At 39.4% G+C, this 288,358-nt stretch overlaps 8 protein-coding genes across 10 annotated transcripts; 3 read left to right on the top strand and 5 right to left on the bottom strand.

Annotated features, from left to right (window-relative positions):
* Positions 1-14,185: 14,185 nt before the first annotated feature.
* LOC127529814 (uncharacterized) lies at positions 14,186-58,205 on the bottom strand. Its single transcript, XM_051934718.1, has 6 exons — positions 58,119-58,205; positions 26,959-27,294; positions 21,768-22,067; positions 19,439-19,693; positions 15,871-15,951; positions 14,186-14,393 (listed from the first exon to the last, which is right to left on the bottom strand). Exons 2-6 carry the CDS (start codon positions 27,182-27,184, stop codon positions 14,329-14,331), a joined length of 927 nt encoding a protein of 308 aa, XP_051790678.1. The 5' UTR covers positions 27,185-27,294; positions 58,119-58,205; the 3' UTR covers positions 14,186-14,328.
* Positions 16,584-17,144, bottom strand: LOC127529817 (myoglobin-like). Its single transcript, XM_051934726.1, has one exon. It carries the CDS (start codon positions 17,099-17,101, stop codon positions 16,664-16,666), a length of 438 nt encoding a protein of 145 aa, XP_051790686.1. The 5' UTR covers positions 17,102-17,144; the 3' UTR covers positions 16,584-16,663.
* Positions 58,206-76,229: 18,024 nt separating the features above from the next.
* LOC114661808 (tyrosine-protein phosphatase non-receptor type substrate 1-like) lies at positions 76,230-92,687 on the top strand. 2 transcript variants are annotated; one of them, XM_028815011.2, is made up of 6 exons: positions 76,230-76,311; positions 81,778-82,116; positions 82,695-82,991; positions 85,369-85,647; positions 86,827-86,913; positions 90,841-92,687. In XM_028815011.2, exons 1-6 carry the CDS (start codon positions 76,272-76,274, stop codon positions 91,257-91,259), a joined length of 1,461 nt encoding a protein of 486 aa, XP_028670844.2. In that variant the 5' UTR covers positions 76,230-76,271; the 3' UTR covers positions 91,260-92,687. The 2 variants fall into 2 exon arrangements, with proteins under 2 accessions (XP_028670844.2, XP_051790670.1); XM_051934710.1 differs by lacking the exon at positions 76,230-76,311 and adding an exon at positions 79,184-79,324.
* A 1,316-nt stretch (positions 92,688-94,003) lies between these two features.
* On the top strand, positions 94,004-105,106 carry LOC114661807 (butyrophilin subfamily 1 member A1-like). Its single transcript, XM_028815008.2, has 6 exons — positions 94,004-94,633; positions 98,154-98,492; positions 98,692-98,988; positions 102,361-102,639; positions 102,769-102,864; positions 104,407-105,106. The coding sequence occupies exons 1-6, from the start codon at positions 94,597-94,599 to the stop codon at positions 104,853-104,855; spliced, it is 1,497 nt and encodes a 498-aa protein (XP_028670841.2). The 5' UTR covers positions 94,004-94,596; the 3' UTR covers positions 104,856-105,106.
* A 2,945-nt stretch (positions 105,107-108,051) lies between these two features.
* LOC114662264 (tapasin-related protein-like) lies at positions 108,052-132,079 on the bottom strand. Its single transcript, XM_051934896.1, has 6 exons — positions 131,899-132,079; positions 121,206-121,544; positions 116,943-117,239; positions 113,738-114,004; positions 110,198-110,314; positions 108,052-108,207 (listed from the first exon to the last, which is right to left on the bottom strand). Exons 1-5 carry the CDS (start codon positions 132,077-132,079, stop codon positions 110,205-110,207), a joined length of 1,194 nt encoding a protein of 397 aa, XP_051790856.1. The 3' UTR covers positions 108,052-108,207; positions 110,198-110,204.
* LOC114661810 (tyrosine-protein phosphatase non-receptor type substrate 1-like) lies at positions 131,447-165,931 on the bottom strand. 2 transcript variants are annotated; one of them, XM_028815013.2, is made up of 6 exons: positions 165,529-165,929; positions 155,897-156,235; positions 152,926-153,207; positions 148,387-148,662; positions 145,248-145,340; positions 131,447-137,537 (listed from the first exon to the last, which is right to left on the bottom strand). In XM_028815013.2, exons 1-6 carry the CDS (start codon positions 165,566-165,568, stop codon positions 137,257-137,259), a joined length of 1,311 nt encoding a protein of 436 aa, XP_028670846.1. In that variant the 5' UTR covers positions 165,569-165,929; the 3' UTR covers positions 131,447-137,256. The 2 variants fall into 2 exon arrangements, with proteins under 2 accessions (XP_028670846.1, XP_051790672.1); XM_051934712.1 differs by lacking the exon at positions 145,248-145,340 and having other exon boundaries at positions 165,529-165,931.
* A 20,106-nt stretch (positions 165,932-186,037) lies between these two features.
* LOC114663226 (killer cell lectin-like receptor subfamily G member 1) lies at positions 186,038-226,527 on the top strand. The gene is made up of 5 exons (XM_028816978.2): positions 186,038-186,117; positions 194,919-195,014; positions 201,583-201,734; positions 215,010-215,119; positions 225,593-226,527. Exons 1-5 carry the CDS (start codon positions 186,072-186,074, stop codon positions 225,708-225,710), a joined length of 522 nt encoding a protein of 173 aa, XP_028672811.1. The 5' UTR covers positions 186,038-186,071; the 3' UTR covers positions 225,711-226,527.
* Positions 226,528-278,064: 51,537 nt separating this feature from the next.
* Positions 278,065-284,413, bottom strand: LOC127529816 (tapasin-related protein-like). The gene is made up of 2 exons (XM_051934724.1): positions 284,073-284,413; positions 278,065-278,686 (listed from the first exon to the last, which is right to left on the bottom strand). The coding sequence occupies exons 1-2, from the start codon at positions 284,212-284,214 to the stop codon at positions 278,382-278,384; spliced, it is 447 nt and encodes a 148-aa protein (XP_051790684.1). The 5' UTR covers positions 284,215-284,413; the 3' UTR covers positions 278,065-278,381.
* Positions 284,414-288,358: the final 3,945 nt, after the last annotated feature.

The following is a 288,358-nucleotide window of genomic DNA, read 5'->3' on the forward strand; positions in this document are numbered from 1 at the left end:
ACCCAACTATGCTGACCTCTTTTGTAAGTTGCTTTCAATAAAATCGTCTACTAAGGAAATACATTTAAATGTACACAGTATCCCCAGCACACAAGAAGTGCCTATATTGGCCAGTACAAGAAGATGTTCATAGTGATTGGCAACCATTGCCACTTTCCATAAGCATTGACATTATAACAGATTCTAGGATTAAAAGTTCAGTATTTCACATGTTTTTTAATTTTTTTTTTTAATTGTGGAATTAATTAAAAAAGTTTAATTTCTACACCTGGGCTTATTAGATGCATCCCCTTCACAGGCTTCTTTTAGTATTATATTAAATGCATATTTTACGTATTTGTTATCTGCAGGTATTAACAGATTTTAAAGGTATTAAACACTGCTTCTTTTTAGACCATTCCATTTGTAGGAAATGTGTATTTGTCTATTTTTATGAAAAGAATATTGAACTGTAGTGTAAATTCAGTATTATATTGTTCCATATGTGTTTCTCTTTGTGTACACTAAAATTAGGGGGAAAATATGTCACCTAGTTAAATGGAAACACAACTTCAAAAGTCTGAATAAAAATAAAATTATGAATACATGTATTAATGTACTAATGTCTCTTCACTTCTCTTCCTCCCTCTGCAGACTGGAAGATTGCTGGCTTTATCAAAACTGACGTCACTACCGGTGTCCATCTTCCTGGATCTGCCTCTTCTTGCCTGAAGTCCTCAAAGCCAGAAGATCCACCATCTTAGAACACATTAAGAGAAGACATTAAGACTCTCGTGTTTCTTTTCTTGCAAAAAATTAAATGGGTTTGCTCTTTGGGCAAAAAAAAAAACAACAACACAAGACCCATTAATCATATTTTCCAACAGTTAGAACAATTAAAGGAACAATAAAAATTCTAAAAGTACAAAAATAAACATGAAAACTTGTTCAACCAGAATGTGACAACATTCTGATGACTGATTTTAGCTGCTGTAAGTCCACACACTCAAACTCAAACTAAACTTTAGTAAGACAAGAAACAAAATCAAAGCATGTGAAATATGAGTATATATTATGACTCACTGCGGTGGGTTGGCACCCTGCCCAGGATTGTTCCTGCCTTGTGCCCTGTGTTGGCTGGGATTGGCTCCAGCAGACCCCCGTGACCCTGTGTTCGGATTCAGCGGGTTGAAAAATGGATGGATGGATATTATGACTCATAACACCCAATTTAAAATAGTTTTTGCTGGAGGTTATTTACATTATGTAATATCCTACTTTGCAACACAGAACAAGAGGTTGGTGTGCTAATGAACCGGTTGAAATACTATTGCAGCAGTTTTACATATTTAATTTTCTTTAACGAGACACACTATTACAACAAAATCCAAATTAACTATTGGAGGGATGGGGAAAGAAGGGTGCATCACCCTCACTGATTTTGAACCGTTTCACTAGCTTAACTGTAGCTATGTGAATTCAGTTTATCGTAATTGCTCATTCATTAAGTTCACACCAACTCTGACCCCGCACTGCCAAAAATGCATATACAAAAGCCAGACAAAAAAAAGAAAAGAAGGAAAATTTAAATGGGAATTGTTTTGCTTTAATTTAGAAAATGATATCTGCCAATGGGGTAAGCTAAATTTACTTGACAACATTTCTTAAAGTAAGCAAATACACATTTTTTGATAATTCGGTAATTCTTACAATTAGGAAAATAAGATTTAATGGCATGATATACTGTAAATACTTTTCACTTTCTTAGATTTTATTTTTTGCACTGTATTCTCTATTTCAACACTACAAGGAAGAATACATTCAACAGATTTTCTAATTTTGGAACAATCTATCATTGCAATTTCTCACTGTTGGTGTATCAGTGCTTATGCTGATTTTGTGTATATTTGGGTTGGTATTATCTGTTTAGTAGTTACATTGTGGTGGAATTTTACCTTCATATAGCTGCTTAACAGTAACCCCATGTGTACAGCCTTAAATGTACGTGGACAGCTGCTTTAAGCATAGAGACTTACGAGCTAGGCACTTCTTCAGATGTGAGATACACCTGTGCCAATCACTGAAACAGGTGCCCGCGCACCACACTTTCTATTGAAGACGTCTCTTCTCAGCTGCTAACCCCTGTAAGAATATGGCACCTGGTGCTCTTAACATTGTAACCTTACCCAATGAAACAATACAAAATCAATATCATTATAAAGCAAAATGAATAAAAAATATACAGTAAAAGTGATAGTAGCAAAAGTAGAAAATATATCTGAAAAGAGGCTAAAAAGGTTAGGAAATATCTTATTAAAAATACTTAGGCAGAAAATAAAGGTGATGAAGGGTGAGTCTTACGATTCTTCGTTCTTATGTTGTTCCCGTCTCTGCTCTTTTTACTTTTTTGCCAATATTTTTTATATTTTTTCCTGAGATGAAGACTGGACTCCTTCAGTACTGTATCTCTTTGGAGTATTCTTGGGTACTGCTGGTTTGGCTTTGTGTTGCTCATGGAGTCCCGCGTGAGGCACATTACCTGCATTGTGAGGGAGCATCAGTTACGGCACTACGGTCATGTAGAACGATTCCCTGAGGGTGATCTGGTTCGCAGGACCCTCATTGTTGAGGACCCGAATTTATGGACCAGGCCAAGGGGACACCCACGTAACACCTGGCTGTGGCAGATAGAGGGTCATTTCAAGGGAGTGGGACTGGACTGCGTGTCTGCCTGCGGGGGTTGCTAACCAGGATCTCGAGTTGTTCCAGGCATGCTCCCTGACCTGACCTCAGAGTCCATTAAATACTGTTTGGCAAACTCCAAGATGGAGTTACCCACTTTATCATGAACACCTCCTTGATGATGTGTTATTGAGATGGACAGCCTTCTGATAGGTTCTCCCATCTCAGCAGAAGACTTTTGAGCTCTATCAGAGTGACCATTAGGTTTTTGGTTTCCTCCTTGACCAAGACTCTTCTTGCCTGATTACACAGTTTGTCCAGATGGCCAACTTTAGGAGGAGTCCTGGTGGTTCCAAACTTATTCCATTTCATAATTATTGAGGCCAATGTGTCCCTAGCAACACTCAAAGTTTTACAAATGGTTTTATCCCCTTGCCCTGATCTATACCTCACCACATTGTGTTTATGGAGGTCTATAAATAGTTTCTTAGACTTTATGGTTTGTTTTTTGTTCTGAGATGCAGTGTGAATTGTGGGACCTTGTATTCACAAGTACATGTGTGCCTTTCTAAATGATATCCAGTCAATTCAGTTTGCCACAGACGGACTCCAGTCAAGTTCTAGAAACATCCCAATGACAATTCAAGCAATCAAGGTGCCATAACAAAGGGTCTGAAAACTTACATTTCATATTGATTTTAATAAAATTTCCAAACTTTTATGAAAACATGTTTTGCTTTGTCAGTATTGATTATTGAGTGTAGATTAGAGTGGCATGGTTGTAGCCCTGCTGCCTTTTGCATCCCAGGTCCTCCCTGTGTTTGCATGAGTTTCCTTCAGGTGCTCCAGTTTCCTCCTACAGTCCAAAGTTATACAGGTTAGAGTAATACTAAATTGGCCCCAGTGTGTGTTTGGTGCATGTGTGTGTGTGTGTTTGCCCTGTGATGAAGGTGAAACTGGGATTTGTGGAGTCTTTAAGGAAGAAGACCACTGAGGACCTGTAAACTGTTTGGTTCTCAAACAAAAGACTCTGATATTCTTATCCTCTTATGCAGTTGTTCGTCTGGGTCTTCCCATTCCTCTTCTTCTACCCTGGTCAGATCCAGTTTGCCCTCCTCTCTCAAGACACCTTAGTATGAAATCTTCAGTTTCTTAGCAATCTGTCATACGGAATAACCACCATTCTGCAAAAGAAAAAACAAAAGACTGACATGTTTCTTGAGAAAGTCATTTCATTGTAGCCATTTTTGATCTCAGAAGCCTTGCAACCCAAGTGGACAAGATAACTGTTTTGAGCAGTGAAGACTAATAAAACCCCTAGGCCTGATGGGATTTTACTAATTGTATTGAAAGAAATAAAGGATGTCATTTATAAACTCGTATTAGACATGTTTGCACAGTCACTTGAGGAAGGAGAAGTACTGGAGGACTGGAAAGTTGCAAATGTGACTCCATTCTTCAAGAAGGGAGACAAAATGGATCCTGGTTATTACAGACCAATAATTCTTAGTTCTGTGTTGTGCAAAATTATGAAAACTACAACAAGAAATAAATGAGAAAACTATCTAAATGAAAATAAAATGCCAAACAACAGCCAGCATGGGTATATGAATGATAGAATTGCCAAACATATCTTTTAGATTGTTTTTGAACGGATAACTGTAATAGTTCACAAACGCAAAGCATACAACTTGATTTACTTAGACTTTTGGAAGGTCTTGGACTCAGTCTAACAATGAAGATGAATTCTAAAACTTGAAGCTGCAGGCATCAGAGGTAACCTACAAAACTGGATCTCAAGTTGCTTAACCCACAGGAGACAAAGAGTCCAGATAAGAGGAGAATTGAGTGAGGTCATCAGTTGAATATATTGATGACATTGTTTTTGATATAGTTAGAAAACTTGTGAAATTCACAGATGATATTAAAACTGGAGCAATAGCAGACTCTAAGGAGGAAGCAACAGCAATTCAGAAAGAATTTGACAATCTTCAGAATTGTGTGAACATTTGGAAAATACACTGTCCTACAGGAAGGAACTTCTGAATAGGATTTAGGGGTTTATTTTGCCACAACATTTTCTTCATCTAAGTAATTTGCCGAAGCGAAGAAAGGCAAATAAAATGCTAGGTTAAATCATATGCTCAGGCTGTATCATGCAATATGACTGAATAAGACTGCATCAGTTCTGGTCACCACGCTACAAGGAAAGACACAGCACCACTTCAAGCTGTGCAGAGAAGAACAACCAAGTGCAGAACTTATGGACATGTCCTACTGTGACCGACTCCGAGAATTAAACCTATTTAATCTCAAGCAAAGGTGACTGCATGGGGACCTAATCTAGGTCTTCAAAATCTTCAAAGGTGTTGATAACATGGATCCAGTAGAATACTTTCCACTTTGGGGTGAATCACATATTCAAGGAACCCAGTGGGAATTAAGGTGGGGTGCGGGGGGGAGAGGGGGGGTGCATTTAGGACTGAAGCCAGGAAGCACTTCTTTACACAAAGAGTTGTGGGAATCTGAAACAAACTCAACAACTTTTAGAAGGTATCTGGATGACATTTTGGGACAGCTTAGCTATTAGTTAAACAAATAAGCTTGATGGATTGAATGGTCTCCTCTTGTTTGTCATATTTTTATGTTTTATGTTCTAATGTAATTACAAGATTTCTCTAATTATCAATTAGCATTTAAACATAACTAATTAAGGATAAGCTAATGGAGCTGGCACTTTAGGACAATGAAGGAATGGCTTCTGAAATTGGGGGTTGGCAGCCATATGTTGCAGGACAAAGTGGGCGTTGCCCATTCTGCTAGGCTTCAGTGGCATGCCAGGCCTTTTAGGAGGGCAGATTTAACAGAGACACAGACATCCAGCTGCACAAAACCACCACTTACATTCCAAACTTAGTGACTATTGTGGTGTGGTATTTTGCATATAAGTTGATAAATATTTTTGTATGTCCTTATTTGTATGATTATGTACCCCCACCCCCTTTTAGGACTATGTCTCTTTGTAATTTTACGACAGGGTTGGGGGAAGTGCCTCAAACAAGTTTGACAAGTGATTCTCAGCAGGACTCTCTTAGTCAACCCCCACATAGAGGCCAACGATCTAGCTGACAAGCTTCATCTTAACAAATGGTTTTGGGAGCAGGTGTGAAGGTATTCTGTGCTCCACTGGTCTGAAGTATGGCTGTTTGGAATTGGCTTGTATCAGATGCCTTTAAGTACCATGACGCCCTATTGGCTGTAAGGTTTGGGCAGAGAATCTATGAATTTGCTTGCTTTGACCCTCCCTAGCTCTCTCTCCTTACCAACTGATGAAGGAGCATCACACACACACCATGAACTGAAAAGGATAACACAATCAAGAGCACAGCTCGGCAGCCATATTGAGACAGGCACGCGGTCTGTTCTGAAGAAAGCTGACCAAAAATGAGGCCTTAACTAGAGACATTTTAAGTAACTAACAAGTCTGTGTGCCGCCTGAAACTACACATCAGCATTTATCAGGTTATATGGTTGCCAAAATTCAAATGTACTTTGCTAATTGTTATTATTTATGAATATTATCAATAATACATTATTTTAAATTGATAACTTAACTCCTGTTAGTCTTTTACTACACCTAATTGCCTGAGGTTATAAATGTGGAAGGGAAGGTGGAGAGAAGTTGTATGGTACAATACCTTAGAAACAGCAGTAAATCTGTGACATTTGAGGCATTCTGAAAATGGCTACATATTAATAATACAAAACGGGAAGCAGAGGAATAGAAAAGTCTACCAAGACAACACAGTGACAAGTAAAGCTTGTACCAGGATTGGCCTGGACTTAATCTGATAACAAAGGTATAAATCAGAGTCCCACTCCCCCTCTGCAGACCTCTTGAGCCTGAAGATGTGAAATGGTCTCAAGCAAGGAAAAAGACCTATAATTCAAGGGTTGAAATTTAGGATGGACAGAAGAACCTACCTATTAAAGGACACTGTTTTTGTAACTGCATTTGACTTTAGTCCAATCAGGAGAAGGTTTACTCTTCCTTTCAAACCACATGCAACCATACTGAGGAATCTCTCTGTCTCTCTTGGATATTCGCTAGACACTCACTGAACTCCCTAGTGATTCTCCCTGGACACCTTCTCTGCGATTCACTCAGGGATGGGGAAAATGAAAAAATGGGCTTCTGAAATCTAAAAAAATATGAGCTTCTCTCTTGGAGAGCTGGACCTGGCAAGTGAACCTGAGAGCTGAGATCCAGTTTATTGGCTTAAAAAAGGTGTCATTTTGCTTGACTTTTCATTACATTCATAATGGCTAACATGGTACAACTCCCTAGTACTACAGGTCAGAATGAGTAATGCCTTCTCCCTATGAAGTGGCAAACGACAGCAAAAGGCAAGCTGAGGAAGCAGCAGCATAGCAACAACAAAGCAGTAACTCCACTCAACATCGGACATCATCCATAAAGACTTGCTATTCATAAAACTATTTATCTGTGCCAGGATAAAGTAGAATTCTAAACAACCAGTATACAGTCAGCCTATGTGATATGTCTGTCTGTCTAGTCTGTGTATGTCCAGTCTTATATGTCAATATATATTGTCACAGACGACTGCGGTCATTACCTGGCCGGGATGCCTGGAGGGACTGGAAAGAGACATTAATAGCTTCCGGGGCACAAGGGGGCAGCCGCCACGGATAAAAAGAGGACCACGTGAAAGGGACAAAGATAATTTGACCTACTGGGAACCGTGGCCACCGCCAGGGGGAGCTTTAAGCATCAGGAGACCCGGATGTGATTACTTCCGCCACACTTGGCAAGATGGCGGAGGGATCGGCCAGGGACGCCCGGAGTGCTTCCGGTTCAAAGGGCAGCACTTCCACCACACCAGGAAGTGCTGCCGGATGGACGTCATCAGCCACCTGGAGCACATCCGGGCAGGAATAAAAGGGGCCGCCTCCTTGCAGTCAGTGAGCCAGAGTCGGGAGTGGGAGAAGGACGAAGCTCCCTGGAGGAGTAAAGGCGGCCAAGGACACCGTGAAGTCTGGAATTTGGGGTGATTATTGCTTTGTGTGGAGTGAAGAACTGTGTTTATTAATGGCTAATAAACGTGAGTGTTTTATAAAGATGTGGTCTCCGACTGGTGGTGTCCGGGCAAATATCACAATATATAGTATATATGCCATCCATCCATCCATTTTCTAACCCGCTGAATCCGAACACAGGGTCACGGGGGTCTGCTGGAGCCAATCCCAGCCAACACAGGGCACAAGGCAGGAAACAATCCCGGGCAGGGTGCCAACCCACCGCAGGACACACACAAACACACCCACACACCAAGCACACACTAGGGCCAATTTAGAATTGCCAATCCACCTAACCTGCATGTCTTTGGACTGTGGGAGGAAACCCACGCAGACACGGGGAGAACACGCAAACTCCACGCAGGGTGGACCCGGGAAGCGAACCCAGGTCTCCTAACTGCGAGGCAGCAGCGCTACCACTGCGCCACCGTGCCACCCATAGTATATATGCATTTATCATATTTCTATATTCCTTGAGTTTATCAATAAATTGAATTATTCCATTTCTTAAAATGAGTGTATCTCAGTTACACTGATACAAGTCTAAAGCCCTGAGACCCACCTGCTACAACAGAGGAGTAAATAAAAAAAAAATAAAGCTGGAGCTGTGCCAAATTATTGGATCGATTACCAGTATTGTCAAAGGCAAAACTGATAATTAATTGACCAAGTTAAAATTTATTTTTCAAATCCCATGACTTTCTCCTGGGTGGCCATCTTATTAATTACTAGCAAAATACCCGCGCTTCGCAGCGGAGAAGAAGTGTGTTTAAAGAGGTTATGTAAACATATATATATATATACATAAACATATATACATATATACATTTATATATACATATACACATCCACATATATAAACATATATCAACATATATATACACATACATATACACACATACATACATACACACACACACATATAGATAGATAGATAGATAGATAGATAGATAGATAGATACTTTATATATATATATATATATATATATATATATATATATATATATATATATATATATATACATATATATAGACACATACAGACACATATATAGACATATTTGTATATCTACATATATATACATATTTGTATATCTACATATATATACACATATATACATATATATACATATACATATTTGTATATCTACATACATACACATATATCTATCTATGTATATTATATATATATATATATATATATATATATATATATATATATATATATATAGCTGATTACCCAGTGGATTCGCTCACTGAGTGCAAGAGAAAAACATAAAATGTATGTATAAAATAAGTTTAATTGCAAAATTTATTTTTCCACAAATAAAGAGCACTTACAATAACATAGAAATCAATATAAACAACATTAACATCATTATCATATGAGAATATGAAGTAATATAAAAGAAGCACATTGCATATAAATATAAATTATTAAACAGTAAAATGTTCTTCTATAATACGCTACCGTGGCTATTCGTTTGTCTGTCCAGGATTTTAAATCAGCTGTAGCTCGCAAACCGTTTCACCTATTGACTTGAAATTTGTTACACATATACTACGTCAAGTCTACTATTCGCTTTCCCACACATATGACTTTACATATATATATTTATATATATATATATATATATATATATATATATATATATATATATATATATATATATATATATATATATATATATATACACACATACACATATATACATACATACATAGTGCGTTGCAACACGGGCTGTGATTGTTACATGGGAGGGAGAGGACAAATCACAGCTTCCCGCTTTCTAATCGGGCTTGTGATTGCTGCTTTGACGGATGCCCAGATCCCACAGTATTTCCCCTTAGGAGAGGCGTTAGGCAAGTGTAATTGAATAGCGGTGCTGCAAGTTATTACTCTTTTTATCTTTATTTTATTTTATTGTAGAATCAACTCACAGCTGCGCGCACCAGTGCGTGCGTGGCGGATGCGTACGGCTGACGTTTTCATTGTCTACCACCTTCGCTAATTATTCTTGAGGCAGATTGAAGACTTAAGTGCCAGCTTAACTGAAAAATTAAAGAAAACATACTAAGTTTTAAAAAAAATCAGTTTTAACGGGAAAAGATGCCGACGAAAGAAGAAAGCAGCGGGACGCTAGGGTGAAGAGCAAGCGCATCAACCTCTGAGCAAACGAATGGTAAACGTACAGAGAAAGAGGATAAATACTATGAATGGTCATGTCAAGTGTATTCACTCCACGTTATCGTGGAGTGCGCTGTTACTGGTATTTTGATAAAAGAATCTGAATAACATATAAGAAGCGTATAAATTATTAAACAGTAAAACATTAACATTTAAGAAGTAAAGATACATTGAGTACTACTGTAGTGCTTTCGGGTATAGTACATTTTTTGTTTGCCCATTATATGCATAAATGTATACATTTTTTGGTGTACCTACCCAAGAACACGCGACATGACCCGGCAGTTAAAAATTTATCGCTCCTGCAATTTTAACTCCGTTACAAAGTCATCTAATATGGTATTGCAAACGGCAGCAGGAGCGTTTCTATAAACTCAATTTAAACTTACTGTTTACACCGTGCTTTGAAGATGCATAGTATGCGACACGTGTTTCGCCGTAATTGTGGGCTCATTAGGAGTACACAGTCACTGCACTCCCTTACAGGAATCGATCCTCGGACGTAGAGGTGAAGCCCCTAACGTTGTGCCACGGCGTGTGGTTCGTTCATTTGACAGCATGTAGATCGGGGAAATTACATTGCAGGCATTCGTAGTCTGATTCACAATCTGATTGTATGAGTGGTTACCTACCAGGTAACGCTTGTGGTTGGTGAGCAAGTCGGCTAACTTCTGCCGCGGTGCCCTCTTTCAGTTGCGAGAAGCAGATCATACAATGGTTGAAATAGTTTAATATATATAGCAAAATCACCGCGCTTCGCAGGGGCGAATATGGTATTGCAAACGGCAGCGTTTCTATAAACTTAATTTAAAGTTACGGTTTATACCGTGCTTTGTTTCATATTCTTTTCCTACCTTATCAATTGTGTAATGTGTTTTTTGAACAGGTTTGATTTATGGAAGTGATCACTCCTGCTGCGTTCAGTCACTTCACGTGAGCCGCTCTCTTGTGTGATGTTGCGATGTCCACGGGTTTATTTAATGTTAGCTAAGACCCGGCAGTTAAAAGTTTCTCGCTACAGCAATTTTAACTCTGTTACAAAGTGATGCAAACTCTCGTTTATACCTCGTGTCTTCTCATTAAACTTGTATCTCGCGAATATGGCATTGCAAACGGGCAGCGGAAGCGTTTCTATAAAGTTAATTTAAGGTTACGCTTTACACCGTGCTTTTTTATACCTCGTGTCTTCTCATTAAACTTGTATCTCGCGAATATGGTATTGCAAACGGCAGCGGGAGCGTTTCTATAAAGTTAATTTAGACTTACGGTTTACACCGTGCTTTTTTATACCTCGTGTCTTATGAAGATGCTTGTATGCGTCACTCACTTGCTTCTTATTGTTTCGCTGCCTTGTCAATTGTGTAATGAACGTTTTTCCCGCGTGTGACTCGTGCTGTAAATGTCTTCCTTGTTTTTAGTTCACGTGATTACGTAGGAGGCGTGATAACGCGATACGTGACTCCGCCTCCTCCATTACAGTGTATGGACAAAAAATATGTTCCAGTTATGACCATTACGCTTTGAATTTCGAAATGAAACCTGCCTAACTTTTGTAAGTAAGCTGTAAGGAATGAGCCTGCCAAATTTCAGCCTTCCACCTACACGGGAAGTTGGAGAATTAGTGATGAGTGAGTCAGTCAGTCAGTGAGTGAGTGAGTGAGTGAGTGAGTCAGTGAGGGCTTTGCCTTTTATTAGTATAGATTAGTTAAACAAAATTCTTACAATGTGAATAATACATTAAATCAGTCATTTCAAGCAATAATAGTAATTACTAACACTAGTACTATCTTGGCTGTTTTGTATTTTTTTAAATTAATTCAATACTATCTTGACAGAAAAAAAGTAATCAGTTTTATTAAAAACAGTGCAGTCATGGCCAAAAGTTTTGAGAATGACCCAAGTATTGGTTTTCACAAAGTTTGCTGCTTTAGTATTTTTAAATTTTTTTATCAGATGTTTCTATGGTACACTGAAGTAGAATTACAAACATTTCATAAGTTTCAAAGGCTTTTATTGACAATTACATTCAGTTTATGCACAGAGTCCATATTTGCAGTGTTGGCCCTTCTTTCTTTTTTAAGACCTCTGCAATTCACCCTGGCTGTCTGTCAATCATCTTCTGGGCCAAATCCTGGCTGATGGTTGCCCATACTTACATAATCAATGCTTGGAGTTTGTCAGAATTGGTGGGTTTTTGTTTGTCCACCCGCCTCTTGATGACTGACCACATGTTCTCAATGGGGAGTTTCCTGGCCATGGACCCCAAATTTCAATGTTTTGTTTCCCGAGCCACTTAGTTCTCACTTTTGCCTTATGGTCCGGTGCCCCATCATGCTGTAAAGATCATTGTTGGTCACAAAACTGTTCTTGGATGGTTAGGAGAAGTTGCTCTCCGAGGATGTATTGCATTTAAAGAAAAAATAATAAATTACCAATAAATTTATAATAAATGAATAGATTAGTTTTTGGCAACTTTTCAGTTATTATGTAATACTTAATTAATTCAAGCAACATTTGTTTTCTACTCTTTTTTATTATAATTATTGCTGTTAGTGACTTCTGCAACAACACATTAGAAAGTTATTGTCTTAATTTATATTTACACCTTAATGGTAATTAGTCTTGTAATATTGTACGTGAAGCACACTAAGTTGATTTCAAAATAGAGAATGTGCTATAAAAATACATTTACACTGTATTAGCAATGCATTATTATTATTAATGTGAGGTCACCTGGAAGTCCCACCAAAAAAAAGCTCAATTTTACACCGGGGGACATTTCTGCATTTCATTTGCTGCCTGCACTCACACTTTGTCTACTCTGTTTCCCTATAGAAAAGATGAAGTTCATAGCTTTAAGAAAAATGGGAGAACCTGCCTATTCATGCAGCTATCATACCTGTTACCTGCTAAGGTGTTGCCACTGTGCACCTAACACTCACAGTTTTTGAGGATTGTTATAATGGGACCATTTAGCAGAGGATGCATAAGCCTGAATACCATAAGAGGTAAATTTCAATAGGAAAACAGAGCAGACTGCATACAGGCATGAGCCATGAGGTAGAAACTGTTTTTCCTTATACAGTCTCTGTAAGGTTCTAAAAATCTAAAATCTAAAAATTTAAATCAAGATATTTACAGTTATATAGTATATTAAGGACTTCAATGAATGTAATGTCTTTTCTCAGACAAAAGTCACAGTAGATTGCTAGCAATGATTGAAGTAAAGGGCATCCTTTGTTCTCACTTCATCCAGCATTAGTAAAAGTCTAAAAGCGAGATCAAAAAGAATGAGAATAATGAATATCATTAACATTCTCTAAATATACAGGTGTGGATAAATTATTTGTTCCCTTGCATTTTATTCAATTAAAGCACATTTCTTTCCTGAAAGGTATTGAAATTAAAATATCTTTTGTCATCCATACATGCATTTCTTTGGTTTGCAGTACAAAAAACTCAAAGTCAATGATAAAAAAGTGAATTCTTGCTTATTGTTCAAATGCCTTTCAAAATGGCTGGGGCAAAATTATTGGAACTGTTTAGAAGTAATATGACATAACTATATTGTAGTAATTCTTTAAGCGATGTGTCTTTTAATGATCAACACAAGTGTCTTCAATCTTGCCATCACTCGTTCAGCAGGTTTAAATGGAGATAAGAGCTCACCCAACTGTTTTGTATCACACTAAACATGGAGAAGGAAGAAACAAGAGAAGAAAAAGCGGAGAGTTGTCTGAAGAGGCAAGAGAGATGATACCAGCCAAGCAAGGTCAACCCAAAGACAAAATGACCACCTCTAAAGAGCGTGATGTTCCTGTGACCACAAAGTTTAAGACCTGTGCAACTGTAGCTGTAGCTCAAGGTGTAAGTTTCAAGTTGCTGTCTGGATGAACATGGGCTCCATGGTAGAAGACCTAAAAAGAATCCATTTCTAGTTTTCCAGAATGCAGGTAAACAAGACACGGTCCTTCTAAGAGAATGTCCATTGGGCAGAGAAAACAAAACAAGAGCTTTTTGGTAAACCAACACTAACTCTGTGTTGGGGGTAAGAAGAACAACAATATTTTTTCTATAGCACATTTTCATACAAATGATGTAGTCCAAAGTGCTTTATAGGATGATGAAAGAAAAAATATAAAATTTAGGCAATACTAATTAACAAAGAATAAAGTAAGGTCCGATGGCCAGGGAAGACAGAAAAACCAAAAAAAAAAAAAATCTCCAGAGGGCTGGAGAAAAAAAAAAAATCTGCTGGGTTCCAAGACCACAAGACCACTCAGCCGTCTCTGAGCATTCTACCAAACATAAATGATCTCAATTAGTAATCATGGTTTTCAGTCTTCACATGGAAGAATTAGAAGATGATGGCCTTCAATCCATCAAAGTAGGGACTGCATGGTGCCCTGATCAGGTGGTGGTGGAGCAGATCGCCACCACAGAAAACCTGAAAAAGAGCAGCAGAGAAAGCAGGGGTTAGTATGGATTTCAGAGCCATGGAAAAAATTAAATGCACATATAGTCCTGACCGTGACACATGGAGGAGGCTCACTGATGTTTCGAGGTTGCTTTGCTGCCTCTTTGAATCTGTGCAGGAAACAGCAAAATCAGAAGACTATCTGGCATTTTGTATTGAAACGTACAGCCCAGTGTCAGAAAGCTGCATCCCAGTCATAGGTTAGGGATCCTCTAGCTTTATAGCTTCTCAAAACATGCCTCAGAAAGCGCCCGAGGACAGAGAAGAAAATATTGGAGTGTTCTGAAGTGGCTGGCTAGGAGTCCTGATCTGAATCCTATTGAACAACTCTGGAAAGTGATGAAAATTGCACTTGGGAGAAAGCACCCTTCAGACTCGAGAGAACTGAAGAACAGAGGGCCAAACTACCAGTCAAGGAGTGCAGAAATCTCACTCAGAGATGCAAAGAGTGCTTGATGGCAGTCATCGTCTTCACAGGCTGTGCTATGTAATATCAGGTGAAAGGTACCAATACCTTTGTCTATGCCTTTTTCATTGGTTCAATTCATTTTAAAAGAATATGCTCAGTCATAAATCAGGAGCAAAGTTTGTATTCTTTTAAATGTGATAAAGAAATGTGGATACCACATACTTCAGTCAGTTACAGCTTAGCTCAGAGAAAACTGTTTACCAATATTTTCAGCCACACCTGTATCAGAAAGACCACCAGGCACAATGCAATATTAACACAAAAAGAGGCACCCCCACTCCCCATCATAAAATAAAACACAGCCATTTTAGAATTGAAGCCAAGTTTTAGTGCAGAAGTAGCTTAATAGGTATAAAAGCTAGAATGCAAGTCTACACTACAGGTCTAAATCTGCAACTTCAAAACATTAAACTTATACACCAATTTTTGTGTTGGTGTATTCCACTCATATCTTTTGGTTCTTAATTGCAAAAGGAAAAAAATAATGATTTAAAATTAATTATAAATTATAAATTATGAATTATAAAAATTCATACTGAGCTTCAAAGCAAAATGGGATTAGAAATTGCATGTACAGCACAGGTACTAATTTCAAAAGAGTAACTAGGAGCTCAGCTGCCATTTTATTAACCAATATGAGCAAAAACCTCACCTATAAAGTTCTGGGGGTATTGGGGAGATTTACTGTGTGCACAATGGAGGACAATTTCATAGACATATGGTTAAATTTCACTGCAGATCGGAGGCTCAGTGCTTATACTACTATCACATCTGTCTTAAGGTCTCTGTGTTTTACCATTTAACAAAACCTGATGCAGAACACATTTCATAAACTAGTGGTAACAGTATTGTGACATAATCTTTTAAAAATAATATTTGTTTTATTATAACCTCCACTTTTACACTCTGAAAAGCAAAGCAAGATTAGGTCAAGAAACATTAGCAATTCATAAATGTGAAGAAATGGATACTACTTACATTTAAAAATGGCCAGACCTAGCACTGTTATGAACATGCCAATGGCTACACCCATGAATATACGTGAATGTCCAGGTTTACCTGTTTAAAATAATTACAAAAATTAGAATTTCTATATGAACACCATTTCATTCTTTGTTTTTGGTAGCACAAACTTTGGGGATGTTCCTGCACCCAAAAGGAGGAATTGGTGATTAAAATAATCTACGCAGCAGAAGCATGTGGTCCAGAATGCGGTGCAAATGAAAGACACTAGTCTCTAATAACATTTCTTCTACAGTATGTAGAAGTGTTTGTTAACCTAGGTCCCTAAAACATTGCAGAACCAATGTTCACTGCTTGTTATGCTGTCAGATTTCACGGTCAAACGCCAGTGAAGCTTCAGGTCAATGTGTTTAACTACTTCATGTTCCTTAAAAAGTGGCCTAGAAGTAAACTATATCTTAGAGAGATGTCATCAAGAGAACAGTGAAGTGAAGTGATAAGTTGTGACATATTATTACACTGTGCTTCTAGACAATGTTAACTATGGAGTTGAAAAGAAAGGAAGACAACAAAAAAGGTCAAAGGAGTATTTTTAAAGGTGGAAAAAAATTGGGCACAGAAGTGCTCGCTCAGAAAAATAAGGAATTCCAGCAAATATTTTAGGCACTTCTACAGAGAGAGAGAGATGATTTACAGTTTCATACTGTGTGTGCTTCCACTTTTATTTATTCAAACCAGAGCTCAAAAGCATCAGATTGAGACAGTTGACACAAACCACAATTAGAACTACTTATTAAATCCAAGCTCATCATAACAAGCTCCCAAAGTCAATCTGAAACTGCTTCAGCACATTCTTTAGGCATGTTTGAGCATCAGGACCAAATCCATCAAGCTTCTCTGCTACCACTGTGTCAATAACTTCACTGATGATCTGAAAGTTAACCAGAGGGATCTTGTGCTGCTTGGCATGACTTTCTGCCAGAGCCTTCATGGGTTCCTTGTGTTCCCCTTTCACTTTCAGGATTTCTGTCAGCTTGCAAACCACAATTTCCCCATAGGCCTGGAGATTAGGATTGTTCTGCAGCTGCTCCTTGGGAAGGCCAGCAAATTTAGGGAATAGCTTCTGAACATCTGGATGGGTATCAAACAAGCATAGGAGAATAATCTCCCCATAGCATCTGGGATCAGCATCCACGGGAGCCCAGAAAGAGAACACAGTCACACAATCAGTAACACAAGCACTCATCGTAGAGCCACAAAGAACTAAGCACTGCTCAAACTACCATACCAGACGGCAAGAAGCTAACTGCACTTTAGTTGTTCTTGATGTGTACATCTAACAAACAGATCTCCTTCAGCAGGAACTGAGTTCTTTTGTCAGATTTAAGGGTCAGAGGATAGCCATACCCATGACAGAAGAAAAAAATAGAATTTCCACCACACTGTTATTTCTTTTGTGCCTGGAATTATAATCCATATTACTAACCGAGAATAAACAGGATATGGATGCAGGTACATGGCATGCCCATGGACGCAGGAGACATAATGCTCGGGTGCCGACAGCGAGCGAAGTCTAATCCACCGAGAACGAAGGAGTCACAGCTCAAAAATGAAAGACCTCAACTAACGTAAATAAGAAATGAGGCAACGCGCCCATAGGTAACCACACAGCCACACAATAAACAGGATTCAGCCCACTGCCCCTGAGTGAAACGGGAAATACTACGGAGTCCACAAAGGTCCACAACACACAGCATAGTCAAACCCAATAGCTCACCACTGCAAGCGAATTCTGATACATCACCAAAACCGAAAGAGCTCAACTAACGGAAATACGAAATAAAGCAACGAGCACGGACAATACGGAACCCTAACCGTCCACACTACACAGCATAGTCAAACCCGACATAGTACGGAAGGTGCAGGAGCCTACAACGTGCGTCTAACACACCGCAGGCAGACCCCCAAGATGGTACAGAAGCCCCAGAGATACGGATTCCACAGCATATGTGAATCACATTACAGTAATACAATAATATGAGTACTCACAGACAACACAAACACAGCAGGCTTCGGCGTCCCGCCCCACAATCAAACTGGAGAGAGTACGGCGTCCCCAAATGTCCACAAAACACAGCATAGTCAAACCCGAGATAGTACGGAGGGCGCATGTGCCTACAACAACTACCACATGAAACAAACACACGGAACCGGAGGTGTAATATTACGGAAGGTGCGGGCACCTACAACGCGCGTCTAACACACCGCAGGCAGACCCCCGAGATGGTACAGAAGCTCCAGAGATACGGACTCCACAGCATATGTGAATCACATTACAGTAATACAATAATATGAGTACTCACAGACAAAACAAACACAGCAGGCTTCGGCGTCCCGCCCCACAATCAAACCGGAGAGAGTACGGCATCCCCAAACGTCCACAAAACACAGCATAGTCAAACCCGAGATAGTACGGAGGGCGCATGCGCCTACAACTACTACCACATGAAACACACACACGGCACCGGAGGTATAATATTAATAACCAAGCGCTCCGTATTACACGGACAGAATCCCCAAATGTCCAGAGTACACAGCATATGTGAAGCACATTACAGTAATACAATATTATAAGTACTCACGGAGGTAACAAACACAAGAGGCCTCGGTGTCCCGCCCCACAGTCAAACCAGAGAAAGTACGCACCGGGCTATATTATGTCCAAAGAATACTGACGTTGATCACATAAATAACCAAGTCATTGCATTACTTCCTGGAGAATGTCGCCTCTTTCTAAGTACTGACAGTATTGATTCTGAAGACGAGAATGAGCATCTTAATTTCCCCTTAGAATATTTAAACACTATTAACCCAGCCGGATTACCACAACACAATCTTAACTTTAAAATCGGGACAATAGTCATGCTATTGAGAAACCTTAATACTAAACAAGGTTTATGCAATGGTACACGTTTAGTCATCAACACCATGACAGACAATGTTATTGAAGCAGAAGTACTTACAGGATCACATACTAACAATACTGTTTTGATTCCTAGAGTCGACCTTACAAGTTCTGACCTGCAATTACCAGTTTCCCATTAAACCTGCATTTGCCATGACAATCAACAAATCCCAAGGACAGACCATGGCCAGAGTTGGCATATACCTATCTGAGCCTGTATTTGGACATGGACAAATTTATGTTGCCTTCTCAAGAGTTCATCTGACATTACAGTTAAGATTATAAATACTCCATACCAAGGAAAACTAATTTAAGGACAACACACCATCTTTACTACAAATGTTGTTTATAAAGAAATATTCCAATAGATCTTTGTAATGTGCCATGCTATGGGTTCTTTACTTCCTATGTGCGTCATCTACACCTTTACACTCCAATCTATCTCATACATATATCGATGTATTTCAGGATACCCAATGCCAGGGGTTGGCGAGCGAAGCGAGCAGGGGGCGGAGCCCCCTAGTCTATAATAAGTGCAAAATATGAACATGATTAACATTTCACCAACTGCAGTCATGGGTTAAACAGATTACAAGCAATATAGTGCCTTTCACCTACCAGGAACTGAAATCTTTTTTTCAACTCTTGTTCCATTGTATCCTTCTAGGTCTACTTCACAAAAGAGTTCTTCCTCCACATTGTTTGGCAAAATGATGCACATGCATTCATGAACACCACTGCAATTTTTTGTCTGCAAAACTGAGTTTTCTTTCTTCCACCTCATTATGATATTACTGAAGAAGCAGCCATTTATCTTACAGGTATTTTGTCCACCTTTCTGAAGGATGTTTGGTGAAACAGTAAGTGCTGGTTCTGGCAATAAAAGAAACAAGGGCTGTCAAAGAAGAAGAACTGGGACACCAAAAGCTGTGACTTTAACAAGCAAGTTAGACAGCAGTTATTCTCATGAAGCTTTAAAACAGCATGCATTCCTCTCTTAGAATGGCCACAGACTCATTTAATCAAAAAGAAGTAGTTTCTCTTCTAGCCTCATTGGTCTGTTTAATTTACTGTCCTCTTAAACTTGATGCTAAAACTTACCATTTTTACCATCAGCTAATTAAAATTTGGATGACACAATCAAAGGCACCTGTTCACTAATAACCACCTTGGATACATGAAAGCATCTAATTAAAAGGTCAATTTGGTCAACTCATTCTTTCCTATTCCCTTTCAACACTTGGACTTCAATATGTTAATCTTGATAAGAATCCCACTTTTAATATGTAAGTTTGAGGTATAAAGAATAGTCTGTGAATATTTCAAATGATTCTAAAAAAAGAGGGCTGATATGTGGAAAAGCATAGCTCAAAAGGAATGAAAAAGGAGACTTAATACTTTATAGGCTTTCCATGTTATTATGCATTTTATTCTGCTTTTTATAACTGTCAATCTGATAAATATACTGCAAACGCAAGCCTAATTTGGGACTTCAAACACAGAAAAAAGTTATTTCATAGAAATAACGTGAGGATTTTATATCCCAAGCAATAATTGACAAGAGAAGATTGCAGTTAAGAATCATTTAATTGTTGAGCGCAAAAAGAAAGCAAATGTCTTTGTGTGCTTAGACATTTACACTGTGGTGTATTGTGCAGACCACTCCCTCCTTCTGACCTCACTTCCCTCCTGTCCCGCCTCTTCCTCCCAAGAACATATAAAAGAGAAAACTCTCCACTTATCAGGCAGTCTTTTTTGACTCAGTCTCGAATGATTACTCTTTTTTTTGCTGTTGTGCATTGCTGTTACATTATACGGGGTGGACTCCCCAATTCTTCATTTTTGTTCTTTTTGTCTTTTTCACAATATATATATTATTTTTGAAGTACATTAATACAAAAGTCACTAACTGTGAATTTATGCAGCAGCATGTACCTATACAAGACATCCTCAACAACGTAAATGTAAAGGATTCCTTATTATTTGGTATGATGTTTGCTGTGTATCTTCTGCAGTTTCCAGTCAAGCAAATAACAGATAATCGGTGCATCAAAGTTTTTATTTAGTCATGTTAACACAAGAAAAAAAAACTTTGCTTTCTCTGTTACATTCAACAAAAGAAAGAATTAAATAAACAATTAGAAAAAAAGAGTAGCAATAATGCATAAATTTGAAAGCAAACTCTTTGCTAACTCCTTCAAGCAGTTTGACAGTATGTTTTTACCGTAAATAGTTACATGATAGATGACAAAAGTCCTGGAAGTGTAAAGTTTTCATATTATCTTTGTGTTATTCATTATTAAAAAGGAACATGGGACTGGGAAAAAAAGAACTTCTAAAGCAGTTTGTGTGGATCTTTAATGCAACTATACTCCCTAATTTACTGAAACTGTTTTGTGTGTAATGGGTGAGCTGAGATGATTTCCGATTTTGTTTTTTTTTTTTCAGAATTGACACACACTTACCATCTACAGTATGTCAGCTCCAATAACCTTAGCTTCATGTTTGGTAACCTTTAAACAAGGCAATGAAGCTGAAAGTGATGACAGACTGGGTCAGGCTGTGATAAAAACACAACATGAGGTCCTAGTCTACTTTAAAGAGTATGAGTTTAGGGAGGAGAAATTACATTTAGGAAATATATTTCTGTATAAATATTTAAATTAAAATTATTATCTAGGATAGCTCCTAAGTATTTATAATTTGTCACAATTCCTACCACCTCCCCCAGAATAATAATGGTTACACATGAAGATTCCAGCCTCTTAAAGTCAAATATCCTTTCTTTATTAAATAATGCAATAAGAACTAACTTACTCTGATTGTCAAAAGACTAAACACTCCACCCGGTTGAAGTAATGGCTTTCATCCTCCCCAGATATGCACCCTATCAAGTTTGTTATCAGCAAATTTGGAAATGATAATCTGATTCTGAATAAATACTTACTGCAGCCCTGAACTGTAGCCTCCTCCTGGTGTTGCAGTTGTAAGCCATATTTTACACGGCAGGAGAAGTTTGCACCAATATCTTCGCTGGCAGCGCTGTATTTGTAGTGACTCACTGCTCCATATGTCCCATTAGGATTTTTTTGCGTTTGCACAGGTGGCTCTTGGGGAGGAAGTAGATGTGAATTCTTCAGCCACTCAATACAAATGTTTTGAGGGTAGACGCCTGATACAAAACACTCAAGGAAGACTGGATGACCCATGATAATGAGGGGAGTATTCATAGAAACCAAAGGAACACCTACAAATCAAAATATAAGGAATATTTTAATTAGAGGCATAACCATGGATATAAATTTTATTTTTTACCGCTACATCGTGTTGACCTGGTTATTATGGTCAGGAAACTGATTGATCTTGCAGTGAATCAAATTATTAACTTTGGTTTGTATTACTAGTCACACACAACATACTAAGTTAAAAAAAAATATACAGTAAAAATGTAGCTGATCCCACAAGGAAGGAATCACCAGGGTCAAACAAACATAGGAAGAAAACACAAAGTCCAACCATATATACTTCACAGGAATCACAGATATTAAATGACAACAATATTTATTTATGTAGCACATTTTCATAGAAACAGTATAACTCAAAGTGGTTTACAAGAATAAATAAAGATGTTAATATAAAACAAACAAGATTAAGCAATAATATTCTACAATATGTAACAAAGAAAAGGTAAGGTCAAATGGCTGGGAGGAGAGAAAAAACAAACAAAAAAACTCCAGTTAGCCTGGAGAAAAAAAAGAAAAAAACAAAATCTGCAGGGGTTCCAATGCCAAAAGACTGCTAAGCCCCCACTGGGCATTCTGACTAACATAAATGTTCTAAATCAGGCTTCACATGGAAGAATTTGATGATAACTGTCATGAGGACATCTGGGACACCCACCATTCAATCCATAAACACAGGGGGCAGCACGATACCTTGATCAGGTGGTTGGGGTGCAGATCACCACCACAGAAAAACCAGAAAAGTCAGAAAAGAAAAGTACAGATTAGTACAGAATTGCAGAACCCAGAGAAAAATGATAATTCAATGTCTGTATATAGTCTTATAGGCACACAACTAAAATATAGCTAAGAAAAAGTCATTTTAAAATAATGGGTTTTTAGCAGTTTTTTTAAACTGTTCTACAGTATTAGTCTGGGGAATTTCTATTGGTGAAGTATTCCAAATTTTAGGTGCATAACAGCAAAAGGCCGCCTCACCAGTTCTTTTAAGTTTGGCTCTTGGAATCATAAGCAGACAACCATTTGAAGATCTGAGGTTACAACTTAGATTGGGAGGGGACAGACGTTCCAAAAATTTAGGACGGGGCGAGATTATTTAAGGCTTTGTAAACCATTTGTAGTATTTTAAAGTCAATTCTAAATCACATGGGTAACCAACTTGATGGCGTTAAAACTGGAGAGATGTGCTCAGATTTTCTTGCTGCTGCATTCTGCACTAACTGTAATGGATTGATGTCTGTCTTAGGTAGTCCTGTAAGGAGTGCATTACAGTAATCTAGTCAACTGAAAATAAAAGTGTGAACTAATTTTTCAGTGTCTTGTAATGTTATGAGGTCTAACTTTTGCTATATTCCTTAAGTGAAAAAATGCAGTCCTAGTAATCTGATTAATATGTGATTGAAAGTTTAGGTGAGAGTCAATGACCCAAAAATTCTTTACCTCTGGATTGACTATAATATAAAAGGTTAATATTAAATATAAAGGTTAAAATATAATGGTTAATATAAAATATAAAAGGTTAAAGAAAAGATGCAAATCAATAAAAGCAGTAGTGGAGGCCGTAAAATATAGTCATGCATGGACAATTTCCTTAATAAACTGATATAAAGTACATCAATGTACTTTGCATGGTATGGAAAACACAACGGTTTAAAATAGTTTTACAGCAGAATGGCTCACTATACAAAAATAACTCAGCTCAGCTTGATGCATGAAAGAAATCAAGGGCTGCATACATCTGACACAATTTTAACCAAGAGTGTGTCTTGGGTCAGATGTTGGCATGAATTTTGACTTAACCAGTCATGTGAAATAACCACAACTGTGACTTACAGCATATTATATCCACTAACAACAATCAAACCTACTTAATTTATTTCAAGCAGTCAATCCTTGCAACATGCACAATGCTTGTTTGTATTCCTGTGTGCTAAATTGATATCCATCCATCCAGCCCATCGCACTACCATTACTGAGTCTGATTTTCCAGTTCAGGTTCATAGGGTGTCAGTGCACATTTAAATAGAACTACTCACATCATAGGATGCCAGTCCTTCAAAATCTGACTGAACATTGAAAATGTATATACAGAAGTGCATAGCTTTTACATTTGGGAGTGAAGAGGGCCAATTAAGCTGTATATGGGCCTGCTTAATTAAAATAAGATTTGAGCACATTCTAAGAAAATAGCTTGGGTGGTAACATCATTTGAATAATCACTCAACCCAGCACTTAAGTCAAATGATGACTATAAAGACAAGTCACATATAACAATATAATAAATAGAAATGCAATTGGCCTTGCACTTAAAATCATTAAAGCTAGCCACAGAACAAAAATCCAGGTATTTATTCAGTACTTTCTTTGAATATCTGTACACTTTAAAGATAAAGAAAAAACAACAACAATGTACTGTAGTTGAATGCATTGCGCACTTGACTCATATCTAATGATGGGTAACTCAGTTCAGTTAATTACAGTGTGACTATCAGTGTAAACTACAAAACTAATAAAGATCTCTAGACGGTTTGTTTAATTTGGTCGGCTAAATCCATCATTTGTCTTACAGCCGTTAATAGCAAAACCCTCACCTGGGCAGAGTGAAAGAGAGAGAGAGAATGAGGTTAGAAGAGACTTCTGCTGATTCAGGGATAAAAACATTAGAGCAATTTTAACTACAGCCGGTATGTCTATTGTTGCTCCAGTTACTATTTGTAACACTTTTGCAATATGTCATTTTTAAAGGTTCTAATTAGTTACTGTCTGTATCTACAGTTTTCTGTGTGAACTTATTTTCTGTATGTATGAAATTTACCCTTCTATGTGTGGACTATTGTTCTTACTGAAGAACTCATTTTACCGTAATAGTACAGACTGATAAGGACTATGGTATTTCAAATGAATAAGAATTAAGCATATAAAATGTATAAATTGATTAAACTGACAAAAAATTAGCAATAACTGCTATTAGCCAGTTGTATAGTGTTTGTTTTGCCTACCTAATATTTTAGTCTTAATTAAGACCTACCAGATCTCTTCACAGGTTTGGCAAACTAGCACATCATGAAAATAATGACAATAACAAATAAATAATTTTGTAGGTAAAAAAATTACACAGGTTTATTATGAAGGACTCCAGGTCCGTGAAAGTTGCCTTTATTATAGGCATTTAGACCCTTAATTCAGTATTTTGCAAAGCCACTTTGGCAACAATTCCAGCTTTGAGTCTTCTTCTGGATTTGGGCAGTTTATCCCATTCTTCTTGGCAGATCCCCTTATGATCTATTAGACTGGATGGCAAGCATCTGTAAACTTCCATCCTCCAAGACTCACCACACATGATCTATGAGGGTTAAGTCTGAGCCACTCAAGTCACTTCAGTGTTGTGTTAGCTGTATGCTTTGGGTCATAAAGGCAAATTGTCAGCGCAGTATGAGGTGTCATGCACTCTGGTTCTCTTCAAGGACCTCTCTATATTTGGCAGTATTCATCCTTCTATTGTGACCAGTCTCCTTGTCCTTACCGACAAAAAGCACCCCTATAACTTGATGCTGCCACCACCATTCTTCACAGTAGGGATGGTATGAGGCAGGTGATAAGCAGTGCCTGGTCTTCATAGATAGTGCTTGGAGTTCTTCCTAAAGAGTTCCATTTTTGTAATATCTGATCAGAGAATTTTTGTAGGGTCCTTTAAATGACATTTGGCAAACTCTAAGCAAGCTGTCATTAACACCTGATGAATGGAGTGCTGCTGAGAAGGTCATTGTTCCAACAGGTTCTCCCATCTCAGCAGAGAACTTCTGAAGCTCTGTTAGGGTAACTATTGAGATTTTGGTTACATCCCTAAACAAGGCACCACTTTCCTGCTTAACTCAGTTTGGCTGGATGGCCAACTCTAGGAACAGTCCTGGTGGTTCAGAACTTCTTTCACTTCACAAGTATTGAGGCCATAGTGCTCCTGGGAAGACTCAAAGATTCAGAAATGGTTTTATCCTCTTGTGATAGTCTGTGCCACAAAACAATTTGAAGTCTACAGAGATTTCCTTGGATTTCATGACTTGGTTTTTGTCCTGAAATGCAGAGTGAATTGTGGGACCTTCTTTACACAAGTTATTCATGTGCCCTTCTAAATGATGTCCAGTCAATTCAGCTCCACAGATGGACTCAAATGGAGCTCAAGTCGTATTAAAGCAAAGGAGTGCCACAGCAAAGGGTCTGAATTCTTCTATGAATGAAAGATTTCAGTTCTAATTTTTAATAAATTTTAATAAATTTACAACCCTTTTTGAAATTTCACTTTGTCATCATGGTTTATCGAGTATAGATTGACGGGGCAACAACTGCAAATTTATTGATTTAAAATGAAATCAGCAACATGATAAGGTGTGCAGAAAGTGAAGGGGTCTGAATGTTTTCTGAGTACAATGTAAGTGCAAGGTACCATTTTGTCAAAACGTATTTGAATTTTGTCCTAAGTTACTGCCAAATTTAATGACAACTGAAATTGAAAATTCTGAACTTCAATCCATACTTTCAGCTTTTGAAGCTAAAACTCACATTATTTTCTCCATATGTCCTATATGGACATGATAAATTACACAGTATTGACTACTGGAATTCCCCAATTTAATTAACTGTTCAGCCAAGTCTCCCACACTGTGCCCTCCGGAGAACAGAAAAGGTTTGAAGCAATGAAAGTGATACAGTGACACTGATAAATGTGTAATTGTACATTATTTACAGCGAGTTAAATTTCTGAACTCTCCTTCTCATCATGATTTAGCATACCAAAGATGGCACATGTAAAAGACAACACAGACAGTCTAAAAGGTTTCTTGTGCATTTAGTAACTTACTCTTCTACATACACATAACTAATTTGACAAACACTCTTTACCTGTGACATGTAAATCCATGCGATCTCTTCCTGAATTTGGAGCTAAAACGACTATGCATTCATAGACACCTTCATGTGCAATGGTCACATTCTGGAGGGTTATGGAGGCATTTCCTTTGGCCAGATCTGTTTCCAAAACTTGCAATTTGCTGTTGTCTTGGACTTTTCCATATTTAAACTCCACCAGATTCAATCCATTGTGTTTCCAAGTCAGTAATACATACATTACATCTTTAGGATTTGTTATAGGAAAGTAGCAGGGCAGCAGCACATCTGATTGGATGGAAGTGTAAAGCTCAGGAAATGGAATGGATACATTGAATTCAGTAGACACACCTACAAAGAAGTAAATAAATTGAATACTAGACCTCTAAAGTAAAAAGACACAACAAAAGGTTTACTTCTGCAACTCAAGTACTAAAAGTAGAGTTCAGGTAAATATTTTAGTAACATAAAGTATACACTACAACACATCTGACAACACAAGGCCTGGGCATGTAACTGATAATAAATGATCATGCCATAGAAATATGATAGTACAAGAAAAGTATCATTCATATGAGCACTTACATCTTAGCAGGCTTGCAAAATAAAGAAAATTCCACTAGAGTGATAAACATTTTATAGAAGTGCATCATGAATACAAAAATGACAAGTGTTAAAGGCAGTTTTATAGTCTGCAATTTTTCTCGATAAAAGAAGAACAATGTGCACATCAATAGCAACTGTTCACCAGTGAGACCCAGGGTTATAATAAGGTCATCCTCTCTCTCGTGTGTAATAGAAAGAGAGGAAGGTTGGCAATACTCCTGGAGTTTTGGGGTCAAATGGCCAACTGAGATGAACCCTGAAAACCAGTTGAGAGATGTCACCACCAAATGAGCCTGTACTGGGCAACTACTTTCAATACACACCTGGGAAAAATTATATTAATATGAATCTGCTGAAATGAGAGCTGTTATTTCTATGACATAACTGATTTACAGTAAACATAACATTTTTACTTGATAGATAGATAGATAGATAGATAGATAGATAGATAGATAGATAGATAGATAGATAGATACTTCATTAATCCCAAGGGGAAATTCGCAATATCTGAGACATTAGTGGATTTAATAAGTAAATATAACTTTCTCCTGTTTATCAGTTTGCAGAAGAAATGCACAGTAAACAACTGTCAGAGAGACACATTTTGGATTCACCATACAGTTGTGCTGCATATGTGTTTCAAGTGTACTGTAAGCACAAAAGTAACCACTGGAACATTTTACGCATTCAAAATACAATTCCTCCCCTGTCTGGATTTAAAAAAAAATGAATAAGTACTGTTTGTGGTAGTGATAACACTGAGGTTTTCACTGTTGAGAATTGGAAAAAGTTTTATTTTCACTGTCTATGGTGCCTGTTCTGCCAGTATATCTATATGGGATAGATCTCTCTCTCTGTGGATTCTGTAGTCCAACAACACCGCCCTCCGCTCCTCCCCTTCCAGGCTCAAGTTCCAAAATAATGTCTATGCTATGTTAAATGGCATAATAAAATAACTGGTGAGGCAAACTACTCTGTCCGGTACTGCGATTTATATAGTTCTGTATAATATACCGTATTACGTCATCAAGATCTTTTAGTTGTCAGTACACAACGTTGCAGCGGAAAATTTGGTCAAAACTGCCTTTTGCCGATTTCTATTTCGATACCGCTACATTTCGGTTAGCATATACATTATTGCAAATGGGCGGCACGGTGGCGCAGTGGGTAGCGCTGCTGCCTCGCAGTTGGGACACCTGGGGACCTGGGTTCGATTCCCGGGTCCTCCCTGCGTGGAGTTTGCATGTTCTCCCCGTGTCTGCGTGGGTTTCCTCCGGGCGCTCCGGTTTCCTCCCACAGTCCAAAGACATGCAGGTTAGGTGGATTGGCGATTCTAAATTGGCCCTAGTGTGTGCTTGGTGTGTGGGTGTGTTTGTGTGTGTCCTGCGGTGGGTTGGCACCCTGCCCGGGATTGGTTCCTGCCTTGTGCCCTGTGTTGGCTGGGATTGGCTCCAGCAGACCCCCGTGACCCTGTGTTCGGATTCAGCGGGTTGGAAAATGGATGGATGGATGGATTATTGCAAATTGTTTTATCTCATATCTAGTATTTAAATTCTTCGGTACTAATAATTAGTTTAGATTATGTATTATGCAATTTATTCTTCTCTGGTCGTCAGCGCGAGCGATAATTAATGTTTTTCAGCTGCGATTATTAGTATGCGGAAATAAAGTTATAAAGCATAGGAATTTTTCATATTAGGACGGAACATGTATAGTTTATCGTTAAGTTAATGGAACATTTCAATCATGTGAGGTTTTCATTATATCCTCTGTTATCATTTATTCCATTGTGAATGAGCAGTTTGATTATCGAGTTGAAAGTAATTGTTTCATACCTGTAATCACTTATTTTGCTTTAGGCCGCCTAAAGATCAGGCTCTGCGTTGAAGAGAATCAAAAAATTCGTGAGAAGCACAATGACACGAGAACATCTTGAGGCGCTCATGTTGATGCCGGAGGAGAAAAATATCCTATAGCCAGACTTGACACTAGCAGTATTGGTGATGATGTGGCGGATAAAAATAGCGAACTGCGTAAGCTACTAGCCTGAAACTGGCACTTGGGCATGACATTGACATTTGACATGTAATCTAATAACGTGTAAAGCCGTGTTACTAAATTTGTATTTTTCATTAAATTTTATTTCTAAGCATGTCGTCAAATTTTAAATTGTGTCTACACAACAGTGTACAGATTAAGTTTGGCAACAGCTAGTTCATATCATAGGCTCATAGCAAGTAGCGAGCTGGATACTTGTTACAAATTGTTAAGAAAATTACAATGAATAATGGACTGAGCGGATTGACCTCATCACCTCACTTGTTGAAGGATGTCCGGACCGGTTTTGAGACCCAGTCTGCTCCTGGTCTGATGCATGCTGGTGCTGGCTCCAACTTCTCAGCATCTATGCTCTGAATAAGCACCCTTAGAACAGTGGTCTGTGAAAGAGTTATTGCCGCTTATACGCCTGGATCATGTAGGATTGGAGTGGGACAGCGCTGCCTGCTTTGGACGACGAGTATAGGCGGTACATACTGTCCACCAAGGAGCTATGGAGGAGGCAGGTTCATTCTTTTCATGACAGTACATTGTTTGTTGGAGAGTTTTGCTAGTATTGCTTCAACTCGACTCTCGACAATATGTGCACATTTGCAAATACTTTGTTATGTCGGAGAGCAACTTAATTCTTGTGTCATTGTGCTGTAAAATTGTAAACCCTACAAAATGGAAAAGAAAAAAAAACTTTTAGCCTTCTTTAAAAGTGAAAACAATAGAATAGTGATGACACCGAAAGTAAGGTAGAGACAAGTGCTTCAAGTTAAATAAAAGAAACTGAAAAAGAACTGTGTTGATATTTTGGAATGTGAAATAGAAATAAATATATCCATAAATAAAAAAGGAATCTTTGTTAAGCATTACGATAAGGAGTACTAAAGCCTAGTTTCACTGTAGTCCCTGGCAGTAAACTATCGCCGCTGCTGTTAAAATGTTACTTGTATTTTCTACTAGCTATCTGTGTGAGAAGACTTTTGCCCTATCACTTAAAAAATGGCAAACAGATAATCTGAATGGATGTCAATGCAGCGCTTCATCACTAGGAAGCAACACAAACAAACAAAAAAAAAAATACAATAAATAATAATAATAGAAAAATCTCAGTGCCATAGCCAAGCTGGCTTGTCCTAAGCATGCCAGCGGGTCTGCATTGGGAGCTCCATCCTGTGGCACACTCCGATCTAAACTCAGACATCTCCTTACAGAGACATTTGTTTTTTATGGAGCTCTCCCCGAGTTTCTGCTGGCTTCGGTAGAGTGGATGTATGGTCAGTTGCCCTCATGGAGTGTCTTCTCGGAACTATGGAAGGAAGGGACAATATAATTATGGACAGCGTCCCCTCTCATCCCAGAGTAGTTGAGCCCAAAAGGTCATCCATAGACACACATGCATGACATACTATTATAGAAAAGAAGGAAGTAAATTATTACTAGCCAAGCACTGCTGACTGATGATAATCCAACATTATATGCAACATTTGACCTTTGCTAGAAGCACCCATGTTGTTGTGTTCTGACTGCAGGTATAGGTGGAAACGATAGCAAACTAGCTATGCAGAAGATATGGGAGACAAATTTCAAAAATTCATTGAGATCATATGGTTCACTATTTCCAATTCCAACTGACCTTTGCTTTTACAATGAACAAATACATATTTAAGGATAAATGCTGTTATTCATTTTAAGAACTGTACATCTTTTTGGCCTCTTATAAATTACCAATATTTTTTAACATCATTTTAATGACTCCACATGTATATTGGTAAGAAAGCATATACCTTTATAAGAAATACTGGAATAGCTTGTTGTGTGTATGCTATTGTATCCTGCAAAATTGAACTTTTCCAAATGTCTGAACCGGTTTTGTTCTACTAAGAATCACAAGCCCAAGAACTTGCACCTACAGCTTTAGGTACAAATCAAGAACAAACACTGGACAAAACAGCAACCCACTGCAGATCATTATTTTGTTGCATGCTGCTCAGACATGTAAGTTAGAAAGTAGGCTACACACTACACAATATTACTAATGTAACTCACACAAATATCAAGCTATAGAAACTTCTTACAGTGTGAAGAAGTGTGAATCAAATGTTGGGTCATTGTTGGTGGAGGCAGATGTGTGGCAGGGTGGTCCAGATCTAATTATGCAATTTTCATTATCCATCCATTTTCCAACCCGCTGAATCCGAACACAGGGTCACGGGGGTCTGCCGAAGCCAATCCCAGCCAACACAGGGCACAAGGCAGGAACCAATCCTGGGCAGGGTGCCAACCGACCGCAGGACACACACAAACACAGCACAAACCAGGGCCAATTTAGAATCGCCAATCCACCTAACCTGCATGTCTTTGGACTGTGGGAGGAAACCGGAGCGCCTGGAGGAAACCCACGCAGACACGGGGAGAACATGCAAACTCCACGCAGTGAGGACCCGGCAAGTGAACCCAGGTCCCCAGGTCTCCCAACTGCGAGGCAGCAGCGCTACCCACTGCGCCACCGTGCCACCCCTTATTAAGTTTATTACATAGAGAATTCACAACTGAATGGAGGACAAGTGGGACATTACATGGAAAATCAGTGAATTCATTCAATGTAAGTACATTTTCATTTGTTACAAGATATTTTGAACAATTCTTTTGTCTTGCATTGTTTTCCTGCATTGCATTAAAAGTTGCATAATTAGATTTGGACCACCCTGTATGTATGTATATATGTGTGTGTGCGTGCATATATATATAAATATATATATACATACATATATATATATATACATACATATATATATATATATATATATATATACATGTATATATATATATATATATATATATATATATATATATATATATATATATATATATATATATACATACATACATACATACATACATACATACATACATACACACACACACACACACACAGAGGTTGATGCGCTTGCTCCTTCCTGAGCAGCTCTTCTTTTCACCACCCTAGCGGCCCACTTCTTCTCTTCTTCAGTCGGCATCTTTTCACATTAAAACTGATTAAGTCAGTGTTTGTGTTGCAATTACTTAGTACGTTTTCCTTAATTTTTCACTTCTGCCTCAAGAATGATTTAAGATATGAAGAGGGAAGGGAAGTGATGGCAAAGGTGGTAGAGATGAGAATGGCACCCATACACATGCACCACACGGCCACACTGCTGCCCGGTGCCGAGAGTTGATTCTACAATAAAATAAAATAAAAATAAAAGAAGAAATAACTTTGGAGGTCAATCATCACCCCAAAAGCGGATAGTAGACGTCACGTAGTATATGTGTACCAAATTTCAGGTCAATTGGTCAAACGGTTTATAAGCTACAAGTGATTTAAAATCCTGGACAGACAAATGAACAGCCACGGTAGCGTATTAAACATAAAGGTATTATGTATGTATATATATATATATATATATATATATATATATATATATATATATAGATATATATATTGTTCTGAAGAAGTTTTTGTTAACTTATTTCATTACGTTGTATTAGGAACTCATTGAGTTTACTAAAAATGTGCCTGAGTCGTTTCAATCAATATCAATATAATCTGACTTTAAATATATATATTCAGGAATGAGTTTATATATTCCAACGCTGACTTTATATATTCGGGAATGACTTTATATTCCGATGCTGACTTTATATTGGTGTTATATATTCCGTATATATTCCGAAAATCATTGCATTTGCCTGTCATATATGTATAATGTTCTCATCTCTTGCCATCTACCTCATCTCCTTACAAGTCTATTAAAAAAAAAAATAAGACGTTGGATTTACTTAAAAAATTGTTACCTATTTCCATTAAATCGATTTACATTACCCTAATTACAGTACCCTAAAGACATTAAAGCATATAGAGCACGTTTTCCTTTATTTTGTTTGATTACACTATTCGTGTTTTCTTTCGTTTTATCTAGGAGGCAAAGAAAAAAAAATTTGTGATATCGGTGGGGATAAAAAAATGATCATCAGTTTTCACGACGCAAAACACACAGCATTCTGGAAAAAACAATTACTAAAAATCTTTAGTTTCTTTTCCACTGTACAAAAATGATGTAAAAAAGGAGCGGCTCTTTGTTCAAAATATTATTATTTATGCAAATATAGGAAGTATGTGCATAAAACTTGTCTGTTTAATGCTAACTCAAGTTCATTTGCCTGTATATCAGGAAAATTGGAATACCGTGTTCTGAGTAGTAAATATTGTTAATTTTAAATAGGGTTAACATAAAATAGCTGAGTAATGACAACAGCACGGTGGATATGCCTCTTTTTAAAGAAAATAATTTAATGGTTTTATTTCAACATTAAATTTTCAGCATAACTTTAAAATGCTAAGTAATATCAGCAAGCATGATTATTTAAAGTTCAATTAAATTAAATTCGAAACATAAAATAAATATCACCCTGAACAAAAACTTTTCTTGTTTTCGAAGCAACAAATAAGTGAAAAAATGGATATCTCTTAACTTAAAAAGGAAATATAAGTGTATCATGTGTGCACAATATGAAATTATATATATATAATTATATATAATAATTTTAATTAATTAATAATTTAATATTATAATTATATACAATATGAAAATAATGAAATTCGTGCTTGTATGTCTCCTCCGAACACTTGACAAAACACAATAAAGGTATTATACTTAGCGTGACACTAAAAAAATAACTCGTTGAATCCAGTTAATGCAAAGATGACGCCTATTCCCGTTTAATTGGAAAAAAAAACAGTTTAATATATAAGAAATGTGAAGATCTAACATTCTCAAATTCTCAAAAATTAAGCAAGTGGATGTATTTATCTTCACATGCTCTTGTGTACGCCAAGTAACTGATATTAAAGACACACAAGACTCAAACACTTCCAAACTGTTGAAATATTTCAGAGTTAAAAATGTATTTTATGTACAACGTGTTGTTTATCTTTGATCGACACTGAACAAATGAGTAGAGGTCCCCAAAACTCTAAGAAGGTGGTTCCTTGCGCAAATTAATTATATTTTTGCAAATTATAATACAAACTTTTGCATGAGGTGAAGTGGGGGTGCGCTAATGAGGGGTTCAAGTACATCTCGTACTCTACAAATTGTCCAAAGCCCTTCGAAAGTGAAGTTATATCACGTTAGGAGTAAAAAGCCTGTTCGAAATATCCTTAAAAATGTTCATGCCTTTCAGCCTTTGCTATAATTACTGACTTCAGATCCATTCAGCGGAGTAAACAGGGGTCTTTATCCTAACCTTCAAAACGGTCTGCGACAGTAGTTCCCAAACTCGGTCCTGGGGACCCCCACATGGCTGCATACTTTTTGTTCCAACCAACTTTTGTTTTTAATTAGGCTCTTAGCCCAACGGTCTGTGTGGAAGCGATCTTTGCCTACCTTCTAGTCGCAGGGCTGTGAATAACTTACCTTCCCCCACGCACTGTGCAAAATTGTGCGCACAACTCCGCACTTAAAGCCATCCGTAATTCTGACTCTCTCTCTCTCTCTCTCTCTCTCTCTCTCTCTCTCTCTCTCTCACACACACACACACACACTCACATCAGATGACTTAATAATTCAGATATTTGGCAAAAATAGCGCAGAACGACAATAAAGTTACCTTACAAGTGCTACTGTAAGTATGTCTGACATTAGTTAACCGAAACATTTTATATATCTGCTGTGTAAAAAAAAAAAAAAAAATAATAATAATAATAGCTCACCCAACGCCAACAACAGTACAAGACATGCATTTATCTTCATAACAGACATCTTTTTAATGACTGCTCAAAAATTATTGTAGCACTCTTTTCGTGTGGTGTTCGGCAAAGCGGTAGTAGCACATTCTACCAACGGAGACGCCTTGTCTAACAGATAGAGCGAGAGATGGGCGTGGGGGGGGTTGGGTTGCATGGGGAGGAGATATACTTGTCTCTCTCTGTACACCACACGGGGGGGGGGGAAAGGAAGGGAGAGATGTGAGAAAGTCTGCAAGTGCATGGCAAGAGCAGGAAATTATGACCCTGGGCAGGAAAGTTACTTGGGTCAGATGACGGTCGTTGCTTTGTTGCACTTAACTGTCTCACAAAAATGATGTACAGTTTCAATATTGTATGGACTTATTCTTTTCACTGCATCATAAACAAACTTTACCCTCTTCTCACTGTTACCCAGCCCTCTAAGGCCGTTCCCTCCACTAGGAAGCACTAACCGACACGTATTTGGAAAATGACAGGGGAACTCTTGCAGACATGAATAGAACATTCAGACTCTGCACAGATGGTCTTCAGTCTCAACCCTTTTTGTGGAGATATGAGATAGCATTACTAATTAAAATGCACAGTGCATCAAATGCATCTTAACTTTTTAATTTTTTTTTTTTTTCGTTTTTTAAGTATTTATTGATTTTATTTTAAAAATAACATCCCATACAATCAAGTCAAATTTAACAAAACTAAATTAAATTCAACCCCTACTTAAAAGTGGACACTATTTCCAAATAGTGAAGTAATGTTTCAACTTATGCTCTTAACTGGTTTCCATCTATGCCCTTATGTTCTGTTGAACTGTTTTTCAGGTAACAAAGATCTACTGTTCTGACTCCCTCAATAATTCCATACACTTCAAACTCCAATTGCTTAAACTTTACACTGAAAAAAGTATAACCTCCATTTAACTTAAAATAATGAAGGTAATGATTCACACTTAATATTTTCAATCTGAACCAATATAATTCTTTTTATCTTATTGAACCCACAATTTTTCAAATCATTTAGAGTGATTGGGTGCAATTCACTAGTTTTATACTGAAGTAAATCTATTTCTTAAGTGTTACAATTTAAAATGGTTTATTGGTCATAACCCGTTTTTATGCTATTAGAAAAATTATGAACATAACACATTCCAATGCTGTACTCTTTACATTTATTTAAAAATCTAGTGCAAATACACAAGCATTTTGCAGTGTGAATCTTAAATATACAAAAAAAAAAAAAAAATGTTTCTACAGCTTTCTTGAAAGTATGTTTTATTATGAGTTCTTATACTTAAAATTAACAGTTGAGAAACAGGGTTAATTACCAGAAATCTTCCATTATAAAAGTCTGCTGCTGAAAATGACCAGACCTGTATCGCCACGTCCACTACACTCGAGAAAGTGTTCTTCTTTTTTGGCAGTTGGAAAGCCAGCACACTGGAAAGCACACAACAGCACACAAACAACCTAAAATATTAGGTTAACTGAAATAGGATTTTTATGTGGGCGGCACGGTGGCGCAGTGGTAGCGCTGCTGCCTCGCAGTAAGGAGACCTGGGTTTGCTTCCCAGGTCCTCCCTGCGTGGAGTTTGCATCTTCTCCTCGTGTCTGCGTGGGTTTTCTCCGGGTGCTCCGGTTTCCTTCCACAGTCCAAAGACATGCAGGTTAGGTGCATTGGCAGACTAAATTGTCCCTAGTGGGTGTGTGTGTGTGTGCACCCTGCGGTGGGCTGGCGCCCTGTTTCCTACCTTGCACCCTCTGTTGGCTGAGATTGGCCCCAGCAGACCACTGTGACCCTGTACTTAGGATATAGTGGGATGGATGGATGGATTTTTATGTTTAGTCCCTCCACCATAACTTACTTTGGTACAAACACATTTTTTTACTTTCATTGAGATGTGAAACCAACTATTTCAAGCTACAACACTAAATGACTAATCATAAGTTGCTTGAAAGAGAAAATTTACATTGAATGACCAACATCAATGTTATACTTTTTTCAGTGGATAGGGGAACCATTTTTGGTTTCCAAAAGACCAATCTGAAGGTTCCAGAAAGATCCTTTATTTATTTAGATATGTAACAGGCACTATATAGTAAATAACCATGACTAGAAGACAACAGATTTGTGAAATACCAATAAGTAAAAGCACTCATGCTGCATACAATTACACGGGATAAGCTCATGCGCACGTTTTCTTATTCTGTTTTTGTCCTAGCCTACCACACATACACATTTCAGATTTTCCCCAATATATTAGTAAGTTAATGAAAAAATCCAGAAGATTCACCAGTCTCTCTGTATGAATTCCTCCAGTACTGCATTTGAATTTCACCCACCAACTCACTCATTTTCCTCTTTTCATCTTCCCACTTTCTGAGAAATCTCAGATCTCATCTGCAAATCCAAGTCATCTACTTGTCAGCTGGACCCCCTCCCTGCAGTTCTGGTTAAAGCCTGCCTCTCCTCTTTGGTCCCTCTCATTTCTGCTATAATCCACTCTTCTCTCACTACTGGTACTGTTCCTTCATCTTTTAAAACTGTTGCAATAACCCCAATACATTTATCTCAAAATAATCTATATGAACAGTTCCAGTCTGGTTTTCGTCCCCTCCACAGTACAGAAACGGCACTTATAAAAATTACTAACAACCTCCTTATGGCAGCTGATTCTGGTTCAATTCCTATTCTCATCCTCCTTGATCTGGTGCAGTCTTTGACACCATTTGTCACACGACTCTTCTCAATAGATTATCCTCGATTGGCATTACCCACACACCACTAGATTAGTTCAGATCCTACGTCTTAGGCTTAAAACTTTCACATCCCAGCCCACTGCTGTTACTTCAGGTGGGCTCTGTCCTGGGGCCCCTCCTTTTCATTATTTACCTCCTTCCCCTTGGTAATATCTTTCGTAAATATAACATTAGTTTCCACTTTTATGCTGATGACACCCAGCTCTGTCTCACTAGCAAACCTATTGTTTCCACCCTCCTCACTTAACGATTGCATAGCAGAAATCAAATCCTGGTTTTCTTCAAATTTTCTTAAATTAAATACAAGTGACAAAACTGAGGTTCTCCTTATTGGTACAAAATCAACATTATCCAAAACTGATCATTTTTCATTTGTTAGTGATAATTCCTCTGTCTCCCCTTCCCCACAGGTGTCATCCTTGACAGTACTTTATCCTTTCAGTCTCACATCAGTAACATCTCCCGGTCTCCATATTTCCACTTGTGTAACATTAAATCGTATTCGCCCACCGTCCCTCACCACTGCTATCCTTGTTCATAGCCTCGTCACTTCTCGCCTGGATTATTGCAATTCCCTTTTCTTTGGTCTTTCTCACAAATCTCTTTATAAGCTTCAACTGGTCCAGAATTCAGCTGCCCACATCATTATTGGAGCCCCCTCTATCCACCATATCACTCCCATTTTGCAGCAGCTCGCTGGCTTCCAGTTAAGTTCCACATTGAATTCAAAATTCTTCTGTTAACTTTTAATGCTCTCCACAACCTCGCCCCTCCATATCTGTCTGACCTCCTCCATGTTGCCATTCCCTCCTGCACCCTTAGATCCTCTTCCTCCATCCACCTGACTGTCCCCTTCGTCTGTCTTACCACTATGCAGCAACTGAATGCTCTGCTCCCCAGCTCTGGAACTCACTACCACCTGAGCTTAAAAATATTAAATCATTTTCACTTTTTCAAATCTAAACTTAAAACTCATTTCTTTAAGACGGCTTTTTCTCTTTGATTACAATTGCTCTGTCTGATTTTAATTTTTGTATTTTAGTTTTGTTTATAATCTGTGTTTTATCTATTGTTCCGTGTCCTTGAGTGTTTAGAAAGGCACCTACAAATAAATAAAATGTATTATTATTATTATTATTAAAAGACATACACAGAAAAGGACACAGAAAAACTAAAAAGAAAAATCTCTCTAAGGAAAAGGAGATTTATAAAAAAAAAACAAGTAGGCCCCTTTGCTGTTTTTTAATATAAAATGTGAGTTTTTAGAAAAAGATAATATAAAAAAAGCAAAAAGTTCTAAATGGAATTTATGTAATATAAGACACAATGGAATCAAAACGACCAAAAGAGTAAGGCAAATCACTTTTTAACAAAAATGTAGAATAAAACAAAAAAGGTTAGACATAAAAGAAATGCGGGGGTCTAAACTTTGCTTTTTTTTAAATAATTGATCAGTTTTAATGGTAAAAATCAGTCTACACCTTGTGTGTCTTGTTATAAAATAAGTAATTATTTTTGCAAAAGTTGTACAAAATAAGAAGCTGCAGGGAAGAAGCAGCCATTTGATTAAGCAGTGGTGTATAACTAACTAACTTCAGCCTCTATTATTGGGGTGTATTAGAATATAAATATTTCTGGGGTATATTTACTGATGCACATATTTTGACTGTTTTATTTCTCTGTGAGTATGGATTGGGCTGAGGCTGGGTGTATTTAGCCATCGTGCACTATTAATAAATATTAATTAATAAATTGACATATAAGTTGCAAATCTGTATGCTTTGAAGTAATCTTTAATCAGTAAAGATTTTGGTAAGTCAGATATCAGCCATATTTCTCATCTTCTGTTTCCCTGATCCGCATTTCAATATCAGAGAAGTCATGTTTGTTTAAAGTCCATGCAGCATAAGAAGGTGAATTTGAATTGATTGCACCATTTAAAAACGTGTAGCCAAGTGTTAGGGAAGTCCACATTATGGCTGGTGTTCTTGTTGGTGTTGATGAGACCATAAGCCAAAAGAAACCGGTGAGCGACAGGTTGGACATGACCTGATGTGGCACCTAGAGCAACTGGAAGTACAATATAAATGACATCACCATTCATTTTATTAAGACTATCCACAATCTAAATGATGTCATGGCTATTTAGGATTGAGTATTTCTTTGCACAGTGCATACAGCAAATGGAGATCAAGAGTGAGGAATATGGGTAAGGTCATCAGAATTGTAACCAAAATTACTTGTTATGAAATTCAAACCTTTACAAAAACAAACATAAACACTCTATGTACATATTTACCCAAGTAAACATTACATAACAATGTTCCACTCCGTTCACCCTACCTACCCTCAAATGCCACATCAATTCATCAGTTTCTTCCACCTGAGCAAAACTCCACTTTCCCATAACCCTCTTTCAGCACCCAAAATTTCACACATGATTGTTCTACATACCTTATATGTATCAAATTTCTGATTGCCTTCCAAATTCCCAGTATTAGTCAGCCTATTAGAAACCATATTTAAAATGCCTGTCTTTAATTTAGCTTCTCTGTCCCCTTGCCACTTGGCATTAAATCACAGAACCATTTCACTGCAGGGTCTCCTTGAAAGAAGTTGTTCTTTGGGAGTGTGGGTGCCCACAGGATTTACAGGAAGACATGTCTTACCATTACCTTCACCTTGCAACATTTTTTTAATTAAATTGTACTTGCAGTGTAATCCCAGAATTAACAGCCACGTTGTCATGAAAAGCAAGAAAAAAATATGTTTTTGTGATGTGAGGTGCAGGGGCAACAAGTTCATCAATACACAGAAAAAATGAATCAAGGTTTGTGTACATGAGTGAAATATTGTACATTAACAGCACTCAAGGTGGATTATGCCCCTGTTAAAATAAATAAATAAATAACAATAATAATAATAATAACTTGAGAAAGCTACATAATGATAGCAAATATGGTTTTTTAATGTTAAAATGAATTAAATTCTATGCATAAAGTAAACATAACTGTTAGTTAATTTCTTGAGTGAAAAACTTTTCCTGATATTGAAGCAACACATAATACAGTATAAAAGATGGATACCCCTTATTTTAAACACGCTTGTCAAGTTTATCATGTGTGCACCATGAACCAAAAAATTCGTACACAAACAAGTCGTTGAATCTGCTTAATAAAATGATGACAATTTCCATTTAATTAAAATAAGTAGTTATAATATATAACAAATGTGATGTTTTAATATTCTCATATTTTGTTATTTGAAAAAAAAAATAAATTGCTGTATCTACTTAATAAAATTATGCCACCTATTTTATTTAATCAAATTGAATTCATCCAGATGTGTTGATCTAATATAAAACTTTCTTTGTGCATTATGCCGATCGTAAAGTAAGAAACCATCCAAACACGTCATTAGTATGTAATTTTTATTTTTCGAATGTATTTATTTATTTTTGAACCGTAACATCCATCCAATGAACAGTACTCTCCAAAGAGGCCACACAGCCAAATAACCAATTACCCCGTAAATACATTATTTAGCATCTTCAAATGGAAAACACACCGCTCTTGTGAGGTCACCTAATATTTGACAGTTTAAAAGGTATTTTGTATGTGTCAAGTCTTGATCTTTGATTGACACTGCACACATGAATGGAGATCTCCAAAACACTTCATAATATTTTCACAAAGGTGGCCCTTTGAAAATTAGTAATTTTTTGTTGAAAAACGGCACAATCTAGAAAATATCCCCTACTGAAAAAAAAAAGTCCAAATAGTCTTTTCTAAATAAATAAATAAATAAAAATCACCTGATTTGGTAGCCTAATGTTTTTGGAAACGTAGCATTAATGCAAATAATGATAAATGTTCGTTTACTTTGTTTAAACAAAAATGTTATCATGCCGTGTGACAAAATTGTGTCAACGCTATTAAAAAAACGATAAGCAGAGCTTACAGACTCACTCATTTTTGTCTGAATCGACTTTAAGTCTCTGTGTAATGGCAAATAAAACATTATTTTTTAAAGTTAAAAACATTAATTTTGAGTAAAGTCAACATAAGCCAATTAAGTAATGGCAATATACTGTACTTGATTGTGTGATGATTTGTGTGAATGGTGTTTCATACAATGAAGTCCTTTTAAGTTGTTTACACATAAATTACACTTGTAATTTCATGAGTTCACTAGTAAGAATTCTTAAAAAGCTTTAAAACATGCTCGTTTTGAGTAAAATCAGTTTAAATTTCCTATGCATTAGAAACATTCCCCAATAATAATTTACTTATACGCACAACATTACGTACAATTTGCAGGTTTTATGTATATTTGCTCTATGAATAAGCAGCCAAATAGGATTATGCAGTAACAACAAGTTTATCCAAATGTTAATACACATGCACCGTTTGTGAAGCCTCACAGTTGAACATTTAAAAGCAGTGCTGAACACTCAAAAAATACTTTTTTCTGGATTTACTTAACTGTGTTTTGCCAACAATTTCTACAAAACTGAGTAAGTAAAAGTATTTAGTATTGTCTCCATAAATGAATACACTCAGTCAGCACAATGTGTTCAAGTTAGATCAAATACATTTCCTTCAATTGAAGAACGTAAAGTAACACATTGTTTTATTTTACTGGATTTAATGTATAAACTGAAAATAAAAGATACATGACAGCTGCAGTAGTGAGAAAACCACTCACACACACACACACAGAAAAAGCCATGTAAACCAAACAATAAATAAATAAATACCACACACAAATCCCTAAAATCTCCACTGGGTCACATTTTTCAATAGCCTTTTGAAAATACAATACAATTACTTTCATCTCCCTGATCATATACAGTATTTCTAATGGTTCCCTGTGCGAATTACACCATATTAGTAAAACACAATCTCTGCCACCTGCACTCCTACTATTCAGTAACATGTCATGTCTTGCTCTGTGGTCTGCTATTTCCCTTAATTGTATAATTTATGATGCTTGTTACCTTAGTGACCCATAGTTACTTGGTTCTGTTTAGTCATCCTTTTTATAGAGTGGAACAACAATTTCTAGGTTCCAGTCTTTGGCAGTTTCCCCAGTGTGGCGTGATTTGTGAAAAGCGTGTATCATGAGTTTTTGTGTGCACACTAATCTCTTTAAGCACTTACCCTGTTATCTGGTCCCAGGCTTTTTTCTCCCCCCTTGGTTTCAGCCTTTGCAGTATAAGCAACACTTCTCTCTCTACAATTTCCAAATCTTCAATCACCTTATTTTCAGATCCTGTCACTGTTAAGTGGTTCCTCACGTATAAAAACTTCAGAAAAAAAGCAAATTTAGAGCGGTTGCTATTTCGCTCTCTGGATATTTTAGTTTTCCCTTAATACAATGAATACATTTCATTCACTTCCTCCTTGATTTATTTATTTTTTACTTCTAAAATACTGTAAGATTCTTTTTGGGTCTGCTTTTACTTTTTCTGCAATATTTCAGTCTAAATGCCTTTCAGCTTTTCTAATATCCATGTTAAACGCTGCTGTTATGATGGCTATGGTTAGCGCTGGGGCTGCTTATATGTCTTATGTACTGTTTTCTCGTGGCTGCCTCTTTTGTTAGATCCTTGTTTATCCAACAAAGTGCTCTTTGTAATTTATTGGAAATTTAATGAAAAAAACATCCTATAATTCTGTTGCCTCAACCCTCCTGAATTCAATCCTGATTATTTCAGAATTTAAAAGCAAACAATAAAAAAAAACACAATGTACACAAACACTAATAGTTCCTGATTACTTCAACGAAATCCTATTTTTGTGCTCTGCTATTTCTAAAGATATCTCTGATATTCATTTACTCTAATATGTCTCACTCAAGTTTTTTTTGTTAATTTTAAAGAAATTAATTGGGGGGGGGGGGGGTCTAAAACCCTCCTCACTATAATGTGACTCATTATTTAATTGAAGAAGACACAAGTTCAATGTTCTTAATGTGTAAACCTCTGTGCCAGATGTGTCAAGCTCTGATCCTGCAAGGGCTGCAGTGGCTGCAGGTTTTCATTCTAACCCTTTTCTTAATTAGTGACCAGTTTTTGCTGCTAATTAACTTCTTTTACCTTCATTTTAATTGATGTGCTATATAAGACTCAGAACCACTTAACTGTGTTTTTTCTTCAATTAGCAGAAAAACAATAATGAAATTCAAAACAAGCCACCACATGACCAGCTAACTTGTGCCCATCATACACCATCTGAAAATAAAGAAAGATGAATGTCTCCATAATCTTGATCTGCACTTTTCCGCAAAACATTTTGATGGTGCTCTTAGAAAAAAAGAAAACCAATAGTTTTGGAAATGTCTGCTGTGGCAGAATAAAAACACTAATGAGCTGTGGAATTAAATAATGGATTTAATTATCAACAAGAATTAATAATAATAATAATAATTCATTACATTTATATATTTGGCTACTAATTAAGACACTGGTTGGAATGAACTTGGTTAGAATCTGAGGATGTGATTTAGCTGGTCACATCTCATTTTTGTTTGGCTACCATTTAAGAGAAAAAATAATTCAGAGGACTGTGCATTATAAAAACAAGGCAATTAAAAGAAGTCGGCTAACAGCAGAAACTGGTCACTGATTAAGAAAGTGGCAGACACTGCGGCCACCCAGGATTGGAGTTGAACACACTGCTGTATGTATGCTGTATTTAATGCTCATCCCCATCTCTGTTATTAGCTAGATGTATTGCTAATAGTATCCTAATTGTGTGCAGCTAAATATATGCTTTACACATTTGCTCTTAATGCTTTTATCATGAGGGCAGGCAATTTTAAATATTAACTTCAAATGTCATTTTACTAGTAGTTGTATCAAGGTTTTACAAGTTTTGGTAGAAAAATCATGAAGGCATTTGCAGGTACCTAACCAGAATGTCTTTGGAATAAAGACACACATTTGAATGTGGAGCATTTCTTCTTTATTAAGCAGGCTTCCACATAACAGCTCATTACACTATATAAAGAAATGAAAATATGTTATGGCTAAGAAGACATGTCAAATAAATGCAAAAATACAACTTTGAAACACAAAAAGAGAAATATTATTAAATACATACAAGGAAATGCACACATTTTATTTTATTTTAATTCCAGCTGTCTTATATTGGTCACATTTTGAAATGGATCCATGTATAGAGAAGCAACTGTTTCATTTTGATAGAAAATGACTAAAATATGCCCATCATATGACATGACACAGGAAAATAAAACCAGAAACAAAAGTGGTCAACAAAAATATTATAAAATTTTAAAATTGAATAAGAGAGCAAGACAAGCAATTTTAGCAATGCTAACAGTCATACATTATGGTAAAAGAGAAAGAGTGACTAGAGAGAGTCTTCAGTTTGATTTAAATGTTTAGATCACTTGGGTCCTCATGTAAAATGCCATGCGTAGAATTCACACTAAAAATATCGCACAGACAAAACTGGAAATTTGCGTACACGCAAACAAATTCTTATGCATAAAACTGTTCATACACTAAGTTCCACACACTTCCCCATTTATTAACCCCAATGAGCGTGAAATTTAACACACATGCACATGCCTACAGCCCCACCCCGACTCCTCCCAGAATTTTGCTTATTTGAATATGCAAATCAATATAAAGAGCCCCTTTTGTTCAGTGTTTTGTTAAAAGACAATACAGTAATCCCTCCTCCATCGCAGGGGTTGCGTTCCAGAGCCACCCGCGAAATAAGAAAATCCGCGAAGTAGAAACCATATGTTTATATGGTTATTTTTATATTGTCATGCTTGGGTCACAGATTTGCGCAGAAACACAGGAGGTTGTAGAGAGACAGGAACGTTATTCAAACACTGCAAACAAACATTTGTCTCTTTTTCAAAAGTTTAAACTGTGCTCCATGACAAGACAGAGATGACAGTTCCGTCTCACAATTAAAAGAATGCAAACATATCTTCCTCTTCAAAGGAGTGCGCGTCAGGAGCACAGACTGTCAGAGAGAAAAGCAAACAAATCAATAGGGCTGTTTGGCTTTTAAGTATGCGAAGCACCGCGGCACAAACCTGTTGAAGGCGGCAGCTCACACCCCCTCCGTCAGGAGCAGAGAAAGAGAGAGAGAGAGAGATAGAGAGAGACAGAGTTTGTTTTTCAATCACAAATCAATATGTGCCCTTCGAGCTTTTAAGTATGCGAAGCACCGTGCAGCATGTCACTTCAGGAAGCAGCTGCACAGAAGGTAGCAACGTGAAGATAATCTTTCAGCATTTTTAGACGAGCATCCGTATCATCTAGGTGTGCGAACAGCCCCCCTGCTCACATCCCCTACGTCAGGATCAGAGAAAGTCAGCGCAAGAGAGACAGAGAAAAGTAAGCTGGGTAGCTTCTCAGCCATCTGCCAATAGCGTCCCTTGTATGAAATCAACTGGGCAAACCAACTGAGGAAGCATGTACCAGAAATTAAAACACCCATTGTCCGCAGAAATCCGTGAACCAGCAAAAAATCCGCGATATATATTTAAATATGCTTACATATAAAATCCGTGATGGAGTGAAGCCGCGAAAGGCGAAGCGCGATATAGCGAGGGATTACTGTACTAAAAGTGTGGTATACCAAGTCCGCAGCTTCAAAAGAAAAGGGGCCAAGTTTTAAATCCATAAAGCTGTGTCACTTTCCGTGGGCGTGATTGCATGGCCGCGGGGAGTTAATTGAAGTAGTTGGAGTGAGTCGCACCTGCACGTGTGGATGCAATCGTTCGCAATTGCTTCACTGGCTTCCTGTGGCGTGTGATTGAGGTGCTGCACCCACGGATGTGTGTTTGTGTGTGTGTGTGTATATATATATACAGGCCGGAACAAAGGAAAGGGAAATGGATCGAGAAATCAGGATGGATAGAGGAGAAAGAGGTTGAAGGACGTGTAAAGGCACATTTGGAAAGAGGATCTAGCCACCTGACGGTTTTAAAGCAGAATGAGCTTGGGCCCCGTGAAAGAGCGTTTGGGTGTGGCACCCTTGGGGTTAGTTCGCCCCACTGAACATTCAGGTGGAGTGGGGTGAGAAAGGCATGTGTCCTCCCAATGGATCTGAGGAGTGACTACGCGAGCGCGAAAAAAAAAGGGAGGAGAGCTGATCTCCGACGGTCTGGCCGTGATGTCCTTAAGGAAGCCAAGACAGAGGTTGGCCGCAAGGAGCTCGTTGCTGTTGGGTCTCTGCCGGCTACGCGAGTTATGGGTGAGCCGGGGAGAATGAGAGATGGAGGTGTGCTGAGATCGTGAAGAGTGAGACTGCATTTTTAACCTCTGATTTCAAAGGATTTACTTATCGTTTTTGTCCCCACTTTGCACTGTTTTTATAGATTATTTATTGAAACTGTGGAATACTGCATTTTTGTTTGGACACTATTTTGATTTTTGTGTAATAAAAGCACTTTGGCACTTTTTGCACTATCCCCTGGGTTTATTTGAGTATTGTCCTCATTTGCCAGCTCATCTCAGTGACATTACCGACGGTGTCGGGTTCAAGAGCTCCCGGAAGTCGGATGGGAGCTTGGAGCAAACCTGCATCGTCACAAAAAGCATGTGTAAAAAAAAAAAAAAGGATTTCAGCAAATGCAAAGTAAAGGTTGGGAAAAATGTACTATTTTTTTGTCTTAAGCAGTGGTATAGTTCATAAAGTCAGATATCAAAGTCGACGTGAAAAGGCGAGTCATAGCCCACGGTCTGTTTATTCTGTTTCAGACAATATCACAAAAGGTGACCCCCATGATAAGTCCAGGTGGTGATGGTGCAGCTGCTGCTCTGCCCAGCACATCTTCAGACACTGGCTGCTCACACACATCTGCCTTGAAAACCGCTGGGTGACCATCTGGCTTTGTCCTGATGGACGCTGATATGGAGTCACAAAATGAAATAGTGGATGCTGTGACCAAGCACCACAGTGGATTTTGTCGCACTTGGCTGGGAAAAAAAGTGCATGCAATAGTGCAGAGTTGCCATTTTTTTAGGCATTTCTACTATAGATGATGTAAGCAGCCCATTCTTTTGATAATTCAATCCTGGCTGATGTAACTTGTCCAGCGCCGTTACAATAGCAATGTGTGTGCAGTTGACGGCTCCAAATACATTTGGAAAACTGGACATTGCTGCAAATTGCACTTTGATGTTTCCCAGTTCAACCACAGTGTAAGGAAATCTTGTATATCTGGATGACAAGCGGATAATACTATCCCATACAGCTGGCATGATGCGACTCAGTGATGTTTGTGAAATACCCAATCGCTCACAAAATTCACGTTGAAAAGTTCCTGTGGCTAAAAACTTGAGAGTGGAAATGCAAAAGAGCAGGTAGAGCACAATTCTTCTTCACAATTCTGCCTTGTAAAGCCGGTGCCAGTTCAGCACACAGCTCCAAGAGGAGAGTTCTTGGAAATTGAAATCGACTTAGAAGCCGGTCATCATCATCTATAAATATGTGCCCACTTTTGATTCTTCCATTTGCAATATCTTCTAACAATGCTAAAGCAGGTGTGGTAGATGGAATAATTTGGCCATTCTGTGCACCATTATATTGTTACAGAATGATTATAATCAAGTGAAATAAAGGGTGGCACGGTGTCACAGTGGGTAGCGCTGCTGCCTCGCAGTTAGGAGACCTGCGATGAGCAGAAATTCTAAAGTGTGAGGTTTTAGTGGATTTTCCTTACTCACTAAGCATGGGGCTAAATTTATGTTTTCCAATAAAGTGGGTGCAAATTGCTGTCTTAATTTGGGGGTGGGAGGTGGGTAAGCCATATGCAGTTTAGCATATCGTTTACAGTGTAAGCAAGTATTAGAATGAAACAGTTCATCAAATTCACAGTTATTGATTACGTAAAAGTAAAACTTACAAGCTGACTTCATGTGTGGTTAATACTAATAATAACTGTGCACACTGCTAATCATTTGCTTTAGTTATACAGAAAGATTGATAAGAGTTTTTTATGGTTATGTTGCTAGTGTTAAGTTCACATGTTTGCAGCTTGGGGGGGATTAAGTTTATAATGTTATTACAGCAAGGAGTTAGAAGATAATGACAAAATGTAACTTTTTTTTTGCCAAAACATTGCAACATCACTTATGGATGACCCCACACATGCAGGTGAGGCGGATTGGTGATGGTAAATTGCTCAAGGAATGTGTGAGTGTATTCGGACGGATTGCCGCCCTGTACCGGGATTTTTCCTACCTTATACCTGATGTTTCCAATAAAGAAAATAGTGGGAGTGACACCTTTTAGCCAAAGAGATTCTGAATTCAGAGAGTATCTCTGTGTCTTCAGGCTTTCGTTCCAACTAATTTCACAAATCACTGGGGTCACACTTATGTTATTCTTTTCTTATTCTATTTTCTGAAAAATGCTGTAGTTTTAAACATTGTCGTCGACCGGACAGGAACACAGACGACACGTTGCAGTGACAACCAGGCCATCCGTTTACTTAAAAGGGCTCTTAATGAAAAGAACAAGCGCCAGTAATCCTATTGACTATGCTACTTAAGGACACTAGAGGGCACTGTTGCTCCTCAAATCCAACATGACAGACACCAGACAGAAGTTCAAAGCACCATGAGCTTGTTTATGTTAATGCTTAACATTGTTATAGCTAAATAAACAAATTAAGAATATTTATTCTTATCTTTATCATTTGGATTTACTTTCATCTAAGCTGGAGACTTCACACTACCCCTCCTAATCAGCCCACACGGATTTCCTACAGCGGAGATTATCTGTTTCAATGAAACTCACGTGAACAGACATATTTATTACCCAATTTCTCATCAAATCTCAGCACTGTTATTAACAGCATAACTTATTATAATACTCACGTAACCTGGAAAGAATGAAAAAGGGGAAAAAGAAGTGGTACTGACTGCTATAATGGGAAATGTTTTAATTGCTCTACAATAAAGTGGATGAACTTCAATCGTGTACATGCTTTCAAAACAATTACAGAGATGTGTGCGTTTTGGCATTAACAGAGACCTGGCTGAATGGAAACGATTTGGATGACTGCTTGACAATTGATGGACTGTGCATGAAAGATGTGGAACTTCCAACTGTCTCACTGTGCCCATTTATTTGCCCAGAGAATTTCCACAGATCTTCATCACGCTCGTGTATGTTCATCAGAGGGCAGTGGCGAGCGAGGCCATTAACTCCATTTCCAGAGTGATACAGAAGCTTGAATCGCTGCCTCCAAAATCTCCAAACTTTATTTTGGAAGACTTTAAACAGTGTTCACTAAACAAAACACTTTGAAATTTTTACCAATATGTCACTTGCCCAACTTGTCACAACCGAGTACTCGACCAGTGCTACGAGAACATCAAAGGCGCTATTGAGTTGAGAGCAAAACCGTCTCTGAGTTCATCTGATCATTACTGTGTCCAGCTTATTCCAATCTATAAACCCATCTTTAAGAGAGAAAAGCCAGAAAACAAACATATTAAAGTCTGGGACGAGGACTCTGTTGAGTGCTTGTGTGGCTGTTTTGAGTACAATGACTGGTCAGTGTTTGAAAAATCCTGTGCTGACATTAATAAACTGAAAGATAATGCAAGCTGTAACATACAGTTCTACGAGGACACCACAATACCCACAAAATCAGCCATAATATACCCTAACAACAAGCCGTGGATTACCAGAGTTTTAAAACAATTGATAACCCAAAAAAATAGGGCATTTCAACATGGAACATTAATGGAACAGAAAGATTTACAGAAGAAAGTGAAACAAGAAATAAAGCAGGCAAAGCTGAAGTATAAGGACGGGATAGAGAACAAACTATGGACTGATAACCTGGGGTCATTATGGAATGGCATGAAGATGATGGCTGGAATTCATACAAAAAGCAATAATCAAATTGAACTGGTAGGGGTCAAAACTGACTATCAGTTGGTGCAAAATGTGAATGAGTTCTATTCAGGATTTGAAGCACAGGATTTTGCTTCAGAAGTACATCAGCAAAAGAACAGACTGAGCACTGGAGCCAGGAGTCAACCCTTCATTAACCAAAATGATGTCAGAAAGGTCCTTAAACAAACACAAATCAGAAAAACCTTTGGTCCAGATGGAATAAGTGGCTGTCTGCTTCACTGTCTGCTTCACTACTGTGCAGAGGATTTTTTTCCAATATTCCACTCCTAATTTGAAATGTCCTTGGACGTACAGCAACTGCCCAGCCTATGGAAACAGGCAACTGTTATTCCATTGGCAAAAACTGCACACCCAAAGCATGAAATGACTTTAGACCAGTGGCATCAACTTCTCATATCATGAAATCCTTTGAGAAGTTAGTTAACAGACAACTACGTAACAAGACTGAGGCTCTTCTGGACCCTCACCAATCTTCATACAGAGCAAAGAGGAGAGTGGAGGATGCCACAGCAACACTTTTGAATTTATTTTATGAGCACTTGGAAAGATAAAAAAAAATATGCAAGACTGCAGTTTAGAGACTTTTTGTCAGCTTTTAACATGATCCAGCCCCACATTTTAGTTGAGAAACTGATTACCTCTGGGTACTGCGCTGGGTTGTAGTTTATTTCCTCTTTTATTTATTTTGCATACAAATGACTGCAGGAGTTTACGCAAGGATAGGCATATCCTGGAATCTGATTATGAACCTGTTGTCAATGTGTTTGTACAATGGTGTGATCACTCTAATTTACAACTTAATATTTCTAAGACAAAAGATATGGTTGTAAATTTCAGGTGCTCTCCACCATCCACTGTCTCAATTTTAATATGAGGGGTGACAGTGGAGATGATAGAGCAATACAAAAAGCTGGGAACAATCATTGATAACAAACTAAACTTTGATCTTAACATAGCACAAATCTGTAAATGACTTTTCATGACTTTTCTTTCTTAGAAACTCAACTGTTCGAAAGTGGACAAAACCATAATGACACTTTTTTAGTCCTTTATTAAATCCATTGTGACATTTGCTTTTATCTGTTGGTTTAGCAACCTCAGCAATAAGAATATAAATCATCTTAACATCATAACAATTAGCAGTAAAATTATTGGTTTACAGCAGACGTCTGTCACTGACATGTATTGCAAATGGGTTGAAAAGAAAGCCAACTCAGTTCTGTCGGACAGTAGCCCTTCTTTTTTTGTAAAGATTATACTTCCTTAGAAGGTTGGCGTCCTTCAACATATGCAATAAGATGCTGCAGATGTTCTATCAAACGGTGGTGGCGCGCGCCCTCTTCTACGCAGTGGTGTGCTGGGAAGGCAGCATAATGAAGAGGGACGCCTCACGCCTGGACAAACTGGTGAGGAAGGCAGGCTCTATTGTAGGCACGGAGCTGGACAGTTTGACATCTGTGGCAGAGCGACAGGCGCTGAGCAGGCTCCTGTCAATCATGGAGAATCCACTGCATCCACTAAACAGGATCATCTCCAGACACAGGAGCAGCTTCAGCAACAGACTGCTGTCACCGTCCTCCTCCACTGAAAGAATGAGGAGACCCCACACTCTTCAATTCCACCCGGGGGGGGGGGTAAACGTTAACATTATTCAAAGTTATTGTCTGTTTTACCTGCCTCGCACTCTCCACCTTGCATTTTTTAACTTGCACTGTGCTTTTATTGCTCTATAATTAATATTGCTTTTTATCAGTATGCTGCTGCTGGAGTATTCTGTTACATGTAGAGATGCTGCAAAATATCAAATTCTGCATTATCATTTTGTGTGTGGTTAAAAGTACGTATTCTTCTCTATATTGATCATGAGTGTGTGTTTATGCAATAACATTGGTTGCCAAATGTTATGTGTTTGATTATCTATCGGATCTCTTATGCCAGAAGTGCTTCTCCATTTTGTTGTGATGTGTACACGAACTTTGAAAAAGCAAATTGACACAATTCAGATATGTGGCATGTGTGCAGTGTTGGAATTGTCCAAGAAGATTTTCACTAAAATTTCTTCTTGGCAAAATAACTGAGAGGAAGAGGAATTTCCTGGAGATTGGGAATTGCAAGACTTCAAGAGCATCTGGGAGACTTGGCATTTCCGATTACTTGCTATTGACAATGTCATGATTTTGCTGTATTGTGCAGCAATCTACATGCAGGCCTTTCTTCTGTTATTTTCACTTCTGGCCATTTTGCTCTTTTGCCTATCCCTTCGATTCATAGCCTACTCTTCTCCTATATCCAGTAATGTTCTATTGTCAAGTTGGAAAAAAAATCATTGCTCAAGGCACAGGCCAACTTAGTTAAAAGACAAACCAGGCCCATTAGGACTTCTACCAAGCCTCTCAGTGGCCAGTCCAGGCCTGTCTGTAAAAGTGGAAGACAGCATCTTTAACAGAGGTAGAATAGAGTAAGTGCCGCAAGTCCAAACTTGTTAAATAAAATAAAGTGCATAAGCAAGAGGGAACGCATGCAAGGAAACTTGCTTGTTATGCTAAAGTCAGGAGATGACTAATCACAACCTACCCTGCTGATGAAAATTTAGTGCTAGCAAAAGAGAACAACTGAATGTTAAACCTTGAAAACAAACTGCAGTACCACCGGAGACCACAATGTGAGACCAAAGTGAAAGAGAAGAGCTCAGGAACAAAGACAGAAAAAATGTGCTCAAAATTCTTCTAATTGTGCAGGAGAAAGCCAACCCTAAAGGATTGGGACAATGCATCGCTAACAGTCAGAGTCAAATAAGTGCTTTGATTTCGAGATTTATTGATTGTAATTCAGAAGTAAGGATAAAACCTTCTAATGTATTTGGGTTATTGGCATTACTGTAACTGAAAAGTAATAACCTTTGTGAAGTATAATTTTTTTAGGTGTTATAATTTTATCTTCCTAAATTCAGCATCAACATTTATAGCAACCTCTCTCTTACACACACACACACACACACACACACACACACACACACACACACACACACGCACACACACACACACACACACAGAGAAATTGTGTGTGAAGTGGTAAACTAATGTAGACTATCTGTGAGTAAATAAATGTCACCATCATGGTGCAGATGCTAGAAACTTAATAACTACCTGAAGAACTTATCCATCTTGACCACATTCACTGAAAGATCATAATTCATAAATTATGTGCCTTTTTGTAGATGAGAGATAAAGTTCAAACTAAGCTAGCATAAATATATGTTTTCTTTTGTTTGTTATTGTTCTTTGTCTATATATCTTGTGGCGAGTGGCTGGGGGTGGTACCCAGCCGGGACGCCCAGGAGGACCGGAGGAGGACTTACACCTCCTCCAGACCACGAGGAGGGGACAGCGCTGGTGGCTTTGGGGACCATGGGAACAGAACTTAGAAGCTCAACCCTATAGGGGCCCATAGTCACCACCAGGGGGCACCCCAATGCCTGAGGAGCCCTGGCCCTCAACACTTCCACCACACCCAGAAGTGCTGGGGGGAAGAAGACCAGGAACACCCAGAGTGCTTCCAGGTGTGCAGCCGGTACTTCCGCCACACTTGGGAGTGCCGGCGGAAGCTAATCGGGAGGCACCTGAAGCACGTCCGGGTGTGTATAAAAGGGGCCGCCTCCCCCCATTTGATGGCTTGAGTCGGGAGGAAGAGAGACGGAGCTCGGGAGGAGAGGAGTGGAGGTGGACCTGAGAGGAAGGCATTGGAGAAAGGCCTGGACCTTGGGGGAGTTTTGGGTTGTGTGTTTCACCTGTAAATAGTAGTTAGTGTAAATAAACGTGTTGTGGTCCTTAAATAGATAGATAGATAGATAGATAGATAGATAGATAGATAGATAGATAGATAGATAGATAGATAGATAGATAGATAGATAGATAGATAGATAGATAGATAGATACTTTATTAATCCCAAGGGGAAATTCACATACTCCAGCAGCAGCATACTGATAAAGAAAATATTAAGTTAAATGATGTCTACCCGTCTGTGTCCGGGCTACTTACCACAATCTATATTGTAACAGGAGAATGGGTATCCTGGCTGGATTGGAGGATAGTTCATTATCCAAGTGGGAGACCAGTACAGTGACGCAAGTGGATTGGATGGCAGGGCAAGGAAATAAATTTGTACCTGGCCGGTTTGATTTAATGGATGGATAGAGAAAAGCTGAGGATCAGAAGCAGTTCCATCCCCATACATTAGGTGGCAGTGGTCCTCGAATGATAACCCAGTTGGGATACCTGCAGGGGTGCTTGGGAGTTGCAGTCCAGAAGTCCAGCCCTGTTGGGGTCCTTGGGGATTGATAGATGGTGCTATAGGGGCAGGACCTCCCTACTTTTTCAATGGCCCTGAAGTGATTCTACAAGGACACAGCATGGCTCTGGAAGCATTCCCAGGTCTGAGTTAAAAGAAGTCACACCAGGGAGTCAGAGTTATGAGGCAGTGGGCAATACTCAACGGAAGGAGGGAAGAACTGTGTAATTTGTATTGTAATTGTGGCTACATTTGAAGAGGTGATCATTAGAAGGTGCGTTGTAAGAATAAATCTATTTTACTGCATACAAAAAATGTGTGGTGTGTTACTATTTCTTGCGTTTGAGGCTCAGTGGCTCCCCATTGTGGTCACAATATATAGTTGAATATATCCATCTTCTAATATCTTTGATCATTTGGTTTATTGCAACATTCTCTCTTTCTGACTTCTTATTTCACAACCTGTGGTGACTGTAGATTCCATAAATAACCGCAACAAAGGATTTTTTACAGAAGTCATGAGTTTGAGTCTTATTATTCAACACCATGGAAAAAATCTGCATTATCTAGAATGTTCTTCCTGTTGGAAAAATTACATTTGCACAAAAAAACAGGAAGTTCTACATAAATGAATGATTCTTTCATTCTCAAGGTGTTTTTTTTTTCCTTCTTCGAGACAGTGTGGCTTTCATACCTTGAATTATAGCTGAAGTATAAAATGTGAAACAAAGTAATTTTAAGGCTCTAATTAATATGTCAAATAAAACATTTCTGAAAAACTTGAGAGATAGGGGGAACCAAAGACAGGAAAAGATGCCTTGTTAGAGGTGATTAGTAATGAGTCCTCTGACAGAGAGGTCAAAGTGATTACATTTGATACCAAAGGCAGAGGAGAAACCAGCAGGCTGTAAATATGCAGCAGAATGGGAAAAGAAGTACAGAAAACAAGAAGATGTTGCTTTGTGATGCAAAGAAAATGACTTGTATAAGGCTGTTAGGCGTATAATGGAGGAGAGTCTGAGTTTTGAAAATAAAATTTAATGTAAGGATGTGGACAGAGGTACAGACAAAAGGGCTGTTATTACTTTAAAGGAGTTAAACTGGATGACAGTTTGGTGGAGATTATATGTTTGGGAGAGGATGTTCAGACAAGGTTTTAGGATGTTTGGGCAAATGAGGAAGGATTATTGCAAAAGTTAAAAGATTCAGTTGTTTTGTCTTCTAAGTTCATTTTGAGAGGTGTGGGTCCAGCAGGGAATTGTAGAAAGTGAAGAGAGAGATGGAAAAGTGGGAATTTGCGTTGGCATGCATAAACTAAATAATCAACACCGTTATAATAATAATAATAATAATAATAATAATAATAATAATAATAATAAGGACATAATTGTCACATCTGAAACCCATATATACTGTAAAATTCTATACTGTAGAATTTGCATATGTTGAATAGAAACATTATATTATCGGTACATTTGTTGTGATATTGTAAAAAATGTATTATGGAGTTGAAATATCAAGGGTGGGGACTGAGCCACCACGGGACGAGGGAAAGGGAAGGGTTAGAGAGCCAGGAATATAGAGTATTCTGAACAGTGTATTAAAAGATAACGAAAGAAAAATAATTAAAAGAGGAGCGAATATTTTTTTTAATTCGTGGAAACATTGCTATGATTTCTTTAAACCAACAGAGGTCACTAATATCCAATGCAAATGACTATATTTTCATTTTCTTTTTTGTACACAGCATCAGTCATAGCATATCATGTTGCACGAGAGATCTCTGACATCCACAGCTTAATGCGTCTCCGTCAAATCAGAAGAAACTCTAAACTCCACGAGGGACAGAGATATAGACATCGTAATGTACTTAAAATAGGAATACTACTTAAAATAGCCTTACTACTTCAACAGGGACCCTCACAGTTTATTTACCGCCTAGAGACCAAAGTCACCCGGACACATGCAGGTTATTAAACACTACTACGGTATTAACTATAGTCTGCACTTATATTCAGAACAGCAATATAAAAATGTACTGTTTAAAGTCTGCAGTATCGTTAACCATGATGGACCAGCCCCCTGACGATACAATATAAATTCCGTCCGGTGGGAAGAACAACTACATTTGATTAAATTTGATAAATTTTATGAATCCCAAAATAATAAATTCAAAAACAAACGGCACTAAGAAGTTTTCAATACATCATTCAGTCAAGCAGTTACGAATGGGTAAAATACAAATTATCTAAAAAAAAAAAAAACAGTGGAAAATGCATAACAAGACTAGAAAGTGCACTTGTGAAAAACTTAAAACATATCATCAAATCTAGTAAACTGCAAAAGCATTAAAAGTACCACTGATATCAAACATTCCGCACAACCATAAAATTACATTTTAGCAAACTCAGAAAAATCTATTGCAATCTACTGATCAGTCACAAGATCAATCACTAGCTTCCCATACATCTTTTCAGAGTTAAACTCTCGATTATTCAGTTCGATGCCCTTCGTAGCGTCGCGTCTCCTTATCTAAATCATTACAGCAGCATTACTGGCCACGGCTTCTACTTAACTGGCAGACTTTGATAATGGCACTCAAATACTATAAATATAAAACATCGCTGACAAACAAGCGCCAATCACCGCGGGGCAGCCTAAGTTATTAGTTGCCATGAATGCAGTAACTTATGTAATAATAATAATAATAATAATAATAATAATAATAATAATAATAATAATAATAATAGATCTTGAAAACTCACAGCTTTTAAAATATCCGAAAGCAACTTGCTGTAAAGAGTTTGGTATAAAGAGTACGTGGCTGTCAGCTGTCAAAGATCCTCTTTTAAATCCTGCCTTTGCTGTGGCTCCTCCTCCTGTTTACGTCTCTGCCCAACTAAACTCTTTCTTTACGAAGTGAAAGTTTTACACAATCAGTTCAGTCTTCTTTTACGCTTTAGAAGTCCGTCTAATTAAACTGTGTATTGTTCATGGGCTTATATGTGTTTACTTTATATACATATTGTAGTGCAGTGAAGGATGGACGGGTATCCCCTCGGGCAGGGAAGGTGATTCTTTGCCCGGCCCGGAGATCGTAATGGAAGCACTACACAGATGAAGGCACAACCCGGCCGGGACAAATAAAGAATAAAGGATGGACTGGGTGAAGCTACACACCAGGAGCAGTTGATTCCCAAAAACAGAAGGTGACAGTATTCCTCTCGTCTGACCCCAGTTAAGGTTGCATGGGACTTGGAGTGCGGAACCACAGCCCTGTCGCAGTCCTTGCTTAAAAGGATCCTGTCGCCTTACCTCAAAGAGTCCCTTGAAACATGTTGTATATTATTCTGGGAATGTTCTCACTGGTAATCCTGACAATTAAGATTTGTGCAAAGCATAATCTGATGCTGCAAAGAAACTGAAACATGAAGTGCCCAACTTGTTTTAGTTTATTCTGCACTTCTCTCTCTCTCTGATCCTTAGCTGGTGGTAGAGTGGGGTTTCCTCCGGAGCCCACGGACTGCTGTAGGTGCAGGGGACATGGAACTACTGTTCATTACTAATGCACAGCAGAAAGGCTGAGCTGCTGAATGTCCACTACCATACACTTTCTTTCTTTCTTTCTTTCTTTCTTTCTTTCTTTCTTTCTTTCTTTCTTTCTTTCTTTCTTTCTTCACTCTTGAGACCAAGTACCCCAGCCCAGGCAGAAGGATTCTTTTGCAAGCTAGAGCTGATAACTTCAGTACAGAACAGTTCACAACAACAGTACACATGACAGGGAACGCCACCTCCCAGAAGCTTCCTTCAGCAGCACCCAAGGGAATCAACAGTGCAGCCCCAAGAGATTGTACTTAAGTGCACTGTGCCATTCTTTTGAGTTAATAAAGCTGTTGTAATAATCATTTACATTTATTTGCTTGGCAGACAACTTTTATCCAAAGCAACTTACAAAAGAGGTATCATAATTATAACCTGATTTTAACACACACCTTAAAGTGCAATCTAGACACATCATCAGTGATGTAACCTATGGTCATACACCTTTGCTCAGGTGTCCCAGCCATGGGCAATCAGTCCCCAACTTGTGTCTAGGTAGCTTATATTGTCCATGGATCACTCTTTTTGATCCATAGGCATCTAGATGCTTTCTCAACACCATTAGTGATGTTCCTGATGGCTTTCGTATTGTGCAGTCCCCTGATCTCCTGCAACATGAGAGCGCTGGTGGGTGAATGGCCAATAAATTCTTGGCAGTTCACCTTGTTCAGGTAGAAATGGATCTTCCATCCCCTGCTTCAGTATTTGCCTATGAGCTCCTCATACTTATCTCTCTTCTTCTCTATCACCTCTCCTATCCAGTCTTCCCAGGGCACCTGCATGTCTTTTTCCATACAAACAACTGTGAACCTAATTTTACTTACACTGCTTGTTTACTTGTTTCCCAGTTCTTCTCAGAACCACTGGGGCTACCCTTCCCTAACGGCCCTAAATCCACAAACATTACCTCATGTGTTACATCACAGTGCACGCAGGTACCAATTTAATGTCACCAGTTAACTAAATAGATGATGTACATACGGGGATTTGAGCTCATTATTCTGGAGCTATAAGACTGCATTACTAACTGTAACTGTACCAACTCTACTATGCTACAAGCTAGCTGGCAAGACAATGTTAGTCATTTTTTTTCTCTTGGAAACATCTCATTGCTTCCATGGAAAGAGCCACACTGACAGCCAAGTGGTACTCAGAAATCTGCTTGCCCAAAGTTTTTAGCAGACTGAAGAGGGATGTTGCCCAGTTGACCCTTTCCACGTCCTTCTTTCACCACAACAATGCGCCAGTTCATAAGGACAAGCTGACCACGGCTGCCATTCAGCAGTCCGGTGTTGAGTTGGTAGAGCTCCATCTCTATTCTCTTGTTTTGGCAACCTGTGATTTTTGGTTGTTTTCAAAAATCAAAGAACCTCTGCGTGGGAAACTTTTTGAAACTCCCGTTGAGCTTATTGAAGCTGTAAATGTGGAGTTGGACATTTTGGCTGAGGGGGATTTTGTTTCATGCTTTGACTTGTAGAATTACCACCTGAAAAACTGCATCAATTTTGATGCTTTTCTGTTCTCAGAGTTTTTCTCCCTTTGAATGGCTCTGAACTTTCTGAAAACCCCTCCACTGCACAACAATTTTTTTGAAAACTCTTGCTTTCTGAAAAGTTTGAATGTAACAGGTACATACTGAGTATGCACAAATATAGGTTTGGTTTTACTGCATCACATAGGAACTCTGAGAAATAGACATTTATATGTTTACTGACAATAACATATTTAGTCACGTTTATGTTTCACATAAGCTATTAAATTCAACAGAATTAAAAGTGTTATGCTCCTGATTTTCTTTTGTATTCAGTGTTGGGTGCATCACATTGCAGTGTCCAACAGTAGTCAGCAAGCATTAAAGGTATCCAGTTGCCCTGGTATCGCTTCTCCATCATGGCAATGTCCTGGTGAAACCTCTCACCGTATTCGTCACTGACTTTGTGGGGAAGAAGTCCAAGTGTGAGTGGAGGAAATGAATCTTGAGTGACATGTTGCACTTCATTGTCTTGTATGCTTTGAGAAGTTTGTCTACCAGCTGAATGGAGTTTGGGGCCCTGTAATTGCCAGTGGCAGACCGTGCATTTCACACCTAGGCCTTCAGTAGTGCTTTGTCTGAATCAACCCGCCCCTCAAAAGCTAATTTATGGTTATAAAAACCATCTTAATATGCAGAAATACAGTATAAAGAGCCGTTGCATCGCAGATAGATAACTCCTATAGCCACAATAACTGCCTTTATTGAATAGACAACCAGGGGTGAACAAGTTCCTTTCTACTGCAGCTACAGCCCGCGACACACATAAAAAACATCAATAATAACTCATAAACTTGCAATATTATTTAGGAAAATCGCAACATTTTACTCACCAAAAATTTGGATTATTTGTAAACAAAATCCATCCTCCTCTCTTTCCTCAAAAACAGTTCAATTACTCTGTCGTACAGATTATCCGTGCGCTTCAGTTCCATCATGAAGTCCCTTTCTATCGCCATCGAAGCTAATGCTGCAAGTCAAACCTGCCCTGTTGTATTTCTGGCATAAGTTTTAATTCACTTTAGGGCTGAAAATGTCCGCTCGACAGAAGCAGTGGACACGGGAATGCTCACCGCCAAACATACCAATGTGTACAACTGCCCCATGATGCTCTCATTCAGATTTTTATATTACACCATCCTATCCAATCAATGGGTCTGAATACGGTGACGTTGCCATACGCCTGCTAGAGGGCCCTAGTGACACCAACTGAAAATCTGATTGGTTGAAGCAATGGTTTAATCGACATTTATTTTGTGTTAGAGGGCCTGCAGAACGGATTGTGAAGGCCTCCTGGCAGACTTCTTTGACTTTGACCCTGCCTGGCAACAAATGATGGCGGAAATGTGATTGGTTAAATGCTTTAATACGAAAATACATGTCTGGAAGCAGCACAGCCATCGGAAAAGCTATGAAAGGAAGCGGACAGACTATTTGGAATTATTTAATAAGTATTCATGGACAAAATATAATTAACATCAGTTTGGGATTCAGATATTTTTTTAGGCCAGCAGAGAAGGCCTTGAAGGCCCTGACGGCCCGCCACTGGTAATTGCCCAGAAAATTGTCAACAACATCTTTGAAGGCTTTCCAGGCAATTTTTTCCGGCCCTACTAACAGATCTTCAAACCGCTTGTCACTCATAACAAGTCTGATCTGGGGGCCAACAAAAATGCCCTCTTTGATCTTGTTCAGTGCATTCATGATTCTTTATGAGTCCCAGTTTTATGTGAAGAGAAGGAAAAAATATCTTTGCCGGGTCGACAAGCGATTCATGTGCCACATTTTTCTGTCCTGGAACTAACTTTTCATGGAGTGGCCAGTTCTGTCGAGAATAGTGCGACTCTTTGGCACGGCTGTCCCATTCACAGATGAAACAACAGTACTTTGTATAGCTGAGCTGCAGTCCTAGTAACAGAGCAACGACTGTAAGATCTCCACAGATATTCCAGTTGTACCTGCTATACTGGACATGCTTCAGCAGTTCCATATTCTCATAGGTTTCTTTCATGTGTGCTGCATAGCCAACAGGTACTGAAGGATAAACGTTGCCATTGTGTAGCAGAGCAGCTTTCAGGCTTAACATTGACAAATCAATGAAGAGACGCCACTCTTCCGATCACAACCCAAGGCCGAGAAAAATTCTTCAATGTCACAACTGAAACAGAGACTGTTGACTTGTGCAAATAATTTGGTTATATCCTGATGTCAGCATCAAAACACAGAAATTTTCGTACCTGGTGACAGCAAACACCATTCCTGCAGTCTCGAACCCAGCAGCTCGGCTTTCGCTTTCGACAGACCCAAATCTCTGACCAAATCGTTCAATTCAGACTGTGTTATCAGATGTGGAATGCTTGATGAGCACAGTTCAAAATCCAGGTCATCGTCACTGTCAGTACCCTGCATTGCAGTTTCTTCATCTGATCCGTCTAAGGTCCAATCCTCTGGTGGTGTCAGAATTGGAAGACTGTCGTCATGTGGCACGGATCTCATTGCTGAAGGCTGATTAGGATATTCAATTGACTTCTTGTTTTTGGCAGAGAAACCAGACACATTAGTCAAAAAGAAGTAACAGTCCGTCACATGGTCTTTCTGTTCTCGCCATATCATCGGAAAGACATGCGGTCCTGTGCCACCCACTGGAAATGACCCTCTATCTTCTGCAGTTGGGCATCCCCTTGGCCTGGTCCAGCCACTCAGGTCCCTAACAATGAGGATGCTGCGAGCCAGATTACCCTTGGGTAATCGCGCCACATGGCCGTAGTGCCGTAACTGATGCTCCCTCACAATGCAGGTAATGTGCCTCATTCGGGACTCCATGAGCAACACAAAGTCAAACCAACAGTAACCAAAGATTTTCCAGAGAGACACAGTACCAAAGGAGTCCAGTCTTCATCTCAGGTCACTGGATAGCATCCATGTCTCACAACCATATAGCAAGACAAGAAGTACCAGGACTGTAAAGACTTGGACCTTTGTCCTTTTGCATAGATATCGGGAGCGCCACACACCCCCTTTCCAGTGACCTCATGCCCCCTCATGCTCTCCCAATCCATCTACTGACTTCATAGGAAGAGTCACCAGAGACATGAATGTCACTGCCAAGGTAAGTAAACCTCTCAACAAGGTCGACACTCTATCTGCAGACAGACACACTGCTGATGGCCGTGTCCAAGAGGTCATTAAAGGTCTGGATCTTGGTTTTTATCCAGTATACTAACAAGCCCAGATTCTCAGACTCCTTGCTCAGTACTACAGCCTCATAGTTTTAAATTCCTGGTTTTAAATTCTAATTTAGTTACAATATGTATGGAATGTGGATGTTCTCCCTTTGAGCTTTGTTTAAAAAAACATACATGAAAGGTGACCTGGAAATTCTGAAGAGGCTCTATGAGTGAGTGAAGGCATGGTGCACCGTCCAGGGCTGGTAAACAGACCCCTGTGACCCTGAACTTGTGACAAAACAGGTTTAGTAAATACATGGATGGATGGGGATTTAAATGGTAGTGATTATATGCAATAAACTTTAAGTAGTAATTTAAAATGTAGTAAATCCTTATGAAACTTTATTTGTTTTACAAATCTGTGTTGGGAATAAAATGAAAATGATAGTATGTTATTACCAGAGTGCACCTTACACTGACTACACAATATCCCATTTGTTAAATAACAATGCAATTTAAAAGAATGTAGAATAGGAAAAACTAATGTAGTAAAAGTAATGAAATGCTTGTGTTACAGATTTAATGTCAAAGCCCTTCCTTAATAGAGCAACAGCTCATTGCAGTGCACACATACACAAACAGTTTGGTGTGTATACACGTCCTGATGTGGCAGTCATTGAAACGGCTAGTCATCCTGACAGTACTTTATATCTTCAGACTGGAAAATTCTGAACTTCTCACAAGAGAAACAAACTTCAAATGGTGATTCCTTGATCCTAAGAGGCAGCAGCAGTATACATATCATGTTAACTTTAAATCTTACATTGATATTAGTTAATTAAGTCTTAAATGTTTTGGTACTGATGTATCTGGATTTGGCACCGAGATACTGTATTATATTGAAAAGTTACAGTTGGAATTTATGTCAAATCCTACAGGCATTTTCAGATACCGAGACAAAATTGTTTTGGCTAAAGGTGAGCCCTTCTTTCTTTCAGTAGAGTTCCATTTAACAATACAGAATGTTTTGTAATAATTAAAAAATATAGTATAACCACATGCAGACCACAAAATAAACAGACAATTTTCTAATACAAGCTGAAACGTCTTCTTCTTTTGACCGCTCACATTTAGGGGTCGCCACAGCAGATCATCCGTCTCTGTCCCTATCTTTTACATCATATTCTGCCACACCAATTGCCTTCATGTCCTCCCTCACCACACCCATAATCCTCCTCTTTGGTCTTCCTCTTTTCCTCATGACTGCCGGTTCCATCCTTTACATTCTTTTTCCTCATCTCTCCTCCTATCATTTGATCACCAAATTGTCACACCTGAGTTGCCCCTCTGATATACTCATTCCTTCTTCTGTCTACTGTTATTACTCTGACTGAAAATTGTAGCATCTTCAACTTCACTGCCTCCTGTCTTTTCGTTAGTGTCACCATCTCCAAACCATTCAACGTAGCTGGTCTCACCACCATTTTATAGACCTTACCTTTCACTCTTGCAGGTACTCTTCTATCACAAATCACTCCTGCCACTCTTCTCTACTCAGTCCATCCTGCCGAACTCTCTTCTTCACTTCTGTGCCTCACTCTTGGGTTGCTTTGGACTGTTGAACCCAAGTATTTAAATTTGTCTACCTTCATCACCTTCACCAGGTTGTCTTAAAAAGAGAGACTGTTATGAAATTTCTGGTCTCGGGCAGTTTTGGGTAGGATCGGCGAGAGTATGGACACAACATCATACACATAGTCGAATTCTGAGTCAGTGCTCCACCGAGCATTCGCATGGGTAGTTGTGTAGTGTGCAGATACTGTGCTGTTCGAGTTTCATAGCACTTCTCAAAGTTTTCTTTGAGGTGAATAAAAAAGTGAGAAACGGTGTTAGTTTATGCTGAAAGAAAAATTAACAATCCTAGAAAAAGGTGATTCCAGAATGAAGTAAAATGACGTGGCAAAAGCATTTTGAAATTGCGCCTTCATCTTTATCTAATGACTAATTTTCATTGTATATTTTCATACCTGTATTTCTATAAAAAAATTCTAATATTTAATTTTCATTATGTGTTCAACTTTTTCTATTAGAAAAAATGTAGCATTTTGTTTTCATTCTGTAATTTCATACCTGTATTTCTATTTTTAAAAAAAAGTTAAATCTAATGTCTCATTTTCAAATAAAATATTTTTTGCAGTTTAAGAAGCACTGTTTTTTTTATACAGGTATTGTCAAGCTTGGGTCACAGAGTTGCATGAGTCGAGGTTTTCAAAGAAAATACGGCTATTTCATTACTGTATAGAGAAGGCAGGTAGAGGCTCTAGACTTCATTCTGAATAGGAGCCGTTAGGGCTGCGGCATGAGCGATTGTCCTGCTTTAGCACCCATCTTCAGATTAGAACACAAACGGCTTGGAATCAGCACTGTGGCAGATGTGGTCTGGAGAAGAGAGATCAGGAGAGTGTGAAGAAGTGGAGATCAAAGCCCAATGACAATGTTAAATGTTAAACATTGTGTGACGAGCACGGCACGTGGTAAGCCTGATCCTGCACAGGACAACCAATTACTTTGCCCATGGCTTACTGTTTACAGCAGAGCAGCTACGGAGCCGTCCTTGTGCCACTGTCGTCAGACATAACGAATCGCCGGCAGTCCTGGTCACGGTGTTATACGTATTTTCCCCATATTTGTTATAACTAAATAAATAAATATTTTCATGATCCCGTGGGTTTCGTTATGACAGGATTCCACCTCAGAGAGAGAATAAAGTAAAAACATACCTTAGCTGTAAATGAAAGACCTAGACATCTTTTTCACACTCCATATGCTGCCACCTTAGCCTTATCCAACGTCTTGCTTCCTCCGCCATGCTAATCATTAACAAGCTGACTTGCTGAGAAGCCAAACTCTCTCAGTAACAATGTTACCAATCTAGCTAAAAAGCCACGGCAACTTACCTCAATTGCTTGCACATGCGCAGCACAACCTCTCTAAGTGGCGTCAGATGCCATATCTGCATATCTCGCTCTGTTCCTTTCATGTGCTTCCTCAATTAACTCTTCCCACTGAACCGTTAATTCAATGAAGTACACTATTGATTTTCTTTTTGACCACAATATCATATCTGGCCACAAATTACTCACAGCTATTTCTTTTGAGACAGCTAGCCTTGCATTAAGGTCTACATGAAGCTTCCAATCATTTTCCACACTTAACTGAATAAATATAGAATTGAATATATATCAGATAAGACCATTGGCTAGCTGAAATTCCAAAGCAGATATTTAAAAACTAGGCCAGCTAGCCTGGGGGAATACAGGCCTCAACTATAATGAGTTGTGTCTCAATAGGACTGGTATGATGTAGGCAGTTGGCTTATCCAATTGTCCCAAAGATAAATATAGAGGTTACAAAGAAGATTAGTCTCTGCCATTTATTCATCCATGAAGGAGGAGATGATCACTTCTTTTTTTTATAAACAGTATAATGGAGAATAGTCTTACCTTAGGACTCCATCACGACAAAATATCAGGTCCTTCACAATTCTGTTTTAAGTGTTCTAAGCATGAACGTTTTTTTAAATCTTGCTTTTTGTTGTTTAATAGAAGCATGATGTAGTATTCTAAGGGAGAAATCCTGGAACCTTCTATTGGATAAAATATCTAATCACTATATTTCTCACAGACCAAAGTAAAACAGTATTCCTTATATGATTTTTTCTGTAGCCCAATTCTGGATATTTTCATGAACAGGGAAATATAATTTATTTTTAAGGAAGTAACTGAAAGTAGAAGCTCCAAATTGTTCTTGTACTGATACTATGTTCTCATAACATTACTGAACCATCTTGAAAACATTATGTGCAAAGAGGAAGATGTACCTTTTTTATGATATTCCATATATGTACTCTTTAAGAGATATATAATGTATTCCAGTGTCCCTTTACCTCTGTATTAACTACCCTATAAGTGCTGAACCCCACTTTATTTTAAGTATTTGAAGCAGTGAATCCTTAAATGAAGTAATTTATTGTTTTAAATAATAGTCTTACCAATGACTTTACCCTACTAGCATATATTGAAAACAAATTTGGAAAGGTATCAAATTTAACTGTAATAATTCTTCCTAATAATGGGCGATTTAAAGAAAGTTTGAGAGATCGTGCTCGATGACATGCAGCATGACATAATGGGCAAGGCACTGGAATTTAAGATTGCTGGTTCAATTTCTGAATGTGTGACCGTGAGTGAATAATTTAACTCATCTTTACAGATATAAACAGTTTACAGTTGAAGCAAACATGCTCCCACCATGTATTAAAAATAACTGAGTTTTTACATAATTAGTTTTTTTAATGTTATGCAGAATAGTAACTTTCAAATCTGTCAATTGGTGTGATAAGTTGAAATTTAGTCTGCATTGAAAATTTTAGTGATGCCCTAATGTCGAGTGGAAACCTCACCGCTAGCTATGTTCACTACCACTCAGCTGCCTAATGCTGAAGAATTGGCCAGATCAAGGATGTGTCTGATATCCACAAGCTACTAAATCAGTCCGTATTAAAGTTTGCAACTTCTTTTACAGCTGGTAAGGCATGCAGCTTTGTGTCTCATTGATACAACAGATAACAGTGCATGTCTGGCATACACAATATTGAAAGATACAATGTTGGCATTTTTGTAAAAGTGTAGTTAAGGACAAATTTCACTTGTGCATTCGGAGACTGGAAACACAGGCCTCAGGTAGGCATATGCAAATTACAAGGAATAGCAAAATGGTAATCTGAATGTTTGTTGTTACATAATGCTATACCAAAATTATAATGGATATTGTTTGGCCATTTGTGTTTTCTGATGGGCAGGTATGTTTTATGCTATCAACAAATGGTAGGCAGTCAATTTATCTTTTCACCATTTGTAAATGGATTTAAGTTGATATTACCACAAAACATTCAAATTAGATGTGCAAAATAATGTACAAAAATGGCTTTTACGTTAGCATGCCTGGACTTCTAATTTTATTTAAATAAATGTATATTTAGCAGTAAGAAAAATAACATTTGGCCCACTTGTGACAAATTTAGGCCCATCCTTTTATGAAATTCGGCGCAGCTACTTACCACGGGTTATGTGCAGAATATTGAACTTGTGATTAAACATTCCACAGTTTTTGATAATGATATACTACCTTAGAGTTTGGAAAGGCATAACAATGGCATCAAAGGCCACCACTAACTGATGATTGATCGCTCAGCAGAAACGTAGTGTTTGCTGGACCTTCCCTGTGGCTGTACTCCCTGAGATGGCACCGTTGTTATGCATACTTTGTATGGAAGGAATTACAAGCAGCAAGTTTTATTTCTCTTTGGCTCAACAGACAGATGCCTACCTGTCTGCCATAGTAAATACAAATTGTTATACATTGCTTTTTTGTTTGTTTAAAGATTTTTATGATGTAAAACCTATTTGGGAAGGTTTTGGGATTAATAAAGTATCTATCTATCTATCTATCTATCTATCTATCTATCTATCTATCTATCTATCTATCTATCTATCTATCTATCTATCTATCTATTATTGCTTTTATTTATTTGACAATGTTACATTTTTACTTTTTTTGTTTCACGACTTTGTTTACATATCATGTTACCTCATTCGTTGCATCCATGACATTATTGACCATTAAATACAGTCAGGTCCATACGTATTTTGACAGTGACACAATTTTCAAAATTGTCACCAGCTCTGAATCCATTAGGCGACCTTTAGGATGTGGTAGAAAGGAGATTCATAGCATTAATGTGCAGCTGACAAATCTGCAGAAATCGCATGATGCAATCTTGTCAGCATGGACTAAAGTGTCATTGAATGTTTCCAATAGACTGTGGAATCCATGTCACGAAGAACTGAGAGTAAAAAGAGGCCCTGCCCAATACTAGTTCAGTGGTCTAAAGAATTTGCTCAGTGAGTGTAGAACTCATTTCTGTCTAATAGGTTTTGATCAAAGTTTTCTTGGGGTAGATTCAATGTCTTTACCATTTCTTAAAAGACTTGTAAAGAGATGCAATATAATTATAAACATATTTAAGAGATGCAATATAATTATAAACATATTTTTTATACATATCATCTATGAATCATGTATTGTATACAAATTGTCTTGACATAAGTGCTTAATCCATATTACTAACCGAGAATGCTAAACCGGATGATGGACGCAGGCACATCCGGCAATGGGCCGTAGCTGCAAAAAGACGTACTGCGCAGGCGCAAACAAAATAGACGGCTATGCAGCATAGGTGGATCTCCTTACAATAAGGCACTATTAACCGTTCAACCGCAAAAAAAGGCTCCATATTAACAGTGAGTGCAATACTCCTTATTACTTATCCATATTTCTAAAAGAAAAAATGACTCGACTCCAAAAACGCAAAGCTCAACTAAAGCTTCTAACTAACGATGTACCTAAAAGTAAAAACTTTATGAACTGCATTAGATCCTACAATACTTCATTTAATATGCACAAATCTACATCCTAGATCCACATGACGCAAACTATCAATCAAAGTGCTGCATCGCAACAGGCACGGATTCAAAACGAAACACCTCCCGTCTCAGACATACGTTAATGGCAGCGAAGGCTACAACGGGCTTCTCACACAGCACAGGCAAATCGATTACAGCTCCAAAACAACACGTCCCAAATACTACACATGCAACAACGCGCCTCTCAAACGGCACAAGCAAAACATACACCAGGAAAATTCATTCGGATTAATGAATGTCATTTGCAATCATTGTCATTTAGTTCACTTCCCTGAAGAAACAACTGGCAATACAAGTTATACATTTACACGTTGTTGTCAAAAGGGTCAAATTAGACTGCCTTCTTTACATTCATATACTGAATATCTACAGAAGCTTATAACTGACGATGTACCTGAAAGTGAAATCTTTATCAACTTCATTAGATCCTACAAATCGGTATCCACTATGAACATTAACGGTGGCACTGCACGTGACATCCGTCTTGAAAAAATGTTGTTTATTGATGAATGTTCAATGGCATGAACAAACGTTTATGAATAATAATATTCGATTTGGAGGAAAGGTACTTTTATGAGGAGGAGATTTTAGACAGTGATTAGCTATTCTTCCAGATGCCATGCACTCAGCTATTGTTCAGTGCACCTTAAAATACGCAGACAATTGGCATTGCTTTCAAAAGATACAGTTAGTAAAAAAGATACGATGTCCAGAACCAGATCATAACAATTGCTTATTACAAGTGAGAGATGGTACACTCACCAATACAGATGGACTTCAGCCACATATTATTACAATTCCTCAAGCCTTTATCTGCGACGACTTAGTTACAGAGACATTTGGAACAGCAATCTCATTAGACCAAATGCCCCTTTTAACACAACACACTATATTATGTCCAAAAAATATTAATGTGGAAAACATAAATACCCAAGTCATTCCATTACTTCCTGGAAAGACACAACTCTTTCTAAGCTCTGACAGACTTGACTCTGATCACGACAATAACCATCTTCATTGACCGTACAAGTTCTGAGCTGGAATTACCTTTTACACTTAAACGGCGTGTACAAAGAAATTTTCAAATAAACCTTTACACTGTGCCACACACTTTATTGTTTGCTTTCTTTTTGCATCATCTACACCAAGGGTTCCCAAACTTTTTTCAGCCGCAGACCCCTTTACCAAAAACTTTTAAAACCGTCGACCCCCTAATTACATGCAATGATTTTTCATATCCGCACTTGCTTTGATATGTTCGATAAGACAATGAACAGACATGTTTGTGCTACATGTATTTTCATGCATTCTTACGTGTGACTCTTTTAATAACACATTTTACCTTTTCGTTCGCAAATTTGGTATGTAATGTGTTTTTTTTAAATGATTTTACTTCTTAATTAGGTACCTATTGGAATCATAGATATTTTGAAGTAACAAACAAATAGCAGTAGTAAGGGGGTCTATTTTTGCTGTCGTTGACCCCCAAATTTTTTCATTGAAACTATCGACCCCTAGAAAGTTCAAATCGACCCCAGGGGGTCAATATCGACCACTTTGGGAACCCTTGATCTACACCGTCACACTATTCTATATCTCATTCATACATCACGCTCTTTGTCATTCCCAACACCAGGGGTTGGCGAGCGAAGCGAGCAGGGGGCGGAGCCCCCTAGTATATGTATAAATCAATAAAGACAAAAAGAATAAAATCGATAATTACAAAAATACTCAAGTATACTCTTGCTTTATTTATTTCTGTAAAAATAAAATTATTTCAATTAGCATATGAATGTGTTCTTAAAAATTAATTGATACCACTTATAAAGTTTACAACAGTGTCAGTTACTTTGGGTCAGAAAGTGTGGTTCACCATTCTATAAAACATTGAACCATAAAGCACATGATAGCCAGTTCAACTGTCACTTCCAATGTGATGTGTGAACTGGACTGTGTCACTATACATTTATATTCTTTGATTATTAAATAATTAAATAAAAAATAATAATTGTGCTGCTGCTTGATAGCTGCAAAGTACATGGAACGGATGAAATTCACTAGACAAAGGTCCATATTGAGTCAGCTTAATCCTATTTACAGGGAAACTAGACCCCCAAGAACATATAGGAGTGCACCACCTCCACATCCACTCCCTGAATAGTGACCGAGTGTAGAGGCTCTTTGATGCTAATAATAATCAGTTTACTACTGAAAGCACAGGGTGCTAATGTGAAAAACCTTCTAAGGCAGCCAATGTTTGTCACAGGCACAGCTATCCAACATTTTCGCAAGGCCATTGATACAACCTGCTGAAATTCGAATGATCCCTTGGCAGAAAATAAAAAAGCCTTGGCAGAGATCTCATAGGAAAGTCAAAGGTACAAACAGCCATTAGATTCCTTACCCGTGCCTTTGCCGATTTTTATTTCTCCAAAAGGTTCATTTGCACCTTCAGGCTGCTGTCTGATTTCTTCCTGTCACACACATTCCTTTATAAGTGCAATTGCTCTAAAGTACTCAACATAAAAGTTGTACTTTCTGTTTGGAGGTTGCCATCCTTACATGAAGCCCTGGCCATTTTCCAGCTTTATCATGTGCTTCAGGCTTTATACTTTGTGTGTCAGCATTTTGCCCTTCAATTTGATTTCTTGGCTGGCAAATGATTTACAAAACTTTACAAAAAGAGCACCAAGAAAGCATTATAAACATTTATTTCCACAGATTTGTGAAGTATGCTAAATACTTTAGGTGGTTCCCAGGATTTTCTTTAGTACGATTTTCACCCTGTTTCAGTGACACCATCCTTACACAAGGGAAGGAAGCAAAATCACAAAAAACACACCCTTACCTGCACCGGACAGGCAGAGGTGTTGGCAACCACTCCATGTTACTCATCTCACTCACTCTCAAGTTCAGCTGTTCACAGCCTGTCTCTTTATGTCAACAAGTTGTGGGGCTGTCAGCTCCATGAAACTTCAATAAGATATCACTATAATAAAGTGTGTAAAGCGAGATTTGTGTGATCAAAGAATTAAGGTGAAAGTTAAAGGTAAAGATAAGAGAGCAGTGAGATCAGCAATAATGTATGGAGCTGAGGCATAGGCAGTAAAAGGAGAACAGGAGATAAAGTTAGATGTAACAGAAATGAGAATGTGGAGCTACACAGTATGATAGAACAACACCCGAGGCAATCACAGATACAATAAAAGTGGGAGACAAATCTAAGGAAGTCCAAGAAAGTAGATTGGAGTGGTATGGACATCTGATGAGGAGAGACAATGAATATGTTGGTGAAAAAGTGATAGGAATGGAAATGGAAATCCAGGGTAAGAGTAAGTGAGGGAGGTCAAAGTGGAGGTGGACGGATAAAGTAAAAGAAGATGTGAAGGAAAATAGCCTGACTGGTGAGAAGGTGCAGGACCGAGTTGTATGGACAAAATGGATTAGACACATTGTCCAAAAACAGAACAGGGGAAAAGGTGAAGAAGAAGATATATTTGTTTCTAGTCTTGCAACAGGCTTGCCCATACAGGATATCAGTTAAAGCCCCATGTGGCAGACAACTGGGGACCTTCCCCGACCAGGACGTAATTACGACAATACCTCCCCCGGGACATGAGAGAGCAACCCCCCTGGGTTGTGTTGGGGCCACAGGGTTGGAACTTGGAAGCTTAACACTACGGGGACCTGTGGTCACCGCCAAGGGGCACAAGGGACATGGACAGCAGCACTTCCACCACACTTGGAAGTGTTGCCAGAAGAAGATCCAGGGGCACCTCGAGTACTTTTGGGTGCCCATGTGGCACTTCCACCACTACCAGGACTGCTGCTGGAAGCTAAACCAAGAGCACCTGGAGTACTTCTGGGTGTGGTATAAAGAAGGCCGTCTCATGCCATTCGAGGATCCTGAGTCAGAAGGAGGAGGACAAAGCTTGCAAGGAGAGGAATGGAGGTGGCAGAAGAAAGGAAAGGCAGAGAGAAACAGAAGAGAAATGGGGGTGACTTCCACACCCATCACCAAATGCTAAGCCCAGATTCAGAAACTGCAAAGTGAACCTTAAGGTTCCTTAGGTTACCACTACCAATAAATGTGTCGTCTCTGTGCCTGGGAAAGGGAGATGGATACCCTGAATGTCCCTCAGGTCTGGTTCTAGACAAGTTTTTGATTATGTTCCTGAAAATGTGACCGAGAGACAATTATGAATGAAATTGAAAAAAGAAAATGCAGGTAATTCACATACTGGAGGAAAAGGAAAAGACAAACTGATAACAGATGTTGTGACACATGTGTGTTACCGTAGTACTGTACTGAAAGCTCTGTCACTGAAATAACAAGGGGGACAAGTATAGAAGAGACACAGCCACTAACCACACAGAGGAACATGATCCCATTCCAGATTAACATCTGTGCCAGACTCTTTCCAGTTCTTCATGATTGATTTGACTGGATATTCTGTGACTTGGATGTTTTTCTCTTCTCTGTTCTTTGGCTTGTGTTTTTCACAGAGCTGCTTCACATACTCTTTTGACTTCATTATGTAGTTCAGGCTTCTATACTAACACAGCACAAGTTGGCCCTTCCACACTCAGGTAGACTACAATCAAGTGAAACCCCAGACAGGTGATCTCCATTGAACTAATTCTATGACTTCTAAAACCAGTTGTCTGCATCATTGACAATTTAATAAAGGGGGTTAATACTTACGCAACCGATTACCTAATGTTTCAAATTTGTAATTAATTTTGACCAAATTATTTTCAGTAAAGATTCTTTTTCTGTTGATGTGTGTCAAAAAAGCCAAACTGAATCCACTGCGATTCAATGTTGTATAACAGTAAAAAGTGAAAACCCCCAAGAGAGTGAACGTTTCATTGGCACTGGAAGATGACAACTCTCAGCGTAAACTGATGACACCAGACAGACCAACTGACACCTTACTGCATCTGAAGATTTAGACAGCACACAGGTGAGGTGACTTACTTATGCTCAGATGGTGTCAGTAGTGGGATTTAAACCCTCTACTACTGGGTAGTGTTTTTTTACTCCAGAAATTCAAGTATGGAAGTCCAAAGTCCAAAACTTTAACTGCTATCCCACAATACCATATTTCCCTGGTGAAAAAAGTTTTCCATTAGACTTTTAAGGCTAACATGATGTTTTTTTTTTTTCCTTGACTTCAACATACAAGCAGGAAGACATTTTCACACTGGTATTTGGCTTTGATTTTGCTTGCATTTTTGACAGCACACTCCCAAATAATTAGGTGGGTGTCAGCGACAGAAGGCGGGGCATTAAATTTTGTTTCCTTCTTCTGCACACAGTGCCTAAAATTCACAAAAGCTGCAGGAGCAATCATTCTGGTGCTTCTCCTAGGATTTGAGAATGCATTTGTGAAGTTTTTTATTTTTTCATAACACGTGTATGTGCCAGAGAAGAAGTATGAGCATCCCAGCAGGGATGGAGGATGATTTCTGACCTGTACGGAATTCCAGAAGCACAACCCTGTCATGATCATTGGGGCACTGCTGGGGGAGGACCACCCTGGTTTCCATCTGACCCAGAAGTGCTCCAGATGACCCATCCCAGGAGACTGGAAGCAGTGCCAGGTCGAGCTTACAAGAAGCCTGAAGCCTCACCTTGTTGAGAGTTGGGAGGCAGAGGGTGACACTCAACTGGAGGTGGAAGGAGGAAGAGAATCTGATTGTTTTGAAGTATTTTGGATGGTGATTATTTGAATACTTCTGGTGGCAAATAAAAATGTTTTAATTGAACCCGGAATTTTATTGGGCAGCACTGTGTCTGTGGGTTGGGGCTCGGTGGTGTCCCTTTGTGGTTACACAAAATTTAAATGCCACCTCCAAAGAATGATCAATGGGAAAAGAAAGAAAGAATAAAAAGGCATAGCTCCTGCCAAATCACACCTACTATCTCCACTCCTTTCCCTTATTTTGGCTCAGTTGCTCCTCCTTATTACTCCAGCAATTTTTTTTTGTTTCAGTTTACAAACAAGTTCAGGAGCCTCAACACTTCCTCCAGCCTTTCATGTTCAACACCTCTATTTGGCTTCTTCCAGAATGGGAACATGGAAAGTTCTGTTTATCCTGCTACTACCAGGTATAAGAATGTATTTTTTTATTTATTTTTTTTAATTATGTGTGCTTCTTTTCTGTTTCTACACTTGCAGAATATTTGCTTATATTATTTTTACTCTTATCAAAATTTCTATTTGCTTTTATGTAAATGTATGTGTTGACCCAAAAATGTAATCTCCCTTAAAGTATTTAAAAAATTTTCATTATTACACCCCTATTCTGATTCAACTTTCTTGTATGAAAAGCACAGTGTAGAACTGAAATGTCCTGTGTGAACTTCTCGCTTAAAAGGAGGAACTCAAAATACATAAAAGCAGGCATGTTAACTTCAAGTACCATACTGAGAAGGTGAGGCAATTTTTATGAAACAGTCTATAATTAATCGTGCTATAATCTGAAACTGTCTGTCAAACATGGCCAACACCTTCTACTTGTAAAATGCATTTCACACTCAGATGTTTTCTTAACTAAAATTAGTTGTACATTCATAAGATCACACAGCAAACCAGCCTCAGTCAGACTGGTGTCATGGGGTGGGTGGAATGGAGCTTATTCTAGTAGCATCAGGCACAAGGCAAGAACCAGCCATAAACAGGGCACCGGTTCAACACCACCTATTCATTCATGTGCCACTAAAGGACAAATTTAGAGTTGACAGATAATCCAGCCTGCATATCTTTTGAGATGTGGAAGGAAAACCAAGAGGGTCATTGGAAAATTATGCAGTCTCCACAAAGAAAATGACCCGAGGAAGAAATTAACCCATGATGCAGCAACACTTCCTACTTCACCATCTATTGTGCACAAATACGAGATGTAATATACTGAACATTCATAAACTATGCAGACCCCTTCACTTTTGTATGTTGTAGCCTTGTGCTAAAATCATTTAAATTAATGGTTTTCCCTCATCAAACACCACTCGATACCCCAGAATGGCCAAGGGAAGACAAGACTTTAATATTTTTTAAGAACTTTCTTGAAAATGAAAAACTGAAATCTCATATTAACACAATAAGTGCATTACATTCTATTGGTCATTGTTGAGATGTTTCCACATCTTTTTTTGGAGTCCAGCTGTATTCAGATTGATTTGACTGAGTAGGAAAGGCACACACCTGTCCTACAGAAGGCCCCACGGTCCCAAACCATGAGATTGAAGGGATTAGCTGCAAATCTAAGAGACAGGATTGTGTCGAAGTACAGATCTAAAGCGTTGATGGCTTCCATAATTCTTAAATAGAAAATGTTTGGAACAACCATAACTCTACCTAGAGCTGGCCACCCAGCCAAACTGAGTAATCATGGGAAAAGGGCCTTGGTGAGATAGATGACCAAGTACCCAATAATCATTATGGCTGACATACACAGTATTTGTGTGGAGATGGGAGAAACTACCAGAACAACAACCATAACTGCAACACTTCACCAGTCTGGGCTTTATGGAAATGTGGGCAGATGGAAGTCTCTCCTTAGTAAACAGCATGTGGAATCCAATTCATTTTTGTATAGTACAAAAATCACAAAAGGAGTACTGCAATGGGCTTTAACAGGCCCTGCCTTTTGACAGTCCCCCAGCCTTGACTCTTTAAGACGACAAGGAAAAACTCCCAAAAAAATGGAGAAAATAGAGAAAAAATGGAAGAAACCTTGGGAAAGGCAGTTCAAAGAGAGTTTCCAGATAGGTCAAAAAAGGGGGTCAATACAAAACAATACAATACAATAAAATGCAATACACAGAGCAGAGCGAGCACAAGTAATCCTCAATACAATATAATAGTGCAATAGAAATATTACAAGTACATGGCAGAATTCAACAGTAGATGATATGACATCATAGGTCCTGGAGTCCTGGAGACCTCAGCCATCAAGCTGCCTCTCCCTATTGGCCATTCCACAGCTGAGTCAGTGCAAGGCCAGCCAATCAGATGAAAGGACCCTTCTACCTAATGATTCCTGTGATCCTCCATCAGAGACGACTTTACTTTAGGCTTACAGAACAACTTGGCAGGTGGGCCGTGGCACCAAGTGCCACATTTGAGTACAGAGAAGAGAAACAGAATAGGTGAGGGTTAGTAACAAATTCTAACTATCATATTACTTATATTTTAGTGCTAATGACTGACAACAGAGATGCAGTCTGTACAGTTAATCAGCAGCTCTTGTCAGGGTGTGCTAAACTCAGTTGGGATTTGGAAGCTGAGATCGAAGGGGCATCTTTTATAGTAGCAGGCAGACCACTCCACAGTTTAGGGGTCCTGTAACTAAAAGCTTGACCTCCCACTGCTATTTTATTAATTCTTGGAATCATAAGTAGACCGGCATCTTGAGATCTTAATGTGCGCTCTGGTTTGTAAGTCATGATAAGTTCAGACAAGTAAGCCAGACCTCGGCCATTTAAAGCTTTATATGTTAAAAGAAGGATTTTGAAATATGCCCTAAACTTAACCGGGGGTCAGTGTAAGGATTTAAGAACCAGAGTTATGTGTTTGTATTTTCTTGTTCTTTTAATAATTCTTGCAGCAGCATTTGAGATCAACTGGAAGCTGTGAAAAGACCAGTTTGAATTTCCAGTGATCACCACATTGCAGTAGTCAATCCTACTAGAAATAAATGCATGGATTACCGTATTTTTCGCACCATAAGACGCACTTTTTTTTCCCCAAAAGAAGGTTGGAAATGTCTGTGCGTCTTATGGTGCGAATATTGCATCACAGACCATGATGTGTAATACCTGACAAAAGTCGACATCCAGGGCTAGAGGGCGACAAAACTCACTGTTACGTTACAGGCATTCCCTCTGTGCTTGGAGGAATGTTAGACTCATTGAATCGGCATCTAATCCTTGCGTGTGCGTGAGTTGCGAAATCTAAACAAATATAAACAAAGGCAAGATAGCGTCTACATCTCATGAGGGAGCTAAGCGCATTATCACTGAGTTGGACTCTGGACTCGATAGATTACCAGCCGCTGGACTACTTCAGGCTATTCTTTCCTGAAGCTGCCTTTCAGCTACTGTCAGACGAGACAAACAGGTATGCAGAGCAATTTTTTGAATCGAGGGCTGTGCTTGCACCGCATTCTCATTTTTCAAACTGGAAACCCACAACAAAACACGAGATGAAGGGCTTTGTGGCATTACAAATATAGATGGGACTAGACTGGCGATATAACTTCAGGGAGCATTGGTTCAAACGTGCTTTGTCCCCTGGTGGCTTTGGACAGGTTATGTCGCGTGATGATAGGTACGTGATGCTGCAAAGTGATTGTGAGCAACTGAGCTTAATAAATTCTGACACTAGTGATGAGGAGTTCTTGGGGTTTCCATAAAACTAGAAGAATGCTTGAACCTTAAAGTCTCTCCTTATTTGTTAATGACAGTGATGATGTTTTTTTAATACCGCTGTTGAATTTACATGGTTGAAATATTATTCTGCTATATTTTATTAAACATATTAGTGCACCATTTGGTTCAGAATATTTTTTTTCTTGTTTTCCTCCTCTAAACCTAGGTGCGTCTAATGGTCAGGTGCGTCTTATGGTGCAAAAAATACGGTAATTTCTCAGAAGTCAGCTTGGAGTTTGCTGAAAGATATCTAAAAGACTCTGAGACTGAGGAGTAACAAGATTCTCTGGTGTGATGAAAGCAAAATTAGTGTGGTGCCTGAAAGAAACCAGACACTGCTCATCACCTGTGCAATACCATTCCGACAGTGAAGCATGGTGGTGGAAGAAGCATATTTTAAGGTTGTTTTTCTGCAAAAGGGACTGTGAGATTTGACAGAGTAGATGGAAAGTACAGAGTTATCCTTAAAGAAGGTAGATCCAGAGAGCTCAGGGCCTCAGACTGGGCAGAATGTACACCAAACATTACACAAAGCAAAGAAAGACAGCACAGGAATGCCTTAGAAACTAGTCTTTGGGAATGTTCTTGAGTTGCCCAGCCAGTGTCCAGAGTTAAACACAATCAAACATCTCTGGAGAGACCTCAATGTAGCAGCCTACTGATTGTCTCCATCCAACCAAATAGAGCTTGAGAGGATCTGCAGAAAATCCCAAAATTCAGGTGTATGAAGCTTGCTTGTCATGTCAGACCTAAGAAGACCCGGAATGGCTGCCAAAGGGTCTGCAGCTAAATACTGAGTAAAGAGTCTAAATATTTGTGTTAATGGGATATTTCAGTTTTTTATTTTGAATATATTGGAAAAATTTCTAAAATCCTATTTTCTCTTGGTCATTTTGGGGTATTGAGTGTTGTTTGATCAGAGAAACAAATGAATTTAAATTAATCTAAACACAGGGCTGAAACATAAAAAATGTGAAAAACGTGAAGCATTCTGAATTTACAGTACAAACTAAACAAGCTGTTTTGGCCTTGTTATTGCATTGCTAAGCAGGAAGCATACTTTCTAAAATACCAGTGGCTTCACCTATTAAGAAATTATCAAGTACTCTGATATCAACCAACAGGTACCAACAAAATAGCAACAAGCAAGTAATAAACATTTCACACCTGTGTCGATTGTTTTGGTGAACAGACTGAGCTGAAGCCTAAACTAGAGAATCTGTGTGGTTAACTGTTGATCTCAGTGGTGTAGTAGGCAGGAGGCACATTTTGTTTTATTATTTATTTCTTTTTGATGTGTTTTTATAGCTCATGGTTGTTATGTACAGGTAAATTATTTAATTGTTCTGAAACTGAAAGTTCCCTAGTCAAAGCCGTCAGTGACTTTCTTATTGGAAGGAATTTCACTTAATGAAATTTATGGTCATAGGAAAGAAGCATAGTGCAACAGGATTGGGTGCCAGGCAGGAGCCAATTTTGTGTTAAAACACTATGTTTTTTAATGCATTTTTCATTTATATTACATGATTTAAAGGTATATAAACCGTTCACAGAATTTGTCTCCCAGATCCAAAAATGAACAAAGCAGATAAATAAGTCATTCCTAAGTTGGTTCAGTGTGAGCGAATGAGAAACTCCATTCAGTGTTTGTTGCCATGCTGTGCACCAATGGGATCTGCTCCAGATGTACAGATAAATTGGGTTCAAAGAGCTCAATGAGTATTTTTATGCGTACTTGACATTAAAATATGAGTCATGTGTAGCATGTTATATGAAAAAGTATCAATTTAACCCCCTACCATGGACCTGAAAAGCTTTTCTGCTTATAACATTAGGCTAGTTTGGTCCCAGTCAAGCTTTACTGGGGATTTTGGTCATAATCCACAGTATATATGACATTAAGAGGAGCAATTTACAGATGATAGTCAGGTCCATTATAAGTGCCAGAATCCCCATCTCTTCTCTTTTCTTAGGCGGTGACGTTCTGGCCTCATTGATGTACTCTGTGGTTTCTTTTTGAGGCTACTGTTCTTTTCTAAAATAGTTTGTTAATAGTTGTTTTTTTTTTTGCAAAAAGCACATCAGTTAAAATTGGACAGCATGGAACTTAACGTGTGTCGATTCCTAATTTTCTCCTTTTAGAGGTGCTTGCAAAATTCCAGTTTTCCATTCCACACCCCGAGGTGAGTGCCTCCCTGCACACAGATGTGCTGCTGCCCTGCACCTTTTCTGTGAAAAACAGCAACAACGGACTGAAGTTTGTAATTATAACCTGGAAGCGAAATGGCATTCAACTGGCTCAGTACCAGGCTGAAACAATGAAAGACACCAGCAGGGCGGCGCTGTTGATCAATGAACTTCCAAAAGGTGATGCTTCACTGCTTCTTAGGAATGTCACCATTTCAGATGAAGGAGACTACGAATGTGAAGTGCATGAGGCTCCAAACACAAGAAGTGGCAATGTGTCACTCAAAATTACAGGTGAGGACCACTCCATTCCATGTTGCATGGAAATATATCTTAAAATACTTTAACACAGTGAAGCAACCAGAATTTATTCTTTTGAGTGGGTAAATAGGTCAAACAGCATAAATAAGTCAAAGGTAGAGCTAAAAGTAAAGCCGGTGTAACATTACAATCATTCTAGTCAAAGAAGATGTCAAATTTGATGACTAAAGTTGCCTATCTCATTGTCTGGGGATGTCAGATTACCCAGCTAGAAAACGCAGATGACGACAAACTGTGTAACTCCATAACTACTTTCCAGCATAGTTTTCACATTTGAAAAAGTATAGCCAGCTTGCCCCTTTTTGGGACTGTCAATAAGGTGCTGCCTGATGCCACTGATAGATATATTAGCGTAGTTGGCAAGATTACAAAGATGGATAGATAGGTAGATATTTTACCATAGTTGGCAAAATTGCAAAGACAGATAGGAAAGACACTATATAATAGATAGATAGATAAGAAAGGTATTATATAATACATTTTTATCAACATGCACATGTCCTTGTTCCAAGTGGCAAATTAATTATTTTAAGTATATTTTTCTTTTCCAGCTACTCCTAAGGTTTTTGTGAAACCATCTCTGTTGTTGGTGGATGAAGAAAACTTACTTGAGTGCCTGGTGGAAGGTTTTTACCCAAGAAACATTTCTCTTGAGTGGTTCAAAGACTCCATTTCACTTCCAATGCAGGAACCTCTTCATTTTAAGAACAATTCAGATGGCACTTTCAGCGTAGTGAATCACTACAACTACACCCCCACTAGCTCTGATATTGGTGGGAACCTGACTTGCCAGGTGACATCTGGCTCGCAGCTCAGACACATGGTAGAGATTCCTTTTCAGATCTGCAGTAAGTTGAAAACATATAATTATATTCAATTATATAACAGCTACAATTTAGATTTATGTTATTTGTAAAAAAAATTACATTTTTCCAGATGTCAATGAATCAATAATTCTTTTTCACAACACCATTTCACAGCATGGACCCTCAAAAGGTGTTCTTCGAAGCAAGTGCAGTTCAATGATGCAGAACACAGCTTGGTGGATTACAATGTTGTGTATGCGTAACACACAATCTAATGCATTTCTGGATACATCACAGATACCACAAATAGATGCTTTAAGTGCTGAGGAACTGGATAAACCTCTAACGCTAACAGAATTACTAGACGCTATAAAGTCACTACAAAGCGGGAAATCAGCAGGCCCTGATGGTTACCCCGTAGAATTTTATAAGAAATTCTCCACTCAGCTAGCTCCCCTCTTATTGGCAACATTTACAGAAGCTACAGACAACCAAATACTACCTCAAACATTTCACAAGCATTAATCACCGTCTTTCCTAAACAAAATAAGGACTTGTTACAATGTGCATCATACAGACCAATTTCACCCCTGAATAATGATGTTAAGATACTCTCAAAAATCCTAGCTAGAAGGATGGAGAAAGTGCTGCCCTCGGTATTTCAATTCTTATTTTATTTATTTCATCAAAATGATGACATATCTTGGTAACAGTGAGTCATATTCAATATATCAGAGATAGTAAAATGTCATTTCATGATTTGTAAATTTTTTTACAATAACATTTATTTGTAAGCCAAGGCCACATGGGCTTGTGGTGGCTGAAATAACTTTAATGACAACAGATTCCACCTCAAGTGATATTTACTTTGTATTGACTTGATGTAGTGTTGTTGTATTTAAATTATTTCAGCCTTTTGTGTATTCTTATTTTTACCATTTCAACGCTATTTTTGCATGCTTATGGGCACAGCCATTTGTTTATGAGCTACCTTGGTTACAACCTGGATATGCTCAGCTTACTATGTCACAGAGGCGATGGAATTAAAGGTCATTAATTAGCATATGTTTTTATTCAAGACTGCGGAAAGCTCCCAAACTCTTTGCAGTTCAAAAAAAATAAATACCGCTTTTGTTTTCTACTTTGTTAAGAACCATTTTGTTCTCACTGGACTTTTAACGGTTTTGGTGTTCAGTCTGTTGAATTCCAGGCTATGGCCATCGATCATGTCTGTTTTACTGATCCATTCTCATCTTGCGCTATTTTTCCAACTGAGCACAACAGTTAGTTGTTGGCTGCGGAAGGTATATGAGTAATTGTCATTTGCATTTCTTAAACATAACATTTTGATAGAAGTACCTGAGAGTCAAAATCTATGTTGAGTCCACCTGTACATGTATGTACCAAAAGTGACAGTGAGTTCCTGGTCACACTCACATGGCTGTTGTTATTTCAATAACTTCTCTCACAATTGTATCTTTTTAAGATTTTTAAGTTTGAGAATTTGCAAAAGCTTTTAAATTGTTTGTTTTTTTGATACCTCAAAAATTTTTACTGTGTTTTATTTGAGTTATCTGAAGGAAAATCAGACTTTTTCCACAGATTTCCTAGAAGACTAAGAACAGTAAATTTCAAATAAATCGGTTCACTGGGAGCCAAGTTACTCCATGTGGAAAAATAGACAGATGGACACAACAAAAAGGAGATAAATGACAAGAAAGAATAGAAAAGCTCTTAAGGAACAGAAAATACCCTAATATCAAACCAGATTCTGAAAAAAAAGAACATGTAACTTAGACAAATGTCAGGCAGAGTCAACAGCACAGTCAGATGTCATTTCATAGCGACAAGTCTAATGTTTAGTAGAATTAAGCTTTAACTGCAATAAAAAGTTCAAGCCCCTCCTGAACGCACTTACATTTGTAAAGACAGAACATTGGTGTAGTCGGCAGGATCTCAAAACGTATCTGATACTTTAATAATAAAATGCTGTGTTATGTGCCACAATGGCACCTAATCTTGTAAAAAGTTACAGACACTTGTAACAAATAGTAAAAACATGAACAGGAAGAAATGTGTGTTAAAAATACAAACAATTTCATTTAGATTTTTTCCATCTTACATCACCATCTCATTATTACAAGTCTTTGAGACTAACAGTATGGTTTGTTTATGGCAAAACAGCAATAGCATTTATTTGTGTTTCACCAGACTTTTCCAAATACATGTACATTTTTGTGTGGAGTTTTTAGCTGGTCTGATGCACACCAATATTTTCAGATTACAATTCAAACACATCAAAGTTCCAAGTTTCTGAACTATATTAATTCACACTGTTGTAACCTGTGTCTGAGGAAGGGCCTGCATTGACCAGAGCTTCAATAATCTATACATGTTTGTCTGTGTGTTCTTCTTACAGAGCTGACCATTGATGTATCACCCAGAACTCTGATAAAAGGCAAAGAAGAGAAAGTTACATGCAAGTTGAACGGCTGCCACTTCAGTAGAGCCAATGTGAGCTGGAAAAGAAATAACAGGACATTCACTGTGATGCAATGCCGGGGCACAAAGGAATGTGAGAGTGAGACCACCTTCAAGATAAGCACTGCACCACAAAAAGATGTGGACTACTCCTGTGAGGCTGAAGTAGACGGACTTGGCAAGCCACTGGCTGAACGTGTCGTGCTAAATCTACAAGGTGACTAAGTCGATTTTTCTTCTCTCACCTTAATGTATTGTAATGAAAACAGTAGGGTTAACAACTCATCCATAAAGAAGACTTCCCTCAGTGTTATGTAGTTATTTCAGCATTTAAGAGAGGCCATGAACGCTGTTGATATGTGTCATATTTACGTGGGGGGATCTTGTGGGTATTGTAATGAAAAGGTAATACAAACATAGCAAAATGGTGTAAAGCTTCCAAAACAATTCCCACAGACTAGGTCAGGACCTTCACTGGCGTGACCTAATATGGCTTCACCCTAGGCAGTGTGCTGTTTTACCTCAAAATATACTAAAATGCATTTCAAGGGAGAGGAACTGTCAAACCTCTGGCTCGATAAGACAACTGAAAATAATTGTTATAAAAGAGGAATTTACTGTATATTGGGAAAAAAGAAAAAATGTATAAATAACAGACAAAAATGATTTTCCAAAATAGGCAATGCAATGCAACCAAATCCAAGAATCACAAAAAACAGAAGAAATAAATTGAAAAACAGAAAATTCAAATACTACCAAAAATATACAAAACTCCAAACATCACTTAACCACTGAAGGACAAACTCGTCTGCCTCACATTTGAACGCTGAGGGCGGTCCTTCAGCAGTGATGTCAAGGTGGCCACACCTCTTGGGGCTCCACCCAAGACACACACAGAGCATATACACATTTAAATGTAATATATAAATACTAAATAATAAATATACATAACAATATTAACTCTTCCACTGCCACACTCAGCTTCAATCGCATTTTATGAAATTGTTCTTATCTGCCACATTGAACTTTAATCAACCTTGAAACCTTGAAAAACAAAATGTTTTCTTCGGCATGGTGAGTAACTAAAGTGACTGAAATGTTTAGTTTGAAGATATCAGCTTTATTATTTTTCTGTCATGCCATACATGTTCTAGAGAACAGCAGGTATGACAGCCACTAGATAGAAAATAAACAAGTAGAGACAATCTGCACATTTTGGGAGTGAGAGCAAAAAAGAGAGACAGTGTGAAGTGTTAGAGGTCTGTGATCAAATGCCATAGCAGATAGGAAAAAGTCTCTGCTAGAACTTCAGTAGTGATTGTGCCACTAAAGGCTGTTGATTGTATAGGATTTTGTGCAGAAAATTTTGACTTGATGATCCTTGTCATTTCTTCAGGTAAAGGTGAGCCATCCAATTTAATGTTAAGGATATTTGTACACACCCTACTGGCAATCCTTCTGGGTATGGTAGTTTACATGGCAGGTGAGTCATTTAATTTCTTCACTAGAATTTGCAAATGATGAAGAAAAAAAATCTTCTAATGAAAAATTACAACTCGGGTTTAGTTCATTTGGAACTTCTGCTACTCATTTTGCATTTTGCATTCTGACTCAATCGGCTATGTTATCATGAATAAAGCCACATTTTTTCACGCGTGTCCATGTACTGTGCCGTGCAACAGTATTCAGATTGTTGGAATGTTTTCATATGTTGCTGTATTCCAAATGGCACTTGTCAATGTTGTTCCAATTTATGCTTTTCTTGAAAATTAAGAAGCTGTGGAATAAGAACATGAAACACATTTGTTGGTAAATAACGAAACGTGCTGCTGTCATACATTTTTATTCCTCTGTACATTGGTTTTTCAAATTGTCTTCCTGTGAGTACAGTCATCCACCTCTTTCATGGATAAACATATATTTGAACTTGAAAAATATCTTCACTATGTAGAAGTCACTGGTCATACAGAAAATCTGAAGAAAAAAGTAAGAAAATAGAAACAAGCCACCATTTCAGTGAAGTCTGAGATCAAGTTATAAAAATGAAAGGGGTAAAAAGTCAGATGAATGTGTTTAAATACCAGTGGCTTAATAATCAAGACAAGAAAGCTCTTTGGTCACATACTGCCAACAAATAGATGGCATTCAGACATCAGCATTCAAACAAGTAGACTGAGCATGAAGACACAAAGATGTCTTGAGGTCAAATCACAAGATGTGCAGATGGCTATAGACACATAGGGACAGCACCTAATTTTTGTTGTATTTGTTACAATGACAATAAAGATATTCTGATTCTGAGATAGACTCATAGAAGGCACAATAAACAGATTGTTTGTAGGATTCAAAACAAAAATGCAAACAAACAGGAGTTGAGAAAATTATCCAAAAAGAGTAACAGCCCCAAGATCACAGGAGGTTCAAGGAATACTCAGGATGCTCACTAAGAATCCAGTGGGAAACTAAATTGCGGTAAAATGTCTCTGGCAAACAGACAGTTTAGAAGACAAAGGGGATAGTGATAAACTCTGGCTGACCAGTCATCTCACCCTTCTGTGGTGTTAGATAGATAGATGTGAAAGGCACTATATCATAGAAAAATATATAGATAGATATTTTAGTGTAGTTGGCAGGTTTACATAGATAGATAGATAGATAGATAGATAGATGATAGATAGATAGACTAGATAGATAGATAGATAGATGTGAAAGGCACTATATAATAGATAGATATAAAGGCACTATATAATAGAAAAATATATAGATAGATATTTTAGTGTAGTTGGCAGGTTTATATAGATAGATAGATAGATAGATAGATAGATAGATAGATAGATAGATAGATAGATAGATAGATATGAAAGGCACTATATAATAGATAGATAGATTATTTCCCTTATTAATTGTATATTTATGATTTTTGTTGTTATTAATGAAGTTTCCATCTTTCTTTATTTCAGTTTTTGCTTTCCTTTTATATAAAATCACAGTTTTCGTTTACTATTTTTTCTTTAACTGTTTTAAGTATTTCAGTATTTTACTGTCTAATTGGTGCTTTTCCTTCGTTCCTTGTCCATTACTGGGGAGAACCTAAAGAGAAAAGGCCACCCCGGTGTGACCCTAGAAGGATCACTTTAGGCCTATTTATTATGGGGCTGGAGAGTGGATTCCATGGTAATCAACTTGACTTACTTAAAGTGTATTTAATCATAAGTGCTGATTTTCTGGTTGTGAATTGTTTTTGCTTTTATTGGTTGGTGCTATGGGTTGCTTTTTAACACATAAAAAAAATTCTAAAGATAAACTCATGGCCTTGTCTTTCCTAACCAGAGGTTTTCCTCTCCATAGAAGGACACATTTATGTATTTTTTATATATTGTTTTTGGGAATATTAAAGGAGCATTTTGAATTTTAAATGCTAGGGTGCCTTTTTAGGCCTGTGTATACAGTAGCCAGCCATTGGAGTTTGGTGTCAGGCTGCCTGGGGTTGCCCTTTTTGTGAATTCTTTGGAGATCTACTCCTCTCCTTGCGGTAAGCGTGCACTCAATTCAAGATATAGATAGATCAACCTGCATTCAATTTCTAGACTCTGCACTGTTTCCCCCTGTGTTTTTAGCCAAGTTAGGTTTATTATCAATTCTGAGTTGGTCCTTTATATGAATACTAGCTGTGTAAGACAATGCTGTAAAAAGCTTGGGGTCCTAGGAACTATTGAAATTAAAAAAATAATAAAATTGAAATGTAATTGAAAGGAACTCTGGGCACCTCTCTCCTAGGAGGATTTGTTTTGCCGACGTGCTCGCATCGCTTGTGTATTAGTGGCTGGAGGAAAAGTAAAGGGGATACCGTTTTGCCAATGTTCATGCCTCACTTGTGTATTAAGTGGCTAAGCGAGTGACTGTTTCTTCGGAGGTTTCGTTTTGCCGACATGCTCGCCTTACTTGTGTATTAGCGGCTTAGCGAGTTTTCTGTTTCCTTGGAGATGGAGCCCTTATCCCGACAACACTTCTCACTACCGGGCCGGACAGACAGACACACACACTTCCACGTGTAGACGTTTACATATAAGATGGGTAATTAATTTTGAGCACTCTGCAGATATCTGTTTTCACATTTGACTGAAAGAAAAAGAAAGAATCTTCTTCTTTTGATCAGTGTCAAAAAAGCCAAATTAAATCCACTGTGGTTCAATATTGTAGGATGATAAATGTGAAACGCCCAAGGGGATGAAAAGTTTATATATGTACTGTATGTCAGTACCGTGGAATTTGCAAATTCTCCCCCATGTCTGCGTCGGTTTCCTTCTGTTGCTCTGGTTTCCTCCCAATGTCCAAAGACATAAAAGTTAGGTGGACTGGTGATAATAAACTTGCCCCAGTTTGTGGTTGTGTGTGTGTGTGTACAGTAGACTGTATGTGTTGGGATGGACTGGCGCCCTGTTCAGAGTTTGTTCCTGCATTTCACCTTATCCTGGCTGAGATGGGCTCGAGCACCCACCATGACGCTGTTCAGGACAAAGAGGGTTAGAATATGACTGACTGTAAGTCAATATGACCCGCTATCCCATCAAGAGTATGGTTTATCCCTGCTTTGAGTTTTCACCAAATGACAACATATTACAAAATACAGGAACCAGAAATGGATGGATGAATGGCTACATAACCAGATCAATAAATTAAATGAATCACTAAATATATTCAGGTAGCGGTAAGGTCATATGCTTACGTGCATACTTTTTCTTAAGAAAGTATCAAATTTTACGAAAAGTTAGTCAGCCATGTCTTAGCTAAAAAAGAGCTGTAACAGGATAAAAGGGAGAAGAATACCTCAATGAGGAAGAGTTATGACCTCAAGAAGCAGGTTCATTTCATTTGTAAAAGATGAGACCATTCTGTGTCCAAAATACTAAAGCACCAATGTCGAAAGTGTTTAATTATCTTGTATTGTCTTATTCCAAGTTTTTTTTGCACCATTGTCTACCTCAGAATCTTTCGTTATTTTCATTCTCCATTTCTTTTTCTCACTAATTTATCCTTTTTTTCTCTCACACCCATCCTAATTACAACACTGAACTCTAACCATTCCACTTTCTTTTTGTGATTATTGCTCACCTTTTCATTCATTCTCTAAACACACCAAGTCCTCTTCAAGGTTGACAGAGCTTATCCCTGAAACACCATGCAGATGGCAGAAAAATCGCTTAAAGCCAGCTTGGAACTGACAAGAAGGAAAACTAAACAAAAGCCGCACATCCATGAGAAGAAAGTGCAAACCCTGTGACCAGGCTGGGCTTCAATTTCATTTGCTACACTCTTACACTGACCCTATCTGTTGTGCCCCTTACCATGTTATATTTCCTGAAATCTTTATATTGCAGATAGCTAATTTATTTTCTTTTTTCCTTCTTAGGTCAAATCTATCACAACAGCAGTTTCACCATGTCGGACATTGATGTAATCCATGTAGATGAGAAGATCATCATGACTTGCAGCTTTTCTGGAAAACAGTGGAAATTTAAAGCAGCAAAATGGAGGTGCAAAGGGAATGGAGAAGAGTGGGATGAAACCCCAGCTGGTGACAGCACACGTGATGATGTACACAGTAGAGAGTATGTCGTACGTGACAACTCAAGAAGAAGAACCTCACGAGACAAACAGGGTCCTGTCCTGCTGAGCAATCAGAAAACAAGCTCTGCCATTTATAAGCCCAAGGAGTGGGATGAATTTCTGACTGTCCAGTGCCAAGTTACAGTTGTGTCATCCATCACAGGGAGAACACTAACCAAGAAGAAGGAAGCTCTTGTCCCAGTACTGAGAGAGGGAGAGTAGAAAGGTGACTTAATACACACTCACGTCTTATTAAGGAGGACATACGCATTGAGCAAGGCCACCTTTAGTGTGCTGCTGCTCAAACTACAAGCAAGTCAATTATTGACTTTCACTCTGAAATTTTAAAGGATCCCTAACAACAAAAAAAAAATCATCTCACTGGTGACATCTAGTGGATATTTAGGATTGATTGAGAAGCTCTTCCATCTTAATGTAGACTGTGCACTTCAGAGGCTCAAGATAAGCTAATCGTGGTCCCCTTCATGTTCAGGCAGGGTCCATCTTTAATCCTGGGACCACTAAAATTGTAAAGTTCATCACTTTTGGTTACATTACATGAGCTCAGATGAGTAAATTTAAAATGGAAATACTGTGTTGGCTGGGATTGACTCCAGCAGACCCCCGTGACCCTATGTTCGGATTCAGCGGGTTGGAAAATGGATGGATGGATACTGTAGTATGTTACTTATATATGAATCAATGTTGAACAACGCAGCATTTTCCCCCTAAATTATTTTATAGACTAATGTAACACATTTAACCAATGTAATATTTGTCCAGTCAGATTAACATGCAAAACTAATCCAAAGATTTTGTAAAATTGAGATCAGTTTGTCAATCACTACCAAAAATAGTTCAACATTTTCTGTTGGTGCCAATATGTTCACTAGCTACCATGTGACCCTTAACTAGTATAAGCAGGTATGATAGTTGATTGATTATATATTTTTTATTCCAGAACCTATTTATTTTACAGCACATGCATAATTCTGCTACAGTTCCTGAATCGAGTATTTTTTGAATAACAACTAGTTTAGTACAGAGGCTTCAATAACCGAGGGCCACTGCAGCTCAGTCTCAGTCTGAGGGTCCAGTTTCTGCAATCAACACAAGTCTCACTTCTTACTCATGTGTTTTCAGATTGTACACTTTTTCCTACTATAACATTTAAGCCAGGTTTCTTCCTTAGTTTATGTTTAATTTTTTTATGTCTTTTTTGATTAATCGACTACTATACTGTATACTGATGTGTTTGTTATTTGTCTAATTAATTACCTGTTCTGAGTCAATTTTATTTTATTTGTCAAATTTTCAGTTTCTATGTGGGTAGTCTGATGATCCATGTGGTTTGTGGGTGGGTCTCCAAGAGGCGGGGCCACCAATACCTCACCACAAGGAACCACACCCCCAGCGTATAAATGGCAGGCTGGGATAAATGAGTTCCATGTGGTTCATTTGACTGTGCTTTGGTAGGAGAGAATGTTGTATCGTATTGCTCTTGTAGCGATTTTGTTGATTTCCTGGAAATTTTACCTGTCTTTGGATTTTGTATCCTGCATTATGTATTGGGATTTGTTTTGCTTTGTTATATTTCTGAGTATTTTCTTATATTTTCCAATTTTATTAATAAATCCTTTTTGATAAAGATTCTTTTTGTTGCCCTTTCTTACACAAGCCAGGGGTTGATAGTAATCCTCTCTGTTGTTGGTCATTTTGAATATTTTCTTGGGACTCCTCTCCAGTGCAGTCAAATAACATTTTAGTATCCATGTAAAATGCATGTCTTTAGGACATAATATAATAGCAAACAATTTTGTTAAAAGCATGCTCCATCAAAAAATATATTTTTATTCGTTAGCTACCTAATGTAGTTTGTAGTGATGATGACCAACACAAATATTTTCATGCAGAAGTGAGATTACAAAGTTTGTAATATAACTGAAGTCTATGATGACCAATAATATGGTAACCATGAAAAGATGACTTAGATATTCTGAAATGGCTAACATGCATTTCATTTTGAATTACTGTGTCTTAGCTCTGTCTCAGTTAAAGTAATGTTAGCACTCTGCTGCTCTTTATACATTTCTTTGTTACAACGGTGGTCTACACTTTTGAACAGACAGAATATTTCTGAATCCTCGGTATCCAGCAGCACAAAGAAAGCAAGCGGATGCCATGCCTGTTCCTCATTAGCCTTGGCCAACCTCAACTCCTGTCGGCAAAGAAAACCGCTTAGCTTGAACAGATTGGGTGCAGCTTTGCCTGTATAAGTTAAACATTTTCAAAGTGGTTAAAATTGTGCTTTAAGGTTTTAAAAATGCTGTATAATTATATCTTTAAAGGATCTTAAACTATATTTTCAACTTTTAGTGGCTAATTTATATTTTAAACATTTGTATTTAAAAACTGTATGCTTATTTATCATGTATTATTGATTTTTTTTTAAATCGTTCAACTAGTTGAAGAAAAAACAAAGCCAGAAAATGAAATTAATTAATTACTTTACTGTTGTCAGAGAATTGGGCAAGGTCGTGTGGTCCAGTGGCTGTGGGGCATCAGTTACTGAAGAAAGATTCATGGATCTTGCCTTTGCTGACGATGCTGTGATCTTCGCGGAGTCAATGGAGGCTCTGATCGGGGCACTCGAGAGACTGAGTGAGGAGCCTGACCTGACCTGTCAGAGAATCTCCTGTCGGGCTCGGTCGAGGTATGTAATAACCCATCGGGGCCAGAGGGGATGCTGTTGCTAACGTTCTCTTCTCTTTCTCTCCCCCGTAGCTCTGAGAAACAACCCAGTCAGTGTGCTTAGCCATGCCCCTTCCAGTTTGGGCAGTATAAGAAGCCTGGCTGCCCAGAAGGAGGCATCTTCAATTTTGTTGTGTTATAAATTGATCTGTTTGTATGGAATGATTACAATGAAAATTAATAAAATAAAAATATAAAAAAAAAAAAAAAGAAGGAGGCATCTTTTGCAATCAGAGTGACCTGCCAAGGGGAACTCCAGTAAAATGATCATCAGTTCTGTGGTGCAGAGCCAAATACGTTTGTTATTATTTCCCCAAGGGCTGCTTGTACAAACACCAAGAGTTGTGCTTTTTCTTGGACTTTATTTAATTAAATGGGGTGACCCAGTTGGTGTCCCAAGGTTTTATTCTGTCATTCCTGCACCCAGCCATGCTGATTACCTTTAAAGTGAATTTAAATAAGTTAGTGTTTAAAATGACTTTTTTTCCTCACAACAAAAAAGTGCACCTAATTGTAAACTTAGAGAGGAGTTGGAGTTAACGCCACATGAACTTTGAACACTTTCCTACAAGAAACTGATATGCGCAGGGCGTGTCGTCACTGAAAACAGTTTTCTTGAGTGCTCTGGAGAGTCTTGGATCCCCATGGTCTTTTGAAAGTGTTTATTTTTTTATACTGTAACAGCTCTTTTTACCTTTTGTTTTCATCAGATGTTCTGTTTTCTTATTTTTCTTGCACCTCTGCCTCTGGGACTCCCAGCTCTTTGTGTGTTTTCTCTCTCCTGTTGAAACAGAATGCAGTGTTCAGTATGGAGAAATGGAGGACACTGACTGTACTGCTAACCAGTAAGTTCTACTTAAAGATTTCTGCTTATTTTTCTGTTTCCAGTACTCCATAGATTTGAAATTGGGAAGTCGGTTGCTTTTTCTTTGCTAAGAACTAAAGACTAAACTGTAACCTTGAGGGGGCAACATGGAAACCCTGACTTAGAAGAAAGGATTGTGTTGCTCATTTTATGGAATAGACACCTTCGGGATCCAAGACTTTTAAAGTTGAAGGAAGGGTCAGGAGTGTTGGGTGCAAAGGCATTTACATTTATTTGCTTATCAGACGCTTTTATCCAAAGCGACTTACAAAAGAGGGCAGCATAAACGAGTAAACATCAGAATGGGGAATTGTTTAGGAAACAAGTATGACAGGACAAGGGTACATAACTGTTCACTACAAGTGAAGAGCTCAGAAACAAAAATACTAGTGATTTGTAATTCCCAGATTATTATCAACTAATGTCAGTTTGATAGATATATGGCTGGGATGCCTGTATAGTGGATGGGCTGGGGAAGAGAGCGTCTTCAGGGCTTCATCTCACCCAGAAGGATAGAGGGCAGCACCCCTGGGTTGCTACAGCACCACAGATTCATGCAAAGCGTGCTGTGAGCTGGAGTTTGCTACAACCCTGTTGGGTTTCATGGGTGCTGCCAGGGGTTGCTGCAGAGCCTGCACAGCCCTTCTACTACACACCTGGAAGTGCTGCTGGAAGACGATCACAGGACACCTGGAGCACTTCCGGGTACTCTATATAAGGGAGTCAGAGTCGGGTAGTGGAGGACAAAGCTTGCGGAAGAAGGAGTGGAGGTGGACAAGTGACAGGAGAGATATAGAGAGAGAAAGGAAGAAAGTCTTTCTGGTTATTGTGCTTCCTGGATTGTACTGTATAAGGTGGGAAACAGGGGAAAAAACGTTTCCCACAGCTGAATAAAGGTGTGTTGTGTGCTGAACTTGGCCTCTGTGTTTGTTGAGTCCGGGGTTTGGGGGGTTGTATACCCCCTAGTTACCACAAGTGGCATCCTAGATGGGACTTCCTAGCTGTTGGTAGGCAGGAGACCCTTATTAAATAATTTCTTGTAGCCAACGCAGGGGGGCTGCCTTCTATCATTCCAAGGGAGATAAAGCAATAAAGACACTCTCTCCCAGGCCCATCAATTATACACGCGTCCCAGCCAGGTAAGAGCCCCCACCATCCGCCACAACATCTTGAACACATTAAGGGAATCAGAATTGCGAATGGAGGTGGACAACTCATTCCGTTAAGCTAGGAGCTACACATGAAATGTTTCTGTTGTTAGTTTTGATACTATGCATTTTGACGATGTTCTTAGAAAAAAGAAAAGCAGCAGTTTTGGAAATGAAAGCAGCACATAGCCATGAAATTAAATGATGGCTGTCGTTAACAACAAGAATCTGCTTTTAATTAAGAAACTAGTCAGAGTTAAATTGGCTGGAGTTTTATCTTTCGGCTCACTTCATATCCCATTTTTGTTTAGCTGCTATTTAACCTTTTAACCGCCAACTCCCTAAATATTCCCCATGCCAGGAGAAATCTGAACAATTTTCGTTTTTTTACTTTACATTTATTCAAGCAGTATTTACCTGCTGAAATACCTGCTGAAATGTTTCAAATAAATGGTCAATCAAAGAACGTAGCTTGAACAAGCAGTCACGGTTTGGATCTTTCTTATCTGGCTCAGATAATGGGCAGCAGTCCAGTTGAGATGCTGGGGATACACCCACTCATTGCCATCATCCGATGCGTCGTCATTCACAGTATCATGCAGCGCACGTTGCTGATCATCATTGTCGCTAAAATCTTCTTCAGAACTGCTACAATCATGATCAGAATTATTGTCCAAAATCGCCTGCAAAACCTCACTTGAAGTCAGTTTACGTTTCACAGCCATATTCACAGCTTTCACTTTCGAATCACATCACGTGATCGGCCAATACAAGCGCAGAGTTGTCGAAATACAATGTAGTAATAATACCCACGCCAAACTGTCAGTTATACTACGCGCCAGGCATTCACATAACCACAGGCAAATGTGCCGGATTATTCCAGCAGTAAGGCGTCAGCAATAAAGCTACGATGCCGGATATATCCGGCAGAGGGCGGTTAAGGGGTTAAGCAAAAAAGAAGCAATTTAGAGAACCAACTCTTAAAACAAAACAAAACAAAGTACAGGCGAACCTCAATATACAACCAGTCTGACATGCGAACAACTTGGTTTATAACCAAAATTTTTGTTTTCAATTACGACCAGCGTCTTGCATTACGACCCGAATGCGGTCACGTGTATCTGCTTGCGCGATTGTAAACAAACAGCCACGAGAGTGTTCGTAAGCGTCAATCAGAGCCCAGATACATGTGTTTGTGGACGTAATTTCGGTCAGTGCAGTGATTTATATAATTTATTTCGATAATTGCTAAGGAAGGAAGAGAAGGTAACGAAGGTAAAGAAAGTGATCACAATCGAAACAAAGAAGGAAATTGTGCGGAAATACAAGAGTGGTGTTCGTGTGACCGATCTCGCTAATATGTACAGCATGTCGAAATCCACCATCTCGACAATTTTACAAAGAAAAGATTTGTATAAGGAAACTCCTTCCAAACAATAACCACCTTCCATTTCATTCTCCTCCTCCCTTCCTGCAAGCCAAAGATGTCAACTTAAATGGTGAGTACAGTATGAAATTGTTGTTTCTGGCAGGCTAGGCACTTTTTATAATTTTTTGGTTAGTACATTAGAAAAATTATTGGTGTTTTTGGTAAATTATGCACATTATACAACCCTTTTTTATTATGAAAAGGTTAAGTAAGTGTTGCTGTGGGAGATTCAGAACGCATTATGGGTATTTCCATTGTTTCTTATGGGAAAAATAGTCTTGACTTACAACCAACTTGAGTTACAACCAGCCCTCGCGAACGAATTGAGTTCGTAAGTCAAAGGTCCACTGTATATCAAATGTAGGGAAAACTAGTCAATTTAAGAAAGTGTCACAAAGGAAAACCTGCAGCACTCCGGTGGTGTACAGAGGTGCCATGAAGAAGCTCTCTGCTGTCGCGCTTATTCAAACAGCTAACTTTTTCAAGAATCTGACTCCTAAGATCTGCAGATATTGGCTTTTTGTGATACCCTAAATCTCATTTACTTTCAATGACAGCTCATTCATCTCTCTGGAGGTACAAAGTGCTGCCATTTGAATTTAACATGAAAATCCCATTTTATTCTGGTCATGGAATTATAAAAACTGTACCAACTGCCTTCTTGTTGTTTGGCCCCATTTGTCTAATAAAGTATCTATCTATCTATCTATCTATCTATCTATCTATCTATCTATCTATCTATCTATCTATCTATCTATCTATCTATTCACCAGATTCTCTGAACACTAAATGTAACATTCATATTTTACAAAGTTAACTGGAGTTTTTAACTGTAAACCCTCCAGAAGCCACCCTATCAAATAAACATTAATTACATGGCAGTGCTAATGCTTAATGACATCCATACTGTTTCTCTTTTTTAGTTGCATTCACCAAATTCCAGTTTTGTGTACCCCACCCTGAGTTGACTGCTCTCCTCCACTCAGATGTGCTGCTGACCTCCAACTTCACTCTCAAAGACAGTAAAAATGGCCTGAAGCATGTGAGCATCACCTGGAAACACAATGGTGTGGAGCTAGCACAGTACAAGGACGGGAAAACGAAAAGCACCGGTAAAGCAGACTTGTTGGAAACTGAGCTGCAGAAAGGAAGCGCCTCACTGCTAGTCAGAGACGTTGCCATTGGAGATGAAGGAGACTATGAATTTGAAGTGCATGATGCCATAAACAAGTCAAAAGGCTCACTGTGGCTACAAGTGACAGGTAAGGACAGCTTTCCATTTCTTGCCTTCTATGCACAGATCAAGAGATGACTTGATGGCACAATGGTTAGTACTGTGGATTTGAATCCCAACATCTAACTAAATATTAAAAGGCCAACCACTAGGAGTTTGGGGCAGTTAGTCAGGTGACTATTTTGTTTAGCTGACCTCAAGTATTCATAGATGTTTTCTCTTTCCAGCTGTTCCTAAAGTCTTTGTGAATTCCCCTCTGGTGTTGATGGGTCAGACCAACTCACTCGAGTGCCATGCTGAGGGCTTCTACCCTAGAAACATCTCTATTGAATGGTTAAGAGACTTGGAGCCTCTTACTGTCCAGGAGCCTCTGCACTGGCACATCACCCCTGATGGCACTCTGGGTGCAATGAGCCGCTACAACTACACGCCCTCCAGTGATGATATTGGTTGGGACCTCTCCTGCCAGGTGAAGCATGTGTCTTTAGATGGGGGCCACGTGAAGATCCCTTTCCAAATCTGCAGTAAGTGGCACCTTAGTTTTCAGATATGATCACTGTGTTATGATTTGTCAGATCCCCCAAACTCACAAACATGGTAGGCTTCAAATAAAAAGTCAGATCTCTATTCCCATAAACATCTGAGCACACAGCGTAGGCCCCATCAGCACAAAACAAGACTTACCCAAGTTCAAGAAGTAGACTTCATGGCCTGTACAGGCCAAAAAGGACCAAGGGAAGAAGGGAACTGTAAAATCCCTGGCCCATAATAGACAAAACATTTTTTCCTTGTAGTAAGAGACTTTATTTACAAAAAACTTTCAAAGAAAGAAAAGCAACAACAAACCAAAAATAATTTCAAAAAGGTAAAACTTAAAGGCAAACCCAAACAAGACCAAAATCTACAAACATAATCCAATGTCAAAACAAAGTTTAGTACCAACGAATCAAAAATAAGACCACATATAAAACTGAACATTCACTTCAGTGGAGCACCAAGCAAATATTCACAAACGTCAACGCCTCAGTGCTAGCTGTGGAGCTTTTTCAGGCTTATAATGCTCTGGGGGCGGTCCTACCAGAATCATAGGGCCCCGCCCCTTAGGTTCAACTTAGGCCCTGTCCACACTCCTGGATTTTTATTTAAAAATTCAGATATTTGTCTACATTTTACACCTTTCATACACACTCCCGCAAAACTTTTAAACTCACAAAAATGAATACTTACCAAAATGTCCTCCAGCACCGGAGGATTCTAAAAACAACAGTACAGTGTTTCAGTGTGAAAGGGTGAGAATGATCATTTTTGTTAATGCTGAACCCATCATGCTCTGGTTGGTTCATGCTTACTAGATGACCCTTTCCTGATTGGATCCGACTCATTATTATGTTTCATTCCCTAATTAATTTACCCTTTATGGAAGAAAATCATACTCTGACGTAGTGGGTATAGGACAGTTTCTTTACATGGTCCTTGCTGTGCTGTTTATCTGAATGCATCTAAACTGCGTTTTACAAATAATTTGCCGGTCAATATAATTTTGTGATGAATCCTGTTGCCATTCAATGATGAGGGGTTCTTTCAACAGCAAAATTAATAACAAAATGCATAATGAAGCAGACGAGTGTAGAATGCAGCTGAGGTCACAAGAATACAGAAACAGACACAAAAGCACAGTGCAGTCGAGCAAAGACATTTATATATATATATATATTTTTTTTTTAAACTTTATTAATCCTGAAGGAAATTACTTAGTTTTTGCATACCCCTTGGGGTCAGAGCGCAGGATTAGCCATTGTACAGTGCCCCTGGAGCAGTTAAAGGTTAAGGGTTAAGGGCCCAGCAGAGTAGAATCTCTTTTTGGCAGTGACAGGGATTTGAACCGGCAACCTTTTGGATACCAGTACAGATCCTTAGCCTCAGAGCCACCACTCTGTACTGATTGCTGTAAACTGCTTATAATCAGTCGTCATGCAAATGAACACAGAGCCGATTTTTTAAGTGTCGTTTTAACATTTACAGTGTTTTTAGTTAGTGACAAGACTACCGTCGACAGTTCTGAAGATTTTCTGTCACTTTCAGCTGTGATTAATGCATTAGTGTGACAATTCGTGGGCAGTTCACTGCAACTCCTTAAACAATTTCTTTCTTTTTTTATGCTGTGAATGCATTACTACAGTCCTGTATGTGCTGATGATTTTGAAAGTGCACAAATCACACAGAAATCTAATTTTTACAGGGTTGTGAATTCTTCAAGGCTTCTTCTGCCAATGCACATGTGCCCAGTATACGCAAAGGTCTACGTCATATGCATTTTCAGGAATTTTAATGTGGACAGGGATCCTTTTATAAATGATATGAAAACTCTGTGTGGATGGAGATAATTTTCGTTTTATAACATGAAAATGTAACAGTGTGGATGTACCCTTAAATACAATGGGGTGGATGGCTCAAAGGACCAATAAATATGTAATAACCATAATACAGTAATTAAAGATAACAAATCAACCAAATAATACAACACAATAATAAAATAATATTGACAAAGCAAAAGGAATTAAAGACACCTGAATCATGAATGAAGCCCCCATAACACACAGGTTACCTGGGAAATACGATAACTTTAATGTCCAAACATACACAGAATTTTAACGTTAAGTGGTGAGGGATTTTTTTTTGTTTGTTTTTTTGCAGAATTAGGAGTTAGGCAGTGAAATGAAGCAATTTACTACATTATTCGGTTGTTTTTCCATATTTGACTTACATTTGGCTTATTTGGTTATTTATATTGGCTCATTATGTTAGGCCATCAGAATTTCTTCTTTGAAACACATTGGTTATAGGAAGAGCTGGCATATTTTGGGTACATTGTGTATGATGGGTTAAGAAAGTACATTTTTATGTGCGTTTTTAAACGTTGACCCTTTTGTCATTGCTAGCTGAAATACAAGCACCCCATTTGTAATCTACACTACTTCCATGATAAATATCGATTCTCTCCTTTCCTAAATCGAGAATCTCTTCTTTTTTCTCTCCTAATTGAGATAACTGGGTTGGAATCACGAACGCTACTCCACTGTATTTCCTTGTATACTGAGGTTTCATAAATAGATATTTTATCCCATGATATTTAATTGGATGGTTTGTTGAAAAACTGAATGCATGGACCACAAAATGCATCTACAGTATGGGTGCAAGGAGGAATTGGGGTTCACAGATACCGTGGCAGGTCTCCATATTATTACAGAAGCCAGCACAAATTACAAAGTTGATTCATTTAGTGTTGATTTAAAATGGTAAGAAATCACACCTAACCCTCACCCTAACCCTAACGTTATACTGCAAGTGACTTATCATAAAATGGACTAGAATTAATGTCTAGTCATTCTCTTTCTACAACATTCTGAGTAGAAGGTGGTAAAATATCACGCTTAATTCTGTTTAATCTTGACTTTTGTCTATCGCACTTTGTAACAATATTCAGGTGTACAATAGCATTTGCCTATTCAAAAATATAAAGTTTTGCCTTGATAAAAAATGTAGTGTAATCAGTTCCTTGCAGAGTTATTGTCGTGTGTACAGAGTACAATGAAATTCCCATCTGCAAGTTTGACCAACCGCTGCCATGCTTGTATCACCCAATTGGTTATGAATAAAATAATATCACAAGATGAAAGATAGTGCTGATTCAAACAGCCACATTTCCTTACACATACAGCTTCATGAATTTGACACAAAACTTTGCTTCACGTGCAATTTTGTACTCACAGAACTCAGTAAAAAATTTGTTTTGGAGTTTTCAAAGTTTTTGCGGGAGGTTGGGAGAAAGGAACATTGCTCCCTAAAGGTTTTGGACAGACATGAATGTCACTAACGCCTCATTCACTTATTCACAGGACCAACTCTCAGAGTGTCTACAAGAACTTTGTTGAGAGACGAAAAGGTGAACGTCATTTGTACGTTGGATGGCTGTCTCTTCAGCCATGTCACTGTCAGCTGGAAAAAAAACAAGAACGTTTTAAGAAAAGAAGAGTGCGACCTTGTGAAAGAGTGTGCCAGTGAGATGCCACTCAGACTGACTACTGCAGAAGAGGAGAAGGAAGAGTTCTCTTGTGAAGCTGAAATCGAAGGACATGACAGACCACTGACTGAAAACGTCATGTTTACTATTCAAGGTGAATTTCTCATCTTCCAACTTGGTGTGTTGCAGTGGCCATCATTCTAGGCAACAGCCCTCCACAGTGCAGGCAATAAAAGGGGCCCACGTTAAAGAGATTCACTTTGTGATTTCTATTTTTTAACAGATAAGGCCAAGACACTTGATGCAGCTCCGTGGATACTTACTGGGGTCTTTTCTTTGGTGATGCTTTATCTTCTGTTTCAGGCCATTTACAGAACATGTGAGTTTTTGTTTTCTTATTAAAGCTGTAACCTGCTCTGCTTAAAGAGCTCCATTACACGATAGGGCCCGCTCTTGTATAGCCGCAGTCAATCATATTCAGAAAATGTCGTGTCATCATCAGCCTAACAGCATGGGTTAGAATGTAAGGATAGAAAGGACCATCCACGTTTTTTTAAGAGAAAACAACATGAGAGGAACGGTAAGTAAGGTAGGATGATGTTATCTTATCTACGAATGTCTACCTTCCATACCTGGAGGATCTTCAAATACATCCATCACCACAATATATTTGTAGGGTCAACATTCAGACTTCAAGCAGAAGACAATCGAAGAGAATTGAAACAAACTACACCATAGCTGGCACCTGGTTATGTGGTTGACATTGCTATTTCCACACTTTTCAAACACCTTATCAAAATGCCTTACAGTGGGTCACTTTCAGGCTAATGTAACAGATAGTTTAGAACCCATGTCCAACATATGTTTGTTTGTTTAGTTTGGAACTAATTACTGATTTTGAATCAGCTACCAGTCTGTCTTGAATCAAAGAACCAATAAATTTTCATTTTTACTAGCCACGTTACCTGTCAAAAGAATACATTTTAACATATTTGATATCTTGTGATCCTCAAATATCTTTATTCTGGATCCTCGTGTTTCTGAGCCTCTCTTGATCCTCTGTCAAGCACGTTCCCTTAAAGCCTACTTATCAGACTCTGTCATTTCAAGACATTTGTACTTCCCATCTTTGAAGGTGACTTTCAGCGTGCCTCCCACATCTTGACTCCTCTTTGCGTGTCTCAAACTCGTTTGCCCGGCACTTTCTCTTTCAATCACATGACCAAAGGCAAACTGACCAATCACACCAAAGCCAAACTGACCAATCAGATTGCACAGAGGGACCGGACTGACTCAAAGACCTCAGTGTTTTATTGCATAGTAGAGAGTGCTGTTCAGACCATGATAGAGTTAACCATAATTATATAAATGTAAACGATGTTTTTATTCTATACTTTATAACTGTGCAAACTGGAACATGTTTACAAAAATGAAAAATATTCATTTAATCCAGAATGTCCCTGTTAAAAATTGCTTCTTTACATTTTAAATTGATAAAGATGTTACACTGCTTTTGAGAAAATGGTTCAAATATCTCATTTATGACGTTATTTGTCACTAAGCTGACATGGCTGTTCAAAATTAAATAACTGACTGTTTAATGTGTTTTTCAGCTTCTAGTTTTCCAAGATGGTGTAGTAGCGCCATCTGTTGTTATCTTCTGGTCTTCTTGTTACTTTTTTGCTATTTGCCCAACTGCCTCATGATCATTTATAGGCCAGGTAGTTGGACAGTCTCACTCTTACACTTCATTTAACTGTAAATTCTCCTCATTCATAATAAAAAAGTGCAATAAACAGACAATTCATAGAGCCATTCTTCCATGCTGACCTCTGTACATCTCGCGTGCTGCACACCTGCTACCCCACATCCTTCGGTTCACACCTGTCTTTAACTCCCATGCTCCTTTTCTCTTTTTCAGTCAAAGTCTATGATCATTGGAGGTTCGCCATGTCTGACATTGATGTTCCCTCAGTAGTCCATGCTGGCCAGAGAGTTACTTTGAAGTGCTGCTTTACTGGAAATGACTGCAAAATTAAAAAGGTGACCTGGAGGATCAAAAGGAAAGGAAAAGCATGGCAGGAAATTACAGGTGAAAAGCGATACTGTCTGCAGAACTGTGAGTCCATCAAAAATGATCAAAATGAAGATGGAAGCTCACTACTTGAGCAGACTGCTGTCCTGCTGACTGACCGGATGTTCAGCTCGGTTACATTTGTTCCTGAGATGGAGGATGAGGAGGTGACAGTACAGTGCAAAGTCATCATCATGTCAGCCAACTCGGGACGGATAAGAACCAGGCAGAAGAAGAGGAAGGTGAGGGTGAATGAAGGCTTTAACAGTTTGACGTGGCAGCCTGACGAACTGTGACTGCAGGTCCCACAGCACAGGAGAAGTGGACGATCATCAAAACACATGAAGGTGGGCATGACAGACATGCGGACAGCTGTGTATTATGGGACTGTAAATAAAAGTTCATTCAGTGCAGACTATAAAATGAGCAGCTTAATAAAGCCAAAAGTTTGTTTTAAGATAGAATTACAAAGTATGTTTGTGATCATTTATAGAAAATATAAAATACATGCATTTTAAAAACTTGTAATAAAATTTTAAAATATTAATATGTAATTTATAAGGTTACCACAAAACAAAATTGATCTCATTGAGACACTACACAGAGGAAGGGCTGACTCAAGTGTGGGGAGGTAGGGGTCAGTGAAGATAGTAATCACCTCCTAATTGGATAAATTCTCCATAAGCCCCCGAGGAACTGGGACACCAAGGAAGACTGATAAGAAGAAAGTCTGGAATGTGCCAAGGGTGCTGAGCTCGGTGTCAGAATCGCACTGGGGCTCCCTCCTTGGCTTATATTTTATTTGTATTTGTTGTACTTATTTAATCAATTTTTATTTATGTCTAATGTCAAGTTCTTCCAGTTAAATTTTAATCATTAACAATTCATTTGCTGAACTCAGTTAGGCAAGGCAGGATTTCAGAGTGAAACATACCTAAACAGCTAATTTAAATACATTTTCTAAATTGCGATATAGCCAGGCATTAGGAATAAAATGAATCTGCTGCAAAGATGACTTTCAACAAAAATTTCTAAACAATACATCAAATTATAACATATGAGCACAAGTACACAAATATCATCTGTCGATCTTTGGAGTCACGGATAATAGCATTAATAGCAACAGTAACAATAATAATACATTTGTCCAGAGGCATAGCTAGGAATTAGTTTCAAGGCCATGAGAAAGTGAATTGATAATTCCATCTATGACTGTCATAAAATATATTGTAGGAGGGGTTCAAAGCACAAATCCACCCCTTGGCTACACCTACGCATTTATCCATTCGTTAATCAGTTTAACATAACATTCCCAAATCCACTACTGGATAATAATAATAATAATAATAATATTTTTTCTTGTAAGACCTTAATGAGATAATTTAGGGTCAAATCCAGAGAACAGGCCAAGCTAGTCTTGGTCAGATCATTCATTGATGTTTCGGTTCATTGATTAATTTCATCAGCCACATAATATAACAGACGCTGACACTAAATGTCTGATCTGCTATGTCATATGTGATTCCATTAAGTGTTCCTTACAGAAAGCTCATGCAGACATCAAACATAAAAAGACGTTCCATTGTCTCTATTGTCTCCTATATTAAACTGGATTTGAAACAAGTCAAAATACGCTTATGCCACAATTCAGTTAAATTAATTTTATTCTTACAAAGCACACTTTCAATTACAAGTACAGTGCAATCAACACTATTACAAAGACATTATAATTATTGTAAATTAAAACTCAGAATTAAAAGCCAAGATATAAAATGTAATGTTGAACACAATAGCACCTTCCAACATATGCATGCCAATATATAAACTGAAATCTCCCAATTTTTTGAATATTAATAAGTTTCTTAAAGTATCTAAAAATATCCTAAATAAAAGAAAAAAAGATTAAACTTTCCAACTACTATGTATACTTTGCATTGGCATTAAGACATATTATACTGTATATCTTGGTGAGCTATATATATTAATATGTAATGACCTCAAATAAAAAAATATTAAATGGAGTGGATTTTGACAGTCTCCCATACTACAGTATGGTTATCGGTAATTTGTTTATTACCCCAGAGCGTTTAATCTTTGGCAAGCCACTTGAAATTAGTATTATTATAAAGTTCACCTAATGTAAATTTTAATATAGGGTCACTTAAGAGATGAAGCTACATTATGATTGTGATCTGTAGGGGGCATAATTAAGCCCCAGGCACAATGTCACAGACAAGTCCCTGATTCAAGTAAAGTATTTTTATTTTGTTACAAATACCAGGCTTCTTCTCCTTCCAGAATACAGAATACACAATTCATGTCTTGTCTTTTCTTTTAATTCTCCACCACTTGTCCAAGGTGAGATTTGCCCGACACCATTCCCTACAGTGACTCACCAGGGGAACGTGGAGTTCTCCTTTTTAACCTGGACCAGTGGAAGGACTTTCGACGCATCAACACCGTAACCTGGAAACACTTCCATGTTGGGTGGAACTTCCCCGTGACGTGAGCGCCTGCCCCCAGCACACAATGACCCCAGCAAAGCTGCTCACCAGGACTACAATTCCCATGAGGCCCTGTGGGTGTCTAAATTGGAGCCATACTAGAGGGTTGCTGCCACCTAGCATATTGGAGGAAAAACAGGGCCCTGAGAGGCAGCCTCTTTCAGCCTTTCCTCTATAAGGGACTCCCAGCCAGGAAAGAGACCGCTAACCAATCAAGCTGAGATGCCCATCTGTCTGCATTCTCCTTAGAAAACTTTTTATCACTGAACACAATTTTTCTTTTATTAAAGTGGTAAATATTAAAGATGCCACTTTAAATCTATATGTATTACGGGTAAAGCCTGAAAATTGGATAAAGCTAGCATTACCTGGGTAAAGCTCACATTATTGAAAGACGTGGGTAAAACCAGGATAAAATATGACTTTCTTTCTTTACTCTGGTAATCTTAGGTTTACCCAAACCAAAATGGGTTAAAGATGAATTTCGAATAACTTAACCCGTGGGTAGGTCACACTTTACCCGGATAAAGCCCGATTTTTACCCTGATAATGCTAGGTTTATCCAGGTCTTTTGTATAATACGAGTTTTAACTGGGTAATGCTAAGTTTATCCCATTTCTAGCTGTATACATGAAATAAATAAAATACAGTACCTGGACATTTGTAACAGGCTTTAGAAAATTTCTCAGTGATGGTTTCTGAATGCTGTGTTCTTTTATGTTCTTCTCTTTGCTTAACCCTTCCCTGTCTTTCTTTTGCGCCTTTTGTGAAACCTTATTTGTGATGACAGCTATTCTTAGAGGTGGTCCTCACAACTTATAAATTTAAGAGGCAATCAAAATGTTTTAAATGTGATTTGTTAAGAGAAACATCAGTATATCAAAGGCATGTTACTTTTCAATGAGTGTCTGCAAGCTTTGATTTGTTTTGATTGTTGCTTGAATTTTGGGTCATCATGACGTATCATGAAGTTTCATCCCCATTTTGATGAGGATTCATCTGGATTCATTAGCTTGAGATTTCTCATTGGAGTATTGGATGTGGTGATGCTTCAATTCAGGAGTCAATGTTCAGGAGGTCATCAGTGGTACCACATAGCTGACTCATAATGGGAGGGCAGCTGAGGAGCCGCTGAGCTTGGGTTCTGTAAACATCTAACAAAAAAATATGTTGGTAAGAAAAACGTTAAACTGGGCAACAGAGGACAGGAAAACCATTACTTAGTATTTAAATCGTTTGTTTTTTTGGCTGTGCATGCTGTTAGTTTTATCGTAATAGTATAGGATGTGAATTCTTTGGGTTTCTTTCTTTTTTTTGATCTTCTATTGAATTTATTAAAAGCATATAACATTCCATACAATCAAGTCAAACTTAACAACGCTAAACTCAAATCAACCCACACCCATGAGAAAGAGAGAAAGGCCAACAGTCAGAACAAAACTGTTAACAGTAGTAAAGAGAGAAAGGGGTCTTTTCCCCCGATATAAGTGTTTATTCTAAATTGTTATTGATCAGGTCCTGCCAGATTTAAAAAAACGTTTTTAACAGATCCTCTAAGAGAGAATTTGATTTTTTCCAATTTCAAATAGTATATAACATCAGTTACCCACTGATTTAAAAGAGGTGAGCTAGGATTCTTCCAGTTGAGCAAGATAAGTCTATGTGCCAATAGTGAAGTAAAGGCAATTGCGGTTTGTTTGTCTTTCTCCACTTTAAGCTCCTCTGTGAGCCCACTAAACACACATGTTATTAGGAGTGATTGTGACACCAAGGCTGTCTGAAAAGTACTTAAAGATTTTTTTCCAGAATGATGTTAATTTAGTGCACACCCAAAAAATGTGGCCCAGTGAAGCTGGAGCTCGACTGCAACATTCGCAGGTTGGATCTTGCCCTGGAAACACTTTGGACAATTTTAAATGAGATAAATGCACTTGGGTGGCACAGTGGCGCAGTGGGTAGCGCTGCTGCCTTGCAGTTGGGAGACCTGGGTTCGCTACCTGGGTCCTCCCTGTGTGGAGTTTGCATGTTCTCCCCGTGTCTCCGTGGGTTTCCTCCCACAGTCCAAAGACATGCAGGTTAGGTGGATTGGCGATTCTAAATTGGCCTGTGTGTGTCCTGCGGTGGGTTGGCACCCTGCCTGGGATTAGTTCCTGCAGTCCCCTGTGACCCTGTGTTTGGATTCAGCGGGTTGGATAATGGATGGATAAATGTGCTTGATAAAAAAATTTCAGTTGAATAATTTAATGTTTTGCACATATAGAGCTGGAGTGAATTCTGTGCATGGCTGCCTTCCATTCTGTTTGAAATATTGAGTTAAAGATCCTTTTCCCACTCTACTCTGGGATCTTTTAAAGGGTTTCTTTATATGAGTAGGGGCAATGTTTGGATGGCATGGACAATCTGAATATCAGGAGATCAGGAGATCCCTTTAATTCATCCACATACAAATGGTCTTTTGAAGAGGAGGCCCCAGGGAACAACAATTGAAGGTCTGAGATGGTTTCATGTGCGTTACAGTAAATTCATGTTAAAGTAGTAACCAGTCAATGACCTGTAGTGCGTTGATTAAAAGTCAGTGCCAGTGAGTGTTCCTCTGGCCACCTTTAACATTTTCTTAACAATCTTGTCTGGCAGACTCTGTCTGTCCATACAGCTAATGGGACACCAGATGGCAGGCCGTGTGGAGTAGTGGTTAAGGCTTTGGACCTCAAACCCTGAGGCTGTGGGTTCAAACCCCACTACTGACAGACACTCTCTGACCTTGAGCAAGTCACTTGAACCAACTGTATCATAAATGTTGTAAGTCACCTTGGACAAAGGTGTTAGCCAAATAAGTAAATGTAATGTCAATGTATTAATAGACTACTCAGTAAAGTGGCCACTTACTTATATGGTGATTATGTTCCAAAATATAGTTTGGACTCACCATTGCTTACCCAATATGAACTTCTCTGGTTTAACCATAATTCCCACAAAAAGATGAATATTACTATTGATCTGAAAAATTCAGAATATAAGCTGGTAAAAATAAAAGGGTGTGGCAGTCAGTGGTATACATGAGAGATGAAAAGTAAACGCAGCATTCTGTACTGGACTTCAGGAAAAAAAATGAAATAAGACAAAATGGGACTTACCTTACACTTAATGCCTCGATACATGGCATAAGGGAATTAGAAAGAGCAGCAGCAGCAGCAGCCCAAAGCTACTAAGCACAATTGTAATTACTTCCATTAGGTGATAGCTTTCTTGATCTGTTAGAAAGATACAGATTGTGACGTTAAGCCCTTACACATGGAAGGATCTTCTTGGAACATCACTAATTTTCAGAGAAACACCGGAAATTACCAGAGCAAGTATTTCTTTTCAGTGCTTCCTCTTTATATGTCAGAGACCTTGAAGACATTCAAAGGTTTAACAGTTCTGTACTTTGACGTAGTCACGCAACATATTTAATATATTTAAAAATATATTTTTTTCTAATACATTGATTTTAAATGCATTTGACATACTGTATGTGAAAGGTTAATGAATATCTTACAAGGAACGCTTTGAAAACAACACTGGAGAAGGATGAAGACATTTTTCTGCAACCTACATATGTATCTTTTTATTTTTGTTTTCTACATTCAAGAGAACAACAACCCGGAATAATTCCTCCGAGCCCACCTTTAACCCTCCGCCAATTCTGCCCTTCCACGTCTCCAGGCTACATAGCAGCAAATATCGAGAAAATGGCTGTTATTTTAAGATGGGGCCCCTAAAAATTGTGAACAATTTCTGAATTTGTTTGATGATTTTAATAGACTTTGGCTGGATGAACTGCATTAACCAGATTCAGTAAATGAAAGAATGCAGATACTGTGGCTACAAGGGGTTGAACCAGCTCCCCAAACACCCAACACAACAGACACAATTCCGGCAACACACTTTCTCTCGTCTTCTCTCTGTCTCTTCCACCTCCACTCCTCCTAGCAAGCTTCGTCTTTTTCTTCCCAAATGGAGTGAGCCCGCTCCTTTTATGAAGCACCTGAAAGTGCTCCAGGTGTCCTGTAATCTCTTTTCTGGCAGCACTTCCGAGTTTGGCAGAAGTCCAGTAAAAAAGGGCTCAGCAGTTCTACATGTGCCCCCTGGCAGTGACCACGGACCCCAACTGGGCTGCCAGGGGGGCTACCCTCTGCTGTTCCGGTGAAGATAACGCCCCATACATTCTCTCTCCCCAGGTTCTTCCATCAGGAAAGCATCCCAGCCTCCCGTCACAATACATTTTCTAGCAACTAATTAAAGAATATATTCAATTCCAATTTTTTGTTCTGACGTCAAGAATCTAGTTTATAAAATGTCATGATTCAGTTTTGACAGATCTTGTGAAATTTTGTGGGAAATTTCTTCTTGTGGTCTGAAAATAAGATATTTGTGATGTCATCATGGAGCCATTTGGTCACTGTATTTTAACTCATTGCTTTATGCCTTAATAGTTTTTGTTATCATGCCCTCTGCCAGTCATGTGACACCAGAAGAGATCATTCAGTCCATTGATTTCATTTATTTAGCTAAAAACTAAGCTCTCCCAATATCTCATTAAGATTCTTCTTAAATTTTCTCAGTCAGAACAAAACTGTTAACAGTAGTAAAGAGAGAAAGGGGTCTTTTCCCCCCGGTATAAGTGTTTATTCTAAATTGTTATTGATCAGGTCCTGCCAGATTTAAAAAAAAGTTTTTAACAGATACTCTAAGAGAGAATTTGATTTTTTCCAATTTCAAATACTATATAACATTGGTTACCCACTGATTTAAAAGAGGTGAGCTAGGATTCTTCCAGTTGAGCAACTCCATGTCTCATTTGTTTGTTCCAGAGTCCCACAACTCTTTGTGTAAAGAAGTACTTCCTGGTGTCATTCGTAAATGCCCTGCCCCTTAATTTTCACTGGAGTCCTGGAGGTTTCATGCACCACTGTTCAGAAAAATGGTACCACAGTAGCTTAGGTGTCAAAGTTTTGAATTTAAAGCTCTTAAGTAATTAGCAGTTTAGGTAGGGGAAGACTAATAGGGAGAGAGAGAACATTTTCCCTTGTTTTTGACTTTCTTCTTCTTCTTTCGGTGTTTCCCGTTAGGGGTTGCCACAGTGGATCGTATTTGTTTTTGACTTTGATATTTGATATTCATCACGGTGGCGCAGTGAGTAGCGCTGTTGCCTCGCAGTTAGGAGACTCGGGTTCGCTTCCCGGGTCCTTCCTGCCTGGAGTTTGCATGTTCTCCCCGTGTCTGCGTGGGTTTCCTCCGGGTACTCTGGTTTCCTCCCACAGACCAAAGACATGCAGGTTAGGTGCATTGGCGATTCTGGTGTGTGTGTGCCCTGTGGTGGGCTGGCACCCTACCAGGGGTTTGTTTCCTGCCTTGCGCCCTGTGTTGGCTGGGATTGGATCCAGCAGACCCCCGTGACCCTGTAGTTAGGATATAGCAGGTTGGATAATGGATGAATGAATGTTCATTTTTTTGATTTGCCAATTGGTATTTAAGATATCTTCTGGTATTTCATCCTTTTCCTTGTCCATAGACAACATCCATGTCTGCTTCTCCTTGTATTAAATGCTAAGGAATGTGTTCATCCGTCACACAATAATTCACAAAGCACTAGGACATGAATCTTGATCTTGGTTGTCATTGAAAGCAAAACATTTGGGTAGTGACAAACTCTGCAAAGTTATCAGACTTCATGCCTTTCTTATAAGAAACTGCTCGAGAAGGTGACACAGCTAAAAGAAAAGCAATGGCGATGACATCTGCTGACCATCAAGCACATTGTTGAGGCCACTCGTAGCAGGAAGAACAAGAACAGCGTACCCATCTTCTGAGCATCAAGTGCAGGAAATGAAATATACACACAACAAAAAGAGACAAATTCCCCTGCAAACTGACCTGTGCTCCTGTCCTCACACCAAAGTGACTATTATGATCACAAAATAAAATGCTATACACCATGATGGCACAAAAGAGAACTCCAGCTGCGACATCTCCTAAACATCAACCCAAAAAAGGAGGCGCTTCAGTCAGCAAGAATAATGAGAGGTAAGCCTGAATACAGAGCCTTTGAGCATATCGACGTGCCACATATACTCCAAAGGTAGGAATGCAGAGACATGTACTCCAACAAGCGAGGAACTTGTCAAATATTCACAGCTTCCACGCAAGCTTTGTTTTTTACAGCCTTACACCCTTGTTTGATTGAGGGGCACTCCATTGGAAGTTACATCATCAACATGCCCACTATGAGGCAATATTTTTTCATACTGCAAACTAAAGAATGTTCAGCTTGCTCTATATGAACCACATTTATTTGAGGACTGGTGGTCCGTGTTTGTTTCCTAGTAATAATTCATCTCACGATACATTCTTTAATTCATTCTCTGCTTGCAAAATCTTCACATCCTTATCTTTAAATCTTTAGAATCTTTACATTGAAGTTATATTTACAAAAAATAGATGGTTGTTTAAATTTTCTTTTATCTTGCTTCAGATGCCTTTGACCTTTAGGGGCAATTAAGGTGTTAACCAAGAAGTGCAGTGAAACTGAGTTTCTGAGTTCAAGCCTCTCGTACAATGTGACCATTTCATGAGGAGACATCCTGAACAGGACTAGGCTCACCGTGTGCTCAGAAGACACATCTGTCTCTTACCTTTAAAAGTAAAAACGTCAGGTTCAACAAGGGGCTTCTCAAGATCTTCAGCTTCACCCTCACATGAGAAGTCCTCTGAATAGTTCAATGTGACGATCAAATTACACACACACTCCCTCACCCCCTCACAATCGTTTCTCTCAACAGTTTCTCCTTTTCTTTTCCAGCTCACGGTGGCCTTACTGAGGAGGCAGCTGTCCAGCGTACAGGTGACACTCTCCTTTTGGCCCCTTTGGAGAACTCTGGGTGAAACTGTCAGAGTTGGTTCTGTAGAGGGAAGATAACAGAGTCAGTTACATGTTACTGTGACTCCTTCTTGCTCAGATATTAGTCATGTGTACAGAGAGTGGCTTGAAATTACTGTCTGTGCACATTAATCCTTTCTATTTGCAAAATTAATATAAATTTTAGTTTAGACTCAAGTGCACACTTCTATCTACTGGCCAAGGACTTTTTTTTGCTTGGATTAGTAAATGGTTAAAAAACAGCACTGTGGAAAAATAGCTTACTGTGCATTACAAAACATTCAGCCTGCATGCCTAAATGAAAATGACCAATTTCAGAACCTTTAAACTCTGGGGAATTCTGTACTGAATAATAACACACTTTCACATGATAGACTAGAGTTAAAAAGGTGGAAAACTGGAAAACGTTTAAAAAAGTAGTTTGTGTAGTGCTTTGTTGAGACGGCACTAAGAGAACAGGAGAAAGAAAAATAAAATTAATAAGTTAATCAGGAAAACCACCTCTGTTCTGAGCACTGGCTAGGACTCTCTGGGGGCAGAAGAAGGAAGACAAATTTTAGAAAAGCTGCTGGTCACCATGAATAGGTCTCAGACCCTCTGAATGATACACTACCTACCAAGCAGGTTTAGCAAAATGCTGATTATACCAAAGTGTTCCAGTGTCACAGCCACAAGCCTTTATTACCTGCCAGTGTTAGGTTAATAGATTGTAAATGAATAGTCAATTTGGGGATTTATCACAATGTCTATCTATCTATCTATCTATCTATCTATCTATCTATCTATCTATCTATCTATCTATCTATCTATCTATCTATCTATCTATCTATCTATCTATTGTGAGACACACCCGGACACCACCAGACTGAGGCCACATCTTTATAAAAGCACTCGTTTATTTTCAAATAAACACAGTCCTGCACAACACACACAGTGCTCCCAGCACTAACCACCTCTAATCCGGGCCTTTCTCTCCCTGTCCGTGGGCCACCTTTCCTATCTCCACGGGAGCTTCGTCCTGCTCCCACTCCCGACTCTCGCTCCCTGATTGTAGGGAGGCGGCCCCTTTTATTTCCACCCGGATGTGCTCCAGGTGCCTGATGACATCCTTCTGGCAGCACTTCCTGGTGTGGCGGAAGTGCTGCTCTTGCACCCAGAAGCACTCCGGCCATCCCTGGAAGGATCTTCCTCCATCTTCCCGGACGTGGCAGAAGTAAACCGTGGTCCTTTCCAGATCCAGGGCGGTTGCCCCCTTGTGGCCCGGAGAACGTATACACCACCTCCCGGTCCTTCCAGGCGTCCCAACTGGGTCTGTCTCCCAGCCTCCTATGACACTATCTATCTATCTATCTATCTATCTATCTATCTATCTATCTATCTATCTATCTATCTATCTATCTATCTATCTATCTATCTATCTATCTATCTATCTATCTATCTATCTATCTATCTATCCTCACAGGTGGTGCAGTGGTAGTGCTGCTGCTTTGCAGTAAGGAGACAGCGGAAGATTGTGGGTTCACTTCCCGGTTCCTCCCTGTGTGGATAGCGCTTTGAGTACTGAGAAAAGCGCTATATAAATGTAATGAATTATTATCTATCTAACTATCTAATAATTCTGTATATTCTTATATATTTCTGTTTAACATATGTAGACATACAGTATCAAGATTTAATCTTCATTTAAACAGTAAATGGATACATAAAGGTGGTATAACAAACATCTTGCCATATTTAAATTTTGTAGTCTATTGTCTTACAACGTGTATATAAACATCTATGCGTGGAAGTGTGTGTGTCTGTCTGTCTTGCCCAGAAATGCGAGGCTACAGCATGAAGCTCAATCAGCTGACAAGGCGGCCCCAAGTTCATTATTTGGAAAAAGAAAGAAGGACGAGGCTACGGCATGAAGCTGAAAGAAAGCGACTCCGTTGCCAAAGTGAAACCATCAAGGAAAGACAAATGAGAGAGAACCTCACTTAGTTGCTGATAAACAAGGGAGGGCGAGCACGTCTGCAAAACGAAACCGCCAACTCTGCATTTCAATTTTTTTCTGACGATTTCAATATTTTTTAGGAGCCTGGATTGTTTACAGCATGGCCTTACACAGCTAGTCTTTGAGGCTACAACATGACGCTCAAAGAAAGTGACTCTGTTGCCAAAGTGAAACTGGTGACAAAAGAGAAACCCACTTAGCTGCTGAAAGACAACAGAGGCGAGCACGTCGGCAAAACGAAACTGCAGAGAAAAGAGAACCTCGCTTAGCCGCTATAATCACAATAACCGATGTGATTGATTGATTGAAGTGCCACAATCCATGGTTTCTAGAAGCCTGGGCTTTTTACAGCACGGGCTTACACAGCTAGTGTAAAATAAATAAACACAAATGCAAATTTCACATATGGATAAAGTAAGCGCACCCCTTGATTTATCACTGCCAAAATTAGAATCAGGTGCTCCAGATGAAGTGCAAATGAGTGATCAGAACATCATTAGAGAGGGTCTTAGAGAAATCCTTCTTATTTACACCTTGGCCATTTAGTTTGGTTTGCACCTTGTTGTTGAAGTGCGTGTTACTACCATGCTGACTGAAATCAAAAGAGCTCTCTGAAGCCTTCAGAAAAAAAAGTTTAATGATGTCTCTGAGCCTGGTAAGGGATTTAGAAAGATTTCCAACTCAACCATTCCACTGCCCAGAAGATCAAATACAAATACAAAAAAGATTTCAAACATCTGCCAGCTTGTCCAGGCCAGGCCGTCCGAAGAAGTTCAGCCTGAAAGCAGAGTGCAAGATGGAAGAAGTCTTTCCCAAGTCTAGAATTTAATCCTGGGGCCTCCAGGTAGCTCTTGACATAGCAGATGTCAAAGTGTATGAGTCTAGCATTAGAAAGAGGCCTGGTGTGCCAGGAGGAAACCATTTCTGTGTATTTGTTCTTATTTCAGTATGAAGTGTTACTTACTGCAGGGCTGGAGGTGAATTTCTGTTGCGCTCTTATCCAAAGCCTCGTGGTTCACCAGACAGCAGAAGGACATCCCCTCGTCCCCAGTGACTGGCGTATAGTTGTATCTGCTCACTGCATTGAAAGTACCATTTGAATTTTCACTCAGCAGTGGAGTCTCTTGATGTGGAAGACTTTTGTTGTCTTTAATCCACTCTAATGAAATGGTGTTAGGGTAAAAGTCGTGTGCGTGGCACTCCAGTATATTAATCTGACCAATCACTAGCAGTGGAGACTTCAGGGAGACTTGAGGAGAAGCTGTGAGAAAATTAAAAAAAAACATTGGAATGAGTTGCTCTTCCAGCCAAGTGTCAGTGGCTGCTTTCCAATTGAGCTGAACACTTGCCACAGTCACATGGGGGGTCATCATTTATTGAAACCGTGAAAAAAGTGCATGTGGTACATTTTCTTCCAAAGATCTAATCATGTGCTACTCACAGCACTACAAACATGCCAAGCAGTTCCATTGGTGTGCACCTTAAGGTCGACCTTTGTTGCAAGCAGAACTGCACACACTCATAATGAGGCCTTTTCACAAGGAACCAAAAGGAAGCAGGCTAAGCATGGCTCTTGATTTTATTTTATTCCCTGAAACCACCTAAGAATGCTCATGGCTTGTTTGGTTGCTTTTTTGCATATGATGGTGACAATGATGTCACTGTAGTTTCAGCCTTTGTTGGAAACCATATTATATTCATTTAATTTATTACTACTATAATAAATGCCATACATCTCTTAATTCAATAATCTAATATTATCACCAGAGAGTCCCGAGGCTTTGGAAAACATCTTGCATCACCCCAGTCCCAAAGGTATCACGTCCTAGTGAGCTGAATGACTTTCGGCCTGTTGCTCTGACATCACACGTGATGAAGACCATGGAGAGGCTGCTGCTTCACCACCTGAGGCCACAGGTTCAACAGCCCTCGACCCTCTGCAGTTTGCATATCAGGAGAAGGTGGGAGCGGAGGATGCCATCATCTACATGCTACATCGATCCCTCTCTCACTTGGACAGAGGCAGTGGTGCTGTAAGAATTATGTTTCTAGACTTCTCTAGCGCCTTCAACACAATCCAACCTCTGCTCTTTAGGGACAAGCTGACAGAGATGGGAGTAGATTCATACCTGGTGGCATGGATCGTGGACTTTCTTAAAGACAGACCTCAGTATGTGCGTCTCAGGAACTGCACGTCTGAAATTGTGGTCAGCAACACAGGAGCGTCACAAGGGACTGAACTTTCTCCGATCCTGTTCAGCCTGTATACATCGGACTTCCAATACAACTCAGAGTCCTGCCATGTGCAAAAGTTCGCTGATGACACTGCTATTGTGGGCTGGATCAGGAGTGGGCTGGAGGATGAGTACAGGGACCTAATCAATGACTTTGTTAAATGGTGCAACTCAAACCACCTACAACTGAACACCAGCAAAACCAAGGAGCTGGTGGTGGATTTTAGGAGGCCCAGACCCCTCATGGACCCCGTGATCATCAGAGGTGACTGTGTGCAGATAGTGCAGACCTATAAATACCTGGGAGTGCAGCTGGATGATAAATTAGACCGGACTGCCAATACTGATGCTCTGTGTAAGAAAGGACAGAGCAGACTATACTTCCTTAGAAGGCTGGCGTCCTTCAACATCTGCAATAAGATGCTGCAGATGTTCTATCAGACGGTTGTGGCGAGCGCCCTCTTCTACGCGGTGGTGTGCTGGGGAGGCAGCATTAAGAAGAAAGACGCCTCACGCCTGGACAAACTGGTGAGGAAGGCAGGCTCTATTGTTGGCATGGAGCTGGACAGTTTGACATCTGTGGCAGAGCGACGGGCGCTCAGCAGGCTCTATCAATTATTGAAAATCCACTGCATCCACTAAACAGTATCATCTCCAGACAGAAGAGCAGCTTCAGCGACAGACTGCTGTCACCGTCCTGCTCCACTGACAGACTGAGAAGATCGTTCCTCCCCCAAACTATGCGACTCTTCAATTCCACCCGGGGGGTAAACGTTAACATTATATAAAGTTATTGTCTGTTTTAACCTGCATTATTATTAATCTTTAATTTAATATTGTTTCTTTATCAGTATGCTGCTGCTGGAGTATGTGAATTTCCCCTTTCCTCCTTTACCTAAACTCTCCTATACTTATTTTCTTGTTTACTATTTCTATTGGAGGTTTAACTTGCAACTCAAGTTTTGTTCTCATTGTTAAATGGTACATTTGGTGCCACAAGTTACAAATCATTGCTTATTGTTTTTAACCAGGTTGCTATGCTCTGACGACCCTCAGTGCATTTTGCGTGACATCATTGTCATTAACAGTACACGTTTCAGTGTTATGTATTTTCTTCTTGTTCAAGGTTGTGGATTTCACCTAAAGCAAACCTTTGTGCGTTGCTGTGCCTATTCGAATTAGCCCCTTTCACATCCAATACAATGGCAGAATTGTGGAACAAGAGCTTCTATGGTGCTCAGATTTCAAAACTAAAACCGCCTTACCTGATTTTTCAGCAGGTTTCCAACAGATGAAGCACAGAGCATCACATCAGTCCGAGAAATCAAAAGAGATGAAAGCTAAGAAGTTTGAATGTGTGTTGCTGGTACTTCAAGCCTGATGAATTCATAAAGTTTATGTACTTCCTTAAGGTTGATACTGTGCTGAGCCTTAATGACAGGAACAGTCTCAATGTTACCATACGAGAGTCTGCACTGATGATAAACAGCACAGCGGGTCCCTTCTCAGTGGAACACAACTCTATGTTGTTACCCACTCCTGATTTGTTTAAACAACTTCTTCTAACTAACAATGTACTGTATGTATGTTTAAAACCACATCTAATGCTGTATGGCTATATTTTTCATGGCAGGAATTTAATAATAACAACAACCATATAAAAAAAACTTTTGAAACAATATGAAGATAAATGGTCACAAGAAGTAGTGATGAGCAAATCTGCAAAATTGTGAAAATGTTTGGGAATTTAACTTGACTATTTTTGAGTGAAATATAATAGTGATGTACCAGTTGCAATGTTAAAACAAGAAAAAGGTATTAGAATCAAGCAAAATTATCTGCCAATATAGTGAGAAAGTTTAATTTGTTAACTTGTTAAATTTTCTAAAAATGAGATTTTATATCTTACACATACAAATCTACTCAAGTCAGTTATTCTTAAAATAAAAAAAACAAGATCTATTATTTCTTTTCAAGATTATCTGGCTTGTTAAGATTTCATTTTTTGCAGTGTAAGCACTGCACTTTTTTGGAACGTTTGTTTTTTGGTTGGTTTGTAATAAAAGCACTAATTACTTTGCACTATCCCGTTGCTTGGAGTGTTTTGTCCCCATCTGCCACGTTCATCTCAGTTACAGTACTGATTAACAGATAGGTTTATAATCTTGAGGATCGAGTTGAGGTCAGAGGTGTGTGGCAGATAGCAGATTACTCCAAATGTCTGTACAAATCTTGGAATTTTCCTGTTTATTACCTATCTGTTATCTTGTATATGAGAAGGCCCCAGGGTATGATTTAATATATATTACAATAAACTGACATCTGCTAAAATAGTATGAGCAAACATTAAATGTGAAAATAAGTTGGCTGAAGCTGTTATCATACGAAAGTCAATAAACTTACCTAGGACTTCCTCCATGAACACTGTATAACCTTTGTACAGTCTTGATGCTTTTGCTGTGTATTACTCTTCAGCAATACTTCTCACACTGCTAACATCAATTACTGGAAGTGAAAAGTGAGAGGGAGGACAAACACAATACGTTGCTGGCTTACTAACAGGTTTACCCATCAATGTATAATTTCCAATTTTCGTGAAAAGGGGTAATTATTAGGATTTCAGATTTCTTGGTTAGTGTCTTGATTTGATAAACATTTTTTTATCTCACTTATTATTGAATTTAGCTTGTCCTTTGACTTTGTTTTACATCTCCTTGTCTTCATAAAATTTACTTGTTCTCTCTTTTTGAGTTTGTATCAGGACAGAACTGGACTAAGCAGGTCTCGCAATGGATTAAATGGACTGTTGTCTTAAATTCAAATGACAATGGACTTTATCATTAAGCAACTAGTGTCATTTCTGGTCATTCTCATGCCATCTGCCAACTCAAGTGAAGAATGTTTTATTATTGTGATGCCATACATATACATGTATTATCAGTAAACACAGGTCAACAAAATCATGAGGCCTTGCTAAAGTACAAGCCTCTTACCGGTAACTTTAAGCTGCACATCCTTCTTCTTCAGGACTGGAGTCTCATACACTTCACACTCATAGTCTCCTTCATCCTCAATGGTGACGTCTGGAATCAGCAGAGAGGCATTTCCATTTTGCAGCTCATGTTCAAACAGCTTTGCCTTGCTGGTGATTTTCGCCTTCCTGTCTTTATACTGTACCAGCTCTGCCTCACCTCGTCTCCAAGTTATAATGATGTACTTCAGGCCTTGTTCTGGGGCTGACAGAGTGAAAGCACAGGGTAGCACAACCTCAGAGTGGAGATGTACCCTGACTTCAGGCTGAGGAGCATACACTTGGAATTGGGGTGCTGCAGCTTAAATAGACAGGTCATGATCACGGATTGAGCAGCATGAGGAAAAAAATTATTACAAACAAATCCATCACAATATTCCAAACAGCTTTGCCACTTTTAAAATATAAAAAGACTTATCAGCTTTAAATGACAGCCACACAAAGCCAATCTCAGACTTTCTCCACAAGTTTAAATAAGGCAGATTCTCTTGGATTTGGTCAGACCACTTAATTACTTTGTGCCTTTTGTAAAAAGTATTTTAAACACGTAAAACTGCTTTGTACATTCACATTAGATTATTTAACAAAGTAACAGCATCTGTTATATGTTATCCAGAGTATGCAGTTTATGAAAGACTAGTTCTTGTACTTGAAGCTTCAGTTTTAGCTCCTTCCATCACATACTTAATCAGTTTCAGGGTTGTGGAGCTGGAACCAGACGTGGACAGGGGTTACAGCACCACAAGTTAATGCTGGCATTTATAGATTATAAAACACTATTAGGAAAAGAGCTTTGTGAAGGAAGAAAAATAATGGGCATTTATACTCCTTGATCATCACAGATAAATATCCAACAGTAGTAACCCACGTACCACCCTGTGAATTGAAGCATAGTTTTTACGTTAATTTATATCTACTCTCTATATATAAAATCCTAAGCCTAAAAGTGCAACAATTTTGTGCACCGTTTTTAATGTGACGTTTTTATGTCATGCTTTAAATCGGGCTTATTTTAAAACCTGCACATATATGTTTGGTATCATTCTTTTCAGAATTTATCGAACTTTAATGTGATGTTGTTAGATTTTCAGATTCTTATTCCGTTTTTAAATTATAAACTAAAAAATATCAAGAACACAAGTCCAGCGAGACGAGACTTTGTGCCAAGAGATTTAACCAGGTCCGGGGCCGGAAATAAAAGACAAAGAGTAAGATGGTTGCTGTACAGGCTTTTAAATGTTTGAAGCGCCATGCAAGATGAAGATCACACAGCACGGCAGCAGCAGCAGCAAGCCAGCAGCTGATCGAGGTAAAAAAAACTGTATTTGTTTCCCATTGTATCACCATTTAAGAGGGGGTTTTGGAACAGCGACCGTGACTCCTTGGGGTGTGTTCAGCTCCCCTCTTCACAATGCAAGTGGCAGAGACGCAAAGTGGCTGGCGCGTAGTGCAGGCCGGATGGGTTGGTGAGTGAAGCAAGCAGGGGGCAAACTCCCTAGCACAGCGTTTCTCAACCTTTAAGTATCTGCGACCCGAGTTTTCATAACAGTTTTAATCGCGCTCCCCTAACGTTTTTTTGAAAGGAGCCAACTAATACCAATTTGTTCTTTTTTAATTAATGATATATCATAGATGCATATTTTATTATACCAACTTAACTTTTATTGACATTTATCTAACTCTATATTTATTTTTCTAGTATCAGAATGTAGTTTAAGTTAATTTGTTTTGTATTTTTCATATTTTCGATTCTTGTTTTCTTTTTTTCACATCTTCGTGCCCTCTTTTTTGTTACAGTTTGAGAAGAGCTGCCCTAGCATGTAATATTTTTATTTTTAAGGTTAGGTTGTCTTTTGACTATTACAAGTTTTTGCACCATCCAAATAAATGCCATCGAATTTGTCAGAATTATCATCCTTCCTTCCACAATGTTTATTTAAATAAACTACTTGTGAAAAACTATTTCATATCGATAGTCTTGGGCCCATGAGTAAACAGAGCAGACTAAAACAAATCTCATTTAAATAAAACAATTTCTATGGCAGTTATTGTCAGACACAGGTCAGTCTGTTTTTGAAGGATATGGAGATAAGTCCTGGATCAAAAACAACAGGCCTGTGATAAGACAAACACAATATAACGGGTTTGAAAAAGACTGGTTGAATATTGTGGAAGCCACTGTTTCTAAAATGTTCCATATTGCTAGGATGCTTCCTCCCAGGAACTCTACTCAACTAAAAAAACGTATAATTCTCTGACAAAAATAGTAACTTCATGAGGTCAAAAATCTATTTTGATTTTCCACAGACACACACATATAGACACCATGCTAAAATCAACTTTTTTGATGTTTTGAAACAGAATATGAGCTTAACTAAATAGCAATTTTTTTTTACCACATCACCAAACTTTATTTACATTTTCATATTTATTACAATAATTAAAAGGAACATGCATAGGTAGCACAGTTGGGTACTGATTACCACCGCTTCCTTGCAGCTCCAATAACCTGAATCTGATCCCAGGCACATTTTCTATCTGTGTGAATTCATTTTCCTCAAACATCTCAAACATGTGCCATTGTTAAACAGCCATTCCAAAACTGTCTGGTATGAGTTACTGACTTGCAGTATACTGGACTTTTCTGTCGTCTCGGAGAGCTTCCTGCCTTATGTCTGCTATTGCTGATCTGGATCCTCACATCATCATGGCTGAAGTGGGTTCAGAAGATCAACAGATGGATAGTAGACTCATGAATAATGGCATCTGAAAGCAAATTAGCCCTTTTGGGAATCTCTGTGTCACAAATTGATAGTTCATCCACTGCCGCTATTGACAAGAGATCAGCAAGAACATGTTTGGTGAATAAACTGGATGGCTATGGTGAGAAAACTACTGAACTCTTCTCTTTCTTTCTTTCTTTCTTTCTTTCTTTCTTTCTTTCTTTCTTTCTTTCTTTCTTTCTTTCTTTCTTTCTTTCTTTCTTTCTTTCTTTTGTAGAAGGAAATTTTTTTATATTAGCATAAAAATAGCAAATTAACATAAAGAGCCATAAAAAGTAATTAAAAGCTTCTAAAACATTAGATTAACCATAAATAAGAATGTTGAGGAAATAAGATAGGTCAAGTAAATAGTTAAGTAAAAATCAGTCATTTCGCATTATTTTTTAAGCTTACAGTAGAATTGCTAGTGTGGGAAAAGAACAGATAAAGATAAGAAGGTTGAGAACACCTGTGTCAGAGATAGGAAGCTAAAAGGGGCCAGCTGAAATATTGAATCAGCAAAGATGGCAAAAAGGCATTGCTGCCAAGGTCAGGTGAAGTAATGCAAGGAAAATGACAAAATATGTTCTATATATATATATACTAGCAAAATACCCGCGCTTCGCAGCGGAGAAGTAGTGTGTTAAAGAGGTTATGAAAAAAAAAGGAAACATTTTAAAAATAACGTAATATGATTGTCAATGTAATTGTGTTGTCATTGTTATGAGTGTTGCTGTCTTTTATATATATAATATACACACACACACACATAAACATATATATACATATACATATATATACATATCTACATATACACATATCTACATATATATATATATACATATACACATCCACATATATATACATACATATATATATACACATATCAACATATATATATACACACATACATAAACACACACATATACATACACACACACACACACACATATATATATATATATATATATATATATATATATATATATATATATATATATATATATATATATATACATATATATATATATATATATATACAAACACAGACACATATATATACATAAATATTTACATATCTACATATATACACATCTACATATATATACACGTATATATACATATCTACATATATATATATATATATATATATATATATATATATATATATATATATATATATATATATATATATATCTAGACATACATACATAGATAGATTGACACATATATATATATATGTAATTGTGTTGTCATTGTTATGAGTGTTGCTGTCATATATATATATATATATATATATATATATATATATAGCAAAATACCCACGCTTCGCAGCGGAGAAGTAGTGTGTTGAAGAGGTTATGTAAACATATATATATACATATACATATATACATATATATACATATCTACATATACAGATATCTACATATAGCAAAATACCCACGCTTCGCAGCGGAGTAGTGTGTTAAAGAGGTTATGTAACTATATATATATACATAAACATATATACATATATATATACATATCTACATATACACATATCTACATATATATATATATATATATACATATACACATCCACATATACATATATATATATACATATACAAATTTACATATCTACATATATATATATATATATAGATATAAATATAGACATACATTCACATATATAGTTTACGTGATGACGCGATACGTGACTCCGCCTCCTCCATTAGAGTATATGGACAAAAAACATGTTCCAGTTATGACCATTACGCGTAGAATTTCGAAATGAAACCTGCCTAACTTTTGTAAGTAAGCTGTAAGGAATGAGCCTGCCAAATTTCAGCCTTCCACCTACACGGGAAGTTTGAGAATTAGTGATGAGTCAGTCAGTCAGTCAGTCAGTGAGTCAGTAAGGGCTTTGCCTTTTATTAATATGTATAGATTTAGAAAAATTAGTAATACTAGAATTTAACCTACATACTGAAATTAAAATCAAGCATGCCACGCAAATGATTAAATAAAGGCACATGCTATAGTTCAATTTTAATTAAAGTTTAAGCTTCAGGCCACTAATACAAAAATTTGGAAAGATAAAGGAAATCCATATATGGAATTGAAGCCTTGGCCAGTTAGAGAAAAAACAGCATAGAAAGTAACATACCAGGAGGGGGCCAACAATAGGAAAATAAAGAGATAATAAGAGTTCCCATGGAAACCCAAGGTTTGGCCGGACAGGAGTTGTGGGGAGTCAGAGGGGATGAGCAAAAGAGCTCATTTGAGCGAGATCAAAGAAAATAGGAAATGACATCAGAAAAGCCAAAAGATGGTAAGAGGAAGCCTTCTGTCCAGCTTTAGACCAATCAAAATAAGCAGAACAGAAACCTAGAGAAAACAATGGACAGTAAAGCTAGGTGCAGAATGAGCTAATTGAGCAAGGACAGAGTGATAAGAAAATGATATATAAGTTTTGGATTTTGAATCGTTTGAGGCTCAGCTCAATTTGGCCATATTGGGTTGAGTCCTTGTTATTTTTTATTATTTTTATGCTTATTTTATTGCAATAAAACTGTAAACTCTGTTTGCCTATCCTGAGACTCCTAATAGAATTTATTTCAGGTAAAAAGCCTTCTGGTGAAGATTTTTCGCCACGACACTTCTTTCTTTCTTTCTTTCTTTCTTTCTTTCTTTCTTTCTTTCTTTCTTTCTTTCTTTCTTTCTTTCTTTCTTTCTTTCTTTCTTTCTTTCTTTCTTTCTTTCGCAGGAATGTGCTTGTTGTATGGGAGTTCTTTATTTTTGTTTGTGTTCCATTAGATATGTTAGTTATCCATCCATCCATTATCCAACCCACTATATCCTAACTACAGGTTCATGGGGGTCGGCTGTAGCCAGTCCCAGCCAACACAGGGTGCAAGGAGGGAAACAAACCCCGGGCAGGGCGCCAGCCCACCACAGTATGTTAGTTATTTTACTGCTTATTTTTCTAATAAAAAATTGATAGCCGGAAAACTTCATTTAGATGTCTGCAGTATTTACAAACTAAATCAGATGCAAGCCTCATTTAGTTTTTCATAGCAGTTACCCCAATGCAAAGAACAATGTAACTAAGAAACAGATAAAAGCAAGCCTACCTGGTAGTAGAAAAAGTAATATAATCCCTTTTTTCAGATTTTTCATCTTTTTTATATTCCACAGCAGTTAGAACAGAGGTGACAAAATCCAGTATTACAGTGAAAATAGGCAACTTGGCAGATACCGGGGACAACTATTCAGTGTTTGCTTTTTAAAGAGGCTGAAACTGAAACTGAAGTGTTTGAAATACAAATGTGCAAACGGGAGTGTCTTCATGACGTAAAGTGAATGAGAGTAAACACTTAATTATTTTCAACACCAGCCGAAATTACTCATGCAGTATAGAATAACCTGACGACCAGCGTCTTGAGATCACCGCCTCCTTTTACACTTTCTAATATAATTGTCCCATCTAGTTTTAGCCCTTAGGGAAAAAATAGTGCAGATTTTAGGAGTCAGAGATTTTTCGGTGTCATATTATACTTGGGCTCAATTATTGCTGGACAAAGTTCCATATAATGAACTTTACAGCAATTTACTGTTAATTCCTGTTAGAAAATGTCAATTATTATAGGTTTCTATAGTCACTACTGTAACGTGTAGAGAGTAGAGTGAAATTCTTACTTGCAGGTTAACTGGTCTCCTGTGTAGCAAAATAGTGGGCACCCTGGAGTTGTCTGTGCTCTGGCTATCAATGCATCTGACTGCTCTCGAGGGGCCACAGTCATAAAAATAAGAGGAGTAGCAGAACACCAGCACAAGAATTAAGTGAAAGCATCAAGCACTATTGTCCTTCTAAATCTGCTTATAAAGATTAAATTCCCGACTAACACAAGGAATGGCTCAGATCTATTTCCTCCTGCAGTACTTCACAAGCACATCTCCTGTTACAAGCAAAGTGTCATTTGGTTAGTCGTAGAAAGAGCAAAGAAAGGCTTTTGACCAGGAGATGACAATCCAAATAAGCACATAAGCAAAATGGTACTTTAAAAGACAGGCAATAGTTATATAAAATGTCAAACAACAAAAAAAACAACCTAATCACAGCTAAATATTCCTTTCCCTAACTAAATAATTTGCACATCTTCACCAAAGAGATTTGTGCTTAATCCAAATGGTTCGGAAGGCTTGGAAGCTACAGCATCGTATACAGCATGACTGCCATGATGACGTGGTTCACATGGTGACCAACAGCCATAGCGACTGTAAAAAGCGTGGTGGCATCCATGATAAAAGTCCATAAAATGGTGGAAGATGTCAAAAATATTAAAACCAAAATAAAAATGCTGCAATTTTTCGTAAGATTAGGATAATGAATTATAATCCTTGCTCCCTACGCTCTCCTTTTGTATTTTCTTATCTCTCTGTTAAACTTTTGTCTTCCCTTTGGCCAAACGTAACTTCAGTACTATCCTGGCTGGAAGGAGCTTTTAATCCTCACCTGGGAAATATTTCAGGGATGTCCCAGTAAACACTTCTCGGGTCCTTCCTGGGCTTGCTGTAATTTCTACATTTCCTATGTTTCATTAATTTTGGTCTCAGCTTGTTAAACTTGTTTTTTGACTTCCCCATTTCATTTTTCAGGTTTCGGGTTTTAATTAGTGTTACCAGACGTCTGGCAGATAGAGGATATGTCCTCCTTTTCGACGTTGTGTCCTCCGTCCAGCAGGCATTGCCTAAAAAGGTGAAAATGTCTGGCATTCACCAATCATTGACTTGACCGTGTTATTAGCTGAAATCGCACGCTATCATATATTCCCTGGGCTCAATGCTAACGTTAAAAGAGCGTTTTCCTTGATCAAAACAATGAGAACAAAAGAAAGAAATATACTGTCTGTTGACTCTGTCAGAGGAGTTCTTCTTACAGAGAGCAATTTTAAGAACGTTTCTTGTCCGGAGTACCATAAATGTGTTGTCGGGAACCATAATGTTCTGTGAAAAGTCGCCTCGTCTGAAAAATATGAAACTACATAGTTACACTGTAACTTTTAGTCTTGATGACTCGTTTTTTGACCTATCAGATTAGTTCCTTTTAAAGTTTTCATTGTAACACACAACTCACATCGTGTTTAGTGAATAGAACGGGACGCGTTCTCCTTTGTCCTCCTTAATGACCTTCTGTATCCTCCTTTGGGTTCGCAGGTCTGATAATCCTAGTTTTAGTATATAATATGTAGAAACTATTTCTATACTTTGACCTTTTTTTAATGCATGTCTCCATTTTGCAGCTCAGTACCCTTAACATTGCTAGAGTTTTTTTTTTTCACCTGAGGGTGTGTGGTGTTTGATTTCACTCCGGCAACGAGATAAAATTCATAGTCACCCAAGAAAAGATATCAAAAATAAACGCCAGCATTGCTGTACAAAATTTCCTCATGTCCTTACTATTAACTGTGCTGCATTTCTTTTATTGTTTCAGTCTGCGACTTAGTTGCAGCCTAGGACAGACTTGTGGTTATCAAACTTGGCTTGGTTATTTTGAAATATGGGCCACTTTTCTGATAAAATTCATAACATCGTTTGCCTCTGACAGCATGACAGAGACTGTCCTTGTAGTGTGCATAGCTGGGGTCGGGTAAAAAGGCAGGAAGTGGTTATAGATCCGGAGGTTTTATGTCATTTTATTGATACTGATAAGTATACAGTTGTTATTAAAATAGATAAACTAAAAAACAACTGTGTGACTCCTGACTGCAAGCTACCATTGGAAGAAAGCAAATTGTAGGCCCGGGACTTCATCTAGTGGAGTGGGGACTCGGCAGGCTCAGCATGACTCATGACCCCATTCAGGTCTTCCATTTGTTTGTAAGGGTTGCATTTCAATAACCTCAGCTGATTAGAAATACATTAGACATTTAAGGTATAACCCTGTTATCTGTCTGGAAGATCTTGACATAAATACAAATTTCCCTTGTGCATTTTGTAGCTGAATGATGTTGCAGGTTTTCTTTTTCATTTGGGTAGCAAATACCAGGAAAGTACTTTTAGAAAGGTGTTTCAGGTAGATCTGGCACTGCTGATTAAGCTTATCTCCATATCAGGGGCATTGTTAGCTTCAGTAATTATTGGGCCCTTAACCCCAATCCCCCCCTGACCCCCTGGTAATACCAGTAGTGCTACAAATATGTTACTTGGAAAGGTGGAGAAGGGGTTTGCTCTTGGGCTATTGGACAAGTGTTAGAATACATAATGGGATGAAGGGGTGTTGGGGGATGAAGGGGTGTTGGGAGGGTATCTCAAAAATCAGGGGCTAAAGCTCCAGAAGCCACCCCCTAATGACACCACTGCTCCATATATTCAGTTTTAATTTCCATTACTTGGAGCTATGTTATATGGTTTGGAGACGGTAGCACAGGAGACAGAGCTGGAGGTAGCAAAGTTAAAGGTGCTAAGATTTGCACTGGGTGTGACAAGGATGGACAGGATTAGAAATGAGGACATTAGAGGGTCAGCTCAGGTTGGACTGTTAGGAGGCAAAGTCAGAGAGGCGAGATTGCGTTGGTTTGGACATGTGCAGAGGAGAGATGAGGGGTATAATGAGAGAAGGATGCTAAGGATAGAGCTGCCAGGGAAGAGGAAAAGAGGAAGGCCTAAGAGGAGGTTTATGGATGTGGTGAGGGAGGACATGCAGGTGATGGGTGTAACAGAGCAAGATGCAGAGGACAGAAAGATAAGGAAGAAGATGATCCGCTGTAGCAACCCCTAACGGGAGCAACTGAAAGAAGAAGAATTTTCATTACTTGGGTGACACTGTGGTTTACACTATGATGTGCCAACATCTTGAAATGGAATCAATTGACTGCCAATTGGTCTGCAATTGAATAAAGGTCAGTTGAGTCTTGGGAGTCATGCTAGACCCACTCACTAGATAAGTGGTAGAACAGACAGGCGCTTGGGAAGCTGCTGACGATTCTGGACAATGATGCTCAGTACTTACAAGAAGTTACACACTGAGGCAGTTATGTTGCAAGGTCATTTCTATCACAGCAATCAGACTCTGTAATGAGTCACCAAATGGCCGAGGTGGTCTTATTCCTTTTGTGTTGAATGGTACTGAGCTGGTCTAGAAGATATCTTAACAGACAGTGACACAATGTCTCAATGACTGACACCATATACTGTGAAATTGTAACTGATAATTAAGTACAATTCCAATTAGTTTATACTTTGTACATATTTCCATTTTATTATTATACTTTTAGATAATTCTTGTTATACATGCTTTTGTGCTTTTTGTTTGTCTGACATTATTATTCTCATTATTTTGTTCTGTTTCACACCTTCCAGGCAGAAAAACCTTACTTACGCCTCCCGTACATACTCACACATCGAAATTTGGAAAGGTTTTGCTTTCCGAATAAATAATTTTATAGCTTTCAAGTCAAGTCAAGGATCTTTTATTGTTACTTCAGCCATATACAGTTAATGCAGTGTAAAGAGAAATGAAACAACATTCAACCAGGGCTACGGTGCTGCATAAAACACAGGACTACACATAACAACATAAAGTACACGTGTGCAGGCCAGTGCAAACACTGGAGGACAGTGCAAAGATGGACAGTGGTACAAACAAAGACAGTGCAGCACCCGCCAGTACACATGATATGATATCTATGGTTGAAGAAATTAGCAGGATGTGCCAAAATGTGACAATATATCAGTAGAAGGAACACATAAACATGACACTGGACGTAGGAAGGAGGTAACCATATAATAGCAAATATAAAGACATGATCTCATTGAGTGAGAAGGTGTATGTGTTTCGTCAGTCAAGTCCCTGAGTGTTTAGGAGTCGTATGGCTTGAGGGAAGAAACTGTTACACATTCTAGTACCTTTGTCTAGATGGCAGGAGGGTAAATAGTTTATGTGAGGGGTGCGTCGGGTCCTCCACAATACTGGTGGTGTGGTGTACATGTCCATAATGGAGGGGGAAGAGATTCCAATGATCTTTTCAGCTGTCCTCACTATTTTCTTCTGGAGTCTAGCCATCCAGACAGTGATGCAGCTGGTCATGGTGCTCTCTTCTGTAGAAGGTCAGTCAGCATGAGTGGTGGAAGATGGGGGTAAAAGTGAGTAATAAAAGGTCAGACATATCTTTCTTCAACAACAACAAATTCCAACCCTTTGTGGAAATCCTTAGAACCTTCTGGGTTTTTGCAAGAGGTGTTGGCGTTTCTAATCAGTGAGCCATGCCCATTACTCTTTCTCTTAATAGATTCTAACTTAGAAATGAGAGAAGATCATTAAGTCAATCATGCTCTAACTATCAGCAAATAAAACATCGCCTGCTAGTTGTTTACAGATTATACCACATCAGTGTCATCAAAACCTTGATATCAGTGATGTTTCATGATTGGGGCTTACAAAGAAATCAATACTCAACCTCGGCCTTCTCTATGGATCATTGCAAGGTCCAAATTCCATTCTCTTAAAACAAGGTCATTTGCCTTTACAAACAGCAAGGAATACGCGAGAACACGCATTACAGCAGTTCATTGGCAGATGACATCTGCACGTGCAATGCTCGATTCTTTACATATCATAGAACAGAAGCTGTAACTAATACATGACCTACAAATGACGGCACACTGCAAGACACCGATTGCAGCATGACAAAGTCAGACAACCCACCTCACTGGCAAATTGCGTCACAACCTTCCTTTTGTCACACCCCCTGAAATGCCATCTCACACCCCAGGTGAAGAACCCCTGGTTTGCTGCAACTCTCAATGAAGAAGAATCAGGAACATCTGATTAAGCTGTAGTGCTTCCTGATAAAAGAGATTAATCTTTTTACCATTGTGAAAATAGTAATGGAGACAACAGGATGAGGTTCAGTTGTGGTTTCTGAAGGGGAAGATTATACATCCTAACATAGTTTAAGAAGATTTCTATCTTACCACAAGCCAGAAGATTTCGGTGGATTGCCGACTTGCACTGTTTGCGCAGCATATGCTCCAGCCTTGCACACATTTCCTCTGCTCTGTACCATTTTATTACATAAATTAACATTTTGAACAGTAGGAAGTCTTTGACTGAAGTATACCGTCATAAGCAATATAACATCATTCTTTTGACATGGGTCTCTTAAGGAATTATACCATACCAGCCAAGGATATCAAAAAATGACATTCTAAGGTGGTGGTTTAAGCACCACAACTAGCAATTCTAAATTTGCCCCATGTGTACGTGCTGAGTATGCTCTATTATACAGTAGACTGACTCAGTTATGCTGCCAAGAAGACATGTCTTCTTAGCACACTAGCTGTTCTCATTTTGTCCTTTTTATACTGTTATTTATTCATTTTCTGTTATTTTGAGTTGCAATGTTATTAATTGTTTTGCTTTTTACCATTTGTCAATATTTATTTGCATGACAATTACATCATTCCACCACCAGGGCATAGACCTAGAATGGAGAAGTTACTGAAATGTGTGCAAGCAACCATTATGGTGTGGTTTGCCAAATACATGTAACAAGTAGGACCCACGGTAAGGACAGACAAGTGCAGCATCTGCTAGAGGACTGTCTAAGTCTCTCGTCTGTGGACAGCTGACTATTCGAGGACTGAAAAAATATATGAAATAAAATTATATAAAATACAGGTGCCCAAAGTGTTATGGACATTTGTAACCTGATATTCTATGTAAGTCAGAACTGGCACTGATGACAGTTTGTTAATGGAAATATGGGCAAAAATGCATAATGCTTTACTACTTAATTTAAAGAAGTATCTCAAAGGTTTGTAAATGAATTAATGATGGCACAGCAAGTCATCTGAAAAGCTACATAATGACTGATCTTCAACTGAGATGTGCTGTCTTTGCTGAGGGATCACTAAGAGTGTCACGTCCTCCTCCCAATGGCTACAGTAAACCCCTTTAGGCAGCATGGGTTGTACGTATATTTAGCCACTCAGCCAAGCCATTAACAAACCAAATTATGCTGTAACTGAGCTTATTGTGAGGTGCCACACATGCACACAAATGAATACATTTATTAAAAATGGTGACAAAAGCAGTAGTGTGCAGTAGAATTCCTAACTGGTAATGACAACTGCTTATTCATCCATGTCGGGACTTATTTGCACTATTCTTAGGTAATAAACAGAAGTCACCAGATGGTACATTTTTGAAATTCAGTTTAAAAAAAAATATTTGTGAATTTTTTGTGTTCCTTCATTTCTGAAGAATTGCCTTAACCCAAGACCTGCCTGTATAAAAATACTATATTGCTACCAATTTAAGACACATTTATCTTTAAAAAAACAGTTTCAGGGAAATCATATTGGTATATACAATAATTTCAAGTACATAAATACAGTCATATGAAAACGTTTGGGAACCCCTCTCAGCCTGCATAATAATTGACTCTCCTTTCAACCAAAGAAGATAACAGTGGTATGTCTTTCATTTCCTAGGAACATCTTATGAATACTGCAGTGTTTTCCGAACAAAGATTTTTAGTGACACAGTATTTAGTTGTATGAAATTAAATCAAATGTGAAAAACTGGCTGTGCACAAATGTGGGTCCCCTTGTCATTGTGCTGATTTGAATGCCTGTCACTGCTCAATGCTGATTACTTACAACACCAAATTCGTTGGATGAGCTCGTTAAGCCTTGAACTTCATAGTCAGGAGTGTCCAATCCTGAGATATAAAGGTATTTAAGGTGGTCAATTGCAAGTTGTGCTTCCTTCCCTTTGACTCTCCTCTGAAGAGTGACAGCATGGGATCCTCAAAGCAACTCTCAAAAGATCTGAAAACAAAGATTGTTGAGTCTCCTGGTTTAGGGGAAGGCTACAAAAAGCCATCTCAGAGGTTTAAACTGTCAGTTTCTGTAACTGTAAGGAATGGAATCAGGAAATGGGAGGCCACAGGCACAGTTGCTGTTAAACTCAGCAGGTCTGGAAGGCCAAGACAAATACAGGAGCAGCATATGTGCAGGATTGTGAGAATGGTGACAGACAACCCACAGATCACCTGCAAAGACCTGCAAGAACATCTTGCTGCAGATGGTGTATCTGTACATCGTTCTACAATTCAGTGCAATTTACATAAAGAACATCAGTATGGCAGGGTGATGAGAAAGAAGCCCTTTCTGCACTCACTCCACAAACAGAGTCGCTTGTTATATGCAAATACTCATTTAGACAAGCCAGATTCATTTTGGAATAAAGTGCTTTGGACTGATGAGACTAAAATTGAGTTATTTGGTCATAACAAAAAGCACTTTCCATGGTGGAAGAAGAACATGGCATTCCAACACAAACACCTGCTACCTACTGTCAAATTTGATGGAGGTTCCATCATGCTGTGGGGCTGTGTGGATAGTTCAGGGACTGGGGCCCTTGTTAAAGTCGAGGGTCGGATGAATTCAACCCAATATCAACAAATTCTTCAGGATAATGTTCAAGTATCAGTCACAAACTGATGCTGGAACACAAGCATCACATTTGGTTTGTCAAGTTTACAGTACAAATTTCATCAGCTTATATGCTAGAAATCCCACCACCATACCATGATGTGTAAACAATAAGACTGAAATGCCAGTATTGTTTCTCTTTTTTCAACAGACTTCTACTTAACAGACAACATCTGTTAGTTTAGAGGCCATTCGAGGTATATTACTGTATATGTAGACCTGCTTTTGCAAGGTGAACCTATAAATGCAGAACTGCTTTCCCATAAAACTGCCTTCTCTTCACCAGCCACCTGCAAACGGAGAATTGCTTGTTTACCCGGAAAGATGATTTCAAGACTTGTGGAGTGTGACAATTGAAATTCCTTAAATTTTACATTTGTAAACATATGAAAAAAGTGCTTCTTAAATAGGAAGCAATTTGGCATACAGTATAGGCAAACATTGGTGGTATCTGTAGTTGTAAATTCCTTTGCGATAGTGTTTACAGTGAAATGATGCTACACAAAATACGAGATGTTTCTTAGTGGTTTGCACTGCTGTCTCTCAGCACCAAAGTATCAGACTCAAATTCTGGCCTATGCACTCTCGCAACTGGGGTTTCATATTCTCTCTGTGTCTGTGAGGGATTTTCTCTGCCTTCCCTGAGTTTTTGCCCACATCCCAACGAACTGCATGTTAGGTAAGTTGACCCCCCAAATTCATCCAATATAAGTTACTTGAAGTTAAGGCTACTGGGAAAGACAAAGGTTAAACTGGACCTGGACGAGCGGGAGTTTGCATGTTCTCCCTGTGTCTGCGTGGGTTTCCTCTGGGTACTCCAGTTTCCTCCCACAGTCCAAAGACATGCAGGTTAGGTGCATTGGCGATCCTAAATTGTCCCTAGTGTATGCTTGGTGTATGTGTGTGTGTGTGTGTGTGTGTGTGTGTGTGTGCCTTGTGGTGGGCTGGCGCCCTGCCCGGGGTTTGTTTCTGCCTTACACCCTGTGTCGGCTGGGATTGGCTCTAGCTGACCCCCGTGACCCTGTATTCGGATATAGCGGGTTGGATAATTGATGGATGGATAAGCGGTTTAGAGAATGGGTGGATAGAAAACTTTAAAAAGTGTAATACATAACTGAGCATTCCCCCTATGCAGAATATTATCGGACATTGATATCCACTACTGATTAACGTATAGAAGATTGCTCTCTTGTTCCGATTTCATTGCTCAGATGTTTTCAGCAATCATTCTCCAGTGTTTACTTGATAGTTTATTTTGGAATACGGACTCTGAGAAGTTGGTTTTTAAACTTCTTTGCTTGAGTCTGGATATTCCGGTTTCTCCCAACATGCCAAAGACTTCTGTTCATGTTCAATTACAATGTACCAGAGGCTCTCTTTGTTGCACCAGACCCATATAATGAGCCAATGCTGAGCAGGGTAACAGTCCATCACAGGATGCCCACAATAATTTGCATACATAAAGTGGGTCAATTTAGAGTCGCCAAATAACTTAACATTATTGGAATGCGAGATGAAACCAGACTAAGCACACGGTGACACAGAGAGTAATGTTGCTGCTGTTTCTGTACAGCTCCTGGTTTCAACCTCAAGCCTGGATATTGTGGAGCTTGCATGTTCCAAAAAGTCCAGCAGGTTTCATAGACAAATAGGAGACATTTGTAAGCAGATGAACTTTAAAGGAGAAGGTAGCACCATGGCTAAGAGGGATGGAAAAGCAACAGTTGGCAGTCAAAAATGTCATAGAAACTCCTCGGAATGACTTCAGGCCTGCTTTTTCTTTCCTTTTTTTTGTTGTCTGGGTTGTTCAGCTGACTTTTCACTTGGAGATTTTATGTTCTTTTCACCGCTGCCTTGTACCCTTTTACCCTTTTTACCCTTTTGATTATTGCCTCTCTTCCTGAATCCTGTATCTTCATCTGTTGTGCCTTTCATTCTCTGTGATTTTTCTTTTCGACTCTCCAATTGGATGCCTCTATCCATTAAAGCTCTTCTGCGTCTTAAGACGTGCCCTCGCTCAGTGTCTGCATCAGAAGGGCTATGACCTGTGAGACAGAGACAAGTTTGTTAATTAGAGATGTTCAGCTTACTGTGGCAGTAGACATGGAGGCTAGAATAGAACGGAGAAAGAGAGAGGGGAAGAGTTTAGGAAATTCGACAAATGACGTAGGCCATCAGATATCTTGTGTTGCTCACAAGCTGTCCTAGTCGCTCACCCACCTCTCTTTTAACCTTGTGAACTTCAACTGTACAACAGAATTCACATAAACCCCTTTCTATGAAAATACTGCAACGGTCCCATTTTCCAAATTAAGTAGACACTTCTTCTTTAGTAGTAGGGTGTTGTACCACGTTAGCCTTTATGGATGCAATGAGAGGTCAACCAAGGTGATACCTTTTACAGGCTAACTGAATCAATTTCAATATGCAAGGTTTCGAGGCAACTCAGGCCCCTTCTTGCATATTGTAATCGGTTTAGTTTTTCCGATTAAAGGTGTCATCTTGCTTGGCTTCTCAGATGTTCCTTCTAATTTTCACCAGGATTAATAACGCCCTGCAAAAACTATCAGGGTAAAAAACAAGATTTATCCATACAGACAGTGTTCTTTGAAGAACGCAGGCTGATGGGAAAAAAATCTGAAAAAAATGATAATGAACAGATAGGAAAAGTTTCCTCGATGTCACTGTGAACCAAAATTGGGGTGTCTCGTATACTATGCAATTATATTCTACAGGATAGTGGTGAGTAGAGGTGCATTGTTTTAATGCAGGCTTGTCAAACTCACTACCATTGGTGGGCCGCTTCGACTGCCATACGTGCATCAGCGGGTCGCACTGTAACAAATACTATTATACAAAGTTACTGTAGATTTCTTTCCAATACTGAAAACTTTAAAAAATGTAAAAGGTGCTCGATGGTAAGTCTTGAGTGATGTGGGGTTTTGGTAGCTTTCATTAACGAAAACAATTACTCACAAAGGTAAGTGCTTCTGAACAGAGACAGTACTCTCGATGCCAACTTATGGATCTGCACATACGAGGGTGGCAGGTAAGCATATAAGCCTGGCACACCAACTTCGTTGTATTTTTCCTTCAAAATAGAATCTGACTGCAGTTCAATCAACTCCATTTGGATATTCTCAGGCGCATTCTCAACGTTGTAAGAGTAGGGTGACGTAAACAGCACAAAGTCCTGTTCGTGTGAACTGAAATCACGAAAACGCTCACTGAATTCATTACTCGGTAATTCAAGTTGGAAAACAAATCCTCCAAAAATCAAATTTTACTTTAGTAAGTTTACTTCAAAGTTTATATTGTAAAATAAGCCGATATGCAAAAAGCCCCCTGACCTACACTAATTTTACAAACTCAAAATCACAAAAATTTGTTAATAAACAACTCACCGACTTCTCGCGTCCACTTCATATCTTCAGCTGTTTGTTACAATACTAGCACAAAATTACATAAAACTAGAGCAGAAAAACGTGAAAATATGTGAGCTATTACTACTCGTGATGGTCAGTTCTGCCAAGTGGCCAGTCTCAGCATCCCAGCCAGTAGCCTAACACTTCAGTTGCGATGTCGTGGCTCATTAACTTTGGTCAAGGCTCATGGTGGTTTTGTGCAGTGTCATACCTAGGGTATCAAGGAGCTAACGCTGCAGCTGTAACTATACTAGCAGATGATGTTTCCAGTACCATAATGCCATGGGAAAACGCGTTTTTGTCAGAAGGCGGAAAGTAAGAAAAGTCAATAAATAACGCCCAAGATGCAGAATGATTCAATCAAAAATAATATTAATCATTTTGTACAAGTTTAGTGCTAACTAGGATCTGTCATGCGGGCTGCACAGATACCTGGGCCGCGTGTTTGACATGTCTGTTTTAATGCATTAAAGGAGTATTTTACAAAAATATCATGACTTGCACAGCAGGACGTCAGTTTCTAAACTGCTGTTTTTAGAGTCACGCAAGCTGAGCAATGAGGTACAAAGTCAGTCTGTGAATCTTTTCTGATTGCAGGGCACACACATGTCTTAAGAAGTGTGATTTTACATGCCAGCAGAGGGCACTGATGTGCTGATTAATCACTGAATGCGTTCACATACACATACAAAACTGGGATAAGGTGAGTAATCTAGTTAAGGCAGAAACCTGATTTCTTAATAACCTCCGTTTACATACACAGGTACACATCTGGAGTTCTCCTTTGGGAACCCGCTCCAACGTCATTAAACTCCACGAGAAAGACTTAAATGTCATCGTCGGCTGCTGTGAATCCAAAAACAAGCATTAATCCTGTAATCATTTTTTTTGTTTTTAATAAATATATTTAGTCCTTCATGTGTTGTGAAGTAAGTAACATCCATCCCCTTTGATTTGTGGTATGAATACTGCATCACCCATCCACACCATTTTAACATATCTATAGCAAATATCTGGATGAAAACTAAACTGACAATTTATTTATAAGTTTCTTTTACTGGATTGCACGCAGCACACTCTTTTCTGCTTGGCTGTGCAAGTGAGCTCTGTAAAGGAGTGGTGTAGCGATACGTGTGCTTCTTGCCTTACACCATATGCTGCTGTGATAATAATAACGCAGGTACAGGTATTTTTACTTCAATAAAAAAGTATTTCATTAGGTTACTCATTACTTAAAAAAAATAATTGGACTAAATGATGCAAATTACTTTTAACACGTTACCCCAACAGTGCTGCCTAGACTGTGCAGCTGAGTGTAGCCCTCTGTGTTCGGATCATTGTAATAAGTGTATATGTTTAAAATGTCACTATGCTCTGTACAAATATAATTTTATAAATCTACTTTTCTTTCGACTTGCATGCACAGCTAACACAAAGCCAGATTTAGCACAGGGGCTCATCATTTAGAACTGCTAGGCAAGCATTAGAAGACAAGACAGGGACAACTGCGAAATGGGCATTGTATACTATTTCTGTGTGTCAAAGTCAGCATGAAACTGTATCCTCTCATTGCTTTGTTTGGAATGGCTTGATTCACCTAAGTGGGGGCCTGCACATGAAGCAAGAGTATAAAGCCTTGGAACATTGCCCGGCACACCTTTGAAGGCGACGGACGGATGGGAGATAACGTCATCTGGTCTGGAAAATCCTTCCAACACAGCGATGGAAATGGCAGACTCTATACATTGGGCCCCCACTCTCGAATGTCTTGTTATGGCTTCCTTCATCTATTAAACCTTCATTAAAGAAATAAAGTTATTTCTCTGATTTCTTACCACCGTATCACTAAGGGAGGGGTATCGCCTTTTTATATTATATCTATATAGTTTTGGGCTATGTAACACGCTGCAATTAAAAAAAAGAACTCATTCCAACAAGGGAGCTAGCGCCCCTGCTGGATACAGTCATCAACATACATTTAGCGATTTCTGAAATATTGAGGCAGATGATCACAACCAGGAGAAGATATAATGTAATCGCTCAGGAAATTGATCTTGTGGACGCTTCCACCTATGATTGCTGAAAGAGTATGCAAAGCTAATCAGGCGAAGAGAGTGCAATGGATACACACAGAATACAAAATTATTAACTGTAACCCAGTTAAGGGTTTACATGGCCACATAACTGAGATACTCGTGGAGAAATCTTCCTGTGTTAACCTGATTACTCTATGGCATTTTAAAAAACAGGTTTCTGTGAATAATTGGGTTATTAAAGCATACATAAATGCACTGATTGTGTGCCTACAATAAAATAAATAACAAAACTATTGCAGTAAATACAGCCAAAGATTCACAAGTGTTTTCAGAGAATCAAATAAAGAATTATGAATCTTGATATCTCCTGGCAGTTTTCATAAGCTTTATATCACTGTCATTAAACACACAGCTGGCATCAGCCCATCCAGCTATCCACTTATTAAACTTTCTAGTATACAGTACTAGCTGTACCCCGTGGCTTTGCCCACATAGTAATGAAACAGGACAAACTTTAAAAATCAATAGACGTTGGCACTGTATCTGATCGTGTTCAGCTCTGATGGGAGAGTGTTCCCCATGTGGGGAGAAAAGTACATGACTGTGATATCTCTGGCAATCAGCAGCTACCCTCTAAAACACACGGACCTCTGATCTCTCTCTCAAAAACCGTCAAATGTTACTCCTTAACAATCTCTAGATGATAATGTCTACTGAACAAACGAGTATTACTAGCTAAGCGGAGGCAAGGTGCACTCCAACACATGGCAAGACGTAGACCAACTCGAACAGAGGCTGGCGAGTGAATGAGGAAGGCCCCCGTCCCCCTGCTCTCGGCCCACAGTCACTCTCTTGGATTTGTATAAATAAATACATCGGTACTGCAAGTGAACTCTGGTACTTACTGTAGCATGATGAGAGAAGTCACAAAATCAACTGGAAAGTTCAAGCAAATTATAGAAAACAACCTGATCTAAATCCGTTAAGTAATTCTCTCATGTAAAGTGGACAGACATACAGACAGAATGCACTTGGACCATAAAATTTTTAAAACTGTTTCTTAGCGAGCACCTATGGGACAAGGGTAACCTACATTCTAATTTCCAAGTCCTCATAGTTCGGGAGATTTCGTGATGAGCGAGTCAGTGGGATTTGGCTTTTATATATATAAAAGATTAAAAGAGTGACAGGAAGCTGAAGTCTACCTGGGTATCTTGGATGTGGCCCTAGTCTATCAAATAAATATACACCTAAGCTCAGATCAGGTCAGGTTTGGTTTCATGCACTGGTACATGTCTCCATAATGAAACTGAAAAACAAATGTGATTTTGGCAGATGTGCTGTTCACTTTATTATCATGACACGATGAATCAGGACATGTGCCATTTTATTGCATAATGATAGCTGATAACAAGTTGTTCTTTTCAGTTCCCACAAACAAGCCAAAACTAGTAAGTCATACAGACGTTTAGTGGAAATCACATGACACAAGCTTATACTGCTTACTCTGGACGCTTTCCAACACTGTATATGTGTACATTTATAAATAAATTTAAAAATAGTGTTTTGAGACAATGTTTATCCTGAGAAGGCACAATAAGATAAGATTCATTGTATCTCATTACTTCCTTTTCATATTGCAATAAAAAAATAACCTTTGACACTGAGTGTAAGAGCCAATCTTAGAAAGAAAAACCTTTGACTTAAACTCATATTAGTTTTTGCTTAATCTGAATAGAATATTGTTTTCTTTCATAGTTATAGACAATGGTATAGTCTTTCACTCCCTGTAAGTTAAGAGATAGAACTTTCTTGCTATAACTGAGATACAGTGTGTTAATATAGTCAGTTGTTATTTAGAATACATCCCAGTGCACAGGGACCTAAAAGACCCATTTTCAGCATAGAAATGGGATAGCCATGACATTTTCTGACCGTTATTAAATGGTTCAGAAATGTTTAGAAGTGATTTTGTAACAATTAGAAACAAGATTTATAAGCTTTAAACAGAACTTGTCTTAAACAAGAACTTTCCTCATTTTTGCTATTTCAATTTCCTCTTTTTTGTGTGAAATGTTTTACTTTGAATTTTTATTAAAGCTTTTAAAAATGAAGATATTTTGTCTGTGGAATCATTTCGACGCATCAGGCTTTTGCTGAATCCCATTTACAAGCTGGAGCTGTTGAACTTTGGTAATTTTGGGTAAATGCAGCTACACTGAGGCTCCAAGCACCATCCATTTGTACAATTTATAAACAGTTTGCAGTAGATTGTTTATGGACATCAAGGGTCCTGGTAGTCAGAGACCCTCTAGCTCTGGCCCCACTGTCTCAATCCATAATCCATACTTGTAAGCAACCATTAAAATAAATCAGCCTATTATTTCACATACCGTCTGTTGATCATCATTTGTTAATTGATCCCAGTTTCTGTGATTAAATGTAACAGGATTATCAAATTCATGGCTGATTTATGCATTTATTTTTCAAAAAAGTAACATCAAAACCACTCTACTTTTCTTTTTCTTAAACAAATTACAACATCACACCAAGATAGGTCAGTTCTTAGTGCTGCTATTTCAACAAACCCAGCAGTTCTGCCTGAAAATGATCTGGAGATGAAACGTTGTTAAAACCAGAAAGCCTAATCTCTAACCAGAAATCAGAAGTCAGAAGGAAAACAGTAAGCAGTTGGAAGCCACAAATTCAAGAAGGAAATATGCACTACGTTTGATTGTGTTTTTATCCAAATCACAGATACAGAATGAATCTTTGTTCCAGATTTAAAGGGTCAAATCGATGACATAAGGCGCGGTTCTAACCAAAATAATGTTCCATGGCACTGGTAATGGGGATCATAACAAGGTGGCACCCAATTACAAAATATAATAATGTTGCAGCATCGTGAATTAATTAATCATTATATTCAGGAAACATTATAATGAAAGGAAACCACGCAGAAAAGTTCTAGAGAAAAAGCAAACCATATTTCAATTTAGATTTTTCTTCTAAATAATGTATTTTAATTAAAAAATTCTCAAAGTGGGCAAATCATTATGCCTACATCCTGGGCTGAGATCTTGAGCCCGGATGTTGCCCGTGTAAATTTTGTACATTTTCCCCATGTCAGTGTGGCTATTCCTTCCATATCCTGAAAGACGAGGGGGCTCCGCCCCCTGCTCGCTTCGCTCGCCTACCCCCGGTGTTTTGAACCCATGCCCGCTGGGCAGCCACATGTGAGGATGACTCACGTTTAATACGGAGCGTTCGCCCGTGTCACTCTGGGGCCCCCCACTGTTAATACGGAGCTCCGTCCGTACTATTATGCGGTGCATTGTGGACTACTGCGGACCCAGTAGTGTTCCCCATTTCAGTTTGTATCTTGGTCAGTGGAGCTTTTGTTTTTGAAGCTTTTGAATTCCGGTCTTCATTATCTGTAACCTGCTGTCCATGTGTTTGGCCCCCTCGTTTAACCTGTTTATGACGTTTTACTTTGCTTTCTACTCGGTCTTTCATTTCTGATCTTGCTTTATTCTGCTCTTGTTTCAATGACACCTTGTCCGTGGTGAATATATTTTCCCTTTTTCGAGTAATAATTTTCATTTGTTTGCGATACTGTGATGTTTATCATACTGTTAATAATGCATCACTGTAATGTGATTCAGCTACACTGTATAGTTTGGACGTGTGAGGATGATGTATGTTTAATACGGAGCGTTTGCCCGTGTCACTCTGGGTCTCCCCACTGTTACTACGAAGCTCTTTCCGAACTATTACGCGGTGCATTGTGGAGCACTGCGGACTCTGTAGTGTTTCCCGTTTCACTTCGTATCTCGTTTAGTCGAGCGCTTTCTTTTTGGAGCAGCGCCTGCCTGGTCTGCGGCATTTCAGACGCACGTTGTAGGCACCTGCGTTTTGTGTGGCGCCTGCGCACGTGTGTAGTCTCTCCCGTTTCACTCTGGGGGGGCTTTGTGTGGCACTTGCGCACTATGTCTTTTGCGTCCACGGGCAGGTCCCTGCGTCCATATCCAGTTTACCATTCTCGTTTAGTAATATGGATGTGCAGTTCAGGGTGAAGGCGATTCTTAAGTGACCTCACTACAAATGGGTGCGTGCCAGACGTTTCCCACAATGGACTGGTGTCTGGTATCTGGTATCTCAAAGAGGTTCTTCTGTGATGACGGAACTGCAGTATACAAACACAGAGAATGGTAAGCCCTACAATAATAGAAATCTGAGGCCTTAAAAACAAATAAAAAAGTATTTTAAACGGTTTAAAAACTTCAGTACTTACATGCTGCATAAATTCTCCAAAACAGAAGAGCAAAGATCAGCAGGATAGGAATGAGAACCCATAAGATATTTTGGGTCTGAGGTATATCTGCATCTATTCAGAAGAAATACAATTATTAAATCATTTTTATGGCCTTTCTTTTTTCAGTATGTGGTTGTAGAAATTGCAGCTTATTCTGGCAAATTATGGCCATCAGGGAAGAACCAACACTGGACTGGACTTCAGTTTGTCATGCACCAACCTTCCTTTCAAGCCCTCACTCCTCGAATCATACTGTATGAGGCCAATAAACGTGACTGTAAAGTATAAGGGATTTAAAATCAAATGTGTTTGAATTCGTGATTGGGAAAGTGTTACTGGCAAAAGGGGCAGCACCCAGGTGACAAAAGAACGAACACGGACCACCAAGGTCCACTTGCTGACCTTCACATTTGCAGCAAGTCTACATTTCACTAAAGCTGTGTGGGAAAAAATAGAGGCTGTACAAGAACGTAGTCATTATCACACTTTGTGCTCTAGAAGTGAAACCTCCTGGGAGACCAGAACAAAGAAAGGATAAGTGGCACCTCGAACGACTGTAAGGAGCAAAAGAATTTGTGTGGAGCTGAATCTTTGTTTCCATACATGAACTTGTGCCATTGACAGAAGAAGAAATGCATTTACTTTGTGTTTGGAAACATCTTCATTCATTAATTCTGCATGCATCAGCCTGTCATTTAGTATTTAAACCGAGATCTCTAGTTCAAAAAATAAAATCATCAGACTGCTTGACATATTCTAGTAGTATGAGTAGCACTTTCTCAGTTATGAAGACAATCTTGGTGACTGCAATCCTAAAGATGCGTTGGAGACAGAAATGAAACATCAGTCCATGACACTTGAAGAGTATACTGTATATACTCAGTCTCTTCTTCAGGAATCAAGATACATGGTGGTTGTCAGATACTGTTTTGGGTGGGAGCAGATGGAGTTGGGAAGTAGCATCCTGTGTAGTGAGCTCTTTCTCTGGAGAAAACAAAGTGTGACCACCAGAGGGCACACCAGCACATCTCCCACTGTTGAATAAAGCCTGTGCTATGCTGGGACTTGTGCCTGTGGCTGTTGTGTCAGGTGTTTGGGGAGCTGCGTGCCCCTGGTGGTCACAACGCAAAAGTGCAATTGATGCTTTAGGGAGCAGTGCTACTTATTTTCCTCCCCAAAATACTTCAAAGCCACCAAAAAAAAACATCTTGTTTAATAGAGTGTTGTGTTTCACAATGACAAAACAAATTTTAGTGGCCGTTTCGTGAAGATGTATGCAAATCAAAACTTGCAGGTTTTGCTCATCACTACTTGAAAGAAATCAGAGGTGGATTCTCCAGAACAGTTGGTAGGCCACCAGGGTTGCTGCTTCTAACTCTGGCAAATAATAAGACATTGAATGACTCGCAATAGAGCAAGGGCCTCACTTATGAGAATGTGTGTAGAATGATCCTAAACATTAGCATGCAATAATTTCCTAAAGTTTTCCAAAGAATGATTTATAAAACGTCTGTACGCACAAACAAATTTCACTACATCCTTCCCATTTACTGTACATCCTGTTTATAAATAACACATCGTGTTACAATTGTGAACACTTGAATAAGCACATTATCGCCACCCACAAAAAAGTCCATAAATATCCACATAATATAGGATTCAATATTATATAAACTGAGCAAAATCACCAAGATTTTGAAACTGAAATTGTAAATGAGAAGGAAGCTAGTCTAAATGTTTACAGAATGTTGATGTTTGCTAATTTATGGAAGGTGCTCATATGACAAACTGTGTACAGTCTGTTTTACCAATCACTCTTACATCAGAAAAGATTTTAAAGGAACATTACCAAGTGGAGAGGATCTCAGTATTAGAGAATCAGCTACACTCACTGAACACATTCTTAGGAATGCCTGTACATCTACGTATTCATGCAAGTATCTAATCAACCAATCGCGTGGCATCAGTGCAATACCTAAAATCCTGCAGATACAAGTCAGGAGCATTACGCAATGTTCACCTCTAACAACAGGATGGGGGAAAAATGTGACTTCAGTAATTTCAACCATGGTGTGATTGTTAGTGCCAGACGAGCTGGTTTGAGAGTTTCAGTAACTGCTGATTTCCTAAGGTTTTCAGCACGAAAAATTTAACAATATCCAGTAAGATTCAGTTCTGTGGACAGAAAAGCCTTGTTGATGTGGGTGATCAGAGAAACATGGCCAAGCTGGTTTGGGCTGAGAGAAAGGCTATGGTAACTCACATAACCACTCTGTTCAACCGTGGTGAGCAGAAAAACTTCCTAGAATGCACGACACTTCAAATCTTGACGTGGATGGGCTACAACAGCTGAAGACCACATCATGTTTTATTTCTGTCAGCCAAGAACACAAAGCTGAGGCTGCAGTGGGCACAGGCTCACCAAACTGGACAGTTGAAGACTGGAAAATCATAGCCTGGTCTAATGAATCTTGACTGCTACCGAGTTACATGGATTGTTGGGTCAGAATTTGGCACTGATGGCTTTATATCAACAATCTAGGCTGCTGGTGGTGGTTGTAATGGTGTGGGGAATTTTTCTTGGCACACTTGAGCCTGTTAATACCAATCATTCATCACTTGAATGCCACAGCCTATCTGAGTGTTGTTGCTGGCCATCACTTTACAGTTACAATCTACTGTTTTTCTAATGGCTACTTCCAGCATGATAATATGCCATGCCACAAAGCAAAAGTGACTGGTTTCATGGACATGACAATGCATTCAGGGTTCTTCAGTGGCCTTCCCAGTCATTGGATTTAAATCCAATAGAACATTTGTGGGATGTGGTAGAACATGACATTCACAGCCGACAAATCTAAAGAAACTGCGTGATGCAATCATGACAACGTGGAGCAGAATCTCAAAGGATTGTTTCCAGCATCTCTTGGAATCTGTGTAATGAAGATTTGAGGCTGTTTGGAGAGCAAAATGAGACCCTACCCAGAATCAGTAGTGTAGTCCTAAGAATTTGCTCAGTGAGTGTATTTCTCATATCTCTGCTACTGTTCCTTGCCACTGCAGAATGAGATTGCAGATTTTCAATAATAACCTTCAGTCAGCAGTGTGCAACTCTTACCTTGTGCAATAAAAGTGACAAATTCAATAAATGGCTGGCTGAGCCCTTCCACTTTTGCTTCACATGTGAAGTTCACTTGATCTTCTGCACTGGACAGCATGATAACCATGTTGCTTGCACACTCCTGCATACTTTCACACTCTGATTCATTAAACACTGTGCCATTTTGCTTCCAGCTCACAGTCACCTTATTGAAATGGCAGCCGCCCACCATACATGTGACATTCCTCTTTTTGTTCCTCAGCAGAGTTCTGTGTGACACTGACAGTGATGGGCCTGCGAGAAACAGAAATGGAGAAATGATGGTGGGCTTATGATCCTATGGGTGTTTTTAATAGCTTTAAAAGAAATCCCTGATCTGCCTACGTGCCACTGGTGAATAATAACAGAATTAGATAAGAACTTAATATATTTAGCCAACCAGGCACTTTTTTTATCTGCAATGACCTGTGACCTTCACAGCAGACAAGCTTCTTTCTATAAGCTTTTTACTACATATACATACATATATATATATATATATATATATATATATATATATATATATATACATATATACATACATTCAGATAGATAGTATTAACATTAGGCTGGATTATATTTATTTTTGGACCTCAGATGTTTCAGATGTATAATGCCTGAAGGAAGAGGCAAATGCTTCTGTATAAAAAGACCAGGAGAAGAGACAAGTTTGTTAAGTTAAGCTAAAGTTTAAACCCAAAAATCAGCCCGGTCTTTCACCAAAACCCAAACATCAAAAAATGTATATTTATAGTTATATAGTTAGAGTTATTGTTAATTATAGAACAATGAAACTCATAAGTCTGTTATTTTTAGGTCAAAAGCAAAGTACAGCACACAGCATGAAGTAAGTGAGCGCTTTGAGTAGAGAGAAAAGCATTATATTAATGTAAATAATAATAATAATAATATAATAATACCACCATCACCATTGAAAACAAAACAATTCCATATTACAGTCAGTTCTCTTCATTTTGATAGTCAAATTGGCTAATTTGGCTGAACTTGTTTTTCGATCTCTGAGTTTACTGAAACTTGTATTGGAACTTGCCTTTTAACAACTCCTTTTTGCACTTTTGAACACCCTTTGTTATTCATTTATGTTTAAATAAATATACTTTAAATGTATAAAGAATATTTTTTTTCCTTTTGGATTTTTGCTAGGTTTCTTGTGAGGCATTTTGCTCTAGTTTTGAACATTTACTATATGATTTGGAACTATAAAGCCAGTTCTCCCCCTTTTTTAGGCCTATTGCAGCATAAAGCCTGCTGTTATAGTTGGGATTAAGCTGGACTGGGCGAGAATCTTCTGGGTTGGCCAGTATCAGTCCTGACCTGCATATGTAGCTTCTTTTTGAGGGCTCACCCCCATTTTGTCCTGTTTATGTCATTAATAAAATGATGGTGGCCAATAGAAAACAATAAAGTGGTGTGGAGATACATACAAATTATTAAACTAGTTCAACATTAAACTGAAAATACAAACTTAATACGAAATTCAAATTCCCCAATCTTTAAAAACCCCAAACACAAAACAAAATAGAGAAAATATGCACAATTGAACAAGGGAATAATCAATGAATTTACCCTGGTCATAAACAGTCCGCTCATTTTTAGTTACCACTTGTTCTTATCAAATAGAATTCAGATATCAAGCCAATCGAATGTTCCTGAACAGGAGAGCTGCACAACAACCCAGCCAATCAGTTTAGGGGATTGGAAAGGAGCAGCCAGCCTTCAGAATCTCTGTCAGGTCTCTTCATTGGGCAGAGGAGGCCTTATGGGCCAAACTAAATGGAGCAAGCCCCTCTGTGTCCTAAAATTCTCAAAGACAGTGCAGCGTAAATGGCGATTCCAAATTGGAATTGTGTCAGTCAAACTGTAGGTGTAATATTGAGTGGTCTATCACAGTCAGCATTGTTTGTGGTGCAAAATGACATGTCAGGTTTAGACCAAAGACATGTGGGGCAACCTCAGCTCATATCATCTTCCTGTGCCAATAGTTAAGACGGCCTGCTTGGCTAACAGTTTATTCTTATACTAGCTGTCTAAGCCCCGTGCTGTAAAAAGCCCAGGCTCCTAGAAACCATTGAAATCATCAGAAAAAAAATTGAAATGTAGAGTCAGCAGTTTCGTTTTGTGGACGTGCTCGTCCCCCTTGTCTATAAACGGTTAAGCAATTTTCTCTTGTTTGTCTTTCCTCGGTGGTTTTACTTTGGCGATGGAGTTGCTTTCTTTCAACTTCATGCTGTAGCCTCGTACTTTTTTCTTCTTCTGACTCATTAATTTGGGGCCCGGCTCTTTGAGCTTCATGGTGTAGCCTTGCACTTCTAGGCCGTACAGACAGACAGACAGACACACACACACACTTCCACGCATAGACGTTTATATATATAAGATAGGAGTTTTACAAAGGAGAAGCTCAGAGTTCTTACATTGATTTAGAAATATAGTACAACACCATAAAGATACAGAACCATACAACCTTTACATCCTGTACATATACACACACGTGTCTAGTTAAACATTCTAGAATACAAAAATCAATCAATTCTGAAACATTTTAAAAAAGGTTTAAAGAATAAATTTGACTTGGCAAATTTGACAGCACAGCTGTCAGAAAATACAGAAATTATTTTGTTTTTAGAAATTTGGATGATCCTCTAGTCATACGGAGAGTTTAAATACTGTCGCGTTTACAGATGTCAAAAAAGCATGACTGCTGGTAAAGCACCCTAGCAACTTGTGATTGCATCTTGACAACAAGAGTAAATATTATCATGGCAAAACTGCAAATGATACCTTACTAATTAATTTTAGAAGTCAGTGGACCATTAATACACTATATCAAATTTAATCCTATATTTAAAGCTGATTGTGTGTTTGTGTATCAGGCATGCAAATCTACAACACTGAACCTCTCTCTCTGCCAAATTAAGCATACATTTCCCATTCGTACATTGGAAGACCACAGGCTGTGTTTTATACTAAAATTTAAATGGTAGCTTGTCTTCCAGGCAGTGCTGGTTGCCACCACCACCGTGGACAGCACTGGGTACCCCTACTCATACAGTGCATACTGTACATGTAAGGCTATATGGATGTGTGAGTGAGCTGTAGGTTCTGTGGCGTTCTTCCTCTTCATTTGGATGCTCCCGTTAGGGGTCGCCACAGTGGATCATCTTCTTCCATATCTTTCTGTTCTATGTATCTTGTTCTGTTAGGTTCTGTAGTATCAAGTACAGACTTTTATCAAATTAACCAAAGTAAAGGAAGCACTAGTAAAATGAACCTTACATCGATGAAATTAAGCTTTTAATGATCTGTGCTCCCATTTTCACTTGTAAAAAAATAAAGAGAACTAAAAGTATTTCCTTTGATCAGAACATTTGCTGTATAAAGTGAAGAATAAAGATATTAGTGACTTTGCTATCTTAATGGGTGCTGGTGATGTGTTTTATGACTGTGATGAATGTTTGTAAGCCTCCAAAGTGTCTTGAATTGTCTCCATTTCTTTTGCTCAAGTGTTCATTCTGAGAAGACTTGAATATCCTGATTCAATCAGAAAGAAACAACAAAAAAAAATCTACACTTCATACAGCTGACTGCTCTTACAATTATGATCCCAGAGCACTTTACCAAGGTGACACAATACATATTTGTCTTATAGCATACAAAGTCATCTTGCTTACTGTAATACACAGTGAGTCACTGGGTGCGATCAAACAGACGTCTTGTGGTAAAACACGGGACTTTAAACTTCTAGTTAGTGAGATTACGTAACAGTCGCAAAATTGCATGTGATCACATAGTGTGGAACTTGAATCAGAAATACAAGGTTCAAGAACCTCAGAATTCTTTGAAAAACACATTTTTCCAGAAATAAAAAACAACGTATCCTAAGCAAATACATTTACAGAAGTTTATCTTAATTACTTTATTAAGAAATCATTTATTTTATGTTGCAAGTTTTTTATTTTTGTAACTGTTACATTTCCCTTATTTATTGCTCAAAGCCTGTGGCCTTTTAGGACTGTGCTAGGATTCTGTCCTTTGGATTGGTCTTACCTTATTTTTTACTATTTGTTTTCTTTCTCTTCTATTAATGTTTAGCTTCCTTGACCCTCACTATTACCATTAAATATTCAATTGAACTGAATCAAAAGCTTAGAGCCCGTTACTGTATTATCAGGCCTCCATCTTATATCGTGTCACACATTGTGACGTTGACAGTCACATGTCTGGCAAAAGACGTCATTGTTAAGCACAACACCTTGGCCATGTAAAACAAGTACAACATGGATGTGCTAACAGCAAAAAAACCCAGTTCAAAATGGTGTTGCGACAACATAACTGTCACAACAATTAAAATTAAACATCAAATCAGTTACAAATTAATTTTTGAGGTGAAACACTTAAATTAGTAACAGGCCAGATCAGCTACAAATGGTTAAAATGGACTCAAAGGGTGTCCATTTCAAGTGCTATCCATATATTGAAATGCAATTGGTCACTTACTACAGATCTGTAATGGAAGACTTCTCTCCTGAGACTCGTGTTTCACCACACAGGACAGCTTTTTCCCAACTTTTTCAGGTATGTAGTTGTAGGCCATCCATGCTGTAAAAGTGCCATCTGTATTCTTGTGCAGCTGCAATGGCCCCTGGGATGAGAGTGGTCTTGATTCCTGAACCCAATCTATGGAGATGTTTCCAGGGTAGAAGCCCTCTGCACGGCACTCCAAAGTTGTTGGTATATTGCCCACCGCCATAGGTGGGTTCAGGGAGACTTTTGGAAGAGCTGAAAAAAAATTTGGATGTGAGCATCAGTAGGCTTTGCTCCCTAGGAACCAAGTTACCCAAACTATTCTCTAATATTTATCACTCTGATGCTGATCTTTCCGATCATAAAATTGGTCATTATGATAGAAATTAATAAGAATTCATAATTAATTGCACAATTACGGTATTTGAGGGCTCCTCTAGAGTGCCTCTTTCTATTGCACGATTTGCCTCAAAAACTAATCAACACAACATTATCTCATAACAGGCTTACGTTTTGAGTTTGGTATTTTTCCATCAAGCCGTTTTAGCTCTAGACCATCCTTGAAAAACTGTGACAGACAGACAGACACACACCCATCATTGAGATATTGATGTTTTTGGTATCAGGGGACCCTAAAACGTCGAGATCCATCGAAAACCGGAGATTGAAATTTTTGATGACTCTAATGCTTTCCCTCCTCCCCCAAACGAAAGTTTCAAAGCAGGCTACCATGGTGTAACTAGAAAAGGACAAGGCTATGACATAAAAACACAAGCCAGTTATTAATAAGACAGACAATTCAGTTCATGTAACTCATTTGATTGGTTATTTAATATTTTGTCCTTGTATCTTGTATGGTAGTTTTAGAAGTCAAAAATATAAAATGGTGCCCTTGGTTCTAACAACCCTTTGCCAAATCCCCTCAAACTCATTTCAATTTTTAAATCTTTGAACCATAATGAAACGTAGGCTGGTTTTTTTTGTCCATTAATTTCTGTTACATTCCAGATGCCAGCAAAAACCTCATTAATAGTTTATTGCAGTTTCTGGGAGTTCTTATTAGTTTCTAAAATATGTGATAGCTCTGCTTCCCAAAGCTGCCTGAAATTGATAATTGGGAGTGGTGTGATGGGAATCTGTTTGTCTTACAGCGATTTATAGCACAATTAAGTTTTAAATTTCAGCCAGGTCTCATTCTTGGTAAAAAGTACAACTGTCTTTATTGTTTATCTGTTTCTAGGTTGGCTACCACTGAATGTAACATTCAGGATTTAGGGAATAGGACTTTTGGGTTTATGAAGAAAAAAGGAAAAAAAAATTATGTTAGGAAAAATGCTTAATGGGGGCTGGGTGGTCTCATGGCCTTGGAACCCCTGCAGATTTTGTTTTTTTCTCCAGCCTTCTGGAGTTTTTTTTTTGTTTGTTTGTTTTGTTTTTTTCTGTCCATAGGACCCTTACTTTATTCTTTGTTAATTAGTATTGCCAAATTTTAATATTTGTTTCCTTTTTTCTTTCTTCATCTTGTAAAGCACGTGCTATAGAAATAAATGTTGTTGTTGAAAGGAAATTATTGGTCCTTACCTGACTGATAGCGCTGAAGCAGAGCAATTTCTCGATCTTGAACTGTAATTGTCTGATGTTAAAATTCTATTGTGGCTGTCTAGACTGACCCAGCTTAAATTTCAGTCTTTGGATTGTGCCACTAGGTGAGGTATTGTTTATAGACTTGAAACCCTTGTACAGCCAGGTAAGCAGGAGAAAAGTTTAAACTGTGGGAATTAGGAGAGTATTTGTTGAGTTAGACCCTTAAGTCGTACGAATAGATTTCAGAAAACTTAAATGGGAATATGTGCCTATTGACATTAATTGGAGTTTAAGTCCCTGTGCCTGGCTGTTGTCTTTGTTGAGTTTACTGGTTTTCACCATGTCCATGTGCACTTCCCTGCTTTTCGTCACATCAGTATGTACATGTTATAATGATGGCAACATCCTTGTGCCTCAGCTGCCAGGATGGGTTTCTTCCCAGCTGCAATCTCGAATTGATTTTGTGAGGTTTAAGAATGTTATGCGACTTATTTTGCCCTGTAACTAAGTTGCTTCACCACTTCTAGTTAACCCTAGTTGTGGCTCTGAGGCTAGGGATCTGTGCCAGCGATCAGAAGGTTGCTGGTTCGAATCCTGTAAAAGCCAGAAGTGACTCTACTCCGTTGGACCCTTGAGCTGCAATTACTTTGTCTTGGGTATGACGTTAATTAGCAGGTCTGAAAACTTGGGGGTTGGTGGCAGGATTGGCACTCCAGCCACCACAAAAAACCTCACAGTGTTCCAGTGTGGTACTATGGTGTCACCCGTTGCATGGTAGCACTCGAGTCCCAATCTGGGTGGCTCGTCGTGTGGTGGATGCAGCAATGTGCTGATAGCGTATGCTCCCAACCTATTTAAAAGTTTAGTCATCAAATGAGTTCCTTTGTTTTCTGGTGTATTACATCATGATATCAACATCTGCAGTTTCATACTTTACTGTACACATTCCTTTGAAAATACAAACATGTTTAACAAATAATCAAAATTTAGAACTTAATGATTTACGGCTGCTAGATGTTATAAAAATAGAATGCCTGTCAACTCATTGCTATATGTATCCATTTCACTATTTTTTTTGTTTGCTTTTACTTCTGTATTACAACTCTTTTCTTATTATCTTCAAAAATCCAGTCTCCAGACATCGAAGAATTATAAAAGCTTTTTAAGAGAAAACTATATGTTTAAAGAACTTTCTATAAATGATATAAAAATAAAATGTACACTTTAAATACTGTATATGATTAGATAATTTCTTCCAGATTGTGTCTGCCCATTGAATGAAGAAGTTCTGTCGTCCATCTTGAATGCACTCTCTCTCTACTCTCCTTGCCCTGATGGAACAGCTGGAGTCGGTTCTTACCTGTAACTTTAAGCCGAACTGTACAAGTCCCAGATCTCGGAGCCTCGTAAACTTCACACACATAGTCCCCTTCATCCTGAATGTTGATATTCCTCAAAAGTAAGGATCCATTTCCTTTGTGAATCTCATTTTCAAAGAGTGCTACTTTGTCACTGGATGTCACTTTGCCATACTTCACCTGTGCCAGCTCTACATCTTTGACCTTCCAGGTAAGAAGCAAGTATTTCAGCCCATGATTAAGTTTTACCAAAGAGAACTCGCAAGGGAGCCGCACTTCGGAATTGACGACTGTGTTCACCTCTAAAAATGGAGGAGAGACCTGGAACTCACCCAAGGTAACTAGAAAAAAATGAAAGAGAAGAGAAAAAAAAACTGAAATCACTGAAGAATAAGGAGGTTTTGAGATTTGGCTAATAACAGATGGGTGATCATGGCTTTGGAAAATGGAAATGCCATGGGAAATGGAAAATGCAGAGTACTCTGCACATTTGAACTCGTGTAGCAAGCCCAAACACAGTCAGTGATTCACATCCAATATCTGTCTGGATGAACAGCAACACCAACTTGGCCATTTTGTGAGGTGTCTTCTGGTCCTTGGGCAAGGTTACAAGAAGGAAATTCAGATAGAAATATGTGCAGACTCAAATCTTAAATAAATAAATCTAATACTTCACAAACAATATCTGGAGGAACAGCTTCTCCTGATTATCATGTCCGTTACATGTTGTGCCGTAAATTAATAATGGAGTCCTGTGTGTGGCTCTGATCACCACAGATGGAGCAGCTCCAAAAATAGTAAAAAGGAACCAAAGACATCCCAAGATGAACAAAAAGCATATCTGACATGCTAAAGGAATCACCACCACTAAGTATGGAGAAGAGACGGTATTGTGGAGACCCGATCAAGCACTTTAAAATTCATAATTGTATTGTTGGATTTAGAGAAAAGTGTATTCGAGATTGAAGCCATGAGCATTAGAAGAGAACAACCTAAAGGAGAACAGACCATTCAGCCCAACAAAGCCTGCCAGTCCTGTCCATGTAATTCTTCTAAAATAACATCAAGTCGGGTTTTGATGGTTCCTAAAGTCCTACTGTCTACTACACTACTTGGTCACTTATTCCATGTGTCTATGGGTCTCTGCTCAAAGAAAACTTCCTAATGTTTGTGTGAAATTTCCCTTTAACAAGTTTCCAACTGTGTCCCCGTGTTCTTGTTGAACTCATTTTAAAGTCACCGTTGTGATCCACTGAACTAATTCCCTTAATGATTTTATACACTTCATTCATGTCACCTCTTAATCTTCTTTTGCTTAAACTGAAAAGGCTCAGCTCTTTTAAACTTTCCTTCTAACTCATCCTTGTAATTTGCCTAGTTGCTCCTCTCTGGACTTTTTTCTAGTGCTGCTATGTCCTTTTTGTAGCTTGCAGACCAAAACTGCACACAGGACTCCAGATGAGGCCTCACCACCAGTGTGTTATAAAGCTCGAGCAGAACCTCCTGTGACTTGTACTCCACACATCAGGGCGCCATATAACCTGACATTCTCTTCACTTTCTTAATGACTTCTGAACACTGTCTGCCAGTTGATAGTGTTGAGTTCAATAAGACTACAAAGTCCTTCTCATAAAGTGTACTCTCGATTTTGTGTATTCAAACCTCACATTTTTACTTTCTACATGTAATATTTTGCATGTACTGAGCTTAACCTTCATCTGCCACAAATCAGCCCAAGCCTGTATTCTGTCCAAGTCCCTCTTTGTTGATTCAATGGATTCTTGATTATCTACCAATCCAATTAGCTTGGTATCATCTGTATACTTAAATATTTTTACTTATATTCCTATCCAAACCATTTAAAAATATTTTTAAAAATAGCAGTGGCCCCTAGCACTAAACCCTGCTGGACACCACTCTTAATATCACCCAATTCTGATGAGGTTCCTCACACCATCACCTTCTGCTTCCTGTGTCTGAGCCAATTTTGCCCCCATCACACACCACACCCTGAATTCCCACTTCTTTAAGTATGATTCCCAACCTCTCATATGCAATTTTTCCTGGACATCACGGCACACCCTGCTCTTTAAGGAGGATGCCCAGGGATCTCTAATGGCCACAGAGAGTCAGGACCTCAGTTTTACATCCCATCCAAAGGACAGTACCATATTCACAGCTCAGTGTCCTCATCATTGCACTGGGGCATTGGGATCCACATTCACACCACAAGGTAAGCACCCCCTGCTGGCCTCACCAAATAAATCATCCACCTTCATATAAGGACAGCTGTGTGATGATGTGAGTTCTCTTCACACTCCCATCATCATTATGGGAGCCCTGAACCCAACACCGTCAGTAATGTCACCGAGATGAGTTGACAAATGGGGACAAATCTTACATGAAGCCAGGGAATATATTCAAAAAGTGATAAAATGCTTTTATTTAAAACAATAATCAAAACGAACAGTGCAGTGTCCAAAGTTCAATAAATAAATCCTTAAAACCAGTGTCTAGTGGGGATAAAAACAGTCATCCATATCTGAGGTTAAATGCAGTAGAAGTTAAAAAGCAGTCTCTCTCGTTCTTCTCCGACCCTCCTCCGTCACTCTCTCCCCAGCTCACCCATTGTTCGCAGCCGGCGGAGACCAACAGCCACGAGCTCCTGCAGCTAACCTCCGTCTTGGCCTCCTTCCGAACATCACTGCCAGACCGTCGAGGTCAGCTCTCCTCCCGTGATCTTTCACGCTCCCGTAGTTGCTCCTCAGATCCCACGGGAGGACACCTCTCTGCTCACCCCACTCGCTAGTTTTCTATGGGGAGAACTAACCCCTAGAGCGCATCGGCCAAATGCTCGTACGTGGGGCCCCAGCTCATGATGTCTCCTCATCCAAGGTGGCCAGATCCTCCTTCTAAGCTGCCATTCATTTACTTAAACCTCGATTTACTTCACCTCCATCGATCGATCGATCAATACATTCCCCCTTTTCTCCGGTGTCGACCCATATATATACACACCTACCTCTGTGCGCCTTAATCACACACCGCAGGAAGCCAATGAGGCAATTTAGAACGACCGCACCCACACATGCAGGTGTGACTCACTTTTTCCCCTTAGAAAGGCAACATCTCTGTAGTAGGAAATTCCACATGCAGTAAAAATGGAAGTTTCCATCACGTAAAATGAGTGTAAAAGCTAATAAATAATATTTAGACACACAGAACTAACAAAGGGTGAAACTGGTAAAAAGGAATGGGAGAAAAAAAATATTAGTTGATAAAAAAAAAATAATAAAGGATTGGTTTATGAGATATCCATACAAAACCAAGGCAATGAGTGCAATAACGCACATTGAGCATGGGGAAGGTGGTATATAAATAAAATGCATTATTATTATTATTATTATTATTATTATTATTATTATTATTATTATTATTATTATAAGGTATAATTACACAAATATGTCATTACTTTTAAAGGTAGCAAAGGGAATTTGTTTTCTCTATTCCAGTCTAGGATGTAGTGATCTAGCCAACTAAGTGACATTACTTAACAATTAGAACTGCCATACAAATACCTTACTACTAACTATCGGAGGTGTGCTCTAATTCAGAATTTTGCAAGGATAAACAAACAAATAAAAAAGAAACAAACATATTTTTTTAAATCCTATAAGGTAAAAAAAAAAACGAGAATGACTACTTTGTCCTGGTTCACCCTCGTGTCACAACATGCAATGTGTTTCCTCTGTGACTGGGTGCCAGATTTTCTAACAGGCAGGCCTCAGGTGGTGAGAGCAGGGAGCTGCTTGTCCAGCACTATCACCGTGAACACAGGAGCTCCACAAGGCCGTATACCGAGTCCTCTCCCTTTACACACACGATGGTGTGGCCAAGCACAGCTCCAATACCACTGGTAAGTTTGCTGATGACACAGTGGTTTTAGGCCTCATTTTCAACAATGACAAGGAGGCCTATCTGGACCAAGTAGAGAACATGGCAGTGTGGTGTCAGGCTCATAACCTCTAACTGAATGTTAGAAAGACCAAGGAACACATGGTGGATTTCAGGTGGAAGGAGCAGCAGATCTACAGTCCCATCAGCATAAATGGAATTCTTGCTAAGAGAGGATGAGTGGCTTCAGATACCTGGGTGTGCACATCAAAGGACCCAGCACACACAGACTCAGACAAGATGGTGTCTTTATCACCTGAGGTGACTGAGGACATTGATGATCTCCCCACCTATTTTGAAAACTTTTTACACCACTGCCATGGACAGCATCCTAACACAAGAGATGCATGTCACAGTTTAGGAATCACTAAGGCCGAGATCGTGAAGCCCTGCAGAGAGTGGTGGCATTCAGCAGAGCGCATCTTCAGATCAGCACTACCCTCTCTGCAGGTTATCTACAACAAGAGCTGCAGGACCAGGACAGTTAAAATAATCATGGACTCGACCCACCTCAGCAACAGACTGTTCAGCCTGCTGAGCTCAAGCAAGCGGCTAAGCAGCCAAATGGCAAAGACTTGGGAGACCGAGAGGAGCCTTTACTGTCAGGCCATAAGGAACAAACACTCAAACCTAACGCTCATAGCACACTCACTGTAACTTACTGCACACTCACTTTATACTTTTTCAGACTTTAATCTAATTTAACTTAATTTGAGTTAATTTTATTATCTTTTTCCTTTTTGTATTATTTATTCTACTGTATGTTTGCTTTGGTTCACACAATCTTGAAGTAGACCAGCATTTCCTTTATACTGCACATTGTACCTGCTTAACTGTGTGTGTGACACAAATAAACTCTGGAATCTTGAATCATACCTGCTCACTCTTTTCTTTTTCCCCTCACAGAGCGTAGGAACAAACAATAAATACATAAATAATTAAATAAATAAACACGTAGCTCACACCTTTTGTGGTGGGTTGAAAATTATTCCCCACACCCCTAGCAATGGTATAAAATAAACTTCCATTGGCCTAATATTTCCAATATGAACATTAGCTGCATCCAGCTGTTACATATTGTGACTTTCCTATGGCTTAATCGATTAAATAAATAACCTCTGTTTGTTCTCATATACAGGACCCAACTCTGGAGTAGCCGCCATTGTTTGGGGCTCCCTCACCCCGCCCCCTCTCCCCCACCAAACACACAATGGGAGTTGGGCTGCCAACTGTCTTCATGTTCCCGGACACGTCCGCATTTTTAATGCGCCACAGACAGTCCGGGAGGAATTTATAAAATTCTGAATTTTGGCTCCTAAAATTTGAAAATCTCCATATCCTTATCATTGGTAAAATTTGAAAGCCAATCAGCATGTGCTGAAGTAGTGCGCATGTCCCCCCATTCCCCCCACCCCTAGAATCTTCAGTTCCATTCCAGTAGTAAACAGCGCAGATATTAATGAGAATAGTGATGTCTGTCCAACTTGGCTTTTTCAATTCACCTTTGGAATTCATCTTTATCTTCTTAGCGAGTTGACAGTTCATTATAAATGTTGTTCTTTTCGTTAATTATTTGTAATCCTAATTCACCGTGACTATGTGAATTGATTCAAAATCGAAATTACAATTTCACGTTTTCTATGCAAGATCTTATTTTCGATTCTTCATTCAGCTGCTTAATTAAACAAGAAATTTCAAACATCCAGGTACAGTCCGTCGTGTTTAAGTGCGAGTGAGTACTGCTTTATAATATTTTAATGGAAAATATTATTACCACCTGTTGTTCGAAAATGGATTTATAATTGTAAATTAGTCAACTATCCATCCATTATCCAACCCGCTATTAATATTTCAGTTAATTAAAAAAGCACACATTTGTTCTGTCATATACTTTTTAGTTATCAGTTGATCAAGTAATAAGTCAAATCTTCAAGTCATTTAATAATATTTTCATAATTCTTTCATTTACATAAATTCAGGAATACTCGATATGCCGAGAAGAAAGTGCGAGTTCACAGACTACTTGAATAACAAATCTCCTTTTTTTCGAAAGGGCAGAACAGATTCAATTAAGCGGCCGATGCTCCCGCACGATTTAATTTCAGTAGCAGGCTGTGTAAAGATCTCTATTCTTATTTATCCATGAACCGAGATTTACTGAGAAAAATGCCTTCAGTGGAAAAATATTAAAAGAATAAAAATAAATGCAAATAAAGTAAACTGAAAAGAGTTAAAATATTTTTATTTTACTACAAGTGAATTTACCATGTGTATCATTTTTTACAGGCTTACGACAGTTAAGCTATATTCAAATAAGAACGGAAGGCATGAAGTCTGTTAATTTAGGAGGCTTAACATATTCAAAATATTTAATGGGTTATTAGTTTGCCAGTGGCTGTGATTGTGGCCATCATCTGAAAATTATAGTAATAAACTTCTACTAAAAGTTTATATCATTAAAAAAAAACAAACATATGACAGTATAAAGGCGTATTATGGCATCATAGGGAAAGGCGTCCTCAAAAGTCCTCAATTTTCGACCCAAATGTCCTCGTTTCCAGAGGGAGTTGGCAGTCCTAAATGGGTGTAATTTAGGGACGACAGTCATCTGGAGATCCAGAAGGAGTTCTGTATCGACATGGACAGAACGTGCAAACAAGTCCATGCAGACTACCAGCCACCGCGAGATTCGAACCCAAAGTGGGTCAGCATCGTCGATCGGTGCAGCCGTCATACTCACCTCGGGTAATGTAGCGCTTTGTAATCTTTACAAATAAAATAAATATGGTTTAGAATAAACAAAGCTCATGAAAAACCTCCCATTTGCAACATATACATATTTATGGGGTGCCAAACAGGAATGATCTTCTGAATATAAAAAGTCAGTGTCCTGAATATATAACGTCAAAGCCTGATTATATAAAGTCAGCGTCGGAACATGTAAGTCATTCCCGAATAAATAAAGTCAAAACTTAAATATATAAAGTCAGTGTCAGAATATACAGTATAAAGTAATTTCTGATTATATATAACGTCAAAGCCTGAATATATAAAGTCAGCGTCGGAATATACAAAATCATTCTCGCAAATATAAAGTTAGGAGAATTCACAAATAAAAAGGTCTAGTTCCATCAAATATTCTCTAATTTCGGTGCTGGTCATTTTTCTCGTATAGCGAAAGGTAAACTTCGACAGAAGCCACTCAGAGCCGATCGGGAATTGTGAGGTTCGTCCAAAAATGCACATACAAAAAGAATAAATAAATACAGTGTTCAAAATGCCGGGCACATACATCATAATGAATACATTAACTGAACAGTGTTTTTTTATATATATTGTTCTGAAGAAATTTTTGTTAACTTATTTCATTACGTTGTAAACTCATTGAGTTTACTAAAAATGTGCCTGAGTCGTTTCAATCAATATCAATATAATCTGACTTATATATTCAGGAACAACTTTATATATTCTCTGACTTTATATAATCAGGAATTACTTTAGATATTCTAACGCTGACTTTATATATTCGGGAATGATTTTATATATTTTAACGCTGACTTTATATATTCAGCAATTACTTTGTATATTCCGAAAATCGTTGTAATTGCCTGTTTGGCACCCCATAATCATATTCATACATCAACACACATACATACACATATATACATATATATATATATATATATATATATATATATATATATATATATATATATATATATATATATACACACATATACACACACACACACACAGTATATATATTAGGCCTGGGTACGCTATACACGTTACATTTTCAGATTAATGTGCCTCTTAAACATCGTTGTTGCATCCCGGGCCGGGAACAAGGCGGTCGCTTTGGTCTGGCAGGCCTTTTCATGTATTTTTTTTTTTTTTACATTACGAAATAATAATACAAAAAAAAAAAAATTAAGTGTGTACCTAAATTATTACATACACATCTAGTGCCGTATTCGCATACTACCTTTAAAAACGTTATGAAACAAAATTGTGATTTAAAGGTTTCAAATATCCTATTACCCGGATCACAATGATATGCCGCATGTCAACATGTAGCGCTGGTGTTCATTTTCTTTATTTATATGCTAACAAAGGTGTAGAGGAGTCTTTGGAAGGGGGGTGCGGGTGGTTACGGCAGTCCTGGTGCGATGCTAGAGAAAAGCTGCAAAGGTAAAAGTTACGCTCTCTCGTTTTTTTTTGTTTTTTTTTAATTTCACGTTTCTGTATGAAGGTCGATTCAATGTCATACCACCTACATGCTAAATAAGTTAACTGTGAGTGGCACTAAAACCAAAGTCAGTCTCTAGTAGCTCGGTATTTAACTCGCCAGTCTGCCAGGTAGCTTACATGCTGACTGCCCTATAATGACAACATTTCTCGAAATAGAAATGTAATGATAATCTCTAAGCCATTACTCCAGTTTGCAGTATCTTATCTAACTTAGGCAAAGAACACAACATCACCACCCTAATAAAGCAAAGTGTCAGTGTTTAAGTGAGACAGCAGCTACGGAGAACTTTATGCGTGCCCGAGGCAAAGGCGTGAGTAATTTTCAACTGTTTTCTTGTGATCGCACACTTTTACTAAATTAAAAAAAAATGTCAAGACATGCCACCATTCGATCAAGCACAAAAGCATTAAATCTCTTAGACGTGCTAAACTGTCCGAAGGGGTGGGAAAGGAGGTGGCCAAAAACAAACAAACAAACAAATAAACAAACAAAAAAACAAAAAAACAGCAGCTCGGAGATTGCCTTTCGCAGAAAAACAACACTTGTGTAGAGTAGAATTTTCAATCGTTGATGGTGATGAACAACTGAGGATAGGATTTGCGGAGTTCTAACATACCTTTTAATGTATTCCCATTTAAGAGATGTTTATTCTTTTAATTAAATCAATCTTTAGTAGTGCATTCAGAGTCAACAGTCATTACAGTTTCATATTGACATGTCTGTGGCTCATATGCGGCCAATTTAAGAATTAATACATTGGCCTCATTTTATTATTGCCTTCTTTTTAAGCTTGGCAGTCAAAGACAGTCAAATTCAGGTTGTACTTCCTCAAGTACTGTTTTCTTAAAAGTTCAGGTTCAAGGTCATGCTTTCTTAATTCCTTTCTGTTGATTCTACATTAATTTTGTGATGCACCGTGTACTTACTTTGTGATTTATGCATTCATTTTATAATTACATGTGTTAGTGTTAGACGCGATTAGCCGCAAAGAATTACATAAATTTATGCGATTAATTACTTATTTATTTAATCGATTCCCAACCTTATACATATACATACATATACATATACATATATATATATATATATATATATATATACACACACACATTCCATTCAATGGCTACGCTCGGGACCTGATCTGGAGTCCTGAGGTGGTTCGTCTTGTGAAGGGTGCGGCAATGCTCTGTATCAGTACACGTCCCCAACCTCTAACCTATCAATGATTTTATTATTTATTTTATACTGATATGGAGCTTGAAAAAGCGATCGAATGTTTCAGCGTCTCGTTAAGTTTACCTCGTTGCATTCCTTCACTGGAATTAATTACTGAACCATTTACCATGTTTTATAACTTATTCGATTAATCATTAATATTTAAATTAGACTATACCGTCTTCGATATCAAATTCTGTATCTGCTACTTACCGGTGATGAAAGAAAATGTCAGCCAAAGTATCTTGCACATTTTCAACTGTCCTTAAAGAAGCAGCTGCCATTCGCGTCCCGTGCAGACCTCGCTGCCTCCAGGGCGATCCCCAGTCCAAGGGGAAAGTTAGTGGGGTATTTTTTGTTTCATCCAATACAGAGAAGGTGTATCGCTGCCGTAATAATACTGAGCGCTTTGAAGTTAATAATAAGTAGTCGACTGTCAGCGGCCAAACAGCACAATTCAAAAAGAAAGAAAAACAAAAACACTTCCTGCTTCCTCCAGAAGAGGTATTCCCTCGTTCAGCAAAGTTTCTTGTTTAATTCTTAGTCAATTAATTACTATAATTGGTTTCTTTAAATTGGCTGGCTAGCTAAACGGATGTTATTGTAATAAGCATCTAATTCACCCCACCACACTAAAAACGAATAGTTCTTGTTTTACAGTATAAGATATTATGTTTACTGCGGTGGGCTGGCGCCTTGCCCTGTGTTTGTTTCCTGCCTTGCCTCCTGTGTTGGCTGGGATTGGCTCCAGCAGACCCCCGTGACCCTGTAGTTAGGATACAGTATAGCGGGTTGGATAATGGATGGATGGATGGTCACTAAAAACGAATAGTTTTTGTTTTACAGTATAAGATATTATGTTTAAACAATATAAGTAAAAGTCAAGGGGCCCTGAAGTGCAAGTGACCCAACTGTGACAAGCCAAGCAGTGACGTCTCTGGCTCTGCTGTCCCACATTTTTATCCCCCGCTCTTTGGAAGATCGCCACGATTTTTGATTTGACAGACACAACGGCATTATAATGGAAACCCATGTAAAGCTGCACAGGTTTCACCCCTAGAGAGTACAAATGATTGACTTAGGTGGTGCCTACTAAAAGCAATGCTTAAGCCGCAGTGCTGGTTTCATTCATATGAACTGCTTTGGTTTGTATCCGTATAATGTCAGTTTGCGTACAAATTATATCGGTGTTTAAACGTATACTACTGGTCTGCATACGAATCCTGTTGATTTGCGCTTGTACATCACTGGCTGTCGTGCAGTTGTTACTGGTTTGTGATTGAACAGCGTCGGGTTGCGCTCTAATGCTATCGGGTGTGCGCATGAACGAGATTGACGCGTTCGTTTCCTGCTGCTCTTCTTCCAAAGCGATGGTTTTGTGTATGCACTACAGGTATATGGGGGTCCATGCACGTCTTACGTGAGACTCACGGGGGTATTATATACTCGTTTGGTTTTATATATCGCTCGATTACATGCGAGTCTTCTACTGGTTTATTGTGTGTATTATGGCAGTTTCGTGTAAATGTAACTGGTTTTAAGTCGCAGCCCCTCGTGTATGCGTCATGTGACTCTACCGGTTTGTGAGCAAACTTCTTAAGCTGTTCACGTGATCTTCAGTGGCATTGGGGTTGGGGCATAAAAAGAAAGCCTGGCACTGACGATTTCAAGACAGGGAAGAGGAACTGCTATGGAGTTAAAAATTAGAAGAAGAGTTGAACGTTTTCTTTTTTTTTTTTGTTTTTTTTGGTAAATAGTCTGTGAAAGGGCTTGGTGGTAATTATTACTGTTAACGGTAGGTGTCACTAAACCTTTAAAAAACCCAACGAGGAAGTTAGCTACTCATTCTTACAGTATGTATTCCTTATGGCTTCTTATTCGATATATATCCGATTTAAGAACACTGACGCCAGAACCCGTGTCTTGTCATTTGAAGGCGTGTTTACCTTTAATACGGGTTGATTGCATTGTTTTATTAGTAATTTAATGTAAATTTAAAGTTATTCGATAGTAAATTACTTTTGATCTGTCTCCTTGTGTGAATATCATGGATGCTCAGGGACACCACGGAGTCCTAATCCCTCCCTGCACACAACCAACGCTTTGTAAGCGAACCAGGAGTTTATGAACGCAAACCAATATAATTTATTAACCGATTAGCGTAACAAGTACAACCAATGCAGTGCATTCTCAAATAAAAAGGCAGCTGAAGCAGTGATATATAAGTTTATATGCAAACCAGTAGTAAATATTTACAAAGCACTATACCGTAGTCTGGGCGGCACAGTGGCGCAGTGGGTAGCGCTGCTACCCTGGTCCTCCCTGTATGGAGTTTGCATGTTCTCCCTGTGTCTGCGTAGGTTTCCTCCCACAAGTCCAAAGACATGCAGGTTAGGTGCATTGGCGATTCTAAATTGTCCCTAGTGTGTGGTTGGTGTGTGTGTGTGTGGGCTGGCGCCCTGCCCGGGGTTTGTTTCCTGCCTTGCGCCCTGTGTTGTCTGGGATTGGCTCCAGCAGACCCCCGTGACCCTGTAGTTAGGATATAGTGGGTTGGATAATGGATGGATATGCCGTAGTCTATGCAAAAACATCCATCCATCCATCCATTTTCCAACCCGCTGAATCCGAACACAGGGTCACGGGGGTCTGCTGGAGCCAATCCCAGCCAACACAGGGCACAAGGCAGGAACCAATCCCGGGCAGGGTGCCAACCCACCGCAGCTATGCAAAAACAAGACTGTTCAAATGAATGAAACCAGTAAATACACATAAACCAATAGTGTGAACATGTAAACCAATAGATTAAACACAAAAATACACAATTTATGGCCTGTATGCACAAACTCACAGTCACTACTGTGGCTAGCTTACAGTCGCTAATCAAACCACGTAATTTAGGATATGCTGATTCATTGTTATTTTTACTTTTGAGTTTTCCTTGAATAATCCTTAGCTTTGAATTTATTAGTGATTGTTTCTAAAAGTTCAAAAATTCACGTCAGTCACAGAAGAAAACAGCAGCCCCTGGACTAAAACACACTTGAAAAATCTCAGTGACCCTCCGAGACTTATCCGCTGTGTCAACAGTTCGTTTTGCTTATTCAAATCTAAAACACTGCTGGGCTTCTTTTCCAAGCTTGTTTTGTTTCTGCCTTCCATTTCAGTTTCCTCCAGGGAGCACACTGCTGAATTTACCTTTGGCAATATAAAACTATGTTGATAAACTTGATTTAAAAATGACATTGTGCTTGTGTAGGTTATTATCTGGTCATTTACACATAATGAATAAATAATACCTCTGTAATGACGTGTTACCGGTAATGATAAGCGACACTTTCCCCTTTTCAGTCTGTGGTGCGTCATGCAGTTCACATTCATAATCTCCTTCATCTCCAGCACTAACATTATGGAGGAGCAGCAAGGCATTCGTTATACTTCTGGAGTTCGCTCATCGACAGTGCTGCTGGTTTTCACCTCTCCATCCATGTACTCTGCCAACAGATTTCTTTTTTGTCTCCGGGATACAATTACAAATTTGAGGTCATGTTTAGTGTTCATGACAGAGAAGTTGCAGGGCAGTATGACATCTGAATGGAGCGATGCAGTCACCTCAGATTTTGGAACATACAACTGGAAATGTCACAATACAACTTAAAAAGAGGGAGAGAGAAAAAAAAGAAGAAAAAATGTTGTTAGGAAAAGCATGGGACGACAATTATTTTTTCAGTATTAAATTTCAAATGTCAAAAACATGCCAACAGACAATTGACATCAAATAATAGTTCATGGTTCTATCCATCCATCCATTATCCAACCTGCTATATCCTAACACAGGGTCATGGGGGTCTGCTGGAGCCAATCCCAGCCAGCACAGGGTGCAAGGCAGGAACAAATCCTCAGGCAGGGTGCCAGCCCACCGCAGGGCACCCACACACCAAGCACACACTAGGGACAATTGCACCTAACCTGCATGTCTTTGGACTGTGCGAGGAAACCCACACAGACACGGGGAGAACATGCAAACTCCACACAGGGAGGACCCGGGAAGTGAACCCAGGTCTCCTTACTGCGAGGCAGCAGGCAGGTTCTAATAAAACCTTTTCTTTCTTTCATTGTCTGTAGTAGTAGGGTGTTGTACCGTCTTAGCCATTACGGATGCAATGAGAAGTGAAGCAGAATGACTCCTTTTATTGGCTTTTATTGAGCCGATTACAGTATCCAAGAACCTGCCCCTGAAGAAGGGGCCTGAGCCGCCTCACTTCTTACATATCATTGCATAAAGGTTTCCAAGTCTTCCTCGTTTCTTGCAGTACCTCAGGTGACTACAGAATCGAGCACTTTGAGCAGGTGTGGGTGGCATATTGTGCCACTACACAGGACAGGAGACAAAATAAAAAAAGCATTAAGGAAGCAAAAGTGTTTCATGGTGTTTTTTATTCTGTGGAGTGACAAACATAGAGGGCCCTCCATAATGTTTAGGACAAAGACTCGTTTCTCTTGATTGGCCCATCTTCCTCACAGTCTAAAATTACAAATCAAATAATTCAGACATTGTGATTAAAGTTTTATTTAAGGGGATTTGCACAACACTTTTTCTATCTGGTCCCCCCATTTCAGGGCACAATGATGTTTGGGACAATTGGCATCCCAGGTTTTTGCAATTCCTCAGGTGGGTTTCATGGCTTCATATACTGTAATACCTCGGCATGCTTCTACCGTTTAGAGTCTACAGTCTCCATTGTTCAACATAAAGACAAGAGCTGTGCCATGAAAGTCAAAGAAGGCATCATGAGGCTGAAAAGCAAAACTAAATCCATTGGTGACATTGGTAAAACCTTCAGATAACCGAAATCAGCTGCCCACATTCAGCAGCTCCTGTGTCAACTGAGTGACGCTCCATCCAAAACGTCTTATTCAGAGGTTCATTTCCAGCGGCTTGTATTGCAGGTGTGGAGTTTCTTTTCCAAAGAATGACAGGTGAAGTTAATTCAATATACAGTAGATCACTCTGAATTTACATGGCAGACCCTGGCTTCCGGCAACACCGAATGAGATTGTCAGGTTAGAAATTGAAAGGACGGACACCAGTGGCCCTGTCGGTTACATTCTGCGTATTGTATGGGGCTTTTATTACAATCACACTATCAGCTATTAAACTTTAATCCAACAGAAACACACAAGTCAAGATTGCAGGCCACAGATGATTGTTCCTATCATTGTTCCCTAATGGAAGCCTTCTATTGTTCATTTAAATACCACATGGAGTTTCCTGTTTTTTTTTTTACTTTTGATGAATCTCGATGTTTTAGACCTCCCTGAGTCTGATTTATTTTCCTGTAAGTATAGTATTGTAATTGTCCAAAAATTAAACCTCGAGATTTTGATGAATCACAATGTTTTGGACCTCCCTGAGTCTGATTTACTTTCTTGTAGGTATAGAACTGTAATCGTCCAAAAATTCGATTTCGAGATTTTGACGAATCCCAATGTTTAAAACCGTTTTAGTCCGAAAAAAAAACATTTTTGGAATTATGTCTGTGTGTCCGTCTGTGTATGTGTGCATGTAAACTTGATAACTTGAGTACACTTTCACTTAGGTCAACCAAATTTTACTTACAAGTATTAGGTACAAAACATAGTGTGAAAGATTGAGGTCTCCGTGACCCCTTGAACCCTCGGATCAGACGTCTTACACTATATAAAACTCCAAATATTACTTTTATTTAGACAAATATGTGCACCAAGCACCCTATACTCCACAACACTCATATATAAATCAATAATCAATACACAATCCTCCACTCCCAGACACGTCGCCACCCTACCTCCCAGCTCAGCTCAGCGTACTGGGCTTCCCACAGTCATTTTATAGTCCCTGACCCGGAAGTGGTTCCTGGCACAACCCACAAGTCCTTATTCCTCCTGGGTCAGGGTAAACAGTCCTTTTCTTCAATCCGGAAGCACACCGTTTCCTCCTGTCCTGGGATTATGACGTACTTCCGGGTTATAGGGCATATAAGAGTCTACGGTCTTCCCTACAGCGACTCCTGGTGGTCCCCAAGGCATCCAGCAGGGCTGTGTGTAAAAACTACATAGTCCATGAGTCCCTGCTGGAACTCGGGGCACGTCCATGCTGCAGGGAAAGCTCCACCTGGCGGCCTGGGGGTATTGGCCGGAATGAAAAGCCGGCCACATATCACAATAGATTTATATCAATTTTTGGCTATTTCTGCTAACTGGAAGTGGTACTTTTTTATTCATGCAGCTGCAGAGTCCGATTTATTCAACTTCACTTTTATAATAATAGTTCAATATATTACTAATTTGATTTGATTTGTTGTTGATGGTTCTTTAATGTACATAATATAAAAATATAATCCTTGTCTTGCAGTTTACTCCTCAAATATCCATCCCCATATCTGAGTATACGAGAAAGTCGAGGGGAGAGCACTGCCGAGTGTTTTCAACATGGCCTGATTTTTAAGTCAAATGTGTGGTTCCTACAATTCCACTCTGAAATTCAAACTCTGCTAAGTTGCATTATGTAGTGTCAAGCTTGCACATCTGTGGATGACCCTCAGGGCTCCTCTAAGGTATGTGATACCACCCTGGGTTGAGAGAGGGCACTAGTCATGCCCTCTCCAATTCCTTCCACAGCCAAGTGAGGGCACCTGACCCCTCCCCTTCTTGTCTCCCACCTGTAAGTCGCGGGGTCAACTGAAGGAGGCGTAAGTCTGTGAACTGAGGACAGCACTGGGTGGAGCTCCTGCATGATCCACCAACAAGTATGAGAGGCCTGAAGCCCAGATTGCCTACTTATTGTTTAAATTTATTTTTCACTCCCTCCTTGCCGCTGAGCGCTTGTATTTAACTCTCATTTCTTTTAGAAGTAAACGGAGATGACTGGGTTGGTGCCCTAGCATTGCGATTCCTCATTTGACTACAGTGAACGAGTGAATGAATGGCTGGGCACAACAAAATATTTTCCATTTCCATTTTGTCCACAAGAGGTCACCCAGACGCAAGAATAGATAACAAAAGGCACAATTTGAAATTGTATGATAAAATAACATGACTATAGTTAACAGATTGATAACATATACACTACCTGGTCAAATGTTTGGACACACCCAGAAATGTTCATATTTTTGACAGAAATTGATACACTTCTCATCAAGATCGCATGAAATTGATCTAATAATATAGCCAAGGCTGGTATTTCTAATGGCTATTGCTGTTTGCAATGTCTGATTTTCATTTTTTTATTCACATCGGATTTCAAAGCCCCATTTTCATGTACCATTCTTTCAGCGTCCTGATGGTCAACTGACTTAGTTAGTCACGTTTACATGCTGGTTGGCGCAGTGGTAGCGCGGCTGCCTTGCAGTTAGGAGACCTGGGTTCGCTTCCCGGGTCCTCCCTGCGTGGAGTTTGCATGTTCTCCCTGTGTCTACTCCGGTTTCCTCCCACAGTCCAAAAACATGCAGGTTAGGTACATTGCCGATCCTAAATTGCCCCTAGTGTGTGCTTGGGTGTGTGTATGCCCTGCAGTGGGCTGGCGCCATGCCCATGATTTGTTCTTGCCTTGCGCCCTGTGCTGGCTGGGACTGGCTCCAGCAGACCCCCGTGACCCTGTGTTAGGATATAGCGGGCTGGACGATGACTGTCTGAGTGACTTTTATAAGTGCATTACCACCGCTGACACCTGTTATTCTGTTCACTTGGGTTGTAAGGTTCTGGCATTCCTAAAGTTCAATTCTAGGTTCAAAAATGGCCAAAGTGAAACAGCTTTTTCAAAAAACAAGTCAGTTATTTTTTCGTGTGTTTTTTTGCAGAATGAAGGCTACTCCACGAGACAGACTTCTAGGTAAGTGAAGATTTCACACAAAGGTGTCTATCACTGTCTTGAGAGAAGAGGGTGCACTGGATATGGCCAGGATAGAAGAAGAAGAAAAGGAAGGCCCAGACGGACACCTGCATAACAGGAATAGGACATCAGAGTGTGTATTTGGAGAAGCAAACACCTTACAGGTGATCAGTTTGCCTTCTTTTTTAAATGCTGTGGAATATATAGAGGCGTTATCATCTCCTTGAACCCTCAGACAACATGTCAGACACCAGGTAAAAGTCCAATAATGTTATTTATTGTTACAATAATGTGCAGAAAGCACCCTCCACTCCACAGTACTCCAATAATCAATCACAATGCACAATCCTCCACTCCCAGCAGCTCAGTCACCCTTCCTCCCAACTCCGGCTCCACGCTGGGATCTCCCAGAGTCCTTTTATAGTCCCTGACCTGGAAATGCCTCGGTCCCTCAGTCCATGTGACTTCCTAGCACAGGTCAGATCAAAACTCTTCTTTTCTTTATCCCGGAAGTACATCATTTCTTCCACTCCCATGACTGGGAAGTACTTCCGGGTTATAGGGAAAGTAGCAGTCCCTGCAGCGTCCCCTGGAGGCCCCCATGGTAACCAGCAGGGCTGTGATGTAAAACCCCACTGTCCATGATGCCCTGCTGGAACTCGGGGAACCTCCATGTTGCAAGAAGGGCTTCACCTGGCAGCGTGGGGGTATTGGCCGGGATGAACGATACCAATCGTAACTATCTAAACACCTCTTTAAACTCCTCATTGAAAATAAGAAATTGATTCACGTTCTTATGTCTAATGCCAGCTCTGAATACAACAAAGTGTGTCAAATTTCCTGTGTCATCTCTAGGATGTTGGCCTTACAGGCAGAGCAATTTCTGAAACTGACAAATAAAAAGAAAAGGTTAAAATGGACAAAATAAAACAAAGACATTGGAGAGAAGATGACTGAGAAAGCGTATCATGATGGGCCTTCCTGAATCAACTTTTCTGCACGAATTGAAGTTTACGTGTACATTTACATTTATTAGCTAACAGATGCTTTCATATAAAAAGGTCAAACATCAATGTGGGGAACTGTTTGGGAACAAGCGTGGTAGGACAAGGGTACACATCACGAGTGAAGAGCTCTGAACAAAATACAAGCTGGTTACAAACACCGCAGTGAGACAGAAATTCACCAAACAAGAGAGCCTTCAAATGTTTCTTAAATACATTGAGGGAGTCAGAATTTCGAATGGAGGTGGGCTGCTCATTCCACCAACCAGGATCTACACGTGAAAAAAGAATTTGGTTGGAAATTTGATACCATGCAGAGGTACACTCACTAGACCCGAGTGTAATTAGTTTACAGGTTTAATAAGTCACTGTGCTCTGTACAAATATTTTAAATCTGTTTTTCTTTTCTTTCTACATGCACAGCTGAGCCAGATTTAGTACAAAGGGGCTCAGCATTTAGAACTGCTAGGCCAAGCATAGGACAAGATAGACAAAGACAAATGGGCAATGTGCACTATTTGTGTGTGTTAGAGTCAGCATGACATTGTATCCTCTCTATGCCTTGTATGGAATGGCATGATTTACCTAAGTAAGGGCGTGTAAATGGAGAAAGAGTATAAAGCCTTGGAACATTGCCCGACACACCTGGGAAGCTGACTGACGGATGGGAGATAACGTCATCTGATCGTGAAAATCCTTCCAGCGCAGACTGCACACATCAAACTCCCACTTCGGTAATTGTCTTGCCATTGGCTTCCTTTCATCTGTTATGCCATGTAAATCATAATTAAAGAAAGCTGTTATTTTCTCTTATGTTATTTGTTACCGCCGTATCACTATGGGAAGGATATCACCTCATTAATATTATATCTATATAGTTTCGGGTTACTTAAGACGGCGCAATTGCAAATGAACTTATTCCAACAAGGGAGATAGCGCCCCCTAGAGGAAAACACAGAGTGCTCTATAAGGAACACAGGACCTCATGCATGTGGGGGGACGAATAGGAATATTGGTCCTGGGCCCTGGTGGCTGAAGGGGGCCCCCAGATGGCCTGTGTTATCAATTCAATGTTTTTGTCACAGATTTGATTAGACAAACACCTTTGACGTCAAATGAAGCCCATAAAGAAGATACATTGCACCAGTTTTAAAAGGATCGGATACCTCAAAAATTGTCTGATAGCACACATGCTATGCAATGTCTAAGAATTTAAATTATTTACCCATTACACTGTGGCTGGGAGAAGGCATTGTTTTAGTAAATGGTGTACCAAGAAAGACTGAATGGTTGAATGGGAGCCTGAATGTGAACTGAATTTTCTGGATGGTGCGAGGTAAGTTCTGCCAAAATCTGTTAAAGGATATTTTCATGCATTTGGAAGTAAACTACACACTGATAATCTTTTGCATTTGGCTTAGGCAGAGTGGTGGCTCTGAGGCTAGGGATCTGCACTGGCAATCGGAAGGTTGCCGGTTCGAATCCCGTAAATGCCAAAAAGAGACTCTGCTCTGTTGGGCCCTTCAGCAAGGCCCTTAACCTGCAATTGCTGAGTGCTTTGAGTAGTGAGAAAAGCGCTATATAAATGCAAAGAATTATTATTATTATAATTATTTTGAAATGTAAAAAAAAATACGCTTGTAATATTTGGGTTGAAATTTAACAGAATATGCATAATTTTTAATAATTAAATCCATCCATCCATTATCCAACCCGCTATATCCTAACTACAGGGTCACGTGCGTCTGCTGTAGCCAATCCCAGGCAACACAGGGCGCAAGGCAGGAAACAAACACCGGGCAGGGTGCCAGCCTTCCGCAGGGTGTAATAATTAAATAATAATTTGTTAATAACAGTTTTATTAAATGGCCAATGTGTCGTGAGGTGGAGGCATTTCTGTCCTAAGATGTATAACGGTATGGAAGCACATTCATATTGACAAACGTAACGTTAAAGACCATCATGGCCACACTCAATAAAGAGACCCTGTGCCCAGACAAATACCAACAAACCACTGTATGACGCTAGGGGTCGCTGTTGCCCCTTTCAACCCAACACTGAACACAGGGTAAAATCACCAAGAAGGTATTCAATTATTGTCTTCTTGTTTTCCATGCCAATAAGCACGTCCGCCACCATAAACAGGCAAGTAACAATAATAATAATAATAATAATAATAACAGCAACAGCAATACAATAAAGCACACAAATCTCTCCTCCACTCCTCCCAGCAAGCTCTGTCCTACTACCTCCCAACTGCGGCTCATTTGCTGGGTTTCTAACAGTTCTTTATATAGTTCTTGACCCTGAACTGCTTTGGTTCTTCTGTTCATGTGACATTCTCACACTTCCGGGTCAGCTGGAGAAGTTGTGTTTCTTCTTCAGCTCGGAAGTAGTTCAGGGTTTCCGTCCCCGTGGGCTATACGGAAGGTAAAAATCCCCTCGTCTCCCTGCAGCCTCTTCTGGCGGCACCCACGGTACCCAGCAGAGCTGTGAAGCCGAACTCCAGATCCCATAGTGCCGTGCAGGAATCTGGGGCACTGCTAAGCTGCAGGGAAGCCGCCACCTAGTGTCCTGGGGGAGGCAGCATCCCAAATTAGCTGTCTTCCCCCATCCTTCCAAATATTGGGCGTCCTGGCCATCCATCACACCACTCACCTGCTTTACCCATTCATGGTTAACACAATCAAACCCTAGTCAAAAATTTTAAAACGTTCTGCTGCATTACACAGACTAAGCCCAAAACTGCATTAAGCCTTCAAAAATATTCTGACGGATGGCACAGGAAAAATAAAAGTGATCTTTGCTTTCTTAATTATTTTATTACAGTTGTCACATTGTCAGAGGCTGAAGCACATATGTCTTAAATAGAAGAAATAAACAGGAAAGAATTTTGGAAAGTGTGGTTATTTAAAGTGATTTGGCTTTATTTTCATTGTGTATCAGAAGTGTGCCAAGATGCTACCAGTAATTGGCTACGCCTAATGCTGCTATGCTATATTGAGATACCTGAGAAATATTATGAGCTCTAGTGTCGGTCATAAGACTGTAAAATAACATTTGGTGTTCAGTTAGCAGTTTGTGTGAAGGAGATGAAGTACGTCAGAAGTTGGAGTAGTCCACTGAGAGAAATAAATAAACAAATAAATAAATAAATAAGGTTATTTGAGATATCTAATCACACACCACCATACTAATCCATCCATCCATCCATTATCCAACCCACTATATCCTAATTACAGGGTCACGGGGGTCTACTGGAGCCGATCCAAGCCAACACAGGGATCAAGGCAGGAGACAAACTCCGGGCAGGGCGCCAGCCCACCACAGTCTATCTATCTATCTATCTATCTATCTATCTATCTATCTATCTATCTATCTATCTATCTATCTATCTATCTATCTATCTATCTATCTATCTATATCCTAACTACAGGGTCACAGGGGTCTGCCGGAGCCAATCCCAGCCAACACAGGGTGCAAGGCAGGAAACAAACCCCAGGCAGGGCGCCAGCCCACCACAGCCATACTAATCCAAACTATCTAAAGACCTCTTTAGACTCCTCATAGAACATAAATTGATTTGTGTTCTTGTGTCTAATGCAGACTCTGAATACAACAAAGCAGATTAGAGCGATAAAGATAAAGAGAATGAACTTTATCTGTGATGAATGATGTCACGTCCTTTCAGCTCTGTTTTTTACTTTGGCCGTATTTTCTATTTTAACCTACTTAGTCTAACCTTTTGACTCACTGGACTGATAGCAAATAACCATTTTTTACACATCATTTGGTGGTCACATATTTTTTCATACATTTTTGCCAAATGTAATCGAACCAACCTTGTGGAATTATTTCAAAATAAAATACTAATATCTTTCTTTGCGCAGTACCTATAATTCACAAATGTAAAACAAAATACTTCACAAGTAGTGAAAGAAGTAGTGAAAGAAATAATACACCTAAATACCATGCGGTTAAAGCTCTGGTTAAAGATGTTATGACCTGTTATGACATGGAGTTCCAAACATGGCAGATGAGATGAGGCTTCACCAAAGGCAGGCCAGAAACTTCACAGACCAACCTGGAAGACATTCACTCTTGACCAGCATGTTTCAGAAACCAACTGTAGGCTAACAGCTTGAGCAGACCTCAAAATAAGCAGTTGACCATAAGAGGTACGCAAAAAAAAGCCTTACAAGGGTTATTAAACCATGAAAAACAACCCAAAACTGTCTTATTCTGCTTCTTCTCCTTCGTCTTTCTCCACTTCTATGTGGGGTCGATGTGCCTAATTAACCTTCTCCATACAGCACTGTCCTGCCTCTCCTCCCCAGTCACACCCTTTTCCTTCAGATCTTTTTACCGTATCCATCCACCTCTGCTTTGGCGTCCCTCGCTTTCCCTTCCCTTGCACATCGATACCACTTCAGCCTATCTTCCTGTACCTTCTTAGATTTCTGTCCCACTTTTGTTAGGCCTCTGATTGTCTCATTTCTTATTCTGCCCATTTTTATAGCTCCACATTCTCATTTCTATCACATCTAATTTGATCTCTGGAGCTCCATACATTATTGGTGGTCTAGCCAATGTCTTAAATTCCTTACCTTTAACCTTCACCTTAATTCTTAAGACACTCAATACCTGCTTTACAGTCTTCATTAACTGAAGAGGTCTATTAATTTTTTACATCTAAGATGTCTCACTTAAAGGTTTTCCCATACTGCACCTGTCCTAGTGTGTATATAAACACAGGGAACTCCAGTTTCTGTATTACATCTCGCCTGAAGAAGGTGCCTGAGTTGCCTCAAAAGCTTGCATATTGTAATCTTTTTAGTTAGCCAATAAAAGGTGTCATTTTGCTTGACTTCTCACTACATTCATAATGGCTAACACGGTACAACACCCTAGTACTACAGCCTTCATTATTGTAAGACTAATCCATTTCAGCATTCTCACTTCTGCCACATCCTACTTCTCCTGCGCTCCCTTTACTACCCAAGTCTCAGCTCCACACATCATTGTCGGTCTTACCGTGGTTTTAAAAAACCTGACCTTTGACCTTCACCATAGCTCTTTGATCACGCAATACGTCTGATACCCTCTTGTTCCATCCACACTGCACTCTATGACTTATCTCAACATCTAATTTACCATCTCAGGCTACCACTGATCCTAGATTTCTAAATGTATCCACCTTTTTGAGTTGCTGTCCCTGCAGTCTAACTTCTGAAACCTGGTCACAATTAAAGCTCATATATTTTGTCTTCTTGCTATTTATCTTGAACCATCTATCTTCCAAAGCCCTTCTCCATTCTTTCAACTTCTTCTCCACCTCCACTCTTTTTATGTTGCTACACAACATAATGCCGTCAGAAAAATGTCTGCACTAGGGGGGACTGGTCTTTTATCTCACAACTCAACATATCCATAACTAGACTGAAGAGGTAAGGACTTCAGAAAGACCCCTGGTGCAGACCTCCTCTTCTCTTCTTTCGTCAGCATCTTTTCGCATTAAAACTGATTAAATCAGTGTTTGTGGTGAAATTATTTAGTACATTTTCTTTAATTTTTCACTCAAGTCTTCAATCTGCCTCAAGAATGATTTAAGATATGAAAAGGTAGGGGAAGTGATGGCGAAGGTGGTAGGGATAGAATGGCGACCATACGTATGCGCCGCACGGCTGCCCTGCTGCCCCGCTACCGAGAGCTGATTCTACAATAAAATAAAATAAAAATAAAAATCATCACCCCGAAAGCGGACAGTAGAGGTCACATAGTATATAAGTACCAAATTTCAGGTCAATCAGTAAAACGGTTTGCGAGCTACAGGTGATTTAAAATCCTGGACAGACAAACAGACAGCCACGGTAGCGTATTATAGAAGAACCAGTAACGGCGCACTGCATGATGACGTGCAGTGAATCCCCATGACTTATTATTTTCCTACTCTTTCTCTGTACGTTTAGCATTTGTTTGCTCAGAGGTTGATGCGCTTGCTGCTTCCTAAGCAGCTCTTCTTTTCCCCACCCTAGAGGCCCGCTGCTTCTCTTCTTTTCGCATTAAAACTGAAGTCCATGTTTATTTTGCAATTACTTAGTACCTTTTTTGTAATTTTTCACTTAAACTGGCATTTAGGTGTTCAATGTGAATTTCCCCTTGGGATTAATAAAGTATCTATCTATCTATCTATCTATCTATCTATCTATCTATCTATCTATCTATCTATCTATCTATCTATCTATCTATCTATCTATCTATCTATCTATCTATCTATCTATCTATCTATCTATCTATCTATCTATCTATCTATCTATCTATCTATCTACCTAATCTGCCTGAAGAATGATTTAAGATATGAAAAGGTAGGGGAAGTGACAGCGAAGGTGGTAGGGAATTAGAACAGTGCCCATATGCATGCGCCACACGGCCATCCGCTGCTGAGAGATGATTCTACAATAAAATAAAATAAAATTATCATCACCCCGAAAGCGGATAGTAGATGTTATGTAGTATATGTGTACCAAATTTCAGGTCAATCGGTCAAATGGCTTGCCAGGTACAGGCGATTTAAAATCCTGGACAGACAAATGGACAGCCACGGTAGCATATTATATATAAAGATATTAATATTTTATTTAAAAAAATCAAAAAATTAACAAAAAATACTCAAAACAGAAAAAATGTACCTTAAAGCCAACCCCTTGGCAAACAAGTCCCGATGTACAATCCTTAAGAAATAAACCAAAGACCAAAGAGCAGATACAAAATCAGATAATCCACACGAAAACAAACCCAGAATAACACAAGAAATGCCTCAACGGGCTGCTTTTTTGCTTTTTTGACAGCCAAACTGTTTTTACTTTCTCATATGCAAAGTATAGGGAAAGTGTTATTGTAATCGTCCAAAGACTTGATGTCGGGATTTTGATGAATCTCGACGTTTTAGACCTCCCTGAATTCCTCGTATAGGGAAAGTATTGGAATCCTCCAAAAATTCCATTTCGAGATTTTGACGAATCTCGATGTTTTAGACTTCCCAGAGTCTGAACATACCATTTTTGGAATTGTGGCTGTCTGTCTGTCTGTGTGTGTGTGTAAACACAATAACTTGAGTACGCTTTCACTTAGGTCAATGAAATTTTGCATACAAGTATTAGGTACAAAACACAGATTTCTATTAACTTTTGAGCTATTTCTGCTAACCGGAAGTGGTAGTTTGCAGCTGCATAAATAAAAGGTAGAGTTTGATTTATTCACCTTTACTTTTATAATAATTGTTCAATATATTATTAATTTGATTTGATTTGTTGTTGATGGTTCTTTAATGTACATAATATAAAAATATAATTATTGTCTTGCGGTTTACTCCTCAAATATCCATCCCTATATCTGAGTATACAAGAAAGTCTAGGGGAGTCCACTCCTGATTTTATGAAACAGATGTTGGTTGAGATGGAAACCTGCCAGCACAGAGGGCCCCAGGATTAAATACGAGACCCACTGACCTAACAGTTTGCTATTGCTATATCCACGGCTGTCAAAATCATTGTTTCTGTGCGCCCTCCTGGAGTTGGATGGACAGAATATTTCATGTTGGCTTCCAATCTGCTTTTCCACAGCAGTCTTCAAAGCTTCCAGAATCAGTCCTGTGATGGATTTGGCTTTCCTGGTAAATTTTTTTGTTTTTTTTCTTTTCAGCGTTTTGCATCGTCTGAGTTCAAGTTGCTTCCCCAGGAAACCACAGCGTAGAACAACACACTGGCTACAACAGACCAGTAAAAACTCACACCTTACAACTGAAACACATGAATGTGGGCATGTAACTATGAGTCTTAACTGCAATGTTCCGGTGTACCCCAACCTGCCTGGCACCCACCTAAGTTGGTTCAGAAGATGGATTTTTTTTTCCAAGTTGTTTTGTCCTGGTGTCAGATCACAAGTTGCAGTTTTATTAGTTCTACTTGAAAAAACAAAAGTTTCTGAAGTAGAGTAATAGACAATGCTGTATGGAAAAAAAAGTTCATTGGTCAACTCCAGATAATCAGATAACAAATTAGCTAATCGTCTATTTTAAGGGTGAGTGCAAAAGCAGAGGTGTTTGGAACGATGACCTGGATGGATCAAAATGTCTTCCTGTGGCTTCTCTGTGGTTTTTGCAATGGCCCATTGTTTTATTCTTGTGAATTTTCTGTAAACTTTATATATTTCTCTGTAAATTTAGACAGAACTTGAAAAAAATATCCACATCTCACTAGAGAATCACAAACAGCAAGACGTGTGAGCTCTTATTTTAGATTAGGACTGCGCTGACCGGTCTGTGTTTACCCCACTGCTGCACATTTCTCATCTCATTTTCCTGTGCTGGTCCTTCTTTGTCTTCTTCAGTTGCAGTCACTTTACTGATCCATTCCAGGACCTTCCATTTTAGTGTGACGAGCAAACATTTTCTGAACCTGCGGTCTGCATTCACCATATTACAGAAGGATGGAGGCTATCATAGCAGCATCACATGCAAATTAAAAAAAAACAACAAAGATAAATTCACAGCGTTCACGCATACCATTAAATGAAATGCACAAATGAAAATCTTCTCTCTTACTTGGAAATATCAAACACCTTTAAACCTATAACACAGTTAAAAGAAGCAAAATGATGATTTGTCCTATGATTTGAGACATATTTTTAGGATGTCACTGCGCACTGGAGAGATTCTGAAGGACTGGAAAATGGCAAATATCATCCCGTTATATAAAAAGGGTGACCGGGCAGATCCAAGCAACTATAGGCCAGCAAGCTTAACGTGCATCACAGGAAAATAAATGGAAGGAATTATTAAGGATAAGATTGAGCAACACCTGGCAAGGACAGGAGTTATTAGTCAGCACAGGGTCAGAAGAGGGAGGTCATGTTTTACTAACAGGCTGGAATTCTATGAGGAGGCAACAAAAGGATACGACCAGAGTGGAGCAGATGATATGATTTATCTTGACTTTCAGAAAGCATTTGATGAGGTGCCACATGAGAGGTTGAGCATCAAACTAAAAGAAGTGGGAGTTTAGGGTGATGTTGGTAGATGGGTGCATTGAATTGGCTCAGACAGAGGAAGCAGAAGGTGATGGTGTGAGGAACCTCATCAGAACTGGCCGATGTTAAGAGTGGTGACCAACAGGGGTCATTGCTCGGGCTGCTGCTATTTTTAATATACATATAAATGATTTAGATAGGAATATAAGGAACAAGCTGGTTACGTTTGCAGATGATACCAAGATAGGTGGGTTGACAGATAATTTGGAATCTGTTATATCATCACAGAAGGACTTGGATAGCAGACAGGCTTGGGCAGATTTGTGGCAGATGAAATTTAATGTCAGTAAATGTACAGCATTGCACATAGGAAGTAAAAATGTGAGGTTTGAATACACAATGGGAGTTCTGAAAATCGAGAGTCCACCTTATGAGAAGGATTTAGGAGTCGTAGTGGATTCTAAGCTATCGACTTCCAGACAGTGTTCGGAAGTCATTAAGAAGGCTAACAGAATGTCCGGTTATATACCACCTTGATGTGTGGAGTACAAGTCACAGGAGGTTCTGCTCAACCTTTATAACACACTGGTGAGCCCTCATCTTGAGTCCTGTGTGCAGTTTTGGTCTCCAGGCTACAAAAAGGACATAGCAGCACAAGAAAAGGTCCAGAGAAGAGCAACTAGGCTGATTCCAGGGGCTACAGGGGATGAATTATGAGGAAAGATTCAAAGAGCTGAGCCTTTACAGTTTAAGCAAAAGAAAATTAAGAGGTGACCTGATTGAAGTGTTTAAAATTATGAAGTGTATTAGTCCAGTGGATCAAGACGGTGACTTTAAAATGAGTATATCAAGAACACAGTTGGAAACTTGTTAAGGGGAAATTTTGCACAAACATTAGGAAGTTTTTCTTTGCACAAAGAACGATAGACACTTGGAATAAGCCACCAAGTGATGTGGTAGACAGTAAGACTTTAGGGACTTTCAAATCTCGACTTGATGTTTTTTGGAAGAAATAAGTGGATAGGACTGGCGAGCTTTGTTGGGCTGAATGGCCTGTTCTCGTCTAGAGTGTTCTAATGTTCTAATTCCATACTTATAGGACCTGCTGCCATAAAATGACTATCAGCCCTGAAGAACTGTAGACAGGGTCTAACTGCCATTTTGCCAAGAAGAGCAATTTCATCTTGTTTTACTGTAGCAACACAGTTTATCAATATGACATAGTACTGGGGTGTTGTACCATGTTAGCCATTGTGAATGTAGTGAGAAGGCAAGCAAGATGACCCCTTTTATTGGCTATCTAGAAAGATTACAATATGCGAGCTTTCGAGGCAACTCAGGCCCCTTCTTCGGGCAAAATGTAATACAGAAACTGGAGTTCCCTGTGTTTATAGAAACTCTAGGACAAGTAAGAACATTGGTAAATCTTTAAGAGAGACATCTTCAGGCTAAGATTCATTTAATGAAGACTGTAAAGCAGGTGTTGAGTGTCTTAAGAATTAAGGTGAAGGTTAAAGGTAAGGAATTTAAGACATTGGCCAGACCAGCAATAATGTATGGAGCTCCAGAGATCAAATTAGATAGATAGATAGATAGATAGATAGATAGATAGATAGATAGATAGATAGATAGATAGATAGATAGATAGATAGATAGATAGATAGATAGATAGATAGATAGATAGATAGATAGATAGATAGATAGATAGATAGATAGATAGATAGATAGATACTTTATTAATCCCAAAATGTGACAGAAATGAGAATGTGGAGCTACAAAAATGAACAGAATAGGAAATGAGACAATCAGAGGCCTAACAAAAGTGGGACAGAAATCTAAGAAGGTACAGGAAGGTAGGCTGAAGTGGTATGGATGTGTGATGAGGCAAAGAATGATGGGAATGAGAGTGCAAGGGATGAGAAAGCGAGGGAGACCAAAGCAGAGGTGGATGGATAAGGTAAAAAGATCTGAAGGAAAAGGGTCTGACTGGGGAGGAGAGGCAGGACAGCACAGTATGGAGAAGGTTAATTAGGCACATCAACCCCACATAGAAGTGGAGAAAGACGAAGAGGAAGAAGCAGAAGAAGACAGTTTTGGGTTGTTTTTCATGGTTTAATATCCTTTGTAAATCTTTTTTTTGCGTACCTCTTATGGTCTTTTTGAACTTTCAGGGTTAGCCGCCAATTTTGGGGTCTGCTCAAGATGTTAGCCTACAGTTGGTTTCTGAAGCATGCAGGTCAAGAGTGAGTCTCTTCCGGGTCTGCCTGTGAAGTTTCTGTAATACAGAAACCGGAGTTCCAGTAAATACATAATATAAACTTATTTAATGAGCTTCTGTAAAAAGTTAAATTAACAAATGAAGATCGTTCAATCTAATTACAAATCAGTGCCCTTATTTGCGAGTGAGTCTGTGTCTAAACAGGCTTTTCTATGGTATGGTGACTTGAAGTGTTGCTGAGGTGGGCTCCAGTCCCCCATGACCCTGTGTTGAATTTGAGAATGACATGAAATGTTAATTGTAAAAGACAATTATCCTTGAAGTCCAGGGAACTTTTTGGAGTAAGCTCCGAGAAGAAAAAAAAAATAAAGATATGTGATGGGGCGCTGGAGTACATATTACTCAGAGAATAATACTCCTGCATGTCAGACAAATTTCTAATTGTTTCAAAAGCTGCACTTTGCTTGTTTGTCACCTGTAATGACTCTTCAGATGTCTGATTGTCATAAAAGGCCACCGTCTAACCTCACCTCCCCCACGGCCGATCGTACATGTGATGTTGGCTCACTTCCTCCAGGATGGTCTTCTCTAAATCTTCATGTGACTTCTCAGAAAAAAACGTATTTGGCTGAAAGCGACAATGCAGCGCAGAATGAAGCAAGCTCCTCGCAGCTGTCACCACGCAGGTACTTTTACTTTAAAAGTCTTCAGATTTTAAATGTGTAGCTGTATCTGTTCGAATGCAGTGTCATGTTATGTATAGACTTTTCATGAGCGTTAACATAAAGGATGTATATAAAAGCAATATCTTGTGTTACAAATATCAAGTCTATAATAACCAACATTTTTTACAGACACATTTCACATTATTTATTCCACCCGATCACCAAGATGTGGAATTGTCCTGCATGAATGTTCCGTGTCGGTTAGCCTCATAGTGTTTTGTTCATACAGACAAGAGAGAATACCAGATCTCTGCTTGTCTGCTGCTTTCTAGACAACGTGTGAGTTCAGCCTCAGATGAGTGGGCAAGCCAGCTAAGTGTTAAATGTTCATGATTATCGGTCAGTGACTGTTCTGGTCTTTTTTGTGGTTCTTAATTTATAACTCAAATGTATTCAAAGAATTAAAGGTGAGAATCAAAGAGAAGAAAGCTACAGTGATTGCAACAATCCACACTGAAGGGCCATCTGTTGGAATGACAAATCCATCCATTATTAATCTCGCTATATCCTAACTACAGGGTCACGGGGGTCTGCTGGAGCCAAACCCAGCCAACACAGGGCGCAAGGCAGGAAACAAACCCCGGGCAGGGGTACACCTTTGTGAGGTGGTAGCCCTGTGAGCTAAATAAACCTTTGTGTTCTCCATTCTACTTTAGTCTCGGAATCTTATTTGGTGTCCCAAAAGGGGACAGCCTGTTGTATTATGCGTCACACACACCTTCTCTATATGTGCAGTGAGATCCAATGTCAGATTTCAGTTCTTTATTTATATGGGTATGTAAAACAATAACAGCAATGAACTTGTCCAACTATTAAACCGCTGAATAAATGGCAGAGTTCACTGCGGCTGTCTCATGTTTGCACATTCTGCTTTTTCTTTGGAAGCTCTAATTTTCCTCGTACAACTCAAAGTCGCGCACGTCGGATTGACCAGCACACCTAACTTACTGAAGGCCCAGTAGGATGTTGCATGTGTGAGGGTTTTGTGTGATGTGCTGGCTTTGCTGAACTGTTGCTGTTGCCTGATCTTGGTGTCCTGCAAAGCAATGAACAGCCCAGGATGTGGCCTACACACACTCACACACACTTACACACACACACATGCACACACACGCACTCGCCTTCACACCAAGCAAGTCTGGAATCACCGACCCACACAGCCAATCAACCTGACCAGCATGGATGTGGGAGGAAACCCACACTAAAGACCACCGAGGTGCAGGGAGAACATGCAGACTCTCTACAGCTCTGTTACTGCATAAGGCGGCTTCTAAAAGTGTAGTCATGAAAAGCATACATGAGAATTGTAAAAATAAGTATGCTGGTCTGTGAAACTCACACTTTTTATATTTGTTTCCTTTCTGAAACAATTCATAAGAAATTGTGTTTGCAATTAGTACGGGAAATTCTGCACTCAGCTTCCCCCCCCCCCCCGGTGGGTGGTCTTAAAATCCAAAAAGTTGGTAAAAGTTAATTCTTTCAAAAAAAAATACTACTATCAATATGTATTATCGTTAATAAATACATAAAAAACATAAATAAATTTAAACTATGAGCTAGGTTAGTAACTGCAAGTTTTAGAAAAATAAGGTTTCTGTGTTTTTGCAAAAGAGTAAAATTTAAAGAAAAATAATGTAAAAGGGAAAGCAACACGAATACTTACTATAAAAAAGAACATTACAAACAAACAGCAATAACAGTATAAGCAAACTCAATGCTCTTTTGTCCTATCATTTTAACAGCATAATCTTATAAAATGTCAATTACAGAATATTTATGCTAGTTGTATATGTAACTACCATCGTTATTGAAGGCGACTTTTAAGATCAGGACACATTACAGTGTGGGTTAAGTGACTTAGTCAGGATCACACAGGTAAGGGGATCACAGGCAAGAACGAAACTGGCAGCCTTGGCGTTTACAGTCCAGTGCCAACGCCATTACACCACACTGCTGGCAAAGGAATATTCCGGGATGCGGTCATTTTGTCTTGTTATCTGTGTGGCATTGACGTTTAAAGGGCCATAAGAATTCAACGACAAACAAAATAGTTTGATGATCTGATTAGTGGATTCGTTTGATATGTTAATGATATTTTAACACCACGAACTTGGATTTTAAATCCAAGTCATAAATGAAAATGAATTAGCTGACAGGTTGAAATCAAAGTAATCAGCTCCAGGACTGCAGTACATAATTTATTGCAGTATATTTTGTAATGCATGTAGCAATAAAATACTTTGCATTGGTAATTCCAACAGATGGCACCTCACAAACCTCTGTAGTACTAAAATGCACTGCCTTCTTCATTCCAACAGACGGCACATCAAACACATCTGTAGTACTAAAATGCACTGCATTTGTCATTCCAACAGATGGCACCTCACAAACATCTGTAACACTAAAATGCACTGCATTTGTCATTCCAACAGATGGCAAATCACAAACATTAGCACTGCTCTTACACATACTACACCAAACGACATATAACAGAGGCACAGCAACTGGACAGACACACAGACACTTGTCGTTTCATTAAGGTGGACAAGTTGATTTCCGTCCATCCAGCAGTTAATCCCTGATGATTGTATTCAGAGTTAATGTCTGCAGTGCAGTGTGTCCGTCGGGTTGCTATGTCTCTTTGTTATATGTCAAAAATCAGCAGTGCTAATGTTTGTTATGCGGCAAATGTTGAATAATAGGGACACAGCAACTGGACGGAAGCATAGATTCACAGACACTTGTTTTTTTATTAAAGTGGACGAGTCCAACCCAGCAGAAAATTTTACTTCTCAAAGGTTGATCTTTGATGGCTCATGAGACTTCACAGAGATTCTCATTCATATTTAATTTAAGAATCAACTTTGTCATAGGTATTTCTCCAAACATTCCTTTGGAGAAATAGCTTTAGACCCAAAGGACACACGAGATACAACAGAGGTAAAAGTTGAGAATTTGGTTTGTAAAGCCAGGTATACTTTGTGAGATGTCTTTCTAGTCTTCCTTTAATCTCTTCCAGGTACTTCATATTTTTATTTGTTATTGGGCTTACAACATTTGAGATACGATTGGTTTCATTTATTTTGTTTTGCTAATTGAAGCCCAGGCAGGTGAAGTGACTTGCTCATGGTCACACAGGTGTCAGTAGTGGGATCTGAACACACAACCTCAGGGTTTGAAGCCCAAAATCTTTACTATAATGCCACCCTTTTCTTCTACAATGAGCAGAGCACAGTAATATACATTAGTGCAACTCATATTATTATTCAGAAGTGAGGACTACAGCTTTGTAATCCCAGTAAAGTGTTTCATTACCACAAACAACTGTCCACACATTTCACTAGATAAGACTGAACACGCCACTTGGAAAATGTGAGGGGCCGTCATTTGACTTTGCTGAAACTCCAGAGGAAACTCTTGGGGGGATTTTGCCTCAGGAGGCTCAGACAAAAGACAACGTCTCCATTTCATTTCTTTCTGATCTCATTGTTGTCGGGAAGAAACTAATAAGATATTAAGGAGATCTCGTGTTTGTTCTTTAATTCCTATTGGAAAGTCGGCATGATTTGAACTTGCATGGACAAAACTATATAACAGACAGCTATATACAGACCTTAAAGCAGAGTGCTGATCTTCTTCATGACTTATTTTTTTTTTTGTCTAATTCAGCTTTTTGAGTCATTTTGATCTATAAGTGGAAAACCTGTAGGCAGTGGTGTTGTGGTCTTATTCTAAAATGAATGAGAATGGAACAAAAAAACAATCCTAGTGGGTTTTACATTTTTAGTAACTGATTTGTTTTCCCAGGCACTGTAGTTTTGCAGTGCTGACCCTTTTCAGTGCAATGGGATCAAAGGCCTCATGGACTACCTGGCTATCCGAGTTTGCGGATAAATCAAAAGAAACCTCCATGTGTTGCTTTTCATTCTCATGATTAGCATTAAAGATCCTTTTTCTGTCTTCAGCTTTGATTTTTGGTGACTGATTAGTTTTGATTCTCCGTACCGACCTGTTTTCTGGCATTTAAGACTTCTGGTCACCTTCATTATTCTAGTTAGCCGTCCCTTTTTCTTGGTGAACGTAACAATTATAGATCAGCTGTAGTTAACCAACATACTCACAGGTGGATTCTTGAACTGATTAATTGTTTTTTTTTCTTGTTTTCTTTTATCTTTCATTTGTTACCTGGTGAAATAATTATAATTTCTGCTTACCCGTTTTGGTTGTGGTCACTTTGAGAAATTTAGTTTTTACTGATCGTCCCTTCCTGACTTTCAAGCGATGATCCAACAGAGTAAGTCTCTTGCCATTTTTAAATGAATGATTTCAATGCATGTCAGATTTGGGGTTGAGTAGCTGCTTACCCAAATGCAAAGAGGATCCCAATGATACAAAATGGGCAGACAATCTTTAAATAACACAAAACAAATGGAATAAAAGAAGTTACGAGAATGCAATAATAAACATACAAGTCAAGTCAAGTCAAGTTGGGGAGCATGCACTGGTACAGTGTGTTGCCACACCCTGTACACAACGAAACACCTCGGAATCCCGGTTGGCAATCCCCCCAGGCAGACACGCGGTCCAGTCCCACCCTCCAGAAATTACCCTCTATCTGCTGCTGCCAGGTGTTACATGGGCGACCCTTTGGCCTGGTCCAGCCACTCGGGTCCCCAACAATGAGGATCTTACGAGCTGGATCACCCTCGGGGAAACGCGCCACATGGCCGTAGTGCCGTAACTGATGCTTCCTCACAATGCAGGTAATGTGCCTCATTCGGGACTCCATGAGCAACACAAAGTCAAACCAGCGGTACAAAAGGATTAGACACAGGACCAAAGGAGTCCAGTCTTCGTCTCAGGTCACTGGATAGCGTCCAAGTCTCGCAACCATATAGCAAGACAGGAAGTACCAGGACTCGAAAGACTTGGACCTTCGTCCTTTTGTATAGATGTCGGGAGTGCCACGCACTCCTTTCCAGTGACCTCATGAACCCCCATGCTCTCCCAATCTGTCTACTGACTTCATAGGAAAAGTCACCAGAGACATGAATGTCACTGCACAGGTAAGTAAACCTCTCAATGACGAGGTCGACACTCTCTCCGCAGACAGACATACTGCTGATTGCCGTGCCCAAGAGGTCATTAAAGGCCTTGATGTTGTTTTTTATCAGGACACTCGCTAGCCCAGACACTCAGACCCCTCATTCAGTCTCTCGAGCACCCCGATCAGAGCCTCCATTGACTCCGCGAAGATCACAGCATCATCAGCAAAGTCAAGATCCGTGAACCATTCTTCACCAACAGATGCCCCACATGAGTAAATAAACATAAATAAACCTACAGATCCCAATAATTTATAGAGGCCATCATTGTAAAGCTAAACACTGCCCTTCATAACAAAACAAGACGACAGCTTAGCATACCCGTGGTTTACTGTATTAGGGCTTAGTATGCTTATCCAGGGCTATTGTTTAACGTCATTCCCTGGGTTTGATCTCTCAAGATGGTTCAATATTGTATTTTTTGCTAATTATATTTGGACCGTATTGTCAATTGATATCTCTATTTTAGTTCTTATACGCTGCTGCTGGGGGGCTTATCTTGTTTTGGACGTGCTCTGTCTCTAGGTACGTCAGAGGACTGGGACTTTGTGAAGTGGGGTCCAGCCTCATGTGGGGAGGCAAAATGGTGGGGCAGGGGGACTAGTTGGGGAGAGAATGAGAGCAAGCTATTTCTAATCTATCCTATTAATTCTTATAATTATAAGTGCCGATGTAGCATTAGGCTTCATGACAATAACTCCTGGGAAAACTGGAAATTAAGGTCAAAGTTTGTAGTGGTTATAGTGCTGCTAAGATTCTTACTGTCGAAGAGACAGTGACTTATTTATTTTTTTGGTGGAGATTCCAGGGACGCACCCACCCCTGGCCCGACCTGCACACACTCACAACAAGCAGAGACAAAAAAGCAACGGCTAATAAAACAATTAAAGAATGTATTTAAATACTAATAAACAAAATATAACTTACGCTAAATAATCCCACCCCTTGTCCTCTTAAGGCAATGTACAATAAACACAAACAAACCACAACAATGAACACTGAAGCCAATGTCCTGGTACAGCCCAATACAGCAAAAGCTGGTGAAATGGTATGAAGATGAGAATCCCGTGAACAGCTTCCACAGAAAATGAATGAAACAGTCCTACCGGTAGTCCTGAGCAGTGAGGAGTGAGATTTCCAGGAGCGCTCCTTTTGAAGACGTACAACAATTAATCCATCACTATAACACGACAGGCAGGCACGAGACAGTCCATTCATCTGACGTGAAACAATCCAAGGGCACAATTGACTTTTTATACGACACGTTGGACTGGATACACAAAAACACCAATCTCCTGTTGCTCCATCAGGCCTCCATTTTTAACTTTCCAGCTGGCCTCTTTCATCCCCAGCATCCCCTACTTCCTTTCCCGTCATCCTATGTGGGTAACCTCTTTGGGCTGCTGGGAAGTGAAGTTCTCCCCATGGTAGCACTGCTACAAGCTTTCTTATCTTAAGTTAAGACTCCAAAATGACAACAAAAGTTCAGAAGAATTATCTTTATAACCAAACAGTTAACTTTGTGAGCTGGAATGTTAAAGGTCTGAATCATGACTTAAAGAAAAAGGAAGAATTCATTCACCTAACAGGTCTAAACACTAAAATAGTATTTTTTTTTTTACAAAATAAGACGAGAGCACCCCAAACACAAAAGGGACGGGTCCTCTTCTCCTCAGCCTTGACGTCACTCTCATCTCAGGGTACCTCCACTTTTCTGGGTCACAAAGTGTAGACAAAACATTCCTACATAACACAACATTATCAAGCCCTGCAATCCAGTTTAGAGTCACTGGGAGCCTGAACCTGTCCCATTAGCGCAGGCCGCAAGATAGGTGACAGTCTACTGCTGGTAAACTCAATCAAATGTCCCCAATGGGCAAACTTGGACTACTCAGTCCAACACACATATTAAAGGGTTATGGATGGATGGATGGAAAACTGGGGTGCCTTTAGAAAACTTCAAATAGATATGGGGAAAAAATATTAAAAAACTTAACAAAGACAGCAAGGCTTGAATTCAGGATGCTGGAATCCGTGACTCATCAATTTGAACCACTACACCCATCGTGCTGCCCACATGTCATTCCTCTGTAATTTTAAACATATAAATTGTATTTCACAAGAAAGGTCTTTGAACATTCTGGGCTGTCAGTTATTCAGAATAAAATGTATTTACATATAACCTTTGGAAAGGCACATACAGTACAACATTGATGGAATTAGCCATTTTATTTCACAAATGACCTATCATAGTTGGTACTCAAGTTTATTGAATCACAGTTAGTAAGGGAGGATGGCAGGAAGCAACCATAGATGTGGCACCCGTCCAATGCTGGGCAAGCTCATTGAAACATCCACACAGGGCCAATATGGAATCACCACTCCGGCTGACACACGCCTAAAGGTTGTGCAGGGAAAACTGGGGAACCCGAAAAGAAAAATCAATAGGCAGGTGCCAAAGAAAAATGAAACACAAGTATAGAATCTAGAAAGTGGGCACAAGTCAATAGTAAGAAGTGGGAAATGAGAGTGAATTTAGGAAGTATACAGTAAAATGCCTTGAGACCTCAGCTGGCAAAAAATGAGTTGAAGCAAAAAATTTAAGGAAGCACCACTGATATATTGAAGAGATTTTATTTTTTTTTAAAAATCATGAAACTTCATGTGATATTAGGACCTAAGAATGAAACTGCAAAATGTGGGTGTGCTAAAATTGAGAATCCTGCTCTCACTCATTGCCACATTGCTTTTTTTTATGGTGGCCCGTAATACCTAACTTTATAGGATTTCCCTTCCAAACAAAATAACTTCCAGACTTTAAATCACTGCCTTTGTTATGACAGACAGACATGAAAAATTCTGTATCCATGAAATGAGATGTAAATAAGATGAGTTAATACGTTACTGACATGCAAGCAATTATACACTGGAGGAAGTGTGAGAAGAACAACAAGCTTGCAGTTCAATATTTAAATTATTATTATCATCAGCAGAAGCCTCAGCTGGCTGTATTCCATGGAGTCCTCTGTGGGACCTTAGATCCCAGACCACTGAACAGGCCATTTCTTAGTTTATCAGCTTTTTTGGAGATGAGGAAGGTGTTACAGAACATGGAGGGCATCATGGCTGTCCATCAGGCTCAGTTCCTCATTAATTTCCTTGGTAGCTCCATTCGGCTGCAGTGTGCAAATATCTTCTCACCTGCATTTTTTGAGATGTGGAATAATTATAATCTGTGTTCTCTCACAACTTAATATCAATGCTAAAATTTCTTCATGAGGACATTCAGCTGCATTTACTAAGGCTGATTAACAAATTCTGCCTTTTCTGACTTCTGGACAACAAGATCAATGTTAAAGAACTTGATGGCCGACAATCATAACATTAATTGTTTGCAACAGATTATCAGTATTAATATTATAAAAAGGGTCTTCCACATGCAGAGCTGATGGTACGTGTCAATTGCTTTTAGGTCAATGAGACTGCAGATACCATAGAACACAATATTTTTTGCCTTCTTGATGTCTGACTCTTGACATTTAATAAATTATTAGTAAATTAAAAATGAGATGTATGTTGCTTTTCTCTAAACCCAAAAAGCACTGATGAAACTTTACATCTGTGTTATACCTGATATTAATTTTTCTTGTTCTATAGCAAAAGGGACTACAAGATTGGTGACATTTCTAGTCGCAACTGCCATTTGTCTTCTGGTGGCCTTATCGTCTGCTGTCAAAGTCATCTTTCTGATGGGTACGTCTTTACACATTTGAGTTACACTAAATGAACTAATATACAGTCAATTTTCTGTGTTTCGTTTTTGATAAGTGACCCATTTTCACAGAATGTGTGCTCTGCAGGTTTTTTTTCTTTCATCATCGAAGGGCTTTATACTGTGGACTCATTATCGATAATTGCAGAACCTGTTGACATGTTTTGGATTTGTTTTGTGGGCCTCTGAGTGTTGACAATTTGCGATGCCTATTCAGTACTGATGTGGCTAAGCTGTTACCCATTAGGATTTAAATTTTTGACAATTATCTAAATTAAAATTCAAGTTGTGTCGATGAAACTACTTTATACTAGTCCAGAAGCCTCAGTTTGTATTAACAACATTATTTCAGACAACTTCAAATTAGAATGTGGTACTCGAGAAGGATGCCCCTTATCGCCATTGCTTTTTGCAGTTTCCATTGAACCCTTGGCTGTATACTTTCAGCATCAGAGATAAAGGGGATTCTCAGAGAAGGACTTGAACAGAAACTATCACTATATGCAGATGATACGGTACTGTATATATCGTACCCACAAAATTCTGTGCCAGCAGTCCTAAAAGCATTAGTAGATTTTCAAAAGATATCTGGACTTAAAAGTCAAGTTGCATTATTCTGACAAACATTTTGTAGTTGACTTATATTTATTTCTGCTTGTTCATAGCCAGGCAATGACACTGTTCTAACAGCAGAATGATGTTTCTTTTGTGATGGAAACCGGGGCACCACCGTACCCCTAAACACGAACACACAGTGAGTCCCGGGTTCAAATGACAGAAGGTTTATTAAATTCACCTCCACAAAGTAACAAAAGCACTAAGACAGGTTGTCTCTTTCCACCAAACACAATTCCTCTCACCACCACACTGCCCTCCTCAAGTTGAGTGTTGCTTAAGTCCTCCCAGCTCCGACTCACCTGGACAAGGGAGTGCAGTCCCTTTTATTAAGGACCCAGGAGTAATTCAAGTGCCAGGGCCAGGGGCGCCCGATGGAAGTACTTCTGGATCATACGGAAGTCCCATTTATTAGGGAGCTCATCTCCCTGCAGCACCCCCTTGTGGCACCTATGGTCCCCAGCAGAGCTGTATTGCTGGACTACATCTCCCAGCATTCCTTACTGGTTCCCAAATGGGTACTGATACAGAGGGTTGCTGCCATCTCCTGTTCTGGGGGAATAAAAAGTCCCCAGCAATATCTTCCACTTCCAGTGGGCTCTCCATCCTTCTCCTCCGACTGTCACTTCTGGGTCTGGCTTCTTCCTTCCTATTGGTCGGGATGCCCATCTGTCTGTTTGGAGGCTCCCGTCCGAGTAAGGAGCCATCCTCTTCTCTGGTCGGGATGCCCGTCCAACCTGTGTGGCATTCACACTTTATTTGCTGCACAGATTTGCTCCACTTGTTAATTTCTGTTTGAAACAGATGAGGTCATATTTAACAAAAGATGGATTGGTTATTTTATAATTAACAGAAAAATCTAAAACTACATTTTCATCTTTCTCAAGTATCCATCCATCCATCCATCCATTATCCAACCTGCTATATCCTAATTACAGGGTCACGGGGGTCTGCTGGAGCCAATCCCAGCTAACACAGGGCACAAGGCAGGAAACAAACCACAGGGCAGGGCACCAGCCCACCACAGGGCACCTTCCTCAAGTATTTAGCATAAAGGCCAATATAGAAAGATTTATGAATTAGTATTTATACTCTGTCAAATTAATTATCCTTGAGATTTTACTTGAAATATGCACAGAAGGAAGCAGAAAGATGGAAGGCTAAATAGAAAAAATGATGCTGAAGCTTTATAACGCACGGGTGAGGCCTCATCTAGAGTCTTGTGTGCAGTTTTAATCTCCAGGGTACAAAAAGGACATAGCAGCACTGGAAAAAGCCCAGAGAAGAGCGACAAGGCTGATTCCAGGGCTGCAGGGGATGAGTCATGAAGAAAGATTAAAAGAGATGAGCCTTTAAAGGAGATGAAGAGGAGACCTGACTGAAGTGTTTAAAATGATGAAGGGAATTAGTCCAGTTAATTGAGACAGTGACTTTAAAACGAGTTCATCAAGAACAGGGGGACGCAGTTGGAAACTTGTTAAAGAGTAAATTTCGCACACACATTAGGATGATTTTCTTTACACAGAGAACCATAGACACATGGAATAAGCGACCAAATAGTGTGGCGGACAGGAGGACTTTAGGGACCATCGAAAGTCGACTTGATGCTAATAGCCGAGTCCTACTTGGCATGTATCTGTCTCTGTTGGGGGTCTGCCAACCACACCTTCTTATTGCTAATCCTCCACTCAGTCTTTGGCATCGGTTTTCAGGGTGTCATTTTACATTGGTTGGAGTAGTTACATGTGAGACTCGGTGCATCCCAGCGTTTTAACTATCTAAGGCTCAGTGCTTAACGGTATTTAAACCATATCGCTGACATTACAATATACTTCAAAAATGATAAGGTCTTATAAGGTGCAGAGTCACATAGTAAAATCAGCACTTAATCAGATTATACATTCTGATTTCTATTGATCCAGTGTGACTGTATATAAAAATATCCAGTAAATACTCCTGTAGATATTTCTTCCCTACATGCAACTATTTTGTAAAAATGTAACGAACGTACATCTTAGATACTGGAAAAGTTCTGCCAAGTGTGTGCCACCAGGCAACGAGCACACACACACACAAAAAAAGTGAATTAACTGGCAGAGTCAAAAGGCTAACGTGAGTGGAAAAGTCTACTTTGTGAAGAGACACTTCCCCTCTGCTGCCTACTACTGATGAACAGGAAATTAAAATAAAAGTAAGTGGGCAACATGGCTCCGCAAAGTGGTATGCTTAGAGGTTGTATCACCTCTCAGTAGCTTTAGGTGATGGCTCTGAAATGCAACTACCTGTTTGGCGACCGGAACAAACCACAATGAAGGATTCTTTATTAAATATTTAAACTCGTAATGATGAACTGTGAATTAAACAATTACATATCTCTTTCTCTTTTGCTGAATTTTGCTTTGCTTTGTGAAGTTTGACGACGGTATAGAATGTTATCTGTTATAAATTAAAATCAAAAAATATAAAAAATGAAACAATTACATTATATTAAACATTATATTTATGTTATAAAATAGTAACCTGTGTGACCTGTGTGGCGTTTCCCTGTCAGTCACCCATCCAGCTCTGCTTATCTTCTGGCTAATATACTAGCACCCCAATGACCACCAGTGTGTTGACACTGTGATATCGCTTGTGAGTCACATATGCAGGCTCATCCGCCTTTGTGATAATCATCTTTACGTGCGCAACGATTGACATTAATGCATCGTGCTTTAACCTTAGCACATTTCCATACCACTCAATATGAGCTAATCTGAAAAATTGTGGTGCAGAATTCAAGAAATGGTTGGTTGTGACAGATCCAGATTGTTGCTATTGCAAAGCTGCATTTTACACCCAACTTTACCAACACTTTCATTTCAAATGGCAGCGCATTGGCTTTTCCTTATTAGATGAATCAATCACGTAGCCTGCAAGATTTATTGTGAATATTATTCCGTCTCTGTCAAATCGATATATTTTTACACGTTCGGTGTTGTTCACTATTTACAATGCATTCAGCTTTTCCCTGGATGTGTGTGCCAATCTCTGCCTGAATGCCATCTTCTGGCATCTCATTGCGTGTTAGCACAGCTCACGAGTTCTCTTAAAACCTGGTGAAGTTTGGAGAAGTTTCTGAAAATTAGAAAAATTGATGAGATGCTTTAATCACTACTCCTAACAGTAGGACTAAATCTGCGTCACTCAGGGCCATCTTAATGCATGGGCAACACTGGGCAGTTGCCCCTATGCCCCATTCTGTGTATGTATATGTTGAAATGTTTATGTTTTTCAAGGCTTATGTTATATTGTTCAAACGTTTGTGTTGATTAATCTTTTCTGTACAGCAGGTTTTTTAATGTTTAAATGCTGGTTTTCTTGGAATTACCAATACAATAAATATAACATGATGGAATTCTATGAGGAGGCAACAAAAGGATACGATCAAAGTGGAGCAGATGATATTATTTATCTTGACTTCAGAAAGCATTTGATAAGGTGCCACATGAGAGGTTGGGCATCAAATTAAAAGAAGTGGGTGATGTTTTAAGATGGGTGCAGAATTGACTCAGACACAGGAAGCAGAGGGTGAAGGTGCGAGAAACCTCATCAGAATTGGCCGATGTTAAGAGTAGTGACCAGCAGGAGTCAGTGCTGGGGCCATTGCTATTTTTAATATCTATAAATGATTTAGATAGGAATATAAGTAACAAGCTGCTTAAGTTTACAGATGATACCAAGATAGGTGGATTAGCAGAGAGTTTGGAATACGTTATATCATCACAGAAGGACTTGGATAGCAGACAGGCTTGGGCAGATTTGTGGCAGATGAAATTTAATGTCAGTAAATGTAAAGAATTACACATAGGAAGTAAAAATGTTAGGTTTGAATACACAATGGGCAGTCAGAAAATCGAGAGTACACCTTATGAGAAGGATTTAGGAGTCGTAGTGGACTCTAAGCTAGTGACTTTCCGACAGTGTTCAGAAGCCATTAAGAAGGCTAACAGAATGTCAGGTTATATAGCACCTTGAGGTGTGGAGTACAAGTCACAGGGGGTTCTGCTCAGCCTTTATAACACACTGGTAAGGCCTCATCTGGAGTGCTGGGTGCAGTTTTGATCTCCAGGCTGCAAAAAGAACATAACTGCACTAGAAATGGTCCAGAGAAGAGCGACTAGGCTGATTCCAGGGCTACAGGGGATGAATTATGAGGAAAGATTAAAAGAGCTGAGCCTTTACAGTTTAAACAGAAGGAGATTAAGAGGTGACATGACTGAAGTGTTTAAAATTATGAAAGGAATTAGTCCAGTGGATCGAGACTGTTATTTTAAAATGAGTTCATCAAGAACACGGGGACACAGTTGGAAACTTGTTAAGGGGAAATTTCGCGCAAACATTAGGAAGTTTTTTCTTTACACAAAGAACGATAGACACTTGGAATAAGCAACCAAGTAGTGTGGTAGACAGTAAGACTTTAGGGACCTTCAAAACTCGACTTGATGTTATTTTTGGAAGAAATAAGTGGACAGGACTGGCGAGCTTTGTTGGGCTGAATGGCCTGTTCTCATCTAGAGTGTTCTAATGTTCCAATATGTTTAATTTTATTGACTATTTCCCTTTTTATTCCTGTGTGTGGTTATGTAGGTAGGGGCCCCAGTACACTGCTTTGCTTGGGGGACTATAATACAGTTAAGATGGCCCTGGCATCACTCTGAGAATTTTGAGCCAGTTAGGACTCTTTTCCTGCTCTGATATCTGTGATAAACACTCAGACTTGAAGTTTCACCATTATTCGTATCTTTGCATATGTACAATAGCTTTCAATAGGATGCTTTTCAAATACATTTCCTACTTTTGTTCCCTTCGGTTCTAACCATTTTGCTGTGTGAAAGACCGGCCTCGCCACGAACAGACACGGACTCCGAATCTTCAAAACATGCAACACCAATACAGTACACAATCACGACACTATAATCAGTCCTTTGTCTTTCTTCAGGTCGCCTCCACTCCTCTCTCACAAGCTCTGTCCTCTTCCACCTGACTCCGGCTCCCCGAATGGAGTGAGGCAGCCCCTTTAATCTCGCCCCAGATGTGCTCCAGGTGCTCTGCAATGGTCTTCCAGCAGCACTTCCAGAAGCATTCCGGGCGTACATAGTTCCTGGTTCGGCAGCACTTCCTGGTATGGCAGAAGTGCTGCCCTCCAGGCGCCCCCTGGTGGTGGCCATGGGTCCCCACAGGGGTTGATCTCCGTGGCCCTGATGGAATCCAGGGGGGCTGCCTTCTTACGCCCAGGGAAAGACAGTGCCCCTCTCCTGGTCCATCCTTCTTCCAGGCGTCCCGGTGGGGCAGGATCCCTGGTTGTCTGCCACGGCTGTATAGTATTATTCATTTAATATTGTTTGATTTGGTGGAGGTATTTTGCTCTTATCGAGTGTGGGCAGAACAGGCGTAATTCAGGTCTGAAGACCACCATTTGGTCTGGTTGTGCCGTATACATGGGGCTCTATAAAGTGGCCATGTTAAAGTATTGATACATTTCCATGATAAAACACTGTCAGGTCTAACTTTGGAACAAGGAGGACAAACCCTGCTCATCTTTAATAATACCTAGGAAGACACAGACAGACCCAACTTTCTTGTCTCTTTGGCTAAATAATGAACCCTGAATACCTTGATAGAAAAATAAAGGCTGTGCAATAAAGATGTGGCTGGCGTGAATTGGAAACCATAACGCCACAGGGGTCATTTAAAAAGAACCAGGATGAGAGATGTTCACTGACCAGTTAGGGAAGACACACACAATGAGAGGTCTTACCATCTATTAAAAAATAAAGGGACATTTTGCACCATCTAGTGGTTTTCACTTGTAATGCAGTTCAGCTTTCTTTTGTGTGTGTTTTTCCCTGTTCATCAGCTGTTGCACATTTATTTATTTGTCTTAATTTGCAGGAACATCAAGCAGACGTTGCCCTGAAAAATGGATGCAGTTTAAAGAGAGCTGCTTCTATCTTTCAACCAACAGGAGCACCTGGGAGGCCAGCAAGGAGAAGTGTGTGTCACAGGGGGGTCATCTTGCAATGCTACAAGACGAAGAGGAGATGGTGAGTAAGGACACCAAGAAAAGACATTTACACTTGGAAAAAAAATGTTATTGCAACGTCTTTCACTTCTCATTCTTTTTTTTGCCGTAAGTACTGCCATTTCTTGCATGAACTCTACCATGATGTGTTGTGGAACAATCCACCATAATAAAAGCATAAATGTCTGTGTGTCAGTCTGGTTGCTATGTCTCTGTCATTCCAAAACATGGTGCATCACAAACATTTTTAATATTATAATTCATTGCATCTATCTTTCCAACAGATGACAACATCACAAACATTAGCACTGCTTTTACAAATATCAAACCAAGTGGCATATAACAGAGATATATGTATTGCAACTTTCATTCCAACAGATGGCACATCACAAGCATTAGCACTGCTTTTACAAATTCCACACCAAACAACATATAAGTGAGACATATGCATTGCATTTATCATTCCAACAGATAGCTCATCACAAACATTAACACTGCTTTTACGAATCCCATACTAAATGGCATAACAGAGACATATGCATTGCATTTGTCATTCCCACAAATGGTACATCATAAACATTAACACTGCTTTTACAAATATCACACCAAGTGGCATATAACAGAGATATATGCATTGCAATTTTTATTCCAACAGAGGGTGCATCACAAACATTAACTTAGCTTTTACAAATATCATACCAAGTGGCATAAAGCAGAGATATATGCATTTCAATTTTCATTCCAACAGATGGCGCATCACAAACATTACCACTGCTTTTACAAATCTCACACCAAATAGCATATAAGAGAGACATATATGTTAAATTTGTTATTCCAACAGATAGCTCAGCACAAACATTGCTTTAACGAATTCCATAATAAATGGCATAACAGAGACAAATACATTGCATTTTTCATTGCAAAAGATGGCACAGCACAAATATAGCACTGCTTTCACAAAGCCCATAACAAATGGCACATAACACAGACATATCTATTGCATGCTGCACTGCAAATGTTAACGCTGTGGTTTTTTGTTGATTACTTAGATTTCAACCCATCTAACACAGCCAGTTACCAATATAGTAAGGGATATTGAACTCATTTTGTATTTTTTAAGGTTGTTAATGATGCACAGTCTTTAAAATCATTTTACACTTTGATATCCAATTTTAGTTAGTATTTATTTTGGTTTGATTCATACCTTACACAGATTAATGTATCAATCAAGTTATCCAATATCAGACCTGTATAATCCAGGCCAAGGTTGCATAGGCTGGAGCCAATCCCAGAGTCGTCAAATGCAAGGCAGTAACCAACCCAGTAAAGGGCCGTAATCCATCATGTCACTCACGCACACGCACACTAGAACTGGAACAACTCGAAGTTATATTCATGCAACTATGTTTTTATTTGAAAAAAGGTATTTTTGAAAAAAAATGATTGTTGTTCACACTAGCATTTTCATATCGTTTATTAAAGTATCTCCATCCACACTGAAAAGGCATTTGAGCTGAACGTTCACATGTTCACATGAGGGGAACGATCCTGGATGGGATTGCCGTTCGGGGGTAATGTTTATTGCAAAACTGTATTAACCTATATTAGTATATAGGTTATATAATATAATAATATAACCTGTATATTATTTGACTTTTGGGTATGTATGCAGCATTCAGACTGCAAAACACAATGTAGATGCATACAGGAATACAACACAACTCCTCTGTATCTGCTGTGGGGCACTATATAACAGTTTTATCAGGGAATGGGATGCTGTAATGAGTGAAATCTAATCAGCAAAGTGCAACATAATAAGCACAAACACAGTTTTTTAGAAGTCCATGTTTTCACCCATTCACATTGTAATGAAGAGTCCATGTATTTAGAAGTATACGGCTCTGGAGAGTGTTTTCAAAAGTCTCCGTTTTTGGAGGGTAAATACCAAAGGGTAGTATGGATGAAAGGCAAAATTGGAGACTAATGATTACACGTTTAAACAGAAATATAGTAGTGTGGACGTAGCCTTAGAGCTGCCAGTTAACCTGGCACCGCTCACCTTCTGTACCCGCTCCATCAAGCGGTCAGTTCAATTTTAAACAGCACGTCAAACATTAGCATAGCACAGTGGCACAGCAGTTAGTCCTAGTGTTCGGCCTGTGTGGAGTCTGCACATTCTCTCCCCTTCCCTGAGTGTGTGTATTTTACTCCATGTGCCCATTTTATCAAAAACAGGATAAGCAGGTTAAGTTAACTAGTGGCTCTGAGCTGACCCAGTGTGAGCGAGTCTGCCCTGATATAGAACTGAGTCCTATTTTTGGGAGCTTCCAGCCTCCCAATAACCATAAATTGAATAAATGATTTAAAAAAAATGCTTTTCACATCAATCAGTCCCTGTAAAATACTATTTTTTACTTTCTGCTCTCTGATATCTTATCCAGACCTGGAGCATGCCTTGCACCCCACATGGCTGGCATAGCTTTTGCCACCCTATGGCTATAAACAGGTCCAGGAAATGATCACATCTGACCTTCTAATGCATGCCCTCAAAAAACCTTTGGCGGAGAAGTTGTAAACACAACAAAAAAGAGGAACTAGCAATATGTCAGAGCTGACTCAAAGTAAAAGAATTGTGCAGTTGAGTCACTTACTAACACACACACACTCTCTAACTAAAAAAAAGGCAATGATACAAGAATATCAGAGAAAGGCTCTAATAATAACCCATTAGGAAATAAACAGAATCGCAAATGCAAGAATGGCAATTACTTTCTGCTCTCTCCAATATGTGTAGGAATGTAAGATTATGGAGGGTGGGAGCGTCCTGGGAAAGTGTTCATTCAATGAAAGACATATATTTGCAGTAAAGCGGTTTCGTTTTGGAGCCATGACTTGTCTGGCTCTGGTGTTTAAGAAGCGCGTTGTATGCGCCTTCGGTCATTGTTATTATCCATGCAGTGTTGTGTTTGTTTCCCTATGGGTGTGTTGTTAGCTAGACGTCGTTTGCCGTTGCTGACCGCAGGCACTGTGGAGTAGCTGACTGCTGGCACTGTCAGTAGTCACCACTACCTCAAGTTTAGATACATACACATATATAGATAGACGCCGCATTAACTGTGTTACCCAGTAGACACGATACGTCAGCCCGCCTATATGATACCTGAGGTGTTTCGTTTTGGAGCCGTGCCTCCTTTGCTTCTGGTGTTTGGAGCCGTGACTCCTTTACCTCTGGTGTTTGTGAAGCACCTGTGTTCATTGTGTTTATCCATGCGGGCTCGTTTCTGTATTTCCGTTAGTTGAGCTTTTTCGGCTTGGAGCCGTGACTCCATTGCTTCTGCTGTTGCAGAAGCGCGTTGTAGGCGCCTGCGTTCTCCGTAGTAACTCGGGTTTACAACCTTCGGTTAGTAATATGGAGGTTCAGAAGCGCATGGGTGTGTTGTTAGCTAGATGTTGTTTGCTGTTAGGAATTATACTTGGACCGCTGACCGCAGGCACTGTGGAGTAGCTGACTGCTGGCACTGTCAGTAGTCCCCACTACCTCAAGTTTAGATACATACACATATATAGATAGACGCCGCATCCACTGTGTTATCCAGTAGACACGACACGTCAGCACGCCTATAAGATACCTGAGCTGTTTCGTTTTGGATCCGTGCCTCCTTTAATCCATGTGGGCACGTTATTGTATTTCCGTTAGTTGAGCTGTTTGTTTTTGGAGCCGTGACTCCTATGCTTCTGCTGTTTCAGAAGCGTGTTGTAGGCGCCTTCGTGTACCTATAGCCTGTCTCGATGTGTGCGTTGTAGGAGTCTTCGTTCATTTATCTATGTGGGCTCGTTTCTGTATTTCCGTTAGATACATACACATATATCGATAGACGCCGCATTCACTGAGTTTCCCAGTAGACACGATACGTCAGCCCGCCTATACGATACCTGAGGTGTTTCGTTTTGGTGCCGTGCCTCCCTTGCATCTAGTGTTTGGAGCCGTGACTCCTTTGCTTCTGTTTGTGAAGCGCTTGCGTTCATTGTTGCAAGCGTCTGCATTCATTGTTTTTATCCATGCGGGCTCGTTTTTGTATTTCCGTTAGTTGAGCTGTTTCTTTTTGGAGTCGTGAGTCTGTGTGCTATACGTCGTTTACTGTTAGGAATTATAATTGCACTTACGTTTAATACGGAGCGTTTGTTTATTGTTTTTATCCATCTGGTCTCGTGTCTGTGTGTTCTGTAGCTGTACTGTTAATAACGAATTCCTGTAATGTGATTTACATATGCTGTGTAGTGTGGACCTTTGGGGATTCCGTAGTAACTTGGGTTTGACTTTGGGGCGGGGCGCTGAATCCATCTGGTCTCATTTGTGTTATTTCTGTGGCTGTGTCGTTAGCTATGGGCTCGTCTTTTTTCGTTTATTGTCTCTTTCCATCTGGTCTCGTTTCTGTGTTTTCTGTGGCTGTGTCGTTAGCTATGCGCAGGCTCGTTGCAGTGCGGCAGTGCGCGTGCGCTTCGATGCGCCGCGCACCCAGCGCCCTGCTTCCGTGACATCCGGTTTACAACCTTCGGTTAGTAATATGGATATGTAGGCTTAAGATGAGAATAGAAGGACTTACTTGATTAACTTGACCCTGCCCCGGTCAATGTGAGTACCTACCCATTTAAGCAGACCCCCTAAAGTCACCAGCTGTGGTAAAAAAAAAAGAATTCAGACAAGAAAAAGGTTTAGGAGATGGCCACCCCGTATACAGAAAAAATCAGCAAAATAAAAGAAACACATCTTTACAGATCGGAGTTCACAACAGGGTGAGTCTGCTCTATAAATATGGTGGATAGGAGGAAGAGGTGGAGTCAGGGCAGCCGGAAGAGGAACTGATGTGACAGGAAGGTGAATTCTGGGTACTGGAAGTGATGTCATCAGGGTTGGCCGGTAGTGATGTTAGTGGGTGGACTGACGGTGATGTCACTGAGGGGGTAGGGCCTTTGGCTGAACAGCAGAGGAACAAGAGGAGGGAGGATCAGGTGAGAGCGCCAACCCCTGGTCTGGCTTATGAATAGCAGCATTTGAGCCCGTAAACTTTTATAACTTTTATGGACAGAATTTTTAGGCGCAGCCAGGGTGTTGAGGGGGTCCGGTTTGGTGGATTCAGGATTGGGTCACTGCTTTTTGCAGATGATGTTGTCCTGTTTGCTTCATCAGGCCGTGATCTTCAGCTCTCTCTGGATCGGTTTGCAGCTGAGTGTGAAGCGGCTGGGATGGGAATCAGCACCTCCAAATCCGAGACTATGGTCCTCAGCCAGAAAAGGGTGGAGTGCCCTCTCAGGGTTGTGAGCGAGATCCTGCCTCAAGTGGAGGAGTTCAAGTATCTCGGGGTCTTGTTCACGAGTGAGGGAAGAATGGAGCGTGAGATCGACAGGCGGATCGGTGCGGCGTCCACAGTGATGCGGGCTCTGCATCGGTCTGTCGTGGTGAAAAAGGAGCTGAGCCATAAGGCAAAGCTCTCAATTTACCAGTCGATCTATGTTCCTACCCTCACCTATGGTCATGAGCTATGGGTAGTGACCGAAAGAACGAGATCGCGAATACAAGCGGCTGAAATGAGTTTCCTCCGCAGGGTGTCTGGGCTTTCCCTTAAAGATAGGGTGAGAAGCTCAGTCATCCGGGAGGGACTCAGAGTAGAGCCGCTGCTCCTCCGCATCGAGAGGAGTCAGATGAGGTGGCTCGGGCATCTGATCAGGATGCCTCCTGGACGCCTCCCTGGTGAGGTGTTTCGGGCATGTCCAACCGGGAGGAGGCCCTGGGGAAGACCCAGAACACGCTGGAGGGACTATGTCTCTATGCCTTGGGATTCCCCCAGAAGAGCTAGAAGAAGTGGCTGGGGAGAGGGAAGTCTGGGCATCTCTGCTCAAGCTGCTGCCCCCGTGACCTGACCTCAGATAAGTGGGAGAGAATGGATGGATGGATGAATGGATGGATGGACGGATGGATGGATGGATAGATGGACGGAGCCCGTAAACTGTCCCTCATGCACATGTGTGTGACACAGCATAGCGAGCACAAGCAAGTAGTGTTAAAAGTGGGAAAAACACAACACAACATGCAAGAACACAATGAAGATGCTCGAACACACATCGGCAGAATCTGCAAGTTGTAACAGAGATCAGAAGAGTTACCCACGTGCAAGACATCCTTTAAAAAAGGAAAAATGGCCACTATGGTGTTGCATGTGTTCACACCTTCCATGTGTTGTCACCATGTCTCAGCCCTCTTTGATCCCTAGAAATAGGAGAAGTTTCTCAGGCTAAACAAAAGGAAGAGAATATGAAAACATGCATTTACTGAATGTGATGTTGCTGTCATAATGTTTAATAGCACTCAAAGTGAAAGGGGACTTACCAGCACTTACTTCTAAGCACTTTGAATGGAGCTGCACAAATAGGAAACTGTTAGCGGTGTCAGGCTGGTGTCTTATTTTATAAATGTGGCTTTATTCATGTTTGATTTAGGCCGGGATTGTGGCCTTGAGGTGTTAGGCTGTAAATCCGCTGAACCTGTCAAGGCTTTAATATTTCAGCCACAGGGGAAAATGTGATCTACTATTGTGTTCTTTAAAATGTGGCTTTATTGTGTTCTTTTTTTTATAATTGACACTATTTATCCAGTTGTTAAAACTGTTCAACTTTAGTTTTCATTTTTGAGACAGTGCTGGCTTTGTAAAAGTCGCTGCCTCTCAAGGGATGACTGGTAATTGTGAAACGTGTGCTCTCACCTGCAGGCCAGACTCGTTGAATATGCTCAAAGGCAACTCCATTTATCTTTTATACAGAGTGCAGGCTCAGAGAATACATAACAGCTAACGTCAATGGTCAAAATCCCAAATGGGCAAGCAAATAGATGTTTCCTTTTCAAACCGGGTGTCACTACAGACTCAGTGCTCAGATGTTCACTTTCCAGACATATACAGTGCATCCGGGCGGCACGGTGGCGCAGTGGGTAGCGCTGCTGCCTCACAGTTGGGAGACCTGGGGACCAGAGTTCGCTTCCCGGGTCCGTCCTCCCTGCGTGGAGTTTGCATGTTCTCCCCATGTCTGCGTGGGTTCCCTCCGGGCACTCCGGTTTCCTCCCACAGTTCAAAGACATGCCGGTTAGGTGGATTGGTGATTCTACATTGGCCCTAGTGTGTGCTTGGTGTGTGGGTGTGTTTGTGTGTGTCCTGCGGTGGGTTGGCACCCTGCCCAGGATTGTTTCCTGCCTTGTGCCCTGTGTTGGCTGGGATTGGCTCCATCAGACCCCTGTGACCCTGTGTTCGGATTCAGCGGGTTGGAAAATGGATGGATGGATGGATACAGTGCATCCGGAAAGTATTCACAGCGCATCACTTTTTCCACATTTTGTTATGTTACAGCCTTATTCCAAAATAGATTAAATTCATTTTTTTCTTCAGAATTCTACACACAACACCCCATAATGATAACATGAAAAAAGTTTACTTGAGGTTTTTGCAAATTTATTAAAAATAAAAAAAATGAGAAATCCCATGTACATATGTATTCACAGCCTTTGCTCAATACTTTGTCGATGCACCTTTGGCAGCAATTCCAGCCTCAAGTCTTGTTGAATATGATGCCACAAGCTTGGCACACCTATCCTTGGCCAGTTTCGCCCATTCCTCTTTGCAGCACCTCTCAAGCTCCATCAGGTTGGATGGGAAGCGTCGGTGCACAGCCATTTTAAGATCTCTCCAGAGATGTTCAATCGGATTCAAGTCTGGGCTCTGGCTGGGCCACTCAAGGACATTCATATATATGTATATTGTGGCAAACGGCTGGGGGCAGTACCCAGCCAGGACACTGGGAAGGACCAGGAGAGGGACTACACCTCCACTCCATGAGAGGGCAGCTGCCTTGGTGGTATGGGGGCCACAGGAATGGAGCATTGAAGCTCAACCCTATAGGGGCCCATGGTCACCACCGGGGGAGTGCCCGAACGCCTGAGAAGCCCTGAAGGTGCTGGCAGAAGGATTACCAGGGACACCTGGAGTGCTTCCAGGTGCTCATGCGGCACTTCTGCCACACCAGGAAGTGCCGCAGGAAGCTCATCAGCAGGCACCTGGAGCACGGCCGGGTGGACTTAAAAGGGGGCCGCCTCCCTCCATTCAGTAGCTGGAGTCAGGTGGAAGAGGACAGAGCTCAGAGGAGAGGAGTGGAGGCGGTAAAAGGAAGGCTGGACAGAGAAAGAGGCCCGGACTGAGGGTGTGTGGTGCAGAAGCATTGGGTTGTGCGTGATAATTGTAAATAGTTTGTAAATACAGTAATCCCTCCTCCATCGCAGGGGTTGCGTTCCAGAACCCCCCCGAAAGGTGAAAATCCGCGAAGTAGAAACCATATGTTTATATGGTTATTTTTATATTGTCATGCTTGGGTCACAGATTTGCGCAGAAACACAGGAGGTTGTAGAGAGACAGGAACGTTATTCAAACACTGCAAACAAACATTTGTCTCCTTTTCAAAAGTTTAAACTCTGCTCCATGACAAGACAGACATGACAGTTCCGTCTCACAATTAAAAGAATGCAAACATATCTTCCTCTTTAAAGGAGTGCGCGTCAGGAGCACAGAATGTCAGAAAGAGAGAGAAAAGCAAACAAATCAATAGGGCTGTTTGGCTTTTAAGTATGCGAAGCAACGCACAGCACAAAGCTGTTGAAGGCGGCAGCTCACACCCCCTCCGTCAGGAGCAGAGAAAGAGAGAGAGAGAGAGAGAGAGAGAGAGAGAGAGAGAGAGAGAGAGAGAGAGAGAGAGAGAGGAAAACAAACAATCAAAAATCAATACGTGCCCTTCGAGCTTTTAAGTATGCGAAGCCCCGTGCAGCATGTCGCTTCACGAAGCAGCTGCACAGAAGGAAGCAACATGAAGATAATCTTTCAGCATTTTTAGACGAGCGTCCGTATCGTCTAGGTGTGCGAACAGCCCCCCTGCTCAATCCCCCTATGTCAGGATCAGAGAATGTCAGCGCAAGAGAGAGAGAGAAAAGTACGTTGGGTAGCTTCTCAGCCATCTGCCAATAGCGTCCCTTGTGTGAAATCAACTGGGCAAAACAACTGAGGAAGCATGTACCAGAAATTGAAAGACCCATTGTCCGCAGAAATCCGCGAACCAGCAAAAAATCTGCGATATATATTTAAATATGATTACATATAAAATCCACGATAGAGTGAAGCCACGAAAGGCGAAGCGTGATATAGCGAGGGATTACTGCAAACTGTGTGTGGTGAACTGAAATTATGTCTGTCTGTCTGTGTCGAGGCTGGTCTCCACAATATATATATATATACGAGGGGGTACCCTAAAATAAATGGAATCTGTACCTGGGACGCAATCTCAACTTGAGTTGCGAATTTCGCTGCTAGGTGTAGCATACTTAAAGTATTCTGTGCCAGTCTGCCAAGTGGCGTTGTTCTGTATTGTTCGTACAGCATTCCGTGTCGGTTTTTCTTTGTGCTTATTAAATGTGTTCTGCAAATTTTGTGATGGGTGATCATAAAGAGGGGCGGCACAGTGGCGCAGTGGTAGCGCTGCTGCCTTGCAGTTAGGAGACCTGGGTTCGCTTCCCGGGTCCTCCCTGCGTGGAGTTTGCATGTTCTCCCCGTGTCTGCGTGGGTTTCTTCCCACAGTCCAAAGACATGCAGGTTAGGTGCATTGGCGATTCTAAATTGGCCCTAGTGTGTGTTTGTGTGTGTGTCCTGCGGGGGGTTGGCACCCTGCCCGGAATTGGTTTCTGCCTTGTGCCCTGTGTTGGCTGGGATTGGCTCCAGCAGACCCCCGTGACCATGTGTTTGGATTCAGCGGGTTGGAAAATGCATGGATGGATGATCATAAAGAACAGCGAGTCTGCGTTAAATTTTGTTTTCTCTTAGGGAAAACATCTGCTGAAACTGTAGTGATACTTGAAACTGCTTTTAAAGAGAAAGCTATCAGTAAAACACAGGTGGTTTTCGTGTTTCAAACAAGGGGAAATGTCACTTGAAGACCAACCAAGATCTTGCCGACCTTCCACAAAGTTTGCAATGCAATTTACAAAGATCGTCTTCGGACAATTGAAGAGATTTCTGAATTGACTTGTGTCTCTTGGAGTTCTTGCCACCTTCCCTACTCGCCTGATCTTTGCTTCATGCAACTTTTTCTTGTTCCTGCATATGAAAAAAGGAACTCACAGGAAAGTGTTTTTGTACCTTGGAGGAAGTCAAAGAAAAATCACCGCAGGCCTTGGACGACGTTCCTCTTCAGGAATTCCAAAAATGTTTCCACCGGTGGGAAACCTGTTGGGATGAGTGCATTCATTCCCATGAAGAGTACTTGGAAGGAGATTATTAAAACTATTTTTTTTTCAATTCTAGTTATTTTTGGGTAGCTTCTTGTATAAAAAAAAAATGAATGTTTTAATTTTTCAGTTTTTACTTTGACTTTTGGTATAGAACAAACAAATCTGCAGTAGGGATATCAAATTGGCCAAATGATAAGATTCAGAATTCTGAGGTCAAAAATAAGTGTATTGTTGAATATTGTGAATAGAGAACGCAAAGAGGCACATAAAGGGTCTGGGGCACCCGCAGGAAAACCCTGTATATGTTAAGGAGTGCAAAAGGCGCAAAAGAAACATGTGGTAGGTGCTTAAAAGGGAGACTGGTCCCATTGTTGAGATCGAGTCTGCCCCAAGATGGTGTCGGCTCCGGTTATGATGTTTCCTAGGAGAAAGAGGCGGATACAGCTGGGTTGTACCCGGAAGTGACATAATAGGTGCTGGCACGTTGGTCTTCCTTTCTACAGAGGGGAAAGATGGAGGGATACTATTATCACACAGTGCCCTCAGGTGGCCCAGAGTAATATTGTCATCAACTAAGCCTGTAAGTTTTTCCCCAAGTGCACGCGTGTGACATTATATTCAAACATATCTTAAATATGCTGGGTGCTACCTATACATTTGTACCATATGCTCTTTTATTATTCTTACTATTATCAATATATTTTGCTTGGGTAACATCTATATAGATAGATAGATAGATAGATAGATAGATAGATAGATAGATAGATAGATAGATAGATAGATAGATAGATAGATAGATAGATAGATAGATAGATAGATAGATAGATAGATACTTTATGAATCCCCAAGGGAAATTCACATACTCCAGCAGCAGCATACTGATAAAAACAATATTAATTAAAGAGTGATAAAAACACAGTGCAAGTTAAAAAATGCAAGGTGGAGAGTGCGAGGCATGTATAACAGACAATAACTTTGTATAATGTTAACGTTTACCCCCCCCCCAGGTGGAATTGAAGAGTCACATAGTGTGATGGAGGAACGATCTCCTCAGTCTGTCAGTGAGCAGGACGGTGACAGCAGTCTGTCGCTGAAGCTGCTCCTCTGTCTGGAGATGATTCTGTTCAGTGGATGCAGTGGATTCTCCATGATTGACAGGAGTCTGCTCAGCGCCCGTCGCTCTGCCACGGATGTCAAACTGTCCAGCTCCGTGCATACAACAGAGCCTGCCTTCCTCACCAGTTCGTCCAGGCGTGAGGCGTCCTTCTTCTTTATGCTGCTTCCCCAGCACATCACCGCGTAAAAGAGGTCGCTCGCCACAACCGTCTGATAGAACATCTGCAGCATCTCATTGCAGATGTTGAAGGATACCAGCCTTCTAAGGAAGTATAGTCGGCTCTGTCCTTTCTTACACAGAGCATCAGCATTGACAGTCCAGTCCAGTTTATCATTCAGCTGCACTCCCAGGTATTTAAAGGTCTACACCCTCTGCACACAGTCACTTCTGATAATCACGGGGTCCATGAGGGGCCTGGTTCTCCTAAAATCCACCATCAGCTCTTTGGTTTTGCTGGTGTTTGGTTGTAGGTGGTTTGAGTCGCACCATTTAACAAAGTCCTTGATTAGGTTCCTATACTCCTCCTCCTGCCCACTCCTGATGCAGCCCACGATAGTAGATCTTATGACCCACATGCAATTTCAAAAAATACTCCACCCAAAAGTATTTTTTTACGTTACTTACCCTATGTAGTTTGTAGTGATGGCAGAGAATTGTTTTTTTTTTTAAATTACATGTTTTCATGCAGAATCGAAAGAAAAGTTTAGGATATAACAGAACCCAATGGTGACTGATGCTGTACAACAGAAACAATATGGAAAGCATCCATGGAAAAATGAATAAAAAAAATCTCATGTTACTTGTGTTGCAAAATCCATGGTCAAAAAGTACAACACATAAGCTTTTTTGCTAATATACTGTGTGATGGCAGGGTGGAAGCACCAGGGGAAAGGGAATTGATGAGGCAATATCTCGCCTGGGACACTAGAGGGCAGCCCTCCTGGGCAGCTGTGGCACCACAGATTCCTGCAGGGCATGTTGGGAACTGGAGTTTGGTGAAGCCCTGTTGGGTTCTGTGAGGGCCGACAGGGGAAGCTGCAGAGCCCTGTAGAGGACCTCCAGCACACCTGGGAGTGATTCCAGGTAATAGTGATGAGCCACTTGAAAAACTCCCGGGACCTGAATAAGAGGAGCCGCCTCACTCCATTGAGGGGCCAGAGTCAGGAGGAAGGAGACATGCCTGAGGAGGAGTGGAGGCAGATGGACTGGTGGCAAGGAAAGGAATGGACTTTATAATGCGGTGTTGGGAATGACTGCACAAACTGTAAATAAACACGGGTGTTAAGTGAATCTGTGTCCTGCCTGTCTGTGTCTGGGGGTTAGGGTGGCAGTACACCCCCTAGTGGCTTACAACTGTTACATTCATACTTCCAGGGAAAACCAGTGCACATCATAAGGAGGAAACTAAAGCCTCATGGGATTCACCTTTTGAATTGAAGACAGGACTCTTGACCAACAAATGACGGGGAGAGGTGGATCTTCAGTTCAAAACGGCAATCCCATGTGGACTTACATTTCCTGTTTATGATGTGTGTTGATTTTCTTGGAAGTATCTAACAATATTTTAGCAAAAAAAGCATGTGTTTTGCTCAATTTCAGCATATGACTGGATAAATGACATATGGATTATGCGACACAAGTAATGTAAGATTTTTAAAAATGCGAATGGAAATATAAATAAGAAAATAAGTGTATTAGATGCATGCTCTTGAGTTGTTTCTAAGACAGGCTACTCCAGGTCATGTGAGAGAATAAAGTGGTTTAGAAACAGGAAGGATGGAGTATATGAGCGGCAGGTTAGGAGTATATGACAGGCTTTGATCAAGAGTTACATTTTCTAACAAGTTTTCCTTCACTTTTCTTTGTAGGATTTCCTTATTCCTCACTGCAGGATATACTCGGCCTTTTGGATCGGTCTGAACAGGAAAAATGGAGAGCAGTGGAAATGGATCAATGGACAGCCCTTCAATCATGCAGAGTAAGTGTGTCGTCAACTGAAGGGGACACACAAACCCAAATAAAAAGAAATGTTGGGGTGCCAACCGGGTTGCCCCTATTAGTAACGGTGTGGTCAGGTAAAATAGACACACAGTGGCGCAAAAGAAGAACAAAACCGCTACTCCAAAATAAGGCCAAGTTAAGCTCTGCATGGCCATCATGGCTTTAGGTCGGAGCTTGGTCCAGCAGTCTGATCTTAACTCATAGTAAGATGTCTCCTTCTGGAGTGTTTTGACTTTATAGTCCCTGGACCAAAAGGGGCAGAATCAGTTGCCCTCATTGGGCAACTTCTTACAGCTCTGTGTGGAAAAAAGACACAATACCATAAGCGACAGCGCCCCCTCATGTCCCGGAGTGGCAGTGCTTACCTCAGGTTTGTCTTCATGTTTTTTGTTTCTACAACGGCACTTTAGTGCAGAAGTATGTGTGTGTTTGTGCCTCTATTAGGGAGCTCCATGCTTTGTGTCTGATACAGTTCGATACAACATCTGTCTGTCTGTCTGTCTGTCTGTCTGTCTGTCTGTCTGTCTGTCTGCTTTTCACAAGAGAACTACTAAACGGATTTAGGTTGGGTTTTTTTTCTATAATTTGCTTGAACATTCCGTTTCAGTTTGTGACTTCTCTCATCACATAAAGTATTATAGTTCGGTTGCGGCACCGATTTATTTGCGCAAATCAGAGAGGCATGCAGCGGGCCGAGGGGAAGGGGAGTGCCCTCCTCACTCACGTGCCAGCCTTTTCTCTTGCCACTTGTTGTAGTGTACCTGGCCTCTGCTTAGCTAGCGATACCTGTTTCTTCAGCAGACATTATCATCTACAGATTGTTAAGGAATAACATTTGACGTTTTTGACAGAGAGATTAGAGCTACGTGTGTTTTAGAGGGTAGCTGCTCACTGATAAAGATATCACGGCCATGTGCTTTTCTCTTCACGTGGGGGACCCTCTCCCATCAGAGCTGATCACGATCAGATACAGTGCCAACGTCTGACGTCGGAGTGTACCGACCTTCCGCTTGGCCAGGGATACCTTGCCAACTTTTTACATTTTTGGGCAAAGACATCACAGCTACATTCTTGCCCGATAGCAAAACCAAAAATGTTGTATATCAAGAGGCCCTCAGATACGAAAGCGATCAATATAAACTTTTCTCAATACAAATTATTACATTTTCTTTTTATTGATTTTTATAGTTTATCCTGTTTCACTACTATGTGGGCAGAGCCGAGGGGGACAGCTAGTTAGAAATAAAATTAAATAGGTTTCAGAAAATGATTACATTAGATTATTTCCCATTTATTTTGTGTACAGAAGCCTCCATAGATACATAAGGGTATTTTTCAGAACATAACTTATTGATTTATAAACACGTCGACAAAAAAAAAAAAAAACTTGGGCCATTAACTTTCAATGAAACCAGCTTGATTTAAAATAGTGAATCTCGCAGAGTACATCGTTTTACTGTAGACACATACACATCATGAGCCATCTCAGTTCACACATCTGCATCGTGGTACTGCTGGTGGCCAGACGCAAACCCATGAGGTCTGTTTCCTCAGAAACAGTCTCTTATGAGCCTGAGCTAACAGAAGACTACTGGCCCTGGCCGGGCACATACTGCTTCTGAGCACTGCAAGCAGACATGTCAACTGAGTTGCCTCCTCGGCTCCCACCGTCCTGCACAGCACCACACCACCTGCAATCAGAATGGCATCCACAAATAATTTCTTACAGTACAATACAATATAATTTATTTTTGTATAGCCCAAAATCACATAATGGGCTTTAACAGGCCCTGCCCTTTGACAGCCCCCCAGCCTTGACTCTCTAAGAAAACAAAGAAAAACTCCCAAAAAATCCCTTGTAGGTAAAAAAAAATGGAAGAAACCTTGGGAAAGGCAATTTAAAGAGAGACCCCTTTCCAGGTAGGGTGTTATGAAAAAGACGGTCAATACAATACACAAAAGTAAAAACAAGTCATCCTCAATAGAAATCAATAGTGCAATAGAAATATTACAAGTACAGAGCAGAATTCAACAGTAGATGATATCACATAATAGGATTTGGATGAGTCCTAGAGACCCCGGCCGTCAAGCTGCCTCCCCCTTATTGGCCAATCCACAGCTGAGTCAGCGCACCACAAAAGCTTGTGGGAATCTGGACAAGTTAAGTAGCTGAAAAATCAAGTTAATCAAAATTAAGTCAAGTAGCTGAATTCAAAACCTTGTCACACTGTAAAAAGTATCTCAGTGAGATGTTTGGACAGCTTTGCTTAACAAATAAACCTGATGGAGTGAACGGTATCAAACATCTCAAGTTCTTTTACTTTAAATCTTCAAGTTAGCCCAAGTTTATGAACAGAAAACTCATTTCCCGGACTAATCACAGAGAAGACAAACGAATATCATTGTTCTTTTGAAATTCAACTACTGATACATACATTTTCGTGGAAGACTGAAAATACCTTCTCTTTATTCAGGAATTTCAATGTCATCATTTACTGTAAGTTTCCTTTCATAATGCATAGATGTGAAGGTTAGGATGATTCTTCTTCTTCTTTCCGCTGTTCCTGCTCTTCCATCTCCTACTGTCCTCATCATTTTGCTCTGTCACACCCATCACCTCCATGTCCTTTCCCACCATATCCATAAACCTTCTCTTAGGCCTTCCTCTTTTCCTCTTGCCTGGCAGCTCCATCTTTATCATCTAACTTGTCTCTGAATGAGTGCTGGAACCCTGCATTGGACTGGTTCCCCATCCAGATTTTATCCTTGCCTTTCACATGAAGCTGCCAATACCTGCTGATCTTATAATGGAAGAAGAAAAAGTGGATTTGTAAAATGAATGAATACTTTTTCCCAATGGCTATATAATGTAGCTGTAGGATTTCTTCACTCCATGTTTTTTCACTAATGCAAGCCATTCTTTTTTCATGTTGGGCTGAGGTTGATGTGGATGTGTGACCTCGTGGTTAATTAGCTGAACTGCGCAGTCACCACTTCAGACACCCCTTGCTGACGCCCTGTGTCATCCGAAACAAGCCAGCAAGCCATAAGTGGCCAGGGATCCATTATTTTGTGGTGAGGGGATAAATTCCATGACTGTTTCGTGTTAAATTTTACATTGAAATATCTAAATGCCTATAAAAAAATGCCAGTCTTAGATGATTTTACATCAGTCTGCATTTTAATTAAATCTAACTGGTCGTCTCAGGGGCAGGATGATGAACTGCTTGATTAGCAATGTGTTTTGTTTAATCACCGCATAATGACATCCTTAGGCCGCAGCACTCCCTGTGGTCCTTTGATGTACTCGGAGTGCCGCTCTCACTTTAACTGAGACTGCAGCCTTGCTCTTAAGTGAGTCAGCATTTCCTGTGTGTTTAAGTCAGCATACATTTTTGTCTTTAGAAGTGTGACACTTTTCTTTCTTTTATTAGAATCTTTTTTACTCCTTCTGTATTCTTAATCATAGCTTCTCTTAAATGCTTGCTGTGCTACCCATCTAAAACATTAATCCATTTCAAGGACACGACTGAATGAGTGACTCTCTGTGTTTTGCCGACTATTGAGACTCTCACAAAGTACAAGAAGCTAAAGAAAACTTGGAGGGGAATTTGTGGTCATGAGCAAGTCACTTAAAGTGTACGTGATTGAGTTGTCTCCTTATCTCCTGATAGATTTCTCAGACTGTAGACGTCAGAATACAGAGCATTACCATTTGTAGTGCACCACCTATTGGAAAGTATTTTGTAATGCATGCTGTGATAAAATGCATTGCAATTGTCATCCTAACCGATTGTGCATCACACACGTTTGTGATAATAAAATGCACTGCATTTTTCATTCAAAACATTAGCACTGCTTTTACGAATGCCAAACCCAATGGCGTCTGTCAAACTGGACTGACACACAGATACACAGACACGTGTCCTTTTGTAAAGGTGGACATTGTCACTAATGAGCAAGTCTCCTTAAGGCCATTATACAACTTTCCCAATGCTTTTCAGTTACAGTTTACAATACAATACAATACAGTTTATTTTTGTATAGCCCAAAATCACACAGGAAGTGCCACAATGGGCTTTAACAGGCCCTGCCTCTTGACAGACCCCCAGCCTTGACTCTCTAAGAAGACAAGAAAAAACTAGTAGGGAAAAATGGAAGAAACCTTGGGAAAGGCAGTTCAAAGAGAGACCCCTTTCCAGGTAGGTTGGGCGTGCAGTGGGTGTCAAAAGAAAGGAGTCAATACAATACAATACACAGAACAGAACAAATCCTCAATAAAAAATTAAAACTTTTTTAGAAGTATGGAGCAGAATTTAACAGTAGATGATATCACATAATAAGATTTGGATAATTTTAGACTCTTGGAGACCTCATCCATCAAGCTGCCTCCCCCATTTGGCCATTCCATGTCTGAAACAATGTTGGGCCAGCCAATCCGATGAAAGGACCCCTCTTTACCACGATTCCTGCGATCCTCCATCAGGGATGACTTTACCTTAGGCAGGCAAAACAACTTGGCAGGTGGGATGTGGCACCAAGTGGCACATTTACGTACCGAGAAGAGAAACAGAATAGGTGAGAGTTAGTATCCAATTCTAACTATCATGTTACTGTACTTATGTTTTAGTGCCAATGACTGACAACAGAGATGCAGTCTGTACAGTTAATCAGCAGCTCTAGTCAGGGTGTGCTAAACTGAAGTAGTGAGTCTTCAGCCAGGATTTAAAAGCTGAGGCCGAAGGGGCATCTCTTATAGTAGCAGGCAGACCATTCCACAGTTTAGGGGCCCTGTAACTAAAAGCTCGACCTCCCATTGTTATTTTATTAATCCTTGGAACCATAAGCAGACCAACATCTTGAGATCTTAATGTGCGCTCTGGTTTGTAAATCATGATAAGTTCAGACAAGTAAGCCGGACCTCGGCCATTTAATGCTTTATATGTTAAAAGAAGGATTTTGAAATCTGCCCTAAACTTAACCGGGAGCCAGTGTAAGGATTTAAGAACTGGAGTTATGTGTTCGTATTTTCTTGTTCTTGAAATAATTCTTGCAGCCGCATTTTGGATTAACTGGAGGCTGTAGAAAGAACAGTTTGAACATCCAGTGAACACCGCACTGCAGTAGTCAATCCTACTAGAGATAAATGCATGAATTAATTTCTCAGAATCCTGTTTATTTAGAAAGCGCCTTAATTTCCTAACATTTTTAAGATGGAAGAAACATGTTTTGGACAACTTTGTAATATGCGCTTTAAATGACATGCTAGAGTCAAAGATAACTCCTAGATTGCGGGCTGATTCAGTAAAATTAATTGGGATTCCAACTGAGTTCAGTGATGACAAAATATTGTTATAATCAGCGGCATTCCCTCCAACAATTAACATCTCTGTTTTATCTGTGTTTAAAGACAAGTAGTTCTCATTCATCCACTCCTTTAATTCACTAACACAACTAATTAAAGACAACATCGGAGAAACTTCATTTGATTTAAATGAAAGGTATAACTGGGTGTCATCTGCATACGAGTGAAAATTAACATTATGTTTCCTAATGAGAGATCCCAGTGGAAGCATGTAAAGTGAAAACAGTAAAGGTCCCAGTAGTGAGCCCTGCGGGACACCATATTGAACTTCTGTGTATAATGATGGAGTACTGTCAGCACATTTCAGTACATATTGCGGTTGCAGAGTACATATTAATAGCAAGTCATATGCAGTCAATATGTGATTTCTGATCCTGAAGTCTGACATACCATGTGACACTGTCCAACCAGTCTGTGACTTGCCCTGACAAAATCAAACAGGTGTAATTCGTCTGAAGTCACAGAAGTGGGCTTGTGCGCATGTGAGAGCTGACGGCCAATGAGCGATCACCAGGAGCACAATGCATTAAATGCAAGGTGAGAAATAAGGGCTGTTTGAAACTGACAAACAAAAGAGAGACATTTCACGCTTTACATACCATGACAAAATGAAAAAAAGATGTAAAAAGGGCAGAGATTGCAACTGAACTTGTTATATTTTCTAAACCATTTGCAATGCCACCAGCTCAGTCAGGCAGCATAGAACTGGCTGTCACAAAAAGTAATGAGCTCGCTATTGATGTACCCTGTGAGTTGTAGCTGTGGAATCTGACATCTTTAGCAAACGAGATCAGCATCTGCACTCAAGTTTGGCATCCCCTCTGTCTAGGAGTCGTGTAATGTGACATCCGCATAAGGAATTTCTACTGGAGGGCCGAGGCCTTTCAGCATCAAAGGGCCAATGAGGCACAACCCTACCAGATGTTGGGCAAAATAAGCAAAATGCTTCCCTCATTAATTATCTTAACATTAAAACATTTGTAATAATTATCAGCTTTGTTTTCTTAAACAATATATCTTTTTATGTTTTTATGTTGTTATGTTATGTTGTTATGTTGTTATGTTATGTTATGTTGTTATGTTATGTTGTTATGTTTTGTTGTTATGTTGTTATGTTATGTTGTTATGTTATGTTATGTTGTTATGTTATGTTGTTATGTTTTGTTGTTATGTTGTTATGTTATGTTGTTATGTTATGTTGTTATGTTTTGTTGTTATGTTGTTATGTTATGTTGTTATGTTATGTTGTTATGTTGTTATGTTATGTTGTTATGTTTTGTTGTTATGTTGTTATGTTGTTATGTTATGTTGTTATGTTATGTTGTTATGTTTTGTTGTTATGTTGTTATGTTATGTTGTTATGTTGTTATGTTATGTTGTTATGTTATGTTGTTATGTTATGTTGTTATGTTGTTATGTTATGTTGTTATGTTATGTTGTTATGTTATGTTGTTATGTTTTGTTGTTATGTTGTTATGTTATGTTGTTATGTTTTGTTGTTATGTTGTTATGTTATGTTGTTATGTTATGTTATGTTGTTATGTTGTTATGTTATGTTGTTATGTTGTTATGTTATGTTGTTATGTTATGTTGTTATGTTATGTTGTTATGTTTTGTTGTTATGTTGTTATGTTATGTTGTTATGTTTTGTTGTTATGTTGTTATGTTATGTTGTTATGTTATGTTATGTTATGTTGTTATGTTATGTTGTTATGTTGTTATGTTATGTTGTTATGTTATGTTGTTATGTTTTGTTGTTATGTTATGTTATGTTGTTATGTTATGTTATGTTGTTATGTTATGTTGTTATGTTTTGTTGTTATGTTGTTATGTTATGTTGTTATGTTATGTTATGTTGTTATGTTATGTTGTTATGTTGTTATGTTATGTTGTTATGTTTTGTTGTTATGTTGTTATGTTATGTTGTTATGTTATGTTGTTATGTTGTTATGTTATGTTGTTATGTTATGTTGTTATGTTTTGTTGTTATGTTGTTATGTTATGTTGTTATGTTGTTATGTTATGTTGTTATGTTATGTTGTTATGTTATGTTATGTTATGTTTAAAATTAAATTGCAATAAAACTGAACTCCTGCAAATTGGGACTAAAATGCAAATTAATAAAATGAGCTCCTTCCCTGTCCATCTTGGCAGTGATCTCATCAGACCTGCCTCTACTGTAAAAAATCTTGGTGTCATTTTTGATTCCTCCCTCACTTATTCCGCCCACATAAATCACATTAAGAAACTTTCTTACTTTCACCTCCGTAACATATCCCGTGTTCGCTCCTTCCTCTCCTTCTCTAATGCTGAGAAACTTGTCCATGCTTTTATCACATCCCGCATCGATTATTGTAATTCTCTACTGGCAGGTGCCCCTTCTAATCTTATATCACAGCTCCAGCTTATTCAAAACTCAGCTGCAAGAGTCCTTACTCAAACCAGCAGCAGCGAGCACATCACACCCATCCTGCTCCGTCTTCACTGGCTCCCTGTGTCCTACAGAATCGAATATAAAATCCTACTAATAACCTACAAAGCTTTAAATAACCTCGCGCCAAACTACATCAGTGACCTTCTCCATCACTATGTGCCTGCCCGCCCACTAAGGTCCTCTGATTCTGGTAATCTTGTTGTGCCCCTCACTAATCTACACTCCATGGGTGACAGCAGGGCCTTCAGCTGTATAGCGCCCAGACTCTGGAATGACCTACCAAAATTAACCAGGTCAGCTGACTCCATGAATTCTTTTAAAAAACAACTCAAAACTCATCTGTTCTGTTTGGCTTTTAGCTCTACTTGACTTTATTACCTTTCTCTCAGTTTACTTCTCTGTCAAGATGCTCATGTAACCTGTGTCTGTGTGCGAGACCATCAGTTATGTTGTCTGTTTTTTTTTTCAGAATTTACTGTCTTAATCTTCTTTATTTATTTATCTGGTTTGTACAATGCTATATACTGTATATTCTGCCGTTCTTTATTATATTCTGTAAGTGCCTTGAGCATGGGAAAGGCGCTATATAAATAAAATGCATTATTATTATTATTATTATTATTATTATGTTGTTATGTTGTTATGTTTTGTTGTTATGTTGTTATGTTATGTTGTTATGTTATGTTATGTTGTTATGTTGTTATGTTATGTTGTTATGTTATGTTGTTATGTTATGTTGTTATGATGTTATGTTATGTTGTTATGTTATGTTGTTATGTTATGTTGTTATGTTATGTTATGTTATTATGTTGTTATGTTTTGTTGTTGTGTTGTTATGTTATGTTGTTATGTTGTTATGTTATGTTATTATGTTGTTATGTTATGTTGTTATGTTGTTATGTTATGTTATGTTGTTATGTTATGTTAAGTGTAAAATAATGACTCAAAGAGCATAAAGGTTTGGGGTTTTCCGGCCCCGTATACTGTAATAAAAGGTTATTTTTACAAAGAAAAAACTTGTCCACAATTGGCGTTCATAACACAGCCGCCAAGACGTTGGAGAGGGGAACATTTATGATGATGGACCGGAAATTGAGAATGGACTGCTGGGAAGGAACCGTGATGGATGCTGGGATTGTTGATGTCATCAGGGGGCGACAGAGGGTAGGCGGAAGTGCTGAAATGTTTTCATGTACTCTGGGCGTACTCATGGCGGCGGTGCGTCTTTCTTTCTGCAGTGATAAAGAGAGAGAGGTTAGTACCCCGCCATTCCCTTCTTGCATGCGGTTTTACGTTATGCTTTGGGTCGTTATGCGGCTCCCTAATCGCGCGTGCATGACATAAGTTATGATATATTGTTATGTTATGATGTTAGGTTATGTTGTTATGTTATGTTATAATGTTATGTTGTTATGTTGTTATGTTATGTTGTTATGTTATGAGTTTATGTTATTTTGTTATGTTATGTTAAGTTATGATATGTTGTTATGTTGTTATGTTATGTTGTTATGCTATGTTGTTATGTTATGTTAAGTTATGATATGTTGTTATGTTATGTTGTTATGTTATGTTGTTATGTTATCTTAAGTTATGATATGTTGTTATGTTGTTATGTTATGTTGTTATGTTATGTTAAGTTATGATATGTTTTTATGTTGTTATGTTATGTTGTTATGTTATGTTAAGTTATGATATGTTGTTATGTTGTAATGTTATGTTATATTATGTTTAGTTTCATTACTTAAATTGAAAAAATCTTACCTCTTGTAGTTTGTGAAATTGTCTTTGTGTTGGCTTCTGCCAGCCTGTTTCCAAGTGAGGAGTGTAACAATTGGCCCTGCAGTGTTCCTATTTCCTTGTGGGGGTGTGCATTTGTGTTGACGTACGCACAACCTGAACTAGAGTTTAGTAAAGGGGGTTAAAGGTCATTGCCCTTTCTTAAAATAAGGAGATGGCCTATTGTTGTTAATTTTAAATTGCACATTTGCACTTCTGGTTCAGACTTTTTCCAGTCGATTCAAGCCATGCAGTAAATAAGTATTGTGGCACCTAGTCATACTTCATCCCAGCAATATTACCTGTCCTTCCTCCATGGCACCTACAATTATTAGTTACTGGCCGTCCCCTGCAGCCTCGCCCACGTAGTAGTGAAACAGGACAGTGAGAATGGCCCTGCCCGGCTCCCCACTCCTGACATCATGCTTCCCCTTCCCCTCGGCCCGCAACCTCTGTCTCGGATTAGCGCAAATATATCGGTCCTTTACGAGACGACTCTTAGCGTGATGAGAGATGTTGCAAAATCAACTGGAATGTTCAAGCAAATTCTAGAAAAAAGCCCGATCTAAATCCGTTAAGTAGTTCTCTCGTGAAAAGCAGACAGACACACAAACAGACATTGGATTTTATATATAGAGAGATGTTATTAGTATTTATGTCTAAACACATATAAGTCTCCCATGTACCCATCACAATTCCAATGCCAGAAATGCCATCCCTGTAAAATAGCAATATTTGTTCAAGAAGTGCTTACAGAAATGTCATTTAATACAATTTTTGATCTAACTGCCAAATTAAAGTATATAAGGACTACTTTAAAAAGCATATTTTATGGGATTTGTTCCCCGTCATCCCTCCCTTTTTCTGTTTTGCAGCTGGGTTTCCAATAACACCGAGGGGAATTGTGTCTGTGTGGCCAAAGACTCTCTGGAGAAGCACCAGTGTAACCAAGAGCTCTACTGGGTCTGTAAGACATGTGTCAGGCCTTCCTGATGATGCCCTGTCTCCTTTGAATAAAGATGCCTTTCATCACTCCCTGGGTCGGTCAAGTGAGACACCATCTGAAGAATGAAATCCTCTTTGGAAGATGGACAGTGTCATGTTGGGATGTGTTCCCAGCCGTAATCCACAGCGCTCTACCTCAGGACAACACTGTACATACATATTAATGGGCTTATCTACACATTTACATCTAACATAACATAAGTTTGGAGTGTGAAAACAAACATGAGTACATAGTGGAAATCTCCATGTATTTGCAAACTCTACATATGCAGTGACAGGGCTAGGAATCAAGTAGGAACCCCTAGAGACGTGAGATGGCATTGCCAATCACTGCTCTGATACCCCCAACTAAGTAATATGCCAAATGCATGCTAATGTGACAAGAGGTAAGATGGCACCATTTCACAAATCCATATTTCAATGAAAACGAACTAAACAAAATACCATTTTCACACACTGTCTAGGCCAGATTATGTCTGATCAGAGCCGGCCTTTGGGGTGTGCAGGGCCTAGTGATGACCAACCTCACGCGGGCGGGGCTGGTTACGTAAAACGCTGTTAGCGGTAGGTGTGGACTGTATAAACTTCCACGTGAACTTAATAAAAATAATGTTAACATACACCGGATTTTCTCATTACAGTATTCAGGTAAATTTTTGAAAGATAACACGCAAATTGTATGAAAATGTAACGATATAATCTATTGAAAAAGTGCAATTCATAATTCATGACAATACAACGGAAATTAGTAGGGCCTCTTCTAGAAAATTTACCCAAATTGTAAATATACTCCGAGTCTCGATATGCAGGATATCATAGTCATAACTCACGTTAATGTCATGTCAGCCGGTTATCATTAGCAGTACATGTTTTTGTGCATTAATATTCCGACATGTATGGCCTACAAATAAAATGTGAGTTTCAGTGTTTCGACAGAAAGTGTGAAATTAACGTGAAATCTCTTACCAGTTTCCAGGTTCAGAGACGAAAATCCACTTTTCTTGCCTTCCGATTGGAAAAGTCGTTGATGACATCTTCATAGTAACCTGGATGCAATGTCTTTTTCTATAGCTAGGAGAAGGCAACCCAACGACTAATGGGCTAGACCTATTTTAGGAAGGGATTATACTGGCGACCCTTTTCAGGCAATGAAGGTGGACTACAGAATGTTTTCAAAGACATACATGTACGGAAGTTGACCTTGGGAAGAGGGATTTGAAAAGGGTTCTTCTTAGAAGCATCTTAAATAAATAAATGTGGGTGTTCATCAGAGGATAATGCTTAGACTTACAAGAATCAAAGGCAATATATATCAACACATTCAGTGGGGGGTGGGTGGAGGTGACTAAGTCAGTATGATCAAGGGGGGGTGGTGTGGGGGGGGGGTTGTATAGTTTATTTATTGTGTACATGTCCTTCTTAAGTTGGCATATGCTGGATTTATGTCCAAGTGTCTGTTGATGGCGTTTTCATCTGATAACCAAGACTCGGCCAACTCTCTGGCACTTTTAGTACTGGCCTTAAATTTTACTTTTACGTTGTCTCAGTTGAATGTGTGTCCTGTCTCAAGTCGCAGAGGGAGCTAATACCCTTATACCTACAAATTCTAGAATGCCCCCAATCAATGCCATCAGTTCATATTTAACCAGTCCCCTATGAGTTACTCCCATTGCATTATACATTCACATTCTACAGACTTTGAAAGTGGACCCCCACCCTGCCCTCCGAAGAGGAAGAGGATGCAAACAAATTGAGTGAAAGTCAGCGTGACGCATATAAATCAGATCTCCAGAGAGTTCCTCTCCTATTGAGGGCTTAGTCTAAAGGGGCACAGAATAGCCTGGGTCAGAAGCAGAAGGAGCAGATTGTTACTCTGATTGATTGTTACTCCTGGCGGAAGTGACTTCACAGTTCCTCGAGATCGTTTCACCATTTCAGGGCAAACAGAAATGAGGTTAATGGCAGCGTCACATCCAAATCCTTCCAGGTAATGCTGTGATATATAAAGAGCTGCAATAGAAATATCTGAAGTTCTTCTTCTTCTTCTCCTTTCGGCTGCTCCCATTAGGGGTTGCCACAGTGGATCATCTTCTTCCATATCTTCCTGTCCTCGCCATCTTGTTCTGTTACACCCATCACCTGCATGTCCTCTCTCACCACATCCATAAACCTTTTCTTAGGCCTTCCTCTTTTCCTCTTACCTGGCAGCTCTATCCTTAACACCCTTCTCCCAATATACCCAGCATCTCTCCTCTGCACATGTCCAAACCAATGCAATCTCGCCTCTCTGACTTTGTCTCCAAACCGTCCAACTTGAGCTGACCCTCTAATGTCCTCATTTCTAATCCTGTCCATCCTCGTCTGTCTCCTGCTTTCTGGTCAGTGCCACTGTCTTCAGCCCATATAACATAGCTGGTCTCACTACTGTCCTGTAGACCTTCCTTTTCACTCTTGCTGATACCCGTCTGTCACAAATCACTCCTGACACTCTTCTCCACCCATTCCACCCTGCCTGCACTCTCTTCTTCACCTCTCTTCCACAATCCCCATTACTCTGTACTGTTGATCCCAAGAATATAAACTCATCCACCTTCGCCAACTCTACTCCCCTCATCCTCACCATTCCACTGACCTCCCTCTCATTCACACACATGTATTCTGTCTTGTTCCTACTGACCTTCATTCCTCTCCTTTCTAGAGCATATCTCTACCTCTCCAGGGTCTCCTCAACCTGCTCCCTACTATCGCTGCAGATCACAATGTCATCAGCAAACATCATAGTCCACTGGGACTCCTGTCTAATCTCGTCTGTCAATAGAAATATCTGAAGTTAAGTGTCATAAAAAATCTGATTGTCCCTGCCTATCAAAATAAATAATATTCTAATAGAATATAGCAACTCATGAGGGATAACTGAGATCAATTTTCAGTGCATCATACAAGCAAATTATTTATCTATTAGTCTGCCTTAATTTTATATAGGAGCACAAATGCCATTATTAGGCCCATCCACAAGATGAATAATAAGATAAACCATTAGAGGGGAAAACAACATAACATTGGGAATAAATCATTATCCACATTTTTACAGAAAACATGTTAGTTTATAGTCCAAATGACATGTTCAGGATGATTGCCTGCAGCTTTATTGATACGTAATGCTGATTATTCATCTAAGAGATCTAACAGGCCATGAGCATGTTATGAACAAACCGCAGGTGAGTGTGTGTCAGCCATAAATATGCCTGAGTAAAGCAGTAAATGTCAGTATCACGTACTGTCATGTACTTGAAAGTGTAGGCTTTTCTCCTAAATACTTTTCAAAACTTGCATTAGCTATGAATAGTCATTCATTTGAGGTTTCATTAGAGATGATGAGATTGTAGCACAGAAGGTTTTATTAAAGAAGAAAAGAATAATTAAAATCAGGGAGTAACACAGAAGATCAAATTGCTATTCTTAGTATTTTTATGTTTCTTATGAGCCTGTTTTCTTTACTTTACTTATGTTGTGTACACGTTGCGGTAGTTGGGGTGCTCTTTTGGTCTGCAAACCCAAAAAACTAAAAATATAAGGAAAGGAAGGTTTTTTTTACAACTAAAGAAGGTTACAGGATTTTGGAAGCAAAAACACAACAAATGAGGTACTAAGGCAAAATAAAAAGGCATTTCTCACCTCATTCCCATCTACATCTTCTATCTTTCTCCCTTCTCGCACCTCTCTTCTCTTTCCTTCTTCCATGTCGACTCTCATTTACTCCCCACTAGATGCTAAGTTCAGAGGAGCAATGGCCTCTGACGTGCATGCTCGACACACGTGTTAAACATATACAATGTAATGTGTGCAATAAAAATAAACACGACCTGTCGTGAAGGAAAGACCTGTCTGATAAAACAGACGATACTGTGGCATTCAAAGACATCACTGGGTTAGTGGTAGAATTGAATGATGCACTTCCAGAGGCTGCATCTGGTGTCTGTCACTCTCAGTTGTGACAATACTGTTTCAGTCAATGTAAGGTTGAAAAAAACGGTAGCTATGCCCACAAAAGATGAATTGTAAAATATGCATTCAGACTAAACAGATCATTTCATGTCCAGAGTAAAGAATCTGTTAAAGAACTGGCATTAAGTGTGCTATTAGAGAACAGCCACAGGAGATGTAATTTTCAGTATTCAATACACCAAAAAACAATGAATGTGTCTAATGACACCGACATGCCTCCAGCGCACAGCACTCAATGTCACGCTACACATTGTGGAAGATCAGCCCTGACACAGACAGACACACAGACTCAGAAGTCCCAAAAGCAAACACGTTTATTATTCTTCTTTAGCACACACAATGCACAAACCCACAATAATTGCTCAGTCCTTTACTTTCTTTTACTCTTTTCTTCTTCTGCCGCCTCCACTCCTCTCCTGCAAGCTCCATGCTCTGCCTCCCGACTCCAGCTCCCTGAATGGAGAGAGGCGGCCTCTTTTATACTGTGCTCCAGATGCTCCCTAATCGACTTTCGGCAGCACTTCTGGGTGTGGCAGACCAAGGCTCCAGAGCTGTCCAGATGCCCCCTGTCGGTGGCCATGGGCCCCAGCGGGGTTGAGCTTCTAAGCGCCAAGCCTGTGGCCCCAAAGCAAACCAGGGGGGCTGCCCTCTCATGTCCTGGGGGAAGTATTGCTGTTGACATGTCATTCTCAGGAGGGTGTCACGACCGGGAAAGGAACCCAGCCGTCTGTCACAACGTCTAAATGAAAAACTGAAGTTAAATGTTTGTGTCTAATTGGAAATACCAAATATTTTAAACATAATATAGTGGCAGCATCTTAACACATAGTTTATATATAGTCCACTGTGACCCTCTAAACACTGTTTACTGGTGTTATGTGATATATCGATACCGAGCCACAGTCTCTGACCTTTTTTTTCATTTTTGCATTCAGTCTTAGAACGCAAAACACCAGACATCAGACAAACAAGGTTCTCCTCTATTTGAGAGGTTCTAAAAATTGCTTGTTGCTTGTATTTCTGGATGAGCATTCATTGGTTGTCAGCTCTCCAGCAAATCCAGCCCGTCCCTCCGAATAACGAGAAAATCAAAGCTGTTTGACTTTAATAGAGTGAATTGCAGACTAGTCGGTTCCAGTCGTTAGGTGTTCACATTAGGCGATTGTCTTCACAGGAGTGTGCCACCAACTGCCTCTAAGATTACATAAATGGAGGCTCATCAGTGGATCATCTTCTTCCATATCTTTCTGTCCTCTCCATCTTGTTCTGTTACACCCATCACCTGCATGTCTTCTCTCACCACATCCACAAACCTTCTCTTAGGCCTTCCTCTTTTCCTCTTCCCTGGCAGCTCTATACTTAGCATCCTTCTCCCAATATACCCAGCATCTCTTCTCTGCACATGTCCAAACCAACGCAATCTCGCCTCTCTGACTTTGTCTCCCAACCGTCCAACCTGAGCTGACCCTCTAATGTCCTCATTTCTAATCCTGTCCATCCTCGTCACACCCAATGCAAATCTTAACATCTTTAACTCTGCCATCTCCAGCTCTGTCTCCTGTGCCACCGTCTCCAGCCCATATAACATAGCTGGTCTCACTACCGTCCTGTAGACCTTCCCTTTCACTCTTGCTGATATCCGTCTGTCACAAATCACTCCTAACACTCTTCTCCACCCATTCCACCCTGCCTGCACTCTCTTCTTCACTTCTCTTCCACAATCCCCATTACTCTGTACTGTTGATCCCAAGTATTTAAACTCATCCACCTTCGCCAACTCTACTCCCTGCATCCTCACCATTCCACTGACCTCCCTCTCATTCACACACATGTATTCTGTCTTGGTGGTCCTACTGACCTTCATTCCTCTCCTCTCCAGAGCATATCTCCACCTCTCCAGGGTCTCCTCGACCTGCTCCCTACTATCACTACTCAAAAAGTTATATTCATACTCAAAAATTAAAACTTTTATTTTTCCATTTCAGATGATGATGTGTGTCTCTCATCATCGATAATAAGTTAAAAAATATCCTATTGTGCTCAATTATCAAATTAACAAAATATAAACTGCCCTTGGGGTGTGCAGTATTGCTCAATTCAAAGCAACAAAGCTTTCTCTGCCCTGCCCTGCCAAGGTTTCTGTTTTTTACTCTCTCACTGTAATTTGAAACTGTTGCTGCCGGTGATGTCTCACACTCATGATCAACCTCCACAGCTGAAGTCTCGATGTGATCCCGAACTTTTGAGATGACATTAATGAATTCATAGTGTGGGCCTCATCGTTTGAAGGGAGCTGTATAGGTTTTGGTTTTAGGTTCTGGTATTGTATGAGTCTGTATCTGTGCAGTATGAATACAATGTTTGAGGTTGCAGATTAGCACTACTCTGTGCAGAACTATGACAACTGAAGTGACAGGTTGTAATTAATCTGTGTGCAAATTGTATAATGTGCTAGCAAATGCAAGGCTTAAGTACATTTAAAAGGTTCAGGTAAAGTTACACCCAACCCTAAATACTGTATAACAACATTTCAATTATATCTTAATTAGCACGTGCATTGAATTCTAAGCATATGGTTATGGTTCTCAGCCAGATAAGGTTGGAGCTGTCTCAGGTGAAAGAGTTTCAAGTATCTTGGGGACTTGTTCATGAGTGAGAGAAGAAGAGAACTGGCAGATTGATAGGCAGATAAGTCTACAGTTAAAGAGAGGGCTGAGACGAAAGGCAAAGCTCTCAATTGACTGATTGATCTACATTCCTGCCTTCACCAATGTTCATGAGCTCTGGGTAACGACTGAAAGAATTCAATTGTGCACACAAGTGGCAGAAATGAGCTTCATTCACAGGTTGTCTGGGCTCAGCCATAGAGATAGGTTGAGGAGCACAGACATTCGGGAGAATATGCTCCTCCATATTGAAAAAAGCCAGTTGAGGTGGTTCTAATTAGGAAGTTTCCTGCGTGCAACTGGGGGGAGACCTCAGGGCAGACCCAGAACATACTGGAGAAATTATATCTGTCAGCTGGCCTGGGAACACCTTGGTATCCCCCTGGAGGAGTTGGAGGAGGTTATATTTATTAATTTTTGCTCAGACTGCTGCCTCCATGACCTGGACCTGAATATGAATCAAGAAAAAAGGATGGCTGGATGGATAGATGGATGGCTGGCTAGCTGGATGAATGGATGGATAAATTGAATTACAAATAACTATTCTAAAAGCAGCTACCTTTGAATTTTTTTTCAAAAAAGAATCAGAGAGAATAGAATTACTTTATCATAATCTGAAAATGTATTAAACTTTAATCCATCTATCAATTAATTTTCCAATTTAGTCTTTCAATCATGATGCCCAAATGCTGAAACAGCAAACTGCCTTCCGCAGTGTTCCAGGTAATTTGTGTTCCCATATGCATAATGACCAAATAGAGCTAATTAATAATTAAGCTACTGTAAATGTGCTTTGGTCAGGGAGAGCAAAAAGATAAACCAATTTTGTAACTAGCCTTCCATTATAAGTACCGTAGATACTGTGGTGCCGGCGGGCGTCCAGGAGGAGTGGAGGAGGGCTTGTGCCTCCTCCAGGACACGAGGGGGCGTCCTCCCTGGTGGCTTTGGGGACCACGGGTACGGAGCTTGGAAGTTCAACCCTGTAGGGGCCCGTGGTCACCGCCAGGGGGCGCCCCGATGCCTTGGGAATGTTGGACCTCAGTACTTCCGCCACACCGGGAAGTGCTGGGGGGAAGAGAGATGGAGACACCCGGTGGACTTCCGGTTTCACCGCTGGGGCTTCCGCCACACAGGGGTGTGGCTACAGGCCCTCAGAATGCAGCTGGAGCCCATCCGGGGTGAATAAAAGGGGCCGCCTCCCTCCAGTCAGGGGCAAGAGTCGGGAGAAAGAAGGACAAAGCTTGGTGGAGAGGAGTGGAGGTGGACCAGAGACTATTAAGGCATTGTGTTTTGGCCAAGGACTCAAGGGATGATTGGTGCTGCGGCACTGGGTTGTGTTCATTACTATATTGTACATATTGTAAATAAACATGTGTTGGGTGAAACTATGGCGTCTACCTGTCTGTGTCCGGGCTGTTCCCCACAATACTCACGAACAAGTTCTCCCACGGATAAGTCAGGACTTGATTTTACTGTATAATTATAATTATATACTCTCTTCACATATAGTGGTGGGTAAAATGATTTGTGCAAAGCTGAATTTTCAGCAAAACTCAGTGTTTAATTTTGAAAAAAAAATGAGCAAAATAAATGTTGTGTTTTGCTACTGAACTAAATTCATGCCGTTGACACAATAAGAAAGGTGTTTATTTCCTGTTGGAAACTGTTTTTATGCATTAATTATTTAACATTTAAATATGATAAAAAAAAAAATCACCGGACTCATTTCCTGTCACGTGCAGACAGTTTGTTAAACCTTCAGACGTGTGTTGTATTTGTACTGCTAAGAGGATGCTCACTTTGCCAATTATGATGACAACCTTGGAAATCACAAATCTAAAGGCAAAATGAACATAGAAATGAAACTTGAAGCACCACAGAGTATGAAGCATATAAACTTTCATCTGCAGGAATCAAAATAAAAAAAAAATGAAAGTCGGAGATAGGAATGAAACGAGAAGCTCCAAAGAGCACGGAGGAAGCAAACAGTCATCAGCAGAAATCAGAACAAGAAGGAAAGGGCAGTTGCTGAGTAGTGGCAGAAGGGGGCGCTTTGCAAGCGACTATCCATATAGCGAGTTTTCCTGTGGAGCAAACACAGTAATGTGCATGGCCACGTGTTTTGATGTGTCTTCATGTGGAAAATATGCAGCATGACACATTTTCAGAATAGGTCCTGCCACATCTGCTGTGAACAAATAGAACACGTAGAACTGGTTTGACAGATGTGAAAGTGATTAACAGCATTGTGGAGACAGCGAGTGACATCATCCATTCTGCTGTTGCTAAGTTACAAACGCAGCACCCTGAGGGGCTTGTGCTAATCGCTGGAGACTTTAACCATGTGACGCTGGACAAAACATTACCTGCCTTCTCCCAGTATGTAGACTGTAACACCTGGGGAAATAAGACTATTGATTTACTGTATGCAAACGTTAAAGATGCATACAGCGCCACTCCGCTGCCTGCGCTTGGGAAAGCAGATCATAACCTGGTTATGCTTCAGCCTCACTACAAACCAAGAGTGAAGGTCCTACCTACAACTACACGCTCATTAAGGAAGTAGTTCCCTGAGGCAGAGCAGGCTCTTAGAGAATGCTTTGGAACAACAGACTGGGATATCCTGCAGGGATCACATAGTGAGAACATTGAGGAGGTTGTTGACTGCACTACTGACTACTGACTACATCAACTTCTGTATGGACATTGTAGTTCCAGTAAGAACAGTACGCTGCTATGCTAACAACAAGCCATGGATTACAAGTGACATCAAGGGCCTTTTGAACCAGAAGAAAAAGGCTTTTAAAAGCGGTGATCACCATGAGCTCAAGCCCGTGCAGAAGGAACTCAGAGTCCAGCTCAGGGTGGCGAAGGAGCAGTACAGGAGAAAGCTGGAGCAGAAGTTGCAGAATAACAGCATGAAGGAAGTGTGGGATGGGATGAAGATCATCACTGGCTGCAGCTCGAAGCGGGGTGTCACCATCGACAGAGACGTGAAGAGAGCAAACCAAATGAACAACTTCTTCAACAGATTTGACCACCCTAACCCACTCTCACTCTCACCTCAGAGTATTGCACCCTCCACACATCCTTCTGCTGATACCAGCATAGGAGAGACATCCCCACCCATAATTACAACAGTGCAGGTGAGCAGAGAGCTGAGGAGACTTCGTGCCAGCAAAGCAGCGGGTCCAGATGGAGTATCGCCACGACTGCTGAAGGTCTGTGCATCAGAGCTGGGGGGTCCTCTACAGCGCATCTTCAACCTGAGCCTGGAACAGGGGAGAGTCCCGAGGCTTTGGAAAACATCTTGCATCACCCCAGTCCCAAAGGTATCATGTCCTAGTGAGCTGCATGACTTCCGGCCTGTTGCTCTGACATCACATGTGATGAAGACCATGGAGAGGCTGCTGCTTCACCACCTGAGGCCACAGGTTCAACACGCCCTCGACCGACTGCAGTTTGCATATCAGGAGAAGGTGGGAGCAGAGGATGCCATCATCTATATGCTACACCGATCCCTCTCCCACTTAGACAAAGGCAGTGGCACTGTAAGAATTATGTTTCTAGACTTCTCTAGTGCCTTCAACACAATCCAACCTCTGCTCCTTAGGGACAAGCTGACAGAGATGGGAGTTGATTCATACCTGGTGGCATGGATCGTGGACTATCTTAAAGACAGACCTCAGTATGTGCGTCTTGGGAACTGCACGTCTGACATTGTGGTCAGCAACACAGGAGCGCCACAAGGGACTGTACTTTCTCCGGTCCTGTTCAGCCTATATACATTGGACTTCCAATACAACTCGGTGTCCTGCCACATGCAGAAGTTCGCTGACTACACTGCTATCGTGGGCTGCATCAGGAATGGGCTGGAGGAGGAGTATAGGAACCTAATCAAGGACTTTGTTAAATGGTGCGACTCAAACCACCTACAACTGAACACCAGCAAAACCAAGGAGCTGGTGGTGGATTTTAGGAGGCCCAGACCCCTCATGGACCCCGTGATCATCAAAGGTGACTGTGTGCAGAGGGTGCAGACCTATAAATACCTGGGAGTGCAGCTGGATGATAAATTAGACTGGACTGCCAATACTGATGTGCTGTGCAAGAAAGGACAGAGCCGGTTATACTACCTTAGAAGGCTGGCGTCCTTCAACATCTGCAATAAGATGCTACAGATGTTCTATCAGACAGTTGTGGCGAGTGCCCTCTTCTACGCGGTGGTGTTCTGGGGAGGCAGCATTAAAAAGAAAGACGCCTCACGCCTGGACAAACTGGTGAGGAAAGCAGGCTCTATTGTTGGCGTCGAGCTGGACAGTTTAACATCTGTGGCAGAGCGACGGGCGCTCAGCAGGCTCCTATCAATTATGGAGAATCCACTGCATCCACTAAATAGGATCATCTCCAGACAGAAGAGCAGCTTCAGCGACAGACTGCTGTCAATGTCCTGCTCCACTGACAGACTGAGGATATCGTTCCTCCCCCAAACTATGCGACTCTTCAATTCTACCCGAGGGGGTAAACGTTAACATTTAACATTATACAAAGTTATTGTCTGTTTTTTACCTGCATTATTATCATTCTTTAATTTAATATTATTTATTGTATCAGTATGCTGCTGCTGAAGAATGTGAATTTCCCATTGGGATTAATAAAGTATCTATCTATCTATCTATCTATCTATCTATCTATCTATCTATCTATCTATCTATCTATCTATCTATCTATCTATCTATCTATCTATCTATCTATCTATCTATCTATCTATCTATCTATCTATCTATCTATCTATCTATCTATCTATCTATCTATCTATCAAATACAACTTTAGATAGAATTTTACTTGTCCCCAGGGGTAAATTGGGCTTTTTACATAAGCTCTTTAAATAAATAAATACTTAAATAAGAAGATAAGTAAGTAAGTAAATAGAAATGCACACACACTTTGGTCTGAATACAAATTGGAATGACTATACAGCAAGAAAATTATCAAGAAAGAAAAGATCTGACTTGGCGGCACAGTGGCGCACTGGTAGCACTGCTGCCTCACAGTAAGGAGACCTGGGTTCGCTTCCCGGGTCCTCCCTGCGTGGAGTTTGCATATTCTCCCCGTGTCTGCGTGGGTTTCCTCCCACAGTCCAAAGACATGCAGGTGAGGTGCATTGGTGATCCTAAATTGTGCTTTGTGTGTGTGTGGTCTGGTGCCCTGCCTGAGATTTGTTCCTGCCTTGTGGCCTAGGAGGAGTGTAAAGTTTGCTTTAATTGTAACAGCCAGATGAATACAAACTGGTTTCTAGAATTCTTTACGGCATGCATCGTCTACTGGAATGAAAAAATTCCATGCATTTTATTACAAGATACAAAATACATTCCAACAGATGGTCCATGGCAAGTGTTTTAACACTGAGTACGTCCAACAGGTTAACCACCAGACAGGCAGAAATCAGCTGGTATTTTTTTAGATTCTTAGTTTCTTTGTGTAAAACCTTACATTTAAGGCTTATACTACACAATTACTAAGCAGGTCTTACACAACCACATTTCCCATTTTGTACCCTTGTCTAGTCTTTGAGGCATATATTGTGGAGAAGGACATATACAGAGTAGGAAGAAGGAGCTGCTGCCCTCAGGTTTAATGTCACTTATATGCCATCATGTCACAGATTCAAAGCATAACTAAACTGTATAATTTATGCTTAAAGATATGTTGTACCTGATTTGTAGAGATTCAAACTATTTAAAACCTCTAGTCAAAGGTTTTTGTAGTGGATACCGCAGTTTTGTAGCCTTTTCTTGTGTGAATATGTACCCATTGAAACGGTGAGTGTAGGGGGCTAACAGGAGCTAACTGCTGACATGTAAGGCACAATAAATAGATAGAGAGAGAGTGAGGCATGATGCAGACATATTGCTGTTGGTATAAAGGAGCCCCCGTCCCATTTCTTGCCAAACTTTTGCTAAATAATTCATTAGCTGAAAGTCCTCAGTGCTGGTGTGTCAGACAGAGGACGTGCAGCATTGTTCATAATGGCACTCATTTTTGTTTTCATTCTCTCCTTCTCTAATACTTCCTGGTGGCCCTGAGCTTGCCCTTTTAATTAGCTAGTTGACTCGGTGGGCTTCTCTTGCAGCGATGTTACCAGCTTTGGACATGTGCAGAGGAGAGATGCTGGGTATATTGGGAGAAGGATGCTAAGGATAGAGCTGCCAGGTAAGAGGAAAAGAGGAAGGCCTTAGAGAAGGTTTATGTATGTGGTGAGAGAGAACATGCAGGTGATGGGTGTAACAGAACAAGATGCAGAGGACAGAGAGATATGGAAGAAGATGATCCGCTGTGGCAACCCCTAACGGGAGCAGCCGAAAGAAGAAGAAGAAGATTCCCATATAAACTTCTTAGTACATTTTAATATATTGTGGAGACCAGCCTCGACACTGACAGGCAGACACCGATGGTTTAAACATCAACACACATTTATTATGCATATTTACAAGTTTTGCACACAACCCAGTGCCCCTGCACCACACACCCTTAAGTCTGGGCTCTTAACAGTCCTTTCTCTGCCGCCTCCACTCCTCTCCTCCGAGCTCTGTCCTCTTCCACCTGACTCCAGCTACTGAAAGGAGGGAGGTGGCCCCTTTTATGTCCACCCGGCCGTGCTCCAGGTGCCTCCTGATGAGCTTCCAGCGGCACATCCTGGTCTGGTGGAACTGCCGTACGAGCACCCGGAAGCACTCCGGGTGTCCCTGGTTTAACTTCTGTCAGCACCTCCGGGTGTGTTGGAAGTGCTGATGTCCAGGGCTTCTCAGTTGTTTGGGCGCCCATTGGTGGTGAACACGGGTCCCTATAGGGTTGAGCTTCCATGCTCCATTCCCGTGGCCCCCATACCAACCAGGGCGGCTGCCCTCTCATGGTCCGGAGGAGGCGTAGTCCCTCTCCCAGTCCTTCTAGGCGTCCCTGCTGGGTACAGCCCCCAGCGGCCTGTCACACTGCCCCATCGCCAGCTGAGACCCATAGGGGCCAGCGGCCCATCCCGCGAGGGCATGTCTCCCACGAAGCGGGTCTTACTCGTGCAGATCCAGGGTCCAGTCCTGCAACACAGAAAGCAGAGACAGGGGCAGAGACGCTGCCTGGACACCACCACCTGGCGTCCTTCCGTGTCACACACAGGCAATGCTCTCCCCTCCGACTGGCACCCCGGCATTTGCCACTTTGGCACCCCCTCCGAGGCTTCCGTGCCCCCCAGAGTGAGACATCAGACGGGACGCTCTCACCCCTGTCTTCTCAGCCAACTTTGGGAAGAAGAAGAAGAAGTTTTAGGCACCATTATTTTATTGTTATTCTGTTGGCCGCTGCAGTATTGTTGACAGCGATAGTGTATTTAATAATGGTGGTGCGTAAAATTCTATATCCAAGCATTGGATACTTTGTTAAAAAACAATGTAATATGATTACTTTAGTTAACACTAGAATTACCAAAGCCTACGAAAAAACTCGTAGATCCGTCCCACCTTAAATTACTTCGCACCTCTCTGTCAGCGTCTTTTGTCCTGTAAATGTGTAGATAAGCAGCAAGCAGCCTGCTATCACATTCCCCCGCTGCCGCACACTTCTCAGCTCAAGTCTGTTTATCTGTGTGTCAATTGCTTAGAGTTGTATAGAGTTCAAAGTCAAGTAAAATAACACCTTTTTTCAGGGCCGGATTAAGAGCTTTGGGGGCCCGTAGCACATTTCAAATTTGGGGGCCCTTTTGGTCTGCATCATCTGAAGTTTAGATTCTGAACAGTTCAAACCGGACTAAATAATTATTTTACTCTCGATTATAATAAGAATCTTATAATATTTATGTGAATTTTATGTGTTGGGCCCCTAAAGTTTTGTTGTGTAAGAAATTTACAGTTTAAAAACGTAAAGATAATATTTTTAAAGACCAGTTTTTCAATGCTACACTTTTTCATTAAATATTGGGTCCACCATTTGGGGGCCCCCGAAATTGTGGGGCCCGTAGCATATGCTACATGTGCCTATTTGTTAATCCGGCACTGCCTTTTTTAAATACTGTATCATTATTTGGAATACATGCATTTCATGTGCGTTCCGTGTTTACAACAATCTATATAAAAATGTCCTTAACACAGAAATGTTTTTCATGTTTTAGTAATAATTGACAAAATGTAGACATGAAGTGTATAATGTGTAAAGACCGAAGTATTAATATCAAATAAACACTTTCACAAAAGGTACAAATATAACAGAACAATTGCGCTTCTTTTCAAGAATATAACTGCAGAAAAAGAACCCACGTTAGGGTGCGACATTGACACCTCTTTCATGTGGCGCAACGGTATCAACTGTTGACTTGTAATCAAAAGTTAACGGGTTCGATCCCGGATGAGTCTGTTTTGAGAAGTGAGCTGCTGTTATTCTTACTATTTTAGAATAAAAACATATATTTGATTTCAGTCTGTAACAGCCCGTGTAAATTTATAATACTTGTAAAGGTTAGCTTTGTTTTTTTTTTTTTATTCAGTTTTATTCTCTCAGTCGCATTCACGATCCAACCCCCCTCGCATTTGACACTGCTGTTTTTATATAAAAATGCATTATAACAGAGGTGAACTCACATGATGATGAGGGTTCTAAATCGTAGCAAGAATGCACGTCGCACTCTTGCAGTCGCTGTACTTTGTATATGTACACGGGAAGCTCTGCAGTCTACTTGTGTCTTCCTTTACACTGCAGGAAGTAAGTAAATAAATAAAGGTAAATAAGTAAATAACATTCGATCTGGCTCTTATATACAAAATATAGCGACGGGAGCTTCCACCTGCAGCTATAACCTCTTCAGTACGCGTTCGACTCTCCACGCTAGTGTTTAGCTCTGAACGGTGTATGTGTCCAAAAAAAAGTCTAACTGCATTCTCGTACCATTGCTTGCATACTAAAGTGTCATCAGGCACTTTTTTGTGGCATTACATGTGTATTTTTTGAGCATGCCCAGGTCGATCAAACACAGGAAGCTCTGCAGTCTGCTCTGTGACTTTACGCTGTAGGAAGTAAGTAAATAAATCACCTTCCAGATGTAAACACTGGCCTGGAGAGTTGCATGTGTACTGAAGAGGCTATAGCTGCAGGTGGAAGCTCCCATTGCTGTATTTTGTATATAAGAGCCAGATCGATACTTTATTATAATTCACATACTCCAGCAGCAGCATACTGATAAAAAACAATATTAAATTAAAGAGTGATGAAAATGCAGGTATAACAGACCTTGTTTAATGTTAACGTTTACTCCCCCGGGTGGAATTGAAGAGTATGAACAAAGTTTGAAGAAAAGCGCAAAGCTCAGCCTCTGTTACTGGCTTTATTTCTGCTCTAAGGCTGCAGGGATCCTTCAGATATGGCATGCTTTCAAATTACAACATGATCACAAGCCAAATGACATTTTTGGGTGGGTTCTAGTCCAGCATTTTTATCCCTGGAGAAAAACTTCCCTCGTTTGATTGAAAGTCTTACTGTAAATTAAAATGTCCACTAAATAAGAAACACCCACGCAGTTGTCATGGAAAACACCACAACACCACCTCTGTTAGTCACAGTTATTCTTATACCTGCTTAGTCTAATTCACGGTAACAGAAGACTGAATTCAATCCCAACATCACAGAGCACAGAGTACAGGGTGCAAATCGTTTTTACAGGGCCCACTTACACACCCATACAGTGGAACATTTTGAATCACCAATTTAAATAACCCACACATCTTCAGGGATACAGACATAGCAGGAATGTGTACACGTGGGTGGCATCCAGGAATGTGACACAAGCCCAAGACATTGGATCTGTAATGCATTAATGGGCATTACTCAAAATGGGTACAGACCAAGGCCTACGTTTAGTGCAGCCTTTCACTGTCTTTTGCTATACATTCTACCTGCTAGAAACAGTTAGAAATATCTACACTCCTTATTACTTTGTTTAAGGAGAACTGTAAGAGCCATTTCCTAGTTATATAAGATTCATAAATATTTTACTAGACGACAAAGCATAATCTATGGGAGGTTCCGATAACCCCCATGAGTTAAGTAATATTGGTATATTCTAGCTATTTCTATCTGCTTTGACTAAATATTATTCTTCAGTTAGTGACCAGCCTTGCCATATGTAAGGTGTTGAGGGCACAAGGTTTAAAACCGTGCCTACATGCCAACGGGCCTATGGTCCTTTTGAGTGTGTGAAATAACTCTAAGAAAACAGCGCTTATTTAAGTGTGGTGCCGTACACTTAAAGTGGACAGAAGAAGAAATTAAGAACTTTTAAGTACAGAAATAAGTAAAGTTTCTCAAGAAAAGCTAAGTTTAGAGAAGATACATTTTTACTTTTTTTTTGTCTTTTATTTTACGTGTGTAACTACTTTTTTCTTTATTCTTGTGTGGATTATTTGCTTTTAACTTTCACTAAATATTTTTAAAAATGAACTTTTGGACTGAGAGATTTCTTTTGGCACGCATTTTACCCGTGCTTGATCTCGCCTTATACTTTGGCAGCTACAAGTACTATTGGTGAAGCCCAGGGCAATCCTCCACTCAAACATTTTAACATAACAACGGTGAGACTTTGACTTTGCCAAACATTTAATATGTTTAGTGGGACCAGTGGAAAGTCCCAGAGAAAACATTTTATATGAGCAGCTGAGCTTACAGAAAGACTTTCATTTGGAGGAGGTAGATAGATAGATAGATAGATAGATAGATACTTTATTAATCCCAATGGGAAATTCACATTAAGGTAGTCAGAGCTGGTATGATCAAATAATTTTACAGCTTTCTTCATGTCAATAGGACTGAATTCACAAAAAGAAACCTGAGCGAAAAACAGAGTTTCCTTTCCCTAATTGCTTTATTTTTTGATGTTTATTGTGAGTTTATAGATAACAAAGTCTTTTCTTTAAGTGGTTGAAGTACAAACATTTTGCTGAGCCACTGCCGCCTTTTATAGTGTAACTGGTAGCCAACAAAGGTGTGTTCTGTGTTTCCTGATTCTGAGCCCATGTCCATAGTCACACAATGGCGGTGGCCACAGCAATACACGGAGCACAGTAAAAATGTTCACACCGTACATCTCTGTGGAGTTTCCTTTGCTTCCTAGGTTTTGAAATGTGAATTATTCATTTCTGTGAACATTTTATTTTTTTTTGTTGTAACATTATTATTCACCCTCTCCAGGTTTTGTGTTTGTGTTTTGATTATGGGTGTCTCCATTTTGTGTAGTTTTCTCATAGCCATCCTGTTTATTGTTGCCATGGGCAGCTGTTAGTCAAATGATAAGTGGCAGCACACAATTGTAATGTCTGTTCCTGAAGTTATGTGGCATCAATACTTTCGAATGCAAGAATTAAACCGTTTTGTTTTATTTACATAGCAAAAAAAAAAAAAGTTTTTTCCAAGCCAGGACTTTGAATGCCTTTTGACACAGTTTGGTTTGCATATTATGCTGTGGTATTTTTAATCAGATTGATCTTTTAGTTTTTCTTACTGTTTTTTGCCTAATTGTTTCCAGGCAGAATGCAAGGCCATGCCCACACTGTGGATGGCTGTCTAGCTGAGTCATCTCCTTTTTTTAACCTGGGGATCCAATAAACATCATGTGGAAATATTCCAAGTAGTGTTTACAAGCGCGATGCCCAAGCTGCCTCTGGTTGTTATAAATAGTGGATTTCTTAATTTTTTTTGTAAGAAGTCCAATACCATTTCTTGAGTTTTTAGACTCATTTTGGAGTTTTTTGGCATCCATTATGAACTCTGGCACATATTGAGACGGTTTTGCGATCAAGTGTGTAGCGGCAGGGATGAAGATCAGGAGCTCTAAATCTGAGTCCATGGTCCTCAGTAGGAAAAAGATGAACTGTCCTGTCTGAGTGGGAGGTGAGGTACTGCATCAAGACGAGAAGTTTAAATACCTTGGGGTCTTGTTTGCAAGTGAGGGGAAAATGGATGGTGAGATCAACAGACGGATTGGGGTGGCAAGAGCAGTTATGTGGTTGCTATACTGATCCATAGTGATGAAGGAGATGAATCAGAAGGCAAGATTCTCAATTTATCACTCAATCTACGTCCCTACCCTCACCTATGGCTTTGGATGGTGACTAAAGAATAAGGATGCAGGTGCATGCAGCCAAAATGAGCTTTCTCTGTAGGGTGGCCAGGCTCACCTTTAGAGACGGTGAGAAGTGTAGACATCTGGGAGAGACTTGGAGTAGAGCTGCTGACTCTCCGCATCGAGAGGATCCAATAGAGGTGATTCAGATATCTGATATGGATGCCTCCTGGACACCTTCCTGTAGAGGTTTAAAGGGCATGACCACTTGAGAGAAGACCCCAGGGAAAACCCAGGACTTTCTAGAGAGGATTATATCTCCCATATGGCCTGGGAACATCTTGGGTTCCCGCAGTATGAGTTGGCAAGTGTGGTCGGGGAAAGGAACATATGAGCCTTATTGTAAAGACTGTAGCCCCCGTGACCTAGCTTCGGATAAGTGGTAGAAAATGATTGAATGAATGATTTTATCCACCTTAATAAAAGGATACAAGTCGATGTGTCCGACCACACCTGCACTCTATTTCACCTTAGTCAGTGTTGGGTACTCCTGCTAATACAAATATTACATTTTGAAAGAGAACTGAAATTCACCTTAAGATATTTGGACCCTAATGAATTCATTCCTAATCTTGTCTTTAGAGATGTAGGGTTTCTTCAGCTTGTGTGCAGACATCATCAAGGCATTTTTTCACATAAAAAGAAGTACCAAAATAAGTGTATATTACTAACACTTTAAACACAGGGGAGGTTTAATAAAAGGGGACAAAACACTAAATAATAATATGTCTTTTCTTCATATCTAACCTCAGCTTACCATATACACTCACATATAAGTCGGGTCATAAAACCTGAAAAATTGATCATGATGATTGTGAATTTCCCTTTGGGATTAATAAAGTATCTATCTATAAAATCAGACCCGACTTATACGTCCGTTCAAAAATGCAACACTAAAATTTCTTTTTTTTTTTACATCTTCTTGCCTTCTCCGATCTCGCATCAGTTTCTCAGACTCATCGAATTTTGTTGCGGCAGCACAGTTACCAATTTCTTTCGCTACTTCAACGACGTTTAATTGAAAATCAGCTTCATATTTTCTTCTGATCGAACGCTCCATCGTAGATAGGGGATGGTCTTACGATAAAGGTATATGAGGGGGTGGGATACAAAAAACACAAAACAGTGCAAACATTGCTTCAGAATAGTTCAGGTATTGCCGTGTGGTCACGTAGGCACAATACATAGAAAAAAAAGGCTGTGTGCTCCGTGCTTACTCTCTTAGGTGGGCGTTAGCATATCGTAATCTCTTGGACAAATAGCACGAGTTTTCCACATTTGACTTATATGACCGACATTATAAAATACCAGAAATTGTACGATAAAATCAAGTCCAAACTTATCCACAGGAGAACTTATCCTTGAGTATATATGGTAGCTGTCTGTGCCCTCAAACTGGAAGTATTCTCAGTGGAACTTTCTGTACAGTGGTGTGGTGGCATTTCATAACATTCCATAGTGTTGGAACTGGTGTTATTAAAGATGTTTCTGACAAAGATTATGAGGACACCCTAGTCATGTTTTGTGACATGAATGTGAAGAGCCCTCACTCCTGCCTTTACATCCACCCTAGCTTAGAATCATACTAACAGCTTGCCCACCAAAGGATGGGTAGGGCTTGCATTTTCACCCGGTGAGCCCACTCACAATTACACTTACACACGGGCAGGGGTCACTTTGCAAATACACATGTTGGTGATGCAAGATGAAAACTGGAGTACCCAAAGGGCAACTCACAAATATTTGAAGTGGAATGTAACAATACCTTTCATTTAGAGAACACACAAAAAAAGCATGTTTCTTCGGAGACAGAGCAGAACTACCTTTACACTGTGAAGCTTTATGTACAGTTCTGTTATCAGTAAAACTGATTCTGAACTGCAATGTTAAGCTTGTGCATCACATGTTACTCAATGCATTTGAAACTTGTTTTCAAACTGAAACATGTTACAGTTTTATATTCTAATGGTATTTTCATGATTTTCTTATATAATACGCTGCCGTGGATTTCCTTTTGTCTGTCCAGGATTTTAAATCACTTGTAGCTCGCAAACCGTTTGAAGTATTGACCTGAAATTTGGTACACATATACTACGTGACATCTACTATCTGCTTTCAGGGTGATGATTGACCTCCAAGGTTATTCCTCTTTTTATTTTGTTGTAGAATCAACTCTCAGCGGCGGCCAGCAGGACGGCCGTGTAACGCATGCATACAGGTGCTGTTCTCATTCCCTACCACCTTCGCTTCCTCTACCTCTTCATATATTACCTCTTCTTGAGGCAGATTGAAGGCTTATGTGCCAGCTTAAGTGAAAAATTAAAGAAAATATACTAAGCAATTACAACACAAACACTGACTTAATCAGTTTTAACGTGAAAAGAAGCAGACGAAGGAAGAGAAGAAGTGGGTCACTAAGGTTGAGAAAAAAAGAGCTGCTCAGGAAGGAGCAAGCACATCAACCTCTGAGCAAATGAATGGTAAACGTACAGAGAAAGAGGATGAAAACTAGGAATGCTCAAGTCAAGTGTATTCACTGCACGTTATCGTGCAGTGTGCCGTTACTGGTATCAGACATATTTCCTCTATAATGCTGCAGTCCTCCTATAATGAGTAGCCAGGGGATTTGTGCTACTGATAAAGAAGACATTCTACACACTTTTCCAAATAACGATTCTTTTATTTTGACCCACCACACATTCTAAAAGCAAGACATAAGGATCTGAGTCTCATCTTCATTAAATGTGGGCCACCACCACCATACCAGTTTGCTGGTTGTTATACAAGTTGTTGCTTATACTGCAGTTAGCTAGTGGGGAGTGGATAAACATGAGTAATAATCTATAAGAAAGAAACAGGGGTGGTGCAATGCTGGTGTAATGGTATGTTTAGCTGCCTCACACATGTTCCAGAATTCCTGGTTTTGAGCTTTGCACGTTTCTCATTGGGTTTCCTCCTACATCCCATAGATGTTTGTGTTAACTGGTTTATATTAAATTGACCTGATGTGGGATGTGTATGACTGGACCCTGTGACGGAATGGTGCACCCATTCAGGGCTGGTGATTTCCTTCCAGCTACTGTAAAGCTGCCACAACACTAAATTTCTTTATGCAGGTTTAAGAATGTCATATTATGAGTTATACTTTAGAAGATGCACGGTATTCTTTATGTGTTAAAACAGTAGTCCTAGAAATTCTCAAACCTACTTAACCCAGTTCTGGGTCGCAGGGCTCCAACATCTATCCTGGTAGCCCTGGGCACAAGGCAGGAAACAGGACCTAGACAGGGCACCAAGCTCTACTCACAATGGGTCCAGTTTGGAATCACCAATTAATCTAATCTGTACATCTTTGGGGATGTGAGTAACCATCCAGAGGAAATTTCATGTAGACGCTGAAAGTGCACATGGACAATGGAGATGAACTCAGGAAGGTGGCACTGAGTAACAGGGTCACTAGTTACTGCACTATCATGTCACGCTGAAGTGGAATAGCTCGTCACTAATTAACAGATAGGATTCCAATATACAACCTTTTAGATGAGATGTAAGAAATGCCCGTTTTTTAACTTGCCTTTTCATCATGTGAGACAAATAATGCTAAAAGACATCATCTTTAGGGCCGGAACTGGACGTGATGTTGCCAGGAACCGGACGTGACATCGTCTCTGGGGATGGTGATGTCATTGAACCTGGTGGGATTTCCTGGTAACGGTCTGCAAGTAAATGAGAAAGACAGCACACCCCGCCACCCCCTGGTCGGTGGTGGTATTACAATTACTCAGACCCTTTAGCTGCCTCCTACTCGTACGTGTGTGACGTATGAAATATATTTTCATGTTTGTATTCTCCCCCAGTTGATACCATCCCATCGTGCTATTTGGCTTCTTTATTTTGTTTTTATTTTGGTTTTTCGTTCTTAAGACTATGGCCCAGGATAGCCTATGCATTGAACCACCTCTGGTAGTGGGCTAAAGCACTATGGTGTTCTTGAATGCTTTTTGGACTCCAAATTATTAAAAGGCTTGTAAAAGCCCAAAATTTATATGACACATTTAATCATAACCTTGTTGTAAATAATCAAAGCTCTTCTTGTCCATCCAGCTATTAAAGTTTTTAATATGCTTCTGATGAGCAGATTACCTCAGAAATACATGTGGTAGACTCCCGTCTCTTTGCTGATCAATATCAGAACCCCTTCCTACCAAGAGTGGCATGGTAGTGCAGCGGTTAGTGCTACAACTTCATGGCACCGATGTCCTGGGTTGAAATTCTACACCATGATGCTTTAGGTGCAGAGCAGACTTTGCATTTTCTTTCTGTATCTGTGTTTTCCTTCCACATCCAGGTTAGGTTAATCTGTGATTCCCGAATGGCTCCTATAGAAGTGTAGGCACATGACCAGTGCATTGTCCAGGGTTATCTCCTGTGTTATGCTCGGGGCTGCTGGGATAGACGCTGGCAAAGTTCCACTACACAAGAGCCTTAACTTATTGCATTAATTAAAAACAGTAAGGAACACTTGAATAAACCAAAACATCTTTATTAAATGATCATAGATAAAAAAAATGCACAAATAAAACAGAAGGCAGAAAATACTTAACAGAGAAGTCCATAAACTTTATATTAAACTAATACAGTATTAAAAACACTAAAAAAAAAAAAAAAAAAAAAAGCTGCGCAATTAACAACATACCTAGTAGAAATTCAAAAATACATTCTAGATGTCTCAGGTAGGCTGTTAAGGACATAAAGAGACAAAAGCTCAAAATTAAATGTTAAAACAGAAATGTAAAGCATTCGAAAACTAAACCAGACTAAAACAGAAACTCTGTCTGTTTTCTGGGCTAAACTCTATCCAAAGGACTCGCAATAAAAAGTGCAAAGCTAAGCCACTTGAGAGCCACAGGCTCCAAGCAAACAAAAATGAATGTTCAAGTAAAACCTCTAGCTGCCTGTCTTTCCTCTTTTATAACCTAAGCCCCCACCTAGTAGATGACTGAGAATGAATTTACTTGTCATCAGGCCTACATGAGCAACCATAAAAGGCCAAACGTGGTCTTATAAAAGGCACTTTACCACAATGGGCAGAATTTAAGGCCGCATTTAGATAAATATAGGTAAGGGTTACTTAAAAAAAGCTAATTAGGGCTGAGCCCAGCCCAAGTCATAACAGCCAATTAAAGATCTGATGTACCCCCATCACCCCCCCCCCCCAAAAAAAAAAGACTAGCACCAGAACTCTGGATACTTATAAAGTTTGGGATCAGTAGTGATAAGAAGCAGTAGATTGTCAATTTTAGACAAATTATCATAAGAAAGACTTCTGAGATTTGAAGGGAATCCTAGTTCAAAAGATTACATAATACCACACAGCCGAAAATACTGTTTTTAGACAGCAAGGAGGAGGAGGAGGTAGCTGTGTTTTTTTTTTTCTCAAAACCTTCAAGTAATGAACGGAAACTGAATTTAAACCACTCACCCTACTGACCACAGAACTTTGCCAAAATTTTGCACAGCAGCCAGAAGAATTGAATCTTCTGTTCATCACATTAGTTTGGCAGCTAATACTGTATTAACAGTACAACGATATTCAAGTATCAGCATGCAATATTCAACACAATCTCAGAATAAAAGTTCAGTTTAGTTTGGGTATCCATTCTGAAACAACTGAATATTCATCATTTTAAAGATCGTGTATAGAAATGTGGGGCGTGCTCTTGTGCTCAGTAGGTTATCTAATGTGGCTCAAATAAGAGCTCTTACTGGCAGTAAGAGAAAGACGACTACTGGGCATGTTTGACTAAATTGTCAGTGACAAACACTACTCAATTTGTTGAAGTTTAATGAGGAACAGTGTTAAGGGGTCTTTAGCAAGAAAATCAAAAAGACATCACCTAGACACCTTGGGCCTGGAGGACTGTAGTGGCTGCAGGTTTTTCTTCATTAAAAGTTAATCATTGCTGTTGAAACACTTATTGCTCAAGCTATACACTTTATTTTAGTCGTTTCACTTGTTAAGATTCACATTTAAAATTTATTTTCTTATCCAAAGCGACTTACAAAAGAGGTCAATATAATTGAGTAAACATTAGTTGGGGGAACAACAGTTACAGGACCAGGGTACAAAACTGATCATCACAAGCAAAGAGCTACGAACAAAATACAAGTGAGGTGCAATTCCTAGGAACCACTGCAACATGGTCTCTGTAGAACAGCTGGCCATTGATCACCTACCCCAAGATTGCATACGGACTTGGCAGTGTTAGAGATAATGAGCCAAGCTGAACAGATAGGCAAGCTGGGATAACAAGAAGGTCCATCTTTGACAGGGTGAGATGGAGATGATGTTTCTTCATCCTAGGAGCAATACCAGAGACACATGGATCATCGGCATAGCTGCTGTCTACTTTGTTATTTGCATATCACTGTTAATTTGTAGCTTGTTAAAGAAAACACTTAAAAAGGTGAATGCAGCTGTTTTAGACTTAAACCATTTGTTAAGATTTCCAAATCTTAATAATGTCTTTAACGGAACTGTAATGCAAATGTTTTGCTTGAACAATAACTTGTTCGGTACCAGTAATTGTCTTCTAATTAAAAACAGGAATGCTGCAGCCATTTTTGACCTCCAGGACCAAATTTGGGAATGCTTTAGCTAGGGGCAGTAATACCTATACATTCATTTGAGATCATATCAATACCTTGTCTAGGTCATAATAATAATAATCTGGAAGAGTTTGTCAATAAATGTATAGAGACAAATCTTTGGCTTGGGTTGGGGTACATAAAGCCCTTATTAACCCTGCAGTTTGGTTGATAAATTGGTCCACAGGATTCAAACAATAGTGGAATTATCATATGTAGGAGAAATGTCACCCTTTGCAGTATTCTGACCAGCACACATGTGGGACTATGGATCAAACTAACAGTTTTTACAGGCCTGAATGCTTATTTCTCCCAAAGTTTATTGAGGTTTAGATAGATAGATAGATTAATAAAGTATCTACCTGGTTCACCCAGGTGTCACGACTGGGCACAGCCCCCAGCCGACCACCACAATATATATACAGTGGAACCTCTAGATACGAGTTTAATTCGTTCCAGCACTGAGCTTGTATAGCGAATTTCTCGTATCTAGAACAAACTTCCCCATTGAAAATAATGGAAATCCAGTTAATCCGTTCTGCACCCCAAATATATTAACATAAAAATTAATTTTCCTAACAAATAACACTGATAAATTATATATACTGTAGTCTACCTTTAATAAATAACACTGGTAAATAATATAACTGATTATTAAAAGAATCAAAACAGGTGTCCAAAGTGCAGTAGAGCATTCAATAAATCTTTAAATAAATAATCCTTAAAACAGTTGTGAAGTGGAGGTTTAAAATACACAAGAATAACAATCCTTTAACACGAATTTAAAACGTCAAAAGGATGCCGTCTTTAAAAAACAGATGACAATCCCCGGTGCTTCTTCTCTGTTAGCGTCTCACCTGCGGGCTCTGCAACAGGCGAGACACTCTTAATGCAGCTGACCTTCTCTACACCGTCCTGCTTCAGCTGTTTGGCTCGCCTGTTCAGCTCACTGTTCAGCTACACGCGAGCCTGCACTCACTCGCCCGCCCGCCTGCTTGTGCTTGTGCGCGCTCGCTCTCTCTCTCTCTCTTTTCTTTTACTTTTTCTCCCCCTTAACCGGCTCGCGCTTCTCTATATATGCGGGGAGGACATGGCAGCTGCAGCCCATCAGCCACAGGAACAATCATGGATGTGGGCAGTTTCCCACCTGTGCACTTAAGTGAGAAACGCAGACACCGCAGATCGCGGCTCGCAACTGCTACCACGCCCCCTTGCTAAGCCGCGAGCTATACCCACAGCCTGGCTCGTGGCTCGTTACGCGAGCCAATGCTCGTATTTAGATCTGAATTTTTCGCTCATACTTTCCTCGTATTTTGAATTTCTCGTATACAGAGGTGATCGTATCTCGAGGTTCCACTGTATGTATGTATATATATATATATATATATATATATATATATATATATATATATATATATATATATATATATAAATAAATAAATCAGGGCAAGCTAGAAACTATTTGGAATGAAACGCTAGGTTTGTCGGACTACATGACTGAAGGCAACTTGTTAAGATTATGTAAGTGATATATCTGACTGAAAATCTCTGGAATAGTCGTATAACGTGATATGGCATTTAGAGATGTCAAGTTAAATCACCAACAATTTGGCTTCAATCAGTTTCCTAATTAAATACCGATTCTTCTTGTTGTTTGTTAAAGCACATTGTTCAACTCCAAAGCTTGTTAAAGCTCTCATTCTGCTAAACCAGACGGTTCTAAAACTGCTGATTATCTTTAATCTGAGAGCATCATTGAAATGTTTTGTGGGTGAGAGCAGATCAAAACTTTCTCATCCTTTGCGTTCTTCTTTTAATAAACAAACAATGAAGGCCTCTGAATCTATAAAGTCAAGTTCATTGAACTTGAGGCAAAAGAAGTATGTTTCATTAGCAGCTGTATTTGACTACTAAATAAAGAAGTGGGCTAGAAATTAAAACCAGTAGCTACTGCAGCTCTCCAGGATCTGAGGTTGACACGTTATAAACAAGACATCCTTTCCATCCCAGTTATTGTGGCCAAGATGATACCAGGTAAAGCTATAATACTTAAGTTTTATTGTAATTTTTAAGACCAGGAGATGACAGGCACACCAAAGTGAAGGTAAAAGGATGGCTAATAAGCAGGTAGTGATGCAAGCATGGAAGTCTTTCAATACCATGTGTCATGACACCTTTTATTGGCTAACTAAAAAGATTACAATATGCAAGCTTTTGAGGCAACTCAGGCCCCTTCTTCAGGCGAGATGTAAGATGTAGGTGCCTGAAGAAGGGGCCTGAGTTGCCTCAAAAGCTTGCATATTGTAATCTTTTTAGTTAGCCAATAAAAGGTGTCATTTTGCTTGGCTTTACTCTACATTCATAATGGCTAACACGGTACAGCACCCTAGTACTACAAATACCATGTGTCTAAATAGCCAAATATGTATTCGAAACACAAAGCCAGAAAGACCTCAAACACTTAATGTTCCCTTCCCTAACAAAATTAAATTGAACAATGCGCTTGCCTTTTATTGAAATAATCAAAAAGCTAGACGCCAAGCTATAGAATGCCATCATCTTTTATATAGACAGTACAGTATGATGACATCACAGATTATAAACCATAACTAAGAATGGCAGTGCAAAAACGCAACATAAAGTAGTAGCAGCAAGAAGACACCACCGAAACAATAAAAATAAATAAAATGCAAAAATCAAGTACCCTAACTACAAGAGATGATCATAACATTTAGATATCAATCCAGCTGAACACTTATGAAACAGAATGATCAGCGACAGATGCAGAGATTCTACCACACTGAATAGAACACAAAACATTGGAGTTCATCATTTAAGAGCAGTGTCATATTCCTCCAATGAAAGTAATTCTAAGGCACAGTGAAGCCTTCCTGGAAGCTCCTGTTGAGCCAAAGTCCTGCTCAGATGACTTATTAATGTGTTTCCTTTATTTTTATCAGTTTCTGTGCTTCACCAATCATGGTTTGCTTTTGTTGGATAAGCTCTCAACCATGTCATTCAATGGGATTTGAACCAGTGTTTTTCTCACTAACGAACATTAAAATGTAACATGTTATTAATGAAATTAATTGAAATTAATGAAATGAAAAATGTTTAAAAAGTAAAATTAGATGAAAATGAGAAAAAAAAAATGAAAATAAACCTGTTATTTTGATTTTCTACACACTTGTCTGTGTACATATAGTAGATGTGAGTGCGCGCAACTGACACTATAAACATTACGGTTGTAATGTTAGCTTAGACGAGAACGATTTGTGCTCATGTGCAAGTATTTCTTGCTACAGCCATCGTAATGTTGCCATCAGCTGGCCTTTTCTGTGGATTTCATTGGTTATTTTTTAGTGATCAGTCAGCATTCTCTTCTAGAATTGAGAGGGAATACTGAAAATACCAAAGCCTCATCACTTTTCAGTTACTTATTAGAACATTAGAATACTCTAGATGAGAACAGAACATTCAGCCCAACAACGCTCACCAGTCCTATCCACTTATTTCTTCCAGAAAAACATCAAGTCGAGTTTTGAAAGTCCCTAACGTCTTACTGTCTACCACACTACTTGGTCACTTATTCCAAGTGTCTATTGTTCTTTGTGTAAAGAAAAACTTCCTAATGTTTGTGTGAAGGGCGGCACGGTGGCGCAGTGGTAGCGCTGCTGCCTCGCAGTTAGGAGACCCGGGTTCGCTTCCCGCGTCCACCCTGCGTGGAGTTTGCATGTTCTCCCCGTGTCTGCGTGGGTTTCCTCCGGGCACTCCGGTTTCCTCCCACAGTCCAAAGACATGCAGGTTAGGTGGATTGGCGATTCTAAATTGGCCCTAGTGTGTGCTTGGTGTGTGGGTGTGTTTGTGTGTGTCCTGCGGTGGGTTGGCACCCTGCCCGGGATTGGTTCCCTGCCTTGTGCCCTGTGTTGGCTGGGATTGGCTCCAGCAGACCCCCCGTGACCCTGTGTTCGGATTCAGCGGGTTGGAAAATGGATGGATGGATGGATGGATGTTTATGTGAAATTTACCCTTAACAAGTTTCCAACTGTGTCCCCGTGTTCCTGATGAACTCATTCTAAAATAACAGTCTCAATCCACTGGACTAATTCCCTTCAAAATTTTAAACACTTCAATCAGGTCACCTCTTAATCTCCTTTTGCTTAAACTGTAAAGGTTCAGCTCTTTTAATCTTCCCTCATACCTCATCCCCTGTAGCCCTGGAATCAGCCTAGTTGCTCTTCTCTGGACCTTTTCTTGATCTGTTATGTCCTTTTTGTAACCTGGAGACTAAAACTGCACACAGTACTCAAGATGAAGCCTCACCAGTGTGTTATAAAGGTTGAGCAGAACCTTCTGTGACTTGTACTCCACACATCGTGTTATATAACCTAACATTCTGTTTGCCTTCTTAAAGGCTTCTGAACACTGTCGAGAAGTTAATAGCTTAGAGTCCGCTATGACTCCTAAATCCTTCTCATAATGCTATACTATGGATTATGCTATGGATTTCATTGGCCATAGTTGACTGTCAGTCACAGACACCCTGCTACTTGTCGACAAGTCTCTGCTTTTAACAAACATCAAGGAAAGGCACTAAAACATAACTCCTGTTCCTTTGGAAGATCCAGTTAAGTAAGTTAAGTTTTAAAGTTAGAATCAAGGAAGATTTGTCAGTTTTGCATATCCACCCCGGCTCCAAATTCAGGCTATGTTTAGACTGAAACAAACGATTGAAAAAAAGCAATGTTGTTATCGCTCTATGCTAAAGAAGGAAGGAATTTTAGCACCTGTTGTCTAGGATGTGCACGTCCATTTTATGAACATGTGTTGCTGTAAGTAAAAAACAAGTAAAAAATTATAATAATATGAAGTTAGGACAATAATTTGTATTATATATTGTTACAGTAATTTCTAGCTGCAAAATCACCATAGCTTCACAGAATATGAAATGTTCCTGAATTTTTTAGTGTTTGGCTCAAAGTGCAATAGCTAGCTACAGATGCTTATTACCACAATTTGGAAAAAAAATATTGCCTGATTTCACAAATATATTGCTTGCTTGCTGTCGATAATCATCGCAGCGACAGATTAAGCATACATGTAGCATGCAATCAATGCTATTAACCGAGGCATAGTTGCACATTGGTTTAGATCAGTTTATTTAGTACTGATGTCTTAAAGCGGGCAGAGCAGTGGTGCACACCTAGTGTTCTGTCATACGGCGCCATGAGCTCAACTTTGGTTGCCAGCCTGGTCAGGGTCTGTGGGAATTTGTACATACAGTGAGTGTGTGTAACTGCAGAAGATTAATTGTTTTCTAACTGGATATTAGAAGTTCATCATCGTGCACTCTCAATTGTCAAAATGTGTGTATTCCCACTATGTTTATTCCCTACCGAACTGTGAAAACTGGGTGGGTGTAATTAAAAATAATACCAGTAGAAAAGAGATTTAGCAAAAAGGTCGCTGTAGCAGAAACCTATTTTAAAAAGTATTAGTAGCAGAAACCTATAAATAAAGTATCAATCTAGTTTCAGTCCAGTGATTTACTATAAATAATATTATGAAACAGGGTGACCTAGTGATCTAACCAACGAGGGCCGAGCTCAGCCCACGTCATGACAGCAGATTAAAGATATGAAGTATCAAAAAACATGGTGGCTAACAGCAGATGAATGCATTTTATAAAAAGTTTGGGAATAGTAGTGATAAGAAGCAGAAGCTGCTGTACCATTGTGTTCAGGTTCTCCAGTGTAGATAAAGGTTTTATTTCTAGAATATGGTTCTTGCCTTGATGGACGAAGGCCCTAGAAAGACATGCTAGATTGCCAACTTCCGATATGTCAAAAGAAGAAAATTTTCTGAGAAATGAATTCTACTTCAAAAGATTAAATAAAACCACACAGGTGAAAAAACAGCTTTGAAATAACAAAAAGGCAGCAGCTCTGGTTTTTCTTCTCAAACCCTTCCTTGAGTAATGAAAGTAAACTGAATTCAAACACCCACCCTATTGGCCACAGAAGCACTGTACACAGCAGCCACTTAAGGCCAAGAAGAATTAAGTCTTTGGTTCATCACAAGAGTTTAGCAGCTAATATTAACAGTAGAAGGATATTAAAGCATCAGCATGCAAAAGTTAACACTATCTCAGAGTAAAAGTTCACAATTTAGTTTGGGTATCCATTCTAAAACAACTGTTAACGGATGAACAATAAATCTGCTCTTACTGATAAAAGATAACTAAAATACGCCATCATCAATTGTTTTATATCATGTTAAAAAGGCTTATAAAATGTTATGTAATATGTAGACAATTATAAGTGGCTTATAAAGGAAACCTAAACTAACAGGATACAGCTAGTGCTGCAGTGCTTAGCGCTTTTACCTCCAAGGTTCTGGAGCTCGGGCTTAATTTGTAGCCTTGTAGCAATCGGTGTATTTGTGGGGTTTATTGCTCTGCGTGAATGTGTCCAGTGAAATGCTGGGGCTACTTCCAGAAATTACTCTTAATCCTGGGCCCTATGCCACATCACATACTTTTTTAATATATGTTGGAAGAATAAAGTCACTTGCATGCATGCAACCTAATGGGAGAACATACTGTAATACTGGCAGCACACATGTGGCAGTAAGACATTAGGAATGAAAATGGTAATCACATATTGCCTATTGAGTGAATGGTTAGAGATATTGCTATGGTGGATGTATAGTTTATGACATTAAATTGCTTGCAGAAATTAATTATATTTTTAGAATGCACTTTCATATACAGAAGATTTCTGTTATTAATATTATTAACACTGATCAAGTAGTGACTTCAACGGTATTTAAAAAAAAAAATAACCAAAGTAAGAATTTCTTGAAAAAAAATACACTTTTAAAGTAGGGGAATGGGTAGATGATATAGTAAGCTTCAACGAATATTAAAAATAATTATTATTTAAGAGAATATATTTGTGTGGTCACCTTACTGCTCAGAAAGGCAGTCCTATAAATAAAGTGGTTTTGAAATAAAATAGCCATTTGTTTAAGCGTATTGCAGATTAAAAGTAACAAATGACAACTTCCTATTTGATTTTTGCATTTCTTATACTGTAAGCTTTGAACTGTCACATCACCATGAGAAAATGGAGCTCTGCCAGAGATGTTCACATTGTATTTATTAAAGTTGACTGGTATGCAAGATGAATGGTGTACTGTTTGGCAAACATTTAAAAACGGAGTTTTCAGAATTACAAAACAGTATCCATGTGGGTATTTTTTAGAAATGAGGACATTAGATGGTCAGCTCAGGTGGGACGGTTGGGAGAGTCAGAGTCAGAGAGGCGAGATTGCGTTGGTTTGGTCATGTGAAGAGGAGAGATGCTGGGTATATTGGGAGAAGGATGCTAAGGATAGAGCTGCCAGGGAAGAGGAAAAGAGGAAGGCCTAAGAGAAGGTTTATGGATGTTGTGAGAGAGGACATGAAGGTGATGATGTGACAGAACAAGGTGACGAGGAAAGGAGGATATGGAAGAAGATGATCTGCTGTGGCGACCCCTAACGGCATCAGCCGAAAGAAGAAAAAGATCCATATTGGCATTTTTATATATATATATAAAATCCAATGTCTGTCCTCTTTTCATGAGAGAACTACTTAATGGATTTAGCTAGAGGTTTTTTTCTATAATTTGCTTGAACATCTCGGTTGCTTTTGTGACTTCTCTCATTGCTCTAAGTATCATAGTTTGCTTGCGGTACCGATTTATTTGCACAAATCCGAGAGAAACAGAGGGCTGAGGGGAGGGGGGCGTGGCCCTCCTCACTCATGCGCCAGTACCCTTTCGAGTTGCTCTACCTCTCACCACGTGTTGAAGCGTACCTTGTCCCCTCTTAGCTAGCGACACCGGTTTGTTCAGCAAACATTTTCATCTACAGATTGTTAAGGAGTAACATTTGACGTTTTTTGAGAAAGAGATCAGAGCTATGTGTGTTTTAGAGGGTACCTGATCTTCAGTCAGAGATGAACACGATCAGATACAGTGCCAACGTTTGATGTTGAAGTGTACCTACCTTCCGCATGGCCAGAGATACCTTGCCAACTTTTTGCATTTTTGCCAAAGAGAGCACATCTACATTCTCATCCCTAATAGCAAAACCAAAAATATCGTATATCAAGAGACCCTCGGATATGAAAGCGATCAATAAAAATTCTTCTCAATACAAATTATTAAATTTGTTTTAATTGATGTTATTGATTTTTAAAGTTTGTCCTGTTTCACTACTACGTGGGTAGAGCCACCGGGGACAACTAGCATAAAATATATATGAGATATTATATGGTCAAGCTAGAAAACACTGATTCAAATCCCACCACTGGACAGGATGATGTTGTAAGCACTCAAATCAAAAATCCTTCCTCTTTGAGCAATACTTTTGCAGTAAAATTACTCATACATAATAATTCATTACATTTATATAGCACTTTTCTCAGTACTCAAAGTGCTATCCACACAGGGAGGAACCAGGAAGTGAACCCACAATCTCACACAGTCTCCTTACTGCAAAGCAGCAGCTCTACCACTGCGCCACCTAACACATTAACACAAATGATAGTATAGCTTAAATGCTGAAAAAAGAAATATGAATTGAAAAGAACTAAAAACTAGCTTTGATTCTGTATAATTTATGAATAAAAAGCTTATGCGAAGGCAACGTATGATGGATGTTCACTCATCTCGTTCCTCAAATCTACCACCTAACACTAAATAAGAAAAATAAAAATCGTAACATTTTCATAAATGAAACTATTACTGTGCATAATCGAGATCAAAAACACTTTTGCTTTTCAGATGGTGAAACCAGTCATTCAGCTACACTTTTCATTCACACATACAACCCAAGCTGTCATCACTCTCACACATTTATACATTCTCTGAAAAGTAAACAGATTTTCTTACACTTTGTCTCACCTATCTAAAATACATTTATGCTTTTGAAGCTTATTTTGTTTCATTTAAATATCAAAATACAGTAATTCAATAAACTCTACTATAAAAGCATCTATAACACTAATGCATATTGCATTAAGGATAATGTATAGTATTTCATAGAAACATTGAACAGTTTTGAAACAAGCATAGAAAATGTCCAGCTACTTAAATACTCTTATCAAACTTTTGTGCAAAGGAAGGCATTGGTGATCTGATGGAATTTCTGTAAACGTTCTTCTTCTGCACATTTGGACACACATCTTCCTTAGAAAAAAAAAAAAAAAAAAAAGATTGCCATCAGTTTGTGACAACAGGAACAAACTGCCAATGTAATAGATATGAAGAGAACACTTTAAGTTGATCAAGGCCTAAAGAAGACATTATTAAATTATTAAAACAGTATCCTCCCCACTTCTGACTGCTACTTTGACTTCATACCAAATGTAATTGATTTCCTGACATCTTTTTCTTTCCCTTCTGTCTTTTATCAGCTTTTGTAAGCATTCAGAAAGCTTGAAGAAAATGGCAGCATATGTACCCCAATGTGCCTCACAGTAAGGAGACCCGGGTTCGCTTCCCGGGTCCTCCCTGCGTGGAGTTTGCATGTTCTCTCCATGTCTGCGTGGGTTTCCTCCGGGTGCTCCGGTTTCCTCCCATGGTCCAAAGACATGCAGGTTAGGTGGATTGGTGATTCTAAATTGTCCCTTGTGTGTGCTTGATGTGTGGGAGTGTGTGGTGTGTGTGTGTGCCCTGCCCGGGGTTTGTTTCCTGCCTTGCTCCCTGTGTTGGCTGGGATTGGCTCCAGCAGACCCCCATGACCCTGTAGTTAGGATATAGAGGGTTGAATAATGGATGGATGGATGGATGTACCCCAATGTGACTTGATTCACTCAATATAGGCTCAGAAATTTCAACCTGGCGAAAACATTTCACCCTTTGAATGTCTCTACTTTCTTCCTCTTGCCATCAACAGCTTACCTTCCTTTAGCCGCTACAAACTTTAGAAAACATTAGGGGGCTTTGCCCCCTGCTCGCTTCGCTCGCCAACCCCCAGGCCTACGCTACCTGCTAGCCACTTTGCGGTTCTGCCGCTCACCTATGAGGATGTGGATGTACAATTTAAACAGATTGTTATTTTCATGGGAATTGTTACATATGCATAATAGAACTAACTGTTTTACAATCAAGTAATTAACCATATTAAAAAATAGTAAAATGTGATAATTTGAAAGTAAATTATGTTTCATGTTGCGTTAGGGCTATTCATTGCATAATATGATTTAATTCTGTTTGGCAAATACTTTTTAAACTTACACTTTTACTGTAAAACTTCAGTAAAAACAATTTTTTGAATACAATTTTCATCAATACCCCATTGAATTTTGATTCTGTGTTTGGACTTTCATTGTGGCAATGCAACACAAAAATAATGAGCCAAGTGATGTGTGTGGACAGGCTACTCCCCTTATTTTTTACCTTTTGTCCAAAAAACATTGGAATTTATGCTTCAAATTGTGGTTGGTAAATTTTCATTTTCCTCATTTCGGATGTTGCCGTTATTAACTCCTGGCACATCGTCACGCCTGGAACAGTTCATTAGACCTGTGTGGGCAAAGGAAAAAGACAGACATGTGTGAGTTGATGTTGTCTGCTTTTGATTTCAACTTTTTTTAATAAAAGTATGTTTTACTTATATATTAGAAAATACAATGCACAACAATTCAATTACACCATACAACAAAAACAGTTTTCTTAAGGAACAGTCAGTCATTCTCCCATTTTCATTTCCTAACCAAAGTTCATCATCCCTCCAAAACATTGCACCTAACAACGCAACTATACATGTACAGTATATTTTGGATTTAAACTCAATTCCCATTAAAGCAATATTTCACAATCCCCAATATCCACAAGTCCTTCCATCTCTCCTTAACTGCTGCAAAACTCTAATTCTCAATATCTTTCTTAATTTTCCTTTCTATCTCATTTTCCAAAATTATTTTTTACCCACTTCATATGTCTGGCCACAAACCTTTTCATCAGGACACACTTGGCATCCAATATGCACTTCTTTGCCAGGCTAATAATAAACCGTATCAAAAAGGTTTCCCTTGAACTTTAGCCATTTCCAGCTAGACCATCGAGTTTCAAAAATTAAACCATACGACAAAACAAACAAATTAATTATATTTCCACATTCGCCCACACTTCATGTCCAACTGCACTCCCAAAACATGTACCTAATTGTCTCCACCTGGGCACAGTCTGGTCTTAGGCATTTCCTTGTCTGTGTCAAACCTGGTCTATACATCCTCTCCGTCACACATAACCTTCCCCACACCATCATTCAGTTCAAGCCTTTTAAAGTTTTACCAGTCCTTTTGGCTGAACCACCCTCCATGCCCCTCCATTTCAAACCTTGTCAAACTGTACACCCACCCCCAATGTACTCCTCATAGTCTTATACAGGACTTTGTGTTTCCAACACAAATCACTGAACATTCATAGCCTTCTGGTCTCTCCTCTGGCTTTGTTGTCAAATTTGACCATACTGTCAAAGTCCTCATTACTGATGTGAACCACAGAGCCATAATTTTTTAAAATTTGTGTACAAAGGCCAAATGCAAAGCTTTGCACAAAGATGCATTAAAAAACACAGTTTATCTTCAGTTGAATGTCCAGGATATCTCTACCTCCATTTTCCACATGTCGTTCCATATCAAATCTCCAAATCCTCTCATACCTGCATTCCCACAAAAAACAAAACACCATTGGCTTTAACCTTCACATCCAAATAACGAGATAAGTGAAACCATCCCTAAATACATACACGAAGACAGTATCGCCGATTTCACTACTAAGGCCTTACCTATAAAAGTAAAAATTCTTCCTTTTCACAAATTCAATCCATGCTCTACAATTCTTATTTTGTCTTCCCAGTTTCATTTGTACTTCCCGTCCTGTAAAAACCAACTCTTATTTTATATATGCAAGGTATGCTGGAGTGAGTCAGAGGAGATCAGGGGACTCATTTATAAAGCTTGAAGATGCGCAAAAAGGCTCAAAATGTGTATAAATGCAAATGCTGGGATTTTTAAAAGAACTTGTGCATACAGTATATATATATATATATATATCTATTATATAAAAAAATCTTGGGTCAAGACATGATCATCTCGGAGAGACAACGTCACGCGAGACTGGACATTACAACCTTAGGAAGCAAGACCTGTGAGACGGTGACTTTTGCACATCATGCCCTACTTACAAACAATTTAAAACAAGTTCACGGACATCTAACCTTGCAGTTGTTGTAATGCTTTTGGCAGACACTTCATGTGTTCCCAGCTCTTATAAATGTTATACATTCTAGATGGCACGTGAACGACTAAGCGAAGAAGAAAGAGCAGCACGTTGAAAAGAGACACGAAAGCGTTGGAGAGAAAAGAAGGCAAAAAAGCATGCACAAGAGAACAATAATAATCTATGTGCAACTTCAGAAAATAAGGAATGTAATAAATCAGCCTGGACATCACGAGAGAGACATTTTAACGTCCCGCAGGAAAAAGCAGTGAGACAAAAGGACAGCTGCTATACAGGCTTTTACATGATCGACGCACAGCACAACAAGCAGAACATGCAGCACGACAGGAGGAGCAGTAAGACAGCAGCTGATCCATCCGTATCTCCTTAGAGTGTGTTCAGCCCCCCCCACAATGTGAGTGGCAAAGACGCGAAGTAGCAGGCACTTAGCACACCCCAGATGGTGGGGGGGGGGTTTAAACAAGTGAAGCAAAGACAGCTGCTGTACAGGCTTTGAAATGATCGAAGTGCAGCACAAGAAGCAAAACACGCAGCACGGCAGGTGGAGCAGTAAACAAGCAGGTGATCCGTCCGCATCTCCAAAGCGTGCATTCAGCCATCCCCTTCACAACGCGAGCAGCAGAGATGTGAAGTGGCGAAGCAAGCAGGGGGCCAAGTCCCCCTAGTGTGTTTATATATGCACACACACACATACATACATACCCATGCCCACGTAACATTTTGGAGAAACTGGGAAATGACAACACCCTCAATCAAGCAGAAAAATGCGGCCAAACCAGCCAAATGACAACTCACACAAATAATTCATATCACCAAGTTATTATTATAATGTGCATTGACGTGACAAATATATTATGCCATGAAAGTGCTGGATAAGTTGTGCAGACACTATTTTAATTCCCCTTTAAGATGGTAGAAGCTGCATATTTGTTATGTCTGCTGTTCGGAAAACAATTAGCTGACTGAGGAGATGCTACGTAAATAAAATGTATTATTATTATTAGTACTACATCAAGTTTTCATATTGTGTGGGTGTACATACGTAAAACATAACATAAAAAGGCAATTTGCAGCAGTGTCTGGTTCTCCTAACATAATCAGGACTCTTTATAGCACTCTTATTACAATCAGGGTATCTAGTTAGAATGAAACTGTTTTTGTTCACCATAATCTGTTACATTCCATTATGACAAGTCATTTGTGATGCCAAAATGAGACGGACAAACTGATGTTGTGGTTCGGTGGCCTGGGTCAGCCTGTAACACATTTATTTTGAGACAAAGTGGGATTGCCAGACATGACAGTTGTGCACGTGATGGCCTGCTTGTTAGTAAGGTAACTGTCTGAACTCTCAGTGTTTCTTATCTACTCTCTATATATAAAATACTAAGCCTAAAAGTGCAACGATTTTATGTGATGTTTTTATGTCATGTTTTTTGTCACGCTTTAAATTGGGCTTATTTTAAAACATGCACATATATGTTTGGTATCATTCTTTTCAGACTTTATCGAACTTTAATGTGATGTTGTTAGATTTTCAGATTCTTATTCTGTTTTTAAATTATAAACTAAAATATCAAGAAAGTCACGGTTTTTGATATGAAGTCACAGTTTTTAATTTCAATAAATCATTATTATTTCAATAATTTATCTTAATAATTTAATAAATTACATTATTTTTGATCGAGTAAACTTTTTCACAGGAACAAACTATTAAAAAAATTATCTATTCATAATACAAATGTTTGTATTTAGGTGATTTAGTTAGCTGAAGGTCGAGTTACGATGACCCATTGCATACCACTTTAAATAACAGGAAAAATCACGTGAAAACTAAATGAGTCACTTTAAAAAAATATATATATTTTTAAGAATGTCAGTTAAAATGAATGGATCATTTATTTAGTCTCTTATAAATACTCAGAGCATAGTAGACCTCAGTTTAACAGGAATACTCCAATCGGTAAGAGTAAATATTTTATTCTCATTTCATGATTTTGACTCCGTTAAATAATAATTTTTCACAGACAGACAGACAGACAGAGACAGACACTTTATTAATCCCAAGGGGAAATTCACATACTCCAGCAGCAGCATACTGACACAAAAACAATATTAAATCGTAATAAAAATGCAGGTAAAAACAGACAATAACTAACTTTTTAAATTTACAGATTTTACTAATATTCTGGCTGCAACTGGGGTTTGGGCGCTGAAGGCCTCAGGGGGGCTTGCCCCCCTAGTGTTCTATACAATCCATTGTATCAGCAATGATATCATTATATGTGTTAGGTGATTGTGGCTACCTGGTCAAATGCTGGCACTTTGAGGTGAGGCACTCTAATGCCACTCATGATCTTGCATGCTCAGTTGCGAAGGAGAGCCAAATGCTCTTGAATGTAGATGGCAGGCTCTTGACATGTCAAGAAGGAGGCTGCTTTACTAGCCAATAAATATCTGCAACATTGTGATTTCATAAGTATGGGGTTGATTATAATCGAGGTACATTCACGTACGCACATTTACAAGACTTGAAAGTGCACAAAGCATTTTTGTTGTTGAAGAATATTGTACTCTTACATGAAGACATACCTTTTGTTAAGTTTGAAATAGAAAAGTCTCAAAAATTAAACTGCGGAGAATGGTACTTACGTTCTTTGAAATAATGGACAAGGCCAATGATGATGAGCAGCAGCAGCAGCAGCAGACATGCAATTACAACAGGCCAGGTTGCACCTGCAAAAAGAAAACAAGTTCCATTTAAAGTCACATGTACCCCAATTTTAGGAATGAATTTCCAAATTAAGCAGCATGTCAATAATACTGAGAGAAAAAGAACAAGAGGATGTTTATGTAGTAAATGATAGCAGACCTCCATTATATTAAAGCTGCCTCCGACTAGGATGTTTGACCTCGATAACCACCCTTACTTCGCAGATTCCCAGCTACAAGTCCTTTCAGACGAGTATTTCCTGATGTTCACCATTTTTAGTTTAGACTGATTAGGTTCAGTGCTCTCCTTTACTGGAAACTAGACTGAATTTACTCATTATGAGGACCAAAGCTGGTGATGAGAATTAAAAATGAAAACAGGATGGGAAGAGGGTGTGTAAACCTCAATAACTGTGAAGAGTACAAGATAAACCTAATTTGGAAGTCATTGTATATTGTGGTTTGATCAATAATAAAATTGTGTATAATCTTCGGAAGATTATATTTTAGTACTTTTCTACAGTACATCTGTATTATATGTGTACATCAGTTCTAGTTTATTTTACTTATACTTCATTATTAAAATTTTTTAAATATGGTTTGCTGACACTTTATTTTATTATATCAGAAATGTTCCTCCATTAAAGAAATAATTATGCAAATAAATGTGTGTGAAATGTTAGAATAAATAAATAAAACACAAAGAGTTGAGCATGAATAATTAATTGTTTCATGAAATACATTGCTTATTTATGCATTTGTTTAATCATTTGTTCATTCATTTAATTGAATGCCATAACACACAACATAAGATACATTGGGAAATAAAAACTTGTCGCTTTCCCTTGTCAAAGATGAGGTGGTGAGATCTAATGGGCACCGTGTTTTGAATGGTGAATTGTCCGCAGAGTGTGCATAAATCTGTGGGCATCAACTGCTAAATTTATAGGCAGATACCACATGTCAGATGCAAAATCCTGACAATAAAGTCAGGGCTTCTTGAATTAAAGAATCTGCTGTGCACAGTAATCCTTGGCAATTTTATTTTTTAGCATTTGTACCTGGTCCATTAACACATTTGGAATATTTGGAATTACAGTCGACCCCCGCGAAGTCACGGTTCAGAGTTCACGGCCTTAGTCGTTCGCAGATTTTTCCTTAGAACCTAACTAATAATTGTTCACGGAAACTGCAAATATCCTCCGCAATTTTTTTATGGCTTTTTTCATGGCAATATATAATTTTTCATGCGTTTTAACGCTAAATTATTAAGAACAAAATCATTTACAATTTTTGTAACATAAAAATTAATGTAAATTCAGCTAACTTTCCATATAAAATATAATACTGTATACATTTTTTAGTACTGTAGAGAGAACACAAAGCAATCGATGCTGCCATTCAGACATATAAAACCCTCCTCGCCACCATGAGGAAAAAATGACAGCAAAACATCCCATCACAATGTTCCTCAAATCTATCAAGAAAAGCCAGGAGGAAACCCCACCAGAAGATGACCCGTCAGAAGATACGACTCCTCCTGAAGCGCTTGAAGAAGAGGTGCCACCCAAGGTGCTGTAAATCCTCTGCTTTGCTGTGCAGTCATTATCTTCATTACATACCTTCATCGTACTGCACAGCTAATTCATCATCTTCAATCAATATCATTCATTATTGGCGAGTACCTGTACATTCTATTTTTATTAAATTAATTTAAATTATTACAGTATTTACCCTACTTATACCAAAGAAAACGTGCTTGCATGAATTCCACTACATATAGGGGTAATATCAGTATTTGACATTCTACCACTGCGGGAGACATAGCAGTACCGTACTGTACAGCATACGGGTTTGCCTTTACATTTTTTTTAGGGTACTGTATTAAGCCGAGTTTAAAATGAAATTAAAGTGTTTTGGGAGCATATTTAGGGTTTAAACTATAAAAATAGACATTTATAGGCGTGTTTTTGACCACGTCCAAAATTCGTGGTTTTTCACAATTCACGGGCGCTCTAGGAACGTAATACGTAATATAAAATTAAACAGGGCCTCATGAAAAGACACACGACTCAATTAATTATCATGACTTACTCCACATCTGGATAACAGATGTTACATTATTCCATTATTTAACAACAATGGGGCAGAAGGAGAATTAGAGAAGATTACTTAAAAACACGTCAGTATCATCTGGTGTGACCCGCATAAGTCTATAATAACTAGAAGGATATTAAACGCAGAATATAACATCCTTTTATACTCATTTTGTAAATACACAGTGACTCGTATACTCCATCCATTTATAGACACCTCATCTAGGATTATGAGGTGGCAATGCCTATGCCTGTCTTACTGGGTACAAAACAGCTTCAATGGGGTGACAGTCCAGTACAGGTGGCACAGACTCACATACCCACACTTACTCCCACTGGATTGATTTAGAGATCTAACATGAAAATCTTTTTGATGTGGGTGAAATCTAAGCCTTTGGAGAAAATCTCATGTTGAAAGGGAGGCAGAATATAAACTCTGTACAGAAAATGGCTGGACTGAGTTTTGTGCCCCCCCCCCCCATCCCCCCCATCTCTTGAAGCTGTGAGGTATCAGTGCACTGCCCCGCCACATATACGCAGTATCATTTTACCTCGATTGATAAGTAGAATGCATTTAGTGATCGGTTTATCAATCCCTTCAAACTCCACCTCACAGAAAAGCTCCTCTTTAATGCTCTTCATGAAGGTCACTTTGGTTGCACATACTGGAACTTCATTGCACGTTGATTCATTTATCATTGTCTCTTTCTTCTTCAGTCTCACAGTGACATTGCTGAAATGGCAGTCATCAACTTGACAGATGGCTTGCCATTTGTCACCATTCATTATCATTTTGGGTGAAATATTTGGCACTGTAGGAAAAGAAACAAATTTTAAAGACATGAAGCCATGGTGAGGATGGATCTCACCCAAACATTTTCACTTTAAAATGTCAGCATAAGTGAGGAATCATTAAAAAAAGTTAGTTCTGGGTTATTGGCTTGCAGTCTAGATACAGTCTGTTAAATTTGCAATAACTTTCATTATTTAGTTTATATAAGAATTATCTGGACTCATTCTTTATTACTTACCTGCAAATACATCTAGGGGCTGTAATGATACAAATATATAAAATTAGGTATTCTGCATTCTGAATCCGGTATTAATTTCTTATTTTAAAAGTGTCTTCTAAAGACAACACTGCACACAAACAGTACAATACAACAGTGTGGTCAAATGCAACCCGGGCACATACATGGAGAGATCTAAGCCCAAATTTCTCTACCACTATGATGTAAGAATTCCCACGCAGCACATTGCTTCAGTATAGTTAGCACAAAGTCACTTAAACTCTTACATATAACATAAATCAAATGAGTGGCTTTTAGCTTGAATGTTAATTTCTGAAACACACTACCAATTCACTATTGTGTAATAATCAAAAGAAACACATGCTGGCTGAGATTCTGGGATAAGTAGGTGGTAAGTTTTTAATAAATAGTTTTCCAGAAAAGTGGCATTAATGTGGTATAAACAGGGTAGGCCACATTGCCAAGTGTAAAACAAACTTCCTTAAAATGAAAAATGTAGAACATCTTGAAAGTATAAAACCCATGACTGGACACTAAAACCGAAAGCAAAGGGTACATTGTGGGAAACAGCCATGGATAATGCACCATTTCATCACAGGGCCCATGCACACACTTGCAGACATATTGTGGTCATTTGAAATCAATCATCCAACCCTGCATGTCTTTGGGGATGCGGGAAAACCCATACAGACACCTGAAGATTTCAAAAGGACAAAATTTAAGGTGCAGGATTCAAAGCCAGGCCAGGGGACCTGTGGGATCAGCAGCAATAACCCCTGCACTACCATATCATCAAAGAGGACCTGAATACTTGAATTAAAACAAACAAGTCAATTCCTAGCGGTGTTATGGGTGAACTATTGGACTGGGTAACGGTTCATCCCAGTCCCACTCACACAGACCCACACTTCTATATGGCCAATTTGGAATTATCAGTCAACCTGATCTTTTAGGATCTGGGAGGAAAACCCAAACAGACACAGTGAGAGTGCAAACTCTATGCAGACAATGGTGCAATTGATGGTTTGGAACCCAGGGCTGTGGATCCATGAGTTGGTAGCATTACCTTACTGTGTCACTGTGCTGCCTTCTGTACAAAACACCTGGAAATAAATTATTATAAATAAGAAAGTAGCACTTTCATATTTATTTTGGCATATCCCATCTATCAATCCACCCTTGTGCTTAATCAAATAAGGATCGTCAGCAGTCATTGAAAAACTTTGTAGGAACCAACCCTGGATGAGGTGTTAAATCACTGTAGTGCATGCTCACATATTCGCCCATGCTCATCGACACTGTCATATTAGATTTACTTAACCCTGCACATTTTTAGGATGTGGGAGGAAAACCGGAGTATCCACATGGACAGAAATTTCATTTGAAAATGGAGTTTTTCAATAAAAACTATCTTCATCCACACTAGTATTTTCACATTGTGTACAAAAGAATCTCCATTAATGCTACGACAACCAAAAATGCAAATAAAGTAATTGTTTGCCTAAACTTTGCATGTAAACATTGGAAGAAAAATACTTGAAGGCATGGTAACAATGCTGGCTGTGGGCTTTATTATAAAACTTTGGCATCTGGTAAATTATTTGCCTTTTGCACATTTACATAACACTCAAAGTGTACAAAATGCAAATTTGATGCATACACAACAAGAGCCACAGAAAGAAACTCTACTTTTGACTGCAATTGGAACTGCACTTGATGCGTTTCCCACCTTTGGTTGTTCCACGACGTGTTGTCTCAGTAGTTCACTTAGGCCGGAGTTATATTTCATGCGACGCGACGCATGCTGCAGTGGACACTCCTGCTACGCAAGCGTTGTAGTGTGTAAACTTGCGCGCGTACTTTACGTAAATCCAGGTGGCAGTGCGAGATATTATCACGGTGATAACATGTTCAGCTTCTCTGTGTTGTGAACTGCCTAGAACACCCATTAAATTCCGATGACACCTTACTGCAATATCTCTGAAAAGGATGTTTATTGATTAAATCCAGGGATGTGTCCATTCCAGCAAGCATTCAGCACAAGTGAGAAATAATCCCTGGATGATGCCTCTGCTCATCGCAAGGTGAATAGAAGCACAAGCATACACTAGCATCATTTTAGCGGCACCAAATCCCCAAATCTGTTTATCTTTGGAAGGAAACTGGAGCACAATGAGGAAACCCAGCAGGAAAACGCGTAAACTCCAGGCAAGGAATATCAGCGACATGACTCACTGCAAGACAGCAGCACTAATGCTCCGCCACTGTGTCAGCCCATGTATGTAATTATTAACAGTATTCATTATTTAAATGAAATTACCGATTTACTGTATCTGTAAAATGTAATATACATACTTTAATGCTTTTCATCATGAAAGTGATATCAGGTATAAATCTAAGGATTCTAAATGTGCAGAGAGTTGGAATATCATACATTTAACGTGCACAGTATTGCTGGCGATTCGCTGCTGTCAGGAGCAGAGGAAGACCTAGAAAAGATGGCACAGAAGACTGTATGTGAGAATTTTAAAACGTATCGTGTCATTACAATTGGGAATATGCGACGCTTGAATATAAAAGCACCATGAATACATCTGTATGTCGGCATTTTGCTTCACCACATCAAACCATTTATCAAATATCGAAGCGCGCACACCGATCTCGTAGGATCCGCAAAGCGGCTTTCTGTTACATGTAGATAGTAAACAGACTCTGACGTCACATTCCAACTTTTAGCACACTGCACCCCCAGACTTTTTGCTGGTACTGCAACTCGCGCACGCGTCATGTTAATTTCTGAGGACCTACTCAGAGGACGCATCAAATGAACGCTCAGAGCGTGTGGCGGCCATGATGCGGGCACATACGCGTTCTGAGCGTGAAGTATAAATGAGCCCTTATAATCTCATTAAAGTCAGGATGGTCTCTGCGTCCATAAATTCACTGTCACCTCAAAGACAGTAGAGCATGGCCTCTCTCACCGATTTTAGTCTTTGATGTGAAACCAGACACTGTAATGTGCAGGATCCAATCATGGAAGGGCTATATAATAAGCATGAACCAGTCATGGTTAGAGTTTACATTCAGAGTCTCCATTTTTAAAAATCTTTGTTTTCATACATCCACATCTGCAAACATGAGGTAGCGTTTTCAGAATTATTTGCCTCTGAAAAGGTTTTCAAAATTCTCCATTTTCATGGGATAAGGGGTTCAGGTGGATCAAAGACAAAAACTGAGAGACTAATATCTTTATTTTTAAATGAAAATTAGTAGGGTGGATGTAGCTATAGACCAGAGGTTCCCAAAGTGGTGGATATCAACCCCTTGGGGTCGAAATAGATTTCCCAGGGGTCGACATAAACGAAAACTGATTTTGGGGGTCGACGAGGTCTAAAAATCGACCCCTATTAATTAACACAAGTTCTTACTTGAAACTTTCAAGATACTGTATAAGTTGTGTTACGTGTACCAACTTGTTATAAGAATGACTAATATTTTAGTAGGAAGTATTGTTGTACTTTTAAAAAACTCAACAAGTCGATAAGCGTGTACAAGTTCGTACAAGATGAAAAACTCGGCAAGTCAATAAGCGTGGACAAGTTTGTGCAAGATGAAAAACTCGGCAAGTCAATAAGAGTGCACAAGTTCGTACAAGATGAAAAACTCGGCAAGTCAATAAGCGTGCACAAGTTCATACAAGATGAAAAACTCGGCAAGTCAATAAGCGTGGACAAGTTCGTGCAAGATAATGAGTTCGAGCGTATAAGTCTTTCGGGCACGTTTTGACTTGTTCTGTATTTGACGCATATATGCGATTTAACACGAACGAAATCACGATCAAGTTCAAGTCCAAACATGCTCCTGATATTTTACTATATAACAAGCTTGCACTCTGCGATGGGTTGGCACCCTGCCCGGGATTGGTTCCCTGCCTTGTGCCCTGTGTTGGCTGGGATTGGCTCCAGCAGACCCCCGTGACCCCGTGTTCGGATTCAGCGGGTTGGAAAATGGATGGATGGAACAAGCTTGCACTTAGGTTGAAAGTTCATTTGCGTTTTGAAATTCGTTGGAGCTTGAATGATAATACACTCATCTACCAATTTATTTCAAGAGATTACAAAGTGATTACATAGTTAAATAAAGTGAATTAAAATAAAGTGATTGAAAAAGAATTTACAAAGTGCTTAGTTACCTATGCGCGTTTTATTATTGTTTTTTTAAGTAGTTTCTTAAACATTTTTTTTTTTTTGATTTGCAAGTTTACTGTGAGTTTTATGATGGCAGACACGAAAAAAAATGCAGACAATACAGTTTGGACTACTTGAAGTTTGGATTTATTCCATCTCTATCAAATCAACACTTGCCGATGTGTCTCATATGTGAAAAAGTATTCAGTAACGATGCCATGAAGCCTTCAAAAATGGAGGACGACTTATCAAGAGTACATGCTGACAAAAAAAGTAAGCCCTTGTCATTCTTTCAAGCACTTAAAGAAAAACTAGAGAAAAGGCCATCCATAAGATCGATGTTTGCGTCATCATCTATGCAAGACGTTGATGGTTTACGAGCGTCCTATAATATATCTTTACTAATAGCGAAGTCGGGGAAACCTCACACAATTGGAGAGCAGCTTATTTTACCAGCCATTGCGGAGGTCCTCAACAATGTATTGCACAAGCCCGCACATGATATTATAAAGAGAATTCCTTTGAGCAATAACACCGTTCAGAGACGAATAGATGAGATGGGTCGCGACATGGAAAACATTTTATGCAATTTCTTACAGACCAACAGATTCTCTCTCCAGTTGGATGAGTCTACATTACCCGGCAATGAATCTCTGTTGTTAGGATATGTTCGATATATTAAAGATGAAAATATGTGCCAAGAACTGCTTTTTACTACATATTTAGAGACTGATACCAGAGGAGAATCGATTTTTCAGGACGTGGAACGTTTTTTTACCGACAAAGCTATTCCATGGAAGAACATTGTTTCTGTTGCGACTGATGGTGCACCATCTATGGTTGGTCGTCATCGAGGTTTTATAGCTCACTTAAAGCGACAACTGCCTGAGGTACTGGTCATTCACTGCGTGATTCACAGACAGCATTTAGTAGCAAAAAATCTGTGTCCTAGATTGCACCAGTCTTTACAATATGTTATAAATGCTGTCAACAAGATTCGAAGCAATTCTTTGAACTCTCGGTTATTTGCTCAGCTATGTGAGGAAAACGACGAAGTCTTTACTCGGTTACTTCTGCACACTGAAGTTCGCTGGCTATCGAGGCTCTTGCTTAGCAAGATTTTCAACTATTTTTGAATCTGTGTTGGAGTTTTTACAAGAAAAAGATCCGAATTTGAAAGAAAATCTGAACAATTGTAAAACAGATATTTATTACTTGACTGATATCTTTGGTATGTTTAACAAAGTTAATTTGCAGCTGCAGGGTGACAATCTCAACTTGATTAAAACAAAATCAATAATATCGGCCTTTGTGGGTAAACTTATCCTTTATAAACAAAATTTAAGCAGAAAAGAATATTCACAGTTTCCGCATTTGTCAAAATTACCAGAAATGCTTCAAGACGATGTTATTTTATCATATGTCACTCACTTGGACGCATTACACAAGGATTTTACTAAGAGGTTTGAGGATCTCTTAAATTTACAAATTCCTCAATGGATAATAAATCCGTACAATATCACAGCCATGGAAGAAGCTAATGTGATAATGCAAGAAGAGTTGATCACCATCAGCACAGACGAGGAGCTTAAGCAGAAGTTCAACCAAGGCTATCAGAAGTTCTGGTTACAGCGCAACATTGAAACACAGTATCCTGCATTGTGGAACATTGCTTAAAAATACCTTATCGCTTTTCCATCATCATACCTAGTGGAAAAAGGCTTCAGTGTGGTTACAAACATTTTGACAAAACAAAGAAACTGTTTGAAAATCAACGAACGCAGAGATTTAAGGCTGCAACTCACCAATATTGAACCAGATTTAGCTAGATTGGTAGAAAGTCACCAGGTTCATCCATCACACTGAATTTTTTATTTTTTTATCTTTACTTTGCGATTTAAATGTTTTTTTTCAAAAAATAATTACCTACTTAAGTATTTTTACGTAATTTATATTAATAATTATTAATTACACTTGATATTTACTGAATTTTATGTCTATTTATTTTGTTAAATTTTGATGAGAAAATTATGTCAAGTTTACTCACTTAACCAACCGCAAAGCTTTTAAATTGGTAAGTATTTTGTATCAATAGGAAAAAAAACTAGAGATAGAATTTTTAAAGTAATTTGGCTATGGGGGTCTGAGGTATCAGTTCATTTTGGAAAAGGGGTCTCTTGCCCAAAATAGTTTGGGAATCCCTGCTATAGACTATACCAAAAACAAATTATACTAATCAAACAGCATATTACTGATTTACTTGTTATCACTTATATTTGTGAAAACTGTTTATTAGTAAGTCAAAATCATTTTTTGTAATCCACGTAAACCCCTTTCTAGAAGAATAAAGCTAATTATGGCGTCAAGTACCCAACTAAGATAGAGCGGAATCTTACATTACAAACACACCACAATCACCTATTTTGTATCTACAAATTAAAGCACCACAACACTTTAGCCTAGTGCCCGAATCTTACTGCTGTAATATTCGCTAACACTCCCTTGGGTACCTGTTTTTCTCCCACATTCCAAACTTTAACTCATGTACTATCATACTGTATATACAGGTACAGTAAATACAAGTTTCTGAATGGGAAATTCCATACCAATGTCAACCTACAAGTCAGACTAGTCAGAGAAAACAAAGCTCCTTAAATTCTCCGAGTTGTGATGTAATGTGGACTAAGATGAAAGGTCAAGTCATGTTCTTGTTTAAGCTGCCTGAGAATCCTGAGAACCTAGCACAGTGTACAAGGCAGGAACAAAGCCTGGACAGGTGCCAATCCATCGCAGGGTGAACATATGCAGAGGGCCAATTTAGCTTCGCCATTCCACCTACACTGCATATCTTTGGATTGTGGGAGGAAACCCACACAGAGACGGGGAAGACATGCAATCTCCATGAAGGGAGGACTCGGGATGTGAACCCTGGTCTCCTTACTGCAAGACAGCACCACTACTGCACCATCCCTTTCATCTTAATTGATTACATCAGGGATTGGCTCTCAGCCCTTTCTTATTTGCAATGGTGATGGACAGGTTGACCGATGAGATTAGATAGGAGTCCCCATGGACTGTGATGTTTGCTGATGACATTGTGATCTGTAGCGAGAGTAGGGAGCAGGTTGAGGAGACCCTGGAGAGGTGGAGATATGAGGAGGAGAGGAGAGAAATGAAGGTCAGTAGGACCACCAAGACAGAATACATGTGTGTAAATGAGAGGGAGGTCAGTGGAATGGTGAGGATGAGGGAGTAGATTTGGCAAAGGTAGATGAGTTTAAATACTTGGGGGTCAACAGTACAGAGTAATGGGGATTGTGGAAGAGAAGTGAAAAAGAGTGCAGGCAGGGTGGAATGGGGGGAGAAGAGTGTCAGGAGTGATTTGTGACAGACGGATATCAGCAAGAGTGAAAGGGAAGATCTACAGGACGGTAGTGAGACCAGCTATGTTATATGGGTTAGAGATGGTAGCACTGACTAGAAAGCAGGAGACAGAGCTGGAGGTGGCAGAGATAAAAATGTTAAGATTTGCACTGGGTGTGACGAGGATGGACAGGATTAGAAAGGAGGACATTAGAGGACCAGCTCAAGTTGGAAGGTTTGGAGACAAAGTCAGAGAGGCAAGATGGTGTTGGTATGGATGTGTGCAGAGGAGAGATGAATGGTATATTGGGAAAATGATGTTAATGATAGAGCTGATGGGCAAGAGGAGAAAAGGAAGGCCTAAGAGAAGGTTTATGGATGTGCTGAGAGAGGACATGCAGGTGATGGGTGTAACAGAGCAAGAAGCAGAGGACAGAAAGATATGGAAGAAGATGATCTGCTATGGCAACCCCTAATGGGAGCAGCCGAAAGAAGAAGAAGAAGAAGAGTGGATTCTCTCCACCACCCTTACCATGCTAATAATTTCAATGAAATGGTCCTATCATTTGAAGCCGAAAGAAGAAAAAGAAGAAAAATATAGCCTGGTCAGCCAAAAATCCCATTTATTACTCAAATTGCATTTGAAGAAAAGTGATACAAATTTAATGTGTATTTTGAAAAATGTAGTTAATCTTTAAATGTTTTTTTTAAAAGGACCAATTAACAAATTAACAATGACCTCACGTTCCTCTGAAAAGTACAACCAAATATCCACGTGAACGCACTGAACTGGGAAGATGAAATGTCAAGCCTGGTAGCTCCACATAGTCTGATGGCACATTTATGCAGTATATATTGGCTCTGAGTGCGTCAATTTAGGTGTGTTTTGCAAGTTTTCCTGTGATAGACTAATGAACCACCAAGCATTGGTTCCTGCATTACAGTTACCAAAAAAAAAAAAAAAAAATAGATTAACATTTCAATTTGGAGGTCTTCCTTATACTGAATAGCAGGCCTAACTGCTTTTCTGCCTTGCTAGCCACCCTTGCCGTTTGCTCAGTCCCATCATTAATGTTTAACTGGGCAAGGTTTTTCTTCTTGTCTTGAATCCATTACTACAAGCACTAGAATGGGCAGTGACAGCACTGGGGGGCAATAATGACATTTAGGAAGTGTCAACTGGCCTTATCTCAGTGATAATGGTAAAGGAGTTTAGATTGCTTTAGTCTGTTAATATTAATCTTTATGACTGTTTGTTTTTAACTATGTCTATAATGTAATTGATTTATGGAAATAGTGTATGGTTTAATAATTTACGGTACATGCACTGCAGTTATACTAATGTTTAAGCACTATCTTCCTGTACTCGGAGTTAAGCATAATACAAAAGCTAATTGCAGCAATGGTTTAAAAGATAAACTTTACTCTTACATTCAATACTATAAGCCTTAACTGAAAGGACACATTTCCTGAAGATCACTTGACCTGAAGTTTCACCTGTCACTTACGGCAAAATTGTAGTGGAATCTCCTTCACTGACCCATACAGAGATTCATGTTTCACCCGGCAGGATATGTTGGCAGCCACGTCTTTGGTTTCATGGAAGTAGAGGTAACGGTTCACTGTACTTAAGGTTTGGTCTCCATTTTGCTCTATCTGCAGAGGCCTTTGATGAAGCAGTGGCATGGAGTCTTTTACCCATTCAATGGTAATGTCTCTGGGGTAGAAGTGTTGGACATGACACTCCAAGGTGCTTGATCGATTTGGCATTTTCAGACTGGGCTTCACAAATACTTTAGGAAGAGCTGGAAAAGCAAAAAAAGTTTAGTGAGAACTCAGGATAAGTCTTATTTCAAGGATATACTTGTGTAAATTATAGGTTTTCCCCTAAGGATTGATTAGAGGTTTTCTATAAAGGCATTTTTATGCCCATTGTTTCTAGCTTGCTTGCAGTCCTTTAACAAAAGACTTGACATTTTAAAATCTCCTTAATCTAATTCTGATTCACAAAGTATAGCTAGAATGTTCAGTACCTGACAAAAAAAAAAAAAAACTCAGTTCAGATATATAGTACTGTGCAAAGTTTTAGGCAGGTGTGAAAAAAATGCTGTAACAAAGAATGCTTTCAGAAATATAAATGATTGTTTATTGTTATCAATTTATAAAATGCAAAGTGAGTGAACAAAAGAAAAATCTAAATCAAATCAATATTTGGTGTTCCTACCTTTTGTCTCCAAACCAGCATCAATTCTTATAGGTCCACTTGCACAAAGTCAGGGATTTTGTAGGATTCCAGTCAGGTGTCTGATCAACCAATTCTACCAAACAGGTGCTAATGATCATCAATGTCACACGTAGGTTGAAACCCAGTCATTAACTGAAACAGAAACAGCTTAAAACTGGGTGAGGAACAGCCAAACTCTGCTAACAAGGTGAGGTTGTGGAAGACAGTTTCATGTCATGGCAAGATTGAGCACAGCAACAAGACACAAGGTAGTTCTACTGCATCAGCAAGGTCTCTCCCAGACAAAGATTTCAAAGCAGACTGGGGTTTCAAGATGTGCTGTTCAAGCTCTTTTGAAGAAGCACAAAGAAACGGGCAACGTTGAGGATCACAGATGCAGTGATCGGCCAAGGAAACTTAGTGCAGCAGATGAAAGACACATCAAGCTTATTACCCTTCAAAATCGGAAGATGTCCAGCAGTGCCATCAGCTCAGAACTGGCAGAAACCAGTAGGACCCAGGTACACCCATCTACTGTCCAGAGAAGTCTGGCCAGAAGTGGTCTTCATGGAAGAGTTGCAGCCAAAAAGCCATACCTCCGATGTGGAAACAAGGCCAAGCGACTCAAGTATGCACGAAAAACATAGGAACTGGGGTGCAGAAAAATGGCAGCAGGTGCTCTGGACTGATGAGTCAAAATTTGAAATATTTGGCTGTAGCAGAAGGCAGTTTGTTCGTCGAAGGGCTGGAGAGCGGTACAATAATGAGTGTCTGCGGTACAATAATGAGTGTCTGCAGGCAACAGTGAAGCATGGTGGAGGTTCCTTGAATGTTTGGGGCTGCATTTCTGCAAATGGAGTTGGAGATTTGGTCAGGATTAATGGTGTTCTCAATGCTGAGAAATACAGGCAGATACTTATCAATCATGCAATACCATCAGGGAGGCATATGATTGGCCTCAAATTTATTCTGCAGCAGGACAACGACCCCAAACATACAGCCAAAGTCATTAAGAACTATCTTCAGCGTAAAGAAGAACAAGAAGTCCTGGGAGTGATGGTATGGCCCCCACAGAGCCCTGATCTCAACATCATTGAGTGTGTCTGGGATTACATGAAGAGACAGAAGGATGTAAGGAAGCCTACTTCCACAGAAGATCTGGGGTTAGTTCTCAAAGATGTTTGGAACAACCTACCAGCCGAGTCCCTTCAAAAACTGTGTGCAAGTGTACCTAGAAGAATTGATGTTGTTTTGAAGGCAAAGGGTGGTCACACCAAATATTGATTTGATTTAGATTTCTCTGTGGAAGATTGTGGGTTCGCTTCCTGGTTCCTCCCTGTGTGGATAGTGCTTTGAGTACTGAGAAAAGCGCTATATATGTGTAATTAATTATTATTATTTTGTTCATTCACTGCATTTTGTTGATGAAAATGATTAACACTTACATTTTTGAATGCATTCTTTGTTTACAGCATTTTTTTCACACCTGCCTAAAACTTTTGCACAGTACTGTATGTGCCGACTAAAGTGGGTTGCATCTCAGTGCCCCCCATAAATAGTTATGCCTCTTGACTGGCCAATGAAGTCCTCTTTAACCCCTTTAACATTATCCAAGAGGTAACTTGTCGGCTGCTAGATGCACGCGCAATGTTTTCCCAAAAAGAGGGTGGATGTTGTGGCAGCAAGAAAGCTAAACACAGGCCATAAAATGCATAAAAAAACAAAAAAAAAAGCAATTTGTCGTGTTATAATAGCTTACATTCTTCAAATAGCATGTGACAGCATTAATGATTCCAGTTCTAGTGAAGCATATGAAGGTAGTGATTTTGTTCAAATGGTAAACTATGATGCTAGCTCTGAATATTTGTGATGTTACGAGAGTGCTGGGAGCTCGGGTCCTAACTCTCTAGGACAGGGATGTCAAACTCAGTTCTGGAGGGCTGCAGTCATCATTCTACCCTTCTTTATTAGTGACCAGTTTTTGCTGCTAATAAACTTTTTTTGCCTTAGTTTTAATTAATTTGACTCAGGCCGCTTAGTTGTTTCTTTTTCTTTAATGAGCAACCAAACAATAATGAGACACTAAACAAGCCACCACGTGATCAGTTCATCTGTGCCCATCACACAATATCTGAAAAGAATGATGAAGACCTCCGTGAGATCTCTCAGGGTCACCAAAACATGTTGATGGTGTTCTTAGCAAAAACAGAAAATCAAGTTTTGGAAATGACTGCTGTGGCAGAATGAGAGCAGCAACAAGCCATGGAATTAAATACCGGGTTTAATTAACAACACGAATCAGCGTTTCATTAAGAAATGGTTGGAGTTTGAAGACCCGATTTAGCAGGTCATCTCTTGGCTCATTTCACGTCTCTCTTGAATTTTGCAAACATTGAATGCCCCTACAATCCGTGAAGTGATATGCAGATTTACACATTTCCCTACCACTGAATGCAAGATAATGGTAAAGGAAGATGCATTCATGCAAATCAGCACACAAATAAAGATTATTGTCCTAAGTGAAGATACATTTTATTGTGAATCACAAGATAAATCACAGTATCAGCACACTGGACTCAAACTGTTATTGTAGTAGCATATTAAACAGGGCTAGATGAGTGAATAACAGCAAAATGTCACATAGGTATACTGAGCTTTGCATTCCATGAAGCTCTGAAACATTCCCATTACATTTTACAAGCCTAGGAAGGTTCAAGAAGCCAGGTGAAGACTGGCAGTGCATTGGATAAATAGAGCCTCACGGATGATAAGCAAGGACCACAGAGAGAGTCAAGGCACATGACTGGAAGATGATTGGAAGAGTGAGTGCGACTTCAGAAACAGCACAAGGATAGCTGTAGCTAATAGTAACGGTTACTTCATGAGGTGTTTCCCATGGCTATAACGGAGGAAACGTCATTCATGTAAAAGTACGGCTGTAGATAACCCATCTATCCACCCTCCCATTTTCTAAACCTGCTTTATCTTGAGCAGGAAGCTGGGGCCTATACCAGCAAGCTCAGCTTGCACAGCTTCAAGTAATAGCTTACCTTATTATACTTTCCTTCTTCTGCTCCTACTTTGAATATTATTATTATATTTGTGGTGTAGCTCTAGTGTTAGTATCAGAAAACTACAATACACCATCATGAGTTCCAATTTGCAGCTTAGGATGTTGTGAAGTCGAGACGTCATTAGTTCTCAAACATCACATTTTGTAGGTGTAGGATGCTTTGTAACTACTTCTCATGTCGTACTCAGAGGAAGGACAAATTCTTATCCTAGCATGAATTTTAGGAGTAATTTTGAGACACTTTATAAATATAAGCACAATCTGAAAATTTGTGATTCACACATTGCTGAAAAGACTGAATCTGTAACACATAAGACTGAAAAAACTGGAACTGAGCTCCATGATGACCACAGCATTACAAAAAGCAGATCCAGTCTTAAAATCACCAGCCTAATACGGTGACAGTGGCAACAAAATCATAATTTTACCAAAACAGCAGTTCCAATAGTGAAGAACGGATGATAATGTTTTCCAAGTTTTAACACAAGTTTTAGTGTAAGCCCATTTAATTTAGCAATGCAGTTAAGGCCTAAAACTGCAGTACTGCATTGATCATTTATTGTTAACTTTATTTTTCATGTTGCCCCGTGTCTCTTATCCTCCGTCAGTTGGAGGATTGTTATTGTATGAAATATTAAATCACTACAAATGCAAGTTTCAAGAAAAGAATTGACACTATTTTTGTTATATTTATTTCCAAATAGCACAAATGTTCTGTATACATCAGAGAAAAAACACAACACTCCAGAGTAGTCTAAAATGCCTTTCAACGAGTGTTAAAATCTTCTACTCGATCACATATCAAAGACCAGGCTGCCTAAATGTGTGTGTTTTTAATGCTTTATTTAAATAATGCTGCTGTATCTTTCCATATCAGATACAAATCTCTGAACTCAAGCAATAAAACTCTCAATTGCAGGCGACTGAGCGCAGCTGAACAGAATTATTTTAATTATCCATCCATCCATCATCCAACACGCTATATCCGAACACAGGGTCACGGGGGTCTGCTGTAGCCAATCCATTATTATTACCATATATACTCACATAAGTCGGGTCTTGAAACCTAAAAAAACACAAACAAAATCAGACACCGACTTATACGCCTGCTCAAAAATGCGCCAATTTTTTTTTTTTTTTATATAAACACCTTGTTTCCTCCAATCTCGCATGAGCTTCTAAGACACATTGAATTTTGTTGCTGCAGTGCAGTTACCAATTTCTTTTGCCACTTCAACAATTTTTAATTTAATACCAGCTTCAGATGTTCTTCTGATCCAACGCTCCATCGTAGATAAGGGATGCTCTTACGATAAAGGTGTATGAGGGTGTGAGATACAAAAAAAAAAAAAAAAAAACATTGCAAATGTTGCTTCGGAATAGTTTGGGTATCACTGTGTGGTCATGAAGGCAAAACACATAGGAAAAAAAAAAGGCAGTGTGCTCCGTGGTTACTCTCCCAGGTGGGTGTTAGCATATCGTAATCTCTTGGACCGATAGCGTGAATTTTCTACATTCAACTTATACAACCGACATTATAAATTATACATTGATAAAATCAAGTCCCGACTTATCCGCAGGAGAACTTATCTGTGGGTATATACGGTAATGTGGTATTACATGACTTTTTTTTGCCCCCTCTCCACATCCTTGATGATAAATAGGCACCCATAGTACACACCATCTCCTTGCGGTTCTGAACTGGATATGCAAGTTAGGAAATGGATGGATGAATATTCAAGTCAGTTTCCAACAAGTAAACTGATGTCCCCATCCAACAATGGCTCCTTTACCTTGTGCCAGTGCAGCCCTGTGACACTAAACCAGATTAATTATATCTAAAAATAGACGGATGGAAAGACGATATAAAATGCAAGTAGTAGTCTTTACCTACCGACAACTTTGAGTGTAACCCGGGCTGTTGCAGTCTCCAGCATAGTCTCGGACACTTCACATGTATATTCTCCTCCATCTTCAATGGTGACTTGCTTGAGTAAGAGGGAGGCGTTAAAGTTCTCTAACTCACTTTGAACCATTGATGCCCTGCTGGTGTTTTCCAGTTTTCCATGTTTAAACTCTGACAGTATCGATCTACTACGTCTCCAGGTTGGAATGATAAATTTTAAGCCATATTGAGGGCTGGTTGGAATAAAGACACAGGGCAGCTGGGCATCTGAATGTAACAAGGCAGTCACCTCAAGATGCGGTGGAAATACTTGCAATGTCTCACATGCAACTAAAAAAAAAAAATTTCAATATTAAATTCAAAAGGTATCTCAATTTTTCATTCAAATTCATGAAACGTTCCTGCTTTGATACCTGCTATTTCTACCTTCCTTGACAAGATAAATTTTTCTGCCTAACCTCATTGTGTTAGTTCTTATTTTATGAATTCCTCTGCAATTTACTGTATTCTGATTTCATCTGGAGCAATTTGTCCCAAAAGTTAGTCATGAACGCCATTAGGTTAGATACAGGTTGACATCCCCCACTTGTTTATGTACACAAAGGAAAATCATTTGTACAAGCAGGACAGTAAATCACAGTTATGGGTGCCTTCCGAGACTTCAGAAGAATCTAAATGTGTTAGCAAATGATAAACTACGTAGGATTAAAGGAGTGCAAAAAAGAAGATACAAGAGCAGAGGATTAATCATTGGTGAGGATTTATCTGTGGTTGTTGTTTAAGACTTACAGTGATATGCCCATATTGGCTAAGAAACACATTGTGTTAATGAGATTAAGCCAGAGCTTATTCAGAAACTAGTCGAGGGTTATAATTAGTGTAATCATGATTGTCAGAACTAAAGGGCAAAACAAAACTCAGTCTAAAATCAAAAGCAAATTTTTAGAAAAACCAAGAGAATCCTAAACGGAGTAGAGATTTCTAACTCACACATTGTGAAGCTTTATAGCGTTTCTTCGATCCAAAGACATGATACCAGGGTTCTGACGTCAAATGCGGTGACAGCATTGATCCCTTGTTAGTCAACTGTCCCAGAAACATGGCAGTGAATATAAAAGTCACAAACTACACAGCAATGCAGCAAATAATACAAATGCATAAAATAAAATTTAAAAAATATAAATGGCACAATGTTAATAAAATAGGTTTTGAGTCTGTATTAGATCATTGTTTGGGAACTGTCCTTGGACTGTGACTATCATTTGTATTAATAATAACAGATTCAAGTCTGGTGGGTACACTTATGAAACCAGTTGTCCAACCCCTCTTCCTGAGAGGCAAGTTTATAAAAATACAAAATTAATCTGCATAAATCCACTGGAACATTTGTTGATTTTTCAACAGCGTAACAAAAACAATAATTTATTTCTATAGCACATTTTCATATAAATGATATAGCTCAAAGTTCTTTGCAGGATGAGGAAAGAGAACAAAGACAAAATATAAAAATAAAATTGGGCAATACTAATTAACATAGAATACAAGTAATATCTGGTGGCCAGGGAAGACAGAAAAAACAAAAAACAAACAAAAAAAAAACTCCAGATGGCTGGAGAAAAAAAATAAAAATAAAAATCTGCAGGGGTTCCAAGGTCAGGAGACCACCCAGCCCCCTCTAGGCATTCTACCAAACATAAATGATCTCAATCAGTCATCATGGTTTTCAGGCTTCACATGGAAGAACTTGATGATGATGGTCATGTGGACCTCTGGCCTTCAATCCATCAATGTAGGATAAACTACAGACATTTACAAAATTTCATTTAATATTACTGTTATTGTAAGCATGTTCTGAATACATGACATTAACAAAGGTTTCCATATATAAAAGGAAATGTGTCAGGTATAACCACAACAGGACACACTGAGCCCCAAACCACAGACACAGTCCCAGGTGCAAATAAAGGATTGAATGTGTCAAAAACACAACACATTGTCAGAAGTTCAAATCATGGATACTGTGGCTATATTGACCCTCTGGACTGTGTTACTTATAATCAAGGGTTGTTTACCTGACCTGCTATCTACTCTCTCTCTTTAATATTTTATTATATATATAATCCTAAGCCTAAAAGTGCAACGATTTTATGTCACGTTGATAGATAGATAGATAGATAGATAGATAGCTGTCTGGAGATGACCCTGTTCAGTGGATGCAGTGGATTCTCCATGATTGACAGGAGCCTGCTGAGCGCCTGTCGCTCCGCCACAGATATCAAACTGTCCAGCTTTATTATTTATTTAAGCTTATTTTAAAACCTACGTACTATATATATGTTTGGTATTCTTTTCAGAATTTATCGAACTTTAATGTGGTGCTGTTAGATTTTCAGATTCTTATTCCATTTTTAAATATAAAACTAAAAAAATATCAAGAACTTGTGTCCTGCGAGACAAGATTTTGTGCCAAGAGATTTAACCATGCCCAGGGCCGGAAATAAAAGACAAAGAGTAGGACAGCTGCTGTACAGGCTTTTAAATGTTCGAAGCGCCATGCGAGCTGCAGATCATGTGACACGTCAGCAGCAGCAGCAAGCCATCAGCTGATCGAGCAAAGTGAAGGTAAAAAAAAACTGAATGTGTTTCCCATTGTATCACCATTTAAGAGGGGGTTTCAGAGGAGCGACCACAACTCCTTGGGGTGTGTTCAGCCCGCCTCTTCACAACGCAAACGGCAGAGACGCGAAGTGGCTGGTGCGTAGTGCAGGCCGGGGGGGCTGGTGAGTGAAGTGAGCAGGGGGAGAACTCCTTAGTACTTTTATAAAATGTTTAACATGTTGGAAGCCTTGTGCTCAAGTTAATATTCATTTTTGTACTTACAGTTAAGAAAACACTTGTGTAGTGGAGGTTGGGAGAACTGAAAGGGTTTTCGATAAATGACCTTGCTGTTCCTCTTCCTGTTTTGTATCTTGAATTAAAATGGACACTCCTTGTCTGAATGTGGATGGCGAGCAAACTTGTGTTTAAAAACATGAGGTGCATGGCTAATTAACAAATGAACAGATAAAGGAAAATGTGCCCTAGCTGTTTAATAGACTCTAGGTTAGTTAGCTTTAAAGCCAATTCTGTGCAAACACAATCAGATGGCCCCAACTGTAGATTGGACAACAGGTAAAGTTGATTGGTAGCTGGACAAAGTGCCCAGAATGTGGTGAAAAACTAAACCGGCTGTTGTGTCTTTACTTTTATAAATTTATATGTTCATTTTTTTGTTTTGTTTTTATCCTACTCATATTGTGAAAACAAATAGATGCCAGAATAATGTTATTAAATATTATTGCCTCCCTTGCTCACTCATTCTCTCTCAAACTAGATAACTGATGCGTCAAGCTCTCCATATTTTGATAATCTGTCTTACTGCGCTTTGATGGCTGTCAAGTAGAATTCTACGCTTTTTCATTGCATACTTTGCCCTCTTCTCTTTAGCAGTCATAATCTCTGATGTTGCTTCTGTAGTTTTTGCTACAATCCATACACCATGAGCATGCTCTCGTACAACTTGCTGTTCATGTGTACTGCATATTTAAGTCTAATTCATTCTTAAGTGTTGATTTTACATACTTGGTTTTCTGTGATTCCCTTAAAACACCTGTGGGAGGCCTGAACAAGTCCAGGGACCCCTCCCTCCTCAACCCACCCAATGCATAACAGTACTATCTGGACACGACCAAGTTCTATAGGGGGAAGAGAAAGGTTTTAAGGAAAACATCTCCTAATCAGCCTAAAGTGACTGTAATGTCACAATAATTAATTCTACTAACCAAACAACCAGTAATGAGTATCAACCATGAGGTTGCTGGTCACATTTCACAGGACGATGTGAGAAGACTTTGCAGCAAAGAAGTTCAGGAAGGTAAAACTGACAATAGAAAAGTTGTCAGGGTCAGGTCAGTCTTTACATTGTGTGAAATTCAAGGTTCTGAAAAACTCTGCAATTATTGTGTTATATTTAAGTGATATAATGTTGGTGGCGCAGTGGGTAGCGCTGCTGCCTCGCAGTTGGGAGACCTGGGGACCCGGGCTTGCTTCCCGGGCCCTCCCTGAGTGGAGTTTGCATGTTCTCCCCGTGTCTGTGTGGGTTTCCTCCGGGCGCTCCCGTTTCCTCCCACAGTCCAAAGACATGCAGGTTAGGTGGATTGGCGATTCTAAATTGGCCTTGGTGTGTTTGTGTGTGTCCTGCGGTGGGTTGGCACCCTGCCCGGGATTGGTTTGTG

Source organism: Erpetoichthys calabaricus, chromosome 12 (genome assembly GCF_900747795.2).
Source record: "Erpetoichthys calabaricus chromosome 12, fErpCal1.3, whole genome shotgun sequence".
Taxonomy (NCBI): Eukaryota; Metazoa; Chordata; class Cladistia; order Polypteriformes; family Polypteridae; genus Erpetoichthys; species Erpetoichthys calabaricus.

Coding starts and splice junctions, on each gene's coding strand:
- LOC127529817 (XM_051934726.1), bottom strand. CDS start 17,101: ATGAGTGCTTGTGTTACTGATTGTGTGACTGTGTTCTCTTTCTGGGCT.
- LOC127529814 (XM_051934718.1), bottom strand. CDS start 27,184: ATGTATGTATTACTGACTTGGAAACACAATGGATTGAATCTGGTGGAG. Junction 15,952..19,438: donor AAAAAAGATTTCAGTTCCTG/GTAGGTGAAAGG, acceptor TATTTTAAACAG/GTAAACCTGGACATTCACGT. Junction 14,394..15,870: donor AGGTCTGGCCATTTTTAAAT/GTAAGTAGTATC, acceptor GCTCTTTTTCAG/GTTTTCTGTGGTGGCGATCT.
- LOC114661808 (XM_028815011.2), top strand. CDS start 76,272: ATGGGAACATGGAAAGTTCTGTTTATCCTGCTACTACCAG. Junction 85,648..86,826: donor TGTCGTGCTAAATCTACAAG/GTGACTAAGTCG, acceptor TCATTTCTTCAG/GTAAAGGTGAGCCATCCAAT. Junction 86,914..90,840: donor TATGGTAGTTTACATGGCAG/GTGAGTCATTTA, acceptor TTTCCTTCTTAG/GTCAAATCTATCACAACAGC.
- LOC114661807 (XM_028815008.2), top strand. CDS start 94,597: ATGGAGAAATGGAGGACACTGACTGTACTGCTAACCA. Junction 98,989..102,360: donor GATCCCTTTCCAAATCTGCA/GTAAGTGGCACC, acceptor ACTTATTCACAG/GACCAACTCTCAGAGTGTCT. Junction 102,640..102,768: donor CGTCATGTTTACTATTCAAG/GTGAATTTCTCA, acceptor ATTTTTTAACAG/ATAAGGCCAAGACACTTGAT.
- LOC114662264 (XM_051934896.1), bottom strand. CDS start 132,079: ATGACCAGCTGCATCACTGTCTGGATGGCTAGACTCCAGAAGAAAATA. Junction 121,545..131,898: donor CTCCTGCCATCTAGACAAAG/GTACTAGAATGT, acceptor TGTCTATTTAAG/CTGCAGCACCCCAATTCCAA. Junction 117,240..121,205: donor TGTGCAGCTTAAAGTTACCG/GTAAGAGGCTTG, acceptor ATTTTCTCACAG/CTTCTCCTCAAGTCTCCCTG.
- LOC114661810 (XM_028815013.2), bottom strand. CDS start 165,568: ATGTGCAAGATACTTTGGCTGACATTTTCTTTCATCACCG. Junction 153,208..155,896: donor AGTTCGGCTTAAAGTTACAG/GTAAGAACCGAC, acceptor ATTTTTTTTCAG/CTCTTCCAAAAGTCTCCCTG. Junction 137,538..145,247: donor TTGGAGAATTTATGCAGCAT/GTAAGTACTGAA, acceptor TCTGTCTCACAG/GTCATAGCCCTTCTGATGCA.
- LOC114663226 (XM_028816978.2), top strand. CDS start 186,072: ATGCAGCGCAGAATGAAGCAAGCTCCTCGCAGCTGTCACCACGCAG. Junction 201,735..215,009: donor TACAAGACGAAGAGGAGATG/GTGAGTAAGGAC, acceptor TTTTCTTTGTAG/GATTTCCTTATTCCTCACTG. Junction 215,120..225,592: donor CAGCCCTTCAATCATGCAGA/GTAAGTGTGTCG, acceptor TCTGTTTTGCAG/CTGGGTTTCCAATAACACCG.
- LOC127529816 (XM_051934724.1), bottom strand. CDS start 284,214: ATGGTTCAAAGTGAGTTAGAGAACTTTAACGCCTCCCTCTTACTCAAG. Junction 278,687..284,072: donor GGTTACACTCAAAGTTGTCG/GTAGGTAAAGAC, acceptor TTGCTTTTCCAG/CTCTTCCTAAAGTATTTGTG.